General features: G+C 42.6%; 9 protein-coding genes across 14 annotated transcripts; 7 read left to right on the forward strand and 2 right to left on the reverse strand.

Moving 5' to 3' along the window:
• Nucleotides 1-56,303: 56,303 nt before the first annotated feature.
• MARVELD2 (MARVEL domain containing 2) lies at nucleotides 56,304-62,591 on the forward strand (the record flags this gene model as incomplete). The annotated part of the gene is made up of 6 exons (XM_082013326.1): nucleotides 56,304-57,398; nucleotides 58,952-58,984; nucleotides 59,911-60,047; nucleotides 60,911-61,082; nucleotides 61,493-61,543; nucleotides 62,475-62,591. The coding sequence occupies 6 exons, from the start codon at nucleotides 56,304-56,306 to the stop codon at nucleotides 62,589-62,591; spliced, it is 1,605 nt and encodes a 534-aa protein (XP_081869452.1).
• A 7,212-nt stretch (nucleotides 62,592-69,803) lies between these two features.
• Nucleotides 69,804-80,963, forward strand: GTF2H2 (general transcription factor IIH subunit 2; the record flags this gene model as incomplete). Of its 6 annotated transcripts, none has more annotated exons than XM_082013561.1 (15): nucleotides 69,804-69,859; nucleotides 69,949-70,026; nucleotides 70,582-70,618; nucleotides 71,228-71,314; nucleotides 72,140-72,190; nucleotides 73,447-73,501; nucleotides 74,304-74,409; nucleotides 75,426-75,516; nucleotides 75,682-75,769; nucleotides 76,317-76,424; nucleotides 77,573-77,636; nucleotides 78,523-78,626; nucleotides 79,987-80,089; nucleotides 80,382-80,421; nucleotides 80,844-80,963. In XM_082013561.1, the coding sequence occupies 15 exons, from the start codon at nucleotides 69,804-69,806 to the stop codon at nucleotides 80,961-80,963; spliced, it is 1,188 nt and encodes a 395-aa protein (XP_081869687.1). The 6 variants fall into 6 exon arrangements, with proteins under 6 accessions (XP_081869687.1, XP_081869688.1, XP_081869690.1 ...); XM_082013562.1 differs by having other exon boundaries at nucleotides 75,682-75,766; XM_082013564.1 differs by lacking the exon at nucleotides 76,317-76,424.
• A 2,877-nt stretch (nucleotides 80,964-83,840) lies between these two features.
• Nucleotides 83,841-86,054, forward strand: LOC309415724 (baculoviral IAP repeat-containing protein 1-like; the record flags this gene model as incomplete). Its single annotated transcript, XM_082013327.1, is given in 6 exon segments — nucleotides 83,841-83,915; nucleotides 84,739-84,927; nucleotides 84,931-85,098; nucleotides 85,100-85,267; nucleotides 85,271-85,304; nucleotides 86,041-86,054. Coding segments are annotated over 6 exon segments (648 nt in total).
• Nucleotides 86,055-87,335: 1,281 nt separating this feature from the next.
• LOC309415725 (baculoviral IAP repeat-containing protein 1b-like) lies at nucleotides 87,336-88,599 on the forward strand (the record flags this gene model as incomplete). Its single annotated transcript, XM_082013328.1, is given in 5 exon segments — nucleotides 87,336-87,400; nucleotides 87,827-87,884; nucleotides 87,886-87,911; nucleotides 87,913-88,012; nucleotides 88,063-88,599. Coding segments are annotated over 5 exon segments (324 nt in total). The 3' UTR covers nucleotides 88,138-88,599.
• Nucleotides 88,600-90,458: 1,859 nt separating this feature from the next.
• Nucleotides 90,459-94,532, reverse strand: SMN1 (survival of motor neuron 1, telomeric; the record flags this gene model as incomplete). Its single annotated transcript, XM_082013329.1, has 8 exons — nucleotides 90,459-90,515; nucleotides 91,405-91,515; nucleotides 92,052-92,123; nucleotides 93,113-93,253; nucleotides 93,634-93,834; nucleotides 94,127-94,249; nucleotides 94,338-94,409; nucleotides 94,485-94,532. The coding sequence occupies 8 exons, from the start codon at nucleotides 94,530-94,532 to the stop codon at nucleotides 90,459-90,461; spliced, it is 825 nt and encodes a 274-aa protein (XP_081869455.1).
• Nucleotides 94,533-99,318: 4,786 nt separating this feature from the next.
• LOC309415727 (small EDRK-rich factor 1-like) lies at nucleotides 99,319-104,558 on the reverse strand (the record flags this gene model as incomplete). Its single annotated transcript, XM_082013330.1, has 3 exons — nucleotides 99,319-99,391; nucleotides 99,937-100,045; nucleotides 104,486-104,558. The coding sequence occupies 3 exons, from the start codon at nucleotides 104,556-104,558 to the stop codon at nucleotides 99,319-99,321; spliced, it is 255 nt and encodes an 84-aa protein (XP_081869456.1).
• A 2,302-nt stretch (nucleotides 104,559-106,860) lies between these two features.
• Nucleotides 106,861-163,585, forward strand: BDP1 (BDP1 general transcription factor IIIB subunit; the record flags this gene model as incomplete). Its single annotated transcript, XM_082013146.1, is given in 43 exon segments — nucleotides 106,861-107,033; nucleotides 110,854-111,406; nucleotides 112,059-112,162; nucleotides 113,129-113,188; nucleotides 113,551-113,694; nucleotides 116,495-116,628; nucleotides 117,643-117,737; nucleotides 118,336-118,390; nucleotides 119,068-119,211; nucleotides 120,839-121,123; nucleotides 121,447-121,624; nucleotides 122,614-122,773; nucleotides 125,745-125,812; nucleotides 129,729-129,873; nucleotides 130,021-130,097; nucleotides 130,686-130,845; nucleotides 131,262-131,344; nucleotides 132,556-132,787; nucleotides 133,259-133,446; nucleotides 134,169-134,385; nucleotides 134,944-135,131; nucleotides 135,679-135,880; nucleotides 137,390-137,505; nucleotides 138,217-138,436; nucleotides 138,899-138,922; nucleotides 138,925-139,136; nucleotides 142,458-142,674; nucleotides 143,718-143,935; nucleotides 144,898-145,288; nucleotides 148,268-148,366; nucleotides 148,669-148,705; nucleotides 150,527-150,610; nucleotides 151,266-151,497; nucleotides 152,456-152,613; nucleotides 153,264-153,405; nucleotides 153,957-154,140; nucleotides 155,318-155,378; nucleotides 157,375-157,564; nucleotides 158,975-159,176; nucleotides 160,075-160,117; nucleotides 161,373-161,664; nucleotides 162,944-163,178; nucleotides 163,457-163,585. Coding segments are annotated over 43 exon segments (7,131 nt in total).
• Nucleotides 163,586-169,494: 5,909 nt separating this feature from the next.
• On the forward strand, nucleotides 169,495-210,929 carry MCCC2 (methylcrotonyl-CoA carboxylase subunit 2; the record flags this gene model as incomplete). Its single annotated transcript, XM_082012901.1, has 17 exons — nucleotides 169,495-169,635; nucleotides 174,235-174,301; nucleotides 178,096-178,180; nucleotides 178,434-178,535; nucleotides 179,115-179,242; nucleotides 181,823-181,935; nucleotides 186,554-186,667; nucleotides 193,626-193,690; nucleotides 194,631-194,730; nucleotides 196,230-196,325; nucleotides 197,572-197,644; nucleotides 197,853-197,929; nucleotides 200,010-200,076; nucleotides 200,350-200,506; nucleotides 201,291-201,405; nucleotides 202,705-202,790; nucleotides 210,812-210,929. 17 exons carry the CDS (start codon nucleotides 169,495-169,497, stop codon nucleotides 210,927-210,929), a joined length of 1,704 nt encoding a protein of 567 aa, XP_081869027.1.
• A 5,897-nt stretch (nucleotides 210,930-216,826) lies between these two features.
• Nucleotides 216,827-217,438, forward strand: CARTPT (CART prepropeptide; the record flags this gene model as incomplete). Its single annotated transcript, XM_082013057.1, has 3 exons — nucleotides 216,827-217,087; nucleotides 217,173-217,256; nucleotides 217,331-217,438. The coding sequence occupies exons 1-3, from the start codon at nucleotides 216,944-216,946 to the stop codon at nucleotides 217,436-217,438; spliced, it is 336 nt and encodes a 111-aa protein (XP_081869183.1). The 5' UTR covers nucleotides 216,827-216,943.
• Between the last annotated feature and the right edge of the window lie 70,920 nt (nucleotides 217,439-288,358).

Here is a 288,358-nt window from a genome sequence, read left to right on the forward strand (position 1 = left end):
CAAAACTGAACACAGGATTCGAGGTGTGGCCTCACCAGTGCCTAGTACAGGGGTAAAATCACTTCCCTTCTCCTGCTAGCCACGCTATTTCTGATACAGGTCAGGATGCATTTGGCCTTCTTGGCCACCTGGGCACACTGCTGGCCCATATTCAGCTGGCTGCCAACCAGCAGCCCCATGTCCTTTTCTGCCCGGCAGCTCTCCAGCCACTCCTCCCCAAGCCTGTAGCGTTGCATGGGGTTGTTGTGGCCGAAGTGCAGGACCCTGCACTGGGCCTTATTAAACCTCATACAGCTGACCTCTGCCCATCGATCCAGCCTGTCCAGATCCCTATGCCCTCCTAGGAGCCCTCCTACCCTCCAGAAGATCAACACTCCCACCCAACTTGGTGTCATCTGCAAACCTACTGAAAGAGCACTCGACCCCCTCATCTGGGTCATCAATAAAGATATTGAAGAAGACCAGCCCATTCACCATGACTCTCTGGGCTTGGCCATCCAGCCAGTTTGTTACCCAGGGAAGAATACACCTGCCTAAGCCACGAGCCGCCAGTTTCTCCAGGAGAATGCTGTGGGAGACGCTGTCAAAGGCTTTACTAAAGTCCAGGAAGACAACATCCACAGCCTTTCTCTCATCCACTAGGTGCGTCACCAGGTCATAGAAGGAGATCACGTTGGTCAAGCAGGACCCATGCTGGCTGGGCCTGATCCCTTGGTTGTCCTGCACATACCCTGTGAGCGCCCTCAAGATGAACCTCTCCACAACCTTCCCTCGTACCAAGATCAGGCTGACAGGCTGGTATTTCCCAGGACCTTCCTTCCGGCCCTTCTTGTAGATGGGTGTCACATTGGCAAGCCTGGGACTTCCCCTGTTAACCAGGACTACTGGATACTTGGTCTGGCTATTAAAGACTGAGGCAAAGAAGGCATTAAGTACCTCAGCCTTAACCTCGTCCTTGGTGACAATGATGTTCCCCGCCATATCCAGGGAGGGATGGAGATTGTCCTTGTCTCTCTTTTTGTTGTTAAAATATTTGTAAAAGCATTTTTTGTTATCCTTTGCAACCGTGGCCAGATAGAGTTCTAGCCGGGCTTTTGCCTTCCTAATTTTGTCTCTGCTTGACCTAGCAAGATCCTTGTACTCTTCTTGAGTTGCCTTCCCCTTCTTCCAAAGGTGATAAACTCTCCTCTTTTCCCTGAGTCCCAGCAAAAGCTCCCTGTTCAGCCAGGCCGGTCGCCTTCCCCGCCAGCTCTTCTTACGGCACATGGGGACCGCCTGCTCCTGCGCCTTTAAGATTTCCTTCTTGAAGGCTGTCCAGCCTTCCTGGACCCCTTTGTCCTTCAGGACTGTCTCCCAAGGGACTCTCTCAACCAGTGACCTGAACAGGCCAAAGTCTGCCCTCCGGAAGTCCATGATAGCAGTTTTGCTAACCCCTCTCCTTACTTCCCTCACAACCGAGAATTCTATCATGTCGTGGTCGCTAAGCCCAAGACGGCCTCCGACCACCACATCTCTCACCAGTCCTTCTCTGTTTGTAAGCAGCAGGTCCAGTAAGGCACCTCCCCTGGTGGGCTCACTCACCAGCTACATCAGGAAGTTATCCTCCACACACTCCAGGAACCTCCTAGACTGTTTCCTCTCTGCCGTGTTATACTTCCAGCAGATGTCCGGTAGGTTGAAGTCCCCCACAAGAACAAGGGCCAGCGAATGCGAGACCTCTGCCAGTCGCTTATAGAATGTCTCATCCGTCTCTTCATCCTGGTTGGGTGGCCTGTAACAGACTCCCAGCAGGATGTCTGCCTCATTGGCCTTCCCCTTCATCCTTACCCATAAGCACTCGACTTGATCTTCACAATCGTTCATTTCGATGCACTCAAAACACTCCCGAACGTACAGAGCCACCCCACTGCCTCTCCTTCCATGCCCATCCCTTCGGAAGAGCTTATAGCCATCCATTGCAGCACTCCAGTCATGAGAGTCATCCCACCATGTGTCTGTGATGGCGACTAAGTCATAGCTCCTCCAGCTCCTCCTGTTTGGTGCCCATGCTGCATGCATTGGTGTAGATGCACTTGAGCTGGGCTATCGATTTCACCCCCAACACTGGCATGCCACCCCTCGGCTCATCTCTAGTGAGCCTGGTTTTATCCCCTTCCTGCTTCAAACCTAGTTTAAAGCCCTCTCGATGAGGCCTGCCAACTCGTAAGCAAGATTCCTTTGCCCCCTTGGAGACAGTTGCACTCCATCTGCTGCCAGGAGGCCCGGTGCCGTGTAAACCGGGCACTGTCACAAATCCACAGGCCATCTGTGGCAGAGAACATGGCTGTAGTACTCACTCCTCCAATACACGAGCACGCCAGATGTAAGCGCTGAAGAACTGGTGCTATCAGCCGCTGTTGATCATGACAAGCATGAGAAACAGGGGAACTCACAGAACTATTCAGCCCGATCCTTGGCAGGTCACTCCCTTCCACACCTGGCTTCTCAATGCTTCCAAAGACGCTTGAAACTCAGCTCTGCACACACATACACTAACTGCTCCGGGACAGGCACGGACACCTCCGGCAGGACAAACACCTACCCACCTTGGAGAGGTTCCTGCTTTGTCAGACTCTGTCGGGTGCAGAGACCAGTGCTGGACGTGGCAAGGCTGTAACTCATCCCAACTCCTTTTACTGACTGCCAGCACAGACCGGGCGTGGTGCTCAGTTGTGTCCGCACCGGACCTACACCAAAACCAGCTTCCCCTCTTGCGCGCTCTGCCCTCGGCATCTGCTGCGCTGCAGGATTTGCTGAGGGAGGAGGTGCCACCACCATGGCCCTGCGGTTTGCAGGCCCACGGCTGTGCCCCCCAGCAGGCTGGTGCCGCCCATGGTGGGGCACAGGGGGCAGGGAAAGGCACCAGGAGAAGGGGGAGACAGCAGCACCCAGAGACTGTGTCAGGAAAACACAAATTTACTTTATTTTCTTCAGTTCAGGGCAGGTGGAGCCCTGCTAGTGCTGCTGGTGGGGCCGCCTCTTGCAGGGCTGGGGAGAGTCCTGGGGGCTGGGAGCCCTCCTCTTTGCGGGGCTCCAGGGCCTCCTGGGCCAGCGGCCCCTGCCCCAGCCAGGAGGGGAGGGTCTGCGGTCACAGGCCTGGGCAGAGGCACCTGTCACTGCCGCCTGCCCCGGCCTCTGCTGGGGCTGCTCCTGCTCTGCAGGGACGAGCGCAGACGAGCGGTGGCCAGGACCCCTGTGGAGGGCGGCCTCCGACGTGCTGGGCTGTTCCTCCACGTCGGAGCTTGCAGAGCTGCTGGAGGTGGCCGGCTGGTGGGTAGGAGTCCCCAGCCGGGAGGCAGTGGGGCTGGGGATGGCTGTTCTCTGAGAGGCGGTGGGGCTGGGGCTGGCTGCCCCCCAAGAGGTGCTGGGGCTGGGGCTGGATGCAGGGCCATCCTCCTCCCCAGAAGCAGCGCGGGGGTCCTGCTGTCCCACGTGCTGGCGGATCTCCCTGCCGCACAGGCGCACGGCGGCGGTGATGAGCCGGAGCACGAATGTCCGTGTGTGTTCTTGCAGGTACTCGTGCAGGTGCCGCACCAACAGCTCCTCGTCCAGGCCGTAGAGGCACAGGTAGTCCACCGTGGTGCCCTCCCCCGCAGCCACCTCCCACCACTCGTCCTCAAAGAGCACCCCGAGCTCCCGTTGCAGCCACAGCAGCAGGGGCCCGATGTTGTTTGGGTGGCTCCTGAAAAAGTCTGCCCAGACCTCTGGAGGGAAGCCACCCACCTGAGCCCCGGGCACCAGCCCCGCAGCCCCCTGCTCGTCCTGGCGGTCTTGAGCCGGTGGCACTGCAGGGCCTGGGACGTCAAACACCAAATAGTCCTCCAGATTGTCCGACCGCACCAAGAACAAGATGGCCGTTGTCCTCGACCTGCACAGGGGGCAGGTTGGCTTCTGCCGTGCCCAGCGCAGTGCACAGCCTAAGCAAAACTCGTGGAAGCAAGGTGACATGTAGGCGACGTCCTCTTCATCGTCATGGCAGATGGGGCAGATCCACTCGCTCTCAGCGGCCATGCTCTCTGCACGCTGTGGTGAGCTGGGCCATGCTGAAGATGAGGAGCTGCTCCCTCTTGCTGCTGATGCAGTGGCGGGTGTCGTGTGCTGCAAAAGAGAGAGAGGCCACGGTCATTCGCTGTCCCGGGGAGTGGAGGAGAGCAAGAATTGCCCAGGCCCCTCGAGAAGGTCACCCTCCTTGATCCCCAAGCCCCATCGCCTGCCCCACGGCCACCCCAGGGGGACGTTTCCTTGCACAGCTCACCTCCGCTGCTGCAAGCGCACGTGCGGCGCCCGGCTGCCTGATCCAGGCAGGGCCGGGGAAACACAGGGGGTGGCTCTGGGACGGGCACTGAGTGCTGCCCAGGGCAGCCCCCAAAGCACTTCCCATCACCAGCAGAAGCCTCGCTCGACCCTCCAGACCTCGCAGGCACGCTCGGCAGGAGTCCAGGCCTGAGCCAGGCTGGGCCAGGCTCTGCCGGCACCCAAAGATAAGCAGCGAGGGACACGAGGTCACAATCCATCACCCGGTGAGGACACAGTCCACCACTCGCTGATGTCACAGCAGGCCTTCCGCCCTCGCAGGTACACAGCATCAGCTGAAACGAGGGAGTTCGGGCTGGAGATCAAGAGCAACCTTTCCCCCATGAGGCCAGTCTGGCAGTGGGGCCGGTTGCCCAGAGGTGGTGTGCCATCTCCGTGTTTGGAGGGTTTCAAGCCCCAACTGGAGAAAGGCCTGAGCACCCTGGTCTGACCCCAGGACCGACCCTCTTTTGGGCAGGAGGGTGGAGCAGAGACCTCCCAAGATCCCTGTCATCCTATGGGATGCCTGTCACTTCTGCTGTCCCGTCAGAACATGTTCATAACTTGCTGGGTGTATATGCGGCAAAGAATAGAGAACGAAGGCGGCACTCCCGAGAGACCACAGCCGTTCAAAGAGGACCTGTGGGTAGCGGAATAGATGTACTGCAGGGGAGTTTCCTTAACATCCTTGGTTCAAGTCAAAGGCATCCAGGTGGATCCTAGTACTGCAAAGAAACACTGCTGCTCTGGAGCAGGCGTACAGTTGCTCCAGTTAACTTGTGTGCTGAGGGAAAACTTTGGCCTGTGTTCACGGATTCCCACTCTTATTCCACATCAAATGGAAGCATTTCAAAGGTTGCCCTAACGTTGTGTCTCCAACATCCATTTATACTTTGTCAGCAGTTAATTATATTACAGTTGTACATGCGGCTGTATATCAGTATGAATACCAAATCGTCCTACAGAAACTTGCTGTAAGGGCTGGGAGGTGTGAGGAAACGGCCGCACGATTGCTGCATAGAATCTCAAAGGGGAAGGTTTAATGAAACTGCGCCAGCAAGCTGCCAGAACAGTTATAGGAAGAGAAGTCCATGGGACTACAGTGAGAGACAAGGGAGAACCTGGTATTCTAAAGCACTGCCCATGTCACGCCATTACACCCTTCAATGGGCACTAGTTTCTCTTGGTGTCACCACTGCGGTAGGCGTTGCCGTAGCAGGAAAGATTCTTTCTACAGTAAACACCGAGTCAGCTGAATGGAGTGCTGTGGACACAGATGCTCTGCTTTTCACTCACAGAATGCTGAAATGCAGCTGTCCAGAACAAGTGGATGTAAGGCAAGCACACAAGTAATACCAGTGATCTGCCTCTGAGCTGAGCCCTCGGGGCTGTCTCCTGAACAGGTCAGTGGCAGCACCTCAGGTACGCCAGCTCCACGAGCTGCACAGAAGCGTGTGGCAGAGTCAGCAGAGGAAACGGAGAAGGAAAGCAGACCACAGTGCTGCTTTTAAGTCAGTTTGACCCACCGATCCCCACCTGAAAATCTGGCTCACTCTGTCTCCTTCTGCCAGGCACGTTTCTGAAAAAGGCACGGCTGTGTCTCCATCCATCCTCCCACAGCTCCCACTGCTGACCTCTCTCTCCCTTACCACTGGCAAACTCTAAGCCTTGCGTAGAAGATGCGGTCTTTACTCTCGCACCAAGTGAAGCATCTTTTTTGATCTAAGACTTACAGTGGAAGAAGTAAATTAAATTCCTGCCTTCACCGACCTAGCTCCTAAAGCTTACAAACTTCAAATGTTCCCTCTTGATTGACTTCCACGGCGTTCCTCGGAAAACAGATTATCTTATTTCCACAAGCGTAACGTCTGCCAACGTCACCCTTGGCATCTCTCAAGGCATTGTTTAGACTGACTTACACTGAAGGGGCAGGTCAAACTCCTGAGTGACGCTGGCATTATGGCAATCAAAGACCGTAGTCAAGTGATGGACTATGAAGCAGACCCTTACACTTGCCCACTAAGTGAAAACACATACAATTTCTTGCTACTCTGCAGGATTTCTGTATCTAACAAGTGCTGCTTTGCCGAGTTTTAACATTGTGTTTTAACTGCATAAGGATCACTGCTATCCCCCAGCCTCGTAAGAATTTTAAGGCTCTGGCAGAGTAACTGAGAGGAGTGCAAATGCCTGCATTTGCCCAAAGGCATTGAAGTCCACACTCAAGGACTGGCACCAGCCACACCAAGGCTGGAGCAAAGGGCTTCCTGCTTGCGTGGGCTTGATACATGCCTACACTCATGCAGCAGCTACTAATGCCACGTGGCTCTGGCCATGAGGGAACCCTGTGGAGGTAGATGGTGGCTACGCTGACACTATTCATGCCGTCAGGTCTTCTGCCTCCGACAGCACGCTGCCAAGTGAGTTCTGTGAAGCCAGAGGCTGGGAATAGCTGCTTCTTGAGAGTCTGTAAGGCAACACTCGGGTGCTGTGAACTCAAGTAGCTAGAAGTGTACCGGCATGGAAACTAACTTTTAGTCAGACTGAACTTAGAGTTAGCACACTACAGACGGCTGTCTCATCCCTCAAATTAAGCCTTGTGCAAGTAAAAGAGCATACAGGCTGCAACTTCTCTTCTGAAGCAGTGGTGCTAAATGCAGACAGGTATGGCTAACTGTCCTGGTTTCAACCAGGACAGAGGCTAGTTTTCTTCACAGAAGCTAGTGTGAGGGCTATGGTTTGGATTTGCGATGAGAAACTGTTGATAACGTGCTGATGTTTTGCGTTGTTGCTAAGCAGCCAAGGACAGTCCAGCTTCGGTGTTGGTTTCTGCAGGCTGCTGTGCTCTGCAATGATGAGTAATGTGTCGCCTGCGAGATTTGGTTTTAGAACGCTGACCTTGAGCTTAAGGTGGTATCTGAGCTCTGTACTAAAGCCGTTACTGTATTTTGGCTACTATCTTGTGGAGACAATTAGCAATTACACTTCTGCCTCTGAAAGGCTTTTTATGGAGGAAATGCAGAATGGTACCTTTGCTACCCTGTGTCATAATGTTTCCTCCTTCATCACAATAACTTTTCAGTATTTTGAACACCCTTGGGTAGTGAAAATATTTCTCTATTTTATTATTCTCCCCTTTCTTCAGGGGAACACTGTTTCGGTTTTGTCTAAGGTTAGCAAGCTATTTAAGAATACCATCCAGAGATCTGGCCAAGGCTGGAGAGTTATGAATGGCAGGGTGTGTGGAACAGCATAGCAAATGCCCATATCAAATGCCTGGGGCGCCGGGCACCTCTGGTGTTTTGGAACTTTACTCCCGAACAAGTGCAGAATCCTGATAAACCAGCTAAAAAGAAACACAAGCTTTTTTGGGCCTTGTGGGTTTCTGGAGAATGCATATTCCAAATTACAGTCTGATTGTAAGCCCTCTTTATCAAGTGACCCAGGTGAAAGCCAACCAGCTGGCTTTAGATATTGCTGAACGAGGAAAATGGCCAGTACTCTATCTCTGTACTGACTCATGGATGGTGGCAAATGCTCTGTGGGGGTGGCTACAGCAATGGAAGCAGAGCAACTGGCAGCGCACAGGCAAGCCCATCTGGGCTGCTGAACTGTGGCAAGATACTGCTGCCCGATTAGAGAATCTGGACATAAAAGTACGTCATGTAGCTGCTCACATACCCACGAGCCGGGCCACTGAAGAACATCAAAACAACCATCAGGTGGATCAGGCTGCTAAGATTGGAGTGGCTCAGGTGGATCTGGACTGGCAACATAAGGGTGATGTATTTGTAGCTCGGTGGGCCCATGACACCTCAGGCCATCAGGGAAGAGATGCAACATAGAGATGGGCTTGGGATCGAGGGGTGGACTTGACCATGGACGCTATTGCACACGTTATCCATGAAGGTGAAACGTGCGCTGCGATGAAAGCCAAGCGGTTAAAGCCCCTCTGGTATGAAGGACGATGGTTGAAATATAAACACGGGGAGGCCTGGCAGATTGGCTATATCACAATTCCACAAACTGGCCAAGGCAAGTGCTATGTGCTTACCGTGGTGGAAGCAACCACTGGATGGCTGGAAACATATCCTGTGCCCCAAGCCACTGCCCGGAACACTATCCTGGGCCTTGAAAAGCAAGTCTTATGGCGACACGGCACCCCTGAAAGCATTGAGATGGGCAATGGGACTCATTTGCAAAACAACCTCATAGACACCTGGGCCAAAGAGCATGGCATTAAGTGGGTATATCACATCCCCTATCACGCACCAGCTCCCGGAAAAATTGAACGATACAACAGACTGTTAAAGACTACCCTGAGAGCAATGGGTGACAGGACATTCAAACATTGGGATACACATTTAGCAAAAGCCACCTGGCTAGTCAACACTAGGGGATCGACTAATAGAGCCGGCCCTGCCCAATCTGTAGAAGGGGATAAAGTCCCCGTGGTGCACGTGAGAAATATGCTGGGGAAGACAGTCTGGGTTACTCCGGCCTCAGGCAAAGGCAAACCCATTCGTGGGATTGCCTTTGCCCAGGGACCTGGGTGCACTTGGTGCGTAATGCGGAAGGATGGGGAAGTCCGATGTGTACCTCAAGGGGATTTGATTTTGGGTGAAAACAGTCAATGATTTGAATTGTATTATATTAATTGTTACACAATACTCTCTGTCTACCATATCAATGGTATTACAGTAAGAATCACCCAGACTGATGAAGAATGATCTTCACTGAAACTAAGCAACGTGCAGCGGTGATGGAACCAGAACCGGCTTCAGCATCTTGCGCCCAACAATTTCCTCGAGATTGACATCTTCAACCTGCAGATCATGGACGTGGACCGTGCCAGATAACAATCCAACACCACATGCTGTCTCCCCTGCCCTGAGAGACTTCTATGATGGATGAAGCCCAGAGTCATGGACCGAATGAACTCCAGAGACTTTTTAAAGTGATGGCCCATGGACTAAGAAAATGGTATCTGTGTGTACATATTAAAAGACAGGAAGAGTAAGTGTGAATAATTGGAATGCATTGAAAAGTGTAGGACGCGGGCGTGACGTAAATGGTATGGAATAAGGGGTGGATACTGTCCTGCTTTCAGCCAGGATAGAGCTGGTTTTCTTCACAGAAGCTAGGGTAAGGCTACGTTTTGGGTCTGGGATGAGAAACTGTTGATAAGGTGCTGATGTTCTTGGGTTGTTGCTAAGTAGTCACGGACAGTCGAGCTTCTCGTGCTGGCCTGCCAGCAGAAGGCTGGGGATGCACAGGAAGCTGTGAGGGGACACAGCCAGGACAGCTGAGCCAGGCTGGCCAAAGAGATATTCCCTACCATATGATGTCATGCCCAGCACACAAACTGGAGTTGGCCCGGGGTGTGGAAATCGCTGCTCAGGGACGGGCTGTCGATCACCGGGTGGTGAGCAATCGCTGTATTGGGCATCTCTTGTTCTTGTACATTCCTTTGTCGCTATTATTGTTGTTGTTATCATTGTTGTTTCTTTCTCTCTTGCTGTCCTATTAAACTGTTTTTATCTCAAGCCACGGGGGTTTTTTTCCCAATTCTCCTCCCCGTCCCACTGGGGAGGGGGAGTGAGCCAGTGGCTGCGTGGTGCTTAGTTGCCAGCTGGGGCTAAACGACAACACTAACGCAGATTGATGCACAATGGAAAAATGTGTCTAGGCAGGTGGATAAATCATGATAGCTTTTGAACAGCAATCAAGATTGCAGTGTTGTTTTCTAAAAAAAATCATTCCTTGGCACCATAAGCCACAGCCAGTTTCACCTGAGTGCAAGCATTTGCGTGGAGATGAGAGTGCCAAGGCCAGCGAAGAAGACTGAGCGAGCAAACCAGGGACTGGAAGGCCCAGGGGGAAACCGTCTCCCCGCAGCCACACGGGAAGCCTCACTCCCAGCCTCGCAACAGCTTCTTGGAGCCCTCATTCAGCACTCCCTCCTGACCTGGCAAAGCAATTCAGCACCAGCTAAGAAGCAACTTAATCCCACATGATTCAAAATGGAGTCAGGCAGTGCAAAACTGCATTCTTCTAGCAGAGCCCACAGCTGCTTAGGGCGCTCTGCACCCTGCACACAGAGGACATCAGCTTGCTCAAGGCAGAGCCTTTTTTAACAAGACAACGCTAATTTCTGACCCTCCCCAACTGTTTTCTCCAAGCAGACAGCTCCCTTGGGATACGCAGTGAGCAAATACCTTTCTAAAACCTTTCTAAAAAGTAATAAATTACATAATAACAGTAAATATCATAAAAATAATAAGGACAGTTGGAGGCGAAGGAACAGAGATGCTACGTCCTACTTGCTAGATGACGCAGAGAGGTTGAGGTGGTTATCTGGATGAAGAATGAAAAAAAAATCTCTTTCAATGACACCTCTTCTATGCTTTTGAAATCGGAGGTCGATCTCTGTTACCAACAACCTTTGCTTGCAGAAGAAGTAGATGAAGTGGATATCTAGCCAAAGAAAATTGTTCAGGTACACGTACAAAACTTGGGTTGAACGGTGAACAATCAAGTCCCGGAGCAACTCCCACGTGTGGGTGCTGGAACAGCTTGGGGTTTCAGCGGAATTCTGTCACTGCTAGTCACATTGCAGTGCTGCCTAACATGCAAGACAGAAAGAGGCAACCCCTTACTGAAATCCTGGACTTGGATGGGGAATAGACACCTGGCTGTGGGCCACATCGGCAATGCTGGGCTACCGCCTTTTCAAATCTCAACACAGCCACCATCTCCCTTCCTCCCTAGCGGCCTGTGTGGATTTGCAGAAACTTGGTACTTCTTGGCTGTGGTCACGCACTGATGTCTTTGCTCTCACTGCTGATTTGGGCAGTCTCTCTCTCACAGGCATTTTTTGCTTTTCCGCTGCTGGACTTCAGGTGGATTAGTGCTCCAGTACAGCTAGCTCTCTAGTACAGCCGGAAGGAGAAGAGGAACAGTCGTTCCTCAGCAACTCTATACTCTGTCATGCTTAGCCAGAGGAAGTGAAATATAGAGCCACAGGGCTCTACATTTCGTCTAAGGGCCCCATGGCACGTGCTGTTCCAAGGACCTTGTGTAGGTCCTGAAAAGCAACCAGCCAAGCCTTTAAAGACAGGAGCCCATTTCTTTCTGTCTCAAACGTGATTCAGTTTAAGGTGATGAAGCTACACGACCAAGACAAACCTAACAAAAGAACTAAATTCGCATCTCTCTTTAGGAGTACTGATAGAAGTATGAAAGAGCAAACAGCTTCCCACTAACCAGTGCCGTTTCCATCCGAATGCAACCACCAGTGCTGATGTTGTGGAGAGAGCTTGCAAGGCACCCACAGCCAGCAAAATCGGGAACTGCAGGCTTGTCTTCCCCAGCTACTGGAGCAACCATTTCTTACCACTATTCTTTAAAAAGGCATCCCTGTTTGCCAGTGGAAGCTGAAGAGAAGCAGTTTCAGGAATCCCCCCTTGACTATGCAGCAGCTCCTTGCTGCAGAGAAAAGCACCGGCTGCTCTGTGTCACAGCTGAGAGGAACAGGCACTCCAATTTTGAAAGTAGTTCAGTTACCAGTTGCCATGGACGATACCAAAGAGTGGCTAGTGAGACTATGGTATCTCCAGGGAGCACGCCAGGAGTATAAACAATTTTTAACGGGAATAAGAGCCCCTCACTCACTTAAACCATCAAATGCTCCATTCTTTCCCCCTAGGTATTTGATATTCCATTTTTCCTTCCAGCTGTACAAAAGTCAGTGTCCGACACAGCAGCTGGCAAAGGTTACTCCACGGTCTTTTCTCACACATAGTGTGACATTTTGGCCATGTTTTAGCTAACAGAATTTGGCAGACCCTAGAAAAAAAATGCACCTAGAGACTAAAACTTTGAATATTTTACCATTAGTTTCAGAGGATCAGAACCTTCAGACGCAACGCTCAGAAAACGGTCACTTTTTCCCCTCTAGACATGCGCAAAGATGCAAATTCAAAGCTAGTGAAGCAAAGGTATTCCAGTTCAGAGTACAAACCTGTATGAATCAAAACTGCAGGAGACCTATCGATTGGGATAGCAATTTTGAGTCACTTGGAACTTTTGCCTGCTACCTCCAGGGGAGCTATGGAGAAGGCAGAGCCACACTCATCCCAGCCAAAGAAAAGCACCTTTTTGGACTGATAGCTAGAACCAGTACAAATCCTGAGTCACCAGAGTCTGCTGCACGCAGTCTTCGATGGTACTCGTAGTCTGACTCTCCCTTCTCAGACGCACGTTCCTCCCTCAGCCGGGCCTTCAGCTCACAACCCTGACACCCATTGGCTGGGTGACCTAGACAAAGACTTTGCTTCCACTGCTGTCTCCATCCTCACTCTCCCAAGACCAAGAGACACGTTCCCTGACCTGACGGTTAAGGGCCAGCTGCTAGCAAACAGCAACCTACCCCTGTTCCTCAGCTTTGGGGGTCTTCTGTAAACACAGTCTATTTTGTCCTGCAGGCTGTAATTTGGATGGTTTAACGATGTATTTTGTGAGTGGTTTTGGCAGGGCATAGGCAGTCCCACTCCTCTGGTATGGCCTCCCAAAGGAGCCTCTCTGCTTCCACCCTTGACGTGGATTCATCTCCTTGGACTCATGAAGAGCCCTGGGCAAAAGTAATGTGAACCCTTCGCTAGACAGTTAACAGCATCGGAGGAAAGGAAGTCAGGTTCACTATAACTGAAAGTCAAGGCCCTCTTTGGAAAAAGGAATCAATCCACAACTTTTCTCAGCCTGCCTGCCCTTTGCTACCTGTTTTCAAGATCATTCAAGGCCTCTGCAGTCAAATACTTCATTTTCTGTTCGTGTTTTGAAGAATGATGCAACACGTATGCAGAAAATACCACTGGCATACAAACCAAAAGTCACTGAATATAGTGAGATGGCTCCTGGTTTTAGACAAGTCTCCGGCTCTCTGCTGATACCAACAGATGCTGCAGTATCAGACAGCCAGCCAAAGAAAAAGAGACAGAGAGCCAAACAAAACACCGGGATGTCACCGAAATCGGGAATAAACCTCGTAACACCAATGAAGTGTTAAAAGGCAAGCATTCTTTATTCACGGCGCCGGGAACACGGGGGATGGCTCCTCCTAAATCGTGTTCCCCAATCAGTTCAAAAGTTAAACATTTATAGGCATATGATTACAAAATTAATACATATTCAATTAATATTAATATTTAATATTAATTGAATATTAATTGAATCGAATATTAATATTGAATAATTGAATATGGAATAATTGAATATTAATATTCAAAAATACATATATAATTAATACATTGCTGCTTAGCAACGAGGACAGACTTGGAGTATGAAGCTTTGAAACTGAGCAAAAGTTTGGCGCCTTCGGGTCTTACACTGTCATCCAAACCTTTGCTGTGCCTGCAGCTGATCCTGATGCTGTATGGTAGCCTTGCTGCCCATAGCAAATGTTCCTAAAGAGCTACTAAACACTGTTTTCTTGGCCCAGACGTTTGTGGAGTTACTAGTGGTTGGTTTGCCGCAACTAAAGAGTAATTCTGTCAATGGGTTTGAGTGTTCTTGATTCTTAATGGCATAATCTAAAGCAATTACAGTGTCATGAGAAACCCTGTTTGACAGCTGCTTTCCCTTTGTGGGCCCCCACCCCATTTTCAACAGGAAAGGAGGCAGTAGGTAAGTGGAGGTTCCTCTCCTGGTGTTTTGTTTGGCTCTCTGTCTCTTTTTCTTTGGCTGGCTGTCTGATACTGCAGCATCTGTTGGTATCAGCAGAGAGCCGGAGACTTGTCTAAAACCAGGAGCCATCTCACTATATTCAGTGACTTTTGGTTTGTATGCCAGTGGTATTTTCTGCATACGTGTTGCATCATTCTTCAAAACATGGCCAGAGCCACGTGGCATTAGTAGCTGCTGCATGAGTGTAGGCATGTGTCAAGCCCTCGCAAGCAGGAAGCCCTTTGCTCCAGCCTTGGTGTGGCTGGTGCCAGTCCTTGAGTGTGGACTTCAATGCCTTTGGGCAAATGCAGGCATTTGCACTCCTCTCAGTTACTCTGCCAGAGCCTTAAAATTCTTACGAGGCTGGGGGATAGCAGTGATCCTTATGCAGTTAAAACACAATGTTAAAACTCGGCAAAGCAGCACTTGTTAGATACAGAAATCCTGCAGAGTAGCAAGAAATTGTATGTGTTTTCACTTAGTGGGCAAGTGTAAGGGTCTGCTTCATAGTCCATCACTCGACTACGGTCTTTGATTGCCATAATGCCAGCGTCACTCAGGAGTTTGACCTGCCCCTTCAGTGTAAGTCAGTCTAAACAATGCCTTGAGAGATGCCAAGGGTGACGTTGGCAGACGTTACGCTTGTGGAAATAAGATAATCTGTTTTCCGAGGAACGCCGTGGAAGTCAATCAAGAGGGAACATTTGAAGTTTGTAAGCTTTAGGAGCTAGGTCGGTGAAGGCAGGAATTTAATTTACTTCTTCCACTGTAAGTCTTAGATCAAAAAAGATGCTTCACTTGGGGCGAGAGTAAAGACCGCATCTTCTACGCAAGGCTTAGAGTTTGCCAGTGGTAAGGGAGAGAGAGGTCAGCAGTGGGAGCTGTGGGAGGATGGATGGAGACACAGCCGTGCCTTTTTCAGAAACGTGCCTGGCAGAAGGAGACAGAGTGAGCCAGATTTTCAGGTGGGGATCGGTGGGTCAAACTGACTTAAAAGCAGCACTGTGGTCTGCTTTCCTTCTCCGTTTCCTCTGCTGACTCTGCCACACGCTTCTGTGCAGCTCGTGGAGCTGGTGTACCTGAGGTGCTGCCACTGACCTCTTCAGGAGACAGCCCCGAGGGCTCACCTCAGAGGCAGATCACTGGTATTACTTGTGTGCTTGCCTTACATCCACTTGTTCTGGACAGCTGCATTTCAGCATTCTGTGAGTGAAAAGCAGAGCATCTGTGTCCACAGCACTCCGTTCAGCTGACTCGGTGTTTACTGTAGAACGAATCTTTCCTGCTACGGCAACGCCTACCGCAGTGGTGACACCAAGAGAAACTAGTGCCCATTGAAGGGTGTAATGGCGTGACATGGGCAGTGCTTTAGAATACCAGGTTCTCCCTTGTCTCTCACTGTAGTCCCATGGACTTCTCTTCCTATAACTGTTCTGGCAGCTTGCTGGCGCAGTTTCATTAAACCTTCCCCTTTGAGATTCTATGCAGCAATCGTGCGGCCGTTTCCTCACACCTCCCAGCCCTTACAGCAAGTTTCTGTAGGACGATTTGGTATTCATACTGATATACAGCCGCATGTACAACTGTAATATAATTAACTGCTGACAAAGTATAAATGGATGTTGGAGACACAACGTTAGGGCAACCTTTGAAATGCTTCCATTTGATGTGGAATGAGAGTGGGAATCCATGAACACAGGCCAAAGTTTTCCCTCAGCACACAAGTTAACTGGAGCAACTGTACGCCTGCTCCAGAGCAGCAGTGTTTCTTTGCAGTACTAGGATCCACCTGGATGCCTTTGACTTGAACCAAGGATGTTAAGGAAACTCCCCTGCAGTACATCTATTCCGCTACCCACAGGTCCTCTTTGAACGGCTGTGGTCTCTCGGGAGTGCCGCCTTCGTTCTCTATTCTTTGCCGCATATACACCCAGCAAGTTATGAACATGTTCTGACGGGACAGCAGAAGTGACAGGCATCCCATAGGATGACAGGGATCTTGGGAGGTCTCTGCTCCACCCTCCTGCCCAAAAGAGGGTCGGTCCTGGGGTCAGACCAGGGTGCTCAGGCCTTTCTCCAGTTGGGGCTTGAAACCCTCCAAGCACGGAGATGGCACACCACCTCTGGGCAACCGGCCCCACTGCCAGACTGGCCTCATGGGGGAAAGGTTGCTCTTGATCTCCAGCCCGAACTCCCTCGTTTCAGCTGATGCTGTGTACCTGCGAGGGCGGAAGGCCTGCTGTGACATCAGCGAGTGGTGGACTGTGTCCTCACCGGGTGATGGATTGTGACCTCGTGTCCCTCGCTGCTTATCTTTGGGTGCCGGCAGAGCCTGGCCCAGCCTGGCTCAGGCCTGGACTCCTGCCGAGCGTGCCTGCGAGGTCTGGAGGGTCGAGCGAGGCTTCTGCTGGTGATGGGAAGTGCTTTGGGGGCTGCCCTGGGCAGCACTCAGTGCCCGTCCCAGAGCCACCCCCTGTGTTTCCCCGGCCCTGCCTGGATCAGGCAGCCGGGCGCCGCACGTGCGCTTGCAGCAGCGGAGGTGAGCTGTGCAAGGAAACGTCCCCCTGGGGTGGCCGTGGGGCAGGCGATGGGGCTTGGGGATCAAGGAGGGTGACCTTCTCGAGGGGCCTGGGCAATTCTTGCTCTCCTCCACTCCCCGGGACAGCGAATGACCGTGGCCTCTCTCTCTTTTGCAGCACACGACACCCGCCACTGCATCAGCAGCAAGAGGGAGCAGCTCCTCATCTTCAGCATGGCCCAGCTCACCACAGCGTGCAGAGAGCATGGCCGCTGAGAGCGAGTGGATCTGCCCCATCTGCCATGACGATGAAGAGGACGTCGCCTACATGTCACCTTGCTTCCACGAGTTTTGCTTAGGCTGTGCACTGCGCTGGGCACGGCAGAAGCCAACCTGCCCCCTGTGCAGGTCGAGGACAACGGCCATCTTGTTCTTGGTGCGGTCGGACAATCTGGAGGACTATTTGGTGTTTGACGTCCCAGGCCCTGCAGTGCCACCGGCTCAAGACCGCCAGGACGAGCAGGGGGCTGCGGGGCTGGTGCCCGGGGCTCAGGTGGGTGGCTTCCCTCCAGAGGTTTGGGCAGACTTTTTCAGGAGCCACCCAAACAACATCGGGCCCCTGCTGCTGTGGCTGCGACGGGAGCTCGGGGTGCTCTTTGAGGACGAGTGGTGGGAGGTGGCTGCGGGGGAGGGCACCACGGTGGACTACCTGTGCCTCTACGGCCTGGACGAGGAGCTGTTGGTGCGGCACCTGCACGAGTACCTGCAAGAACACACACGGACATTCGTGCTCCGGCTCATCACCGCCGCCGTGCGCCTGTGCGGCGGGGAGATCCGCCAGCACGTGGGACAGCAGGACCCCCGCGCTGCTTCTGGGGAGGAGGATGGCCCTGCATCCAGCCCCAGCCCCAGCACCTCTTGGGGGGCAGCCAGCCCCAGCCCCACCGCCTCTCAGAGAACAGCCATCCCCAGCCCCACTGCCTCCCGGCTGGGGACTCCTACCCACCAGCCGGCCACCTCCAGCAGCTCTGCAAGCTCCGACGTGGAGGAACAGCCCAGCACGTCGGAGGCCGCCCTCCACAGGGGTCCTGGCCACCGCTCGTCTGCGCTCGTCCCTGCAGAGCAGGAGCAGCCCCAGCGGAGGCCGGGGCAGGCGGCAGTGACAGGTGCCTCTGCCCAGGCCTGTGACCGCAGACCCTCCCCTCCTGGCTGGGGCAGGGGCCGCTGGCCCAGGAGGCCCTGGAGCCCCGCAAAGAGGAGGGCTCCCAGCCCCCAGGACTCTCCCCAGCCCTGCAAGAGGCGGCCCCACCAGCAGCACTAGCAGGGCTCCACCTGCCCTGAACTGAAGAAAATAAAGTAAATTTGTGTTTTCCTGACACAGTCTCTGGGTGCTGCTGTCTCCCCCTTCTCCTGGTGCCTTTCCCTGCCCCCTGTGCCCCACCATGGGCGGCACCAGCCTGCTGGGGGGCACAGCCGTGGGCCTGCAAACCGCAGGGTCATGGTGGTGGCACCTCCTCCCTCAGCAAATCCTGCAGCGCAGCAGATGCCGAGGGCAGAGCGCGCAAGAGGGGAAGCTGGTTTTGGTGTAGGTCCGGTGCGGACACAACTGAGCACCACGCCCGGTCTGTGCTGGCAGTCAGTAAAAGGAGTTGGGATGAGTTACAGCCTTGCCATGTCCAGCACTGGTCTCTGCACCCGACAGAGTCTGACAAAGCAGGAACCTCTCCAAGGTGGGTAGGTGTTTGTCCTGCCGGAGGTGTCCGTGCCTGTCCCGGAGCAGTTAGTGTATGTGTGTGCAGAGCTGAGTTTCAAGCGTCTTTGGAAGCATTGAGAAGCCAGGTGTGGAAGGGAGTGACCTGCCAAGGATCGGGCTGAATAGTTCCGTGAGTTCCCCTGTTTCTCATGCCTGTCATGATCAACAGCGGCTGATAGCACCAGTTCTTCAGCGCTTACATCTGGCGTGCTCGTGTATTGGAGGAGTGAGTACTACAGCCATGTTCTCTGCCACAGATGGCCTGTGGATTTGTGACAGTGCCCGGTTTACATGGCACCGGGCCTCCTGGCAGCAGATGGAGTGCAACTGTCTCCAAGGGGGCAAAGGAATCTTGCTTACGAGTTGGCAGGCCTCATCGAGAGGGCTTTAAACTAGGTTTGAAGCAGGAAGGGGATAAAACCAGGCTCACTAGAGATGAGCCGAGGGGTGGCATGCCAGTGTTGGGGGTGAAATCGATAGCCCAGCTCAAGTGCATCTACACCAATGCATGCAGCATGGGCACTAAATAGGAGGAGCTGGAGGAGCTATGACTTAGTCGCCATCACAGACACATGGTGGGATGACTCTCATGACTGGAGTGCTGCAATGGATGGCTATAAGCTCTTCCGAAGGGATGGGCATGGAAGGAGAGGCAGTGGGGTGGCTCTGTACGTTCGGGAGTGTTTTGAGTGCACAGAAATGAACGATTGTGAAGATCAAGTCGAGTGCTTATGGGTAAGGATGAAGGGGAAGGCCAATGAGGCAGATATCCTGCTGGGACTCTGTTGTAGACCACCCAACCATGATGAAGAGGCAGACGAAGCATTCTGTAAACGACTGGCAGAAGTCTCGCACTTGCTAGCCCTTGTTCTTGTAGGGGACTTCAATTTACCGAACGTCTGCTGGAAGTATAACACAGCAGAGAGGAAACAGTCTAGGAGGTTCCTGGAGTGTGTGGAAGGTAACTTCCTGACACAGCCGGTAAGGGAGCCTAGCAGGGGAGGTGCCTTGCTTGACCTGCTGCTTACAAGCAGAGAAGGACTGGTGGGAGATGTGGTGTCGGAGGCCGTCTCTTGGGCTTAGCAACCGTGACGCTGATAGAATGTTTGAGTAGAGTGCTTGTGGGTAAGGATGAGGGGGTAGGCCAATGAGGCAGACATCCTGCTGGGAGTCTGTTACAGGCCACCCAACCAGGATGAAGAGACGGATGAGACATTCTATAAGCGACTGGCAGAGGTCTCGCATTCGCTGGCCCTTGTTCTTGTGGGGGACTTCAACCTACCGGACATCTGCTGGAAGTATAACACGGCAGAGAGGAAACAGTCTAGGAGGTTCCTGGAGTGTGTGGAGGATAACTTCCTGATGCAGCTGGTGAGTGAGCCCACCAGGGGAGGTGCCTTACTGGACCTGCTGCTTACAAGCAGAGAAGGACTGGTGAGAGATGTGGTGGTCGGAGGCCGTCTTGGGCTTAGCGACCACGACATGATAGAATTCTCGGTTGTGAGGGAAGTAAGGAGAGGGGTCAGCAAAACTGCTATCATGGACTTCCGGAGGGCAGACTTTGGCCTGTTCAGGTCACTGGTTGAGAGAGTCCCTTGGGAGACAGTCCTGAAGGACAAAGGGGTCCAGGAAGGCTGGACAGCCTTCAAGAAGGAAATCTTAAAGGCGCAGGAGCAGGCGGTCCCCATGTGCCGTAAGAAGAGCTGGCGGGGAAGGCGACCGGCCTGGCTGAACAGGGAGCTTTTGCTGGGACTCAGGGAAAAGAGGAGAGTTTATCACCTCTGGAAGAAGGTCCAGGCAACTCACGCAGAGTACAAGGATCTCGTTAGGTCAAGCAGGGACAAAATTAGAAAGGCAAAAGCCCAGCTAGAGCTCAGTCTGGCCACAGTCGTAAAGGATAATAAAAAATGTTTTTACAAATATATTCACAACAAAAAGAGAGGCAAGGAGAATCTCCATCCCCTACTGGATATGGCGGGGAACATTGTCTCCAAGGACGAGGACAAGGCTGAGGTACTTAATGCCTTCTTCGCCTCAGTCTTTAATAGCCAGTCCAGGTATCCACAGGGTATTCAGCCCCCTGAGCTGGAAGACGGGGATGGAGAGCACAATGTACTCCTCATAATCCAGGAGGAAGCAGTCAAGGACATGCTAAGCCACCTGGACACCCACAAGTCTATGGGGCCTGATGAGATCCACCCGAGAGTACTGAGAGAGTTGGCGGAGGAGCTTGCCAAGCCACTCTCCATCGTTTATCAGCAGTCCTGGTTAACAGGGGAGGTCCCAGAAGACTGGAGGCTTGCCAATGTGACGCCCGTCTACAAGAAAGGCCGGAAGGAGGATCCTGGGAACTACAGGACTGTCAGCCTGACCTCTGTACCAGGGAAGATTATGGAGCGGTTGGTCTTGAGAGTGCTCACAAGGCATCTGCAGGACAACCAAAGGATCAGGCCCAGCCAGCATGGGTTCATGAAAGGCAGGTCCTGCTTGACCAACCTGATCTCCTTCTATGACCAGGTGACCCGCCTAGTGGATGAGGGAAAGGCTGTGGACGTTGTCTCCCTGGACTTTAGTAAAGCCTTTGACAGCGTCTCCCACAGCATTCTCCTGGAGAAACTGGCGGCTCGTGGCTTAGACGGGTTTACTCTTCGCTGGGTGAGGAACTGGCTGGATGGCCAAGCCCAGAGAGTTGTGGTGAACGGCCTTAAATCCGGCTGGCGGCCAGTCACAAGCGGTGTTCCCCAGGGCTCGGTTCTGGGGCTGGTCTTATTCAATATCTTTATTGATGATCTGGATGAGGGAATTGAGTGCTCCCTCAGTAAGTTTGCAGATGACACCAAGTTGAGTGGGAGTGTTGATCTGCTGGAGGGTAGGAGGGCTCTGCAGAGGGATCTGGACAGGCTGGATCGATGGGCAGAGGCCAACTGGATGAGGTTTAATAAGGCCAAGTGCAGGGCCCTGCACTTCGGCCACAACAACCCCATGCAACACTACAGGCTTGGGGAGGAGTGGCTGGAGGAAGGGACCTGCGGGTGCTAGTTAACAGCCGGCTGAATATGAGCCGGCAGTGTGCCCAGGTGGCCAAGAAGGCCAACAGCGTCCTGGCCTGTATCAGGAATAGTGTGGCCAGCAGGAGTAGGGAAGTGATTGTGCCCCTGTACTCGGCACTGGTGAGGCCGCAACTAGAATCCTGTGTTCAGTTTTGGGCCCCTCACTACAAGAAGGATGTTGAGGTGCTGGAGCGTGTCCAGAGAAGGGTAACGAAGCTGGTGAGGGGTCTGGAGCACAAGTCTTATGAGGAACGGCTGAGGGAACTGGGGTTGTTTAGTCTGGAGAAGAGGAGGCTGAGAGGAGACCTTATCGCTCTCTGCAACTACCTGAAAGGGGGTTGTGGCGACGAGGGTGTTGGTCTCTTCTCCCAAGTAACTAGTGATAGGACAAGAGCAAATGGCCTCAAGTTGCGCCAGGGGAGGTTTAGATTGGATATTAGGAAAAATTTCTTCACTGAGAGGGTGGTCAGGCATTGGAACAGGCTGCCCAGGGAGGTGGTGGAGTCGCCATCTCTGGAAGTGTTCAAAAACCGTGTGGATGTGGCGCTTCAGGACATGGTTTAGGGGACATGGTGGTGCTGGATTAATGGTTGGACTTGGTGATCTTAAAGGTCCTTTCCAACCTAGTGATTCTGTGATTCTGTGATTCTGTGAATTCTAGATTCTGAGTGAAGTAAGGAGGGGGGTCAGCGAAACCACTGCCATGGACTTCTGGAGAGCAGACTTCAGCCTGTCTAGGTCATTGGTTGAGAGAGTCCCTTGGGAGTCAGTCCTGAAGGGCAAAAAAATCTTAAAGGCGCAGGAGCAGGTGGTCCCCATGTGCCGGAAGACGAGTTGGCAGGGAAGACAACCGGCCTGGCTGAACAGGGAGCTTTTGCTGGGACTCAGGGAAAAGAGGAGAGTTTATCACCTTTGGAAGAAGGGGAAGGCAACTCAAGAAGAGTACAAGGATCTTGCTAGGTCAAGCAGAGACAAAATTAGGAAGGCAAATCCCGGCTAGAACTCAATCTGGGAACAGTTGCAAAGGATAACAAAAAATGCTTTTACAAATATTTTAACAACAAAAAGAGAGACAAGGACAATCTCCATCCCTCCCTGGATATGGCGGGGAATATCATTGTCACCAAGGACGAGGTTAAGGCTGAGGTACTTAATGCCTTCTTTGCCTCAGTCTTTAATAGCCAGACCAAGTATCCAGTAGTCCTGGTTAACAGGGGAAGTCCCAGGCTTGCCAATGTGACACCCATCTACAAGAAGGGCCGGAAGGAAGGTCCTGGGAAATACAAGCCTGTCAGCCTGATCTCGGTACGAGGGAAGGTTGTGGAGCGGTTCATCTTGAGGGCGCTCACAGGGTATGTGCAGGACAACCAAGGGATCAGGCCCAGCCAGCATGGGTCCTGCTTGACCAACGTGATCTCCTTCTATGACCTGGTGACCCACCTAGTGGATGAGAGAAAGGCTGTGGATGTTGTCTTCCTGGACTTTAGTAAAGCCTTTGACAGCGTCTCCCACAGCATTCTCCTGGAGAAACTGGCATCTCGTGGCTTAGGCAGGTGTACTCTTCCCTGGGTAACGAACTGGCTGGATGGCCGAGCCCAGAGAGTCATGGTGAATGGCGTTAAATCTGGCTGGCGGCCGGTCACAAGCGGTTGTTATAAATGATTTAGTCCCAAACAGGATTCCAATTCAAATTTACAATTTATTAAGCGAATAGAGGCAAGCAAACAGCGCTGGGTGCGCCGGGAGTCTCTGCTCCACCAAGACGCACACGGTACAGTTCCTGTTCCTCGTTTATATCCTGTCCATTAATACATATTCATGAATAGGCGTGTCTTCTTCGGCGCATGCCCTCTTCTCCTTCTAGAATCTTCTTGAATCTTCCTCGGCGTGCACCCAGGATGACCCCAAACCTTATGCATGCACTTTCTTTACACAATACTATGCGGTCAGTGGTCAAACTGGTTTGAGCTGATATACCAGCAAAGTAGTTTAACTTTCTCCTGTAAAATACCCCTTTTTATGGTGCAGGAGAAATCCATGAAAGTACAGAAGATTACACTTCATCACACGAATCAGATAAACATATTTCACAATCCCCCATCTTTTTCTTTAGAGTATTGATTCGTGTTTTCATTTCCAATGGAGTATAACCGAGTAGATTAATCTAGTAACAATCCCCCACATATCCTCAATACAACTATCCCCATTTTAGTAAGCCGATCACCACCCAAAAAATCTCCCCAAAATCCTCCTAGATTGATTCCATTCCAAGTTTGTCTCTCAGGAGGCCATTCGTTCTCCCTAATTTATGGGTAACAGGAAAAAACTAGGTTTTATTGTTGATTACAGGTATGCGCTGTACAATTAGAAAAGGTCCTCACTTTTTCCATTTTTCTGGGGTAAACCCCAGCTGGACTTGTTCCAGTATTGACTACAGTTATTTGCTGTAGTCAGAGTCAAGGAACTCAACCCGAGTAGAACTAGAAGAGTTCTGACTCTATGGACCGCTCAGGGCCATTGTGATCGGCGGTCACAGCCCGAAGGGGTTGCAGCCCTTGGCAGACCCTTTTTAAGCCGCAACACCAGTTCCCCTCCGGTCTTGCCCTCTTCTTTCCTTGAAGGGGGTGCTTTCTTAGTACTCAAATTAATTGAGCACTGCTTGTGAAGGCCAGAGCTTTGATAGATCAGTGGTTTGTTCAGACCTAAGCACTTGCCCGAGCCTGGCGATCCTCTTTATTTGCAAGGCTTTATGGCTACAGATAACTGCCAGTTAGCCTGCAACACTAATCTTACAAATACACACCACCTTCTACACAAAGGACAAATTCTAGTTCCAGCTCCTTTTTCCTGTTCTTCTTTTGCCAACAACTCCTTCCGATTATACTCGTTTGGAGTACCCATTGTTGTTTCCTATTACCCTTTCCCATTGTTTTCCAAACTTGGGGGATTACTTATATTTCTCTCCATAGCTTCCCATGGTCATCGTTCACCTTCATTTGTTCCACCACAAACATAACAGTTATATTCAATGACTTAGCAATGTTTTCAGCAAGATTTACAAATAGATTTTTAGCAACTGTGGGAATTTCATGTTTCACTCCTGTTTCTATTACAGGAGTAGCCGCAATAAAATTCCCACAGTAATTCAGTCAGATGTGACTTTCCACTCCTTCACTGGACCTTTCACTCGTGACACATGTGTCCATCCTTTTTCAGCAGTTCTCACAGCTGTTTCTGTAGGTAATAAAACAAGGAAAGGTCCTTCCCAGAGGGGAGATAGGTTTCCTTCTTTTCATGTTTTTATCAGAATTTTATCTCCTGGTTCTAACTGATGAATTGCAAATCCTAAAGGTGGTGTTTGGGCCACCATCCCAATCTCTCTTAATTCTTTTAATCTTTCTCCAATGGTAATTATATATTGTTGGATACTATGATCCTCAATTACATTGTTCCCCAGAGGCATTCCTTGAAAATAAGGCATGCCATGTAACATTTCATATGGCGATAAGCCAGTCTCACCGTATGGTTTCGTTCTTATGTTTAGAAGTGCCAATGGTAAACATTTCATCCAGGGCATTTGTGTCTCAATCATTAATTTAGCCAATTGTTGTTTTATTGTTTGATTCATTCTTTCTACCTTCCTCGAGCTTTGTGGGTGCCACGGAGTGTGGTATTCCCACTGTATACCTAATGATTGACATAATAGTTTTATTATTATAGAAGTAAAATGTGTGCCCTGGTCAGAATCAATGTACTGGATTATCCCATATCTAGGTATCAAATGTTCCAATAAAATTTTTACCACCATCTGTGCCGTAGCTCCTGCTACAGGCTAAGCTTCTACCCACTGTGTTAAATGATCTACTATTACCAATAAATATTTTATCCTCCCTACCTTAGGCAATTCAGTGAAATCGACTTGTACTTTCTCAAAAGGTCTGTAAGCTGTTTTTCTCCCTCCCGTGGCTGCTTGTCGAAACACTGTCTTATTTACCTTTTGACAGGTTAAGCAACCTTGTGTAATTTGCTTTGCTATTTCAAAAATTCCAATACCACCAAATTGTTTAAGCAAATGATCACTTAAGGCTTTTGTACCCCAATGCGTTTGCGCATGCAAACGTTCTAATATTCGCCGCTCACTCACTCACGCAGCCGCTCGCTCACTCCCCCTTCCACAGTGGGACGGGGGAGAGAATTAGGAAAAACCTCATGGGTTGAGTTAAACACGGTTTAATAGTGTGAAATATGTTTATCTGATTCGTGTGATGAAGTGTAATCTTCTGTACTTTCATGGATTTCTCCTGCACCATAAAAAGGGGTATTTTACAGGAGAAAGTTAAACTACTTTGCTGGTATATCAGCTCAAACCAGTTTGACCACTGACCGCATAGTATTGTGTATAGAAAGTGCATGCATAAGGTTTGGGGTCATCCTGGGGGCACGCCGAGGAAGACTCGAGAAGATTCTAGAAGGAGAAGAGGGTATGCGCTGAAGAAGACACGCCTATTCATGAATATGTATTAACGGACAGGATCTAAACCAGGAACAGGAACTGTACCGCGTGCGTCTTGGTGGAGCAGAGACTCCCGGCGCACCCAGCGCTGTTTGCTTGCCTCTATTCCCTTAATAAATGTAAATTTGAATTGGAATCCTGTTTGGGACTAAATCATTTATAACAACTGGGGGCTCGTCTGGGACGGTCTTGGTTCCTGAATTCTGACTTGATCTAGGAGGGGCGCCCCACCTTTTGGTGGCTCCTGATCGGGTCGGGTCGGGACTAACGCCATCCTGAACCTGAATAGGGGCAAGCAAGGAATTTGATTTTTTACAAGCTTCCTTGCCGGCTGCAGCAGTTTATTTTGCCCGTAATTCTGCGCGTGAAGATCCGAACGAAAACGACGGCGTCGTAAGTATTTAAGGTGTATACCGTTCGGTTGGGTAGGATTCGGTTGCCTGTGTGTGTAAGAGTGTGACTGAGAAGGAACCTAGTTCCGAAGCGATTGTGGAGGTCTTCTAACCGCGGTTCCAATCTCCCGCGAGGGACTTGGCCGGTGAAGGACCGAAGCGATTCTTAGAGGATTCGTGGGTGGGTGATAGGTCCTAAACCCCCTGCAAGACACTCTTACTGGTAGCCAAGGGCTGTAGGAATTGCCACAGTAAAAATTCCTAGATGGGTCAGACGAAATCGAGAACCCAGGACCAGAAGAAAGGGAGCGAATTACTAGAAATACCTCCGGAGAGTCCATTAGGAATAATGATTGAAAATTGGAACGATAGGGGCCCCAGAAAAGGAAAAAGTAAATTAAAATTAGTTCAATATTGTATGGTAGAATGGCCAAAAGAACCTTTGAGACCACATGTCTTTTGGCCCGTTTTTGGATCTTTTGAAGACTGGGTCCTTAAATATATATGTTAATTCAAAGGAACCTTTTAGTCAGGAGGAAAGTGATTATGCAGGATTATGGGACAGAACTTTACGTTCTTTTCCAGAAAAACAGATGAAAAGTTTGAGGAAGAAGAAGAGGGGAAAAGTGAAAAGGAAAAAGATGATAAATGGGAGCCACTGGATAACCTACCGCCTCCATATTCTGATAATCCATCTCCGGCGGCGGCTCCCCCTCCGGTGGCCGTAGTACCTCTACCTGTACCACCGTTGCCCCTATCTCCACCACCAACAGCACCGGAATTAGATCGACCTCCGGCTGCATGTACGAGAAGTAGGACTGCTGTATCTGAGGGAGCTTCTCTATATCCCTTACGAGAAGTACCCCTCGGAGGCAATCAGGGAGGCATCGGGTTTGTGGCAGTCCCATTAAATACCACAGATGTAAGAAATTTCAAGAAAGAAATGGGGACCCTATTAGATGATCCCCTCGGAGTAGCTGAAAAATTGGACCAATTCCTAGGCTCCAATACTTAAACCTGGGAAGAAATACAGTCCATTTTAGGGATCCTATTCACTGCTGAGGAAAGGGGAATGATTAGACAAGCTGGAATGAGAATTTGGGAAAGACAGAATCAGGCAGGACCCCCGGGAGATCAGAAATGGCCAAATGTGGATCCCCACTGGGATCATCAACAACCCCAAGGAAGACAAAATATGAGGGATTTGAGAACATTACAAATGTATTCTGGAATTGATCCGAATACAGTGGCTGGGACTGCACTCCTTAAAACACAATTTGTAGCTAAATCCTGGGGGGATATAAGAAGGAAATGAGAAAAATTGGAAGATTGGCAAGAAAGAGGAGTAGAGGAGTTACTTAGAGAAGCCCAGAAAGTCTATGTTAGGAGGGACGAAGAAAAACAAAAAGCAAAAGCAAAAATTTTTGTAGCAGCAGTAAGGGAAAGTCAGAAAAGTAAGACGACTCCTGGAGAGAAAAGGGAAAAAAGAATAGAGCAGACACCCCGGGGACAGCCTTATCGAGAAAGATTTACAATTCCCGTCTGTTACTACTGTAACAAGAGGGGACATGTTCAGAAGAACTGCCGTAAGCGGGAACAAGATGAGAAGATGTTCAAAGAAGACTAGGGGTGTCAGGGGCTCTGTCTTCTGGGGACTTCAACATCAAGAGAGCCCTTGATAAAATTATTAATTGGTCCCCATAAAGAGGAAGTTTTATTTTTAGTGGATACAGGGGCCAAAAAGTCAACCATTCAAAAACTTGCAAAAGGAATAGAAAAAGGGAAGAGTTACGTGTCAGGAGTAGGAGCAAAAGGAGAGCCTTTTAAAGTAAATATATTGAAAGATGTAGAAGTAGAAATGGAAAAGAAAATTTGTCTTAATGATTTACTTTTGCTCCCTGAAGCGGAATACAATTTATTAGGAAGGGATTTGATTTTGAAGTTAAACTTGAGCATTCAGAGTCAAGGGGACAAATTGCAGATTAAATTATACACTTCAACACAAGAGGATGAAGAAGCTATTAACCCCTCAGTGTGGTATAAGGAAGGGGAAACTGGAAAGATAAAAATGGACCCCATAAGGGTTCAAATAATAGATCCGCACCGCCCAATTAGAATCAAGCAATACCCTATACCTATGGAGGGTCGAAAAGGATTAAAACCTGTAGCTGACAGGCTTTTGGAAAAAGGAACCCTAGAACCATGTATGTCACCTCATAACACGCCCATTCTTCCCGTAAAGAAACCGGATGGGTCATACAGGATGGTGCAGGACTTAAGAGCTGTAAATCAGCGAACAATCACTAAATTCCCTGTGGTGGCAAATCCTTATACTTTATTGAGTCATATATCTCCCAAACATACTTGGTATAGTGTAATAGATTTGAAAGATGTTTTTTGGGCCTGTCCTCTGGATGAGGGATCCAGAGATTATTTTGCCTTTGAATGGGAGGACCCCGAAACAGGACAAAACCAACAATTAAGATGGACTGTGTTACCACAAGGGTTTACAGAGTCACCAAATCTATTTGGACAAACTTCAGAAAAAATTCTACAAGAATTCACTATACCTAAGGAGGTAAAATTACTGCAATATATGGACGATTTATTCGTAGCAGGAGAAACTGAAGAGGGGATCCGAAAAGCCACCATTAAATTGTTAAATTTTCTAGGGGAAAAGGGATTAAAGGTGTCCCGATCAAAGCTACAGTTTGTAGAACAAGAAGTAAAATACTTAGGACATTGGCTGAGTAAGGGAAGGAAGAAGTTAGATCCTGATAGGGTATCTGGGATTCTATCCTTAAGACCCCCACCAACTAAAACGGAAATTAGGCAAATACTGGGATTATTAGGATATTGTAGACCATGGCTTGAAAATTATAGTGATAAAGTAAAATTCTTACATGAAGAATTAACTAATAACCAACTTAAATGGTTTATTGAAGATGATCAGAGATTTGAGGAAGTAAAAAAGGCATTAATACAAGCACCTGTATTGAGCCTCCCAGATCTAGAAAAACCTTTCTATCTCTTTGTGAATACATCAAGCCAGACAGCATATGGAGTTCTTACTCAAGACTGGGCAGGAATCAAAAAACCCGTGGGGTATTGTTCTAAGTTACTTGATAAGATTACCTTTAGTTCTCCTTTAAAAGTGTATACCCCACACAATGTCAGAAATGTTTTACAACAAAAAGCGGAAAAATGGTTAACGGACAGCCGAATCCTAAAGCATGAAGCAATACTAATAGACTCCCCTGACTTAGAACTGAGGGTGACTTCTGCTCAGAGTCCAGCACAATTTTTGTTTGGAGAACCATCAGAGGTATTACAACATAACTGTTCAGAGGTAATTGAGACCCAGACAAAGGTGAGACCAGATTTAAGAGATGCTGAGTTGGAAAATGGAGAAGCGCTGTTTATAGATGGCTCCTCCAGAGTGGTAGAAGGGAAGAGAAAATCAGGTTATGCAGTAATTAATAAGGACTTGGAACGTGTGGAATCAGGACCTCTGAGTCCATCATGCTCAGCTCAGGCTTGTGAGCTGTATGCCCTATGTAGGGCCCTGGAATTATTAAAAGGACAGATTCTACATATGCATATGGGGTGGTCCACACCTTTGGAAAAATTTGGGAAGAAAGAGGTTTGGTTACTACTCAAGGGAGGAATTTAATACATCAAGAATTAATAGTAAGGATTTTGAAGGCGTTAAGAGAACCAAAGGAGATAGCAGTGGTACATGCGAGGGGACACCAAAAGGGATTAGATTACCGAACTAGAGGAAATAACTTAGCAGATGAAGAGGCCCAGGAAGCAGCCTTGAGGACTAAAGTTGCCAAAATTAATGTAATACAAACAAAGGAGGACACCAGCAGAGAAGAAGGAGAGGAAAGAGAGAAGTTGTTTACGCCAGAAGAACAAACAAAATTGGAGAAAATAGGAGCTAAATTAGAACAAGGAAAATGGACACTGCCTGATGGGCGAGAAATGTTGCCAAAAGCCTACACCAGGCGAATATTAGAACGTTTGCATGCGCAAACACATTGGGGTACAAAAGCCTTAAGTGATCATTTTCTTAAACAATTTGGTGGTATTGGAATTTTTGAAATAGCAAAGCAAATTACACAAGGTTGCTTAACCTGTCAAAAGGTAAATAAGACAGTGTTTCGACAAGCAGCCACGGGAGGGAGAAAAACAGCTTACAGACCTTTTGAGAAAGTACAAGTCGATTTCACTGAATTGCCTAAGGTAGGGAGGATAAAATATTTATTGGTAATAGTAGATCATTTAACACAGTGGGTAGAAGCTTAGCCTGTAGCAGGAGCTACGGCACAGATGGTGGTAAAAATTTTATTGGAACATTTGATACCTAGATATGGGATAATCCAGTACATTGATTCTGACCAGGGCACACATTTTACTTCTATAATAATAAAACTATTATGTCAATCATTAGGTATACAGTGGGAATACCACACTCCGTGGCACCCACAAAGCTCGAGGAAGGTAGAAAGAATGAATCAAACAATAAAACAACAATTGGCTAAATTAATGATTGAGACACAAATGCCCTGGATGAAATGTTTACCATTGGCACTTCTAAACATAAGAACGAAACCATACGGTGAGACTGGCTTATCGCCATATGAAATGTTACATGGCATGCCTTATTTTCAAGGAATGCCTCTGGGGAACAATGTAATTGAGGATCATAGTATCCAACAATATATAATTACCATTGGAGAAAGATTAAAAGAATTAAGAGAGATTGGGATGGTGGCCCAAACACCACCTTTAGGATTTGCAATTCATCAGTTAGAACCAGGAGATAAAATTCTGATAAAAACATGAAAAGAAGGAAACCTATCTCCCCTCTGGGAAGGACCTTTCCTTGTTTTATTACCTACAGAAACAGCTGTGAGAACTGCTGAAAAAGGATGGACACATGTGTCACGAGTGAAAGGTCCAGTGAAGGAGTGGAAAGTCACATCTGACTGAATTACTGTGGGAATTTTATTGCGGCTACTCCTGTAATAGAAACAGGAGTGAAACATGAAATTCCCACAGTTGCTAAAAATCTATTTGTAAATCTTGCTGAAAACATTGCTAAGTCATTGAATATAACTGTTATGTTTGTGGTGGAACAAATGAAGGTGAACGATGGCCATGGGAAGCTATGGAGAGAAATATAAGTAATCCCCCAAGTTTGGAAAACAATGGGAAAGGGTAATAGGAAACAACAATGGGTACTCCAAACGAGTATAATCAGAAGGAGCTGTTGGCAAAAGAAGAACAGGAAAAAGGAGCTGGAACTAGAATTTGTCCTTTGTGTAGAAGGTGGTGTGTATTTGTAAGATTAGTGTTGCAGGCTAACTGGCAGTTATCTGTAGCCATAAAGCCTTGCAAATAAAGAGGATCGCCAGGCTCGGGCAAGTGCTTAGGTCTGAACAAACCACTGATCTATCAAAGCTCTGGCCTTCACAAGCAGTGCTCAATTAATTTGAGTACTAAGAAAGCACCCCCTTCAAGGAAAGAAGAGGGCAAGACCGGAGGGGAACTGGTGTTGCGGCTTAAAAAGGGTCTGCCAAGGGCTGCAACCCCTTCGGGCTGTGACCGCCGATCACAATGGCCCTGAGCGGTCCATAGAGTCAGAACTCTTCTAGTTCTACTCGGGTTGAGTTCCTTGACTCTGACTACAGCAAATAACTGTAGTCAATACTGGAACAAGTCCAGCTGGGGTTTACCCCAGAAAAATGGAAAAAGTGAGGACCTTTTCTAATTGTACAGCGCATACCTGTAATCAACAATAAAACCTAGTTTTTTCCTGTTACCCATAAATTAGGGAGAACGAATGGCCTCCTGAGAGACAAACTTGGAATGGAATCAATCTAGGAGGATTTTGGGGAGATTTTTTGGGTGGTGATCGGCTTACTAAAATGGGGATAGTTGTATTGAGGATATGTGGGGGATTGTTACTAGATTAATCTACTCGGTTATACTCCATTGGAAATGAAAACACGAATCAATACTCTAAAGAAAAAGATGGGGGATTGTGAAATATGTTTATCTGATTCGTGTGATGAAGTGTAATCTTCTGTACTTTCATGGATTTCTCCTGCACCATAAAAAGGGGTATTTTACAGGAGAAAGTTAAACTACTTTGCTGGTATATCAGCTCAAACCAGTTTGACCACTGACCGCATAGTATTGTGTAAAGAAAGTGCATGCATAAGGTTTGGGGTCATCCTGGGTGCACGCCGAGGAAGATTCAAGAAGATTCTAGAAGGAGAAGAGGGCATGCGCCGAAGAAGACACGCCTATTCATGAATATGTATTAATGGACAGGATATAAACGAGGAACAGGAACTGTACCGTGTGCGTCTTGGTGGAGCAGAGACTCCCGGCGCACCCAGCGCTGTTTGCTTGCCTCTATTTGCTTAATAAATTGTAAATTTGAATTGGAATCCTGTTTGGGACTAAATCATTTATAACAACCGCTTGTGACCGGCCGCCAGCCAGATTTAACGTCATTCACCATGACTCTCTGGGCTCGGCCATCCAGCCAGTTCGTTACCCAGGGAAGAGTACACCTGCCTAAGCCACGAGGTGCCAGTTTCTCCAGGAGAATGCTGTGGGAGACGCTGTCAAAGGCTTTACTAAAGTCCAGGAAGACAACATCCACAGCCTTTCTCTCATCCACTAGGTGCGTCACCAGGTCATAGAAGGAGATCACGTTGGTCAAGCAGGACCCATGCTGGCTGGGCCTGATCCCTTGGTTGTCCTGCACATACCCTGTGAGCGCCCTCAAGATGAACCGCTCCACAACCTTCCCTCGTACCGAGATCAGGCTGACAGGCTTGTATTTCCCAGGACCTTCCTTCCGGCCCTTCTTGTAGATGGGTGTCACATTGGCAAGCCTGGGACTTCCCCTGTTAACCAGGACTACTGGATACTTGGTCTGGCTATTAAAGACTGAGGCAAAGAAGGCATTAAGTACCTCAGCCTTAACCTCGTCCTTGGTGACAATGATATTCCCCGCCATATCCAGGGAGGGATGGAGATTGTCCTTGTCTCTCTTTTTGTTGTTAAAATATTTGTAAAAGCATTTTTTGTTATCCTTTGCAACTGTTCCCAGATTGAGTTCTAGCCGGGCTTTTGCCTTCCTAATTTTGTCTCTGATTGACCTAGCAAGATCCTTGTACTCTTCTTGAGTTGCCTTCCCCTTCTTCCAAAGGTGATAAACTCTCCTCTTTTCCCTGAGACCCAGCAAAAGCTCCCTGTTCAGCCAGGCCGGTTGTCTTCCCTGCCAACTCGTCTTACGGTACATGGGGACCACCTGCTCCTGCGCCTTTAAGATTTTTTTGCCCTTCAGGACTGACTCCCAAGGGACTCTCTCAACCAATGACCTAGACAGGCTGAAGTCTGCTCTCCAGAAGTCCATGGCAGTGGTTTCGCTGACCCCCCTCCTTACTTCACTCAGAATCTAGAATTCACAGAATCACAGAATCACAGAATCACTAGGTTGGAAAGGACCTTTAAGATCACCAAGTCCAACCATTAATCCAGCACCACCATGTCCCCTAAACCATGTCCTGAAGCGCCACATCCACACGGTTTTTGAACACTTCCAGAGATGGCGACTCCACCACCTCCCTGGGCAGCCTGTTCCAATGCCTGACCACCCTCTCAGTGAAGAAATTTTTCCTAATATCCAATCTAAACCTCCCCTGGCGCAACTTGAGGCCATTTGCTCTTGTCCTATCACTAGTTACTTGGGAGAAGAGACCAACACCCTCGTCGCCACAACCCCCTTTCAGGTAGTTGCAGAGAGCGATAAGGTCTCCTCTCAGCCTCCTCTTCTCCAGACTAAACAACCCCAGTTCCCTCAGCCGTTCCTCATAAGACTTGTGCTCCAGACCCCTCACCAGCTTCGTTACCCTTCTCTGGACACGCTCCAGCACCTCAACATCCTTCTTGTAGTGAGGGGCCCAAAACTGAACACAGGATTCTAGTTGCGGCCTCACCAGTGCCAGGTACAGGGGCACAATCACTTCCCTACTCCTGCTGGCCACACTATTCCTGATACAGGCCAGGACGCTGTTGGCCTTCTTGGCCACCTGGGCACACTGCCGGCTCATATTCAGCCGGCTGTTAACTAGCACCCGCAGGTTCCTTCCGCCAGGCTGCTCTCCAGCCACTCCTCCCCAAGCCTGTAGTGTTGCATGGGGTTGTTGTGGCCGAAGTGCAGGGCCCTGCACTTGGCCTTATTAAACCTCATCCAGTTGGCCTCTGCCCATCGATCCAGCCTGTCCAGATCCCTCTGCAGAGCCCTCCTACCCTCCAGCAGATCAACACTCCCACTCAACTTGGTGTCATCTGCAAACTTACTGAGGGAGCACTCAATTCCCTCATCCAGATCATCAATAAAGATATTGAATAAGACCAGCCCCAGAACCGAGCCCTGGGGAACACCGCTTGTGACTGGCTGCCAGCCGGATTTAAGGCCGTTCACCACAACTCTCTGGGCTTGGCCATCCAGCCAGTTCCTCACCCAGCGAAGAGTAAACCCGTCTAAGCCACGAGCCGCCAGTTTCTCCAGGAGAATGCTGTGGGAGACGCTGTCAAAAGCTTTACTGAAGTCCAGGGAGACAACATCCACAGCCTTTCCCTCATCCACTAGGCGGGTCACCTGGTCATAGAAGGAGATCAGGTTGGTCAAGCAGGACCTGCCTTTCATGAACCCATGCTGGCTGGGCCTGATCCTTTGGTTGTCCTGCAGATGCCTTGTGAGCACTCTCAAGACCAACCGCTCCATAATCTTCCCTGGTACAGAGGTCAGGCTGACAGTCCTGTAGTTCCCAGGATCCTCCTTCCGGCCTTTCTTGTAGACGGGCGTCACATTGGCAAGCCTCCAGTCTTCTGGGACCTCCCCTGTTAACCAGGACTGCTGATAAACGATGGAGAGTGGCTTGGCAAGCTCCTCCGCCAACTCTCTCAGTACTCTCGGGTGGATCTCATCAGGCCCCATAGACTTGTGGGTGTCCAGGTGGCTTAGCATGTCCTTGACTGCTTCCTCCTGGATTATGAGGAGTACATTGTGCTCTCCATCCCCGTCTTCCAGCTCAGGGGGCTGAATACCCTGTGGATACCTGGACTGGCTATTAAAGACTGAGGCGAAGAAGGCATTAAGTACCTCAGCCTTGTCCTCGTCCTTGGAGACAATGTTCCCCGCCATATCCAGTAGGGGATGGAGATTCTCCTTGCCTCTCTTTTTGTTGTGAATATATTTGTAAAAACATTTTTTATTATCCTTTACGACTGTGGCCAGACTGAGCTCTAGCTGGGCTTTTGCCTTTCTAATTTTGTCCCTGCTTGACCTAACGAGATCCTTGTACTCTGCGTGAGTTGCCTGGACCTTCTTCCAGAGGTGATAAACTCTCCTCTTTTCCCTGAGTCCCAGCAAAAGCTCCCTGTTCAGCCAGGCCGGTCGCCTTCCCCGCCAGCTCTTCTTACGGCACATGGGGACCGCCTGCTCCTGCGCCTTTAAGATTTCCTTCTTGAAGGCTGTCCAGCCTTCCTGGACCCCTTTGTCCTTCAGGACTGTCTCCCAAGGGACTCTCTCAACCAGTGACCTGAACAGGCCAAAGTCTGCCCTCCGGAAGTCCATGATAGCAGTTTTGCTGACCCCTCTCCTTACTTCCCTCACAACCGAGAATTCTATCATGTCGTGGTCGCTAAGCCCAAGACGGCCTCCGACCACCACATCTCTCACCAGTCCTTCTCTGCTTGTAAGCAGCAGGTCCAGTAAGGCACCTCCCCTGGTGGGCTCACTCACCAGCTGCATCAGGAAGTTATCCTCCACACACTCCAGGAACCTCCTAGACTGTTTCCTCTCTGCCGTGTTATACTTCCAGCAGATGTCCGGTAGGTTGAAGTCCCCCACAAGAACAAGGGCCAGCGAATGCGAGACCTCTGCCAGTCGCTTATAGAATGTCTCATCCGTCTCTTCATCCTGGTTGGGTGGCCTGTAACAGACTCCCAGCAGGATGTCTGCCTCATTGGCCTACCCCCTCATCCTTACCCACAAGCACTCTACTCAAACATTCTATCAGCGTCACGGTCGCTAAGCCCAAGAGACGGCCTCCGACACCACATCTCCCACCAGTCTTTCTCTGCTTGTAAGCAGCAGGTCAAGCAAGGCACCTCCCCTGCTAGGCTCCCTTACCGGCTGTGTCAGGAAGTTACCTTCCACACACTCCAGGAACCTCCTAGACTGTTTCCTCTCTGCTGTGTTATACTTCCAGCAGACGTTCGGTAAATTGAAGTCCCCTACAAGAACAAGGGCTAGCAAGTGCGAGACTTCTGCCAGTCGTTTACAGAATGCTTCGTCTGCCTCTTCATCATGGTTGGGTGGTCTACAACAGAGTCCCAGCAGGATATCTGCCTCATTGGCCTTCCCCTTCATCCTTACCCATAAGCACTCGACTTGATCTTCACAATCGTTCATTTCTGTGCACTCAAAACACTCCCGAACGTACAGAGCCACCCCACTGCCTCTCCTTCCATGCCCATCCCTTCGGAAGAGCTTATAGCCATCCATTGCAGCACTCCAGTCATGAGAGTCATCCCACCATGTGTCTGTGATGGCGACTAAGTCATAGCTCCTCCAGCTCCTCCTATTTAGTGCCCATGCTGCATGCATTGGTGTAGATGCACTTGAGCTGGGCTATCGATTTCACCCCCAACACTGGCATGCCACCCCTCGGCTCATCTCTAGTGAGCCTGGTTTTATCCCCTTCCTGCTTCAAACCTAGTTTAAAGCCCTCTCGATGAGGCCTGCCAACTCGTAAGCAAGATTCCTTTGCCCCCTTGGAGACAGTTGCACTCCATCTGCTGCCAGGAGGCCCGGTGCCATGTAAACCGGGCACTGTCACAAATCCACAGGCCATCTGTGGCAGAGAACATGGCTGTAGTACTCACTCCTCCAATACACGAGCACGCCAGATGTAAGCGCTGAAGAACTGGTGCTATCAGCCGCTGTTGATCATGACAGGCATGAGAAACAGGGGAACTCACGGAACTATTCAGCCCGATCCTTGGCAGGTCACTCCCTTCCACACCTGGCTTCTCAATGCTTCCAAAGACGCTTGAAACTCAGCTCTGCACACACATACACTAACTGCTCCGGGACAGGCACGGACACCTCCGGCAGGACAAACACCTACCCACCTTGGAGAGGTTCCTGCTTTGTCAGACTCTGTCGGGTGCAGAGACCAGTGCTGGACGTGGCAAGGCTGTAACTCATCCCAACTCCTTTTACTGACTGCCAGCACAGACCAGGCGTGGTGCTCAGTTGTGTCCGCACCGGACCTACACCAAAACCAGCTTCCCCTCTTGCGCGCTCTGCCCTCGGCATCTGCTGCACTGCAGGATTTGCTGAGGGAGGAGGTGCCACCACCATGGCCCTGCGGTTTGCAGGCCCACGGCTGTGCCCCCCAGCAGGCTGGTGCCGCCCATGGTGGGGCACAGGGGGCAGGGAAAGGCACCAGGAGAAGGGGGAGACAGCAGCACCCAGAGACTGTGTCAGGAAAACACAAATTTACTTTATTTTCTTCAGTTCAGGGCAGGTGGAGCCCTGCTAGTGCTGCTGGTGGGGCCGCCTCTTGCAGGGCTGGGGAGAGTCCTGGGGGCTGGGAGCCCTCCTCTTTGCGGGGCTCCAGGGCCTCCTGGGCCAGCGGCCCCTGCCCCAGCCAGGAGGGGAGGGTCTGCGGTCACAGGCCTGGGCAGAGGCACCTGTCACTGCCGCCTGCCCCGGCCTCTGCTGGGGCTGCTCCTGCTCTGCAGGGACGAGCGCAGACGAGCGGTGGCCAGGACCCCTGTGGAGGGCGGCCTCCGACGTGCTGGGCTGTTCCTCCACGTCGGAGCTTGCAGAGCTGCTGGAGGTGGCCGGCTGGTGGGTAGGAGTCCCCAGCCGGGAGGCAGTGGGGCTGGGGATGGCTGTTCTCTGAGAGGCGGTGGGGCTGGGGCTGGCTGCCCCCCAAGAGGTGCTGGGGCTGGGGCTGGATGCAGGGCCATCCTCCTCCCCAGAAGCAGCACGGGGGTCCTGCTGTCCCACGTGCTGGCGGATCTCCCCGCCGCACAGGCGCACGGCGGCGGTGATGAGCCGGAGCACGAATGTCCGTGTGTGTTCTTGCAGGTACTCGTGCAGGTGCCGCACCAACAGCTCCTCGTCCAGGCCGTAGAGGCACAGGTAGTCCACCGTGGTGCCCTCCCCCGCAGCCACCTCCCACCACTCGTCCTCAAAGAGCACCCCGAGCTCCCGTTGCAGCCACAGCAGCAGGGGCCCGATGTTGTTTGGGTGGCTCCTGAAAAAGTCTGCCCAAACCTCTGGAGGGAAGCCACCCACCTGAGCCCCGGGCACCAGCCCCGCAGCCCCCTGCTCGTCCTGGCGGTCTTGAGCCGGTGGCACTGCAGGGCCTGGGACGTCAAACACCAAATAGTCCTCCAGATTGTCCGACCGCACCAAGAACAAGATGGCCGTTGTCCTCGACCTGCACAGGGGGCAGGTTGGCTTCTGCCGTGCCCAGCGCAGTGCACAGCCTAAGCAAAACTCGTGGAAGCAAGGTGACATGTAGGCGACGTCCTCTTCATCGTCATGGCAGATGGGGCAGATCCACTCGCTCTCAGCGGCCATGCTCTCTGCACGCTGTGGTGAGCTGGGCCATGCTGAAGATGAGGAGCTGCTCCCTCTTGCTGCTGATGCAGTGGCGGGTGTCGTGTGCTGCAAAAGAGAGAGAGGCCACGGTCATTCGCTGTCCCGGGGAGTGGAGGAGAGCAAGAATTGCCCAGGCCCCTCGAGAAGGTCACCCTCCTTGATCCCCAAGCCCCATCGCCTGCCCCACGGCCACCCCAGGGGGACGTTTCCTTGCACAGCTCACCTCCGCTGCTGCAAGCGCACGTGCGGCGCCCGGCTGCCTGATCCAGGCAGGGCCGGGGAAACACAGGGGGTGGCTCTGGGACGGGCACTGAGTGCTGCCCAGGGCAGCCCCCAAAGCACTTCCCATCACCAGCAGAAGCCTCGCTTGACCCTCCAGACCTCGCAGGCACGCTCGGCAGGAGTCCAGGCCTGAGCCAGGCTGGGCCAGGCTCTGCCGGCACCCAAAGATAAGCAGCGAGGGACACGAGGTCACAATCCATCACCCGGTGAGGACACAGTCCACCACTCGCTGATGTCACAGCAGGCCTTCCGCCCTCGCAGGTACACAGCATCAGCTGAAACGAGGGAGTTCGGGCTGGAGATCAAGAGCAACTTTTCTCCCATGAGGCACACCACCATGTTGCCCAGAGGTGGTGTGCCATCTCCGTGCTTGGAGGGTTTCAAGCCCCAACTGGAGAAAGGCCTGAGCACCCTGGTCTGACCCCAGGACCGACCCTCTTTTGGGCAGGAGGGTGGAGCAGAGACCTCCCAAGATCCCTGTCATCCTATGGGATGCCTGTCACTTCTGCTGTCCCGTCAGAACATGTTCATAACTTGCTGGGTGTATATGCGGCAAAGAATAGAGAACGAAGGCGGCACTCCCGAGAGACCACAGCCGTTCAAAGAGGACCTGTGGGTAGCGGAATAGATGTACTGCAGGGGAGTTTCCTTAACATCCTTGGTTCAAGTCAAAGGCATCCAGGTGGATCCTAGTACTGCAAAGAAACACTGCTGCTCTGGAGCAGGCGTACAGTTGCTCCAGTTAACTTGTGTGCTGAGGGAAAACTTTGGCCTGTGTTCACGGATTCCCACTCTCATTCCACATCAAATGGAAGCATTTCAAAGGTTGCCCTAACGTTGTGTCTCCAACATCCATTTATACCTTGTCAGCAGTTAATTATATTACAGTTGTACATGCGGCTGTATATCAGTATGAATACCAAATCGTCCTACAGAAACTTGCTGTAAGGGCTGGGAGGTGTGAGGAAACGGCCGCACGATTGCTGCATAGAATCTCAAAGGGGAAGGTTTAATGAAACTGCGCCAGCAAGCTGCCAGAACAGTTATAGGAAGAGAAGTCCATGGGACTACAGTGAGAGACAAGGGAGAACCTGGTATTCTAAAGCACTGCCCATGTCACGCCATTACACCCTTCAATGGGCACTAGTTTCTCTTGGTGTCACCACTGCGGTAGGCGTTGCCGTAGCAGGAAAGATTCGTTCTACAGTAAACACCGAGTCAGCTGAACGGAGTGCTGTGGACACAGATGCTCTGCTTTTCACTCACAGAATGCTGAAATGCAGCTGTCCAGAACAAGTGGATGTAAGGCAAGCACACAAGTAATACCAGTGATCTGCCTCTGAGGTGAGCCCTCGGGGCTGTCTCCTGAAGAGGTCAGTGGCAGCACCTCAGGTACACCAGCTCCACGAGCTGCACAGAAGCGTGTGGCAGAGTCAGCAGAGGAAACAGAGAAGGAAAGCAGACCACAGTGCTGCTTTTAAGTCAGTTTGACCCACCGATCCCCACCTGAAAATCTGGCTCACTCTGTCTCCTTCTGCCAGGCACGTTTCTGAAAAAGGCACGGCTGTGTCTCCATCCATCCTCCCACAGCTCCCACTGCTGACCTCTCTCTCCCTTACCACTGGCAAACTCTAAGCCTTGCGTAGAAGATGCGGTCTTTACTCTCGCCCCAAGTGAAGCATCTTTTTTGATCTAAGACTTACAGTGGAAGAAGTAAATTAAATTCCTGCCTTCACCGACCTAGCTCCTAAAGCTTACAAACTTCAAATGTTCCCTCTTGATTGACTTCCACGGCGTTCCTCGGAAAACAGATTATCTTATTTCCACAAGCGTAACGTCTGCCAACGTCACCCTTGGCATCTCTCAAGGCATTGTTTAGACTGACTTACACTGAAGGGGCAGGTCAAACTCCTGAGTGACGCTGGCATTATGGCAATCAAAGACCGTAGTCGAGTGATGGACTATGAAGCAGACCCTTACACTTGCCCACTAAGTGAAAACACATACAATTTCTTGCTACTCTGCAGGATTTCTGTATCTAACAAGTGCTGCTTTGCCGAGTTTTAACATTGTGTTTTAACTGCATAAGGATCACTGCTATCCCCCAGCCTCGTAAGAATTTTAAGGCTCTGGCAGAGTAACTGAGAGGAGTGCAAATGCCTGCATTTGCCCAAAGGCATTGAAGTCCACACTCAAGGACTGGCACCAGCCACACCAAGGCTGGAGCAAAGGGCTTCCTGCTTGCGAGGGCTTGACACATGCCTACACTCATGCAGCAGCTACTAATGCCACGTGGCTCTGGCCATGTTTTGAAGAATGATGCAACACGTATGCAGAAAATACCACTGGCATACAAACCAAAAGTCACTGAATATAGTGAGATGGCTCCTGGTTTTAGACAAGTCTCCGGCTCTCTGCTGATACCAACAGATGCTGCAGTATCAGACAGCCAGCCAAAGAAAAAGAGACAGAGAGCCAAACAAAACACCAGGAGAGGAACCTCCACTTACCTACTGCCTCCTTTCCTGTTGAAAATGGGGTGGGGGCCCACAAAGGGAAAGCAGCTGTCAAACAGGGTTTCTCATGACACTGTAATTGCTTTAGATTATGCCATTAAGAATCAAGAACACTCAAACCCATTGACAGAATTACTCTTTAGTTGCGGCAAACCAACCACTAGTAACTCCACAAACGTCTGGGCCAAGAAAACAGTGTTTAGTAGCTCTTTAGGAACATTTGCTATGGGCAGCAAGGCTACCATACAGCATCAGGATCAGCTGCAGGCACAGCAAAGGTTTGGATGACAGTGTAAGACCCGAAGGCGCCAAACTTTTGCTCAGTTTCAAAGCTTCATACTCCAAGTCTGTCCTTGTTGCTAAGCAGCAATGTATTAATTATATATGTATTTTTGAATATTAATATTCAATTATTCCATATTCAATTATTCAATATTAATATTCGATTCAATTAATATTCAATTAATATTAAATATTAATATTAATTGAATATGTATTAATTTTGTAATCATATGCCTATAAATGTTTAACTTTTGAACTGATTGGGGAACACGATTTAGGAGGAGCCATCCCCCGTGTTCCCGGCGCCGTGAATAAAGAATGCTTGCCTTTTAACACTTCATTGGTGTTACGAGGTTTATTCCCGATTTCGGTGACATCCCGGTGTTTTGTTTGGCTCTCTGTCTCTTTTTCTTTGGCTGGCTGTCTGATACTGCAGCATCTGTTGGTATCAGCAGAGAGCCGGAGACTTGTCTAAAACCAGGAGCCATCTCACTATATTCAGTGACTTTTGGTTTGTATGCCAGTGGTATTTTCTGCATACGTGTTGCATCATTCTTCAAAACACGAACAGAAAATGAAGTATTTGACTGCAGAGGCCTTGAATGATCTTGAAAACAGGTAGCAAAGGGCAGGCAGGCTGAGAAAAGTTGTGGATTGATTCCTTTTTCCAAAGAGGGCCTTGACTTTCAGTTATAGTGAACCTGACTTCCTTTCCTCCGATGCTGTTAACTGTCTAGCGAAGGGTTCACATTACTTTTGCCCAGGGCTCTTCATGAGTCCAAGGAGACGAATCCACGTCAAGGGTGGAAGCAGAGAGGCTCCTTTGGGAGGCCATACCAGAGGAGTGGGACTGCCTATGCCCTGCCAAAACCACTCACAAAATACATCGTTAAACCATCCAAATTACAGCCTGCAGGACAAAATAGACTGTGTTTACAGAAGACCCCCAAAGCTGAGGAACAGGGGTGGGTTGCTGTTTGCTAGCAGCTGGCCCTTAACCGTCAGGTCAGGGAACGTGTCTCTTGGTCTTGGGAGAGTGAGGATGGAGACAGCAGTGGAAGCAAAGTCTTTGTCTAGGTCACCCAGCCAATGGGTGTCAGGGTTGTGAGCTGAAGGCCCGGCTGAGGGAGGAACGTGCGTCTGAGAAGGGAGAGTCGGACTACGAGTACCATCGAAGACTGCGTGCAGCAGACTCTGGTGACTCAGGATTTGTACTGGTTCTAGCTATCAGTCCAAAAAGGTGCTTTTCTCTGGCTGGGATGAGTGTGGCTCTGCCTTCTCCATAGCTCCCCTGGAGGTAGCAGGCAAAAGTTCCAAGTGACTCAAAATTGCTATCCCAATCGATAGGTCTCCTGCAGTTTTGATTCATACAGGTTTGTACTCTGAACTGGAATACCTTTGCTTCACTAGCTTTGAATTTGCATCTTTGCGCATGTCTAGAGGGGAAAAAGTGACCGTTTCCTGAGCGTTGCGTCTGAAGGTTCTGATCCTCTGAAACTAATGGTAAAATATTCAAAGTTTTAGTCTCTAGGTGCATTTTTTTTCTAGGGTCTGCCAAATTCTGTTAGCTAAAACATGGCCAAAATGTCACACTATGTGTGAGAAAAGACCGTGGAGTAACCTTTGCCAGCTGCTGTGTCGGACACTGACTTTTGTACAGCTGGAAGGAAAAATGGAATATCAAATACCTAGGGGGAAAGAATGGAGCATTTGATGGTTTAAGTGAGTGAGGGGCTCTTATTCCCGTTAAAAATTGTTTATACTCCTGGCGTGCTCCCTGGAGATACCATAGTCTCACTAGCCACTCTTTGGTATCGTCCATGGCAACTGGTAACTGAACTACTTTCAAAATTGGAGTGCCTGTTCCTCTCAGCTGTGACACAGAGCAGCCGGTGCTTTTCTCTGCAGCAAGGAGCTGCTGCATAGTCAAGGGGGGATTCCTGAAACTGCTTCTCTTCAGCTTCCACTGGCAAACAGGGATGCCTTTTTAAAGAATAGTGGTAAGAAATGGTTGCTCCAGTAGCTGGGGAAGACAAGCCTGCAGTTCCCGATTTTGCTGGCTGTGGGTGCCTTGCAAGCTCTCTCCACAACATCAGCACTGGTGGTTGCATTCGGATGGAAACGGCACTGGTTAGTGGGAAGCTGTTTGCTCTTTCATACTTCTATCAGTACTCCTAAAGAGAGATGCGAATTTAGTTCTTTTGTTAGGTTTGTCTTGGTCGTGTAACTTCATCACCTTAAACTGAATCATGTTTGAGACAGAAAGAAATGGGCTCCTGTCTTTAAAGGCTTGGCTGGTTGCTTTTCAGGACCTACACAAGGTCCTTGGAACAGCACGTGCCATGGGGCCCTTAGACGAAATGTAGAGCCCTGTGGCTCTATATTTCACTTCCTCTGGCTAAGCATGACAGAGTATAGAGTTGCTGAGGAACGACAGTTCCTCTTCTCCTTCCGGCTGTACTAGAGAGCTAGCTGTACTGGAGCACTAATCCACCTGAAGTCCAGCAGTGGAAAAGCAAAAAATGCCTGTGAGAGAGAGACTGCCCAAATCAGCAGTGAGAGCAAAGACATCAGTGCGTGACCACAGCCAAGAAGTACCAAGTTTCTGCAAATCCACACAGGCCGCTAGGGAGGAAGGGAGATGGTGGCTGTGTTGAGATTTGAAAAGGTGGTAGCCCAGCATTGCCGATGTGGCCCACAGCCAGGTGTCTATTCCCCATCCAAGTCCAGGATTTCAGTAAGGGGTTGCCTCTTTCTGTCTTGCATGTTAGGCAGCACTGCAATGTGACTAGCAGTGACAGAATTCCACTGAAACCCCAAGCTGTTCCAGCACCCACATGTGGGAGTTGCTCCGGGACTTGATTGTTCACCGTTCAACCCAAGTTTTGTACGTGTACCTGAACAATTTTCTTTGGCTAGATATCCACTTCATCTACTTCTTCTGCAAGCAAAGGTTGTTGGTAACAGAGATCGACCTCCGATTTCAAAAGCATAGAAGAGGTGTCATTGAAAGAGATTTTTTTTTCATTCTTCATCCAGATAACCACCTCAACCTCTCTGCGTCATCTAGCAAGTAGGACGTAGCATCTCTGTTCCTTCGCCTCCAACTGTCCTTATTATTTTTATGATATTTACTGTTATTATGTAATTTATTACTTTTTAGAAAGGTTTTAGAAAGGTATTTGCTCACTGCGTATCCCAAGGGAGCTGTCTGCTTGGAGAAAACAGTTGGGGAGGGTCAGAAATTAGCGTTGTCTTGTTAAAAAAGGCTCTGCCTTGAGCAAGCTGATGTCCTCTGTGTGCAGGGTGCAGAGCGCCCTAAGCAGCTGTGGGCTCTGCTAGAAGAATGCAGTTTTGCACTGCCTGACTCCATTTTGAATCATGTGGGATTAAGTTGCTTCTTAGCTGGTGCTGAATTGCTTTGCCAGGTCAGGAGGGAGTGCTGAATGAGGGCTCCAAGAAGCTGTTGCGAGGCTGGGAGTGAGGCTTCCCGTGTGGCTGCGGGGAGACGGTTTCCCCCTGGGCCTTCCAGTCCCTGGTTTGCTCGCTCAGTCTTCTTCGCTGGCCTTGGCACTCTCATCTCCACGCAAATGCTTGCACTCAGGTGAAACTGGCTGTGGCTTATGGTGCCAAGGAATGATTTTTTTTAGAAAACAACACTGCAATCTTGATTGCTGTTCAAAAGCTATCATGATTTATCCACCTGCCTAGACACATTTTTCCATTGTGCATCAATCTGCGTTAGTGTTGTCGTTTAGCCCCAGCTGGCAACTAAGCACCACGCAGCCACTGGCTCACTCCCCCTCCCCAGTGGGACGGGGAGGAGAATTGGGAAAAAAACCCCCGTGGCTTGAGATAAAAACAGTTTAATAGGACAGCAAGAGAGAAAGAAACAACAATGATAACAACAACAATAATAGCGACAAAGGAATGTACAAGAACAAGAGATGCCCAATACAGTGATTCCTCACCGCCCGGTGATCAATAGCTTGTCCCCAGGCAGCGATTTCCATCCCCCGGGCCAACTCCAGTTTGTGTGCTGGGCATGACATCATATGGTAGGGAATATCTCTTTGGCCAGCCTGGCTCAGCTGTCCTGGCTGTGTCCCCTCACAGCTTCCTGTGCACCCCCAGCCTTCTGCTGGCAGGCCAGCACGAGAAGCTCGACTGTCCGTGACTACTTAGCAACAACCCAGAACATCAGCACCTTATCAACAGTTTCTCATCCCAGACCCAAGACGTAGCCTTACCCTAGCTTCTGTGAAGAAAACCAGCTCTATCCTGGCTGAAACCAGGACAGTATCCACCCCTTATTCCATACCATTTATGTCACGCCTGCGTCCTACACTTTTCAGTGCATTCCAATTATTCACTCTTACTCTTCCTGTCTTTTAATATGTACACACAGATACCATTTTCTTAGTCCATGGGCCATCACTTTAAAATGTCTCTGGAGTTCATTCGGTTCATGACTCTGGGCTTCATCCATCATAGAAGTCTCTCAGGGCAGGGGAGACAGCATGTGGTGTTGGATTGTTATCTGGCACGGTCCACGTCCATGATCTGCAGGTTGAAGATGTCAATCTCGAGGAAATTGTTGGGCGCAAGATGCTGAAGCCGGTTCTGGTTCCATCACCGCTGCACGTTGCTTAGTTTCAGTGAAGATCATTCTTCATCAGTCTGGGTGATTCTTACTGTAATACCATTGATATGGTAGATAGAGAGTAACCATAGTAGTAATGTCATACTGTATTGTGTAACAATTAACATAATACAATTCAAATCATTGACTATTTTCACCCAAAATCAAATCTCCTTGAGGTACACATCGGACTTCCCCATCCTTCCGCATTACGCACCAAGTGCACCCAGGTCCCTGGGCAAAAGCAATCCCACGAATGGGTTTGCCTTTGCCTGAGGCCGGAGTAACCCACACTGTCTTCCCCAGCATACCAGAGGGGCTTTAACCGCTTGGCTTGTTTGATCACAGCGCACGTTTCACCTTGTCGTGGTTTAGCCCCAGCCAGCAACTACGCACCACGCAGCCGCTCGCTCACTCCCCCACGGTGGGACGGGGGAGAGAATTGGAAGAGTAAAAGTGAGGAAACTCATGGTTTGAGATAAAGACAGTTTAATAAGTAAAGCAAAAGCCGTGCACGCAAGCAAAGCAAAACAAGGAATTTGTTCACCACTCCCCATGGGCAGGCAGGTGTTCAGCCATCTCCAGGGAAGCAGGGCTCCGTCACGCGTAATGGTTTCTTGGGAAGACAGACGCCATCACTCCGAACGTCCCTCCACCCCTTCCTTCTTCTTTGTCCCAGCTTTATATACTGAGCATGACGTTATATGGTATGGAATATCTCTTTGGCCAGCCTGGGTCAGCTGTCCCAGCTATGTCCCCTCCCAGCTTCCCATGCACCCCCAGCCTGCTCACTGCAGGCCAGCATGAGAAGCTGGACTGTCCTTGAGTACTTAGCAACAACTCAAAACATCAGCACCTTATCAACATTTTCTCATCCCAAATCCAAAACATAGCCTCACGCTAGCTTCTATGAAGAAAATTAACTCTACCCTGGCTGAAACCAGGACATTATCCACCCCTTATTCCATACCATTTACGTTATGCTCAGGTACCACACTATCCAATATAACCTCATCAACCACCACCCCCCTTCCCATCCTTTAATATAATACACAGATTATCATCCCCTTAGTCCATAGACTTCCCTCCAAAATGTCCGTGAAAAGTCTGCTGAGTTCATTTAGTCCATGACTTTGGGCTCCATCCCTTACGGTGGTCACTCAGGACAGGCGAGGTGGGGTGTTGCATGGAGTTACTGGGTACCAAAACCAGCTCAGGTCAGGTCACTGCTGCACTGGCACTGCTTCTTGTAAGGCTTGTCCTCCATTCGTTCAGGTGGTTCCTGCTATAGTAGTTCCTATAACATGCAACTCAAATCGTGGGTTACAACAGTTTAAAGGTACTTCCATTACAATCTCCACCCCTGGGCCCTTTGTACTGGACCATAGGGTTTAACATTGCAATGAACTCCTCCCCTTGCCCCTGCTCCAGCTTGGACTTATCCACAGACTGCAGTCCCTTCCGTGAGCCACAGTCTCTCCAGGGGTATATCTGCTGCAGCACAGACTTATCCACAGTTGCAGTCACTTCGAGGTGCACCTGCTCCAAAACGGCCGTCTCCACGGGCCACACTACCTCCAGAGATAAATCTGCTCCAACGTGGCCTTACCCATAGTTCCAGTTCCTCCAGCAATATACCTGCACTGTTGAGGGCTTCTCCATGGCCACACACTTTGAGGTGCTCCAAGCATGACCTCAGGCACAACCAATAATGCTTCAAGGTGCACCTGCTGCAACATAGACTTATCCACAGCCACAGACGCTTCGAGATGTACCTTCAGCGTGGACTTATCCGTGTGCCACAATCCCATCAGAGGTATACCTGCTGCGGCACAGACATAACCATGGCCACAGATGCTTCGAGATATACCTTCAGCGTAGACTTATCCGTGTGCCACAATCCCATCAGAGGTATACCTGCTGCAGCACAGACATAACCATGGCCACAGATGCTTCGAGATATACCTGCTCCTGGCATGGGCTTACGCACGGTCACAGACGCTTCAGGGTGTCCTGCTCCCACATGGACTCACCCACAGGTCACAGTCCCTTCGACTCAAGCTCACAGTGGAGTTCCAGCCTATTCAGTACAGCAGCACAGGAAAAAAAAACCAGCAATACCCCGGCCATCTGCCAGCCCAGGCCCAAGGCCATTGCTGTTATCAGAATCTTCCCAGGCACAGCAGAGTCAGACGATCAGCGGTACAGCAGCAGCGAAAGCACAAAGCAGCCACTAACGAGCACTGGACGCTAATACATGCAGGGAAGGCAAACCCATGGCAAGCACAGGGGCCTGGCAATTAATGGCTAAGCAGCAATAACAGCTATAAATTCTATCATCTAGCACATTCCAATCAAACTTGTCATTATCTCAAACCCTTCGAGCCCCACGTTGGGCGCCAAAAAGGACTGTCGTGGTTTAGCCCCAGCCAGCAACTACGCACCACGCAGCCGCTCGCTCACTCCCCCACGGTGGGACGGGGGAGAGAATTGGAAGAGTAAAAGTGAGGAAACTCATGGTTTGAGATAAAGACAGTTTAATAAGTAAAGCAAAAGCCGTGCACGCAAGCAAAGCAAAACAAGGAATTTGTTCACCACTCCCCATGGGCAGGCAGGTGTTCAGCCATCTCCAGGGAAGCAGGGCTCCGTCACGCGTAATGGTTTCTTGGGAAGACAGACGCCATCACTCCGAACGTCCCTCCACCCCTTCCTTCTTCTTTGTCCCAGCTTTATATACTGAGCATGACGTTATATGGTATGGAATATCTCTTTGGCCAGCCTGGGTCAGCTGTCCCAGCTATGTCCCCTCCCAGCTTCCCATGCACCCCCAGCCTGCTCACTGCAGGCCAGCATGAGAAGCTGGACTGTCCTTGAGTACTTAGCAACAACTCAAAACATCAGCACCTTATCAACATTTTCTCATCCCAAATCCAAAACATAGCCTCACGCTAGCTTCTATGAAGAAAATTAACTCTACTCTGGCTGAAACCAGGACACACCTTCATGGATAACGTGTGCAGTAGCGTCCATGGTCAAGTCCACCCCTCGATCCCAAGCCCATCTCTATGTTGCATCTCTTCCCTGATGGCCTGAGGTGTCATAGGCCCACCGAGCTACAAATACATCACCCTTATGTTGCCAGTCCAGATCCACCTGAGCCATTCCAATCTTAGCAGCCTGATCCACCTGATGGTTGTTCTGATGTTCTTCAGTGGGCTGGCTCGTGGGTATGTGAGCAGCTACATGACGTACTTTTATGACCAGATTCTCTAATCGGGCAGCAGTATCTTGCCACAGTTCAGCAGCCCAGATGGGCTTGCCTGTGCGCTGCCAGTTGCTCTGCTTCCATTGCTGTAGCCACCCCCATAGAGCATTTGCCACCATCCATGAGTCATATAGAGATAGAGTACTGGCCATTTTCCTTGTTCAGCAATATCTAAAGCCAGCTGGATTGCTTTCACCTCTGCAAACTGACTTGATTGACCTTGTCCTTCCGCAGCTTCTGCGACTCGCCATATAGGGCTCCATACAGCTGCTTTCCACCTTCGATGTTTGCCTACAATACGACAGGACCCATCAGGAAACAGGGCATATTGCCTTTCGTTCTCTGGCAGTTTATTAGACGGTGAAGCCTCTTCAGCTCGTGTCACCTCCTCTTCTGGCGATATCCCAAAATCTTTGCCTTCTGGCCAGTCCATGATCACGTCCACAATTCCTGGGCGATTAGGGTTTCCTATTGGAGCCCGCTGTGTGATAAGCACAACCCACTTACTCCACGTAGCATCAGTCGCATGATGTGTAGAGGGGACCCTCCCTTTGAACATCCAGCCCAGCACAGCCAGGAGGAGCTGTGCTTCAGTACCAACCACTTCTGAGGCAGCTCGAACTCCTTCATATGCCGCCAATATCTCCTGTTCAGTTGGAGTATAGCGGGACTCAGATCCCCTATATCCTCGACTCCAAAACCCTAAAGGTCGACCTCGAGTCTCTCCTGGTGCCTTCTGCCAGAGACTCCAGGTAGGGCCATTCTCCCCGGCTGCCGTGTAGAGCACATTCTTAACACCTTGTCCTGCCCGGACTGGCCCGAGGGCTACGGCATGAACTATCTCCTGTTTAGTTTGTTCAAAGGCTTGTCGTTGCTCAGGGCCTCATTTAAAATCGTTTGAGGAACAGGGTTCTGGCCTTTAAATGAGCCGCAGGGGCTTCTTATCAATAAAAAGATGCTTGAAGTTATGAGGAAGATACTATGTTTAGATTTCTTAGGGAAGTGAGTAGTACAGGTAAGGTTTGTGTTATAAATGATTTAGTCCCAAACAGGATTCCAATTCAAATTTACAATTTATTAAGCGAATAGAGGCAAGCAAACAGCGCTGGGTGCGCCGGGAGTCTCTGCTCCACCAAGACGCACGCGGTACAGTTCCTGTTCCTGGTTTAGATCCTGTCCGTTAATACATATTAATGAATAGGCGTGTCTTCTTCAGCGCATGCCCTCTTCTCCTTCTAGAATCTTCTCGACTCTTCCTCAGCGTGATCCTGTTCGCTAATACATATTCATGAATAGGCGTGTCTTCTAATACATATTAATGAATAGGCGTGTCTTCTTCAGCGCACGCCCTCTTCTCCTGCTAGAGTCTTCTCGAATCTTCCTCGGCATGCCCCCAGGATGACCCCAAACCTTATGCATGCACTTTCTATACACAATACTATGCGGTCAGTGGTCAAACTGGTTTGAGCTGATATACCAGCAAAGTAGTTTAACTTTCTCCTGTAAAATACCCCTTTTTATGGTGCAGGAGAAATCCATGAAAGTACAGAAGATTACACTTCATCACACGAATCAGATAAACATATTTCACATTTGCATGCAGTGCTAAACTTGTTAAACATCTTATTTTAGTATAAGTTACTTCTTTAAAAATACTTGGTTGAAGAGGTATATTTGTATTGTTCCTTTAAAGGAAAAATAAACTGCGGGCCTCTGACAAAGTCTGCTCTATGTGTCCAAGTTAGTGTCTCTCCATGCTTCTGGGAGAGTCTTAATCCTACGTTCATGGAGACAAAATAAGTGTTGAAATACTGCAGAGTATTCCATATATTTGTTAAAAGTTTAACAAATTACTGCTTTTGTGTTTTATGCGTTTATCACAAATATCTTGCTCATGAGATACCAAATCTCTTGAAAATCTTTTACATTTGAATCAATACTCTTTTAGAGTCTAGCAAAAGAAAGTATGTTGGCCTGCATTGGTGGTGAAATCTGTAATCAAAGGATAAAAATTGTCAGGAACCTTTAATATCCAGTGAAGGCAAAAATGAAGGAACTCACCATTTTTATGATTTGTATATGTTAACTCCAACTGTTTATCTCTTTTCTGGATTCATTCTTCAGCAGCTTGTTTGTAGCCATCATTAAAGTTATCATGCTGCTTTTTATGGTACAGAATTTGCACATTAATTATGGTTTAGCAGGTTTTTTACCCATGTCTTGGTCCCACCCGCCCCCCCCAACTCTTACAGTGTGAAGAAAACTGTCTTGCTGCAAGATCTCTTTTCAAGCGTCTGTTCACCACCAGAGTGTCTTCAAAGGGAGCTATTGCCTTGTCTTGCTATGTTAACAAACCCAATGAGAAACCAAGGTAAAATGAGTGTAACTCTTGCACTTAGATTTCTTTTTTTTATCAATAAGCATAATGATTTTTGTAACCCAAAATGTCAATACTCTCTATCCTTTTGCCTAACTAAAAACAACACATGCATACAGCCAGTACATAAATATGTTTCTAGTCACATAGGCAAGACTCAAGTTCTCCGTTAGGTTTGAAACAACACAAAAAACATCTTTAAACTTATTTAACTGAAAGAATTAAACGGGTGTCTGTCTTGCTGGAAGTGAGCAATATGTGATTCTTTATAAATATGTAAATCAGCGTCCTCAATTGGTCCTCAATCCTCAGTCCTCCTTGAAGTACTTCAAATCCTTCTTCCCTTTTTTCTACTGCACGGATTTCAGGTGTCTATGTACATTGAATTTCATCATGTTACTGCCCTGTCATTCAGTCTCATAAAGTCCTGGCACAGTTATTCTGACAGCCTACATCCTTACTAGCCTGTCTAACTTAGCATCATCAGCAAAGTGGCTAATCTCACTCTTCACCCCCTTTTTTCACAGGGTTACATTTAGGAATGGACTGGATAGCCCAGGCCTTAGCGCTGATCTCTGCAGAACTGCATCGGCAACTTTCCACCATTGCATGAGTTAACTATTAACTCATATTCCCCTCCCCCATTTCCTATCTGTTAATTATTTATCAGACTACTATTAAGTCATTCTTCTAGGCTTTAGGCTTCTTTTAAGGCTTAAGGTTTCTTTTAAAAGACTTTGGGGGCCTTCGTGAGAAGCCTTTTGGAAATCCCATAGACTATATTAACTAGATCTTCATTGCTCCATTTAAAGTAACAACATGCTTAAAAGGCCTTAAAAAGCTTTTCCCAGGTAAAATAAACTAAACCAAAGTTTGTAGTGCATTTAAAAAATTTGTGTAACATGAGGCAATCCAGTAGTAGATGGTTACTCTGTATGGTATGTAATCCAAAAATCATTGTTTGGACAGCTGGGTCACCTATGCTATGTTACTTACTTCTAATAAAAGGTTCTATGTCTTAACTAAGGCTTTACCATCTGGATTAATTAATTTTGCAGGCTATGTAGTAATAACTCTACATAATAAATACACAGTTGACAGACAATAGGGATTAATTGTTCTGTGGAGGCAATCTGTAAATTTGTTACGGTAATGTGATAAACACTTCAAATACATATAAACCGTTTCTGTGTCCAAAATAATGCAAATATGTACAGGACCACTTAACAAATTTATGAATTATTTATTTTCCAATGTCTTTAATTCTATGTGCATTTTGATCTACCCAGTATGATACTGGTGATTATTTTTCTCAGCTCAGATTGCTTTTATCCAAGATGTTGGGAAGATACCACTGAAAAGATGTTTTGAGAGGTAAACTTGACAGGTACTTTAAGAACACCTTCTTTCCTAATAAATTAAGGAAAACAATCTTTTCATGTGGAAACATCTTTAGTATACATTTGTGATGTGACATTTTCCCTCACTTGCAGCCTTTATAATTTTATATTTTGGCTCTTAAAACTTTTTTCAGTTCAAGTCTACTTAGAATTAGAATGTTAGCAGCAACATTTTAACTATGATCTTGTTTTTAACCCTTGTTTAGCTTTCTCTTCCATTGTATCAAATATTAGCTCTCTGACCTAGGCATAAGTCTGTTTGTCTAGTGCACAATCTGGGTAAAATCTTTGGTTTTGCAAACAAAAAGATTTAAGTAAGAATAAAATTGTTGGCGAAGGTCAACCCACCACACCAGTCTAAGCCAAAATGTTTATTGTAACTTTAGAAATTAATTGTAGGCTTCCTTATGCCATTAATTTGTCCGTAGCGTACATTTAAATACTGGTAAACCTTTTGTATCTGCATTAATAAGTTGTGTGTATACCATTTCAAGCTTTATCTGAGAGAAAATTCCACATTTTCTGTGGGTCCTTATGTAGGTTATATAGTTCAGGGCACAAATACCTGTAACTGGAAGATGTGCACAGAGCCATAAAACATAATACTGACAGGTAGCAATGTAAGAAAAGAATGCGTCCGGCTTGACTTAATGGTTGTAAATAGAAGTTATTACTGACAGAAGATTTGACAGCTGTTGAGCACCACTGAAAGGGGGAGACTTGTCTGGTGTGTGGGCAGTCTTTTCCGATGCAGTTCCTGTGCTGGAAACACGGGGCGGGGACGTTTCCTCAGTAACTTACCGCGGTTGTGATAATTTTACAGGTTAAAGCTTGACCATGATTTTCTGATAAAGATCATGGCACCCCAGAATTGTTAGTTACCAGAGGGACCCTGCTGATGTGAACACTACAGGGGTGGCTGTGCAGATGGAGAAAAGCAAAACGCGTGCCAGTGAACAGGATGGGTTCCCTCTTACTTCCAGCCAATGCAGTGGAAACCAGCTGCCTTGCAGTCAGCCTCCACCTGCTGCAGCAGTCGTGGAGGAAGATGAATTAAACATAGAGGAATAGGGTGGTGACTGAAAGTAACAAAATATCAACCACTAACTCACCAGAATAGATCAATATGCTACAATACGCCTTTGCTAAAGAGGGCACAGTCCGACGAAAGCCCTCCTTTAGCTAGGCAGGCGGGCTAGAAGGCCCAGTCAGCACGAAGCCAAGTTTCCTCAGCTTCCCCTTAGCTTTGCAGGACCAGACCTGGGCTGAATACTGCATCACAAGCCATTCCCTGCCTGTTCTGACCCGCAAGGGTTAGACATATTTATAAAAAGAGGTAACAATAAATTAAGATTAATAGTGTTAGAAAGCGACTAGTACGTAGGCTTTATTTTTAACACATTTTTATTTACTTTACATGTTTCTGGGGCCCATACTTGATAAGTTGTCAGCATTTGCAGGTTTTATTAAATTTATACCTTAAAAAAAACCTGCTGTTTAGAAGTTTGAACCTTCTGAAAGAAAGGACTGAAGCTATGCATAAAAAAAAAAAAATTATTTCCTGTATGGACGAGGTAAATAAAACCCCGTCTGTATTCATGCTGTTTTGTACGCTGCATGGGTATTTTATATGAACATAAAATATAAATAAAACATTAAAAATAGAAAATATTTATAAATATTACAAGATCTTTATTATTTATAATATACTTAAATATTTAGCGTTATAAATATATTTTATATAAATATAATATATAATCATATGTAAATAGAAAATATTTGTAAGTATGTAACATTTTAAAATCTTTTATAAATATTTTAAAATATTTAGAAGTATTTAAAAATAGAATGAACACATGCTGTACGACAGATTATTTCGTACTCCTTCCTTGAAAATAATTCCATAATTTATCAGGGGGAAAATTTTAACAATCAAGCAGAAGTCCTCGTGTCCCTTGCATTCTGTAGAAGGGGATCGCGCAGCACTCCGGTTTTCTCCTTAACCTGCGGTTATGCTGGGGCAAAAAAAAGTGATCCCAACCCCAAGTGTTCGGTAACTGACACGAGAAAACGCCAGCCTTCAGCAGCCGAGACGGCTCCGGCCAGCCCCTCTCCGGCGGCACCACGCCGGCCGGTGCTGCGCGCCCCCGCGGGCCGCGCCCCGCTCCGCAGCCGACCCGCCGCGGCGGCGCAGCAGGCGGGAGAGCGGCCGCTCCCCCGCGCCCGGCCGGAAAAGGGCCGCCGCTCTCCGCCAGCCGGAAGCTGCCGCCCCCGCGGGCAAAGGCCGCTCGGCCGCCGCAGGTGAGGCCGCCTGGGCGGGGCGGCGCAGGTGCCGAGGGCGGCGGGGCGGGGCGCGGGGCCGGGCGCGGCGTGGCGGGTGCTCCCGGGCCGAGCCCCTCACGCGCTCTCCGGTGGGATTGTCCCTTTTCTCCAGCCCGGCGCTCGGCCGCCCCTGGGAGTCCGCGGCCGCTTACTCCCGTCGGGTGAATGAGAAGCGGCCGAGCGGGGCCGGGGGGCGCCTGACGCCGGGCCGAGCGCCGGCCATGTCGAGGAGCGCCGGGTCGGAGGGCGGGCGGCGCGGCAGGCCCCTGCTGCCCCGGGACGCGGAGCCGGGGGCCGCCGCCACCCCCTTGCCGCCACCCCCGCTCCCCCGACAGCCCCCCTTCGGCCCCGGCGCCTACCCCGGGGAGGGCGGCGCCGGCCCCGGCGGGCTGGCGGAGCTTAAGCCGGTCCGGCGGTTCATCCCGGACTCGTGGAAGAACTTCTTCAGAGGGAGACGCAACAACGGCTCCAGCTGGGACGGCACGGCCTCCGACATCAGGTACGTCTCGGAGGGGATCGAATGCTCGCCGCCGCCCTCCCCGCCCCCTCTGCAGCCGGAGCCCAGGTCGCTGGCCGGTTCCTACAAGGATCCTTACGGAGGATCGGGCGGGAGCTACGGCTCGCGGAAGGAGGCCGAAGCCATGCTGCCCGGGGACCCCTTCGGGTCGCTGGAGCACCGCGCTACCACCGGCCAGACGTACAGCGAGCGGGTGGAGGCCTACAACCAGCGGTACGCCTACATGAAGTCCTGGGCCGGCTTGCTCAGGATCCTTTGCGTGGCGGAGCTGCTGCTGGGCGCCGCTGTCTTCGCCTGCGTCACGGCCTACGTGCACAAGGATAACGAGTGGTACAACATGTTCGGGTACTCGCAGCCCTACGGCTATGGGGCCGCCAGTGCCTACGGAGGCTACTCCTACAGTGGACCCAAAACGCCTTTCATCCTGGTGGTGGCGGGAATGGCATGGATAGTCACGATAGTGCTGCTGGTCCTGGGCTTGTCGATGTACTACCGGACTATCCTCCTCGATTCCAACTGGTGGCCTCTGACTGAGTTTGGAATTAACGTGGCCTTGTTCTTTCTGTACATGTCGGCTGCCATAGTGTACGTAAATGATACTAACCGAGGTGGGCTCTGCTATTACCAGCTGTTTAAGACGCCAATAAATGCAGCTTTTTGCCGTGTGGAGGGAGGTCAGACAGCAGCAATCATCTTCTTGTTCATCACGGTGATCATCTATCTAATTAGTGCGGTGGTTTCTCTAAAGTTATGGAGGCACGAAGGAGCCAGGAGGCACAGAGAATTAATGGAACGGGAGGTAAGTCGTGAGTTACCATTTTATATCTACCAGGTATGGTGTGATGAAGAGCAGCTGAAAGTCTGTCTGTGCCTTAGACCAGTCATGTCGCTTGTCTTCTCCACAGCAGGTCCTTTGAGGGTGAACTTTGACCAGTCTTAACAATACTTAGGATCGCCAAATGAAAGCCTTTTTTGAAGATGTCTGATCCAAATTCTTGGTCTTTTTTAAAATTCACTTTGGTAAAGAGCCGGCTCTGTTCTCTTTGCAGTACTCGGCTCTCTTCCTGCGTCAGCTGATGAACTACTTCCCAGTGTGTATTCTCCAAACAAAGGAAGAAATTAACAATGTGCTTGCTCAGCTGCTCAGTAGGGTTAGGCTTAAAGCCACCTACCATTTGTTTGAAGACTGTGCTTTCAGCACATTAAGTGGTATTATGAATGACCATAAGAACGTGAAATACTTACTTTTACTTTGCAAGCCAAACTCCAAGCTACTTCTTTATGTCTCTTCATCTTTCTGTACAACAGTTACCAGACAATAATAGTAATAACAGAGTTGGCTAGATTTTGGTGTCTCAGATTTCAATCAACTTTGTCTTTTTCACATCAAATATTTTGCATTGCTGCTGGCCTTGCCCTTACTAGAAGCATTCAGTACTCACCTGGTTAATGATCAACTGTAACAGAGGGGACTTGTCACTCTCAACTAGAGAATTCAAAGTCATTTGTCTAAAATCTCCTTTATGTGAAAACACAACCAGAAAAACCTTATTAATAAAACTTACTACAGCATAAAAATTAACGTCTGTGAAGCCTACATAAACCTAACTTAAGGAGAGGGTCAGCATTTAAGTGATTTTAGTAGGAGAGTGCAAGTTTTAAAGTTGCATTTCCTCTGCTCACTGGCAGCAGTCTGATTTGCAGCATTTTCATTTAACACTGGTTTCCATTCTACCGTCTTGCATAACACTGAGACTCCCCTTTTGAAAATTACATTGCAGCTCTTTGATAGAAGTTTTTTAACCAACTTTCAGTATGTCTTGCAAGAATGAAGTAGAAGGTATTCAGTCACTCTTCCCTGTTGCTATCCGTGTTCTTGTATTACAGTTCCTTAATTTTTCTAAAGGGGATACTTTCATAACCTAGGTTAGGCTGTGGAGAGTGCTGTGCAAAATAGCAGCTGGTTGAGCTACCTGTCAGTGCACTGTTGTGTTTTCTAGGCAATGAACGGGGCTGCAGCGTGTCAGTGAGTTAATACAGGCTGGAATGTGAAATAATAAAGGAGGCTGGGAAGTGGATGTAGTATTTCCTGCAGGCTGTTCCTTGCAGCTATGCTCTGGGAGATTCTGTTGTTGTTCTGAGTTTTGGGTGGTTGTTTTCATTCCACCATTCTTAAACAGTCTTTAAATCAATTGATCTGAATATATTCCTTACGCTAAATTTCTTCATACCTAAATACAAAAGTAATTCTCTGTACAGCATAATTTTGAAGATTAGATTATAAGAACCTGTGCTTTTGCATACTACTTTTGCTGAAAAATAAAACTTACAGTTCTTTCCATTTTTTGATAGATGAAAACACAGTCCTCTTTTCCAGAAAAGAAGGTAGGAAACAGGAATTTTTCTGTTTACTGATACAGACTGCCTCTGTATGTGGTCTTACCCGCTTTCATGAAGTGACAAGTTCTGTAGCCTTTATCACAGAGTTTGGCAGACATGGCTAGAAGAGCAGGTCGTCTGATACATCATAGGTTTTACACACTCCTGGCTGCCTGCTTATTTTGGAGGAGAGCCAGTGGAAGCGCAGTGGTAGGTGCTCTGTTGAGTTGAGCTTGTTCCTCTGTCTCTGAGGCTGCTTCAAAGATGACCTTGCCAGTTTTGAAGTATGATCAATTTTTGCGCTTCTGATGCACAAAGATGCGGTTGCATACACTACAGAGATTGTATAGGATCTTAACAGCACATGTTGATGATTCTCAGAGGAATTTATGGTGTGCTTATTTCAGTCTTAAATGTCTCCTGTTAGATACTGTGAATTTCCTACCACTGTTTTCTCTGTTGCTTCAGTACTGGATCAGGATCCTTCTTTATGCATTCCAACAAGACTTCACATGCTTTCATTTCTGGATCAGAGGATAAATTGTGCAATAGGAAACAAGGGGAAAAGGGAACCCCAGAGAACTGTGTGATTTCTGTTCATTCATGAATTAGATGGATATCCAAGGAAACTTCCTTAAATTATTTTTTTTTAAGACATGCAAGACAAATCTTGCCAAGCACTGAGAAGTATTTCTTGGTCACTGGTGCTGCTGTTAGGGCAAACTGAAGATGGGTACTGTGTGAGAGACATTACTGTAACTCTTTACTAATTTTCTGATTACAATAAGGCTTGTAAGAAATCTCTGATTTGCTTCTACTGATGCTCAATACTTGTCTCTCTGTCTTCAGATGAGTTGAGTATTTTGTGGTTTATGTATATAGCATTTGAAGTAAAACTGACTTCATTAGGAACTTTTTTTCTTTTAAAACAGTATGAAAGTGATGACAGACCAAGAGAAGAGGTCACTTACAGACAGCTTAAATCAGTGGAAGGAAAACCGGAGCTACTTAATGGTCACATACCTGCAGGCCACATTCCTAAACCTATAGTGATGCCAGACTACTTAGCGTAAGTGACTTGACTGTGATGAACAAGCTTAATGGAGAATACTTGAATGATGTTTTTCACTCAGCATTTCTAATATATGCACTCATGGTTTCTCTGCCATGCATGTGCTGTGGGAACTCATAGTTTTTCATTAAGTTAATGTTAAAAATAGAGAGGACGGGGACCGGTATCAATAGTGTAGAACCAGCAATATAAATAAAGAATCGTAAATATAAAATATAAAAAAAACAACCTACACCCAAACATTAAATGTTAATGCAGAATGTTACAGTCTAGCAAGAACAGTAACTCCTAAAGGAGCAGAAGGCTACCACACAATTTAGAAAAAAATAAAATACGTGGGAAATTACTTGTCTTTTTAGCCCCTGAAATTTGGCTACTGTTGTACTTCCTAAGTGTTAAATCTGTAACATGCTCCCTTTTAAAGGGTAGACCTTTCCATGGTGACGGATGAGATCATAAATTAATTTTTACACTATTTGCCATAGACTAGGGCACAAAGTGAAACACAGGACGTTCCACCTCAATATTAGGAAAATCTTTTTCACTGTGAGGGTTGTCCAGAGAGATTATGGAGTCTCCATCCTTGGAGATACTCAAGAGCCATCTGGACACAGTCCTGGGCAACCGAGTGTAGGTGGTCCTGCTTGAGCAGGGGATTGGACCAGATGACCTCCAGAGGTCCCTTCCGACCTCAGCCATTCTGTCATTCTGTGATTCTGTAATTTCAATGCTTTACATGCATGCAAATTTCAGCACGTTAGAAGATTAGCAAACAGTACAGAAATACACTATCAAGGTGAAGGATCCATGTGTCTGCTGAAGTCCTACCTCTAACTAGTCCTTGAAAACTTTTTTTTAAGGAAATACCCAGCAATTCAAACAAATGAAATGCGAGACCGGTACAAAGCAGTATTCAACGATCAGTTTGCTGAGTATAAAGAACTGTCTGTGGAAGTTCATGCTGTATTAAAAAAGTTTGATGAGCTGGATGCATTGATGAGACAGCTTCCTCACCATCCTGAAAGCATATATGTGAGTACCTGTGAAATGGGCTCATGGAAAACAGGTGTAGTTTTAGGGAGTTTCTGACTGTCTTTAGCTAGGGCACAATGTCTTGTAATGCTGGCAATGACTTTGTGGGAGAGAAGGTTTCCCCAAATATGTTATTTCTTGTTTGGTCGTCAGTCAAGGGTACCAAGTTGCAGTTAAATTGTATATATGTTTTTGTGTTTGTTTTTTTTATGCTACTAGCTTTCAAGTTTGAGTGAGTTGCAGTTAATGTACTTTCACTATTTCTCAAGTACAAAACTCACAACTAAAATGTTACAACTGGAATGGATTGATAAAATGAGAATTTTACTTCTAAGTAGTATTTTGTAGAATTTACATGAAGATATGGAGTACATTCAAAGTGTTTAAAAATGTGTGGCCTCTCTCATTAGGAACAAGAAAGGATATCAAAAGTTCTGCAAGAATACAAGAAGAAGAAAAATGTGAGTGTGTTCAGCTTGACATTACTAGTGGATCTAATGAATAGCAAGGAGAGTGTAAATAGCCAACATTTCTGACACTAGGCACAATTCACTAGCTTGGGGTATCCGTATCTACTATGGGGCTTTGTATATTTTGTCTTTTTAAACAACCTACTCCACTGATGCCAACAACCTGTTCTCAGAATAATTATTCCATTAGTCAGACGGGGGGTGGAGGGGCAGGAACACTCAACAGCTAAGCATTTTCATCTGAGAGTATGTCTCATCTCCTAGCATTCTGCATTCAGAAGACTGGTTATTTTTTGGGATCCAGTTCCCTTATGTTCAGTCTCTGTTGGCTGCATCAGTCAAGTTAACAACTTGAAAACATAGCCTTACCCTTGAAAGGAAATTTTGTATTTTCTTTGTGGCATGGAACTTAGACTCTAAAAATATAATTTTCAGGGTAATCCAAGAGGTTTCACTTTGTCATTTTTAAATGTGGGCACTAAATGTATACCTGCGTTCCATTAAAAACCTGATACACTACAAATACCTTTTTTTTTTTTCCTTCATGGAATTCAAATTTTGTGTCCATGTTAGTAACTTCATTGCTTTTTTGGGGGGAGGGATTTATTAGACATAGCACAACACACCTATAAAATCTAAATTATGTAGTAGGATGTAATTTATATTTGCAGATTCCTATTTAAAACCTGCTCTGTTTGCTAAGTAAGTACAGCATATAAAAGCAGAACCTCTCTTTCCAACCTTTCATGAAGGAAGGGAAAGCAGGATATAAAATTGTGGCCAGGGAAAAAGAATGTGATTTTTGGAGAATATTTATATATTGTCCTTAATTGAGAACATGATCGATAGTAGACTATTCTTGGAAGAGTCTGAAAGTGTAATATTTAATGTATTAATGTAAATGTTTTTGTATTTTTGGCAGGATCCTGCATTTCTGGAGAAAAAGGAGCGTTGTGAATACCTAAAGAATAAGCTTTCTCACATAAAACAACGAATTCAGGACTACGATAAAGTTATGAATTGGAAAGTAGACTCTTAGCTATGCCTTCACTTTGTGGATACTATTTTCTATTTTTTAAATAGATATGCATATTTTAAACTATTTATTTACTCTCAGAACAGTTCAACTATGGGGATTGCTTAATCACTTTGTCACTTACTTAGGTGTTGTACATTACTGGTAGGTTTTGTATGCAGATCCAATTTTAAATCAATGTGATTAAGTTATCAGAAAAGTTTAGAAAATGTGCTAACATTCTGCTTTTATTAGACAGTACACAGCCTGTCCTTTTAAATATGCATGATTTATTTGAAAATACTGTATTTGCAAACTTGGAAAGCCCACTAGAGGAAGCAGTTCTAAATGCCATGTCAAAAGTTTGCACAGAAATGCCATTAACAGTTTCAGATTTTATTTATAGGTGACATCTTAATGATATCAGAAACAGTTGAGCTGTTCTTCTGGCTGGAGTTTGGTGGAGTGCTTAATCATATTGAATAATTTTGGCAAGTTGAAAATTAGTTTAATAAGACTTTTTGTATTGTATTTCCAAATGCTCTGCTGTATGTTAGAAATTACCTGGAATGTCACGCAACAAGAGATGCAAAATAACTTCCTACTTAAGCAGCCATAATATACTGGGGGGCAGGTTGTGTTGGGGTTTTATTGTTTGGTTTTTTGGCAGTTTTTTATTCCCCTCTTTAGAGGTGATGCAACAAATTTAGACATGGCCTTAAAGGAATAGAGGTACAGGATGAGACTCATGTTAGTGTCCCATTAGTGTGGCTGTAGGCCAGTATGCTCTGCATACCTTTTCTGTGTCATCTTAGTAGGAATCCGTGGGTTTAAAGGCAAAATACTTTATTGTTCATCAGCAAGTAACAGGACTTTTTGTCTAGGTACCAGCAGTTTGTGAACTTGACATTCAGAGAGTAAGTACAGCAAAATCAATTTTCATTCAAAGTATAAATTATTAGTATCCTTTATAAGGCCAGGTAAAATGTATTAGACATGCTTTCAAGAGCATATCTGCGTAAATTCAATACATTTTTATATTTTATCTTGGGGATAGGTTTGCATATGCAAATGTTTTTGTAAGCCAGTAAATTTTCTCATTGTATCCTTTTTCACATCTTTGTTTACTTTTTTTACTTACTAAAATTGTTAGAAGCATTGACAGTTTCTTTGTACACTTTCTACAACTGCAATTTGTTTGATCTGAAATACATTTTAATTTGAAAAAAAACACCCACCCAGAGTCTGAAGGATATTTTAATCGGGAAAAAAAAAAAACCCACAAAACACCAGTATATCCATGTTATTCTATTACTTATGAAGGCATTTTGTTAGAAAAAGGTTATTTCAAATTCTTAGTGGCGATCATTTTTTCTTTAAAAGAAAGTTTGCAACTTTTGCCTTAATTTAAAGGCAAGACATCAGGAAAGCTGTTTCCAGTCAGAACAGCAATGGTAGTACCACCTCTGTTCTTCAGCGCTGGAAATGCATTAATATACCTCACTCTGGCAGTCACATCCCTTCTGATTTTTGAGTCCTTATCATTCACGCTGCAATCCTGATGGCTGTAAACCCACTTTTATAAAGTTGTCATTCCAATTTTATCAGCCACTTAATTCCAAGAGTTTTAGTGGATGAAGTAGATAACACAAGACACTATGGGAACACTGAAAGAATTTGAAAACTTGGCCCCTCTTCATTTGAAAACCTTCAGTCTCATCTACCTGGAGGCTGTCTGAATATTTTTATCTGCCTGAAATCAGATGATAGTGCAGTGCTATCCCTCATTCTCCCTCTTTTCGGGTGCCTCTCTGGTACATCTTTCTGTTCTTTCCAAACAAGAAGAAACTTCTGTACCTTACAAAGGAGCTGGGCCAAATGTTTTACACCTATTGTGCTGTATACTTGTTAAACTTTTCTTTGTAAGAGAGGTCCTTGTTGAAATCCCTGCAATCTAAATTACCTCTCACTGTACACCCAGGTGTCTCATTTTTTCTCAGTGGGAGTTCTGGGCATTGCATCAGTACCAGGAGAAAAAGGTTAATCCACGCTTAAGGATCAGCTAATGGTTATAAAGTGCTGAACAGAAGCTGAGACTGATGTTTTCTTTGGACGATTCACAACCTGCACCGTTAATAGGTCTTCCTCCCATAGGACCCAGTTCCAGGCTCCCTTTGACAGTGGTCTGAATTTCAGTCTCTGAGAGGAACTGGCTCCTGGCCCTTCAGACAGTGCCTGCATAGCTTCTGCAGAACCATCAAACTTCTTTCCTGCTAAGTTTCTAACAAACGGGTTGGGAAAAGGGGACACGATGCCTGTGGCTGGAATGAGGAGATAAACCAAGTGGAGACAGCTATGCATGGATTGCTCCATGTTGCCCAGCAAGGGGCCACAGGTGTGGCTGAGTGGATTTTCCAAAAGCTGGGAGAGAAGGTAGGTAGGAAGAGTCCCTTCTGCCAGCCTTTTGGGTTTCAAATACGGTTAGCACAGTGCCTGGCAGTGGGCCATGCTGAGCGTGGAGCCTCAGAAGAAGGCATTTACCTTCACAGCTTAGGAAGTTTGGTATTGCAACACGTTGCAACTACTGCAGTAAATTACTTGCTCAGTCCCGGATCTGTTAACGGACTTGAGCACTTCTAAGCAGGCACGTTCGGTGCATGCAGTTGGTGAGCTGGTTTTGTGCTCTAACCTGTCAATGAAGGACTGAAAAGGGACTTGTCAACAGTGGTGTGAACATGCCAAAGAAAAAATGCTAATCTAAGAAACATTTTTATGTCTCAGAGAAATTCAGATTAATGAAATAAGAATTAATGGCTGGAAGTTGAAGCCAGTCAAATGCAAGACAGAAATTAGGAAGAAATTGACTGAGTTACAATCAGAACTGTCAGGAAAAGTGGTCTCTTGATACCTTTAAGGAACAGAAGGTATACTTCAGACAAAACTGAAGTTATTAGATGATTATCACCTAGGTATCTCTATGCAGTCTCTCTGTTGTTGCATGTACATGTAAACAGTCTGCTATGTGGTCTTACCTGTACGACTGGGTTTTTGCAGAAGGTACTTAACATCCGTTGGAAACTTCCCAAGTAATACTGCCCTACGTCAGTGGGCATACAGCTTCCACTTTCAGTTACAGCTTGTCCTCAGACACTGGGTGTATGTAACAAGAGCTTTTATCCTTCGGTCTTCCTCTAAGAAAATACATGCCCAGCTCCACAGATCAACAAAGGGAAATGTCCAAGAGACTTACAGTTTCCAGGAATACAATAGTTTTCAAACTGGACTCAATAAAAGGACTTTTTTTTTTTTGACTTGATAAATGCCTGGATATCCTTGATTAAGATAACTGTGGCAACATCTGCATACTCTTTACTAATCTGTACATTTTTGCAGGGCAGATAAAGCAGTGCCTAACAAATGTAACCAAAAGTTTGTATTGCATAGTAGGGTGGACTAGCTTTCATGACAGCATATGAGCTAAAAGATACTCGTGGCAATGAAAATCTAATTGATTTGAAATTTTAGAAGAAGCTATCCAGTATTTAGTTTATTAATCTCAAAATTGTGATGGGATTTGAAGCATTTGGACAATCATAATCTACAAAATGATTGTATATTCTGTGCTCCTGTCCAGCATTGAAATTCTTGCCCTAACAATAAAAGATACCCCTGTTCTGAAAGAGGTCTCATTTCTCTCTTTTATTAAAACTGTCAGCTTGCAGCCATTTTTCCATTTTGTCGTTTTATAAATTGGACTTTTTCCTTCTTCAGAAAGGATGGCATGTGATCTAATGGAAGTAGATCTAACTACGACTTTATTTCTGTTCCTAGAAGCAAATCTTGACTTCTTAAACTAAAGAATTCCCCTTTTTCCATCTTCAGTAGTTGTCATTGCTTTCCTTCAAAATATCTTGGATTTTTCCTAGACATGGTTTAATTGAAGGCTAATTCATTTCTCCACTTTCCCCCCTATATTCATAAATTTATCCTGATAAATGCAACAGGCTGAATGATACAGAATTGGTAAGTTTTTCCCCATTCCTATTTAAGGAAATGTTACTATTCTAAATGTTTTCTTCATCATTTATTGTTTTACTTGGATGCAGAGTGACACCCCTTAGAAACGGATGCTCAGCAACTTTCCTGTAATTCAAGAGGGCAAACACAGTCTTGGCCCACTTCCAGTATCGAGTAAATTTCTGATTGCTCTGCAGAGAAATGGGCTAAAACTGTCTCTAGGCTTTATTGAACTAATCTTCACCGTGATGCATATGAAATGGAAACTCTTGATGACATGAGATGGATCGGTGCTGCACAGAATTATTTTAGGTGGAAGCAAAATATACTCATGTAATATCAAAATACCCGAAACTAATTTATTAGCTCTTCTTGTATTTTGATGTTAATCTGAAAAGGTCTCAAACTCTTTCTGCACATGGAAGAGTACACCTTTGCGTAACTGCATTTTCTTTTTGCTTGCATTGTGGGAAAGCAAACATTTGCAAATTTTTAAAACTACATGTAATTTTCACTCTAACAAAATAAAATAATTTGAGACATTTGTACAGTTCTAGAACCTGTTTAAATATAAAGACCCTGTGGAATTACCAGAACATGTAAAATGCTATGATGTATTCTTTCAACCTGAAAGAGTGCTTATTCCCTACTATTCCTAAAGTATGTGCACTCTGTAAATGTCATTGTGTTTCTTCCTCTCTACCTATCATTGAGTAGTTACAGTAATTTTCCATTTCTACCAATGTGTGTAGTATTCTCCTCTGGAGATACATTAAAATTACATATAAGCTTGTGTAAATTATATGTAACTAATTTTTTTCTTTTTCACAGCAGATTTCAGATCTTCGTAGTTTTGAATGTTTCATAGTTCTTATCCTGTTCTTGTATTAGCAAGTTTGTTCTACTAACAAATCTGTCCCTCTGTTCCCTTAAACTCTTGTATATTTTTTCTTCCCTGCTGCCTCATTCTCACAAATGCCAATCCATCCTATGGCAACATGTTGTTACCATGTTGTGTTCTCAAGCACTGACATTAATCCATACAACTGAAAATGCTTTTCTTGTCTTTAAACAAATCATCCTCTATGTTTAACAACATGAACTAGCTGCTATTATAAACCCCTGAATGTAGGGACCATATTGTGCTTCATTTGGCATCAACTGGTATGATATTACTGCAGAATTGTTTGTCAATTTCTGGGCATAGCAAAGTGGGGGTAATAGAAGAAAGTTACTGTTACAGTTAAATGTAGTTTTATGATCTTTAGTACAGTAGTTGTGAGAGGTGATTAGTTAACATCTATAAATATAAGTACATTTTCAGTGTTAGAAGCACAACATGTTTTCTGCCCGCATATGAAGATAATCACTATTACAAGTGCTTCAGGTTTCTTACGTGTACAGAAAATAAAAGCCCCTCCTGGACCTGTATACCAGAAAAACCCTGGTATTTCTACTGGGTGCTAAAACCGTAATTTATTTTCTTCTTCATGCTTTCTTTTAGCGTCTAGTCAGTTTTGTGTATGCAAACAAAATAGCCTATTGTCCTATTTTGAAAAACAAGTGAAAAGGAAAAGCTGTAGCTTCAGGAGGTGTTCATCTATAAGCAATCCCTGTATTACATCATCTTCTAGTCTAGATTTGTGCTAATTTATAAACCAAAAATAAACCTTTTAAAGTTGCATTGGCATGTATGGTTTGAACTCCTCCAACCCTGTATCCTGACCAGGCACTGCTCTACTACATTAACCTATATATCAAAATCTCTCTGCTGTAATGTAAGGACAAGAGCTGCTGGATATAAGAGTCCTTCTCGTATCTTTCTGGCTGCCTTTAAAAATAAATTGTATGCTTGCAAAGGAGACAAACTAAAGATATCTGAAAAATGGAATGTACGCAACAGTGAAAAAACGACATTTTCTTTGGTCGGAGCAATTGGCACACTTGCTCAATGGAACATGAAGGATCCTGACACACTTCTTAAATGCAATTGCGAGTTAATTGTTCACAGCTTTGTAGCGATAGTTCATTAAATGAAATCCCCAAAGAAAGCTATCGCAGCAAAACAAGAACTCAGCCTCAGAGGAGTGATTCCGAGTATGGTAAGATTATTCTGCACATTTGCAAAAACATGTATTACTCCACCACTCGGTGTGCCGCCATGAGCATATTAAAATCACAGAGAATACACCCTGAACTTCACAGCAATGAATGAATTCCAAGTTCGGTATTTTCGAACAGGGTTAAAGCAGTGCTTTTGTTACAGGGATAATGGGCAGTTATTTTAATTAAGTAACTGATGTTTGTAACTATGCATTACAATTCAATGTTACAGTATATTTAAATAATGGTCTTTTTTTTCCAGACTCCTGGACTTTCTCTTAATTACTGAAAGTACCTCAGTTAATTACGGAAATACCACGAAAGGCCAGATAGTCCTGGCGACCGGTCCCCGAGATGAGCGCGGGACGGTTTGACCTGACAGAACTTACCGCGGTCTCTATGCCCACGCCAGTGACGTAGCCACGAAGCGTTTTCGCTACGCTACCATCCTTTTAATAAATTAAGTGGAGTATTTTGATGTTGTTGTGAAAAATATCCTGTATTTAATGATAGCTGCAGCAGTATTTTCCTCAGCTTGAGACGCCGCGGAAGAGCCGCTAAGCAGCCGGATAGCTTCACTCCCGTCTCCCCCCAAGGATCCGTGTCCCGTCTGGCGGTGAGACTGGGGTGGGCGGGTGCGGCCTCAGCGCATTTTGAAGTTCAGGGCAAGTCACACCCGGCATTTATCGGTGACAGCCACCCGGCCTGGCCTCGCTCCCTTCTGCCGGGGGACGCCAGGCCTCGGGCTGCGGGCGAGTGCCGCTCATCCTCCCCGGAACGATCGCTCCGCGGTCTGGGCGGTAGCCGGGACGGCTACCTCCGCGCACCGAGACGGAAGAGGGCGGGCGCTGGCGCTTCCGGGTCGGCGCGGGGAGACGGCTGGGCCTGACGGCAGGCGCGGGCGGAGCGCGGGCTAGGTTTCTCTCAGTCCTCCCGGTCGCCCGCGGCCCTCCCGGGGCCGCTCCCTCCACACAGATCTTTCGCCCGCCGTGCGGCTCCGTGGAGGGGTTTCCCTTCAGGCGGGACTTGCGCCTCCCCGGCCGAGGCCGGCAGCTTTCGGTGTAGTCGGGGCGCGGCCGCCGTTGCGCTCCGCAGCGGCAGGGCAAAGCCGCCGGGATGGATGAGGAATCCGAACGGACCAAGCGCTGGGAAGGAGGCTACGAGAGAACATGGTAGGCTGTCCCTTTCCCCCCCTCGCCACCTTCTTGGTGAACGACGAGAAAAATCACCCTTCTGCTCAGTTACGATCTGTTTTGCTTAGGGAAATTCTTAAAGAAGATGAATCCGGATCGCTGAAAGCCACCATCGAGGACATCCTTTTCAAGGCAAAGAGGAAAAGGTATTATGTGTTGCCACGAGCCTGCTGATAATACTGGTTTAGTCAGTTATAAGGACTTAATCATTATGAAAGAGTAAGCATATCAGTGTGCCTGCAATATATTTTTGTGTCCTTACCCCTTCTGAGCTCCAGATGCATGCTTTTTGCCTGCTGCTTATTAATTGTGCCAAAAAACCCCTAAAATTTATTTTTAGCTTTAATCTTAAGACTGAATGTTAGTTTTAGTATCCTGGCACCAGATTTGTGTTTCAAATGGTAAAAAAAAATTGCTAGATTAAATCTAGATTTGTTTTATTTCAGTTTATGTTAAAATACTCAAATTTGAATAAAAATTTAAAGTTCTGTTAAACCTGGTAGTAAGAAATACTTTTTGTTTGTTTTCTGAGAGGCAGGAAATCTATTTGTAATTGAATTGTCATCTTTTCGGTGTAAATAAGTGTGGTTTGTTGTTGCTTCATATTTGCCAGAAGCCTAATATTGTATTGGTTCCAGATTTTTGCTTTAGGAACAATTCATTCATTTGCATCTTACTTAAATCCTTTTGTGTTTTATTAGACTCTATGATCATCAGGGACAAGTTCGACTTGGAATGGTATGTTAATGTCTTAAGCTTTGTGTGTCCTGCATCCAAAACTGCTTGAATAGAGGCAGTGTGCCAGATCTGAAATACACTTTTGCTGACTTAATGTGCGTGAGACCAAAGTTTGCATTTTCCACCAAACTTTTTGTTTTTTTTAAAACATTCTTTGTTCTTTGGCATGAGTATTCAGAGGTGGAGGTTTGGCATGTTCACTGTACCAGAGTGTGTCTTTCAACAGCAGTCAGATGACACACACCCACGCTGTCTATTTTTAATTTATGTGAAAAATGGGCATAATTTAAATGAGTTGGAAGTAACAACACTACTTTATACAACACTGAGCTCTTCAAATGAAGCGGTGAAGGTGCACACTATACATATTTTGTAGCTTATCGTGAGAGAAAAAGAACTGTGCATTTTTCAAGATACTCCTTTTTTTCATTTTGAAGGAAAAGTGAAAAAATGCATTACTTTTTCAGTTGCTGTTGATTGCATAGCTCAGTATACTGAATTTTCCCTGTTTGAGGGAGGAAGTAGTTGCTTTTTTAAGTAAACGGAATATTGAGCAGTTCATTTAAATATTTGTTCTGTGAGTGATTATCACTTATGGTGAAAATGCAGATGCGTCACCTTTATGTGGTTGTTGATGGATCAAGAACTATGGAGGACCAAGATTTAAAACCAAACAGACTTACTTGCACTTTGAAGGTACTCAGAAGTTTTCTGTTATTAATCACTGTTTCTCTGTAAACCAGTTCCGTGTTGCATTTAAAAGAATGGCAGTCTTCTGTGAGTAGATTACCTGCATAGCCTCATCTCTCCTCTCAGACCTACTTTTTTTGTCTTGTTTCTGTTGTTACTCTGTAATTTTCCTGTTTTTTGAATAGTAAATCTGTGTGACAGTAGTTTGCCTTGCATGAGTACTTCTGTACAGTAAAAACACTTTGTAAGGACATATTATGGATAGACATGTTATGAAAATTATGTGGAAATTAAGCTGAAGTGTTGCCTGTAATAAGGGATGAAAGAAGAACAAACATACTTTCATTAGACATCTAGGTTGGTTTTTTTCTTACAGTTGTGTTTTGATGAATTCTAGTTGAATGGAGGCTAGACAGGAGTTGAATTGAATTGCTGCTTCAGACTGTAAAGGACTTGAACTGTACATCTTGTACTATATGGTCTTTTTTAACAACACTAAGCATTGAAATCCTGAGTTTTCATAATTTTGTACTGATTAGTGCTTTTTGGTGTATTGTAAACCTCTATTTAGAACCAACAGTAATCTAGAACTTCAATTTACAAGTGAATAAAATAAGGGGTGGCTAGTTTCTAAAATTTACATTGCATTGGTAACGTGGGAGGAAGGAGAAAGATGGAGGGCTGGGGTGAAAAGAGAATGGAAAGGAAGGGCTCAATTCCCCCCCCCCCTTTTTTTTTCAATCATACTTGATGTTTTCAGAATACCACCAAATTAATGCATATGGAATAAAACTGTATTTAGTTTTTAACGGTCTTAACTTTTCTTCATAGTTATTGGAATATTTTGTTGAAGAGTACTTTGACCAAAATCCTATTAGTCAGGTATGTACAACCATGCAAGAAATAAGTAACTGAAAGATATTTTAAAAGTTAATTTTAAGTTTTAACACTATCTAGTGTGAACCTCATGAGGTTCAACAAGGCCAAGTGCAGGGTCCTGCACCTGGGTCAGGGCAACCCCTGGTATCTATACAGGCTGGGGGATGAAGGGATCGAGAGCAGCCCTGCCGAGAAGGACTTGGGGGCACTGGTGGATGAAGAGCTGGACATGAGCCAGCAATGTGTGCTCACAGCCCAGAAGGCCAGCTGTATCCTGGGCTGCATCCAAAGAAGCATGGCCAGCAGGTCAAGGGAGGTGGTTCTGCCCCTCTCGTCCACTCTGGTCAGATGCCACCTGGAGTCCTGCATCCAGCTCTGGAGCCCTCAGCACAGGAAAGGCATGGCCCTGTTGGAGCAGGTCCAGAGGCGGGCCACAAAGATGATCCGAGGGATGGAACACCTCTCCTCTGAAGATAGGCTGAGAGAGTTGGGGTTGTTCAGCCTGGAGAAGACAAGGCTCCAGGGAGATTGCTGCAGCCTTCCAGTACTTAAAGGGGGCTTCTAAGAAAGATGGGGCCACACCTTTTAGCAGAACCTGTAGTGATAGGACAAGGGGTAATGTTTTTAAACTAAAAGAGGGTAGATTTAGACTAGTTCTAAGGCAGGCATTTTTCCCAGTGAGGGTGGTGAAACACTGGCCCAGGTTGCCCAGAGAGGTGATAAAGCCCCATCCCTGGAATCATTCAAGGTCAGGTTGGACGGGGCTCTGAGCAAGCTGGTCTAGTTGAAGATGTCCCTGCTTATTGCAGGGGGGTTGGACTAGATGACCTTTAAAGGTTCCTTCCAACCCAAACTATTCTATGATTCTCATAACTGTTTTCAGTTGATGTGTTCCTTTCCCATTCCTTCCTCATCAGTCTGGTGAAATTCTTGTTTCTGCCTGAACTAATGAAAACAAGAAGCCATCTATTCCCTTTTTCCTGAATATAAATTCTAACATGGAAGACTTTATTATTCAGGCATTTAGAATTTTAGAAGATTTTTTTTTTGTACCTTCTAGCAAAAGTACTGGAAATACAGGAATGTGTGTTTAACTCATGCATAGTGTTATGCTGCTATTGTTACACTTCAAAGATACCTTGTATAGTTAAGTAATTCTGATCCATAAAGAAGTATTAAGCAAAATATAGCAAAGATGTAATTCAACTTTTTAAACTTCCGAAGAAAAGTTTTGCCTTTTTTTTGTTTTCCTTCTCCAGATTGGCTTAATTGTAACCAAGAATAAAAGAGCTGAAAAAATGACAGAACTTTCAGGTAGGGAGGTAGTATATTTTTTTTTAAATCAGAGATGTTTTCATGTCTTGCATTGATGTTCTAAGTTCTACCTGGATGACACTGCTGAATGTGAGGTAGCATTAACACTATTTTTAATTTTAAAAAAGTTATCTGAAACCAGAGTCTTTATTTTTATCTGTTTTGGTCTAGAATTGTTATTGTGTGCTTATTTGTGATCAAGTCTTATGCAGACTGCAACTAAAATATGTTTTGTATCCCCTAGAGTTAATTTCTTACCGTTTGTGAATTTTGTATTTTACCACATCTGTGTGTTCTTGTGAGACCTGATCAAGTGTTAAGAAGCAAGGTTTCTTTGGATCCTGCCTTCTATCTCTAGCAATCTGTGTGGCTTCAGAGACGAAGTCTTAATTTTTTCTCTTTATTCACCTGTAAACTGTACTGAGGAATTTGAGATCAATCAATCCTTGAATAGTACTTTGAGGATAACAGAGGAAACTAAATGGTTTGTGCTGAAACACTTTGTGAGACACTTTGCACTCAGGTTAAGCACTTAATGATACACAACAGTGATTTTATTTTTTAAGTTCGTAAAGTTTCTAATAATTGAGTGCCTATAAAGTAAATGTCTTTCTGTTCATATATTGTTTTGTTGTTTTCTACATTCTGATCAAGAGATCAGTTTCTAAGGAGAAACATTGAGTTACAAGTCACAGTCTGAAAACTGTTGTTGTACAAGTACACTTCATTAGATATGTAGTTTAAATATTCCAGTTCTTTTAACTTGTTATTTCAGGTGAATTGTTTTTTTTTTCACTTAAAGGTAACGCAAAAAAGCACATAAATGCTCTGAAGAAAGCAGTGGATATGAACTGCAGTGGAGAGCCATCTCTGTATAATTCCCTAAACTTGGCCATGCAGACTTTAAAGTTAGTATATACATGGAGTTTTCTGGGGGGTTTTTTGTTTATTCCCCATAATCAGTATAATGCTGGCTGTGAATTTCTGGAGGTGCAGAGACAGTATTTTTTACAAGTAGCATCTTGCATTGTACTGCCCTGAGTCTTTAAAGGGCAGCTTTATGTCCTCTTACAATACAACCTGTTAAGTTAAATATGCTAGTAGTGCAGAAGTTTATTTTCTAGCATAAGATGCTTCTATTTAGAGGTGTGCTGCTTATAAAAAGCAAAAATATTTTAAAATTAAGTAGATGATGTTATGTTGTGTATGCATATGGTGATGAAAGACTGCAGGTGTTTTTTACTAGAGGCATAAGTTATGAGAGAGGGGAGAGTTAGGGGTTAATAATGATACGAACAGGAAAAGAAACAGCATTGAATCACAATAATCTGGTGGGAGTTTTGGCGTATTTTAGAAAGGTAAATTTTCGGGTAGGATAGATTTTAAAAACTTTTTTGCCATGTGAGGTATTGAGGTAGGATAAACATTTGTGGAAGACTTTTAACAAATAATTATAGCCAGAAACACTGACAAAACAAAGCTAGTAGGCAATGTCATAAAAAATTATCTGAACGACTAGCTGGGAGAGAGTTTTTCATTAAGAACTAAAAGACAGTGGTTCAAAGTAATGGATTTACACCTATAAACTGATGAGAGTTTTTTATTTTAAGAAGTCAGGAAGACTTACTGCAGTGTTGCTAGTTTGAAGGTGAATTTTACCTGTGAGGTTACAGATAAGGTACAAGGATAACTTAAGCATTAGGGCAAACAGTCAGATAACAACTACTTTGTATTTTAGATACTGAAAAGATTTTGAAAGGTGAAATTCTGGTACTCAGAGAAGGATTTTACCACAGCCTTTTATAATTTGTAGGGGACTTCATACCGTGTCGTCTTCTGACTCTAGTTTGTTAAAGTCCTTAGAAACTTTTGGCATACAAGTATCTTAGTGTACAGAAGTAAATTAACTATATACTTTCTTTAGGCACATGCCAGGACATACAAGCAGAGAGGTTTTGGTAGTCTTCAGCAGTCTGACAACATGTGATCCAGCCAACATCTATGATCAAATTAAGGTACAGAAGTGAAGTTTGACTACTGCATTGAACACCCAAGCTATTAGACTAAAACGAGACAGTTGCAGTGTCGTTGCCAACTAATTTTAATTTAAAAATTTGAAACTTTTTATTGTTTTCTGTTCTGCATGTGAATTTGAGTATGCTTTCTTTTTCCACATGAAGCGTTTAAAAGCAGTTAAGATCAGAGTATCTGTCATCGGCCTGAGTGCTGAAGTTCGAGTTTGTACAGTACTTGCCCGAGAAACTGGTGGTATGTATCTGAAGTTCAGTAGTTATACTACTAATACAAGTTAAAATCAAAATTAAGTAACTAATTTCTCATATATTCATTAATGCGTTTTGATATTTAAGGATGAATGCTCTATTGAGCTGGCAGAAAATTTAAGGGTTTCCTAAATCTACAAAATACGTAGTATTTAGTGAAATTATTTTCAGCTGGTAGCTGCGTCTCTAGAGAGAAGTAATACATATATTTTAAAATGTAGTGTTCCACATATAAAGATATGTGATGTGGAACTTAATGTTAACATGTTAATATCAGTTACTACGGTGATAATTCTTAGAGTATTGTTACTACAGTTGGAGAAAAAGCTATGGGCCTGCATATCTAATTAAACATTCTGGTATTATTAATTTTAAAACTTGTCTTTTTCAGTAGCATTAACAGGACAGTTTTTTTGGAACAGGGTTGGCTAAATTGTTTTTTCTACTTCAGTTGCTTTCTGTCATTTGGAGAAAATGTTTGTATTCTTATCTGGTCATAATCTGAGAGTAAGGCATTTCTTTCTTCGTGACAGGAACATACCACGTTATTTTAGATGAAAGCCATTATAAGGAACTGCTGATGCATCATGTTAGTCCTCCACCTGCCAGTTCAAATTCTGAGTGCTCCCTTATTCGAATGGGTAGGATACAGTTTTATTGAAGTCCTAGCACAGGATGTGCCAATCTTGTCTTTTTTTTTTTTTGCATTTTCTGTTAAAGCCATACAAATAGTTAGAAGCGTAATAAAGAGATTGCACAATTGTTTTTTTATTTTAACTTTTATTTTGCAAAATAGATAATTTTCTTGATGTTGTTTCTGCGAAGTAGTCAGCTTTTAAATAAAATTAATAATTAAAACAATAAGACAAATTACTCAACTGTAGTTGGAAACAATAAAGTGGAATGATATTGCTTGTACAGTAATTGGTATAAAAGTAATACTTAGAAATGAAGGATGAAAAGCTACTTTTTTTCTCCCTCTGTTTTTGCCCTGCAGAAGGCAACTATTATAAGCTAAATTGACTATAAGAGCCATCTGCTTGGCCATGTAGTACATGTTTGTTAGGACCACTGTTGTGTTCTTTCAACGAATGGATTAGGTACCTTTTATTCTCCTCATGTGTTTCTTAATAAATTTAAGCCTGGAGTTAAACCAGAATAGATTTCTCACTTTAATCTACCTGTTTTCACAGATAAGAATGTATGTATTTTTATGTGTGGATTCAAATACTGAAGAGATTACTTGTTATAGGTAAAGCCTGAGCAGCAGTTGGAAAAATTAACTGCCCATTTTGACATGAGCTGTAAAAAATATGTGGTAGAAAGAATTACATCTGTTACAGCCTCTTTAAAGTGCTATAGTCTCATCTGTTATATACTGCACTTGTAAGATGTATATATGCTTGGTATCTGCATATAAAAACACTTTCCCCTTCATTAGAAACCATTGTTCAAGTGAACAGCTTTTTAGCTGTTCTTCAGAAATGGTGTTCTGATGAGCTTCAGTTAATATGAAGTCTATGAAAAGACTTCTTTTTTTTCTTTGTTTTTGTTTTTTTGTTAGTTGGGAGAAACACAATGAGAGATTTGTTGGTGGATGTAGGTAGAGACCTTTAGGAAGAATTTGATACCTGGTAAGAGTGTGTTACTTCTGTAATAGCAAACAAACAAAAAAAAGAGAGAGAGACATTAATGTTTAGAATAATCTTTGAACTTCTCCACTGAAGTAAGAAACTGAAAGACTACTTGAATATTTAAAATTGGTAATAGGGGATGTTTTTCTCTTCAGGTTTTCCTCAGCATACTATTGCTTCTCTATCTGATCAAGATGCAAAGCCATCCTTCAGCATGGCGTAAGTAGAGTTAATGAGAATTCAATGAGCTGATTGGAGTTGAATAATAATTAGCCATATTTAGAAAATCTGCTTGTAAGTGAAAATATTGCAAAATAGCATGAAAAATTAGTAATGTCTTGCGACTTCTCAGTAGAAATTTTATTTCCGTTTGCACATCCGGTATGTGGCCATAGTTACCTCTGTTAAGTATGTTTTTTTAAAATGCGCATTTAAATTTTTTTAAGGTGTTGTGTAGTGATTAGAACACAAGTGTGCTACAAGGTATTAAGGTAATTAATACCAATTTTATTTGCATTCCTTGATTCAAGTATTTTTAGCACTATGAAGGTAATGATGAGGATGAAGGGTAGGGTATTACCTGAAATAAAGTATTTTTTTACCTATTTATTAATGTGACTTCAAAGAGAAGTTTGAAATAGAGGCCTCATTTGATTAGTGTACCAGTGCTCTTCTCAATGAAAGGAATGATGGTTTTCAGGGGTGATAGAGGAGTCTGAATTTTCAGAAGGGAACAGTGTTTGCTGTTTGAAAGAACAAGTACTAACGTGAATCATAAAGGCAATACAGAATATTTGTGTGTGTGTAAGTAAAAATACTGATGCTGTTATCTTTCAATGCTGTTATCTTTGTAACTTTATTTTTTAAAGACATATTGGCTCCTTTATGTGGGAAAATTTGGTCTTTGTTCTGTTTCTGTGGGAAAATAGGGTGAGATATCAGTAACCACATCAGTTGCTTTCTGACACTTCCATACATGTGGACCTGTTGCATGGAAGCTACTGAAACTTTTTAAACAATTTGTTGCGAGAACTGTGTGGTAGTTGTAGTTACATAGTATTATGGTGTTACTTCTTGGATATTAAATTGTCTCTCTCTACTCTAGGCATTTGGAAAACAACAGTGAGCCGGGTCTTACACTGGGTGGTTATTTCTGTCCCCAGTGCAGAGCCAAATACTGTGAACTTCCAGTGGAATGCAAAATCTGTGGTGAGTAGCAAGAAAAGGTGAGCAGATAAATTATGAGTTAGTTGTAAGAGGATTAAGGGGTAGAAAAATTCAACTATATTTAAGGATTAAAAGCCCAGTCGGCTTTAAGAAGCCTGCATTCCTGTGTCATGAGGTGTCAGCTTCATACAAGGGACTTTCAGGACTGTACCTGTAACAGTTAAGCTATATCATATTCCTTAGTATAATATAATAAACTAAAAGCCCTAAAGCAAAGGGGGGAAGAAGGGTGAATCACATATGAATATGAATAGGTAATAATTTCCTCAAGAAACCTGATTTAACAGTGTCATGGTTTAACCCCAGGCACTAAGCACCACGCAGCCGCTTGCTCACTCCCTGCCAGTGGGATGAGGGAGAGAATCAGAAGAGTAAAAGTGAGAAAACTTGTGGGTTGAGATAAAGACAGTTTAAAACAGGTAAAGCAAAAGCTGCACATGCAAGCAAAGCTAAACACGGAATTCATTCACCACCTCCCATGGGCAGGCAGGTGTGCAGCCATCTCCAGGAAAGCAGGGCTCCATCACGCGTAACAGTTATTTGGGGAAACAAACACCATCACTCTGAACATCCCCCCCTTCCTTCTTCCCCCAGCTTTATATGCTGAGCATGATGTCATATGGCATAGAATATCCCTTTGGTTGGGGTCAGCTGTCTCGGCTGTGTCCCCTCCCAATTTCTTGTGCCTACTCGCTGGAAGAGTGGTGCGAGAGGCAGAAAAGGCCTTGTCTCTGTGTCAGCACTGCTTAGCCATAACAAAAACATCCCTGTATTATCAATACTGTTTCCAGCACAAATCCAAAACATAGCCCTGTACTAGCGACTATGAAGGAAATTAACCCAGCCAAAAACCAGCTACGTTAGCTGAAACAGGGCTGTGGCCTGGCATCAGCAGTATTATAGCAGGCTGGATTAGAGCTTTGTAGTTGGGCACCATTTTAACTGGTGATGAGAAACAGCAGAACTGTCATTGCCAAAGAGGAGTTGTGCATTTAGATTTAATCGGAAAACCCTCCTATGGTTGTGTTTTGTGTATGGCATGAATATGAAAAACTGACTAACTTTACAACTGTGAATTGTAAATTTACGTGTAAAGACTGAGTTACACCTTTTAATTAGAAATCTGGGCAACTTACGTGTTTTTTAATTTACATTTGGATTTAATTCTGGAAAAGGTCACAGGTTTGGATTATGGAAGCTAGTGAACAAATAATGTTGTTCCTTAATTCTTAAAAGCCCTGAACCACTGGTTAATTAAAAAAAAAATCCTTTTTTGTTTAATACAGAAAAACTTTTCAGTAAGTCCTGTGTTGTAATAATTTTGATGTCTCTTTATTTGCAGGTCTTACGTTAGTGTCCGCACCTCACCTGGCTCGGTCTTACCACCACTTGTTTCCCTTGGATGCCTTTCAGGAAGTTCCCCTGGAGGAATATCAGGGGGAACGGTATGCAAGTCATATTTGTGATAACGAGTGTACTTGTGGACCCTGTAATTTTTTTGTCATGAAAGTAAGAAAAGCTGGCAGCAGCCAGCTGTTGAATGTTTGGGCATTTTTGGGCACCTCTGGCAATAAAAAATATTTGTAGTTCCCACTCACAGTTACCCTGTGTGTTCAGTTGAATAGCTGAAACAATTGCTGTGAATTGTTAGTATGTATGAGATATTTTTTTAAACACCATTTTACACAATCTTGACCTTTTTTTTGTTGTTGTTAAATTATGCAATTTTGCTTTTAGGTATTGTCAAGCCTGCCAGGGAGAAATGAAAGATCAAAATGTAAGTATGTTGAACTTCACTGGAATTTGCATTGAGGAGTGTCAGAAGTAGAGATGATCCTTTAGTCTTCTAAAGTCCATAAAAATATTTGTGGAAGTTTCTCTCATGGTTAACTAGAGTTCTCTGTTCTAGAGTCACACCTTGTAGACTGCAAAGTCTATAATAGTGTGGGAAGGGATTTCCTAGAGAGTTGCATAAGTAAGCTTCCACTCTTAGCGAGTTTGAAGCATCTACAGTGATTCGAGCTCAGCCCTTTGGACATACTTTCTGTTAGAAACTTTAATTCATTTGGGTTTCTGTGATGTTAGTAATGAAACAATGAATAACACTGTCTTGATGACACAACTGTTGCCCTACTGTAATGCTACAGTGGTGATAATTTTTTTTCTAATTTGACTTGGTTTTCTATCTTTTCCACACAGGTTTACATATGTAAAGTGTGTCAGAATGCATTTTGTGTGGACTGCGATTTGTTTGTTCATGATTCACTGCACTGCTGTCCTGGCTGTATGCACGAGCAACCTGCTCCCATGTCTGTATGATGTCATCTCTTTTTAGAAATTTTCGTATCTATGTCATTCTTGCATAAATCTATTTTGTTTATTCAGTCATAGCTTTCACTGAGGCACCTCAAAACAAGAAGGACCTAGATGATTACAGAGGGATGAACACTGGCTTGGGAGCAAACTTTAATTTTTATCTAATGTATTAATGATTTTGTTACTGTTAATATATTCTTGAATTATCTATATCTGATTTATTTTCTTTGTTCTTGTCTGAAAAGCTGTGGCTTTTTCTGAATGTTATGGCGACTAACATGTATATTTGTAAATGTGAAAGTGATAAAACTGGTTTGTATGACAATGGGGTGATTCATCTTTCTTTCATTATTTGTTCAGAAAAGAAGCCCTGAAAATACAGTTTATATCTCAATTGTTAAAAGCCCTTGCTTTTCTTGGATGGTGGAGTTCTATAGATCAAAATATTTTTTGTAAGAATTTAACAAAGATGTTTTTGAGCAATTAGTTGGGGGGATTTTTCAAATATTAATTTCAAGTATTGTGGCTATTCACCTTGGCCTTCAGTAAGGCAACTCAAATACAGCTGAAAATACACTTTAGGTTTTAATGGTACAACTCAAAGTTGAGTTCTATTACAGCTATGTCTGTACCTGTGTGGTTTAAGTTTCACTTTCTTGTAGGAGTGTAAGGTTACCGAAAGGCAATGAATTTGCAAAAGTCTAAGACCTCAGTTTATACAAACTATTGTTTGATGGTCACACTGTTGAAGACAGCAATGCTATTTTGATTCTGAGGCTAAAATTAATTGCCAGAACTGCAGCTCCTTGGCGAAGCCCCCGGAGCAACACACAATAAGGTGGTGGGAGAAAGGGAAGCATGTGTGCTTATCTGAACATTGAAGAATGGAAGTTGAGACAAATGCAAGACATTCTTTGTCATTTTACAGTGTCTGTTCAAAGTGTGATTGCAATTTGAACTTGTGAGACTGTATCATGCTACACGTCAGTAAGAGGAGGTTGTGATGGCGCAGTATAAAGCGTCATATCTCTTTTTCTGATGTCATCTTGCAACGTTTGTAATACATCACTGACTCAGTTACTCTGGATGTATCTGACTTAAATTTTTTAAATTGTGAGCTTTGTTGTCAGGTTAGGAATAGCAATAATCTACCCTAGCCACTGAACTTAAAAGTACAAACAAACGAACAAAAAAGCAGCCCCCTATCTTTAGTTCCCTGTTTTTCACACTCATTATATATGAACGATACATGCTACTTCTCAGTTTTCACAGGCAGTTTTCATTTCAAGTCCTTTAAATATGCAAATTCTCCATTGTTAACATAGCTCCTTCTCTGCTTTTTCTACTATTTATGCCTGCAGGCCAGTTAGAATGCAGTAATTCTACTGTGTTGGCAGAAAAATTACTCTTTTCAGCATCTGTGTTTCATTTTGTGCCAAGTCAAACAATCCCCATAAACCCTTTGTGCTATCAGGTGACTGAAGTGCCTGTTACTGTAAAGGGTGTCCTAAAAACTAGCAGAAAAAGGACATATTCATGGGTTTTGGTGTGGTCTAGTAGGCTATTCCAAGCCAAAGGAATGCCCTGGGCATCTGGCTCTTTGATATTCTGATACTGGTGACAGTGTCTTGGTACAATGTTTTCTGATAATATTTTCAGCTTCACAATCAGCATTTCCTAATGGGAAAAAAAGGTGTTTTGTCAAAACACTTTAAATCTGGTTTAGCTTTTTCTCTTGCTAGATACCAAAATAACATACTTGAAAGTAGAAGCTGTGTAGAAATTGTGGCCATATAACTCCATTATCTGCTTGTGGTCTGAGTAATAATTTGGCTTGTACTTTTCCACCCTTCTCATTGGATAGGAAGAGCAGTTCAAACTAGGTCCTGAAAAATTGCTATCAGGGCAACATTTTTCTCATGTGTAAAGAATTTCAGCTGTGGCTTTTGTATTTAAAGCAGCATGGAGGAAATGATTCCTTCATCTGTACTCTTTGACTGGAAGACCTCAAATGCCCTTTGCTTGTCGGAAGCTACAACCAGCTTAATTCTTGTTTTATGTTTTTTACTTACTGGATCTGCCACAAGATGAGTCAATCAGTGAGGTTATTCACAGCCCTGTGAGAAACTCTTGTACTTCCTGAAGATGTTGCATAATACCGTTTGGACATAAAGTGTTGAGGTAAGAGACAGACAAAAACTTCCTGTGGTGGGGTTGAGGACACAACTGTGGCAAGAAGTTTGAGGCTGAAAGGCACAGTGAGACTAGAGGGCACACTGCCGTGTGGAGTGAAGGGGATTTCGGAAAGGTGAGTGCCTGTGCCTCACTTTATGCTTTCCTTGCAGGAATAAAAGTTACCACCTGTGTTAATGGTCATAACTATGGATGTGCTGAAAATGTATTCATTAAAATATGATCAAAATAATTGTCTGCTTCTAGTTTTGCATAACAATGACAACTCCTGAAGAACTTAAATGATGGCATCCTGGTCTGTCTGATGCAATATGAGGAACAGTTTTAATTCTAGATTGTGATGTAGCTTATGGATGGGAAAATGCCATAAAGTACTAACTCTGAAGCATTACTGGATTGTGCAAATTCCTGGCTGAAGGAATGAGAGTAGATGAATTTTTTATTTTAAAAGTCACCAAATCTGAGAATCACATTTCCATATTTAGAAAAAATAAGTGTGCCCATAGTGCAAATTTTTCAAAATATAGTAGAACTGGAAGACACAACTTTTGTAGCATTTTTTTGCCTTGGGATTTGAAAGCACTTAAATTGTTTCACACACATTTTCTTATTAGAGGGGAATATGATTTTCATAACCAGTGAAAACAACAGGTTGGAGATTCTGGATTTAGAATCACTTCCTTGAGGATGAATTTGTTTGGTAAATGTTGTAAATCTCTTCTGATTCCCCAGTTAAACAAAGCAAAGCTCTTTGGAGGTAAGGTGAGCAGAATTTGACTATATGGAGCTGAACTGTAGACACATCTCCTGCATTCCAAACCATCACATACAAGATAAGCTGTATTTGAGAAGACTGTTGTAAATCCCAAACATTTAACAAAGCCACTTTATTGGAGACAACTATTAACAGTATGAAGTTGGCAATAAATTTCATTGCCAAATTAATTTTATTTTGTGATGATGAAATCCCAGTTCCTTTTCAAGAAGGATTATGCAATTCCTGCTAGTCACTACTTATACTGAAAACAGTTGAAATTTAAAAATACTGGAATAAAACAATTTCTTGTTTTCATTATATTTCTCACTCTGCTTCCCATCTTCCGTTTGGGATGGTATGTTTTTGCCACCCTAATTTAAGGAGAATTTCAAAATGTGCTAGAAACATTCAGTCATGCCTTTGAGATGGAAGAATAGAGATGATAGAGATGTGTTTTTACTGAGGCCATTCTAGGTTTTTCAGCTACAGGATGAAGCTTTTAAGGTCTGCCACTCACTCACATCTCCTTGCTCAAATCTCACCTGTTTATGTCTCTTCTTTCCCTCTGTTTTGGTTGTAAAGGTTTCACGTATTTGCTATTGTCATTATAAGAGCAATGGTCAATCAGAGTTAGCAGAAGTCTCAATTTGACTAGTCAGATATAGCAGTTTATAGCAACTCTGCAGTTGCCTTATGTCTTCTTAGTAAGGTGAAATGAAATGTTTATAACCTGTAGAAAACATGTTATTAAGGTAACAGGGGTGATGGCTGAATGTTATCTAAATGATGTGGGTAATATAATTGGGTAGTCTTCCCTTGTTTTTTCAGAAAACGTCTGCCAAAGAGGACCCTACAGTGGAGGTGAATGACAATGAAATTCATGAGCTGAATCCTGCATTGCAAGCTCATTTCCCGCATGCAGCCTTTGATATTCACAAGTTTGCCAAAGACATGGAGACAGAATTCCAAGAAGTCCATGAACAGTTGCAGAAGAGTTACAACCCTACCATGAGAAATTAACACAGGAGATTAAAGTCCTTCTTGTCCTATAGACCTCATTCATCATGGTCTTTGACAGAAATGGCAACTGCTGGGTTTTATGACACACTTGTTAAATCCAGTGTGTGGTGTTTTTGCTGTGGATTAGTTTTATTTGCCATGAAGCTTAGATGTAACCCATACAAACAAGCACAAGAAATTTTGTCCCATTTGTGAATTTGTCCTGGGAAAAGAGGTGTGTAATATTTCAAAGTACAGCATACGTGTTCAGAAGTTGGAGAACACAGCAGAGCATGCCTACAGATACAGCGCGGCAGACACGAGGCTGCAGTCCTTTGACAGATGGCCATTCTATGCCTGAGGAACAAAGCCCAGAGCTGGGTTTTATTTTACAGGTGATTGGAAGCAATGCTTGGAGGGATTTCTGGTTTTATTTATAAAACAGTGTGAGTCTACTTACAATACTTACTGGGTTTTTTTCCGTGCCACTCATCATTTTGCAAGATATTGTATCCCCCATAAATGTTGTAAAGAAAGAAAACAGAAATTAATCTATAGCAAAACTTGCCTGCATTTTAAGTCCAGAATGATCTTTCATGATTCTAGTTACAAAATAAAACACAGGCCATCTGATTTTAACATGTAAACAGAGGAATCAAGCTGCTGCTCCCATTTTTGTATCTGCCTCACTTGCTTTTGTTGTGATAGAAGATGCTTCCCTCTACAGTAAAATTCATAGCTGGAGCTAGGAGAACCTTCTTGATTTTTGACCTTTGTTCACTATACAATGAGTCTCCAGTGTTGCAACACTTTGTTTTATAGTTGAATTTATTAAAAGATTCCAAGACCTCTCTGTCTTCCACCTGTACTGCACCAGCTACTTCAATTCTGAATCCTTTCTGGCAGCAATCTCTTCATGCAAGAAATTAACAGAAATCAAGTTAACTGGGTAATTTTTGAGAGCTCGTGATTTGCTTTCATTAGGTAGGAATTTTCTTAATACAGAAAATTCACTTTTTAAAACTTAATAGTTGAGAGAAACTGATAATTTTAAGTTCCAAGAATGACAATGTATACTTTTTTTTAATTTTCCTCCTAGCTGCTGCTCTGCCAGTTTTGTGTCTCTCAAAGCGTTGGATCTTTAAAAGCCAGTATTTTGGTGACAAGGAAGCCTGTGAAATACTTGGTTTGTACATATCTTTCCTTTTGGCTGTTGCAAGAGGACCATCTTGGCTTTCAGAGGTGCTGAGCCAAGATGGTCCTCTTGCAACAGCCATGTCTATAGTGAACAGGGAAAGGTTGAAAAGGCTTGCATTTTGGGAATGGAAGATTACCTTCATTTCTTTTTCTCTCCCGTGGATCCCTTAAGTTTTGCAACATTGAAGATTCCTGTTGTCTCTAGAGGACTTGACTTACTTACAAGACCTCTTAGACCCTTTATGGAGAAGTCGTTCTGCCTTTTCTGTTGATGACCTTTTCAAGTTATTGAGTTACAGAGCGGGGCGAAGCAACCTTCGCAACAATGGCAGGGGTGAACCTGAGGAAAGCAAGCTCATAGTAACCTGTTGTCCAGAATCTAAATTTAAAAGTTTTTTTACTTGTCTCTGCTGCTGTCACTCATTGGCATTACAAGATTCAGGAAAGATACACTTGCTTAATCTTAACAGGAATAGTCATCTTCTCTCTGCAGCATACAATTTAGGTGGTGGTCTTAACCTGGAGGAGCTCATCCTTCCTGCAGGAAAAGTCTGCAGCCAAACTGATCGTTCAGCAGTGTCTACACGGGCTGCACCTCAGATACTTCTCATTTATCCTATGTCTGGGTGATAACAGCCCGTTAGAAATAGGAGAGTTTAAAGGAGAGAACTTCAAACATGAAGTAACATTTCTGAGTAGAGAAGATACTCTTTCAGGTTAAGTTAATCTTGTTTGTATAGAACAATTGCAAATTATTTGTAATTTTTAATGGGTATCATTTCTTCCTGTTTGTTCTATACACAGACCAAATATATCTTGCTCATTGACGTGTATTCAGACTGCTTCTATACTAGCCTTTGCTGAAACCTCTTCGGAAATACTTCCTTGGTTCCCCTTGTTTTCTACAAAGCAATGTAAATTACAAGAAAAATAATCAGGGGGGAAAAAAAAAAGACTGACTTACTTAAAATAGAGCTTCATAACTTTGTTGCTAGTTATGTTAGCTTATATGCTCTAGCTGTTAAAACACTGTATTACCAAAATATTTCTTGAATACTTGCTTAATACAGTCTTAAAACTACCATCTCATATATATGCTAGGGAAAATGTCTTTTGTAAGCAGATACTACATCTGTCAAATCATCTGTCTTTATTTTTGACAAGCGGCCCATCTTTAAGCAGGCTAACCAAAAGAGAAGACTGAAGAGCTTATGTGAGGGTACACAGGCATGGAAGAGATTGTTAAAGTCAGTATCTTGCATCTGTGCAGAGCTGATCTGGTGTCTGACCTCAGGTAGTTCCATAAGATGACGTTGTATTTGCTTTGCTCGGCAACAGTGGTATTCAAACACTCATAAGCACACTGGTATCTTATTCTACTAGGCATTAATGTGCCAGCTAAAGTGTCCTCTATTTTAATCAGTCTCCTTAGTCTGAGGTATTAAAATGCTGAAATGAGTTGGGTTGAAAAAAGTGGAACTTTGAACTCAGTAGCAACAACTCGTGATTTATTTTTAATGTACAATACCTCAGCTTCACTGTATTTTCATCCATGTTTCATCTGGATTTGGAGCATCTTTAAGTTCTTACAGATGTCTCTTTATTTTTGCATCAAAATTCACAAACTGTGGAGGTTTCCAGAAGCTTCAAAAGCTGTCAGTAAATCACAATGCTGTAGAAATTGCTTGAAGAAACTTCTTTAGAACACTCAATGCCACAGAGCTTTAAAAGAGCTAGACATTAGCTGTATGTTCACACACCAGATCAAAGAGAGTGCAATCAACAGTGATGGCTCTTGTCCAGTGTTTCTCAGTTGCCTGGTCTTGTGACAATTGCAATGGTGGCTTGGCTCCTTGACCCAGAGGACTTTAAAACGTTTAATAACATGAATCATGGAATAGTTTGGGTTGGAAGGGACCTTTAAAAGGTCATCTAGGCCAACCCCCCTGCAAAGAGCAGCATCCCCAGTCTAGGAGTTTAAAATTATCTTGGCAAGGGGTCTTGCCACTTTCACCAGTCCTTCAAGACTAGTACAGTTTGAAAGTGCTGGCAAAGTTTGAAACGTTGGGGTTTTTTTCCTCTTCCTTCTTGTGTTATAAATTACACACCTACATTGCAAATAAACCTATATTGTAAAATTTTTACCAGGATGAAACGAGCCACTCTCTTCTACAGCAGGCTTAATGTAAAAGGATCAGGGTATAGAAGACAGGATTAACATAACTCTAAAAACCTGACCTGCTTTGCAAATATGGTTATAGATTGTACCTAAGTGATTTCTGAAAAAAAAAAAAAAAAAGAAATTTTGCTTAAAGTCTATTTAAAATAAATTATTTCTATTCAATTGTTTTGCTTGCAATAAAATCAATACATGAATCACATATTAAAAAATAATCATAAAACCCTTTAGGGTCAGGACTGCACTAAAAATAGTATTGGATGCTAGATTTTACTACTGTTAAAAACTGCTAAAGGCCACTTTTTGTAACATAATGCCAGATACTAAAACAGGACTAGCTGGTTGAGGCAGATGGCAGTTGTGCCTCTTTAGCAACGAACAGTTGCTGAATAGCAACTAGTTAGAAACTGCATCACTGTAAGCAATCTTAATTTACTTCAGCTAGGAAATTAAGAAAAAGCCTTTGACATGGCTTAGGGAAGTTAGGATTATGTCTTTCTCTTCCTGTCCAGTTATTTGTGGGAAAACTGATTTTCTGACACTTGACCATAGTAGGAAAAGGAACTGAATGCAACCAACTTCAGGCCTGTATTTGGCTAGCTTCCCTAACCAAACCACTGCCATAAACTAAATTACTGTCTAGTTTTGTGGCTGCAGCCTCTATTCTACAAGACTTAAGACTGTAAGGGCTGAATTCTAACTCTGTACTTACCCTTACCTTTACACAGTCTTGCTTTTTCTGATTTTCTTTTAGTAATGGTACTCACAAAAAGGCCACACAGCATTAGTGTATTTCAGCCATTCATCCAACAGACAGATGTCTACAGAACCTAAAAATAAAAACCACTCCAAAACAAACCACATCCCTAAATTCAAAGTTTGAAAAGTAGAACTTTATTAACAAGCATTTGAGTCAAAAAATGAGCCTTTCTGAATTCAGCTGTCATATCCAGGATTCTAATCAGACCCATAGGATAACCTCTTTTAACATGACGGCACACCGTTTTACAGGCCATTGCTACCAGTGGCCACTGTAACACACATTCCTGCCATAGCTGTCTCCTAAAGTAGCATACTGTAATCGCTAGTCCTCATGTTGTCATTCAAAAGAACACAAGAGGTGTTAGAATGAGAAATAAATGAAACCTATTGTGTGGGGTTAAAAGACTTACATCTATCATGTGGTAAAAAGACTTAAAGTTGTTTCAGGGAAGTAAAAAATATTTTATTGTTACAGTGCTTCCTAAATGGAGGTCTTTAAGAAATGGCTCATTTCAATGCACATACAATAACTAGTCTAAAATTATTTGTTTACTTGTTATCAGGGGCAGCTCAATGTTAAGAAAATGCTAAGATTAACTGTCTTGACAAAATTCTGATCTTCACCATCACCCATCAGTGCGTAAGTGTTATACACCTCTCAGTGGGAAAGATTTGTACCTGGCTTGTAAAAAAGAAGCAAAAATTAGTATACAAGAGCTTTTTGTTTTTAAACAAACAAACAAGAATTACTCAACTGCACAGAAAAATCAGAAAAAGAAGTCCCCAAGAGAATATAGTTTTGTTCTCTAAGGAAATGAACAATATACTGGAGAATTCTGAACAAAGGATTTCAAATAAAAGCACAGGCACTACAGTAATAAGAACAGAATTGCTCAAAAGTATCAAACTGAAATGTTGATCTTGTCCTGAAAACAAAGTTTAGCTACACATCCTGCTATCCTGTCTGTATAAAGCAGCAGTTGCTTCTGAAGATACGTACATAGATGCAAAAACTGCACATTACTTAACAACCTTTTATTTTCAAAACAGCCCATAAACAAGTAAGGTAAGTCTTAATAATTCAAGTAAGATGTGATGTTAATCCTGATGTAGAGAGATGCTGTAGTTAAACCTCTCATCAGAGGAAAAAAATATTTTCCTTCATTCCAGCCAAGAAAATACTATTCCACAGCTGCTAAGCCAAGAAGGGGTTAATACTGGCAGAAGCAGTCTTTGAAGAGAGCCAAAAGAACAGATGGAAGTCCTGAAGTTCACAGATTTTGCACAGAATTCAAAACTTGTTGAGAGCTTGTATGAACTGTAGCTTCAAACAAATTTGTCAAGCAACACTGTATCTTCATTTAGCACAAAATTACAATACTTACAATCCTTCAAAATGATGGATATTCAGTTATTTTGCATGCAATTCTCTCTCCACTGCTGCCTCCATTCGACTTTGTTTTAGACCCTACAGGACAAAATTTAGTAAAACCTCATTTTTACTAACATGAAAATAAAAGCTTTAGTTGCAGAACAAAAACATTTTTGAACCATTTTTTTTTAGTCCTTTACAAATCAAGAATAGCTTTTAATGTTTTGGGGAAATTAGAATGGGCAGTTTTAACACGACAAAAGCCAAACTACATGTCTTCTTTACAATCAGTGGCTCTACAGAGTAATTTCAAATATGTATTTCTTATTCAGTTAAAAGTAAATTAAAGCAATCCACAGTTATATATAATCTGAAGCAAGAAATTCCAAAACTAGTCCTTGAGGATACCCTAAGGCACCAAATCCAACTTCCCCAGTGCAGAGAGTTTAATTCCTCCTGTAATTTTCTTTCTTTGCAAGTGTAAAAAGGAAAATAGAAATCAATACTCCATAGCACAGATTTTTCACAACTACGCTGACAGTTCCTGCTGGACCTTCACAATCACCTGAAAACATTACTGATGAATAATCTCTGCAAAAATGCCAAATCTGATCCTAAACATGGTATTACCACTCATACACAGAAGACTACTGAAAAATAAACACATTCAGACTTACTCTGCATGTCTACAAAGACAGAACTGGTTATTTCAGAGTGCTATAAAACACTGGCTATAAAATTACCTAATGGGACCCCTCCAGTGGAACAAAGAACTAAAACAACATTGACTATACATATAAGCTGGCTCATGTGACTCCTACTCAAGGACAAAAATACTTATACAAAATTCCCTTAAATCTAGCTATCATGAATTAGAATAAGAGATCTAAAAAGCATCCCTCCTGTCTTAACTTCTTCCTGAAAACAGCAGCACCAACATAAAAGCAAAATTACAAAGACACTTCAAGAAAAAAGTGGCACGTACCAGGTAATACCCAGTGTGATAACCACTCATGTACCAGGCTATCAACATGCTCCCCAATGCTTCATCATCCTCAGCAGAGTCTGGCCTCGTAAATGGCGGAGGAGGAATCAACTAAGAAATCACAAAGGAAATGTCTGTGTTTCAATAGGGTATATATCCCAGTTTAGATAGCAACTGATTCTAAAAGATCAAAATATAAACCTGAAAAATAGGAACCTATCCTCAATGCATTCTCTGAAAAGGAGATAAAATAAGATGGTATTTTCTGAAAACATGTAATTTCCAAAGCCTGGGAGAAATAGGATTCCTGTAGCTTGAATGTACATAAAAAGTTTTATTAGGGGAAAATATTTATCTACATCAGTGAAATGCAGTTAATCAAACGCAAGGTGTAGTCTCTTCAAATAATTTTTCTATTGATATTCTTACCAACAGTTTCACTGTCACAAAAATGAGTGCAGACCAGAGCTTGTGCACTAGATTCTTGTAATATTTGTAACCAAATGCATTATCAAATACCTGGAAAATACAGACTCTAACACAGAAGTGTGTTCTGAAAACAAAGACGATGAGCACATTGAGTTAGAAAACTTGAGATCACCAGTACTCATCTCTGACACTTTCTTCCTCATTCTCCTATCACTTACCGGTGGTCCTGCTGGGAAGGGCGGGGGCCAGCAAGACAAAAACGATGGAGGTGCCCTGAATTTTGAGCCAGGCTACATTGAAAAAATTAAAACAATGCAAATTAAAAAGAAATCTCAGGGATTAAGATTTAAGAGAATTATTTGAAGCAATTCACAAACCTTAAACTAAAGACAACACAATCCCAGCAGTTTAATGAAACCGCAGTAACAACACAGAGTAGCTATTTCTGTGGAGCATTCCATGACCGCAAAAGTAAAACCTATATTACATGTATCACTGAGGTAAACAGTGATGAAAAAGGTTTCTAGTTAATACAAGCATTTAATTTTTTTTTTCCCAAATAGAAGTCCGTGGTTGCATTCTCACATGAAAAACATATCTAATATTGCCCTCAGTCAAACCCGTAATTTCTCTGCTCCTGTGTGTCTGGGGACACATGCTGACTAAATTCTATTATGTTTGTGAATGTCGTTAAAATGAGCTTAGATACAAATCTATTGATAGGAAAGAAAAAAAGACAAAAGAAAACCTTACAACTAAATCTTCCACAAGCAGTACCATTTAGAAAACATAATGCTGCGTTCAACTGCACTATTATTTAGACTCCTACAGAACAGGAAAGCTGAAGAGTATTATCAGTACCCCAGCCCTCATAATTCAATACAGAAGCTACAGCTGAGAGCTTCTATGACATCTGGACATTACTTTTGCTGCCTTCAATGTCCATTGTAGCAAAACATAACAACTGGCTAGAAACAGCACTATCACAGCCCAGGGAACACCACCCCTCTTTTAAGTTACAAGGCAACTGCAATGCAAGCATTAACTAGGGAGAAGGCTTCCCTCACTAGACAGCAGCACTCAAAAGGGCTACACTGTGGGCAGATTATTATAAAATGACATACCAACAAGTTCTAAAACGCATATCTGTATGTCCATTCCCAAAATGCTGTTGTCTGGTTTCTAGATAATGATAAATATTATCCTACTGTCTCAGAATTTACAATAATATGATGTTTAAAAGTGGTATATGAACTATTTCAGATAAGGATGAGCTTACCCTGCCCAGGCCTGGGGCTGGTGGTGCAGGAAAATGTAGGTTTTGAGGGGAGAATCTTGCTTTCGTGCAGTTGGTTTTGTTTTGAGGTGACTGGGAAGATTTTTCACTTTCGTCTGTTGAATATGGAGTCTCATTTTCATTCTAAAAGATCAAGACATTTCTATGAGATACACTAACCAGGAATTTACAGCACGCAATTTTAGTGTGAAAAAGCTCAGAAAGCCCCATTCACATCCTTCCCTCTCTCTAGCCCTCCTAGTCCTACTCAGGAAAGATCTTACAACCTCATAATCTTATCTGCTCACCATTTTAGCTATGTTACCTTTTACTTGTGAATTTCTTATTGTCCCCTCCCTTTCTTCCATTCTGAATTCAAGAAGTAAGGGGATGCTTTCATTCCCTCCATCAGCTTGTATCCATTCACAATGGAATCAGGTACCACAGTGGCACCAGAAATACTCAAAAAGTTCATTCGCCCACTTTCTCTTTCCTTTCCAGAAGAATGAAAAAGCATCCCTTACCTCCCCAGAATTCCCCATCCCATTTACTGTTTCATCGCTGGCTGGAGGAAGTAGATCAGAGAGGTTCTGCTCCTCCTGATTTCCATATCCCGTGTAAGTAACAACACATGTGCCTCTCTTCTGATTGATGGAGGCAATAGTTGCTAGGTACACGTTACCGTCCTCAGACCAGATAGCATTACAGCTGTCGCCAACTTTCCACTGCAACACAAACAAGAGAAGCAAGTAAATATCTATACTAATGATCAGGGAAAAAGATGCCTTTTTCTAAGCTACTTTTTGTCCCAGCCACAAGAAAGATGACTTCCACACGGTAAGTTTTTCCTTTGTATCTAGTGAAATTGCTCAATATATCCTACAGATAAGGTTTATAACATTAGCATCCCCCCACACCAGAATGTTACCCTCAAGGTGATGAAAAAGCTACCGTTGAGTACGGCAGAGAAGTACCACATGCACTATGAGCACCGCTAGCACTTGCAGGCGAGATGACCTGTTTCAAAGACAGCGGGTTGCTCTTCTTTCTATTTCTGTTCTTCTTGTTTTTCCTCTTCATCCCCAGGCGCTGCTCCTGTTTGTCCGAAGGGTCCGAACACTCTCCGTTCTTTAAAGCATTCTTCGGGAAAACAAAGGAGGAAAACAATAAAAGGCAATCCAGAGGCCTCAGCCCAGGGGCCGGCAACGGCCGGGCCGCCCCCCTTTACCTTGAAGGAGGCCACCGCCTTGTCGTACGCCTTGATGAGGGCCGTGTCGTCCCACACGTCCGAATCGTCGCTCTGCAGAGGTCACAGACCACATTACCGCCGCTCCGAGGCCCCGCTCCCGCCGCCCCGCCCCCGGTCGGCGCCCACCTGCCCGGTCCCGCGCCGGAACAGCACCCCGCCCGCCACAGCCGCCATGGCCACCTCGACCCCTCGCGGCCACCGGCTGCGCAGACGCGCCTCGTCACTTCTGGCGCGCCGCGGTCACGCCCCCTGGTCGCTGACAGCAGGCGTCCGCTGCACACGCGGGAGCCGGGAACAGCGCCCCCAGGGGCGGAGGGCGCCTTAACCCTACCTTCGGTCACCGGGCCGGGACCAGCTCATCCCCTGCGCTGTGCGGCTCACCGTACTACACAGCGCCGGGTGCGAGAAGCTGCGCAAGAGCGCTGCCAAGTGCTTCATGTCAGGTGTAACAGTCCACCTCAATCGAGACGCACGGCCCATTCCTGACAGGGCTTGGCTGAACTTGGTGCAGGTGCCCCACCTCACACCCATGAAAGCCACCTCAGAAGGCCTAGCAAACTTGAGAGCAGGAACCAAGGCCATGCAAAAAAACCTGCTTTGTTTCTCGCCAGCTGCAAGTATTACATCGCCAAAACCAGCTCATCCTCCTCAAGCTGTGCCAGGGGCCTGCTAAGGATAAAGGCACTTGGATCCACTAAAGTTTATACAAGCAAAAGCTTCAAAGTTCCTTCTTTCCAGAGATTTACACCAGTTCCACCTCAGTCAGTACTCAACATGCTCAAGCATGTCTGTAAAGCAAGTGGTGCATTTTCTCACACTAAGTTTTATTCTTGAGGCTAGTATAAGCACCAATTTTTAATCATTTTAGTGACGCAGCAAATTCAAGATCATAGAATCACAGAATCATAAAATCTTGAAGGGTTGAAAGGGACCTTTTAAGGTCATCTAGTCCAACTCCCCCTGCAATAAGCAGGGACATCTTCAATTAGATCAGGTTGCTCAGAGCCCCATCCAACCTGACCTGGAATGATTCCAGGGATGGGGCATCTACCACCTCTCTGGGCAACCTGGGCCAGTGTTTCGCCACCCTCAACGTGAAAAAGTTCTTCCTTACATCTAGTTGAAATCTACCCTCTTCTAGATTAAAACTTTACCCCTTGTCCTATCGCTACAGGCCCTGCTAAAAGGCTGTCCCCATCTTTCTCAGAGGCCCCCTTTAAGTACTGGAAGGCTGCAATAAGGTCTACCCAGAGCTTTCTCCTCTCCAGGCTGAACAACCCCAACTCTCTCAGCCCGTCCTCACAGGAGAGCTGTTCCATCCCTCAGATCATTTTTGTGGCCCTCCTCTGGACCTGCTCCAACAGGGCCATGTCTTTCCTGTGCTGAGGGCTCCAGAGCTGGATGCAGGACTCCAGGTGGGATCTGACCAGAGCAGAGTAAAGGGACAGAATCACCTCCCTTGACCTGCTGACCATGCTTCTTTTGATGCAGCCCAGGATACAGTTGGCCTTCTGGGCTATGAGCGCACATTGCTGGCTCACGTCCAGCTCTTCATCCACCAGGGCCCCAAGTCCTCCTCGGCAGGGCTGGTCTCGATCCCTTCATCCCCCAGCCTGTATAGATACCAGAGGTTACCGTGACCCAGGTGCAGGACCCTGCACTTGGCCTTCTTGAACCTCATGAGGCCCCTCATGAGGGCCCATTCCTTGAGCTTGTCCAGGTCCCTTTGGATGGCATCCTGAACCCTCACGCATCAACTGCACAACTCAGCTTGGTGTTGTCTGCAAACTTGCCGAGAGTGCACTCGATCCCACTATCTACGCCATTGATGAAGATCTTAAAGAGTACTGGTCCCAACATGTACCCCTGAGGGACACCACTCATCACCGACCTCCATCTGGACATTGAGCTGTTGACCACTACCCTCTGGATGCGACCATCCAACCAATTCCTCATCTACCCAACAGTCCACCCATCAAATCCATCTCTCCAATGTAGAGGGAAGGATGTTGTGGGGGACTGTGTCAAGGGCCTCACAGAAGTCCAGGTAGACAGCATTGGTAGCCCTTCCCTTGTCCACTGATGTGGTCACTCCATCACAGAAGGCCACTAGGTCGGTCAGGCAGGACTTGCCCTTGGTGAAGCCATGCTGGCTGTCTCAAATCCCTTCCCTGTCCTCCATGTGCCTTAGCATAGCTTCTAGGAGGATCTGTTCCATGATCTTCCCAGGCACAGAGGTGAGGCTGATGGGTCAGTAGTTCCCAGGGTCCTCCTTGCCACCCTTTTTAAAAATGGGTGCAATGTTTCCCTTTTTCCAGTCTCCAGGGACTTCACCTGACTGCCAGGACTTTTTAAAGATCATGGAGTGTATCTTGGCAACTACATCAGCCAATTCTCTCAGGACTCTGGGATGCATCTCGTCCAGTCCCATAGAGTGTGCATGTTCAGGTTCCTCAGGTGGTCTTGAACCTGATCTTCTCTTACAGAGGGAGGGACTTTGCTCCTCCAGTCCCTGTCTTGCAGTCCATCCCCTTGAGGGGTGTGGAAAGAATGTTTGTCAGTGAAGACTGAGGCAAAGAATTCGTTGAGTACCTCAGCCTTCTCCTCATCTGTTGTTAGCAGTCTGCCTGACTTGCTCATCAAGCAGACGTACGCTTTCTTTGACTTCCCTTTTCTGGCTCACATAGCTGTAGAAGCCCTTCTTACTATTCTTTGCATCCCTTGCCAAGTTCAGCTCCAGCCATGCCTTGGCCCTCCTGACCTCATCCCTACACAGCCAGGCAGCACCCCTGTACTCATCCCAATCCCTGCTTCCACTGCCTCTGCATTCTTGCCCTTTAGTTTGCCCAGCAGGTCTCCACTCAGCCATACTGGTCTCTTGCCTTTCTTTCCTGATTGCTTACACTTGGGGATCGAGAGCTCTTGTGGTCTGTGGAAAGCATCCTCAAAGATTTGCCAGCTCTGTTCTGCTCCCTTGTCCCTGAGGGCAGTTTCCCAGGGGGTCCTATTGACTAACTCCCTGAAGAGCTGGAAGTTTGCTTTCATTCAGGGTCCTGATTTCACTCTTTGCCTGCCCCATATCCCTCAGGACTGTAAACTCCACCAGTGCCTGATCACTGTGTCGTGGTTTAGCCCCAGCCAGCAACTAAGCACCACGCAGCCGCTCGCTCACTCCCCCACGGTGGCACGGGGGAGAGAATTGGAAGAGTAAAAGTGAGGAAACTCATGGTTTGAGATAAAGACAGTTTAATAAGTAAAGCAAAAGCTGCGCACGCAAGCAAAGCAAAACAAGGAATCCGTTCACCACTCCCCATGGGCAGGCAGGTGTTCAGCCATCTCCAGGGAAGCAGGGCTCCGTCACGCGTAATGGTTTCTTGGGAAGACAGACGCCATAATTCCGAACGTCCCTCCACCCCTTCCTTCTTTTTTGTCCCAGCTTTATATACTGAGCATGACGCTATATGGTATGGAATATCTCTTTGGCCAGCCTGGGTCAGCTGTCCCAGCTGTGTCCCCTCCCAGCTTCCTGTGCACCCCCAGCCTGCTCGCTGCAGGCCAGCATGAGAAGCTGGACTGTCCTTGACTACTTAGCAACAACTCAAAACATCAGCACCTTATCAACATTTTCTCATCCCAAATCCAAAACATAGCCTCACACTAGCTTCTATGAAGAAAATTAACTCTACCCTAGCTGAAACCAGGACACACTGCAGCCCAGGAGTCTCCAATTCGCTCACTTGCATTGGTGAACAATAGGTCCAGTACGACGTCTCCTCTGGTAGGGCTGTCTATTACTTGACACGTGAAATTATCCTCCATGCACTCCAGGAGCCTCCTGTATTGCCTACAGCTCACTATGCTACTTTTCCAGCAGATATCACAGTGGTTGAAGTCCTCCAGCAGGACAAGAGCCTGCAAGCGCAATGCCTCCTGTCACTGAAGGCTTTGTCAGTAGACTCCCCTTGTTCGGGCAGCCTGTAGTAGACACCAACTACCAAAAGGTTCCCTTTGTTGCCTCGGTCCCTGATTCTGACCCATAAGCTTTCAACCTGCTCATTCTTCAGATCTATTCTTCAGAGACAGCTCTTCACACTCTATCCATTTCTTGATGTAGAGGGTAATGCCTGCACCCTTCCGTCTTCTCCTGTCCCTTCTGAACAGCGTGTATCCATTGATAGCCGATGTAAGATCTCCTTACATCTGCAGCTCATTAACATCATTAACATCAACCCTGCAGCTTCTCTCAAGTTAGTATCAGTAGCAGTTATTATTAGTAGCAGTGGGTTATGTATACCAACTTGAAGTCTGCAACTAGACAGGCACCTTTTTCTATAGTACAGACTTACCACTGCATATTACATTGCCCATAATATGCATTTCTTAGAAGAATATATGCTATATATTATATATACATTATTACATGTATATACTCACATTGCATTTTTCCACAATTCTATTTATTGTGTTCTTTGTAACTTCTTAGAAATCGACTGATTATCAAGAATAAGCATTCCAGATTAGATAGTATTTCATGTAACATTTTATTGTAAAAATAATTTAAGATTAGATTTATAGTTCAGACCTCTGTAAGCACATTTTACAAGTGTGTTCCATTCTGAATGAAGTTGTACTTTAAGAGTTAAAACAAGAAAATCTGGTCTAACTGTAGATTCAGAAATCCATTATTACTGGAACCATTAAGTGAAACCAAAAAATGCAGCAAAAGCTGGAGTAAAGCTATTGCTTGGTACTTTTATTTATATGCATGCAGAAGAGTACACTCAGTTTTGAAATAGCATTCCAGACAATGAAGCCTACGCTAACCAGAAAATACTCTAAACTAATGCTAGTTGAACAGCTCTGCAAGATAAACGTTCAATCATTTGACAGCATTTTTATGAAAGATGTTCTAGGCCCTTCTGCTTCATTGGTGCACTCTTACTTTCTCCATAAAGACAGTTCACTTTGCTCCTGTCTGCAGAGACTTCCTTTCATTAGCCGCTTTTTGTTTTTGCTGCATAATTTCGGAGTCTCTGTGGAAAAAAAAAAAAAAGCTGGATTTCAGATACTGGCTCACTGTTTTTCTAAGTAGAGTCCCCTCCAGCTTTTCTATAGCCTTTATGCAACTCCCTTTTCAAGAAGGGCAAAAAGATTAGTGTAAAACTTGTCAGCTAGCTATGAGCACAGTCTCTATTATCCTGTTTTTTTCAGTACAGTACCCCATGAGGTAGACAAGTGGCTTGATTAGTAGACCTTATATAATTATTTTAGTTTTACAAGTAAAGGAACACAATGGACCAAACAGCTTCAGGCAAGTATTACACAATCTTTTCCTGTTTATATCAGGCAAAAAGCTGCTCAAAAGAAATAAAAGCTTTCCAGGTCTTACCAAAAATAAATCTGTTTAACAATCTGTTTAACAGCACATACAGTAAACCCTACACCCACCATTTATGGTCTGGCATGTGAATGGACTGTGAATCAAAGCAAAGTACTTAACTGCTGTTTCAGCTAAAACACTGGATTTTTTATGACCCATTTTCCCTCCTATTTTGCCCAACCACTTCACTCATCTTACCTCTGTTTTCTCTGAGAAGTAGACAAGCTATCCTCCTTCCTCTTGCCTTTGTGGATCTCCTGAGTCTTCTTCAGGTTCTTTTGCCGGGCAAGTTCACGCTGGTTCCCACCTGTAAGATAATATACAGTTTATACAGGCACTACCACTTTTTTTTTTTTTAATACGCACACGTTTGCCTGTGTGTCTATTCGAAACGTGGTAAAGTTTGGCGTCATCTGTAGAGGTGGTATGACAGTATCTTCCGTAGTTGGCAGTATCTGCCATCAGTATCTCCCCCTCCAGTGCATAATGGGAGGCATGAAACCCTGTCGGTTCTCACATTTACATTACTACAGGTCATGTCCAAGAGATCATCAAATCCATTCCAACATTCCTTCCCAAAACACAATGCGGTTTCCCATAAGACTGAGAGCAGACCGTCCCCCAGCCTGGGCAAAATGGTGACAATGACTCATCCAAAGAGGTGCCATCCTCTCTATGTCAGATTCCAGCATCCAATATAGCTTACAAATTAATTTTAGACTGAAAGAACAGCATTAAAATTAAGGCAACCTGAGAGAGTTTATAAAACTTCCTCAAACTCTTCACAAGGCCCCCTTAAGAAATCAAAAAGCAAATGGCTGTAAGTAACATCCACCTGCTTTCAAGTCTGTAGTGCTGTCATACAAAATCACTGACAGATTCAATCGCATCCCATGGGCAAGCTGCATGAACTTTCTAAGTCTGGCTCATACTTAGTAATAGCAGTTAGAGGCCTCACATGTGTTTTTAGAAAGAATATACTTCTGCAGATGCCACTTAGAAGATGACCAGTATAATTGATAAATATGCAAATTTTGGCTTTACTTTTTACTGGATAAAGTCCCCAAAACTACTTAACACAGGATTCATAATGTATTATTGGGCACACATACCCCAGAAGCTCAGCTAGCTCTGTCAAATGCTAAGGTTGCCTTACTCTGGGAACCATGAAAGCAGGGAGGACCACATAGTACACAAGCAACCGTATGTAGGTTTAATGCGTTTTTGCTTCAAGGGAGCTGACATGTATGCAATATGAGGCTAAGGCAGCTTTGAAGCTTCAGGCCAAGATTTTATTTACCACATACCATAAAGCACCTTGCAAAGTTCAAGTTAACACACAACCAAAATTCCAGTTCCTCATTAAGACACCTTATTCAGAATAAAACGACTTACCACTTTCCCAAAACAGGTGCATGCGTCCCTGTACAAGGTGGATGACCATAATGCTCGCATGCAAGAGTACCTTCATGCTATTGAAGGAATTAGCAAAAAAGCATTCACAAAGGTTCCTTCCATGCACTGTTATGGGCCTCTGTTCATAACTTTCTTTCCTGTGCATGCTTTCTAGATTTCATTATAAACCAACACAGTATTTTTCAATCTTCCTCATTTTATGAGTTTCTCTATGTAGGTGTTCTCCTAACTTGGGAGCAAGGACGCAGTTATAGTTGTTTTACCTACTTTGCTTGTAATGGACTTTAGTCCATTCAATTAATTACACTCAAATACTATTAAAGAGGTGACCTGAAAAGATTTTTTATTTGACATCAAGCATAAGCACTTTATGGCCTTAGCAAGTGCTTAGCCTCACTTTCAATAAAAGTGAGAAGAGTAACATCATTTATATATACAAAGACACAAAAACACATCACTTTCTGTCAGTGTAGAGGACACCTCTTCAGGGGATAGCCAGCTTTCCCCAGGACTACCAACCCCCTAAACTGCTTGCAAGTTAGGCATGCAATCTTTTTGATCAGACAGCATTCCTGAGGGCATGACATCAAAAGCAGCACAACATTGCTGCTTAGAGCAGATGCAACTCTCCATCTAAATACTCGGGGTCTTCCAGGCAATGGCCACAGTCATCACAATCACAAACCCTTCTGCAATAGCTGACAAGCTCTCCTTAGTATCCACCTCCCTACAGCAGCTCTAGTCTGCTCTAACCTGCTGGTTCACTTGCTTGGTATTTCTTCTTGCCCTGTTTCTTTTGGACTCAAAGCGTTACAAGATAGGCTAGGTGTAATCACGTGCTGTTGAACAAACATGATCACATTTTTCTACGCTCAGAAATTAAAGCTCCATTTCCCCATACTTTCTGTTGTGCCTCTTTTCAGTCTCTCCCCAGTCTTAAGACTACCTATGCTGTCTTTCAACCCAGAAGACAGACATCTCTCCAACCTTCAGGTACCTGTAATTTCACATATATAGCAGCAGTTTAGGACTAGGTCAATTTTAAACAGCAATCTGTTGATATGATCCACAGCTTTGTACTCACCCCATTTCTGAGACGATAAAGGTACCCGTTGTCAACAAGTCAACGAGAGCAACCCTGCAGGAGCAGGGTTCTGTACATTCTTGGCAAGAGGTGCCAGAAGCCCAAATGAAAAAGTGTATTATGACTGCTGCTTCCTGAGGGCTGAGCTGGCCTTCAAAGATGTACTTCTGTGACATAAAGTACCACTTTCTGAAAAAGCTAAGTGAACTCCTGCTCCATCCTCCTTACTAGCATTCAGTGAGATCCGGTCCCCAAAGTCCATGTAGAAGAAGGGCCACTATTTGTTCAGGAACTGAAGTAAAACAGCTATCTATCTCTGGCAGTAATGGTGTTGATTAGAACTTGATGGTTCATAAGCAGATGATACATTCCAGTCTATAAATGGTTCTTGAGTTTTGTGGCACTCAGGAGGCATGAATATCATATGAACAAGTTAGCAGCAATGAAACAGCTCTTCTGTGGTGCTTAAAGGAATGAAGTATCTTCTTTTATCACGAAGAAAAAGAAGCAGGAAGTCTAAACACACTGGTATAGTCAGGATTCATATAGCAGTTATCCTCCACCCTTAATCTTATGCACTTCCTTCCTTTCCAAGCAAACACTGTGCAGGGTGTCTGCGGACTTATTCTATATATATGGTAAGATTGTAAACTTAAGAACCAAGTTGAATGGCATTGCTGAAAAGTTTGGCTGCCACTACTGCACAGCAAAAGCAGAGCAGGCCGAAAAGTACAGCAATACAGTATGCACACAAGGCATATGGAGCCAAACAACTATTTGAAAAGAAACTTATTTGTACCATCCCTGCTTCCAAGTAAACACTGCTAAGGACTGTTTGGCCCCAGTACTTCCCCTAGGATGCTGAGTGAGTATCCCTAGCTCCAAGGGAGGTGGTGCTGTTTTCTACATTCTGTATCAACCTAAATCTTCCATAAATTGTGGTCCAGTCCTGCCAGAAGAAAAGTCAGCTTCCTGGAATGTGAAATTCAAACATGAACTGCCACATAAAGGCCAGTACACCCTTCCTGCTTACACTTATGCTTGAGCACCCCCATCCTTGCCTGCCTCTGCAAGACATGTGCCTTAGTTCAACCCATCCCTGTTCTTCAACTGCAAGATCCAGCTAGTGTTGAAAAGAAAAATCAGCAGAAGACCTCTGAATAGCACTGGAACAAAGAGTAATCATCTCTACTGTAAAGGGGTCAAAGTGAGTGGCAGTAAGGATTGGCTACTGAGGCCATCCTCCCTGGCGTACTTTCTGAGAACAAAAGGATCTAATCACATGTCAGAACTTAAAGCAGAACAAAAATGCCTGCCACCAAGTCCCAAAAATATAAAGTAAAAGTAAACAGACCTGTTTGATCCAAGAACAAAGTGATAATGGAAGACAAGTGACAAAACACGCTTCCAATTCATCTAGTCATCACCAGCTTCACAAGTTTATTCAGTTTTCAGGTACTCTGAGAATTGGCAGTGCAAGAAGCACTATGAATTTATGAATTTGGAGGCACAGTAAGTAGTTGTTAAAAAGCAATCCATTCTTATTGCATTTTACTGTACGTCCATTTGAAATCACAGTGTCTAGTCCAGGTCTGATTGACAACAAAGCACTGAACTCTTGAAACATGTACTGAAACTATGACTAGACTGTATGGTAGCACACCACAACTTCTACACCTCTAATATTTCAGATACTGTATTAAACTAGGTAATCCTAAAATGCAAAGTTATCATTCTGCTATGCTCAGTTGTGGGATGCTGTGCCTCTTTTTAACTCTAAACTACGTCAAAAGCCACAAACCTGCCCCTTTCTCACATTCAAGGTCTGATCTGTGCACAAACTGTTAATGATCCAGGTCTTCCTCTGCACTTCCATCAATACTGTGGCTTTGAAGCTGCATATTTTGAAGTATAGATGTAAAAGCACCTCCTCACTTAAACACAGGCAGCTTCTGTATTGCCGAGTATGATACGCAGAAGGCAAAACAACCATCCCACCAGTCAGGCAAGCCTGAGTATTGTAGGTTTGGTTCACAATTCTCCACCATTTTTGAGTCGATATACCAACCTTACTTTTGAATAAGGCGATGATTAGCAAGTCCTGTTGCCCTTTCAACGACAGTCTTAGCAATTAGCATTTAAGCAACGTAGTATTAAGAATTCGTCAGACATGTAAAAGTCCTTTATTTACAGACTGGACGGTAACCAGCACTGAAAGTGACCGTTGCTGTTGTTCCATCAACTCACCGTCTTTCTTCCTCCTCCCCGCCCCCCCAATACAGACACGCCAGCGGACTCGGTGAGGATGTTTGTGCCCCATGCCTGGGAGGGCGGCAGGACGGGGGAAGCCTCAGCCGCCCACGCACTCGCCGCCGGGACTCCAAGGCCACAAGGACCAAGACCCGACAGCAACACCACATGGCAGCTGACCTCGCCTCCCGGCCCGACCGCCGGGCTGCCCCCGGCGTCGCGCCCAAGCCGCACTTCTCCGCTGGCCTGAAGGGGCCGAAGGCCCTCCGCCCGCCCCGCTCCCCGGCGGGGCCCCGAGCAGCCCCCTTCAGGCCTGCCGGCACTCACGGGTCATGGCGAGACGCTCAGGCCGCGCCGCCGCCAACCGGCCGAGACAGTCCCCACAACTGCCAGAACTCTGTCCCCCACCGCCGGCCGCTGGCACCTCCTATAAAACCTCGCTGCCCCCTCCCCCCGGCGTCACTGCGGCGCGCGGGAGGCGGTGCCCCGCCTAGAGGCCTCGCCCAATCAGCGAGCTGCGCGCTGCTGTTGCGCAGCTGGGAGGGCGTGGCCAGCGGCCGGCGCGGCGGCCGTTGACGGGCGGAGCGTGAGGGAGTCGCTTCCTCTCTCTCCGCCCGCCTGCCCCGCTAGAGCGGGAGCGATCGGGGTCTGTCCTGCGGGCGGCGGCCCCACCCGCTCCTCGTCGCGTTTATCGCTCCGCCGCCGAGTGCGACAGCGTGAATGTGAGGGGGATGCCGCACACAGTGAGCGTGGTGTTCCTCGCGGTGGGTTTTACCGGACTCAAGATGCCGTAAAGTGACGTGAAACGGAAACGCGGTGGTATGTAGCGGCGGTACGTAGCCCAGGCACGTCCGGTGTCGGAGGAAGAAACGACGGCGACACGACGAGCTGACTGAGCACTGGTCAGGCGCGGAAGCTTTCAAAGGCGGCTCTATTTGTACCATTGAAGGAAAATAATAGTTTTCGAACACCCTTGTGTGAGAATACGTGGCATTTGATCAATCAAGTGGAAAAAGAAATCGTCTCGGATGACTGTCAGTTAAAATCGCCTTCATCGGGTTAAAAAAGCCCGAATCACGTGACTGCTTTCGCTGGGTGCTACTTGCCTGTCCTGGCTTTGCACACCGCGAACAACGGCGCACTCTGCCCCTCCAGGGACGCTCCATTTCTCATGCTGCCCAGCCCAAGTCCTCCGATTTAAAAAAGTTGAAGAAATTTAAACTCGGCAACACCGAAGTGTTATTAAGCAGACATCTTTATTGCAGCGCTGGATCCTAACGTGTGCGTTGAAACGGAAGTTCATCCTTTATAAAAGACATAAATATTCACACATTTCCCAAGAAATCACCGCCTCCTTGCTTATCTACTACGTTTATGTAATTCTGGCGTTGCAAAACTACACTACGCATGCGCGGGTGTGTCGTGTGGTCGTCGGTGGCCGTTTGGGGAGTTAGCCGCCTACTCCTTTCTCCCTTTTATGGTCACGGGTCTCTTGGGGATAATTTCTCCTTGAATGTTCACTCCTCCTGCTGTTGAGCCAAACAGTTCCTTCTTATCATCCTTGTTAGAACATTCCTGCCAGCCTGCCTCTACGCTCAAGGTTACGCTCTCTCTCTGTTTTCTTTAATCTCCCAGCCCTTGCTCTTAACTCTTTGTTTTAATTTTCATAAGGCCTGTTTTCCTTGTGATTAACTGTTCACACATACTTAAAATGTTAGCAGAAAGGCAAATATAGTCTTAAGGAGTAGGCCGTTAAACATAATCACAGTTATTAGGCTAAAGACTTCTATACTAAAGTCTATCTAATATATATACACTAAATACTATCATGTAATCAATAACCTTCCATATATTAAGAAATTTGCAAAACTTACACTTGATTAGTTACAGTTATGTATATAGTACAGTTATGCTAAAAACTTACTGTTGTTTTAGATCCTTGTTTCACCTCCTACAGGAAAACGCTGTCCCAGCCGGAGGACCCCCCCCCGCCTTCGTCTAAAATGGGTCATCGTGGGCAACACTAACGCCTGGAAAGCTTAGGAAATGCCTGAATTAAGGGCAAAAAAGACCCTTCGAGCGCCTAGGGTGTTAAAGGCCGTTTTGGCACCGTACTCGTGCTCGTGGCTGATGGGATGAGATCCACTGCTCCCCTCCTCATCCTCCCACGCCCGCGCAGGATGGGTGGTGTCCCCGCTCGCCCCTCCTCTTCCTTTTGCCGCGTGTTGATGACGTTGCCGGGTGCAGAGGCGGGTGATATTTTGTGGGGTACCTGAGTTTGGGGGGTTACCAGGCTGCGCGCTGCTGACGTCGAGCTCGCGGGCGGGCACGTGCCTGTGTCCGCTGAGTGCCTGGAGCGAGTTACTGGTGCCATGTTCCGCCGGGCCCGCCTCAACGTCCGGCCCAATGTGCGATCTGCGGGCAGGGGTGCCGGCGGCGCGGCGGACCCGGAGCCTCAGGGCTCGGGCTCCCCGACGGCTGCCAGAGCAGAGGCTGTGGCGGGAGCGACGGCCCAGCCCCCGCCGGCCGCGCGGTGGGCCGAGAGGTGGGTCCCACCGAGGCCCCGCGGTAGCCCAGGGCGCGGAGAGGGGGGTGGGCATGGCTGCAGGGCTCCCCCGGCGGGGTCCTGCCTGGGCGCTGCGACCGTCCGGCTGTGGATCCCCGGGAGTAGGGCGGGCCTGGGGAGGTCGGGGGACCCGTCCTCGACGCCCTTCAGAAGCCCCTTGGGATGTAGTGGTGGCGGCCTCTCCAGAAACGCTTATTGTCATGGCCTGTCACCTCCTGGTTGTCCCTGCTTCTGTTTGGAATTGTCTCATCTTCGAAACCTCCTGCAATAGAGGTGCTGCGCTGCCCTCCGGTCAGTGCTGGGTGACAGTTGTGTATCAACAATGACTTTTGGGTGTTTGACGCATTTGCAGCCTAAGCAAAGCTCGCATTTCTGCACTGCAGTTGCAGTGCAAGTGCTTGAAATAATATATAAGTTAAGACTGCAGAGGAGGGGCCTAGTGTGGACTGATACTCAGTTTTTCTGGCATTGCAGCAGCAGGGAGCTCCACTTTGCTGAACACAGCAAAAATTCTTTGTGCTCCATAACTGAATGACTTTGATCTTGCACCTTTACAGCACTTCCTGTTTTGTATTCACTATTTCATGCATCAGCAAGGAAGAATGTTCTTGCTTTTTCCTTTTTGATTGTTTAATTTTTTAAGTGATTTTTATTGCAATGGAAATGTGTGGTAAGGTTGGTCCTACCAGTCCTTCAGGATCTCCGTGTGAGTTAACCCCAGCTGGCTGTTAAGCCCCACTCAGCTGCTCACTTGCTCTCCCCAGAGGGATGGGAGAGAGAATCAGAAGAGTAAAAGTGAGAAAACTTATGGTTTGGATAGAGACAGTTTAACAGGTAAAGCAAAAGCCGTGCATGCAAGCAAAGCAAAACAAGGAATTAATTTACCACTTCCCGTCGGCAGGCAGGTATTCAGCCATCTCCAGGAAAGCAGGGCTCTGCCACATGTAACTGTGACTTGGGAAGACAGATGCCATAACTCTGAACGTCCCCCCACTTCCTTCTTTGCCCCAGTTTATATTCTGAGCATGACATTGTATGATACGGAATATCCCTTTGGCCAGCCTGGGTCGTCATCCCCTCCCAGCTTCCCGTGCACTCCCAGCCTCCTCACTGGCAGGCCAGCATGGAAAGCCAGACAGTCCTTGACTGCTTAGCAACAACTGAAAACATCAGCATGTTAGCAACATTTTTTCATCCCGATTCAGAAACATAACCTCACAACTAGCTTCTGTGAAGAAAATTACCTCTATCCCAACTGCAACCAGGACAATGACATATCACAAGGTTTTCTTACAGTCTTCTGTTTCCTGTGACTAGAAATTCAGGTATCAGGCTAGTTGGTATGGCGTGTCTTTAGTAAGCCCATCCTGCCTTTTATTCAACTTGTATCTTAACATCTTCTATACTTGTTTTGCATTGTGCTGTATGGATGTCTTTCCTTCAAATTTTATTTATAAAATGTATGTGTTACAGAGATCAGGTTACTGGATCTTGTTATCCAATACTTTTCTCTTAAATGAAGATATAGTTGGTATTTTTCAATTATGTGGTACTGTTGCTGACTCAGCAGATTTGTTAAAGATTTTTGTGTTTGTAATTTAATGGGTGCTTCAGTGTAATCTAATTGTAAATTTCAAAATTAGACACCAATGCTGTTCTGAACAGGAGAATATTCTAAGGGATCTATTCATGTGGCTTGAAAAATAGACCTTTGCCATGTAAGTAACAGGCTTATAAAATATTTTCCTCAATAAGTTTGGAAAATATCCAAGCGTACAAATCCTGTTTGGGATGGAAGTTGTTCACGTTGAATGTAGTGTGCAAACTTCTTCAGTTTGCCAATGCAGTGAAATAGTGGGATGTGGCTAGGAAACAGCTACATTGGAGAAGTGCCGGTTTGGAAAATGATGCACTTATAAAGAGACACATGTGGACTGCTGGAGTGGGTTCCACAGCTCAGCTGGAGGTAGAAGGTAGTATCCAACATAAAACTGCTGGGAGACTCTCAGGGGAACTTTTAGTCCTGGGAGGAAGTAGAAGAGACACATGAGAGCTGCTTCCATCTTGCCTCTGGTCACCTTAAATTCCACTGAATACTGCTTAAAGTTTTTGGTTGCTTTTGAAGGCATGTAGCAATGAAATGGGAGAGAGCAGGCCTAGGGATTTACTGCAGAGTAGGCAGTATTAGCTTCTTCAGGAGCTGTCTCTCTAGATGATGCATTTTAAAGATTGCATGGGTGTCTCTGAAGATTCAGGAAGAGTGGATTTGGGGGAAGTCACACAATTTGATTTCCCAAGTGTAGTAGTTGGTGACATACAGTAATACAGTGGGTTCGTTGTGTGGTCTGCAATAAAAGCAAAGGCAAATGTGAAAATACCTTGCATGTTTATGCTTCAAACCTAAGGCATTCCTTCATAGCTGCTCAAACATATACCAGTCATGTCAGTTACTTTCCTTTGTTTTGTTTTCTAAATGCTGAATGGGTTTTGTTGATTATCAGGGAAGTGAAAATTCTCTGAGCATAAGATTTTTTTTTTTAAATACAGTTTCTGCTAAGTTATATTCACCTGATCAGAAATCTCGTGTGGCACTCTGAATATGAAGAAGATGAATGAAGAATACTTTCCACTGGCTCTTGCTGTACAAAAATCAGAGGGCACTGAATGGAACTTAAAAGGCTCTTATTCAAAACACACAGACAGGGACTGTGTAGTCAGGCTGCTGAACTCCTTGCTGAGGGATATTCTGTGTCCAAAAAATGTATATGAACTCACAGTGTGGGACAAATTGATTCAGAAAAGTCTGCTGGGGTTGTTAAATACAAAAACATCATCTGCAGCATTTGCCTGAGTCACAGATGGTAGCTGGAGAGGATTTGGAAAAGTTTCACTGTGTATTTATGCTTTTCTTACATTCCTTCAAAGGCATTTGCTTCTGACTGTTTTTGAAGGTGGCTAAGTGAACCATGGGTGTGGTCCTTATGTACAGAAACAAGGCATAGTTCCAATGTAAAATTAAAAAAAGCTCTTTATGACTCAGTTGTAATTTTGCTGCAGTCTTACTGTGAGCAACAGCCAAGGAGCCAAACACTGGAGGAGTCTGCAGATTTAGGAAGATCATAATGGTTGGCAATTTTGCTTGCACTTTGAAAGTTATTTCTGCATAAGGGATGGAAAAAAATACTTAAATAGAAAGCTTTCCAGGTAAGCTAAAAGTTGTTGCGTCTAAAAGGCTACTTTTGATGTGTTAAGTGTAAGCAGTAGAATAAGAGCGGCCAGTTTTGCTGCTGAGGTTTTTTTGGAATTCACAGTTTACATGTCATCTACTTGTAGATGTGTAAGAGAAATGTTCAGATTGATTGTAATAAAAATCGTCAAACTACTTGTTGCATAGAGCTTTATTAAAATGTTTTTAATATGTCACTTATGTTATGCGGGTTATTATTTATAATGCTTTATTCTATTATGATGTCTGGTATTCTCAGCTGAAAGTAGAGAGCATTCCAAAAAAGGGTGGGAGGGCTGGGAAAGGAACATGGGGTTTTAGCGTTATTGGTCAACTAACTTGTAACAGTAATATTAGTTAATAGTAATTAATATTAGAAAATAATACACCAGTTCTTATAGTGGATTAGTTTATGAGGAAGTACCAGCTACAGGTTGATTCTAGTGTGGCTTATTTGTAGATAACTGAATTTTTCTGTAGCACTATGGTTATACTGCATAAACATATCTTGAAAGTAAGAGTTACAAATCCGTCACTGTAAAGTATTTCAGAACACTCTTTTAAATTTTCCAGTGATGACAAGGCTGACAGCTCAAATGATGCTGGAGAAGCTAGTAAACCTGCAGAGATGCCTACACAGAGAAGAAAACGGATCTCCACCATGCCCAATCTTGTCAAACCCAGAGCTGGACCTTCATCTGCTCAGTGTTCTGCATCAAAACTGCAGAGGCGAGCATCACAGGCTGCTGATGGCAGTGCTTCACTTCAGAAGGATTCCTCTCCATCAGAAAAGAATAATGTTGAAAGCTCCTTAAAGTCTCCCATGCTGCCTGAAAAGAAAACACCTGTGCCACAAGTGCCACAGTTTTCCCCACTAAAAAAATCAGTGACCAAAGAGCAAAGTGTAGGTGTAGCTGCTCAAAAAAATGATGATACCTTGCAGAAGAATGTACCTTCCCCACTCAAGGAGAGACCAACACAGGAAAGATCAGGAACACAAGAGGAAAAGCTACTTACAAAACCTGTTCCTGTAAAAGAGAAACGAACATGTTCTGACCGTGAAAGGATCCTCAAAGCTCAAAAGTTAAGAGAAATGCTTAAGGAGGAGCTGAAGAAAGAGCGAATGGTAGGCCTCTGTGCTGAGCAGTGCGGATCTGTGAAGGACAAAGACACGTGATTCACCTAACATACATTATCTCTTTGCAGCAGTGTTTTCTGGTGATCATCAGCTGCTTACTGCTAATAGTCTGTGATATCTCGTAACTCTGTATGGTTTTAGCCTGTTTATAAGCAGTAGTAGCACTGTGTTCCCTCATAATACAGATATCACCAGAAATTGTGTGTCTTTTCATTTGATTAGACCCGCAAGCCTTTTTGACATGAGACCTGGTATTATATTTTAGTCAGCATTACAATTTTAAAAGTTTCACAGTTGGTAATATAATGGGGAAGTGTGTTGTAAGATGCTTGGGATTTTGTGTTTCTCATATCTTTTCAACCTGATCGTTGACCATGTTCTGTAATTTTCAATAACTTTTCACTTTTACTTATGCCAAGTATTGAATTTCTCTGAGGGGGTAAGTCACTGAAGGGTCTGGGACATCCTCTCTGACAAAGGGACACTTTTAAGATAAACTTATTTCAGTTGTTGGGTGGTGGGGAGGAGAACAACAAAACTCTCCAAATGGGATACTTCATAAACAAAGAAAAATATTAATTTGTGAAATATAAAGTAGTCTCAAGGTGAATTTAATTTTTTTATTTTTATATGGAAACAGTTGAAACACAGGCCTCCAGTAATTGAAGGACGTTCTCCACCAGATCGTTCTAAAATGACCATGAGAGACTTGATATACTATCTGCCAGAAAACAACCCTATGAAGTAAGTATGATTCTTTTTCTCTCTCCTTAGGTTAAATGTTTTTTTCTTTTTCTAACAGTTCAATAATTGTGAAAGGGAGAATTAAATCTGCAGTATTGGCACAGATGCAGTATTATTGCAATGATAACAAAAGCTTCTAAGCATTTTCACATCTACTCAGTCTTTATACAGAGATGAGAATGGGGATTAGTGTACTTGTTGAAATATAAAAGCATGAACCTGTCCCTAGTGTTGATTTATCTCTGTACAAATGCAGAATAATAGAAATTTTGTTTACTTGCTGCTGTTAAATTTTTAGTTATGACTGCTAGGTATGTCATGACTGTCTGCAAAATAATGATAAAAGAATATACAAAACAAGTGATGCACAGTAGAGTTACTCAGTACTCACTGACTGATGACCTGAGCTGCAGTCCTTGCCCCCTGGCCAACTCCCCCAGTTTTACATATGGAGCATGACGTTACATGGTGGGAAATATCCCTTTGGCCAGCCTGGGTCAGCCGTCCTGACTGTGCCCCCTCCCAGTTTCTTGTGCACTTCCTCATTGGTGGAGCGTGGGAAGCTGAAAACTCCTTGACTGAGTATAAGCACTGCGTGGCAACAACTAAAAACATCCGTGTGTTACCAACGTTATTCTCACACTAAATCCGAAACACAGCACTATACCATTAACTCTAAAGCAGCTGAAACCAGGACAGCAGGCAATGAACCAGATGCTCTCACATTCCCTCTACCCTTGCAATGCCTTGCTGCTTGAAATACTTCTTTTTTGTCCTTGCTGATTAAAAGGCAAAATTCATTAAGCAGTGGTGGTTGTTCAGTTAGGCATAAGCCTAGATGTGATACAAAGAATTGAAAAAAAGCTTTGTGTTTCTTTGTTTGTTACCCACTAAAAACAAGTTTTATGGAATGAAGTAGAATGTACCTGCACAGATGTTCATCTCTAGCTTTTTATAAAATTCTAGGTCTTCACTGGCAGAAGAAAAGAGAACAGAAAAAAATTCTGCACTGTGTCAAATGAAAGAGTAAGTCTTGGTGGTGGAAGTACTTACAGTCAAAAAGTTTTCTGACTTTGGGAAAAAACATGTTTCTGTGGTAATACTAACACTTGGTCTTTTCTGTTGTTTCAGTATCACAGCCCTTATTTATAAGAAATTGTAATTTGGGAGGCGAGTGTCGTTAAAGAGCATTTTGATTTCAATATTGTTTTCGGATTTGTCCATTTTACAATAGAATGAAAAGCAGATTCTAGAGTCTGTGTTGACTAGCTTGCTGGTGGGTTGCATTGCTGGGTAGTTCATTAAATTGTTGAACATCTGGCATACAGAGCAGCGATTCAAAATGCTAACAAAAGTAATGTTTTTGCTTGGTCTCTTAAAAATTGTAGACAGGAGGAGAAAAGTACTCCTGATCATGAAGAGGAAGATGAGGAGGAAGAAGCAGAGAATGGGGAGGAGAGTCAGGATGGTCCACTTCTAGTTCCTCGTGTGAAAGTAGCAGAAGATGGTTCAATTATTCTGGACGAAGAAAGGTAATAAATTCTGTGCCTGACTGATGGACAATATATACTACCCTGCTGCTTAGGTTGTGAATGGGACTCAGGGGAAAAAGGAGAGTTTATCACCTCTGGAAGAAGGCAAAGGCAGCTCACGAAGAGTACAAGGATCTCATTAGGTCAAGCAGGGACAAAATTAGAAAGGCAAAAGCCCAGCTAGAGCTCGGTCTGGCCACCGTCATAAAGGATAATAAAAAATGCTTCTACAAATGTATTAACAACAAAAAGAGAGGCAAGGAGAATGTCCATCCCTTATTGGATATGGCGGGGAACATTGTCTCCAAGGATGAGGACAAGGTTGAGGTACTTAATATCTTCTTTGCCTCAGTCTTTAATAGCCGCTGCAGGTATCTGCAGGGTATTCAGCCCCCTGAGCTGGAAGATGAGGATGGAGAGCACAATAACCTGCCCATAATCCAGGAGGAAGCAGTTAAGGACCTGTTAAGCCACCTGGACAGCCACAAGTCTATGGGGCCTGATGGGATCCACCCGAGAGTACTGAGAGAGCTGGTGGAGGAGCTTGCCAAGCCACTCTCCATCATTTATCAGCAGTCCTGGTTAACAGGGAAGGTCCCAGACAACTGGAGGCTTGCCAGTGTGACACCCATCTACAAGAAAGGCCGGAAGGAGGATCCTGGGAACTACAGGCCTGTCAGCCTGACCTCCGTACTGGGGAAGATCATGGAGCGGTTCATCTTGAGGGTGCTCACAGGGCATATGAAGGACAACCAAGGGATCAGGCCCAGCCAGCATGAGTTCATGAAAGGCAGGTCCTGCTTGACCAACCTGATCTCCTTCTGTGACCAGGTGACCCGCCTGGGTTATTCCTAGTGGATGAGGGAAAGGCTGTGGATGTTGTGTACCTGGACTTCAGTAAAGCCTTTGACAACGTCTCCCACAGCATTCTCCTGGAGAAACTGGTGGCTCGTGGCTTAGACAGGTTTACTCTTCCCTGGGTAAAGAACTGGCTGGATGGCCGAGCCCAGAGAGTTGTGGTGAATGGCGTTAAATCTGGTTGGTGGCCAGTCACAAGCGGTGTTCCCCAGGGCTTGGTTCTGGGGCCGGTCTTGTTCAATATCTTTATAGATGATCTGGATGAGGGGATCGAGTGCTCCCTCAGTAAGTTTACAGATGACACCAAGCTGGGTGGGAGTGTTGATCTGCTGGAGGGTAGGAGGGTTCTGCAGAGGGATCTGGACAGGATGGATCGATGGGCAGAGGTCAACTGTATGAGGTTTAATAAGGCCAAGTGCCGGGTCCTGCACTTGGGTCACAACAACCCCATGCAACACTACAGGCTTGGGGAAGAGTGGCTGGAGAGCTGCTCTGCGGAAAGGGACCTGGGGGTGCTGGTTGACAGCCGGCAATGTGCCCAGGTGGCCAAGAAGATCAACAGCGTCCTGGCTATATCAGAAAGAGTGTGGCCAGCAGGAGTAAGGAAGTGATTTTTCCCCTGTACTTGGCACTGTTGAGGCCACACCTCGAATCCTGTGTTCAGTTTTGGGCCCCTCACTACAAGAAGGACGTTGAGGCGCTGGAGTTTGTCCAGAGAAGGGCAATGAAGCTGGTGAGGGGTCTGAAGCACAAGTCTTACGAGGAGCGGCTGAGGGAACTGGGGTTGTTCAGTCTGGAGAAGAGGAGGCTGAGGGGAGACCTTACCGCTCTCTACCTGAAAGCGGGTTGTGGCGACATGGGTGTTAGTCTCTTCTCCCAAGTAACTAGCGATAGGACGACAGGAAATGGCCTCAAGTTGTGCCAGGGGAGGTTTAGATTGGATATTAGGAAAATTTCTTCACCGAGAGGGTGGTCAAGCATTGGAATAGGCTGCCCAGGGAGGTGGTGGAGTCACCATCTCTGAAAGTGTTCAAAAAACGCATGGATGTGGCGCTTCAGGACATGGTTTAGGGGACATGGTGGTGCTGGATTAATGGTTGGACTTGATGATCTTGAAGGTCCTTTCCAACCTTAGTGATTCTGTGAATAGAGAAATGTTACTTTGGATAGAGACAAATGTGAATGTTTCTGTCTGTTGAGAGTTGAGCTATACTAACTTAGGAAATAGCAAAATATGAGCAGCACCTATCTGCATTTCAGTAGTGGCAACCTTTCTCTGAGAAGTGTTTTTGGAGAAGGAGATAGAGAGGAAGATGTCGTATATCGTTACAGTGAATGAGAACTGCATATTTCTCAAACTTCCAGATGTCTTCTGTTTATGTTGTCTTTGTTTTTCATAGCTGCATGTGTCTGCTTACTGTTACTCAGTTGTCAGTATGATTTGTTCCAGCTTTGCATCTTACATGTTGCTGCTTTATTCATCTGTCAGTGTTTTCAGTAGCTTTGCTTAGAATATGACTTTTAAAAAGTATTAGATTATCAAATTATTGAATTCCCCAAATGTATTGTTAGCATGAGATTTAGCTCAAGACTGCTAGAGCAGTCCTGGTAAAAGAATTTGAAAGTATTCTAAAAGGATATGGAGAGGCTCTTGTGGTTTTGCAAAGTAATTTTCGTGAATGTTACAAAGACAATTTTTTTAATATATTTAATTATGTCTGTCTGTACTATCTCTTATAAAAAGGGGAAAACAAATTTGCTTGCACAGGCCGAGTAGAATAATGATTTCTTGCAGCATTCTCTCATAAATATTAAACCTGATCACACAGTACAAACTCTGACTTGTGTTAGGAAAAATCTCAATAGCTGGCTTATAAACATCTACTATGTGTCTTGTTAGCAATATTTTCAGTTAAGTCTCTTTGTGTGTTTGGTTTTCCAGTTTAACTGTAGAAGTTCTAAGAACAAAAGGTCCATGTGTTGTAGAAGAAAATGATCCCATCTTTGAGCGTGGCTCTACAACTACATATTCAAGCTTCAGGAAGAGTTTTTACACAAAACCATGGTCAAATAAAGGTGGGTGGGTATATTTTTGGTTTCAAGTTTTGGGCCTGCAGAAAAATCTTAGTTTTCCATCTATGCCTTGAAAGCAACAATTTTTATTTTGAGTGTAGTAAATATGTGTGACATAGTTTCAACCCTCCAAACACTTACAACAAGCAGAGCTCTGATATTTAGTGTGAAAATTGGCATGATTAAAAAAATCCAATGCTTTATGATATGCAGGCTACTGTGAATTTTTTGTCATGGAATTTTACATGCTGTGGAAACGCTAGTCTGCCTTTATCAAGAGTGTAATTTTAGATTCTAGCATCCAAATATTTGAGCTGTATATAGAACAATTAGCACTTCTTAACAGCTTCTTTACTTGGTTCTTCAAGTGTGGGCAGGAATGAATTATATAAGCCATCTGTGTGGGCTCATTTCAGTGCACATGGACAGCTGTGTGTTTATGGGTGTGTGGGTTGGGTTTTTTTATTATGCCTTTTGTGAATTGATTATTATCTCTAGGCTGACTACACTGTGCAAGACTTTACAATTGGAAACATTTTTTACAACGATAGCTGGAAAAATTAGCTTCAGAATTCATTGTGCTGCTTTTGGAATGCACTTTTCCTTTTAGCAAACAATAATGGAGATGGCATTTTTACACACTTTTTTTACGATTTCTGTTTGTTATTGTGTTCATAATAATGAACATTGACAATTCGGTGTTGGTTAGCTTTGATTTACTACCTTTACAAAACGTACTTCACATTCTGCAGTTTTATATTAGATTAGACAGTTTTTTCTGTTGATAGTTCATTCCACAAATGTTATTAGATATACTATTACCTTGTGTTATTAGAGGTAAAATAACACATACTCCAGCTCAGCTAAACTTGCAGCCACAGTATATAACCTTAAGGTTATCTATCTCTTTGCATAAAGTTTGAAAGATGTTTTTATTTTAGACAGCAAGAAGGATGGTTAACTAAATACTTAAGTGTGTGTATCTTTTCTTGCCTTTTTTCTTTTTCTCACCTCCAGAAACAGACATGTTCTTTTTAGCTATCAGTATGGTAGGAACAGACTTCTCCTTGATTGGACGGCTGTTTCCTCATAGAGCCAGAGCAGAAATTAAGGTAAAAATTAAAGCACTCAGTAAAGCAATTAAACATCTGTTTTCAATTTTCTCTTTCTCATTTGCTATTCCTGTGTTTCCTGTTTTAGTATGGATAATTTTGATGCTAATTGACTCTGCAGCAATGCTTTTTTTATATGTTTCCAAGAGGTAGTAAGTATCTGAAACATTAATATGCTGTGTTGAATTCCAATCAACATGTCTAGTAAGTCCAACATACTTAGACACAGTTTGTCTCGATTTTATTTTAATTGAAGAATGCTGATATGCATAAGCGGATGTTTGATTTGGTCTTCTATGTTGCCTCTTGTGTGTTATCCAGCTGGGAAAATCTTTGATATTTCAAACACTCCCAATCTAAGCAGGAAGGGCAATTTTTACTGAAAGCAATAAAAAATTATGACTTGTGATATCTATTGGTGACAGATTCTATATTTAAAAATTAATTACAAACTTGTGTTCCTTGAGTATGCTTGTAGATTTTAACAACTTTAATTGGTAGAAAATCTTGTTGCATTGAAGAAGGCTTATCTTGATCTGCCATTTTGTACAATGTTCCATTTGTTTGCTGAAAAAGGCAAATATACCTTTGCTTTTAGAACAAGTTCAAACGTGAGGAAAAAGCTAATGGATGGAGGATAGACAAAGCTTTCAGTAAGTAAAGTAAATGTATGCCACCCTACAATGAGTCATTAAATGGTAGTCATCTTTTTAGGGTAGTTTTTGTACTTTGCTTGAGTTAATTATAAGAAAAAACATTTTTGCTCATAGATGAGTTCAGAAGCTGGGGAATCTTAGCTTTTTATAACAATAAAGATCTTTAGGTATAATACCTGGCTTTTCTAGATGTCTGATAAATGAGATTAATATAAAATTTCCTATATATAGTCAGCTGAATTCTGATTCATAGGAACTCCCAGCACAGTTACTGATCATAAACTGCTTTGAGAACCCTTAAAGGATTTGTATGCTATTTGAATGCTATTTGAATGAGCTATGTAAGTCCTACAGCAGCATTCTAATACATGAATTGTACCATAGTATCAAATAATGTATTTGCCACTTCTTAAATGTTCTAAACTACTAAGTACTGTAACCTTGTTACTATTTGTTTTTTAAAACTGACTACCATAATCCATATATATATATCAACTATAGTACTTGCTCAAGTGATACAGAAAGTATTTTCAAAAAGAATTCTCTGTTTAAATTTATATAATCTTTGCTTTTTTAATATCATAACATGAACCACTAATTATTTTACAAAGCAGAAACTTTGAAAAATTATCAACTTTGAAATCTTTTCTATTTCTTTGCTTTAATCTGATTAGAAGAAAAGCGGCCTTTTGATTTTGAATTCTTTGCCCAGCTGCTTGAGAAGGTCTTAGCAGATGAGGAAAAGAGGAAGCAAAAGACTGTTAAAAGCCAGAAGCCAAGGGAAAAGAAAGCATCAAGGCCTCGGAAGAAGCCGAAAGGTACTTCAAAAGAACGCTTGAGATCATTACAGAGCAGTGGTCAGTAACGTGTTGCTAGCAGAGGCAAAATCACGTAGGTAATGGTTTTCCTTCCTTGTTCCAGACAGGGCAAGCAGATCTTGGCTTCATAGCATAACTTTTTCAGATGTGCGTTACTGATGTGCGGGATGCTAATAACTGGCAGCAGCCAATTTCCTGAAGTGAAACTATTCTGGACAGGAATGTGAGACCACACTGAGATTAGTGCTCTTCCACAGTCTGAAGTTCTAAATGGGATATTCTAATTTAACAGTTGATAAGTATCTCCATGAGTTGCTAATGAATTCACCTTTAGAATCCTTGGGCCAAAACTATAGTTTTGGCAACCTCTTCTGTGACTTTCAGTATTTCCTTACATTTTAAACTCTTTTAAGGGTTCTGTTTCTCCTTTAATTAGAGTTTGACTCCCTAAGTCTGAAGGGTGTGATTCTTCTCAGGGAGTCTTGTAGAAGTTGTTTTAGTTTTCTGGTCTGTTCAAAATAAAGGATAAAGATTATATTTAATTATTATTGATCACCGTATAGTGTCTTATTACCTCAGTACCTATGAAAGGACCTTTCATAGGCATGCTTAAGGTAAAAACAGTTATACTGACACCATTTCATAAATTGCCTGCTAATTCTGTGGCATTGTTCACTTGTTTGTTCCACAAGAACCCATTTTCTTATAAGTGGTATTGTAGAACAAAGAATTGAACAACCTTTTTAAAGGGGAGGCTAGCTAGGAAGCAACATTGCTGTTTAATTCTTAAAATTGACATAGTTGCTGCTTTTCTATAGCCTTGATTTCAGATTGATTAAGTAAAATGTCCCACTTATTAGGACTTGCATCTACATACAGAAATTCTGTTCGTAGACTTTAATGGTAGACTAAAGGTACTTCATGTGTAAAGCAACATGAGTATGCTGTTCTAATTCTCTTGCATTTTGGATTTCTTAATTACAGGGGAACAAGTTCATGTAAGAATAATAAAAAGTACAGGAAAAAGTTCTTGGTTGCTGATGTTCTGCATAAATACAAGATCAACACAAAATGTCTTAAAAAGGGGAGGGAGGAGAATTTTAGAAACTCGTTAAACCCAGAAGAGAATTTATGAATTATTACCTAAATAATAATTCAGCTTTCATGTGCAAATAAGAATAATTAACTACAGTACATTTATTGATAAAAATTATTTTTTCATGGCATACTTTCGGCAACCATCATCATCTCTCCACAGAGATACGATAATTCTTTTCAGGAATAGCAATACCTATTTTTCCTGGATCCAGAAGTGATTGTGTAACCTGCTAAAAAGTATAGGAACAAGAACATTTAACAAATTGTCTTTACATCCTATATTGACTTTACCCTGGTGAAGTGTTGTCTCATGTACAGAATGTGTTTTGTGTTTAGTGTTGAAGTTATTTTATGCTGAAGTTTTTCCGTTAAGTCAGTGACTGATTTCTCATGGTCCTGCTTATATGCCTGGCAATATATTGTCAATGATCTATGAATTCACAAGAAGTTGTTAGTGTGTATATCTTTGCGATTTATGGCTCCTAATACTCCACCAGTCTATTAATCAGTAACCATATTGTCTCAATAGCAAAGGCTGCCAGCACAGAAGCTGCTCATGATCAAGATGATCTTCAGGAAGCCATAATTTCTGATGCAGAAACCGAAGCAGATGCTGTGACGGCTGAGAAAGAAAATGAGGGATCTTTGGGCATTTCTGAACAGGTAGAAGAACAGGTTGCATTAGAGCCACCCTTAGCAAAAAAGAAGAGAAAGAAGAGGAGGAAAGATGATCTTGAACAGGAAGTGGAGAATCTTCCAGAAGAAATGGCTGTCCCTTCAAAAATTGCTGAAGAAGGGAAATCATCTAAGAAAAGTAAGACACAAAAACGCTCACTTTCAAATGTTCAAATATAAATTTTATATAAAGACATTGCAAACTTAAAAATGAGAACTTGGGGTTTATGTCACTGCTCTACCTTGGGAGGTTGTGGAGCAATGCCTTTCCAAATCAGCTTTCATACTAAATCTAAACATATTTTATTTTAGCTGGGAACAGTTCTCTTAAATCTTAGTACTTAGACATTTCCTACTGGGATTTTTTGATTAACTCTTGCTTCACTTGTAGCTAGGATGTGAGAACTGGAATTCTACAATATTGCCCAGAACGTTCAAATTGATTTAATTCTTATTCATTAGCAGAAAAAAAAGTGGTATGTGATGCAAACAGTGATAGTCTTACTACCTGTAGAGAAGACCTGAATAAGGTTATTGGAGGAAAACAAGAAGAGACTGCTGTTACAGAGGAAGAGATATCAGAGTCCTGTTTACCAGTGGATGACATGATGGAGAGAAAAAGTGATGTCAATTTATGCAGGTAATGTTTACAATGAAAAGCTTAGGCAAAATAAAAAATAGTTTAGTGTTTTAATATTGGGTTGTTTTATTTGTGCTTACTGTCACATTAACTGGCACAGAATGGGCAGGTTTTTGGTTTCTGAGGACTGTCCTGGGTTTTAGTTAGCTGTTTTTAAGGCCCTGTGAAATTAATTTACATTAATACTAAAATCCCATCCAAAACTGCTTTCATGTATTTTTTTTTAGAGTGTTCATGAAGACTGTTGGCTTATCCTAACTCCTAATATTTCTCTCAAAGCACTGCTTGGTAATGTTGCGAAGTGGTGTTGCTATATACTTGGAATTTATATCTGTTTTTAATAAGATAGCTCTTGTGGGAAAGGAAAGTTGCTTGCACTTAATTTGTGCAGAACGTGGCTGGGAGGTGAACTTTTGATTTCAATTTTGGGCATTATTTTACTGGAAAGAAAGTAAGTGTTTGTTTTATTGAAGTTATTAGAAAGTGGTAAATACGTAAAGTCATTATGAAGCTGTTAGTGCTACATCAGAATTTTGCATGTTAACTGTTGTGTTTAACTGTATTGTAATTATTTGTTATTTCGTACAGATTCCCAGAAACTTTTATGTGCTTTTAATACTTCATTGGAAGCATATGAAGGAACAGTGTTTGTCTGTGAACTCAACACAGATTGTTACAGAAGATGAGGGGGGAAAAAAGCTTCTGCATACAGTGTTTATATTAAAGTCTGTTTTTAAAAAAACAATCTAGTCTAGAATATTCAGGTGGGATTTTAACATCTTGTAATAGCACTGCAAAAGTACAAAAGATGTTTTAAAGCTCATATCCTTCAATTATCACTAAAACTTGTCAAATTCTTTGAAACACGTAGTTATTTAATGTCAAAATTGCATTATTTTTCTGTTCAACTTGATCCATCTGTAAACAATAATAGCTTTTTTATTGAAATACACTAATAGAATGTGTCTGTGTGTTTTTATTTATTTCAGCTTTGAAGACAGCAATGATGTTATACTAGAAACAGAATCTGCTATACCGAGAACCCTAATTTTTAGAGATGATACATCACAGAAAAGCCAGATTTCAGAGTGCCTGGTTTCAAAGATTAGAAGCCAAGAAAGACAATCTGAAGAAACCAGAGAAGCAGAGGTAATCTTTTTTTAATGTAAATCTTACTTAAGATCGTCTTTACCATTAAAAATGTTTTTATAAATCAAAGCCATTTTTTGGTTGTTTTTATGATGTTTTTACCACAAGGTGGAAATAAGGTAATAAGTCTGAGAACATCACCAAAATTTAAATACTATCAATTTAGCTAGCATTAATGGGTTCTCTGTTATACTGAATATATTCAGAGAGTATTCTGTGCATGCCTGGCTTATCTCATAGACAATTTAAACAGCTGAACAGTTTAATTATTCAGAAGTGAAGCAGTACAATATCAACAGTAAAACCTTGGAGCAAGATTTTTCTCATAGACAATTTAAACAGCTGAACAGTTTAATTATTCAGAAGTGAAGCAGTACAATATCAACAGTAAAACCTTGGAGCAAGATTTTTCTGGCGTATGCTTACTAGCGTGATGTTGGAAACTGATTTGAGCAGGATGAGCATTGCGTTGTGCTGCCTCAGAATGGAAACCTGTGTAAACCCTTGTCTACTGGTAGTAGCTTCCATGAGGTCTTTCAGGAAAGATACAAGAAACTGGGCCAAGATTGAATGATCTTTCTTTGGGTATGTTCTAATCAGGTCCAGCAGTTTAGAAACTTCCTGAGGTTGTGTCTGGCTTCTCTTGAAGCCCTTGATGCACCTCTTACTCTTGAGTTTGTCAAGCTGCTTTTTTGCATCTATCTGTGCCTTTGTCATGAGTGGCATACTACAACTGAGAGTTCATTCCTTTAATGATTCAGTTAATTTAAAAAGTGTATTCTTTGGATTTTTTTAATCCTGATGCCTGGTAGTTTAATATGCACTGTACTTCCATTGTTACGTTCCTGTTCATCTTCTCTTCTTGTTAATGATACCCCTTTTTCCTCTCTCCAACAGTATTGTTTTCAAGGTGAAGAGTCCTAATTTTACATTTCTTCTCATACACAGGAAGTTCCATTCCTCTGATCATCCTTCTATCCTTGCATCACTGTCATTTTTGGAACTTAATATCGTACTGTTTAAAGATTTGTGCTGACAAGGAATGAATTACTTTCTCCTGTGCATTCTAAGATGAAAAATGATCTTATGACTAAAGTTTCCCACTAAACTAAAGTGGGAAATTAGGAAATTCTAAATGGTAGTGTTTCCATAATGTGACAGGCAAATTATTTGTCCTTTGGCCTTTATTTTAGATTCTGTTGTCTAAAATAATGTCTTCATCTTAATGGAAAATCATCTATTTAAGATACTTGCAAATACTAAATTCCTGTAGTTGGAAATGTTATAGCAATACAATCTCCTGACATTAGTTGGAATAATTTTTTTAAAATCAATGAACTGAACAGGGCAATGTGCTATATATACCAGCCTATATATATACCTATATCAGCTACTGGTGTCAGTAGCCAGAGAAGCTAAGCTCTCTGATTAATTATGGCTGTTTGGCATGAGAAAAAGGCATAATAATCTCTAAAACTAGTAATTTCAAAAGACCTTTTATGTCAGTTTTAATTCTCTTGTTCTGCTGTGGTTAATTTACTTTAAAAGTATATGAACATAATCACTGACCTAAAATGAGAAATACTAAGCCAAACAGTGATGTGAAACATGACTCTATTAATATTATTAAAGAGGTAAATGAGTAGAGAAATAATGTTTTTAGGCAGTAGACTTTAATTCACGAAACAGATTCCATAAAATCTTTGTAATTCTGATTAGTCTGCTATGTTGTCAAACTTTTTTCACTTGTAGTGTGGTGGTTAGTGCTCTCTAGGAAAATGATTTAAATACTAAACCTGGAAAGTAATGACAGTTTATACTGCCTAAGGAGTCTGTTATCAGCTTCATTCAATTAACAGACAAGGAAATGGGCTGGCAGGCACCTCATGAACTTCAACTTTTAGGCACTAGACTTTTACTTTAATTCACTAAACAGATTCCATAAAATCTTTGTAATTCTGATTTTCTGCTATGTTGTCAAACTTTTTTTACGTGTAGTGTGGTGGTTAGTGCTCTCTAGGAAAATGATTTAAATACTAAACCTGGAAAGTAATGACAGTTTATACCGCCTAAGGAGTCTGTTATCGGCTTCATTCAATTAACAGACAAGGAAATGGGCTGACAGCACCTCATGAACTTCAACAAGGGGAAGTGCAAAATCCTGCACCTGGGGAGGAACAACCCCAGGCACCAGTACATGCTGGGGGCCACCCAGATGGAAAGCAGCTTTGCAGAAAAAGACCTGGGTGTCCTCATGGACACCAAGTTGAACATGAGACAGCAATGTGCCCTGGCTGCAAAGAAAGCTAATGGTATCCTGGGCTGCCTTAGAAGAAGTGTTGCCAGTGGGCTGAGGGAGGTGATCCCTCCCTCCCTGTTCAGCACTGGTGAGGCCACACCTGGAGTACTGTGACCAGTTCTGGGCTCCCCAGTATGAGAGACATGGACATACTGGAGATGGCCTGTCAAAGGGACATGAAGATGGTGAAGGGACTGAAGCATCTCTCCTATGATGAAAGGCTGAAAGAGCAGGGACAGTTCAGCCTGGAGAAGAGAAGGCTTGGTGGCAGGGGCTGGGGAAATGTCATCACTGTATATAAATACCTGCAGGGAAGGTGTAAAGATAGATGGAGCCAGGCTCTTTCCAGTGGTGCCCAGTAACAGGATGAGAGGCAGTAGGCACAAAATGAAACACAGGAGGTTCCTTCTGAACCTCCGGAAATATTATTTCTCTGTGAGGGTGATGGAGCACTGGCAGAGGTTACCCAGAGAGACTGTGGAGTCTCCATCCTTGGCAATATTCAAAAGCTGTCTGGGCATGGTATTGGGCAACCAGCTCTAGGTGGCCCTGCTTGAGCAGGGCAGTTGGATCAGATGACCTCCATTCTTGTTTCTGCTTTTCTTTACATTACAGCAATAGTTCTTCTACACTTGTTTCTTTTCTACAATTTTTTTTTTTTCCCTTACTCAGGACAAAGACATACATGACTTACATGAAGAGCAGAGTGCATCAGAAAGTGTTTCTCAGTCTGAAATCCTGTAAGTAGAATTATTTTACCCTGCAGTGGTACTTGAGCTAAACCTGCATTTACTTAATTTGGATATAATTCTGATCGACCATAGTAAGTTGAACTATACATTAGATCATGATAACTTTTTTCCATATTCAGTTAAGTTTTTTGGTAGAAATTTTGATTAATGAGGAACAATGCTTTGGCTAAGATTTAAAATGTTACATGGAAGCAAGGAGGAATACTTAACTAAACTTTGGAGAAAGCTAGCTGCCCTACAGTCAGCGAAAACAAGAGATTTCTCTGAAGTTCTGCCATTTTTGGGGAGAACCTTGGTTGTGAAAGTTGATTTTTTTTTTTTTAATTTTATTTTTAATAAAAGGGCCTCACTGTGTTCTTTGAAACTTGTAGTTGTCCATCAGAGCTTATTAGCTGTATACATTGTGTGTGGTGTATTCATACCTTCCTAATTGGAAACTGTAGCTCTTTGGAACTCGGTGCAAGAGAATACCTCAAGCTGTACATACGTTTCTTTATGAAGTTAATCTTTGTGACTATTTCTTAACACTTACTACTCTGCCTGAGACGAGTGGTGTTTAAACAAGTCTTTGCCTGAAGATTCCATTTTTGTGTGTCGTGGTTTAGCCCCAGCCGGCAACTAAGCCCCATGCAGCCACTCGCTCACTCCCCCACGGTGGGACAGGGGAGAGAATCGGAAGAGTAAGAATGAGGAAACTCATGGTTTGAGATAAAGACAGTTTAATAAGTAAAGCAAAAGCCATGCACGCAAGCAAAGGAAAAAAAGGAATTCATTCACCACTTCCCATGGGTAGGCGGGTGTTCAGCCATCTCCAGGGAAGCAGGGCTGCATCACGCGTAATGGTTTCTTGGGAAGACAGACGCCATCACTCTGAACGTCCTTCCACCCCTTCCTTCTTCTTCGTCCCAGCTTTATATACTGAGCATGACATTGTATGGTAGGGAATATCTCTTTGGCCAGCCTGGGTCAGCTGTCCTGGCTGTGTCCCCTCCCAGCTTCCTGTGCACCCCCAGACTGCGCGCTGGCAGGCCAGCACGAGAAGCTGGACTGTCCTTGACTGCTTAGCAACAACTCAAAACATCAGCATATTATCAACATTTTCTCATCCCAAATCCATAACATAGCCTCACACTAGCTTCTGTGAAGAAAATTAACTCTACCCTGGCTGAATTCCATACCATTTACATTACGCTCAGGTACCACACTATTCGATACAGCCTCATTTACCATCACCCCCCTTCCCATCCTTTAATATAATACACAGATTATCATCCCCTGAGTCCATAGACTTCCTTCCAAGATGTCCATGAGATGTCCATTGAGTTCGTTTAGTCCATGACTTTGGGCTCCATCCCTTACGGTGGTCACTCAGGACAGGCAGTGTGGGGTGTTGCGTGGAGTTACTGGGCACCAAAGCTCAGGTCAGGTCACCGCTGCATTTGCACTGCTTCTTGTAAGGCTTGTCCTCCATTCATTCAGGTGGTTCCTACTATAGTAGTTCCTATAACGTGCAACTCAAATCATGGCTTACAACAGTTTAAAGGTATTTCCATTACAATCTCCACCCCTGGGCCCTTTGGACTGGGCCATAGGGTTTAACATTGCAATGAACTCCTTCCATTGCCCCTGCTCTGGCTTGGACTTATCCACAGACTGCAGTCCCTTCCATATGCTACAGTCTCTCCAGGGATATATCTGCTGTGGCCTAGACTTATCCACAGTTGCAGTCACTTCGAGGTGCACCTGCTCCAAAATGGCCATCTCCACGGGCCACACTACCTCCAGAGATAAATCTGCTCCAGCGTGGCTTTACCCATAGTTGCAGTCCCTCCAGGAATATACCTGCACTGTCGAGGGCTTCTCCATGGCCACACACTTTGAGGTGCTCCAGCATGACCTCATGCACAACCACTAATGCTTCAAAGTGCACCTGCTGCAACATAGATTTTTCCACAGCCATAGACGCTTCGATATGTACCTTCTCCAGGGTGGACTTATCCATGTGCCACAATCCCATCAGAGGTATACCTGCTGCGGCACAGAGACAACCATGGGCACAGATGCTTTGAGATATACCTGCTCTGGCATGGGCTTACGCATGGCCACAGATGCTTCGTGGTGTCCTGCTCGCACATGGACTCACCCACAGGTCACAGTCCCATCGACTCGAGTTCACAGTGGAGGTCCAGCCTGTCCAGTACAGCAGCACAGAAACGGCAGCGATGCCCTGGCCACCTGCCAGCCCAGGTGCAAGGCCATTGCCGTAATCAAAATCTTCCCTGGCACAGTAGAGTCAGAAGATAAGCGGTGCAGCAGCACGGCAGCAGCGAAAGCAAAAAGCAGCCACTAACGAGCTCTGGACTCTAATAGACGTAAGGAAAGCAAACCCATGGCAAGCAGGGGCCTGTCAGCTAAGAGCTAAACAGCAATAACAGCTATAAATTCTATCTATCACATTCCAGTCAAACGTGTCATTATCTCAAACCCTTCATGCCCCATGTTGGGTGCCAAAAAGGACTGGCATGGTTTAGCCCCAGCTGGCGACTAAGCCCCACGCAGCTGCTCACTCACTCCCCCACGGTGGGACAGGGGAGAGAATCGGAAGAGTAAGAGTGAGGAAACTCATGGTTTGAGATAAAGACAGTTTAATAAGTAAAGCAAAAGCCATGCACGCAAGCAAAGGAAAAGAAGGAATTCATTCACCACTTCCCATGGGTAGGCGGGTGTTCAGCCATCTCCAGGGAAGCAGGGCTGCATCACGCGTAATGGTTTCTTGGGAAGACAGATGCCATCACCCCGAACATCCCTCCACCCCTTCCTTCTTCTTCGTCCCAGCTTTATATACTGAGCATGACGTTGTATGGTAGGGAATATCTCTTTGGCCAGCCTGGGTCAGCTGTCCTGGCTGTGTCCCCTCCCAGCTTCCTGTGCACCCCCAGCCTTCTTGTTAGCAGACCAGCACGAGAAGCTGGACTGTCCTTGACTGCTTAGCAACAACTCAAAACATCAGCATATTATCAACATTTTCTCATCCCAAATCCATAACATAGACTCACACCAGCTCCTGTGAAGAAAATTAACTCTACCCTGGCTGAAACCAGGGCATTTTGTGATCAGCAACTTCCTATTCCATGATACAATTTTTTTTTAACTTTAAAGGTGACATAGGTATGGTTAATGCTAAATGGTTTTTCATGCTTCTGTCTTTTCCTTACTGAAGGGCAGCTCACTCTTGTGATAAAGACTGTCAAAGCTTTATTTATCCTGTCCTAGGAAGAATATAAGAAATAGTAGTAGTTCCCAATCTGAAGATTATGGATAGACTGTAGGGCTCTGTCAAACAGTGTGTGAATCCCAGGACATGCTATTGCAATAGTTAAGGACACAGAGGGATGTATGTACCCCATTTTTCAATAATGTTTGACTGTTGGCAGCAGGATAAGGTGCTTGAAAACAGCAGTTCATAGTTCTGCGAGATAGCTTTTGAAAGGGAATGGAGGGACAGGAGAGGGAGATGCAAAATTTTGTATATAGAGGAAGTCTGCTCTACTTTGGAGCACATCTCTATTGTTTCTATGGAAATCAGTAAACCTGTTCACACTGACCACAGTTGTGAATCCCTAGCAGGAGAGGTTTTCTTACTTATTTAACAGCAAGAAACACTTCCTTCAAATATTAAGTAGATTCTACTGAAAGCCAGCAAACTTGTTAAGGTTTATTTGTCATTTGCATCTAGTAGCGTATCTTCTAGTATCAGAAAGATGTAATATAACTTTTTTTCAGTTTATTGTCTTGCTGTATTACCCATGCAGTCTGCAGTGCTCTTGAAGTATATCTTGGACCACGTAAGACTTTTAAGTTTCTGTTTGGTAATAATATATACCACCTCTTTTTATATCTTAAGAAAAACTGAAAAGCCAGCAGCCAGAGGGCGCTTGCAAAGACCTAAACCCAATTTAGTGAGATCATCTGGAAGGAGAGAAGCTGCAACCCAAGAGAAAATGGAGGCCGAGACTGCCTCTCCAGGTGTTGTGAATGCAGATGAAAAGGTCAGAAGGAGGAATGTTGCGTAATATGCTATGCCTTTTGATGCTGTATCTGTTATGATCAACAGTCTAATAAGTAGTATTCTGAGAACTGCTTCTGAGGTATCTGCACACTTGTCCAAAAGTAATATTCCTTGCCTTTAATTCCAGTGCTCTGAGGAAGACAGTAGAAGAAACAGAAATGAAGCCACAAAAGTAGAGAACATGGATTTGGACACTAAATCTGAGTAAGTATTGAGATCAGTTTTTCAGTCTCCTGGAATTAGCTGACTATAATTGTTAATTTATTATGTACAGTGCTGTTATAAAAAAACAACAGTAATTGTGAAGTTTTAATATAAATCTTAAATTTGACTTTGGCATTTTGTTGTATGATGACAGGTGGTACTCTGGTAGAAGGTATGTGCTTCTTTTCTGGGAAACTGAGGAAAGCATTACTTTATGAAGTACCAGCTGTGCTTGAAATTTGGCAAGGGGATAGGGGGAAGTGATAACTATGGTTTTGCCTTTCTTCCATTCTCAATTGCCAGCTAATGGCTCTGTTTCTGACATTTGCAGAAGCAGCTATGGTATGCAGCCTAGTTAGATTCCTCCTCTGTGTGATACCTGTTAAAAAGATATGAAGTTAGATAAATTGAGTTTCCACACTTGGTAAGACTAAAAGTTTTGTTTTCATGTGAAGAACCTTGCATAAGTTTGTGCAAATCCTTCTGAAGATAACCCAGTTCCAGTAAAGAAAGCTGTGCAAGTCATTGAATATTATATAGGCTTGAATATTATGGAGTAAATGTCGCTGTTATGGATCCTTTGTGCAGAGAACCTGAAAAAACTGTAATTGCAAAGGCAATAATTAGAGGATGTCGACAGAGATTTAAGCCTAATGTTACAAGAACATCTGGAAGGAGAGAAGAGCCTGAAAAAGATGAAGGAAATGATAAAATGTCCCATCCACAGCCTAAGGGGGAAACCGAAAAGGTATTTAATAGAGTAAGGTAACTGCAGATAACGTGTTAGCCAAAAAACTGCTGGATGCAACAGCAATTATCTTTTTCTGGTTTTCTTTTCTTTTTTTCCCCCCCCGAGTATGACCAGGAATCAGCCACTTAACCTGCAGTGACAGTGTGATATTGTTTAGAGGCCTCAGCTAAGCTGGGAGCTTGTCACACAAACTGTAGATACCAATAATCTTTCACGTCCTGCAGCGAATACAGCTTTAGTTGTTTGATCTAGATTTTACTACACCTTTCTTACTGTGTGAAATTTACCCTGTTATTGTCTGTGTCTGTCATAAGCAATCCATTTTGTATCCTGTTATGGACAGTTACCTGGCCTGTTAGGTAAAGCTGTACTTCATAAATGTAAGAGAGTCTTAATGTTCTATTTCTGTTCAGAGTACTGACCAAAGTAATAGGCCTGATGCTACCAGTAAAGAAGCTGCAGAAAAAGATGATAAAGTGCTGGAGACAGTGTTTCAGTAAGTATGTGGAAAATGAGAAAACATGTGCTGCTATCCAGCAATGAGAAATCCATCTCACTACATAATACTACCGGAAGTGTGGTAATTATAGAAGTTTCTGAAGAAGCATCTGCAATGAGACAGAGGTTGAGGGAAGAATGGAAATCTTTTTTTAATGTATGCAACATAGGTTAAACATTTTTGGTTTTAAACCAGTTGTTTTAAATGAGATGTCAGTCATGATAAATGCAAAAAAACCTGAACAGAGTGCCTTGAAAACTAAAACAAGCCCTCTCCAGTGGCTTTAATACTGGAATGCGTCAGTTTCAGTGGTTAAGTATTTAAACAATAGGAATAAGTGTTTGTTCTTAAAGTGCAGGTAAGCGTTAGGTGTCTGGTATTAGAAAAAATTCCAACATGTGGTCAATTTAATGCACATGTTAATTAAGAAGTGTTTCTTGTATTCAGTGGAGAAGTGGCAGCTGTAGTGTAAAAGGAAGAATATCACAGAATCACAGAATCAGTATGTTTTACAGGAGAGCTTGTGAAAAAAGAACAAAAGAAAAAAGGGAAAATAAAACAAAAACAGCAACCAAAAAAGCCACCCCTCCAAGATGCCACCCCCCAAAACCCCAAAGTAACAACACCAACAAAAAACTCCCAAACTTTTGCTTTCTAAGGGGGATAGCTGAAGAGGATGGAGTGAGGTAAACTGGGTTTGATAATCTGGCAGAAAAATATTTTAGCAGTTACTTCTTTCATTAACATGCTATGTAACTTGGTGCTTATGGTAAAAATGCATAGAAGCATCTACAGTTGTAATAATGTGCATCTGATATTTTTAAATTAGTAAGATTATTAAGTTTTTATGTATTTTCTGAATATTTTTGATTTTTAACCCTTCATTAAATTAGGTCCATCTGCCTCTAGACCAGATAGGAATATAAGAAGAGCCATTATGGGGCAGAAAAAGTTCTATCTAGTGTGGTATCCTGTCACCAGTGGCAAAAGAAAAAGAACAGGGCAAACATAAGTTTGTCAGGTACTCTTTCAGTCTCTAGCAGATAGACTTATAACTTTATTGTTTCATGAAGTAACGCATAGCTCTGTTTTAGGTAAGTGTATGTTAATAACTGTTAAAAAAAAAAAAAATTAAAAATACCACTTCTCCAAGACTCCGCACACTTTCAGATGTGGTACATACTTATGGAACTTAAGTATTTTTCCAGGTCTAATGAAACAGATGTTTTACAAGAAGACGGTGAACAGAGTATGCTGAAACCAACACCTCTAAAGAGAGGCAGAGGGCAGAGACCAAAACCAAATCTAGGAAGAACTGTTGCAAGGCAAAAAGACCTGACAGATAAAAGAGATCCTGCGGAGCAGAAAACCGAAGGTGGAGAGGTAGAAAAAGGTGTAATACACCGTAAGGATGAAAAGAATGATCCGTGCCTCAGAAATGTAAGTTTCTTGAGCAGTTGCTTAGGCATACTGTTTTGCTGGGTCCTAAGTAGAAGTCTTTAGTAACAAAGTTTTAGGTGTATACCACATCATTTGTAAGCATAGCCTTTGCATGCATTGTTTATTCTGAAAGAATAAACTGAATTGTCATAGAATTCCCTCATGCTCGCACTTGGGTTCTGTTTTCTGTGGATAGGTGGATTGTATTTCACTTTGTTATTTGTGATACCAAATCTGAAAAGTGCAGAGAGAAACGGTCTTTTGGAAAAGAGACTTCAGATAGAAAGTATATAGAAAAATCACAAATTTTTACTTCTAAAATACCTAGTGATATTATTGGCTAATTATGAGAGTTTTGAGTGTTTTTTGTGAGAGATACTAAAATAAACTTTTCCGTTTTCCCCTGCTCTTCTAAAAGCGAGGTCAAGCAAATCTTTCATCTTAACAGAGTGAAACTTCTATTCCTTTTAGGATGTGGTGGTTCATGAAGACACTCAGCCATGCAATTTGATGTTAGAAGGGGATGTTTCTACAGATTCTGAGATGAACTCAATACATAGAAGGCAGTGTTCCCAAGAAGAGTCCTCAGAAGCAGAAAACTGTGAAAGTGGAAAGGGATTGTCAGATGTCTTGAAACATGTTTCAGATTTCAATACAGGGTAAGGTTATTTTTTAAATGGAGAGAAGGGTGATTCAAAACCATCAGTATCTCTAGGTATTCTACACTTTGACTTTCAACTCCAGCGTTAAAAACAAGGTTTATGTCTATAATGAGATGTATAATCAAGACAATACTAGGCTTAAACAAAATGCCAAGAGCTCGAAAGCGCTAAATTTATATGCTGTTGGATGTTAATTTGATCTTTAGACTGTGAGCCCAGTTTTCAAATAAATGTTTTTCTGATGCTTAGTTCTTCTGGTGGTTATCTTTTTCATGTTGGTCCTAACAGTGCATCCCTATGTGCTTACGTAAATCCTTGGGTATAGGGTTTGGCTTCCTATTAAATTGTCCTTTAAAAAAATAAAATAACTGTGCTGTAAATCTACTGGGTAGTTTTAAACAGGATTAGACAAAGAAAGGCATTTGTAAAGTATTTGTATTCCTCTCAAAGTTTGATTGGAAATTGCAGTTCTGAAGGGGCATTTTTTTAGCTTATCTTTGCTTACCTATTCATTAGATCCACAAGTTTCTGGTGATGTTGGATGTGTTATTGGATCTTTTTTCACAATTTCAGTAAGTTTGTTATTGCTATAGGAAAGCTAAGGATTTTTATACTTTGCTACTGTACTGAAGAGAGCTGCATACAAGTATGTCATGCATTGACTTGGGAGAACCACTGTTGTTCAATGCCTTCCGTTGTTCTTTTGTTTGTGTTTATAGGGAATCTGGTCCTTGGAAGGAAGAGGACAAAACTGTTGTATCATCAGCTCGGCTCCTGAGGAGTCGATTACAGAGACCAAAGCCAAATTTAAGAATGACGACTAGTAAAAAGGAAGTGCTGAATGTAAATAATAAAGGTGTATCACAGAATGATACCAACAAGGGAGAAAGTTTGACACAATGTGACAGTGAATGTAGCATCCTTCCCGATGTGGATGTAAGGCCTTTTTTTCTTGTAGTTGAGCTTTGGTTTTGTGAAATGAAATATTGATTATTTAAAAAATACCAAGTTAATCTTTTTTGAAACAATTTTTTCAAAAGCTAAAATTTTCTATGTTAAAGTTCCTGTACTTTCCTCTTTGTATGTGAGGAGTCATTCTGTATCCATTCTGTATCTCTTGGACTAGTAACAATTACAAATCAAATATATCCATTCTGTATCTCTTGTTGTGTGTCCAGATGTCTTTCTGATGTGAGGTGGCCTTGTAGAGCTGACAGTGAAGAAAGAAATGTATTAAGATGATAAAGAAGAAATCTAGATTTATTCTTTAGAAAGAAATCTAGATTTAGAAGAAATTTAGATTTCTTCTTGATTCTTTTTAAAAGAAACGTATGTGTGTTTGTCCTGGAAAGACTAGGAAATTAGCTGTGAACAGTTGGGTTTTTGCAGGAAACACTTCACAGAGTGATTAGTATTGAACTTCATGGACATCATAATGTCTCCTTTTGGTTTAATATCATGACTTTTTCTGGTTCTTATGTTTACATTTTTCAGAAAGTAGGAAAATACGAAGTCCTGCAACCGTTGGAATCCTCAGGAAAGGAGGAGTCATTTGGCTCTCAGGAGGCTTCTGAGAGGCCAAGTTGTAAGTCTCCAAAGACATTTTCAAGATCAGAGGATGGCGAACTCAAGTTTGGTCTACCTGAAATTAACCAAGATGACACCTCAACTACTAATGCAGGGTAAGGGCTTAGCTTTTGTGTCTTGACTGTAACAAAGTATTTTAAAAGAAAATTATTATACCAATGGATTGCTAACTGGCAAAGAAAATCTTAAAAAAAAACTGAATAAAATCTCAGTTCTCATAGTTTTGACACTAGTGATACTAAAGCAAAGCATTAAATTAATGAGCATTTATTTTACAGTTGTTTTGCCGCCTGAAGTATTAGATTCATTCCATGTAAGCAGAGGAATACTAGTTTCGTTATTGGAGAAACCATGTGAAAATTGCTTTGGCTTTATAAGTAATAAGCAGACAGTAAGTTAATGCCTCCAGTGAGTTAGTTAATTCTGTTGTGGAAGTAGCTAGGAGGCCAGTGTTTTGAAATTTTTGCTGAAACAAAGTTTTGTGTTTCTAACTTAAACTCAGCAGAACTTTACGTTTATATGTTTTCTTTTAAGAACTCAGCTGGTTTTTATACCTAAATAGAATAATCTTGTGTTTGTTAATGACATACTTTTGTATTAAGTTTCAGTTTTATTTTTTTCTGTCTGATTTAGCATTGATAGCAAAAATACCACTGAAGAAGAAAGTAAACAAACAGCTCTTCAACCTGTCCGGTTAGTGCAGAGCAGATTCCGGAGGTACAAGCCAAACTTGGGAAGAGCTGTTGGAAAGAAGGAATTACAAATATCAGAAAATGAGAGGGAGAAAAAGCCTGAAGCAGAGCAGTTGGTATTGCAAAAAGATGAATCTGCTAATACTGTCATCGTAAGTGTAATAGGAATAAGCACTTTGCCTTCAAAAGTATGGTTCCAAGTTGCAAGTCTCTTTTATGAAGTTAAATTAGAACATTTAAGTTGCATTCCCTGAAGCTGAGACACTATATTAGATGAAAAAATCCCCAGACCCTGGTATGTTGAGGTATTGCAGGTATGAAATCAGTGAACTCTATAAATTGTACTATTAATGTATTCTGGAAAATGAGGATCTGATTTTGACTAGATTGCATGATAGAGAAAAGGATTATGTACCTTTAATGTAAACTCTAGAATAAAAATGTGTTTTATATTGCAATACATAAAAATTAGCTTTTTTGCTCATTTTATCTTTCCTGTTTGGAAATCAAGTCTGTGTTGAGTAATCTAGTATTGAGTATCAAGAAAAGGCAGAGGATAGCTATTTTTCTGCTAAAAAAAAATACCATACTAATTTGGTAAGCTTTGACTGGCTTCACCACTACAATGCCTGACACTCCTCTACTCCTCTACTTTACACGGGTAAATTGAGTCATTCACTTACGCTGTGTATCCCCACAGATACCTTACTAGGCACTGTAAAAGGTATTGAAATCTTTGAAAGCCATTATAGTATGATGAACTCGCTGTATCCATTTTGTGGGTTACTCATGAATCATGTCATGGATGTAGGCATGTCTGCATAGACTTGCCTTAGCTCTCCACCACAGCTAAGCTTTGTAAGAGTGACTCATTTTTTGCAGTGATATAGCTGGTTTTGTTCTTGAACCTGTGTAGAGCTAGCTTGGAGTACTTGTGTGCTGTGTTCCCAGAGAGGAGCACAAGTGCACTGCTTCTGTAGCCTCCCTCTCAATACCATGCTGTTAGCTCACCCCTAGCTGAGGTAGTTGTTTGCGGTTCAGCTTTGGCTATTCTAGTCCTGTTGCCTGTGGACCATGCACATACATCTGCTCTGTGCTGTGCAAATGGGTAGAACCACAGCAGGTCTGATGCTCCTCTGTGCTAATAGAGCTGTCACAGACCTGGAGTGCTGAGGGGTGTGTTTGAGTGGCTTCTTTGTGGAACGAGTGTGGCAAATACAGAAGTAAAACCAATAAGCCCACCTGAATGTGAGGTTATATTATAGTGGCTTGGGTGTGGCCTGGGCTGTGCTCTGCAGTGTCTAATTTTCAAAGGTTTCTCCATTTGCCAAAGTATTTTGTTTCCATAGTGCTCCATGTAATAGAGAGTTAATTGAATGCTAAATAGAAAAGTGTTACCCATAAGGTTTGGGTGCATATAGTATTTAAGAGCCTAACTCTAGGTAGCCCAGGACTAAGAAGGCTGCTTCCTGCTTTGCCTATAGATTGAATTATGTGCTCAGGCAGATTACGCTCAATAGAATGTGATTCTTTTCTTCATTCAGATTGGGAAAATAGCAGAGAAATCTGTAGGGTGTGGTTTTTTTAATAAAATACACTTCTGTTTTAAAAACTTGCTTGATTCTCTTTTTCTTCATGCTTTTTTTAATTGCAAATTAAAGGGTGAAAATGAAGCTGTATTGTGTCATGCAGATGTATTGAGCAAAGAGGAACAGGAACAGCAAGAGGTGCCTCACATGCCCTGTATTTCTGAAAACATATTGTGTGAACAAAACAGGTGAGGTTCTAGTTTAGCAAAATTGCATTTGAAAAGCTTTCGTCTGGTGCATGATGAGACAGCTTTACAAGTATCAATTCTTTTGTTCCTTGTTATCTGTCTTTCCCCAATATTTAATTTTCAATGACTACAGGCAGCTTCTTCCCACATTTTCAGAGCACATTTTTAGTTGAGCTGAAATACTTGTCATTGTTTATCTGGTACATACTTGGTCTTTTTGACCAAACTTTTTTTTATCATGTTTGTATTTGCATATACAGCGATCATACATGTAACAGATAGAAATTTTTCAAAATGTCAGAGATCTGTCTTTCATTGATCCCAGTGTGCTCTACTAATTTCACTGCTCTTCTTAAAATAAGATCTTAAGCGTGTGTTAGACTGCAGATACTTTGTTGGTATGGTTAGCGACCTTTGTTAAAAATGTTAAAAACACAAAGAAATTGTGTTATTCCTTCTCACAATCATAAATGCCCAAAATGAGAAATACATATTTGAAAAGATAATTTTCTTTATTTTAAACAAAACAGTATATCAATCCCTAAACCACTTGTGTAAGTATTGATTCAAAACTTAAAGAATGCAGAATTGCTTTTTCCCCTCCCAACCAAAATCAAGTGACATCATTTTTTTTCTTGTTTCACTATGTGGTTTTTTATTTTGTTTTTTTGTTTGTTTGGTTTGTTTTTTTGTCTGTTTTAAATTCACTAGTACTGAAAAATCCACTTCCCAAGAAGGCAAGCTGGGTGCTCTGAAACCAGTACAATTCATAAGGAATGGATCTCCGAGAACACCACCAAACCTAGAAAGAGCATATAGTGAAAAAGAATCTCCCATGGCACAAAAACTTGCTGCTTCGGTTGAGGAAGAAGCAAATAAAGGAGAGAATCTGCCTGTGGCAGAAGAATCTGAGGAACCTCTTTCCTCAAAAGTGAGATTTCTGTTCAGATATTTCTGACTATATTTTCTGCTTGATTCCACACCAGCTGTTTTTAAGACATCTAAATAAGCTGTTTTAAATGCATAAATTAATTTTGGACTAGTAACAATTACATTCTTGTTTAATATTTGCACCCTAATGTGAGGTCTTCTAAAATTCTGTTGATGACACATTGATAGTATCTAGACTTCTGTTAAAAAATTTAAAGACTTCACTTAAACTTTGAAATTTCAGTGCTGCATGCCATCTTTCTGTTGCTGGGTTTCTTGTGAACTCCTTGGTGGTGGCTCATGAAAGACTATATTGGTTATAGTATCTGCTTTTCTTAGATAAATACCTTCTCTAAAGCAACAAGGAGCAGTGATGGGTGCCATAAAAAGCTTGAAAGTTTTTAAGCAAAGTTTTGTCTCAGGTTAATGTCTTGATCATAACTTGCAATGCTTTATTTTACAGGTGATGTATTTTGTGCTAATATTGTTGGGTTTTTTTTCCTCAAATCTAAGGATGATACAGAAGTATTGTTGTTTGTGGGAAATTTGGCCAAGAATGACAATCTAGACATAAATCCAAAAAGTATGAAGTCAGAAACACTCTGTTCCTCTAAAAAATCACCTACCTGGCACAGCAAGGGAGACCAAGAACAATGTCTATCTACAGATGCTATAGGAAGCATTCAGGATACCATAGACAGGTAAAGTTCTCTGTTGACAGATTAAAAAAGCTCTTTAAAAACTTTGACTATTTGTCCAGTTGTTAATCACACAATACTTGCTTTTCGAAGTGCAGGCTTTGAGCTGTACTCGTTGTTGTATGCTACATGCTGTGAAGGTCAGTAGGTGGCACACTTAAGTAATATAAAAATTTTTAACAGCATTTTTCTCAAGGCTGTTTTCTTTTTAGAAGGCATTTTGCAGGAGAGAGAAGCAAGTAATCAGAGTTTAGCTGTCTGAATTTCTCAGTCATACTTAGGATACAGTGCACTATGAATGTGGACTGTTGAAAGGAAGAGAGCAGTGCCATTTGCACTGACTTATAATTGAGAAATAGTAGATAGAGTTACATAAAATGAGCTTGCTGTCTTAGATGTATTCTGAGTCTCTTCACTTTTTCTCTCCATCAGGAGGAGTTCATGCAACAATGTGCAGTGTCACGGTTCTGTGGTGGAGGGAATGCTTTTTATGTATGTGCAATATAAGGCAGGTAGTGCCATTTACATGTAACAGTTCTGGATTATGTTATAAGATATCTTTTCATCAATCTTAACTGATACAGAGCAGCCTCAAATCAATTTGCTTCTGCTGTTTTCTGAAATTAGCTTCTGGTTCCCATCCACCTCAGCTTCTGCTTAAAAACTCTTCCAATAACTTACATTGAAATTGTATCCCAGAGTCTTGTGCTAACAAGACAAGGGCCTTACTTTACTGCCATCTTGGCTTCTGTGATGGTAGAATTTCTCAATCACAGGACGGTTGAGGTTAGAAAGGTCCTCTGGACGTCATCTGATCCAACGGCCCTGCTCAAGCAGGGCCACCTAGAGCTGGTTGCCCAATACCACGCCCAGACAGCTTTTGAATATTGCCAAGGATGGAGACTCCACAGTCTCTCTGGGTAACCTCTGCCAGTGCTCCATCACCCTCACAGAGAAATAATATTTCCGGAGGTTCAGAAGGAACCTCCTGTGTTTCATTTTGTGCCTACTGCCTCTTATCCTGTTACTGGGCACCACTGGAAAGAGCCTGGCTCCATCTATCTTTACACCTTCCCTGCAGGTATTTATATACAGTGATGACATTTCCCCAGCCCCTGCCACCAAGCCTTCTCTTCTCCAGGCTGAACTGTCCCTGCTCTTTCAGCCTTTCATCATAGGAGAGATGCTTCAGTCCCTCACCATCTTCATGTCCCTTTGACAGGCCATCTCCAGTATGTCCATGTCTCTCATACTGGGGAGCCCAGAACTGGTCACAGTACTCCAGGTGTGGCCTCACCAGTGCTGAACAGGGAGGGAGGGATCACCTCCCTCAGCCCACTGGCAACACTTCTTCTAAGGCAGCCCAGGATACCATTAGCTTTCTTTGCAGCCAGGGCACATTGCTGTCTCATGTTCAACTTGGTGTCCATGAGGACACCCAGGTCTTTTTCTGCAAAGCTGCTTTCCATCTGGGTGGCCCCCAGCATGTACTGGTGCCTGGGGTTGTTCCTCCCCAGGTGCAGGATTTTGCACTTCCCCTTGTTGAAGTTCATGAGGTGCTGTCAGCCCATTTCCTTGTCTGTTAATTGAATGAAGCCGATAACAGACTCCTTAGGCGGTATAAACTGTCATTACTTTCCAGGTTTAGTATTTAAATCATTTTCCTAGAGAGCACTAACCACCACACTACACGTAAAAAAAGTTTGACAACATAGCAGAAAATCAGAATTACAAAGATTTTATGGAATCTGTTTAGTGAATTAAAGTAAAAGTCTAGTGCCTAAAAGTTGAAGTTCATAAGGTGCCTGTCAGCCCATTTCTCCAGCCTGCCCAGGTCCCTGTAGTTGGCAGCATGACCCTCTGGTGTATCAGCCACTTCACAGAATCACTAAGGTTGGAAAGGACCTTCAAGATCATCAAGTCCAACCATTAATCCAGCACCACCATGTCCCCTAAACCATGTCCTGAAGCGCCACATCCATGCATTTTCTGAACACTTTCAGAGATGGTGACTCCACCACCTCCCTGGGCAGCCTATTCCAATGCTTGACCATCCTCTCAGTGAAGAAATTTTTCCTAATATCCAATCTAAACCTCCCTGGCGCAACTTGAGGCCATTTCCTGTCGTCCTATCACTAGTTACTTGGGAGAAGAGACCAACACCCTCATCGCCACAACTCCCTTTCAGGCAGTTGTAGAGAGCGATAAGGTCTCCCCTCAGCCTCCTTTTCTCCAGACTGAACAACCCCAGTTCCCTCAGCCGCTCCCCATACGACTTGTGCTCCGGACCCCTCACCAGCTTCGTTGCCCTCCTTTGGACACACTCAAGCACCTCAGCATCCTTCTTGTAGTGAGGAGCCCAAAAACTTGTCCCAGTTCTGTAAACTTGCTGAGGGTACCTCCTGCCCCATTGTCCAAATCATTAATGAAGGTGTTCAAGAGGATTGGACACAGTATTGACACATAGGCTACACTCCTAGTTACTGGCCTCCAACTAGACTTTGTGCCACTGATCACCAACCTCTGATTCTGGCCATTGAATCAGTTTTCAGTGCACCTTCTTGTCTGCTCACCCAGCCCATACTTCATCAGCTTCTGCGTGAGGATGTTAGGGGAGTTAGTGCTTAAGTAAGGCTTCTAACACTATCTACTGCTCTTCCTTCATCTATTGAGCCAGTCATTTCATTGTAAAAGTTTATCACGTTGACTAAGGCTGACTTCCCATTGTGAACCCATGCTGACTACTCTAAGTCACCTTCTTGTTTTTCATGTGCCTGGAAGTAGTTTCCAGGATTAGTTCTATCACTCTCCCAGGGACTGAGGTGAGGCTGCCTGGCCTGTAGTTCCCTGGATCTTCCTTCTTGTCCTTTCCTGAGACATGCGTTTAAAAGCCCAAGATTTCTGTCTTACTTATATGAATGTGCTTGAACAGATGTAAGAATTTCATCCTGTTTAAAAGCAGTAGTACTTTGAGCACTGGAATTAATTAATATAATATTCCTATGGTTGCTTAATCCTGGGTACCTGTGGGTGGAATAGCTGAAACTTTGTGCTGTACCTGACTTTTTAATGTTGTTTTCCTTCCAAAAGATTTTTCCTAAAGTAATCAGAAAGGTCCACAACTGCAGAAAAGCAAAATATCTCCTTTTTGCATTGTTTTTTTTCTTCCTTTATGTTTTTTAAACTTCACCAATGAAACAAATAAAAGTACAGAGCACTTAAGTTCATTTCTAGCTGGAAGTACTAAATATTTGACAGTAAGTGAAGCTTGTAGAGTGTATTTTGTAGTTCCTGAGAAGTAAAAGATGAAAAATATTTTTGTAGGTCCAATGATAAGTTATGTTCTGGAGAAGAAGGTAAACAGAGTGATACAAAACCTTTGTGTCAAGTGAGGGAACCCCACTGGAACCCAAGGCCTAACCTAATGAGAGTTACTAGAAAAAGAAATTATCCTGAAGAAGGTGAAAATAGAGAAGAGGACAGCACTGAGAATAGAAATGCAGAAGAGTATTCGGTGTTAGAAAAAACACGTGTATCAATGGTAAGTGCTGATCATGTGTTTTGAGACAATTTCTACCTCAATTCTTGTGTTTTAGTTCTTAGAACCATAGATGGCACAGAAATCCAGTATATGGCTAGGAAACGTTGATGGGATTCTTTTTTTTTAATTCACTGTTGCAAATGGTGCTGAATAAATGGACTTAGAATCAAAAAACTGTGGAAATACTAAACGTACACTGTTGTCTTAAGTTTTACAGTTTATATGGTCAGAAGTCTGCATTATCATAAATACATGCTAATACTGTTACCAATTAATTTAATGTCTGTTATTCATTGAACATTGAATGGAAATTAAGACCTGTCTAACAGCAGGTACTACCTAAAAATCCATATAAGTATACTTGTAAGTTAAAATATATGCAAAGTTCAAACCTTCTTCTGCTTAAATTAATTTAACAGGCCTAACCTAGCTCAGACTAGTTCCATCTTTGTCTAATGTTGCAATGCCTGAACCAAGTTTCTCTGGTGTTCCTTATTTTCTAGATGGGTCACTAAAATATTTCAGTTAACATATTTTTTTAGCCAAGTATCCATGGTTGACAGAACTGTGATTACTGCTGTTTTTTATGTTCTGGGATGTGTTTCTGTGTGTTTTGAGTAATATTTAAATGCTGTTCTGTAAACTATGGTAACTTTTTCTTCCTACTTTGTTCCCAGGGCATAAAAAAAATAATTTTTTCTTCCCTCAAATTGTTCTTTAATAGGTAGTTTTAGAAAATAATTCATCTTTCCAGCTTCTCAACAGTTGCTGCTCTTGGTAAGTCGAGCATTGCCTTGGTCATGCAGCAGCAGCAACTAGCAGCAGCACTGGGAACTCAGGCATCATAGATAATACCATCTAATGACAATCCTGCTATAGAGCCCAAAATTAAATACATTGGGGAAAAATGTCCTAAGGTATCAGAGATGATAGCTGGGCTTGTTTTCAAGAACCTCAAACTTACTTCTTCAAATCTTTTTGTCACCAAAACCAGTAAAAAGTGTTTGGCATTTAATGCAGTAGTAATTGTCTCCTCTGTTCAGCAAAACTCTAGTAACATAGTGGAAGCTGCATCCTTCTTAGAAGCTACAAGAAAACACAATTTTACGGACGCTGCTGAAGAAACATCTTGTAAAAGAATCAGGCAGGATAGAGGACTCCAGTCTTCAGAGATACCGTCGGAGAGTGAGAGTCAAGTAGAACAGGAAGATGATTCTCAGCTTTCTACCTCTCAGGAAAAAAATTCAGTCAGTCTCACAAGGTAAAACAACTGATTTCAGCTTGTAAGCTCAACTGATTGGTTTTGGCTTTTGTTTTAAACATTTAGTTATTAGCCATAGTTCTGCAGTGTATTATGTGAGTGCATGCAGGATGTCAGTCCTTCTGTCTTCCATCTGAACTCTACCAGATATTCTTATGTCTCTTAGTCTGCCTGCACTCTCCTAAAATTAATACAGCCAGCATTTCTGCCAACCCATCCCAGGGTCCACGTTTGGTTTCAGCAGGAATTCCTGATTTTAAAGGGGAGGACTCTGAAGTGCCTGTATTGGGGGCACAGGGATTGTGGGATTAATTTAAACACAAACTCCGTGGTGGAAGTGTCCTTTGCTGCTATTTGTTTCCTCTACCCACAAGTTTACCAAGGAAGATGTTTTCTGGGAGAAGTTTGGAATTACTTTTGGTACCTAAAGTGGTTGTGCCCATCATTTTGAGGAGGGAAACAGTAAGCAGCTGATAACTGAAGAGATTGCTGTCTGAGAAACTGGAGCAGATAATTAGTTATCATATAACAGTTTCAGTTTCTAAACAGTCTAATCAACTAAAGTATCATAGTTTGGGGCTCCTAGTATAACTGTAGCAAAAGAGAGCTGGAAATGTTCCCATGACATAAAAAGCATGTGACTTCCATGTCCCTCAGAATGAAAATTTCTTTTCTAGTCAAATAATTCTGTATCTTACAAATTTAATTGTGCAGCTTTCCAACACTCTGCTTAATACACATTTACAATCAGTACTGTGCGTATACATGAAGAAATTAAGATTTCTCGTTAAATGGTATGTGGATGCATTTTTGTCACTATACATTAGGAAGTAAATAGATTGTATTGTTGATCACAATGATCCTTTTTCATTTGTTGAGTTTGTTTTGATTTATGGTACTCCTTGTATTGGAATGTCTTGGACTTCATTGTTTCTTAAACATGCTTTTGTTCTGTACTTTAGAAGGCAGTCCAGACGGCCATCAAAACAGATGGCACTGCCAAAACCTGTCTCGGAGCTAAGACCTGCTGCTGCTTCTGCTGCTGAATGTGAGGCTGATAGCAGTGAGAAGGGAAACCAAAAGCAAGAAGTTAAACTGTGTGTTACTAGAGGCAAAATTTTGAAAACTACACATAGGAAAAAATCTGTAAAGGAGCACAGAAGTTCAAAGATAACCTTGGTGACCCTCTGGGCTTCTCAAGAGGAGGAGGAGGAAGAGGCAGATGACTTTGAGGCTGATGATGAAGATGAATGCTTTGCACCAGAGGAAGTAAACAAAGCTCCAGTGTTTGTTCCTATAGGTCTTCGATCTCCAAAACCTGTTGCTGTTCAGATAGAGGAAACGATGGAGGAGGTATCATGTACCTGGGTTCTGCATATGTACTTTTGTTTTGATTGTTTAAACAGCTTCTATTCTAATTGCATCTCTGAGTACTTAGGCTTTATCCCGGTTTAGTTTAATTCGTTAAGAATGGCCATCAGAGTAGCAGGGATGTTACTTGGCCCATGCCCTTGGTTTTGAACAAATTTGCACATCAGTCTAAGGTCCAGTTACATTTGCATATGGTATATAGGTCTGAAGTCTGCTCACCAGTTTGTTTATCGGGGTTGAATGTAGGCATATATTACCATGCTTACTATGTATTTTGAGGCCCAAATGGAGCATATCAATTTTATATTTGAATGTTAGCAAATGAGGGAATGAAGAAGATGTTTCTCTGTGTGATGTCCCCCTCACCAAGAAACTTTTAATTGTGTGGTGGGCTGATCCTGAACAGCAGCCAGGCATACACACAGGTGGTTGCTCACTCCCCTGTCCTGTGGGACAAGGAGAGAACAGAAGGAAAGTAAGAGGACTTATGTATTGATAGACAGTTCAATGGTGAAGCAAAAGATGCATGTGAAAAGTAAAGCAAAATAAGGGATTTATTGACTACTTTCCATTGGCAGACCACTTCATGGAAAGCAGGGCCTCAGCCTGTGTAAGAATTACTCTGGAAGACAAATGCCGTAACCATAAATACCCGCCTCCTCCTTCTCCTTTCCGTGAGCTTCTATTGCTGAGCATGACATCATATGGTATGGAATATCCCTTTGTTCAGTTTGGGTCAGCTGTCTCAGATGCATGCTCTCCTGACCTCTTGCCCACTCCCCCCTACTTGCTGGGCCAAAGAGTAGGAAAACAAGACCTTTGACATTGTGCAAGCACTGTTCAGCAATAGCAAAAATGCTGGTGTGTTATTAACACTGTAGTCATAAATCCAAAACGCAGCACCGTGTGGGCTGCTATGAAGAAAACTAACTTTATCCCAGCCATGCCCAGTACAATTTTCACCCTTTATTTCATACCATTTGTGTCATGCTCAGGTCCTACGCTATCCACTCCATCTTTATTAACCACAACTTCCCTTCCTGTCCTTTGATATATACATGGATATCATTCACTTGGTCTGTGGGCCACCCCCTTAAAATGTCCCTCAAATGTCCTTTGAGTTATGTAGTCCATGCCTTGGGCTCCATGTATTATGTGGTTGCTCAGGAGAGGCTGCATGTTGTGTTGAGTTTTTGGGTACCAAAGCCAGCTCAGGTTGGTCACCACTGCACTTGCCTGATTTCTTGTGAGGCTTGTCTTCCCTGGTTTCATGTTGTTCTTGCTATAGTACTTACATAGCATACAACTCAAATAATGGGTTAAAAAAAAAAGTGTATTCATTAAACTTTCCATCCCTTGCCCCTTTGGTTCAGGCTGTAGAGTTTGACATTGCAGTGGACTCTACTCCTTGCCTGTGCTCTAGCATGTGTCCTCTGTGGACTGCAGTCCAATCAGGGATGTTCCTGCTCTGTCTGGCATGGGCAAATCCATGGGCCTCAGTCCCTGCTCCTGTCAATGAGAGACCATCTACATCTTTGTCAATTTTTTCAAAAGCTATATGTTTTGACTCTTCCATGGACCATTTGTGGAGCTGGAAACTAAGTCTAGAGTGCACGCCTATGTTTTAATTGTAGTCTTAGACTAGAATAAAACTCAAGACTGTAGGACTGTAGAAAGATTTGGTATCATGTCTACTAAGACTAGTCTCTAGAGAGGAAGTGGCATACTTCTTTGCCATCAGGGAAGTGTTGACATTTGGGAACAATGGACTCTGTTCCAGGCCTTGAAAGGGATTGTGCTCAAAGGTTTAGATGTTTTTCTATTTTTTTTCTCTATCATTCAACATGACTTCTCTGTGCTTTTTTGTCCCTTCTAGCCTGTCTTATTTCAGTGATGTGTCTTCACAGCTCTTTTTCTTTTTGCTTCATTACAAATCTGTTTATCTGACCTGCTCCATTCATGCCTCAGATCTTCATTACTACTTCTTTCCATTCTCTCATACTCTTTTTGCTTACTACTAGTCATCTTCCTCTCTTCTCTCATTGAAATCCTGCTTTTTTGTCTCATGAATTAATCACACTGTTTCTTTCTCTGGGTGAAAGAGCATTTAAAGCTCAGTCAAAACACAAGGGACACTCTCAATAACAGACAGCAAAGTTGTTGTATGGAGACTTTTGCTAAATCCCTTTATTTCAAAGATGTGGAATATATTACGTGGTGGGGTTGATGATCAAGTTTCCTGGTTTAACACACAGGAGACATAGGTACTATCATGGGATATGGTTAGATACCTGAGGACTGAGCTGTTGTCAAACTTAAGTAGATCAGTGGAAAGTATCTGTAAAAGTGCAAGCCTTGGAAAGCCACCCAAATTGAGCCGTGTTTTTCGTAAGAACCTCACTGGAAAGTTTATAAATTTTCTGCCAAATTTCAAGTCCTAATTTCTGAAAATGTCAGATGCCTGAAGCTCTTGGTAAATAGGTAGTGTTAAAGAAGAAGAAAAAACAAATATAGGTAAAGTGGTAGGCAGGTGTGTGCGTGTGTGAATGTGTGTATTCCCTAGTCTTACTTGGGACAAAAGGCTGAACTGTTTTTTCTTTCCTGAAGACTTAAAAAGCAGAAAAAGTGTGAAAACTAACAAAACCCTTTTAAGGTAAACAGCCACCATGAAAGATCTCAACCACGTAAGTTTGGAGTAATAAGCAACTAGAAACAAGGTCTTAGGTTGTCTGATGCTTCTAGTTAGCCAGAAGCAGCACTACCAGTTCTGCCTCCGGTTTATACAACTTCTGCCTTCTGAAATCAGAAGGTAGTAGTATAAGACTTGGGTTTTAGGAAATGTTGGGATCCCACTAAATGTTCAAGATCTCTTAAGTATATATATGGCTCTTAAAAATTTGTATTTGACAGATTTTCTTTTGAGGCTGATGAACTGAAATACTTTAAAAATTATTTTTACAGCTGGAAATACCTGTGAATATACCAGATGTGCAGGTGGCTACTGATGTTGAAAGTCCCTCTCATGCATCTGTCCAACCAGTGTTACAGAGGGAGGAAAAAGTGAGCACCTCAACAGCTGTAAGAATGTCATCTGTTTGTTTGTTTCATAGCACGTAGCTTTGTATGCTGGCAGTGTCTGGTTGCCATGTCTGCTTGTAACAGCTTAATAGACTATTACCTGTCCGACACAGATATAAGAGACACAGCTATGGGGAAACTATGTAAGTAAATATTGTTAGCCTTTAAAATACCCTTTCAAAGCCAAGGTAACCTTTGGGCAGAAAATTTACCCATAAGCATTGAATTAAAATTGTGGACTCATTTTATATAGGACTTTGATATTGTTTTTCTTTTTGTTTAAGGAAACAACCCTACATGAAAACTCAGAGGTGGACAAAGGTAGATATGAAACAATCTTATTCGTATCTTTCCCATTAACCTGCTACCAATATGTAGTTATTCTTGCTGGAAATTTGGGGGTTTATATATCTTCTAAAAAAACTTGCTCATGAGATACTGGATGCTTTCATGTTTTAGAGGAGATTGAAACCATTTTATTTCTTGCTGTTCTCTATCGAGTAGGGGGACCAAGCATTGCAAGGTTCTGTTTCCCAGGGTCAGAATGTACCTTTTGTGTGCACCATCTACCACTTTCCCATGCTGTCATTAGTTCTACTGGGAGAAGAGGAAACTTTGCAAGTGCTTATGTGGAGCTTGCTTGATGTGTGACTGAGTGATACAAAAAGTGGACAGATTCATAGCTTTGTTATCTCTGCGGTCTCTCACTTCAGTATCCTTAACTGGTAAAATACTATGTGTGACAGACTGATCACAGTCTTCCAGAAGCAAATATTCTTTCCATGTCAGATATGTTACAAACTCTTATGGCTCTATTAATTTTTAGAATAGCTTCCACTTTTAAATTTAATACATTCTCAATACATCATCCTAGGAAATACTGGAAATTGAGTGGGCTGCTGTCTTAGTTGAAGCCTACTTTGTTCTTCTGATTTACTTCAGTACAATAGCTTTGGAGGATGGAAGTGTTTTGTTGGAAGTGACCAGTTAGTGATAGGCAAAGGGATGTATTCTGGATAGAGATTAGGAACCAGGAGTCTAAACTGGTATATGGTTCAACACTACAGGTTATCGATTTCTGTGATTAAACTGTTACTTCTTTCTCTTCCATTTGTGGCGGGTTGATCTTGGCTGGCTGCGAGATTCCCACACAGCTCTTCTCCCACTCCTCCTTCACAACAGGATGAGGGGATAAAAGAAAATGGAAAAGCTCCTGGGTTGAGATAGACAAGGAGATCACTTACCAAAAAACTTAACTGGAGGAAAACTAATTTAATCTATTGCCAAATAAAATAGAGTAGGATGGTGAGAAACAAAGAAAAAAACTAAAATACTTTCCCTTCCCTGCCTTCTTGGGCTCAACTTCACACCTTCATTTCCCACTCCTCTGCCTCCTCCCACCAAGCATTGCAGGGGGACAGGGAATAGGGCTTGCAGTCAGTTCCTAACACTTCATCTCTGCTGCTTCTTCCTCCTCACTCTCTTCCCCTGCTCCAGCATGGGTTCCTTCCCATGAGATAGTCCTTCACAAAGTGGTCCAGTGTGGGGTCCTTCCTATGGAGTACCGTCCTTTAGGATTAGTCTGCTCCACCATGAGTTCTCTACAGGATGCAGAGAATATCTACCTGCTCCACCAAGGTCCCCTTCACAGGCTGGAGGGGAATCTCTGTTCCCACGCATGGAGCACCTCCTCCCCCTCCTTCCTTACCAACTGTGGTGTTCACGGGGTTGTTTCTTACATTTTTCCCTCACTCTTCACTGCTGTGCAACATTTGTCCCTTTCTTAAATATGTTTCCCAGAGGTGCCACCGTCTTGGCTGACAGGCTCAGATGTGTCCTGTGGTGGGTCAGCTGGAACTGGCTGTGTCCAGGGCAGCCCCCCTGCTGCCAACACCTTGCCACCGGTACCCAGTACACCATTAAAGGGGAAATAACGTTACTGCTCAGTGTTTTTACAACAGTTTGAATTTAGTGGGTAAGAAGAGCTGTCTGTCTATAAGCATCTTGATCCATGAATGGCAACAATTTGAAAAATAGGTACTTCATTATACTGATGACAGTGTCAAATGGTTTTTGAATATGGATAAGTGGATTTCTGGTTAATGTGCTTGTGACTTTTAATGTGTGTGAACAACTTTTCAGAAATTAATGATGGAAGCACTGAAGCTGCCATGACTTTACTTGCCATGGGTGATCCAATGTTCCAGTTAAAAACAAGCACTGAAGGTATGATCTGATTTATGGAACAAAAGCCTTGCTTGTACTTTCTGGGCCCACCTAAGGAGGGATGGAGCAGTGGCTGCAAAGCCCTTCCATATGCTGCTGCATGACAGGAGGTCAGGGGTCTTTTATGCTTTTAGTCTGCTGAACTGTAGCGCATCGTGAGACTTAAACAATGCAGGTTGTCTGGAAAAAGTAAGGCGCCTTACTGGATACTGCCAACTGCATCACTGTGCTAGAAAGATGTTCGAGACCTATTTTAGGAAGGACATATTTGAATTAATCTGGTCACATAAATTGGACAAAAGAAAGGCTTAAATGATCATAACTATCAGTGGTCTTTTCAGACCTTTAATGTGAAGCATAGCCTTTTCTGTCTAACTAGCTACAACCTGAAACTACCCGAGTTTAGTCTAGTTTTTTATAGCCTTTTACTTCAAATCTATTATCTGCTGTCATTGGTTGACTGTTAGTTTCTGCATTACTATCAGAAGTGTGATCTTGGGACTGCATTTATCTGGGGTTTGAGTTTGCCTCTTTGGAGAATGCAGACTTTGTTAACTGAGACTTGAAGTTGAACATCTGTAAAATAGCTTTATATACATGCCAAACTTGAGTCTTTTAAGTTATGCTTTTCTGTTCTGTTTATTGTTCTAACCAGAATGGACACACGTGTTACCCACTCAAGATGAGTTGGACATGTCCAGTAGCCTTGTAACCCACGCCTACTCCAAACAAAATAGAACTTCTAGTCCATATTTACTTTCTTCAGACACTTCTACCAAGGAATTGGCCTCTTCTGAGGATGGAAGCAACATTAATCTAAAGAATCAAAGCACTGGCACAAGAATAGGTGTTGAAGAATATTTTGAGAAAAATGCTACATATACCAGGTTAAATTACTACCTCATTTTCTTTAGGGAGAGAGATCCTCTGATACTGCTTACTTTTGTTAAGTTCTTTCTGGCATTTTTATTGAATTGTAAGCAGCCTTGCTTTAGCAAAGGTTTCTCAGTTTATGTAATTTGGTATGTAATCTGGAAAACCCCTCTTGTCTCTTTCTTACAACTTTTGTGAGATGTTGGTATAAAATTTGGGGATGTAGCACTTGTTCTTCTCTCCTGAAGTTAAGTTTACCCTGGTGGGAGAGAAAAGAATATTCAAACTTAGTTGGTATGGATCACTGTTAATTACCAAGCTCATCTTCCCAAAGTACTTTACAGCTAACCAGGCCAAGGCAAATTGCTTAAGTGTCATTGCTGCTGTGGGATGTAGATCAAAGGTTTAGAGCAAAGGGATGTCAAGGAACAGGTTGATCTTCTATGATTATATTTTCTTAATGCTTTACATTTTTTAATTTTGTTCAAGCATTTGTGAATGTTGAAACAGCTTGATGGAACACCTTTTCAGAAAAATTTTTTGGTGATCATGTATTATTTGAAAGACTATTTAACTTGTCAATTACTTGAACAAACTATCAGATTATACTTCTGAAAAATTATAAACAAATATATTTTATTTTAAGCCCAGTGATCCTTATATTATTAACCAGAACTTACTACCATAGGATCAGTTTTAGATTTTTTTATCTTCTCATGTTTTTTGACTATTTCAATTATTCTTTTTTTCCGTAGTTAGGGAACATGCTAGTTTGCCATATACTTGCCTGTTCAGATTCCCCAAATTCTTTATTTTTTTGTTCTGGCAAATAGTAATCTATCTCCTCTGCCAGCTGCAGCCTGTATTTCAGCTCTTTGTCATCTCATCTATTTGATCTCTCTTATCCCTTCTTTCCACTAACTGTCAAAAATAAGGAACTATATTGATGGCATTTTTCCTTTTTACTTGCAGTGATAGCTCTTTGCCTATGGTGAGTAGTATGAGACTGACGAGAGGCAAACTCCTGAAGCCTGAGCCAGACTTTGGAGTACTGAGGTCCAATGAAAACATAATTCAGAAGTCAGTTAGTACAAATGTACTTGTGGGACAGCTAGAGCAAGTTCAAAGTGGTAAGTCTGTTTCTTATCCTAGGATTCTGAATATGGTTTCTTCTGATGAATTCACATCTCTTTACAAAATGAAATGAAGATGAAAGTATTCACTTTCTGTTCATGTTCAGAGATGGTGTATCACCACAGTAATGTAGGGCATCCATTTATAGTACAGTTTTATACATAAGTATACCTTTCAGTATAAAACTAAATCTGAATAGCAGTTTTTCTGTGCAGGTCTTAAATAACCTGGAAAGCCCTTAAATTACTGGACTGCTGATTATGGAAATACAGTACAATACAGTGTACTTTTTTCTATTATTACTGTCTTTCCCTTCTATTAAAACCAGAAGGGGAGACACACAGAATTGTTTTAGTATTCTTAAAGCAGTCACAAAATCAAGGTGGTCTTCAGACTCTTAATCATGTCACTGGTAAAATGCACAACGTACTAAAGGCAAGATGAGATGTGTGTGTATTTCTCATTTATATAGGACATAAATATACATGTGTACATATACAGCAAAATTGTTAATTTGTAGTCTGTTTATGTATATGTCTACATACATACATTTTAGTATTAAGCAGCTTATATATATGCCTATTATTTTTACACATATATATACACATGCACACAGAATTTAAATTTTTATTCTTATGTATCCTAGAGTCTACAACCCTGAGAGGTACTGCAGAAATGCAGAAGGTAGAAGTACAACAGGTCAGACCAGCTACAAGTGATTCTTCAATTCTCCATGATATTGCAACTGGAAGTATGGAACTTATCAAGCAAGTAGACAAAGCTGAGAGGTAGGAAGAATCATTAATTAATATTGATGTTAGGAATAAAGTCTGTTAAAATATGCAGCTGAAATGCATGTGTAGTATGAGTCTGTGACTGAAACAGCGTGCTTACAGATCATGTGTGTTTATGCACTTAAATGTGCAGTTTAGACTTTTATTTTTAAGGTTTTTCGCTCTTGCACGTTGTCCTACAGCTTCTGGAGGTAGAACATTAACTTATGTTTGCTGTTTCAGAATTTACTAATCCCCTTGCTGCTTAATTGTCTCTCATGAAAATGTATCTGAAAGGAAATGTTAAGGAGATGATCAATTTGGAAATGTTAATGTAAGGCTTCCTGCTTGGTCATGCTTTTAGTAGTAAAGTCTTAATAGTGCTGTTAGGGAGGCTTTTTCCTGAAATACTTGTTCAAAGATTTATGCATTCTGTTTAGTAGAATGATGTAGTTTTTAAACAGATGCCCTTTTGTCTGTAACTACATAAGCTTCATAATAAATAAATAATTATACAGAATTTAGCCTATGCAGAGGGTATCTTCAACTGGTTTCAAATTAACTAGATGTATACCTTACAGAACAGCTTGTGGAAATTCAGGAGATTTAAGACCTGTAACTGTGTCACCAAAATCTGAAAAATCTCACCTTGAACTAGAGGATTGTCCAAACCAAAGTTCTGTGGATGGACCTCCTGAGCAAAATCCTTGTCCTCCTGAGCGTAGGATACACACAATCAACTTGACTCAGGTAAAGAGTTTTAATTACAATCTAGAAGTGCCCAGTTTCTGAAATCCTGTAAAGGAAGAGGTTTTTGGTGCAAATGTACTCAACCATTTTAAAGACCTGCTGGTGAATGAAACTTTCTTTTTTGCAAAGGCATAACTAAACTTCGTCTTTCAGACAAACTTAATCTTTGCAAGCCTCAGTTTATAGCATTTCAGCAAGGCAAATTTTGAACAATTTTAAAAAGAATTCTGATGGAAGAAGTTACTTAGGACTCACATATTCATTCAGTCTGACCTCTTACTGTTATATTTGTTTAAATTAAAATTAAATTAAAATGTCACTGCTGGATGCAGCATTTTCATTGTCACCTTCATTTGCTTTGTTAAAAACAAACTTCATCCTTTGTTATGCTCTTTCCCATTTATTTCAAAACCCAATTAAAAGTTTTACATATAGATTACATTGGAAAAACAGTATGTCTTTCACAGCCATTTCTTTGCAGTGGTTTGTGTATCCATGTTGTAGTATAAACAAGAAGTATCTTATTTCTTTATGAGAGAAAGGTTCGTTCTCAGTTCCGTCAGGTTTTTTAGTGTTTCCTGAGATCAGTGTACATGCACTTACGGTGGAACAGCTGATGGGTAGTAGCTTGTTTCTGCAGTGCAACCTGTTGATGTGTCAAGGCTGGTCTCATGGTAGAATAAGGCAGAAAAATGATTTGGCCCTTACAGAGAGTGTGATAAGAGGCAACTTGCAGTAGAATATTCCTGGTTTTAGCAAAGGTACATGCCATAAAAGGGAAGGTATAGACGAATTGCAGAGCTTGGTGTTTTTCTTTGGCACTCAGTGGTTTTGTAATGGCTGAGGGAATTTGTTTTCTTAGTGCCACTGAGAAATTTATTGTGTGAGTCATCTCTGACAGAGTTGTGCTGTACAAAGTACAAATTTAATTTGACAAACCATCAATACAGACAATGAGCTGTGTATAAATTTTATATTGCCCAAGTGTTTCTTGTCCTTGTCAGGCTAATAACCCTCAACATAGAATAGCCAGAAGTAAAAGCTGACAAATGGAATTACAATTATGTCATTAGATTTTTTGGCTTTTCAGCATTTGACGTGCTTTGTTTCTTTCCTCTTTTCTAGAGTTATTTCTCAGATGTATTAAATTGTTTTATTTAAAATGTTTTATTTCTAGAATGAAGATTGTGATCAGGATGCTCAACAACAATGCATAAGCAGCACAGAAGGGACTTCAGGTATAATGTACTAATATTCTAAGTTAGCAAGCCCACACTTATGTGTCTTGCAGTTGTGCAAAGACAAATTAAAAAAAACTTAAAATATTTTCATTTACTTGATTAATCAATCTATTTAATTAACAAAAATAATGACCCACAGCACAGTGTCATTCCCCTCTCTAGCCTCTTATCATTACATACAATCCAGAGGAGGGCCAGAAAAATGATCCGAGGGACAGAACGTCTCCTGTGAGGACAACCTCGAGAGGAGAAGGCTCCCAGGAGACCTTATTGTAGCCTTTCAGTACTTAAAGGGGGCTTCTAAGGAAGATGGGGACAGACTTTTTAGCAGAACGTGTTGCAGTAGGACAAGGGGTAATGGTTTTAACTGTAAGACAGTAGATTTCTACTAGATCTAAGAAAGAAATGTTTCTCAGTGAGGGTGGTGAAACACTGGTGCAGGTTGCCCAGGAGAGGTGGTAGATGCCCTATCCCTGGAAACATTCAAGGTCAGGTTGGATGGGGCTCTGAGTAAGCTGGTCTAGCTGAAGATGTCCCTGCTTATTGCAGGGGGTTGGACTAGATGACCTTAAAAGGTCCATTCCAACCCAAACTATTCTATGATTTCATTAACACAAATTAGACTTGGGAACTTTTTGAGTGGCACTTCATTAAGTTTAAAGATAAGTGGAAGGAAAACTTCTTGCTCTCTCTTCTCTGCTCTGTGAACTCCTGCTGTTTGTCTCATTCTAGGTTTAGCAGTTGTTAGAGCCCCCGTATGAGCCTGTGACTCACTTACCTGTCAAAAGTTGAGCATAGCAAAGGGAGAGAACCTGTGTAGTTTTCCACTGGTTTAGTGAGCTGTAGTGGCTCATGAAGTTGCTGGTTGTCAAGTGAATACCAGTGTCAGTGTTGTGCAAGTAGGAAGGCTGGACTGTGCAAGTGTGGAGCAGGGAAGAAAGAAGAGGGGAAGAAGAGGGAAGAAGACAATCAGACTTCCCTCTTTAGCTGTAGTGAAGTAATCAGATTAACTCCTAACTGATTAGATGTGATGAGAAGTATGAAGGTGATACCTGCTTTTCCTTAAAACAAATTGAAATGGAGCTGGTTTGGAACCAATACTTGTCTAAGGTATAGGAGAATCACTGTGTCAGAAGCCCAGAATACTTATTTTACACGGAAACTGCAGTCCAAAGTTGTAACTCCTGAGCACATGCAAAAGATAGGGCTAATACTTCTTCTTAGACATCTGTTACACTCTGTTATTTCAAGGATCTTGGGACGAAGCATCTTAAATCATCTTTAATTAGATAAAGAGACAAAGTGAGTTGAGGCTGGAATAACAGCAGCTTTACATCATCAAGAATGAGAGTTATCTTAAGTAATGGAGCAGCACTGTTGTTTTCCGTCTTTTGAAAACATTACAAATGCTCTCTTCTTAAATTCATTCTAACGGATGGCCGTTGGCAGTTATCTGTTAATGTCCATCTGTTGACAAATACAAATTATTTGTATTTTTCATTTATTACATTCAAGACTATATTTCTTAGGTCCTCTCCTGCAAGTCTGCAGTGAGGGGAAAAATCCTTGTGTTTACCATCAGAACAGCAGACTCCTGCCATTTAAAGAAGTAACTTTTAATACCTGACAGTTGCAATTAAAGACAGAGGGCCATTTGACCACCATTACACAAGTTTAATTAACCTGCAAATTGTTCTTTAATGCTAGAACACCCATTTAAAAAGCTCCATCCCTACTAGGCATTTTTAATATTCTTCATTCTGAATGGTAATCAGGACTCCACTGCAATGAATAGGCTCCAGGGCGTGATGATGCATATCTCATTTAAGAAGAAAGGAAGCATATTGTCTCAAGAGTACCCCCAGTGCCTTTTTCCATGGAGAAATGAGTGCCTAAAATTTATTTACTCAAGGTAGAGATGGCATGAAGACAACAGTGTAATTTCAAACTTGAATAATAGATTTTTGTTATTTATTTCCCTGAAAAATTGTAGTAGTGAATGATGATCGTAGATGTCCAGAGGAGGAACAGACGTTCATTTTAACGTTGGTGGAGATCCCAGCTGACTCAAAAGAGTTTGATACATCTGCTTTGCTGGAACATACTTCAGAACCGTTACTACCAGCTCCAATACTTATCAGCCCAATAAATGCAAATGAAAACAGCATGACTGAAGTGGAGAGGTAAATGCTTTATTTTTGAGCAAAGTTAAACACTTTTTATGAACCTTGATTGTTCCCTGAATGTGCATTAGAGATTGGAACTTCTAAAAAGAAGAAATGCAAGAGGAAATAATTTTGGCAGACTAGTCAGAGAATTAAGAAAGTGAAAAGGGCTCTAATCAGATTTGAGAAAGATATCATCATTGGTTTAAAGTTAGTGTTTAGTTAACTGGGATTTTGGTGTCAACCGTAATTCGGATTTATCCTTTAAAGCAAGTCTTCCTTTAGTAGAAGTCATTTGTGCAGCCTGAGTCTATTCTGCCATGGATACTTAGAATGAAAAGTAACTGAAATGAAAAATCTAAGCATGTTTGCGTTTTTACAGTACTTTAACAGTTTTGTAAAGTAGCTATTTAGTAATTGCTTTTCCAGATTTTTAGTGTAGATGGTCTTCTGGAGAACATGACAAATAGTGGACATAAATTCAGATATCATTCTCTTGAGTTTGTACCATGTTCAAAAAGCGGAAGAGCTGAAAAAGCAAACAAATTAATGGCTCAGCAGAATAATAGCTGGTTTGCAGTACTGCGGTACAAAGGGTTTGAATTTCTTTTACATGGAATACTCTTCTATGCAATGTAACAAAATTGTTATTTCAACATTGCATTTGAACTAAATCTCCTAGTCAGTTTGGGAGGAAAAAAAACCAACATCAAAGGAAAAAGACATTCTGAAGAATAGGAAGTGTTGCAAAGTTGTAAAAAACCCTATTACTATATTAATGTAAGTCCTCAGATCATAGAGGTGTGATACAATTTCACATCATTGTGGAGGACCTTGCTCTGTGACCTCAGATGTTAATGTCATTCCCTTAGTTATTGAAAGGATAGGTCTTTGACTGAATTTTGGCTACACAGTGTAAGAATTCTAACTCTTGTGGAACTACTGATGATAGACAGAATTGGTAACAGGCAGAGTTAGGGTACGTCTTCTGTCTCATTCTTCCCTTATTGCTTTACCCTGTTTCCCTAGTCTCTACTGCTTCCCTAGCTGTCTTGCTGTCTTTTGAGATCATACTGGGGATGGTGGTGGTGGTGTGAAGATTCACCTGTGCATATAAGTAATACTGTAGTTTAGGATTTTCTAGGGCAGTTAATCAGTTGACATATTTTTACATTTTATGAAAATATCAAGTGGAGTTTAAATAGAACAGCTTCTAAAGTAACTAGAAAGTGACTAGGAAAACTCCATTCTCTACCTCAAGATAGCACAGCAAAATGTTTCTTGGTAGTCAATAGTACATTTGAAGTTAATACTGACAATAAGCAAAAAAGAGTCATAGATCCCTGTGTAATTTCCATACTGAAATGTTACAACAAAGTAAATTTTGGCTTCTTGTACAGTCAGAATAATGACTTTATATATAAACAGCATTGGATCCTTGACAACTGCAGCTGATGAATTTGCTGCACCTTTAAACAGCACTATGGAGAGTGCATCAGTAGAGCCTGTTCCAAATTTGCAGACAACTCAAAAAAGGTCAGCCTCTGAGCCTGAAGAGAATGATTTTCTTCCTGCCAAGAAAACTCTGTCTGCTGTTGTAGTGGAAGGTAACTTGGAAACCACTTTTGAGGTAAGATTGTAATTTAAGTCTTTATGGTTAGTGTAGATGAATAACATGTAATAGAGCGTTTTAATTATGTTTAATGTTTAACAGTGTCACTTGCTTAAAAATGTATCGTCTGTACAACTTAAAAGGAAAATGAATACTTTTTATTTTGATCACTTTTTATTTTGAACTCTATGACAGTTTTTGTACTGTTGATTTAGTTGTTTTTTTTTTTGAGAATCTGTAGGCTCTCAGGTTTTTTTATTAGGCTTCCTAGTAGGCAGACTGTGTTTTATTTGCTTCATTCACCACTGCCTTTCCAACAACGACACTGCAGGAGGGGAAACTCTGGATGTATATTGGATGACTGGCAGTCTGTCTACGTTCACTGAGCAATGTTATGATTTGTCATGGTGTCTGTTACATGAAGAAGTGGTTAGATATGTCCCTACCATTTTTTAACATAGTGGGTATTAGTTTGAAAGAACAAGCTCCAAATAAAAACTGGCTAGCATGTTTCCAGCTTCCCTCTGTGCCTTTAGACTATGAACAACCTTTTGGCAGTGACTACTGTTGATTTTTATGAGTAGGCTAAGATTGTGTAGTCTATCTAGTGAGGGAATGGGTGATAATTCCCCACATGAATCAGAGAGCTTTTCTAGGAAGGACTAGATAACAGTCCTTTTCCTTCTTTGACCTGTCATCTTGACATCCTTGTCTTGAGTCATTTGTCATAAGAACACCTTGAAAAGCCTGCTCATGGAATGAGTTAAGTGATGAATGATACTGTACTGAAGATGCAGTCTTGTGTATCACTCCTGTTCTAAGAAATGTACATGTGTGACATATGACTTTATCAACTTTCATTGTCTTCTCTATATTGAGAGAAATAAATAACTTTTTTTTTTTTTTTTAAATACAGGATTATTCAATTAAATCTACAAGTGCTCCAGTGATAGCTTCTGGTAGGTAAACTTAAAACTCGTAAATCAAAGTATAGTGAATGTAAATGCTTAATACATCACAGTTTAATACAGGTGGTGGTTGTGCTAAATAGTCCTGTCTGAGGCTATCTAACATAAAAGTAGAAACAAATTTTCCCAGTAATACCAGGATATACCTAATACCACCATTTCATGTTTTCTGCTATGAACTAGATTTGTTGGATTACATAACTGGCTGTTAATTTAATAATGGTTCTAAAAACATTGCTGTAGCTAGTCTATTTGTGAAATTTGGGAGTGTTTTTGGACTAAACATGGTATCTTCTCTTAAGCAAATATTTCCACCTGTTGGAGAGTGCTAATAACCAAAGGTATTAACTGGTATTTTAACCATACTATGCCAAAATTATTTATTTTTATTTTGTAAAAAAAAAAAGCACAGTGTAATTGTTTGAAAGGTTAACCTGCCTCTGAGGGATCAGAGAGAACATACAGTTGCTGACAATACAATTTTCAGTGATCTAAGCCTGTGAAGGATTTGGAGAACTACTTTTTTGGCCCTGAAGAAGGCTTTAAAGGGAAATTGTAGAAGCTGAAACAGATAGATGACTTGACTAAGTTCTATGATGTGTTGTAAAGGATGGGAGCAGGGATGTGTGCTGTAAAACCACACTTTTCCCAATAACATCTGTAAGATCTAACAGACTTTAAAAGCAGACTAAACTTTTAATTCTCAGTGGTGACTTCAAAAAATAAAATGACAAAAAAATGAATAAAAATGGGGTTGTTTAGTCTGGAGAAGAGGAAGCTGAGGGGAGACCTTATCGCTTTCTACAACTACCTGAAAGGGGGTTGTGGCGACGAGAGTGTTGGCCTCTTCTCCCAAGTAACTAGCGATAGGACAAGAGGAAATGGCCTCAAGTTGCGCCAGAGGAGGTTTAGATTGGATATTAGGAAAAATTTCTTCACTGAGAGAGTGGTCAGGCATTGGAACAGGCTGCCTAGGGAGGTGGTGGAGTCGCCATCTCTGGAAGTGTTCAAAAAACGTGTGGATGTGGCGCTTCAGGACATGGTTTAGGGGACATGGTGGCACTGGATTAATAGTTGGACTTGATGATCTTGAAGGTCCTTTCCAACCTAGTGATTCTGTGAAAATTCAGTCCTTCTCTTGTAATGGTGCAAGCTATCTTAACATCACACACATCTTTTGGGCTGTTCTGTTATCACTGAAGTTAAGTAACTGAAGTCCTTGAGTGACTCTCAACTCCTTTTACAGGGAATCCTTTTCAAAAAACAGAGGCTTCAGCAAAGGAAAAGGTACTTACCTCTGTATTGGTGTCTGAGTCTATGTCACCACTGGCTGAGAGAAGGCAGCTTGAGACTTTGGAGAACCTGGAGAAAGCACCACTTCAGAATTCAACATCCAGACAGGAAGAGGAGGTGATGTCTATATTAACCTCTAACAGAAAAGCAGAAATAAGTGGACAAGGAAAACAGGGAGATATGCATGAATCTGGACAGTTGGAACATACTGGAAGCCTAGCATCATCAAAAACACCATTAGTCAGGTATTTATGCAATAACATTTTGTCAGCCTTTTCTGTAAAAAAGACCTTTTTTCTATATTGAGGTTTTTCTACCCTTTTTCCACTTATTCCAAGACGGGCAGCACCATTGTTTGACCTACATGGCTAAGAGTTACAGCATCTGTCCTCTTCAGCAAATTAGACAGTATCAAACTGTCTGCTTTGAAATTTGAATTACTTTATTCATTAAATGAGCAGATTGACCAAGGGACACTACTGACATATGGTATGTCTATTTAGACACTGACAGACACCTCTTGTGAGGCAGACATCGGTTGGCTATGATACAGATTTAGGATAATTGTTGTCTTCCTTAGCTCCATTTAATGTGAGACATACACCCATGAATCTCTTGATTTTTGTCCACCTGCCAGTAAGTTTTGTTACTGGTATAGTACTTAGCACACTGGATTTTTACAACTAACTTAAGATGTGTCATTTCCCCAAAGGCGTTTCAATCTTGACAGCTCAGAGGATATTCCTTTTATCTATCCATCTGATTGTGGATTTTTAAAATATACCTTTCTATAATGTTTGTTCAAGTGTTTGAGTTTCTGCTCTCTGTTGCTTTTGTGCTCACTGATTTTGATTGTGGTGGTCCACTGGTCTCTTCTGATCCTGTTGACTTTTTCATTATGCATGTGTGAGTACCAAAAGTGGTTATTTGTACCCGGGACATCCACAGCAATTGGGTAATGATGCATTAACATCAGAATCCTTGCCTTAAAATTTACTTTCTAAGTTGTAAACTCTTAACAACATGAAGTTGATTCTTTGTCTACCTCCCTCATCACTGTGACAACTGTAAGTTCACTGATACTAGGTATGATGCTGTTAATAGGCTGAAGCTCTGCAGCAGATAGTCTGCTGTGGCCTCATCCTTGGGAATTAGGTTTCTTTTCCCACTGATTACATGAAGGATGCTTTTTTCAGTTTGTTCTTTAGAAATATGTCTCCATTCCTCTTGGACTGTCTTTCTGAAGATGTGGTAGCTTGTTACAGGCTCTGGTTTAGTAGAAAACCCTGCTTTCAGGATTGGAGATTGTCAAGAGTTTTTCTAACTTTTCGAAAAACTCTTGTGCCAGGATATTCAGTAATACAAAAGCCCTTCTCAGAATGATGTTTTTTTTCCTCAGAATTTTCATAGATCTTGGAGGTGTGTGTTTGTTTCCTGTGTAATGACCTGAACTTACATACTACTACTTGCATTTTCCTTTAAGGAGCAATCCTATGACATCCTGACTGTATTTGTTTTGAACAGGGGTGGACGAAAACCGTTGGGATTTTTATCTTTAATTTGCAAAAAAAGTAGTTCTGAGTCTGCAGAAGATACCAAAGGGAATAGAGGGACGATCCAAAAACCTCGAATTGTGACCCCAAAGCGAAGTCTAAAAAAACCCACTCCATCCATTAAGGATGAGAGAGAATCTTGTTTCCTTCCATCTACAAGCACATCTGTGCAGTACAAGAATGTAGCTGCTGATGCTTCAGTTATGGTATGTATTTTACTGTTGAATTCCCTTGCATTTTTGAGATGCAAAGAACAGTGGATTAGTTGTTTCAAGAGTGAGTAAGTGGGCATGTAGTGCTCATGTTTTGAGAGAGGTCTGCTTCCATGAATAATTCCTGACTTGTGCATGTCTAGGAAATTTATAAAGAGAACTAAGTTGTTTTTTTCTCTGCACATATATCTACTTGCTTCCCCTTTTCAGTAAACTCTGACACACACAAATATATTAAGACTGTTAAGAGCAGCCTTTTCTTTTCCTATTAGGTTCCAAGTAACAAGCCATCTGAGAAGCCACCCCTTTGTGCTAAAGATCAAGAGAAGGAAGAAGAGCCAACCAGAATCTCTGAGTATTTTTTCAGTGACATCTTTATGGAAGTGGATGATTCAGAATAGCAAATTTGCTTTATAAAAACTTGCAATCTGAGAGTATAATGGAACAAGAAAAGAGTATATTTTAAAACTTCTGATTTGTCTGATGTTCATTATGGCACACTTACTGTCAGCGAAGCTGTTGTTAGTAGAATAGAATAATAGAGTAGTTAGGGTTGGAAGGGACCTGTAAAGGTTACCTAGCTCAAAGTCACACCCCCACACCCCCAATGAGCAGGGACATCTTTAGCTAGGTCAGCTTACTCAGAGCCCCGTGACCGTGAATATTTCCAGGGATGGGGCATCTACCACCTCTGTGGGTAACCTGGGCCAGTGTTTCACCACGCTCACTGGGAAAAATTTCTTCCTTAGATCTAGTTGAAATCTACCCTCTTTTAGTTTAAAACCATTATCCCTTGTCCTACTGCAACAGGTTCTGCTAAAAGGTTTGTCCCCATCTTTCTCAGAAGCCCCCTTTAAGTACTGGAAGGCTTCAATAAGGTCTACCCAGAGCTTTCTCCTCTCCAGGCTGAACAACCCCAACTCCCTCAGCCTGTCCTCATAGAAGAGGTATCCCATCTCTCGGATCATTTTTGTGGCTTTCCTCTGGACCTGCTCCAAGAGGTCCATGTCTTTTCTGTGCTGAGGGCTCCAGAGCTGGAGGCAGTACTCCAGGTAGGGTCTGACCAGAGCAGAGTAGAGGGGCAGAATCACCTCCCTCACCCTGCTGGCCATGCTTCTTTTGATGCAGCCCAGGATACAGTTGGCCTTCTGGGCTATGAGCGCACATTGCTGGCTCATGTCCAGCTCTTCATCCACCAGGGCCCCAAGTCCTCCTCAGCGAGGCTGCTCTCAATCCCTTCATCCCCCAGCCTGTATAGATACCAGGGGTTGCCGCGACCCAGGTGCAGGACCCTGCACTTGGCCTTCTTGGACCTCATGAGGCCCCTCATTGAGCTTGTCCAGATCCCTTTGGATGGCATCCCGACCCTCATGTGTCAACTGCATGACTCAGCTTGGTGTTGTCTGCAAACTTGCTGAGAGTGCACTCGATCCCACTATCTACATCATTGATGAAGATCTTAAAGAGTACTGGTCCCAGCATGTACCCCTGAGGGACACCACTCATCACCGATCTCCATCTGGACATTGAGCTGTTGACCACTACCCTCTGGATGCAACCATCCAACCAATTCATCATCCACCCAACAGTCCACCCATCAAATCCATCTCTCCAATGTAGAAAGAAGGATGTTGTGGGGGACTGTGTCAAAGGCCTCACAGAAGTCCAGGTAGACAACATTGGTAGCTCTTCCCTGTCCACTGATGTGGTCATTCCATCATAGAAGGCCACTAGGTCGGTCAGGCAGGACTTGCCCTTGGTGAAGCCATGCTGGCTGCCTCAAATCCCCTCCCTGTCCTCCATGTGCCTTAGCATAGCTTCTAGGAGGATCTGTTCCATGATCTTCCCAGGCACAGAGGTGAGGCTGATGGGTCAGTAGTTCCCAGGGTCCTCCCTGCCACCCCTTTTAAAAATGGGTGCAATGTTTCCCTTTTTCCAGTCTCCAGGGACTTCACCTGACTGCCAGGACTTTTTAAAGATCATGGAGAGTATCTTGGCAACTATATCAGCCAATTCTCTCAGGACTCTGGGATGCATCTCGTCCAGTCCCATAGAGTGTGCATGTTCAGGTTCCTCAGGTGGTCTCGAACCTGATCTTCTCTTACAGAGGGAGGGACTTTGCTCCTCCAGTCCCTGTCTTGCAGTCCATCCCCTTGAGGGGTGTGGAAAGAATGTTTGTCAGTGAAGACTGAGGCAAAGAATTCGTTGAGTACCTCAGCCTTCTCCTCATCTGTTGTTAGCAGTCTGCCTGACTTGCTCATCAAGCAGACGTACGCTTTCTTTGACTTCCCTTTTCTGGCTCACATAGCTGTAGAAGCCCTTCTTACTATTCTTTGCATCCCTTGCCAAGTTCAGCTCCAGCCACGCCTTGGCCCTCCTGACCTCATCCCTACACAGCCAGGCAGCACCCCTGTACTCATCCCAATCCCTGCTTCCGCTGCCTCTGCATTCTTGCCCTTTAGTTTGCCCAGCAGGTCTCCACTCAGCCATACTGGTCTCTTGCCTTTCTTTCCTGATTGCTTACACTTGGGGATCGAGAGCTCTTGTGGTCTGTGGAAAGCATCCTCAATGATTTGCCAGCTCTGTTCTGCTCCCTTGTCCCTGAGGGCAGTTTCCCAGGGGGTCCTATTGACTAACTCCCTGAAGAGCTGGAAGTTTGCTTTCATTCAGGGTCCTGACTTCACTCTTTACCTGCCCCATATCCCTCAGGACTGTAAACTCCACCAGTGCATGATCACTGCAGCCCAGGCTGCATCCAATCTTGACATCACCAGTTAGCTCACTTGCATTGGTGAACAATAGGTCCAGTACGACGTCTTCTTTGGTAGGGCTGTCTGTTACTTGACACATGAAGTTACTCTCCATGTGCTCCAGGAGCCTCCTGTATTGCCTACAGCTCACTATGCTACTTTTCCAGCAGATATCACAGTGGTTGAAGTCCTCCAGCAGGACAAGAGCCTGCAAGTACGATGCCTTCTGTTGCTGGAGTGAGAAGGCTTTGTCAGTAGACTCCCCTTGATCGGGCAGCCTGTAGTAGACCCCAACTACCAAAAGGTTCCCTTTGTTGCCTCAGTCCCTGATTCTCACCCATAAGCTCTCGGCCTGCTCATGGCTGTTCCTCAGAGACAGCTCTTCACACTCTATCCATTTCTTAATGTAGAGGGTAACACCTCTGCCCGCCCTTCCTTGCTTGTCCCTTCTGAACAGGCTGTAACCAGCCGCAGATAGCTGCACTCCTGTTACGTAATTCGTCCGACCAGGTTTCAGTAATGGCTATCAGGTCACACCTTTCTAGTAGCACAGTGGCTTCCAACCCCTTCTGTTTGTTGCCCATGCTGTGTGCATTGGTGTAGAGTCCCTTCAGCTGGGCTGTCGGCCATGTTACCCTCTTAGAGGAACCTCCTTCAGTTCCTTTGAGGTTTTTCACTGGTGCAAAAGCAAAATTCCATAATGGTGAAATTGATTCCTTCTGAAGTGACCCATATACTTTTTAAATGTTGACATAATCTAAACCACTATATTGATAAGATTGGACCAGACCAGCGGCTGCTGGCTTATAGTTTCACTTGTTTAGACACTGATAATGAGTGCATGACTATCTTCCAGAAAAGTGCAATGAAAAAATGCTTAATCTTGTGACAAGTATCCCTTTGAATGCTAAAGCTTGTGGTACTGGCTGTACAAGTTCTTTACTTCTTTTTGTGAAGTATTTTATGTTAGTATGTTAGAAGGAGGAATGAACCTCTGATGTATAACATAATCTCTCTAAGTCAGGATGCAAATACTGGAAGTAGTGTAGTAAATACACAGGTATGTTCAACGCTGCAGGTATTTTTATTAGTATCTCCACATTACATATTTGTATAAGAGTTTTTAATTACATAATTAAAAGAGCCTAACCTGAAAAGCCAAATTAGTTTAGTTCCTTTAAAATGTATTGAGAACAACGGGAAAAACACAATTTACTAAAAGACGCTATACAATTTTAATCTTTACAACTGTCCTATTGGAGTAGGAGGAAGAGGTTAATGTTTCCTAATGTAAATGCTAATTTCCTTCTAAATCTGAAAAAAAGGGGATAGATACCATTTCTTTTCCTTGGATTTACATGTAGGTGTTGTGTCTCTGCTTACTTGCTTGGTTTCCCTTGTGTAAAGTAGCACAAAAAGGTTGGATTTAAACCATGACTATACAATGTGTTTGCTTTGAGGATTTGCTACTTTGAAGCAGTTGAATTTGAATGGTTTCCTTCATGTTGCATGTCTACTTGTACTGTAACTTGCTATAAAATGCTTGTTAGCTTTAGATTTTAGTCTAACTTTTTAAATGCCTCCTCAAGAAGAGTCTTGAGGTGACAAAGTTCATGCAGTCTCAAAGTCAAGTGGTCACTGACAGATTCAGTATTTATTCTGAAACTCCTTCTTATACAAAAGTGAGTGTGTAGATTTAAGTGGTCTATATTTTTCTCCCATTACTTAATACCAGCGGGTCCCTTTGCAAAACAAATTATTATGAAAGTGAAACTGATGTTTAAATGGTATTGTTATGCTCTCAAAAAAACTGTCTTCAGCTTTGGGATGGATAATCATCTACTGGCAAACATTTTCATGTGAGTATCAAGTTTAATTTGAAATACTTCATGAAGTTTGAGTACGTTTGCCTTTTCGGAAGTTCTTGGCAAGGCTTCTGAAGGAGCCTTTAAATTTTGTCAATAAGGAAAAATATACAGAAAAGCTGCTGTTTCTGGAAATTGCTGTGTTAGCAGGCCTCTGTCAATCAAATATTGCTAGCCGCAGTATCTTCTTGAGGTCATAGGAAAGGGACTGATGGTCCTAGTGTAAAGTAACTTACTTGAAACCATACTGCCCTCCCAACCCACCCGAACCCACCAAAAACAGTTTCTGTTCAGACAGTATCTTATGCTTTGCCTAATCCATTTAACTTGAAATGTTTACCTAAATATTGTCTTACTGTAAACATTATGAAATAGATTAATCTATACATAAAGCTCCACGTATTGTATATCTTGTAGATATTATTTTATGTATGCAAGTGTTTAGTTCCTGATACATGTGGCATGTTTAAATCACTTGCACTGATAGAGCCTAAAAATAGATTTGTGGGGATTGTCTATAAAATAATTGCCCTGAGTACTTTTTGAGGGGATAACCATTCTACATTTTGTTCTGTACATTTTAGCTTGCATTCATATTACAAGGAAAAAACCCCGAACTATTTCATTACTAAGATTTAAGGTGCCTTATCTACCTTGTTAATTGGGGCTACACATTTTTTCCCCTGCAGTAAATCACATGCACTTTGTTAGAGGATTTTTTTTAAAGAACAAATTTAATTTGAATAGAGGTGAGACAGCTTTGTGTTCTGTTTTGTGTATGAAAGTTTTATAATGGTGAATGATGTGAAAAAAGATTGGTGAAATCTCAATGCCTGTTAAGTGTTTTTTACAAAGATGTGTCATAAGAGTGCTTTGCTTAGACTTGTCTGACACCCTGTATCATTGCATATAAGCTTTGTTTCAAAGAAAGTAGTCATATTATGTATGTAAATTATGTTAATAAATTATTTTATATTACCTGTGTTTCCATTTCTTAAAATACAAGTTTTTAAATGCTTGTAGGTATAGTTAATGAAAGTGTGGGTTAAATGAACGGCTGAAGTTCTGGCTGCAAGGCCTGCAATGCATCAGGCCTGTTTGCATGGGAGTAACAGACTGGCTTTAACTCGCTGTTGTGTAGTTTTGGTTTTGTTTTACAATACAGCTTAGTTTACTTGCTCTCTGCGTTCCTGTGCGCTCTCTCATAAAAACAAAATGGCTGGAAAACAGCAAAGCTTGCAAACAAAGCAGGAACTCAGGCAAAGAGGTTAGGATTTAAAAAAAAAACAACCAACACATCTGCCACCATTACTACAGCACCTCAACAGTCCTGCAGTTAATGACGAAGCCCTGCATTTCCAAGAATGGCAAGAGCTTTTTTGTGTGTACAAACAAAATTCGTCCAAAGGGAGTTCTTTAGCACTGTCTTCCGTGGTGTACTGACGGCGATCTGTGCAGCGAAACGCTTTGGCGTTTTACGAGTTTAATGGCCGAAGGAACAGCCACCTCACGGGCGGCAAGCCGGCGGAGGCCGCGGGGCTGTCGGGGCCGCGGGCACCCCTGAGCGCGGGCAAGGACGAGGCGGCCCAGCCCCGCCGCCCGGGGCCCCGCTCTGCCCATTGGCTGCGGCGGGGGGAGTGGCGGCGGCGGCGGCGGGCCTGGACAGCCGGCTCGGCTCGGCTCGGCTCGGCCGCCATGCTGCTGGGCCCGCGACAGCTGCTGGGCCGATGGCGGCTGCTGCGCCGCCCGGTCGCCGCCCCGCCCGCCCGCGCCTACCGCGGGGAGGCGGTCGCCGCGGTGGGTTCGCGCCCCGACGCGGGCTCCTCGCTCTACCAGGTAGGCCGGGCCGGGCGGGCCCGGCTCCCTCCACCCGATGGGCCGCAGCCCGCGGCGGGGAGGCTCCGGCGGGCGGGGGCCGCCTCCCCAGGCGGCGGGGGCCGGGGGCGGGCAGCGGCGCCCCGCCCCGGGAACCCTCGGGAGTCAAGGGCTGGCCTTCCCGCCGCCAGGCCGCGGCGGGGCCTTGCCCACCCCTGTCCGCCGGCGGCCGGGCTCGGAGCGTGCCGGGGCGTGGCCAGTGCCGACCCTCCCGGCCTGTCGCGGCCCGCGGCTCGGCCGGTCTCCGCTTCCACGCCTGAAGTGACAACGGGGCCGGTTACTGAGGGGAGGCCCCAGCCGTGTGGCGCGGCCTGCAAGCGGTGCCCCGGGGCTGCGGGAGCTCGGGGGGGCTTGTGCGCCGTGGGCCGGGCGTGCTCTGCCTGGGGCCGTCCGTGGGAGAAGGAAAACAAACGGGAACGTGGGCTCTGAGCGAGAGTACAGCCGCCGCCGTGTAACGGCTGGTATGGTAGTGGCCGTTTAATAACCTGGTCCGTGGTAAACATGCGCTCCTGTGAATCAGCCTGAGGTCACCCTGCGCACAGGCCAAGTTCTACAGTACTGCTCCCCCTTTCATGTTTATTAAATGCCAAGTTCTGTTAATTTCATTCAGGCTGAGTGTAGAGGTGCCATACAGAAAGAACATTGTTTTGTACCATCGTTTGGCTCATTATGGATTTTTTTTACACTTTTTTTAAATCAGAATGCCAGCTCTTGCTGCATTTTAGGTGATTGAAGAGCTGGTCAATACTGTACTAATGAAGTGGAGATGAGTTTCTAGGCAGATGAAGGTGGTGGCTGATGATTTCAAAGTCAGAAATTTTCTTGTGTTTGCAGATTGATTCCTGAGTTGAAGGCAGGTGGGGAGTCATGGGCATGCCTCCAGAGAACAGTATACCAGCAGGAATAATCGTCATTTGAGGAGGAGGAGGAGGGTTAAGTGGAATTCCAGTAGTCTTTACGAAGGGAACAGTTCTTGTACCTGGTGTAAATAATTTTGTTTTAAATGGGACATCATTAACATATTCAGGATAAAAATAGTGTTTACAGTTAGGCTGAGAAAAACATAGTTTTGGGTATGGATCAAAACTGGTAGGAGGGCATGCATTTTTTTTCAAATTTGGTCCAAGTAAAATAGCAAACAGCAAGTGAAGCAACAACGTGTATTCTTACTGAAATATATCCTTTGGTTCTCTGATTGGTTTTGCAGAAACTGAACAAAATTGGGAAAATTTGGAACAAAATTATTTTGGGACAGAAGTTAGGTGACTGAAACTTCCGTGAAATTTCAGTATGTGTATAGATACACACACACGCAAAGCTTGTGTGTATATATGTATATATATTCATATTTTGCATACAAAAAAGTAAAATAGATGTGTTTACTCAGCTAACCTATTGCTGGATTTGCATTTGTGTGTGTGTACCTTTTGATCTCAAAAGAAAAGCAAGGCTTGATAACTTTTGTATAACACTTTTTTTTTTAACGTTCATGTATTTTGGCAGCAGTTTCCAATGGGATATCAAGACAGGAAAAGTTTGCCTAGCTGTGCTAGACAAGCCCACTTAGTTGGATACACCTGGTACACCATTCAAGCAGTAAAATAGCTAATAGTGTTAGTTTGGTAGAAAGTATTTATAGAGCACTGTAAATGCATGTGGTGCTTTGCAGACACGAAGAGCTGAGGCCCTGGTGTGAAGTACTTAACCATCTGAATTTAATACAGGGAACAAGAATGCAAACACAAGAAGGCATAACAATGCATGATGAAGGTCTTGCCTTCTTTAGCTAATGTTTGCCTTTCCTGCTGGGAATTCAGCTAGACAGGCTGGCCTTCATAATGTAAACTGTCTTTCAAACCAGACAGGTAAAAATGAGTAAGTAAATTCTGGAAAATAAAGGAAAATCTTTGTAAAGATCTCAAGGACTAGCTCTTACAGCTGCTTTGCTTGTGTAGCAGTAATTCAGTTACCTCATGCAATAACTGTAGGATTAGTCTGCAGGTTTTGCCTCTTGATTTTGCTTTGAAGTTTGTAGAAGCCCTCATATTAACAGCAGAATTTTATAGAACTTACTGGTGCAAGGGCCAGTTTCCAGAAAGAACCTGCATCATTTCATGGGCCTTTTTATCATTAATTAATGAAGATCCCACAAATATATGGTAAATCTATCACATTCTGTTGTGAGAAGAGCCTTGTCTGTGTGTATTCAAAATCTACAAGTGAGATTTCAAGGCATCTTTACTTTCCTTTGTATAGTATAATGATGATGTGTTCTGGTTAAAGGCATGAAAGGTAAAGATAGAAATTATTTCTGAATTTAAGCAATTCAGGTATTTGAGTACAATATTTTTTATAGATTATCTAAAAAGTACTTTCACAATTTTTCATATAGAGTAGCTAAAGTAACTACAGTGAATTGTTAATTCAGAATCTAATAAACAAGCCTATGATTGTGATTGCTGTGCCCCTTTTCCTGCCATTCCTCTGCCATTTTTAGCTGCTTTTTGTCCCTACATTAAAGATGAGTTTTTAAGGTCAGTACTGTGTGCAAAAGGTGAGTGTCTTTAGAGAAAACAGGCTGACTGAACAAGCAGAAATGGCATAAATACTTTATGTGTAATGCTGCAAAATGAGCCAGCTGGACAAGCTGAACACTCACACATACAGTAAAATTGGGTGTTGTAACAACTGCAGATTTTTTAAAGCACAGAATTACAGTGGCTGTTTTATAGATTTTTCACAGAGAAAAAAAGTTTACTTGTAAACAGTCCTTTGGAAAGGATTAAAAGCTGGTTTTGTTCAGTGCTGCATGTGGTTGTGTGGCTACAGTTACTGTCCATAGTCTCTCCTAGGAGCAGCTGAGTCAAATTAACAAGACATGGCTTGTTTTGTTCTTGGTTTTTAGGATGCTATGACAGTGGTAAAACTGCCAGTGGGTCATTGCAGTGTGATTTCACAGGTTAGGGTAGGTGTTGGAACTGTGCTGTGCATGGGGGAGGGAGGGCTAAAGTATAGAAAATAGAAATAGATTGAAAGGGGAATGGTGTGGTGGACACACTGATACAGCCTTCACAAGGGAGGGAGGAGATGCAGAAGTCTGTTGATATCCCGTGTCCTTAGTAGTCAGGGGGCTGCAGGGTGGCACCGCACATCAGGGAGAGTTCATTAACTGAGGCTGGTATCTTGAGATATGTTAGGTGTTGGCTAGCCGTTTGGTGGTACAAAATTGGTACAAGTGCAGGCTGTGAGCCATATCGCAGATGGCACTTTATTAGAACATGGGGAATCCTTCCCAAGAGCCATCGGAGGCACAAGAGTCAGACTTAGTGTTTCAATATATGACCTTGATCTTGCTGGACCACCTCTAAATGCTGACCATATGTATTAACTGTGTAGACATGCTGATTAAATTGCTAAGACCTGACACGTTTTCACTTGTTAGGTTTTTACCTTTCAGTAGAGTATTTGTAATCTATTTGTAGCAACTACAAAGGGGGAGAAATGTGTTCTTTTGAAAGTCTTACTATGCAGCTAGAACAGTTTGAATGCGAGGTGCCTGCGTACGTGTTTTTATTTTCTTCTTGCTTTGCATCTTGTGCCTTTCAGTGACTAAAACAGAGCTGAACAAACTCCACTGCAACATTTGTTGCTCCTAGGGGAATCCTTAATTCTAAGTATTCAAGTTTGAATGTAAACAGTCACCAGATTTGGTTTTTCTGTCAAAGTAGACTCTAATGTCTTCTAAATGAGAATTAGACAAGACAGTATGATTTTTTTATGCAGCAGTTATTATGTTTCTTTGCTGCAGTTACACTTTTCAGAGAGGTAATATAGCTCTTAATATGTCTGAAAAAAACCCAAATTAAGTTTGATGAATACCTTTTAATTCTTAAGAAATTAAATTTACAGCAAGTAAAAAACTGCTGTAATGAGCACACAGTGTTTTGGATAATTTTGGTAAAAATGGTGAGCTCAGTACTGGATCACTCACATTGAAAACTAAGAGTCTCTGTTTTTCTAAGAGGGATATTGGCAAGAATACCAGACTTTATGTTTTTGAAAAGCTTTGTTTTATCTTTACATTCTACCTAAACAATAGGAATGTAAAAGTCTTTACAAAATTCTGTTTGGTCTAGGTCATTCATCTTTTGGTACAAGAGACATAGCATTTAATTTGAATCCTTGTGATATTTTTTACAAAATTAGATTTAAAAAGCAAACAAACCTGTATTACAAAAAATTAACAAAACCTGGAAAATAGCACTTCAACTCTGTAATGACTAATTCTATTTTTGTTTATTGAATTTGGAACTAGTCTTTTACAGTCCTAATGCACTCAGAGTTTTTGTGAAGCATGTTTGTTAAATGCTTTGGGATGCTTGAGGAAAGCCAATACATAGGTAGAAATGTTATTACTTTAAAGACAATACAAAGCCAGTATTTAATAAGGTAAAATGAGATTGGAAGATAAATAAATCTTGTATTCTCTGTGTTCCTTTATTAAAAAATAATACTGTCACTCTTGGTTAAATTTAAAATGCTGTTTTGTTCCCCACTTAGGAAAACTATGAACGAATGAAAGCACTGGTAACCGAACTCCAAGAGCAAGCAGAAAAAATCAGACTAGGTAAGTATGATAGTCTAGATTTTAAAACATGTGTTTAATTTGGTCCATAAATAACTTTTGTTCTTTGGATTTTTTTCCCCTATAGCTGTACATTCATTAATCAGTTCATTCAGATGCAACGTATTTGCTGGATTTTAGTAGTCATACTGAAATTTTAGCTGATCTGTTTAGATTTACTGTCTTCTGTCAGTTAAAAGGTTTATGTCCAAGCTAACTTCATTCAAAATTTGGGGTTTTTCTAGTTAACAGACATAATTTGTGCTCTCTCAGTAAGTTTGCAGATGACACCAAGCTGGGTGGGAGTGTTGATCTGCTGGAGGGTAGGAGGGCTCTGCAGAGGGATCTGGACAGGCTGGATGGATGGGCTGAGGTCAACTGTATGAGGTTTAATAAGGCCAAGTGCAGGGTCCTGCACTTCCATCACAACAACCCCATGCAATGCTACAGGCTTGAGGAAGAGTGGCTGGAGAGCTGCCTGGCAGAAGAGGACCTGGGGGTGCTGGTTGACAGCCAGCTAAATATGAGCCGGCAGTGTGCCCAGGTGGCCAAGAAGGCCAACAGCGTCCTGGCCGGTATCAGAAATAGTGTGGCCAGCAGGAGTAGGGAAGTGATTGTGCCCCTGTACTCGGCACTGGTGAGGCCGCACCTCGAATACTGTGTTCGATTCTGGGCCCGTCACTACAAGAAGGACATTGAGGTGCTCAAGCGTGTCCAAAGAAGGGCAATGAAGCTGGTGAGGGGTCTGAAGCAGAAGTCTTATGAGGAGCGGCTGAGGGAACTGGGGTTATTCAGTCTGGAGAAGAGGAGGCTTAGGGGAGACCTTCTCACTCTCTACAACTACCTGAAAGGGGGTTGTGGTGAGGTGGGTGTTGGTCTCTTCTCCCAAGTAACTAGTGATAGGATGAGAGGAAATGGCCTCAAGTTGCGCCAGGGAGGTTTAGATTAGATATTGGGAAAAATTTCTTCACCAAGAGAGTGGTGAAGCATTGGAACAGGCTGCCCAGGGAGGTAGTGGAGTCGCCATCTCTGGAAGTGTTCAAAAAACGCGTGGACGTGGCGCTTCGGGACATGGTTTAGTGGGCTTGGTGGTGGTGGGTTGATGGTTGGACTTGATGATCTTAAAGGTTTTTTCCAACCTTTATCATTCTGTGATTCTGTAAATTTCTAATTTCATTAGACATGAAAGCAAGGCTGATTTAGTCAAATAGAAGATTAATTTCATTGCCAGAGAGGCAAAAAGTAAGCAAGCACGTAGTGAAAACTGATATTTAGTCGGGTAGTTTTTAATCGGTTAAGATCTAATGGAATGCATGTTTCTAATGGCAAGATTTTTAAAAATAGATGGAATTATTAATAAAAGGCTTTTACTGATACACTTTCCACTTCATCTGCTTCCTTCACTGCTGCCTGCTTTTATAACAAATTGATTTGGCAAATGTGCTTCTGTTCAAGTTAGATGTTAGTCTCTTCACATGCAAAGAGGATTTTCAAAGACTCTAGCTGTAATTGTGCTGGCAAACAAAAGCAAGTCTGTAATAGTTTAACAGATTGAAATCTGTGTTTCATCTTCTTGACTTGTAAGACTACCTGAATTAATTACAGTTGACTGTAATTAATGGGGATGATAAAATAAAAATGGTTTATAAATGCTGAGCTGTGCTGCCAGAGGTTGAGCATGCAGCTTTAATTCTCCCCTTCTTGTGTCCATCATGATACTGTTTGTCTCTTCAGACACTGTTTCTTATATAATGCAATTGCTTTTACACCTTTGGAAGCAAGCATAGTTATGATTTTGTGCTTAGTGTTTTTTCTTGCTTGCTGTGAAACAAAGCTTCAGGATTTCCTGAGGAGACGCTGAAACCCATGGACTATCCTCTGTCTTTTATGGGTGTATGGAACTGTTATGGAACTGTTATGGAACTGTTCAGCAGTTCCCTGTGTGGCTCAGGATCATGGCCTTCTTCACGGCTGCACATTTTCCTGTTCTTCCCCATTACGTTATAACAGGACAAGAACATGGCCCTCGTCTTTTCTCCCATCTCAGAGAGCTGTACCAGGATTTTAATACACCGTTTTGAGTGACATTGATTAACACTGCTTTGCCTGTCATTTAAATATATGATAAGAATTAGGTACTTACGTTGAATGCTTGTGAAGGGTAAGTGCAACATCTGTTTCTTTGTAAGAGCTGTCTTTCAAAGCATGAGCTCTTGCTTGAGGTCTTTGTGATGAATGCTTCATTATCTGTTGCTTCAGTGGTTAGGGCTTTGGTGAACCTGTATCCCATTCTACTGAGTAATCCCCAGCTGTGTAACAGAAATGTGGTCCCTGCCCCAAAGAATTTACAGGCTACGATAAGTTAACAACAGATGGATTTCTGAAGACAAGCACTAGAGGCAACTGAGATACTTTCAGTTTCTGTGACTGGCAGCAGTCATAGCACATCAGCAGTAACAGTGAAATTTTTATAGACGTTACTGTGATGGCCAAATTAGAGAAGGGATTTAAAATTAAATGCCTCCGAATTTGGAAATTTGCCCCCTTCATTGTCAGGGACACTGCTTCTCACAGTCTACAGAATGGAGGCTAGCATAGGGTAGAACAAATGTCTTGATCTTTGACAAGTTCAATAGAATGGCTACAGGGTCCAGAGGGCAAGCTTTTATGATTAGTGTATGAAGAGGGGGGTGCACAGAGATGACAAAAATCACAGGATGGAAAATTATTTTTGCAGCATTTGGGATGTAAATGAGAAAGGCAAGATGGAAGTCAGAAAATGTAGTTATGATGTGGGGTGTTGAGAACTTGTACAGAGGAGAGTATTAGCCCTGTGGGTGGATATAAGAGGTTGTATCTTAAGAAACTTGTACAGAAAGAGTTTACAAGATTTAGATTTAGGCTGCACATACAGACCTAATGAACAGACTGAATCAGAAATAAATTGTGGGCTTTCTGCCTAACAGGTAGGAAATGATGTGCATAGTGATCAAGGAAGGCAAGGTAGGCTTGAAAGGTAGGCTTAAAAGCTCTTGTTTCTGTAATGCTTAGCTTACGAAGAAATCTTGAAGTCTCAGGAGAAATGTTAGCAAAATAGCACCTTCTTTAGTTAGTTTGGACAGGGAGACAGTTTTAGAGTGATGAGGTAGATCAGTGATCTGTCTACATAGGCAATGTTTGTATAAGCTGTTGTTATAAAGACGTTGAGGTGTGTCAACAGATCTTAAGTATTGAATGACAAAAAGCTCTAGAGAACAAAAGATATGAATTAGGATGACCTCAAGTAAAGGGCTGAAATGAAGCAAAGATAAAATTGATACTAAATGCTGTGTGTCTGAACTCTGCTTACAGTTTTGGAATGATCTAAGGAAAAGAATCCAGCTTGTGTTGGGTCTTTCAAGATTGGATTCAGCATAGCTATTTTGACCCAGGTTTGGGGAATAGTATTTTTTGTAGTTCTTACTGCTGTGCTTTCGTCTGGTGTTTGCTTTTTCAGCCCTTCAGCTCATTGCCAAGCAGTCGGGGAAAGTTTCAGATAATTGTGTTTATTAAAGTCTTTACCTCAAGACTAACTATAAAAAATGAGGGGGGAAATGGAATAGATCTGAAAAGCTAGGATCTTTATCAATACCTTAAATCTGTTTGAAGTGAAAACTATTGTTTATTAAATACATTATTAAGGTCCATACTTCAAAAACTGGGGAACTCATCAGTGCTTCCATTCTAAGTTTTAATATAAGTGGTGATTTATCTATCTGTGTCCACAGTAAATCTAACAATTTGCTATTGTATCACAGGAGGTGGAGAAAAAGCTCGTAAGCTTCACACATCAAGAGGAAAGCTGTTACCCAGAGAGAGAATTGACAGGCTTATTGATCCTGGGTAGGTACTTTCTGCTTTTAGAAACACTTCAGGTTTTCTTTTGCAGGTAAGTACTGTAACAGGCTTGTTTTCTCTTTAGATTCCATGAACACTGGCAAATAACACAGCTGAAATTTTACAGAAGTGTTCTTTGAAATAATAATCTCTTTTTAAAAAAAAACCTCATTTTTAAAAATGTAACCTTTTAAGTGAGATTCAAGGGCAAATATGTCCAATTCCTTTTTAAAGTCGTGTTATATTTGTCATTATTCAGGTCTCCATTCTTGGAGTTCTCACAGTTTGCAGGTTACCAGTTGTATGGTAATGAAGAGGTACCGGCAGGAGGCATTATCACAGGCATTGGGCGAATATCTGGGTGAGAGATAGCTGTAATCTACATTATTGATGATATGAAAAGGAAGAAGGTATAATTTTGTTTAGTTTCCAGTATTAAGCTATCAGCATTTTCAGTGTTTTGTTTCTGACACCCAAAAAATCAACGAAGTTTGTGTCTTAACTTGTTCAGTTTTAGCTAAAAGGAAGTTATTTTATGGGGTTTTTTTAGTTAGTGTATCCCATATTAAAGCAGAAGCAGATATAGTTTTTGGTGTACAATGAAGGAAAGAGATTAGTGCATCAATAAGGCAATTTTCAAAAAATAGGGCGGAGTTCTAGGCTAAGAAGTAGCTTTGCTCACTAAAAGTACCTCCAAGACTATTGTTGAAATTAAATATGATGCTATACAGCATTATTTTAGGGAGTTAAGGGGCTGTGACACAGGACATCATAATGCTGAGACTGCTGTTACAGTGTGCATTTGAGGGAACGCAGGTAAGGAGGGCTCTTTTTGAGCATCAGGGCTTCAAGGGTCCTTGGCATGTTGCAGTTCTTAACCAACAAACGTACTTATTCATTAGAAATATTTTTCTCTCTCCTAAACTTCTTTTATTTTTAGGGTGGAATGCTTGATTGTTGCTAATGATGCAACTGTCAAAGGTGGTACCTATTATCCCATCACTGTTAAGAAACATTTACGTGCTCAAGAAATTGCAATGCAAAATCATCTCCCTTGCTTATATTTGGGTAAGTCCCATTGCAGAAGTAGCAAATGTCCTTTGTTAAGGGCATTGCTAGATAAGCCACTGCTTCTTCAATGTTGTTGAGACTGATGTGTCCCCAGATTTGACTAACCAGGTTTGTATTTCAGATGCACATATTCAAATCTATTTTCATCAATACTGTTACCTCTACAGATTAGTGGCAAATCTTAACCGGAGGGTACTCATAGCTTCTCAGCGCTGTCCTCTGCACTGCTGTAGGGCTGGGTTCATAAGATACAGATATAACTGTGCCACTGTATCAGTTCTTTCTTATTCCTTTCCTTTCAGTCATTCTTCAGCAATCCATCCTGTAGTATCGTCCAGTCTTAATTCAAATTACAGTTTTTAAAAAAAAGTTACTTTGCTTTTTGGTGGAGCACATAGTTGTATGAGAGAACATACCAAAGAAATCAAAAAAGTCTCAGTGCCAAAAGCGTCAGTAATAGTTTGGATCATGAGATTTTTACAATTTGGGGTTAATTTTCCTGAAGCAGAAATTTCATTATATATTATTTTGCATTTTAAGTTTAGTCTATGAAATCAGTATTTAGCCAAACCTTCATGTAAGTTTTACTTACGTGTACTTTTATTAAAGGTTACGATCAGAATGCCAAATGTCTTTAATATATTACAAGCAGTATTTTCTGAGCCTGGTTTTGTACAAATACAAGAGCTTTCTGCCAATGTCTGTCTTTCAGGTTCAACTCCCAGTCTAATAACTTTAGAACCCATTAGCCAATTTCAGCCAAATTTGACAGAGAGATCTGAGAGAGTGTGTATTCCTGTGCTTTTTGTGTAAGTCAGCATGAGAGAAGACATGTTGTCTCCATTTGAAAAATAGAGTGGGTTAGTCTTTTTCTGTTCTGCTTGGCTTGGCAGGTTATATAGCAGCTGAGAGGCATTAATTGGTTTGCCAGCTGGGATGCCTGCACTAGTTAAATAGCCAACATAAGTGTAGGTCCTGGCCAGCATAAACATTTGTAATTTCCTGCCCTATTGGTAGGCCAAACATGCAAAGAGTACTGAGGGAGGGATTAGAAGAAATGTGAACTTGGAAGTGTTGGTGGGGTGGATATGGGGACAGTGTGGGTGGGGACTTTGTGGGATTGTCGTACTGCAATGGAAGGAGTCTTGGGGGCAAGGAGAGGGCTAAATTTTATCTTAGTCATAAAAAACAGAAGAAACTTAGCTTTGCTGTTTGCAAAACGACTGTATGATTTTTTTAGTCTGAATTACCAGCAAATTCTATCTGTTCAGACAACTCTTTATTTTTAGTGAGTTATCAGCGAGCAATTACGTGTGATTCTACTGTTTTAAGATCTTGTGGAATGAGGAACTGTGGGACATAGATATGCCTTTGAAACAAAAGTTTTAACTTTTTTATTCCACCTTTGAAATGTATAGTCCCTGTGTATATACTGCTCGTTACTTAAAGCTGGTGAATTATTTTACCTTTGCAATTTCTGTAACTGGGCTCATTTCAGTTAGTTTCAGTTGTGCAGGGAGTGCTTCGTTGTCGCTATGCACTTTGCTGACCATGTAATTTTCATGCCATTAGAACTGCCTTTTCCCTCAGTGGTAGCCACCTACTTGTTAAATCTCTGATGTGGACACATTGTGCCATTTGTTATTGAGTCAGCCACTGGTGTAGGCATTTTCTTTTGTATTCAGGGATGGCCCATTTAACAACACTGGTGTGTTGACCAGGTTGGAGTTGGTCTAGTTGCTGGAGTTGATGCTGGTTTGGGGGAGCAGTTCTGCAAGGATGGGGGAAAGAATCAAAGCCTTGCTTCACGGTAAAGCTCAATGTAGGGCATTACTGGCTACAGTAATGCAACATGAGAATGTACGTGTGGACTTGTTGCTAGTAGGTGAAAACTGATCAGGAGCCAGAGTTGTCAGAGATGCTTGGCCTCCCTGTGCATTTCCTTCTAGTCTTCTATCCTTCTTTGGAGTCTTATGCCAAGATGTATTTTCATTATTTGGGAGTGGAGAGGTAGCTGCAGTTGGAGACCTTTAAGCTGGAGGTCATGAGGCATGGACACATAGTAAGTGAAGGTTCATAAAGATGGTATGAGGTCTTCGGTATGTCCATATAATCGGGGTATGAAGGTACACATGCTGTACCTCTTGAATTCAGTGGTGGTTCATCTCACCCTTTTCTGCAGCTTATGACAGAATTGCAATAGAATAATTGAGTTAAAATGGTACATTGACAGTGTAAATAAACGTTTTGCAGTAAGATGAGTTTAGAATTTTCTTTAGGGAGGTACAATTGCATTGCTAAGCACATCTGAATTTATTTTCAATTAGAATGATTGGGATGGATGTTATTTGGGGGGTGTTACTATTTTTCTTTGTTTTTTCCAAGAAGAATATCCTAATATATCTAGATTCATGGAATACATACAGTGTTAGCAATAGTAATTGCTGTTTAAGTCATATCAGATACATACAGTGTTAGCAATAGTAATTGCTGTTTAAGTCATATCAGATACTTTACCAAAAACTTAAGTATGTAGCACTGTTCAAAGACATGTTAATATTTTTTCATTCATTCTAGTTGACTCAGGGGGAGCAAATTTACCTCGGCAAGCAGAAGTATTTCCAGATCGAGATCACTTTGGCCGTATTTTCTATAATCAAGCAGTCATGTCCTCACAAGGAATTCCTCAGGTAATTTGCTTTTACTCAAGAATGATATGTACTAATTAGTTTTTATGCTTGCTGCCTTTATCTGGTTTCAAGGCTTGTACCCATGCTTTGTTTTTGACAGTACTTTGCTGTGCTGCCCTGGTGACCCAGTCTGGGAATTGGAGGCACTGTAAACACAATTAACTGTCCACAAAAAGTCATTATAGTTTTGAAGAATCTGTCGTCTTTCTTGGCCTTAGTGTTAATGACATGACCTAGCTGCTTCTCTCTTAGAGTGGGAGAAAAAGGGACTTGACAACATAGTATGTAGGGCCATGTGAGGACGGACTAGGAAATCTCTTGGAATACTTGATTATTCTGCATCAACGCTGTAAAGGTGAGGACCCCTTTGATGATGGCTAGTAAATAAGACATACTTTCTACTAACAGAGGTATGCATATATTTATATATCCATTTTATATACTGATGTGCTGTATGATAAAACTGCGCTAGCAATGAGGTTATTTTCTAATGTATTAATGATGCATAGAATTACTGTTAGTCACAGTTCCTGGATTTAGAAGTGTTTTTGTGTCATGGGTATTTCAGGAGTGTGTTGGGGTCAGTTTTTTGATGCAGGTGGCGTGCTGGAGGAGGTGCATTTCTGGATCTATTACTCATGAAGAATGTCGAACTGTTTGAGGATACAATTTCTGATGGCAGCCTTGGCTGCAGTGAAGGTGGAGGACAGAGTATAAGGTCCCAGTGGAGGTGAGGAAGGCAGATAGCAGGATAAAGACCCTGGACTGCAGGAGAGTAGTCTTGGACTTGTTAAGGGAATTGTCAGTGAGGACCTGTGAGAGGCTGCCAGGGAGGGCAGAGTCATCCATGGTCTTTGAAGATAACCTCGTTCAAATAAAAGAATACTCCAGGAAAGCAGATGACCAGATTGCTCCTACAAAGTCTAGTCAGTCCCAGCCTCTTCATATGGTTGTGTAGCCCTCTCATGTACCTGCCTCTTACACCCCTTAGGAGGCCAAAGGATTCAAACTTACGTAGCTGTTCTTCCTACAGAAAGGGCCCCATACGTTTGGTGGTCTTAGTTTATCTTCTGTAAATGTTTTCCCAGGTCTCATTATATATTTTTTGAGGTGAAGGAGCCAGACTGCACTATTCACTATGTCAACTAATGATGGATTTATATAATAGCGTGATGATATTAACTATTCTTTTTCCTATTCCTTTGCCAGTAGTTCCTAACATCTTTGATTTTTTTTTTTTCTTTTTTGACTGCTAAGCAGTGAGCTGGCATTGTCACTGAATTATCTTAATTTCAAGAGCCTGCTCCTGGGTGTAGTTGTCAGTTCAGTGCTTATTACTTTATATTGGCTGGATGACAGAAGGTGAAGGAGATTTTGAGAATATCCTACCTGGGAAGAAAAATTGTTTTAGAACATTAGGCTTAGAAATAGGTGTTGGAACCTCAAGCAGAGTAAATGTTTAGCTAACTTGCTGTTTCGTCTAAGTACTGTCATGTAATTCACCACCATATTGTTTTGACATACTTGGCTGTTGTACTCATCATTAATGTAAGGTGGAAAGAGGACTTTATTGTCTCCATTCTTACCAACCACTGTCATTGAGAGGCATGCTTCGGCAGGAACCATTTTTATTTATTCTCTGTGAGAAGTTGTGCTTGTTTGAATCTCCTAGTCCAAAAGGATGACGTAGAAGCTAATACTTCCTATCAGCATGAAGCAGATGCAATAGTCAAGGGTACAGTATTCCATCTGACTCCTTACATGGCACTCATTGGCTTTGCATGATTTCTGAGGAAACTACATTTGTTACCTTGGTACCTTTTTGGCACATGTTGGAAGCACGTCCCACTTCAAATCTTCAACCATCTTTTCCTCTACCAAAGAATCCTGAAATCCATTGCCTCCAGAGAAATCCGAGGCTGAAGATTCCAACAATAAAAGTGGAGCAATTGTATTTATTAGCTAGGTCTCCAGAGGAAAAGCATTGTTTTGTTAGAATACTATATTATTTATAGTGTTATATGTAGTGCTATAACTATATAGAACACTAAAAAATGTTTACAAGCTGGCCATCCTGTGGAGTCACTGATAGGTCTAGGTTGTACGTCAGTTTTATACATGTGAATAAAATTGGTCCCAGCATTTTTGTGGAACAGCAAGTATCAAAGGAGACAGTCAGACAGGCTTGTTTTGCTGAATTACCTCCTTAGGAGAAGTTTTAATAAACCTTATTTTTGCTAGAGATTCCAGTCATTATCTGGTATGGGAGTAGTGATTTTTAGGTATGTCAAAGGTAAATACGTAAACCCAGTTTGCAAGGCTGAAATCACTGACGTTAGGCAGGACCTTTCTAAAAATGACTGGCCCTGAAATCATGCTGGTGTTTTCGTGAATATCTTGAAAAAACTTAAACATATTTGTAAAGTTCCTTCCAAAGCTGAATTTATTTTGATTACCATATAGTGTTGTATTAAGAGTAGCATTGTACTCTTATAAAATAAAAACTAAGTATAGGAAAGATCTGCTTTTTAATAAAACACATTTCTGTTTGATATGACATTGATGAAAGTTTAATTTTCTTAAAATATTTATGGAAGATTGGGAAAAATGCTTTACTGAAGTGCTTACTTCATTTAAAGGATCTAATATGGGTGTATTTTGTTTGGGAGATGTTGCTATCCTTTGTTTCATTTAAAAAAGGTGCTGTTAACATTTTAAAATCTGCTGTTGATTCTGTGCTTACAGACTGTGATAGCTAGAATCATCTTCCCTGTCTAAGGGGACGTTTCATTAGGAAATGGTGTTAGGAAATTATGCTCCCTCAGATTTCCATTCTGGTTAACTCTTGTGACATGGGAGTCTGGATGTTGTTAGTTTTCTACCTGTTGTTCTTTGTTGTGGCCTGCCTGAAGGTCTGTTTCATCAGTTCATCAGCCCTCCTCGACTTTGCCCTTAAAGTACTTGCTTTTTTTTCTTTTGTTTTTTCCAGTTGCCTATGGTGCTTTGAATTTCCTCCTCCATGTTTATCTGTGACTAATTTATTATACTCCTACTGCAGCTTTAAATTGCATTGATGTCTGTATGGCTGTGAATCAGAAGGCTGTGATTAGCTTCTCATTAGCTGCTTCCTAAGCTCTCTCTCACTCATATGCTGCATGGGTACAATAGGAAGCTGGTCAGTGGGTACAAAATATTGTATGTGCGTTCAAAACTGTTGATTTTTATTGCACTCTTAAGTAATTTCCTATGAAGTAATTCAAAGAATGAAGTCAGAAAGTAGCACATTAGTTGAGAATTTGAGGTTGTGCTATTTGACAGGTGGATTTTGTTTTTTCACATATATACATATTCCAATTTATGTACTGGGAAAAGTAACACCTGAGTTAAAGTTTAAATGCAGGCACATTTTTCAGCATGAGCATGGTAAAATTAAGAGTAGGAAAAAACCCCAGAAGTCCTTGGGAGAAAATCGAATTAACTTTTTCCCCAAGTTTCTCCAATTTGTAGAAGTTTATGTTATCTTTGTATTTACTGGGAGGTATTTATTAAATGCACAACAGAAATACTGCAGATTAATCATGTGACTCTGAATATAGGTTAAGGTACTGAAAACCATTTGCTGAAGAAGCTGTGATTTGATGATAGCAGGTTGACATAGTTAATCTACTCCTGCTTTTAGATACAGGTAATGTGATTTGGAAGTTTTATTTCTGTGTGCTATTTTCTTTTAAGAGCAAACATTAAACTACCATTTAACACAGAACACTTCTTGATCATGCTTTAGAAATATTTTTGAACAAAGTGAACACAAAATAACATTATTTTGTGGGTTTTTTGTGTGTGTGATTATGAAAGAAAGCGTTTCTTATTGTCTGCCTTTTCCATATGAGTATTCCATTTCTTCTGCTTTACAAGGTGTTTTGAAAGGGCCTTTGGAGGAGCTCCCCTGAGGGAGAAGTTAAGTGAGAAACTTCACTTTCATGGTCAGATACTGCTACAGTATTCATCATATCTGGGATCAAGTTAGTTTTGTCACAGTGTCACAGAAATATTACTGGTAGAAAATGTTCATTAGATAGATGTTCATCTCAAAATTGGGCATAAGGGTGAAGCAGAGATTATTCAGGCTAAAGCCTGTAACGAGATACTAAACATGCTTTGAAGGGGAATTGAAGTTACATACTAGTAGATGTGAGGAATTTCCTTCAAAGGATGTTAACATTGGTGAAGAAGCTCTGACTTAAGCATAAATACCAGGAGCAACCTCTAGATTTCAACCTTCTACTATTCATTGGTAAAAACAAATACCATGGTAGAACATGTCCCTCTTCAAATGTTTCCCATACATAGCTCATGGTACTTCATCTATGAATTTTCCTGCAGGTTGGCCTGAAAATCATAGTTTAAGGAACTGTTGAAAACTAGAGAGATTCACTGGGTTTTTTTGAAGGAAAGCTAAAACATAAATAAAAAGCTTGCTCTCTCAGGCAAGAATAATCTTGCAGCACTGTCCCTGAACCTGTATTAAAATCGGTACAATATATAATAGTAGTGTGTGCATTTGCTATTTTTAAGGGTTGGACAACTCATTAATTTGTGGTTTTTGTCTTCCCAACAGATAGCAGTTGTAATGGGATCCTGTACAGCAGGAGGAGCATACGTACCTGCGATGGCTGATGAAAGTATTATTGTTGGCAAACAGGGAACAATATTCTTGGGAGGCCCACCACTGGTAAGGATACAGAAGTTTCTAGTCACATAGCCCCCAAAACACTTGTGCTGCTGATAATAGCACAGCTTAAACTATTGAGAACTTTCTTGGTGAGATATTTCCACATATTCTGTAGATTAGTTTGTATTTTTTAAGTATATCAGAATATTTATATCCTAGATTAAATCTTTTCTGTCTGCTAGAGGTGTATATATAAATCAGACTTTGTTAAGGTGTTTCTATAGTACTGCTTTTAGATTGTCATGCACATTTTAAATGATAAAAATGCGTTCTACCTAGTCTCTAGGTTTGACATGAAATTAAAAAAAAAGGTACAAGCATGTATATTAGACCTCAGAGTCAAGATCAGAGAACTGCAGAAGCTGGACTGATCTGCTGTATTTTATGTCAGTTTACAAAGGAGGTGCACTTACGACGGAGTTTGTCATCATTTCCGTACTTTCTTAGTAAGGAAACTGACCTGAAGAACTCCTGTGAATTAAAACTTTTTTTATTGTGGAACTCATAGTAGAATTTGTGATTGTGCAAAATATTGCAGCATAAGACAGCTTTAAAATTATAGTAGTTTGGCTCCAACAGGAAAGTGAGTGCTTGAGTGGGGTTTACTTTTTTAAAAACAGCTGTACCAGTGTATGTTTTAGTGTAGGCTCAATACAAATAATATTCCTTGCTGACAAAGATGATTTTACTTACCACAAGCTTTATGAGAAGAAAGAAATTTCCAGTAGTAAATATTATGTTAGTGCTACAGCTAACAGGTAGGGCAGCAGCCAGCACAACTGTTCTAGTCTCAATGAAGTCTGACTGGATAAACTTGCTTTTTGGAAATAGTCAGATGTTTGTCTCGTTGAACAAACTGGTCTGAGGCAGCATGTTGGCTCTTGTTTTGGTTATAGTCTTCTGGCAACTTTTAGGTGTGCTTCTTGTGACAAAGTTGTGCAAATCTAACGTCTCTAAAAAGTCCTTCCAACCTGAGCATGCCTAAATGGAGAAATCACTTTGTAACAGCATTGTTAATGAAGATAGTGCTCTACTCAATTCCTGTAGTAACAGAGGATGGGGAGTCTGCTGAAGTCACTTCTTCCCACCACTTAAGACAACCACTAACAGGTTTTTTTTGTTGACCAGTTCCTAAGGCATGATGATGTTAATTTACTTAAAAGCATGAAGAACTTACCTGTAATGTCCTTTAGTGTTTACTTCTATAGCACTGCTCTCATTTCCACAGTATGTTTTTGCATTTCATTTTTTTCTTTTACTTTAGTGTGTTTTTTTCCCCACTGTGTCACCTTGATGATAAAAGTGGATTTAGCATTTTATACCCTTTTTCCTTCCAAAGTATATAGATGGATTTTAAATTCTTGTGCAACTTGGAAAAAAGTCTTTTATCATTTATGCAGACATACTTTTTTATGGCTGGTAAATGCTAATTACTGTTGCTGAACATCTTAAATAAATTCAGAATGTAACTGGCATATTGAAAGCAGTGGGGACACCCCCGCCCCCCCCCCCCGTAAGTACAAGGATACTTTGTTGTCTACCATAATAAAATAAAGCATTTAGCTTGAAGTGTTCTATTATTTCAGTGGAGGCTTTCCAAGTTGACAAGAAGAACAAAGTCATCAGCAAAAGCTGATTAATAGCAACTATGTCATTTAATGTTAATTTATTTACTGCTCATTAGAGTTTAGAATTCTGGAATTTCTTTGTCTGTTAGAATTTCTTTGGCAGTAATTGTTTCAAATGTCTTACCTAGGTCTCTGTTTCTTTTTTCTTGTATTAGTCTCTTTCAGTTTGTTCTTTGTAGGTAAACAAAGGCAAATCCTCCCTGAAAATTAAGCAATTTTCTGTAAATTTATCACTGTAATTTAGATATTAGGAGTTGTTGTTTTTTTAAAGTGGCATAAATATGAGTGAAGGTACTAGTTGAGAATAATATTAGTTGAGTGAGTAACATTGGGTGATTCATACATCTTTTTATTGAGATAAGGAAATTAGTATGATGAAAGAAATGGGCTTTTACATGAGACTGTTATTAGCTTGGTTATTGTGCTACAAATAATGGTCCCGGTTGCAGGAACACCTGAGCTGTCTAAGTGCAAACCCTTTGTAGGTCCAGCAGAGTTCATTAGCTTAGAGCCAGTGGCATATAAAGTGGCAGTACTGCTGGCTCTGCAGCATGCTCGGGTTCAGAGTAATTTGTTGCAGAAGCTCAGTTAGTAAATCTGAAAGACCTGAGCAAACTTAGCTCTTCTGACATGGAAATTCCATTGGCAAGAGTGCTGGGGAGTGCTGTGCACCTCGAGTGATTCTGTTCAGAGCTATGTTAGAGCTGGAAAGGTTCATTAGACCCTGGGACACCCCTTGGGTGCACTGAGTATTGTGTCCTGGAGAGCTTACTCAAAGCCAGTTTCTTTCAAGCGCAGCATTAAGCAGGTACAAAGACAGCCAATACCCAGTATTACCCAGGAAGCTGGCTAGGAAGCTGAAAAATAGGGAACCAGGCTCTCTTGTTCTAAGAGGATGGTAATTGTTTAACATTGCAAGGGAATTTAGGTCATACATGTGTATCGCTGAGATGTAGCACAGGAGACTTTTGCCAGGACAGGCAGGTGAAAAAGAGTCACCTGAGTCAGATCTCAAAGGAAGGACTTGGCTAGGCAAGTCAGTGACTGCAAGGATGTTGCAAAGTTAGAAAGGACAAAAACTTTTCACTGCTTCCAGAGGAAGATTTCACAACTATCCTCCAATTTCATTTGTTCCTTAGCAATCTGCAGATGTAATGATCCTTATCTTTGTGCGTATAGATCAAACTTTAATATCGCTACCTGTCAGCTTTTCTGTTTGGTAGAGCTGTTCATATTCTCACTGAAAATATTTTGCTTGCCTTTCTCTAAGCATCTAAATTACTTCAGACTCCCATAGAAACTTCCATTCCATGTTGTAGCAGATATTGTAGCTATTACTGTGTATGCTTTGTTCCTCAGAATGTCTTTCCTGTATGAAGAAAATTGGATTGGATTTTATTGCTCATCTGCCTAAAACAAAACATCCTAAGGAAGTGAAAGAAAATCCATGATATTAGTTATAATTAGTCTTGGGATGTGTATGCTATAAAAAAGTGAATTGCAGGTACAGTCCGAAGTGTATTTCCTTGGCCCTCTTTTTAGAAAGGTGAGGAGTAATGACTTCGTAAACAGATAGTTCTCAATAGTAAGAGGATAAGTGTCACAGTAGTAGTAATATTCTAGGGCCATTCTTCTGCACTCACCCAAGCTGAGGAATCTATATCCTTACCCTTGGCAATGCTGCTTGGTAGCTCAGGATGCCGTGTTGGCCTGTAGGCTTCTCCATCCCATTCCAGAAGCTTCTGATTCTTCCTTCCCCAGGGAAAATTTTGTACTTTCTGTGCTCAGCAGTGAGGGGAAGTCTGGTAAAAAGGGATAAGTTTGTCCAATTTGTGTATATTTATGTGCTGGGGACTATTCTACACATCAGCCTGATCCATTGTGGGAAATGCACATTTTTTCTAAAGTTTGTGTTCATTTCTTCTGATGATTGCTGGCTAAAATAGCTTGAACGGGGATTTCTTTGAAAATCCCCACATATCTTGTCAAGGCCTTATTTGTACTTTGTTAGAATTCAGTGAACTTTAAGAAAGTTTGTACTATTTAAACTACGATTTGTAGAACAGTTTATTGCACTGGAGTATGTGGTAAGATGATGGAGCAAATAATCCTGGAAGCTATTTCCAAAACCACTATGGACAAGAAGGTGACTGCAAGTAGTCAGTGTGGATTTACAATGTGGAAATTAGGCCTGACCAAACCAATATCCCTCTGTGCTGAGGTGTCTGCCTCTGGTTGTTTACGTTGACTTTGACAAGGCTTTTTGAGCTGTCTTACATAACATCCTCAACAAACTGATGAAGTACGGATTGGGTAAATGGGCAGTGAGGTGGTCTGAGAACTGGCTGAACTGCTGGGCTCAAGCTGGAGGTCAGTCACTAGTGGTGTACGCCAGAGGTCAGTACTGGGACCAGTACTGTTTAACATCTTCATTGATGACCTGGGAAATGGTCCAAAGTTCACCATCAGCAAATTTGCAGATGGTAAAAACTTGTGAGGAGTGGTTAACAGAGCAGATGATTGTGCTGCCTTTCAGAAGGACCTCAACAGGCTGGAGAAAGGAGCTGAATGGAACCTTTTGAAGTCAACAGGCAAATGCTTCTTGGAAGGAGTAATCCTGGGCACCAGAACAGGCTGGGGACCAACCAATTGGGAAGTTGCTTGGAGAAAAGGCACTGTAGGTCCCAGTGGACACCAAGTTCAACATGAGCTAGCAACATGCCCTTGCAGCAAAGGCAGCCAGCAGCATCCCGGGTATGCATTAGGGAGAGTATTTCCAACAAGTTAAGCGTGGTGATCCCTCCCATCTACTTAGCCCTTGTAAGAGACATTTGGGGTACTACGTCCAGCTCTGGGCTCTGGGATGTATTGAGTTTGCATGGCAAGATTTTGCTAGCAGAAGGGCTGCAGGGGTAGCTTCTGCGAGAAGCTGCTGGAAGCTTCCCCTGTGTCCAAACAGAGACAATGCAAGCTGACAAGACAGACCTGCCACTGGCCAAGGCCAAGCCCATCAGCAATGGTGGTAGTGCCTGTGAGATAACAGATTTAAGAAGGGCGGGGGGGAATGGCACAGGGCAGTTTGCACCAGAGAGAGGAGTAAAAATATATGAGAGGAACAGCTCTGCAGACAGCAAGGTCAATGAAGAAGGAGGGGGAGGAGGTGCTCCAGGCACTGGAGCAAAGACTCCCCTGCAGCCCATGGTTAAGACCATGATGAGGCAGGCTGTCCTCCTGCAGCCCATGGAGGTCCATGGAGCGGATCTCCACCTGCAGTCCATGGAGGACCCCACGCCAGAGCAGGGGGATGCCCAAAGGAGGCTGTGACCCTGTGGGCAGCCCACACTGGAGAAAGCTCCTGGAAGGACCTGTAGACCTGTGGAGAGAGGAGCCCATGCTGGAGCAGGTTTGCTGACAGGACTTATGACCCCTAAGCAGTCCCTTCCTGAAGGACAGCACCCCATAGAAGGGACCCAGGCTGGAGCAGTTCTTGAAGAACTGCAGCCCATCGGAAGGACTGATGTTGGAGAAGTTTGTGGAGGACTGTCTCCCATGGGAAGGGACCCCATGCTGGAGCAGGGGAAGAGTGTGAGGCGTCCTCCCTCTGAGGAGGAAGGAGCAGCAGAAATAATGTGTGATGAACTGACCACAAGCCCCATTCCCTGTCCCCCCTAGCGAGGAGGAGGTAGAAAAAGAGGGGTGAATTTGAGCCCAGGAAGAAGTGAAGGGTGGGGGGAAGGTGTTTTAAGATTTGGGTTTAATTTTCATTACCCTACTCTGATTTGATTGGTAATAAATTAAATTCATTTATAAAATGGAAATTAATTTATAATTTCCCCAGTTGAGTCTGTTTTGCCCATGACAGTGATTGCAGAATGATCTCTCCCTGTCCTTATCTCGACCCGCAATCCTTTCATTGTATTTCCTCTCCCCAGTCCAGCTGAGACGGGGAGTGATAGAACAGCTTTGGTGGGCACCTGGCATCCAGCCAGGGTCAACCCACCACACCAGATGAAGACAGACATGGAAATACTCAAGTGAGTCAGCAACGGTCCAAGAAGATGATGAAGGGACTGGAGCATCTGATGTATGAGAAGGGGCTGAGAGCTGGGACTTTTCAGCCTGGTGAAGAGACCAATGTGAGGGAATCTATCCATGTGTATGAATACCTTGCAGGGGCAAGTAAAGATAGTAGAGCCAGACTTCCCTCATTGGTGCCCAGTGACAGGTCAGGAGGCTACAGGGCACAAACTGAAATATAGGAAATTCTGTTTAGATGTAAGAAAACACTCTTTTAGTGCAAGGGTGGTCATGCTGAACCAAGTTGTCCAGAGAGGTTGTGGAGTCTCCATCCTTGGAGATACTCAAAACTCGACTGTACATGGTCATGAGCAACCTCCTCTGGTTGACCGTGCTTTAAACAGGGGAGTTAAACTAGACAGTCTCCAAGGGTGGCTGACGGGACTCCACAACTCCAATTCTGTGATTTGGAGAAGGAAAATTTCACTTCTGTGGAAGAGGAAAAAAAGCCTTTTTTGTAAAATTTATTAAAATGAGTGTCAAGATTTCTGTCCTAATAGAAATCAGTGCTCTATTCAGATTTGCTCAAAGTTCTGCAGTAGTCACAGAATCACAATATAACCACATAACTGTGTCAGATACGTAAAGAGAGATGTATAGAATTATTTCATAGAATCGAGTCATAGAATCATTTAGGTTGGAATAGACCCTTAAGATCATCGAATCCAACTGTTAACCTAGCACTGCCAAGTCCACTACTAAACCATGCCCTTAAGCACCACATCTACACGTCTTTTAAATACCTCCAGGGATGGTGACTCAACCACTTCCCTGGGCAGCCTGTTCCAATACTTGACAACCCTTTCAGTGAAGAAGTTTCTCCTAATTTCTCTTGAGAGTATGTTACTCTGATGTTTAACAAAGACTCGAGTTTATTATGTCTCTGACAAACTTTTCATTAATTAGTATCAAAATGCCACACCTTCCTATTAAATGGGTAGCCATTCAAATTTAAAAGCAAAAATCCTACTAGTGAAGAAGTGTCTATACTTAGTTTTACAAACAGTAAGTGTGTGTGTATATCTGTTGAGTGTGCTTCTGTTTTAGGCACAAAACTTGGAAACTGAAATGTGTTGGAAGTGATGATAGTGTTCTCTTCCATTGTCTCTTATGATAACAGCCTAAGTAACTGAGGAAATATGAATGAAGAAGCATTTTACAAAGATCTATTTTATTGTTATAACTAAGCCCATATAAATGTTAATGCAAGAGAAGTGTCAACTCTAAAGCTCATTTTCCTTTTCTTGTTGTAGGTTAAAGCAGCAACAGGTGAAGAGGTATCAGCAGAGGATCTCGGAGGGGCAGATCTTCACTGCAGGTTTAAAGAAATATTTTCCCAGAGTTAATTTCTTCCATCCTTTAGACTTTAGTAGGGTTTATTTTATTTTATTTTTTATTTTATTTTTTATTTTTATTTTTATTTTATTAATGTATATTTAGATCTTTTTAAAATTATGTTTAGGTTTTGAAAATTAAGATTTTCTGTGTCCTTATCTGTGCTGATGAATCATTTTATTGTTATAGTTTCCTTATGTTACTCTAGTTAGGATCTTGTTTCTTTCATTTACTCTTTTAAAATACTTACAATGTCTAATGTACTGCAGCATCACACATAATATGGAGGACTTTTCTATATTTTTTAATACTGAGTGTTAGTAGAATAATAGACATTGAGAAAGGTAATATCTTTTGCAAAATGTGTCTTTCCTACTGTCCGAACTTACTACAAACAAGATGAAAATAGCTTGTGTTTTTTGTAAGAGAATACTTGTTATCAAAACTAAGAATTCTATGCACTTTCTAGTTCTAAAATGAAAAGTAAACACGTATTATTGTACAATAAGTGTTACTGTACAATTAATGCTTAATCTTTACTTCAATTTAATGAAGTGAATAAAGAATTTTTAAGGACAGTTTATAACACTTTTATAAACGTGTGTTTTCTTTATAATTTCAAATTAATGTTAATTTCCATTTGACCAATGTTTGCCATCTTTTATATTGTCATTTAGATTTTTTACTTCCTAGAGTTGCTATTTTATGTCATGTCTGATAACTTGAATGCACTGTTTCAAAGAAAAGTTCAGGCATGGGTTTTATTTTGAAAGTAATGTCATAACAAAATATGGAGAGCTGTATTGTAGCATCTATATTTTAAAGATAAATGTAAAACTTTTAAAGTATTACAAGTTTTCCAAACCTCAAATTTTCAGTCTTTTTTTTTAAGTCATCATATTGCTATTGTTATTTATATGCAGAAAATCTGGTGTAACAGATCATTATGCTTTGGATGACAATCATGCACTTCATCTAGCAAGGAAAGCTGTAAGAAGTTTAAATCTCCAAAAGAAAGTAGACGTAAGTGTATAGAACCTGAAAACACTGCATTGTTTAGATTAGGAATGCCTTTCTTTTCCTCATTTATCCAATACATTTTTTGTCTCCAACTTTAGATACTTTGTAAGTTATGGTTCCTGTCCTTAAAGATTTCTGTAATGTTTCAGTTCTGCAATTACATTCCTGCTGCGTTATTCCCAATAAAATCACTGGGATTACATGCAAGAGTGAAGCAACTAGAACAGCGCTTCAGAATCACAGAATTGCTCTTTAAGATTAACCCAGTCTTGCAAGGTGCTTAATTTAATTTTAAGCCCACATGATCATTCCCATGGAGTTAAAATTAGACACCTGCTAAAGCATCTTTTTGAATACACATTTTCTATGATTATTAATGAAAGGTATAAAAGGGGGTAGACCTGTTACATTGTATTGATTTAAAAATTCCTTGTGAAAAACAGGATGGATAGCATATGGGAGAGGAATTGCTTTAACTTATTTTAGCAAGACACAAGAGGGTGACTTGAAGATTAAAGCTAAACAGCTGAAGGAAGGTGAGGTGGTGTATTCAGTTGCGTGGCAAAAATCTTCATAGGTTTTTCAGAATACAACCTTCCTGTTGTGGTTTAACCTCAGCCAGCCACTAAGCACCAGGCAGCTGCTTGCTTACTCCCTCCTGGTGGGGCAGAGGAGAGAACTGGAAAAGTAAAAGGGCGAAAACCCATGGGTTGAGATAAAGACCATTTAATAGGTGAAGCAAAAGCCACACATGCAAGCAAAGCAAAACAAGGAGTTCATTCACCACCTCGCATGGGCAGGCAGGTGTTCAACCATCTCCAGGAAAGCAGGGCTCCATCATGCGTAACCGTTACTTGGGAAGACAAACGCCGTAACTCTGAATATGTCCCCTCTTCCTTCTCCCCAGCTTTATATGCTGAGCATGACGTCATATGGCATGGAACACCCCTTTGGTCATTTGGGGTCAGCTGTCCCAGGTGTGTTGCGTCCCAGCTTCTTGTGCACCCCTAGCCGACTTGCTGGTGGGGTGGTGCAAGAGGCAGAAAAGGCCTTGACTCTGTGTCAGCACTGCTCAGCAATAACAAAAACATCCCTGTATTATCAACACCTTTTCCAGCACAAATCCAAAACAAAGCCCTATACTAGCTACTAGGAAGAAAATTAACTCTATCCTAGCCAAAACCAGCACACTGCCTAATAGGGCACAGTGGGAGGACATGCTTAATTTTTGATAACACAGAAGAAGTGGAGCACGTGTGGAAGTATACACAGGAGTAGAAACAAAGCTAACAAGAGTAAGTGAGAAAGTTTTATCAACCCTCAGTTTAAGAACCTTGATAGTTATGCAAAATGAGGATGAGCCAATACAAGCATTTTGATGTGGTTGGTGAAGAGAAGACTGCTCAAGGCAGTTGCCAAATTAATTGTTGTTTGTTTTTTTAAGTCATAATGTGGACTAATAACTCCCTTATTGTGTAAATTGTTTCGTTAAATTGCTACAGGTGACTATAGAACCATCAGAAGAGCCTTTATTTCCTGCTGATGAAATATATGGAATAGTTGGTGACCAGCTAAAAAGAAATTTTGATGTCAAAGAGGTATGAATATAAATGCAAGATTCACATGGCCATACACACATGCACTCAGTTTTCTTGCAGGAAATCACTCTTTGTATCATCGTAGTTTGTCTACAGAAATCTGATTTGGGGTATATAGTGACTATTTAGAAAAATTCATTAAATCTTTTAATTTTTTTTTATATTTTTGTTGAGCAGATCCATTGCAGTGGCAATGACGTTGAAAATACGATGTTTTTTGGTTGTACTTTTAAGAAGGATGAGCAAGGATGCGAGATTGATAACATTCTGAAAAAGCTGCCAGAAAATAGGGAACTTGGCATTGGCAAAGCATTCTATAGACATGCCGAATGATGTGATAGCTTTCTTCTTCTGCTAATCCTGTGAAAGCAAATATCAAATATCTAAAAAATTATGGAGGATAAGCACCCCAAAAAATTCAGTGCACTCCCAACCACTTATGGAGACTATTGTATTCTGCTGCTGGTCTAGTGTAATTATTTGCCTCCATACCTTCATCTGAAACCACGTCCTTTCTCGTATTTTGCATCAATCCCATATTCAGAGCCTTTTTCACTACCAACCAAATATTTATTTTAGGAAGAGTCTTAGTACTTTATCAGAAATTACTACGATTTGCTTTGCATTAAGGGAAAAAAAGATGAACACTTTTATTGAGTCTCACTTACACTGCACTCCCAAAAGTTGTAATAGCTTGGATTTATGTTCTTTTAAAGTTGAAATAAATATCTTCTGGCAAATGTCATCCTGGCAATGGATCTAAATTTATATAAAATGGCTCCTTTGCATCTCAGAGAAACCTCAGAACAGATCTTAATTATTTTTATATGTCACAAACTTAAGCAAAGCTGAAAATAAACTTAATTATAAGTAAGTGACTCATGGCTGTATATGTTTTTCTCTTTTATAAAGGTAAGTCTATTGATTAATGTTTAATATAACCGGAGGTTGCAGTTCTTTGAAATTTAACTAATCAGGAAAACTTTGTTCCTGTGTAATTTAAATGGTTTGGTTAGAATATTCTTAATCTTGAAATTCCCGTTTTTATAAACATGTAGATAAATCACACTTCAAAAAGTAAGTGGGATTTGCCTGCCATCGGACTATTTATATGATGGGCTGGTTGATGTTCTCTAAATGGAGAAGATTTATTTTAAGTAAGTTATATGTTAGCATAGCCTTTCTTTCTAAACAAAAACTATGAAGGATTAGGAATTTCATTTTATTTTTCTATTTTTTTCTTTAGGTCATTGCTAGAATTGTAGACGGGAGTAAATTTGATGAATTCAAAGCCTTGTATGGGGATACTTTAATTACAGGTATTCAGAAGTATAAAATTATTATTATGCATGTGTTCCCACTGTTTTTATGGTTGGATTCATTCTGTTTGGCTCACCCACTGATATTTTTAGTAACATTTTTCTTCAAAAGAATAGCAGTTTTTGTTATCAAGAGGAAGTGTTGCCTTTGTATGTTAGGGTAAAATAAATATATGTGAAAATTTACGTATTTATCTTTCTCCTTCAGGATTTGCAAGAATATTTGGTTATCCAGTAGGAATTATTGGAAACAATGGAGTCCTTTTCTCAGAGTCAGCAAAAAAGGTAAATAAATAGATTATCAGCTTCTCTGCCACTGAGAAACAAAACTTCTGGTGGACAACTTACTCTTGAAATGAGGAACTTTTTTAAATAGTGAAAGTGGATTGGGTTCACGTTTTTTCTGTAAACATGAAATATCTTAATAAGCTGTAAAAATAATTGACCATATTTTGGAAGCAGTGTTCTGTAGATTCTTCTGATAGGAAGTAGATAGATCAATAGGAAAACACGGTTAAAAAATCAGCATTTGAATTTGTCTGACTGCAACACAGTTGAAATATTATATCCTGAAACTTACAGCTATTACAAGAAAAGTCCACACTGATTGCATAAAATACATAAAATTAGTTGTAACTCGTATCCTCTAAACTGTGAAATACTACAGTAAATCACATCATTGTTTTTGTAGTAACTGGAAAATTTCAAACCTGGATTCCAGTACTTAGTTCATTGGTTTACCAGAGATTTAATTTTTATACTTTGCAGTGGCAGCACCTGGCTTAGACTAATGAGTGAAAACATGTGCAGTCTCATAAAATCTGTGAGCTAAAATACCTGTTTTGTGAATTAAAGGGCATCCTTGATGGAATATTGTGATTGCATTGCAGTTAACAGTGCTTTACAGATTGCGTTTGGGGGATTGGTGGTGATAAGAGTTTCTGGGTATGACAGAGTCATTACTTAACCTTGCTCTGTGTTGTTTGGTTTAGTTCTTTACTTTTTCAAAAAACTGTAAGCTGAATTTTTTGTAATAGCAATTATGTATGGTAGTTTTGTTCTAGCAGGCTCCTCAAACTAATGGTGAGGAAGTCAGTACTGAAAATCTATAGGGAAAAGAAAACCTTGATGAGAGATTTGGAGAAAGAAAGTAATTTTACTTGATTTATTGCTGTGATAAGATAATACATAGAATTTGGTTTCATGTACTGAAAGGAATACTTTCAACTTGGAGCAGTGCAGTATGTGACATTGTTTTCAGCTAGTATTTGTTTTAACAAAGTTATTTCCAAGTTGAAAATAACTCTTTCAGTATTTCTAATACTTCCAGTATTTTTCTGATAATTTAGTGCTGCAACATTTTTCCTACCAAAGAAAAAAATACAAGAAATCTTCCTCTGCTGACTTTTGCTGGTATATCGGTACTGTAATAGGGGATGGTCAAGTTTCACTTGTTTCAATCCTAGAGAGACCTTTGTCGATGTTGCTTCTGTAAGCATCATAATCTAACAATGTTCCTTTTTTTCCTTTCCTTTTTGTAATGAGTTGTGACACATCTTTTTACCATGTTCATCACTATGCTTTTTTTGAGTGCCGCCCTGAAAAAACTAGCTAAAGATTATGCTTTATGATTTTTCTCTCCTCTTTGTTTTCATAAGTTTTGCTGGTTTTGTATTGGGAAGAGGTTAGAGGTTTTTTACATTGCTGTGCTACATACCTTTTTTTTTTACCAGCAGTGTGTAAATAACCTGAGGAACTTTATCGATTTAGATTATTTCTAGTTGAAAAAGGAGCTTGGAATCTACTATTATATCTTTCCTAGGAAGTGGTCTTTTCCTAGAAGATGGGGAGAGGGCATCTGCCCTGAGAAAAAGGAAAGAGTGTTACAGGAATTGGCAGGGCCATGAGAGAATAGCGTATGTGCACCTTTCCCAGTTTCCGAGAATAATCTTGTTTCGTACAGGAAATGGGGAGTTATTTTATTCTGACTGGCTGTCTTAATTTCCATGACAGTCTTACAAAACTTAGTGCCACATGCCACACTATGAAGCTGTCTGTGGTTTAACTACATATTGACGGAGTCAAAACAGTTGAGGTTTGCAGTATCAGCAGTAATGCTTTTTAAGGACATTATCTCTGCTTTATCCTTCGACTCACACTTTTGGCATTTTCTTACTTCTGTTAGAGTGAATGCATGTTTTGCTGTTGACTTTCAGTGAGGCAGAAGTAGTACAGCACTTCATGATGCAGATACTCCCATGGACTTCAGCCGAAGGACACTTGTCACAGACTTCACAGTGCTGGTAGCGATAGCTTCACTGATACAACTTTTAATGGCTTTTTTTTTTTTCTTTCCTCTCTGCAGGGTACACATTTTATCCAGTTGTGTTGCCAGAGAAATATTCCCATTGTGTTTTTGCAGAATATTACAGGTGAATAAGCTCAATATTTTGAAGTTTCACTATGTTGTAGGCTTTGCTGTTAACTGTTGAGGCTATTACTTCTAGACACTATCTTGTGTGCTTTGTTGTACCTAAATCTCCAGCCTGTTCTGAAATCAGCCTGTCAGCAGCTGGTGAAGACCTTGCCTTATAATTTGTTCTTCAGTTTTTTTCTGCATGTGCTATAAAGCATGTAGTATGAGGTACAGCACAGTATAATAATATAAAGTTCGTGATCCTTTTTTTCATGTTGTAATTCTTTAGGTTTCATGGTTGGTAGAGAATATGAAGCTGGAGGGATAGCAAAAGATGGTGCCAAGATGGTAACTGCTGTAGCTTGTGCCAATGTACCTAAAATAACAGTGATTATCGGTGGTTCTTATGGAGCTGGAAACTATGGGATGTGTGGAAGAGCATATAGGTAAGTGTTTCTTCAGATTATGACAGGAGATAAGACTAAGTTAAGAGAACATAACCTTGAAGTACCACTCTGAAAAACTATCTAAACTCTTGCAGAAGCTGGGCTACTTGGAAAAACTAAACAGTTCTCACTGAATACTGTCTTAATAACAACATGACAAACCTGTAGAGATTGATAGGCTCATATTTAACCTTAAGTGGTGGAGGAGATCTTCTAACATGTAAACATGCTGATATGCTTTTCTCCCATTTTATCTCTTGGAGGAAAAACTGTACAGTCCTAAAAAATCATTAGGCACTATGGTCTGGTCCTTCATTCTCCATTCATATGAAAAGTACCAGCTTGTGTAAAAGTATCTGTATTCACTTTAATGAGCCTGTTTTTATGAGTAATATTTGCAGAACCCCTAAGGATTTTTTTTTTTTTGACCTTTGGACATGACTCACATAAATGGTTTTTTTTCATTTTTCAAGGTCCCTGATACTATTGAAGTTGTTGGTGGTATTTTTAAAGAGAAAAATTCCGGGGTGGGGAGGTGAGATGGAGAGACTCAAGAAAGGGAGAAATAAATTTTTAATGTGCTTGAATGTAGGAAATGAGCAGAATTTTAGCATTTTCAAACATAATGCTGCAAGCATTGACATACATTAATTTGCATTCTTTAAAAACCTGTACATTGTAAGAGTCTCATGCATAAAAATGAAGTCTTAGCTGAGTGAGAATTGGTTCTCTCACAGGAAATAAGGCAGTGTGTTATTTTAATATTTAATATGTATTTTTTCAGTCCAAGATTTCTTTATATGTGGCCAAATGCTCGCATATCAGTGATGGGAGGGGAACAAGCTGCAACTGTTCTAGCTACAATAGCTAAGGACCAAAAAGCAAGGGAGGGAAAACAGGTACATCTTTCTTTTTTCATTTGCAGTGATGTTATCATTTACTCTTTCCCTGGAGTTGCTCCCTTAATGAGGTAGGAAGGGGTGTTACACCACCTGGTGTAACATTGGTGAGACACCAATGCCATTGGTGAGACATCATTGCTCTCCCAATGCTACCTAGTCCATTGACAAACATGAAGCATTTGTGAAATATTACTGTTTACATCTTCTAAATACGAAGATCATTCATGACATTTCTTGTCTTTGCTTAAAAAAAGGAGTATTTCTCATATCATCATCTTTTTGTATTTTGTGCACCAGATTATTAGTTCTATCCAAGATGAGCAGCTAGGGATTCTCCCTGGTTTGGGAGTATGAGAAGGAATATGTGAGAACAAAGTGTCTTTCCAGTTATTTTTGAAGAGGCAGTTTTATAGACAGCTGATCTTCAAATTATTCAGTGACTGAGAATTATGAAACTTATAATAGCAGAAGTCTGTAGAGGTTTGGAAAAGGTTTAGACTCATTTCAATATTTTAATGGAAAATTAGTGGTGTTTTGTTTAATAATCTTTTATAGTTTCTCTGTACACTCTTTTCTGCTCTGTTTTTTAAATTACATGGTTTATGTTTATACTGGTGCCTTGGTCCCATAAGAAGTGATTTTATTGAGATGTCTTAAAATTGCTTGTATTTTTCGTGAGTGGTTATCAGAATAGTGAAGCAGTATGTACAGGTTATTTCAACAGGTTTTTCTTCTACACTTTACTTGGGCTTTCTGTGGATAGAATATATTCATCCTAATCTGTCTCTGTCTTAAATTCCCAAATCCCTAAGATGGACAGCATGATACCCACAAAGAAGTTTGAGAAAAATAATTGTAGTTAATGTCAGTAAAATGTGTTAGAAAATTGAAATTTTCTGAATTACAGTGGTGGCCACCCTGGATCATAGAGAAGACCAGTTTTAGAATAGCACAGCCCTGTTTTCTTGAAAAATCTTGCCAAAGACAACTCAGAACAGGGTTTATTCGGTACAGTAGCTTCAGTCATTTTTCAGATGCTAATCCCCAATTATTCTTATACTCAGTTAAGTATATTTTTACTGTCCTTTTCCCACCCATCCATTTTTAAAACTGGCATTTTAATTTCATTGTCAAATATGCTAAACTGATAATTTTGTGTGAAAGGGAGAGAAACTTTGGGGAGATCATTTAGGCAATTTTTTCGAGTTTGGTGCTGTACATAAAGCTCTACTGTCATTGAGGAAGAAAATACTAAAGAATATCTTATCTGTGTTGCTTATTTGCGTGGTTTTTTAGTTATCTGAGGCAGATGAAGCAGCTTTGAAGGAGCCAATCATTAGAAGGTTCGAGGAGGAAGGAAACCCTTATTATTCCAGTGCAAGGTAACATAAATTACTTTTCAAACCTTAATTGTAGTCACAGAACATAACAACTTAATGTCTAAATCTTGGTGTTGGAAGAATAGCAGAACAGAGCAGTCTGGCACAAAGACTGTGTTTGATGTGCAGGAGTACAACACAACAAGCTCCAAATCAATTTTTTGTCTGTCTTATCTCTGAGACTTTGTAGTATGTACCGTTTCAGAAGAAGGCATGCACCTGCAGGAATTATTCTGCTTGTTCTGTAAGTAATAATATGGTAGCATGGAGTTTATATCCTATGTATTTTATTCTGGATAAGTTTTACATCATTCTCCCCGGACTAGTATCCAGTCACCTTTCTAAAGCCCACTGAACAGTGTAATGAGTAGCTGCATGTGTGTTAGGAAGAATTCATCTTAGTGGGATTCTGCAAGTAGAAGAGGCCAGTGGTGAAGGAGAATTCAGGAAGACCTGAAGCCATTTGCAAACCTCAGGTCATGATCTTGGTAGGTGATTATATTGGATGATAGCAATTTGGACAGGGCATTAGCTGATGGGTGCAGCATATTTGTGTTTGTTGAAAACTCCTTTGCAGCATTTTGTGCTCAGGTTAATGGAATATTAGTAAATCATAGAATATTTGGGCTGGAAGGGACGTTTAGAGGTCATCTAGTTCAACCCCCCTGCAATGACCAGGGACATCTTCAACTAGAAGAGCCCAGTCCAACCTGACCCTGAATGTCTCCTGGGATGGGGCATCTACCACCTCTCTGAGTGTGTGCCAGCGTTTCACCACCCTCATTGGGAAGAATTTCGTCCTTATAGCTAGTCTAAATCTACCCTCTTTTAGTTTAAAACCATTACCCCTTGTTCTGTTGCAACAGGCCCTAGTAAAAAGTCCATCGCCATCTTTCTTAGAAGCCCCCGTTAAGTACTGGAAGGCTGCAATAAGGTGTCACTGGAGCTTTCTCTTCTCCAGGCTCAACAACCCCAACTCTCTCAGCCTGTCCTCATAGAAGAGGTGTTCTACCCCTCAGATCAGTTTTGTGGCTCTCTGGACCCGCTCCAGCAAGGACCATGTCTTTCCTGTGCTGAGGGATCCAGAGCTGGACGCAGGACTCCCAGTGGGTTCTCACCAGAGCAGAGTAGAGGGGCAGAATCACCTCCCTTGCCCGGCTGGCCCCACTTCTTTTGATGCAGCCCAGGATACAGTTGGCCACCTGGGCTGCAAGCGCCCACTGCCGACTCATGTCCAGCTTTTCATCCACCAGTGCCCCCAAGTCCTCCTTCGCAGGGCTGCTCTCGATCCCTTCATCACCCATCCTGATACCAGGGGTGGCTGCGACCCAGGTGCAGGACCCTGGACTTGGTCTTGTTGAACCTCATGAGGTTCACATGGGCCCATTCCTCGAGCTTGTCCAGGTCCCGTCCCTCAGGCATGTCAACTGCACCGCTCAGCTTGGTGTCATCTGCAAACTTACTGAGTGTGCACTCGATCCCACTGTCTATGGAGCTAGTTAGGCTAATGAAGAAAATTGGCATCCTGGAGTGTTACCTCTGGAAACAAGCTTGGAGGCTTTCTTGGCCTTTGTTACTCTGCATTAGTTTAATCCTGTCTGTACTGAACTTCCTGCCCATTTTTCTGCTTGTGGTATCCAAAAACTAGCTCTCTACAGGCTCTCAGCTGCTTATGATGCTAGAGGGTAGCATATAATAACGGGGCTTTACTGTACCTCTGTGGCTTCTCATTTTGCAGAAAGAATATTAGTCTTGTACAACCGTGGAGTCTGCTGTATGTATGTTTTTGTGTAGCTGAATTAGAATTACTGATGTTTTTCTTACCTGCAAGCTGGGAAGTGTAGAAACAAACTGCATACAGAACAGTTGGGATATGGTAAATTTTTATGTGGGCATCATAGGCAGAAATGATGTGAACAGGTGGGTGGAAGATACTCTGTCAATATCATAGAGATGTCAGTAAGAGAAGTTTGGGAGCGTTTTTGTCGAACCTGATACCTGCTTAATCTCCTGTATGACAAATTTGACACAGCAGCAACAGCAGCAGCGTAGCATCAGTGAGCTCCTTTATGAATTGTTTATCGTGATCTGAAGGATGATATAAAATTAATGGTAGCTTTTACTCTGTTTTCTGTTGGGATAGTGGAATCAACTTCACTGAACTAATCGTACCTGGGGGATCCATATTCATTTTAATGTTTAATCAAGTAAGTGCCTTCAACAAATGGAAGCTCTTGCCATTTTGCCCTGGCTGGTGCTGTCAGGGGTATTCTGAGTAGTCTCAGTAGGATATGTAGCACAGGGTTTGTGGTGTCATCTAGGCAGGTTTCAGTGGTGCAGTCATATAGCATGTGGATCATGGGTTTAGGGAGGGTTTTAGTCTGGTCACTGTTTGGTCTCTGCTTCTGGCAGAGACCTATTTGGCAGTGTTGCAGAGGGTCAGATATTCTCACCTTCTTGAGGTTTTATGCATGTGTATACAATCCCCACTGTTACTAAGTTACAGTTTATTGGGGTTTTTACACATAATCAACGACGATACTTTTGTGAAATCCTGAATTGTTACTGACATGGAGTTTCTGGTGGCACACTGGTTTTGATTTTTTTTTTTTAATTTTTTAACTGATTTACATTTCATAGGGTTTTCCATTTTCCCCAAATTGGGAGATGATGTCAGCTGTTTAAAAACTTTCATGCTATCTCTCTTAGTACCCCTAAAAGATCAAGCCTATGTCACAAAACCTTGTGCCTTGAGGCAAGCAGGAAAAATGAAAACACATATTGCCATCTTTTATAACTGGGTTTTAAGGAGAAGTATTTTCCACTGTTATAATAACATTACAAAAATAAGTCAAACTGTCTGTATTTAAAATAATCCCCACAATGGAGAAGATGATGAATGGTTTCTTTTTTTTTTTACATTTGCTTTTTATTATATGTTCACTGGAAACATGGTCATACTCTGTACTCATGATTGAAAATAATTTGATTTATTTAACATTCAATATATTCAGTATATTAGCGATATAAAACTTGTCGTCTCCCAAGAACCATCAGACCATTGTCAGTATTTACAACAGTAAGTTACTAATCTGCAAGAAAGTAGTTCTACTTGTAAGATTAGAATTAGGTTAGAATCAGGTTAGAATTTTAAAAAATCAGATTCTAAATTTTTTATGATGTCCACTGATTTTTAGACATGAAACTTGAGTATTTACATCAGCTTTGTGCTCTCTACTGAGCAACTTTTACTAGTTTATGTTTCCAGAATCTGGCCATTTTGTGAAGTTAGGTTGTAAATAGGCATCTCAGTAAACAGGCTAAGTTTCTGTAGCCAGGGGTTAGGAAGTGCTCTTAATGCTAGGTGTCCTTCATTTAAAAACGTAGGGTAGTTACGTACTTCTTATTGTGCCTGTAGCTTGGAAGGGAAACTTAGCATGCACAGATGTAAGCTGGCTAGCTGAGAACTAGTGTGGGTCTGGGTTGCATGCGGTTGGGTTCATGTGATGATGCACTCAAGCTCATAAGCCCAGCTGAGACACGAACTCAAATGTCAGAGCTGAAATCCCACTGAGGTTCATCTCGCTAAAAGCAATTAAAGTGAAGTGCCCCTTTTCACTGAGGAGTGCTTGTGAGAACAGTGTGTGACTGGCCCAGGTCAAGGCAGTCGAAGCTGGTTTCTCTCTCTTCAATCCATTTAGGTACAGTCAGCGTTGTCTAGGAGCTCTTAATTGCTCTTTGCTGTCTCGTCGAGATAATTGGGTATATCAGTAGATATTCTTGTGTTTTCTGCCCCGATTTCATGCCTTCCTGCCAATAGTACCAAGTGTGTGCCTTGTTCCTTCATTTATTGCTAATCCCTGAGCAAGATCTCAGACCAGTAGCTCAGAAGTTTTCATTATGGTGAAGCAGGCTGCCCAAACAGAAACAATGAGATGAAGTAGTTTTACAGTTTTTGCAGAAAGTAATATACTTGAGAGAGGGATTTAGCCACCTTGTGCCTTGGAGCCAACCCACTTGTCAGCCAACATTGGCAAGCATTCGCCCTAGGTCAAGGAGGAGTAACCTGTTCCCTTTGCTCTGAAGGATGCTTCCTCTCTGGTTCCAGTCGTGGTAAAAAACCCAAACAGTTAACCATCAACCAGATGTCAGGGTGCAGTATTGAAACTGGATCTGGACAGCCTTGGTTTTGTCAGATGCTAACTAGATCCCTCCACCAAAAGACCAACAAGAAAACTCCAACAAACAGCTTTGCATTTCTAAGAGGGAAGAATGATAGATGGGCAGAAAGACTGCTGTCTGTATTGCTGCTGGGGTGCAGCCAGTTTGGATGCTCCCTCACGCTGTCCTCTTGATAAGATACCGGGACTAGTCTGCCTCACCCCTAATGTCCATTGAGATTGATGTGACCCTTCCAGTTGAGTTTGTTAGGCTTTGAATCAAGCTTTTAGCAGTAATAATTGAGAGGGAAGGAAAACTCCCTAATGATCTTAAAAAACAAGCACGTTTCCCTATTTACTCTGCTTATATAATTTTGCTTATAAATTATAACTTGTTGCATATACAGCATGTCAATACTGTTCCCTGCAGTTGTATTTTCTAATCAAACTTTAATCAATTATTTTATTAGAACCTTTCACAGTGAGCAGTTTTAATTAACAGGAGTCATTAGGCAGCACCCTTTTTAATGAGTTATATTAATCTGCTTACAGGTTTCTAAAAAGATTTCAGCAGTTTGCATCTTAACAAATTACATGAGCATTTTACTTTTGGGGGCTTCATTTCTTTTACTCTTGGTGTTTTGGTTACAAATATTTTGTGAGTGTAGTTGTGACTCATGTTCTAGCAATGGGGTTTTAATAATAGGTAGTTTAATTATTAATGTTACATCCCAGTAGAAAATGTGGTTTTCTTTAAACAAAGAGAAGCAGAAGCCAAGGGTGACCATATGAAAGCAACTTGACTTCCATGCAACATAAAATCTTTGTGGTTGTCAATATAAGTTAATTGTGTTGTTACAAAAAGCCACATCTGCCATTATAATGTGCTTCATGTTTGGAAGTGATTATTACAGCGGTAGTCACTATTGAAGTGGCAGCTTGGAAGGTACAGCATTAAGTTGGTGGTTCTTTTTTATTCAGTTCATCTCTGTGCTCCCCAGGCCCTTAGCAGATTCATTAAACATTTTTAAGAAGTATGAATTCCTTCATTCAGTTTCAATATGTTTCATAAATAAAAAGTTAATTGCAAGTGTTCATTTTAAAAACTTGATACGCAGAGCAAACAAACTTGTAACAGTCAAAAAAACCAAATTTGCTTAAAAATAGAAATGACTATATTTGAGATTGTTCTTAACAATTTTTTTCCACAGTCCTAAGAAGACAAAGGAATTGTGGTTGATTTGACCTCAGAAAACGACTTTGCTTTTCACTATTAACAGGGATCTTCTCCATCCTCTCAGTGGATTAATCTGACTATATTCATGAAAACTAAATCAAGATCTAAAATACAAGAAAAAAGAAAGAAAAGCATATGCATTAAACCTTGGTAATGCATACTTCATGATGTTGAAAGTATAGGAAATACTCTACCTTGGCCATTCTGTAATGCTAGGTTATATGAACAGATATAACCACTGTCTTGGGGAAAAACAAGAGAATTTAAACAACTCGTAACTAAGTCTCAGTAAACCCAAGGTACTTTGGTTATTTTGAGCAAAAAAGCTTCCAATTGCTTTTGCTGTGTGGTAAGCAGCATTTACGCCATTGAAAAGAGACTCAAGAGTATTGTTAAAATATGCCCAAATATATTAATGAGTTATTACTTACAATTTAAAGCTACAGTTAGGAAAGGAGTTATTCACGGGAACCAGACTGCAAGAGCTTATACCATGCACTTTATCCAGAATGTGATATAGACAATTCTTGTGTCTCCTCTCAGAATTTGCTGTTGGTAGCAATTCCATGTAGACGCAAGCATGGCTGTTAGAATATTCCAGTGCATGGGTTACTAGCCCACTAGAAAGGAGATACACACTGAGAATCCTAAAATGAGAACAGATTAGACAGAGCTGCAGTTTCCTTATATTTCTAATTTGGGTTTATAGTTGGGGTTTTTTTTTTCCCTTGAAAGAAGTTCTATTTTTTTTTCCCCCTGACTTCTTTCTGTGCTGGTTGAGACCTGCAAGCCAGGTCAGGTCAGTGAGTGCCACAGCTGCTGTGGTGCAAAATTTCTTCAATCAAGCTTTTGGTTTTAGTCCCCAAAAAGAAACAGCATAATTTTGCCCAATTAACAGCAAAGTCTTCCCTTCTTCAAGCTCCTTTCTCCTTTTGTACTACAGCTTTGCTCTTGTGCCCCTTTTAGGGTAACAGTCTTCTCTACTTGGGGAGCTGCACCATGATAAGATATATTTATAATAGAATGTTCTTTTTGAGTTGGGTATCTTTTTTTCTTTTCTCTCTGTTAGTTGGAGAGCAGGTTCCTAAGCTGAGTCTGAACCCTCGTGCCTCATCTTCTTACAGGTGTCCTTTATTACAATTCCACTTTGTGCATCCTAGGGTAGATACATGTATTTGTTGTAAAATAAACAGCACACGTTATCAGTCTCTTAATATTTTTATCTGATTTGATGAATAATACTTTCATAGCAAACAGTGAAGTAAAGCAAAGATGGAAAATAGTCAGAAGTGCCCTGCTGCTGCCTTGAGCTTATCAGCATGTATTTATGTACAGTTTGCAGTCGTCTTTCTTTTGGGGATGTGGTTGGCCCATTTAGTATTGAGGAAAATGTATCGTTTCCTGTATAATAGATTTTTTTTCAATTCATCTTCAAACAATAGGAAATTTGCAGCTGGAAACTTCAGTTAGAAAGGAATGACAGTGCTTTCTCCTGTAGAATCAGTCTTAGCTCCCAATTCATTACCCCTTCTTCTATTTTTAAATTTTCCACAGACAAATAGTTAAAAGCCACACTGAATTAAGTTCAAAAAAGAATGCAAAATAAGTCTCTCTAGGAAAAGATGAGATGGAGGAGGAGCATTGCTATGCTAACCAAAGATACTGTACATACGTTTTGCAGACCCTGATTAAAATGCATGCTTATTTAAGCGAGACTTGGGTTGCAGCGTAGTATCTTGTTTAAGTATCTTGCTGAGGAGGTAGTAGTTATATAATATTTACTCTTTTGTAACAGTAACAACAGGCCTGCTGGGGGTTTTGACATGGATTTTATTTTAGGTAGGATGGAGCTGTCATTGGGAACTGATGCCACACGTACTTTAATTTTTGGATAATATCGAAGAGACTATTTACAAGTGTTTGTGAGTTTGGGGACTTGGGAATTTGGTATAATATATGGTATATACATATATAATTTGGTATGAATTTGCTCATTCATAATTTAATTGCCTCTAGGGCTGAGTTAAGGAGGGCATTATCTTACAGTTGTTTAGAAATGGACTTCAGAAAAAATAAATACAAGAAATACTGAAATTTGAAATTTACTCTGGCTCTTTTAATGATGAAAGAATAAACACTTGTATCATCCTCATCTGGCAGCTGAACTAACCTGAATAACGTAAATAATCATGTGGCATAGTCCTTAAAATACTGTCATTCTTAATAGAAGAAGATAGGTCATTGACAAAAGGTCATTTTTCATGTGAATATTAAAAAACAAAAAGGATCTCTTTTTTCCAAGGTGATGACTTCATACTAAAAATAAGTATGAAGAATCTCATTTAAAATATGTAGACTTGACGTTGTTCATTTATCCAATATTTATACTGTGTTCTAGAAGAAAAATTCCACAGAGTAATACACAGCAGTTTATTGCATTGATGGTTAAGGTGAATTAACTCCTTTATATATATATACTTATATATACTTCAAGTATAATTAGCTCTTTAGTCCAACTCTCTTTAGTAATACTAAACTATTTCCAGTTTCATGTGCTTGAAAACCTACCCACTGTATATGTTAATTTCCTTTAATTATTATTGTTTGATTCTATTTTTTTCCCCTAGATTATGGGATGATGGAATTATTGATCCAGCTGACACAAGACTGGTTTTGGGCCTCAGTCTCAGTGCAGCATTAAATGCACCTACGAAGAAGACAGAATTTGGCGTTTTTAGGATGTAAACTTAAATGTACACGCATTACAATTACCTCTGTATATTTTAATTGGGGCTGGAGAGCAAACTAACTACATTGTTAAGATGATTAAAAAATAAAGATTTGTACAATGCTATTTTTAATGGAAATGTCCTGATTATTTATTTTCACTGAGTAATCATCACACAGTGCTTCGGTGTTTTGATAGTCATTTGAGATCAGTCACTTACAGTGCTTGTATAACACTGCATTGCATGAATAAACTGCAACTTCTAGCATTATGTTTAATGTTTGATGAGAAACCACTGATGATCTCTCTTCTATAAATAAATTTGCAAAATAAGCTATATATTTGGTGCTTATCAGCTCCTTTATTTCTTTTAATTCTTCTTTGTATGTCTCCTATAAATGCAAAGTATTACTGCAATCCAACAAAAAGAAACCCAACCCATTTGCTAGTAAATATTTTTTGCAAAAGTGCTGTAAGTACAGCCAGGGAGTTCAACACAGCACGAAATTACAGCTTTCACACAGTTGTTGGCATTTTGGCCTTTCTCTGGCTTTCATCCAAAAAACATTGCTCTTCTGTGTGGTTCCCTGAAGTCAAAACAAGAAGAGAACCTGATGGATGCATAGTGTTTTCTGGAAGAGCTGGCGAGCATATGCTGGTACCTCTGGGAGCTGCAAGTTGTTGGGACCAGTTCTGAAGATGGGAGTTGGCTGCAAAGGTGTTTCAGCATCTTGCTGTGTGATCCTGCTGGCAATGTTAGTTTCATGAAGGTGCAGCATTCTCCCGACATGGATCAGTGCTTCACCCAGAGCACATGACTGAATCCCACTGACTTTAGGGCTGTTGAGATGCTGGGAGTGCTTTGGTTAATCTTCTGCTAGGTGGGACTAGGAAGGTGATTTTATCTAGCTTTACCCTACAGGTGCCCAGATAACTATTGGAAGACTACTAAATGGCAGAAACATTCTTGACTGAGAATCAAATCCAAGAAGAGTTAATGCACTTGGATGGAAGCCCTACCCTCTGCTGGCCCATGAGGAGAAGAAAGATTGCTGATAGGAGTAATCATCCTGGATAACATGCTAGCTGTAGTCTTCCTAGGCTTGTGTGGCAGAGGAGTCCCCCTTGGATCCAGGAGGGGGAAGGAAGGTCTGCTAGCTACTAGCCCTCGCAGTTGTGTCTCACTTAGGCAGATGCAAAAGTGAAAATGAGGAAGTTCTTTGGAATGGGGATTTTCATTTTAGAATACAGAGAGCCCAGCATATGTAGAGCTGTGGGGTCTCTGCTGTGCCTCTACATTGTGCTAAAAGGCCAGTTTTCTCTCATTTTATTGAGAAGAAATTTATCCAAAACCTGGTGTGTTCTGCACCACTAGAAAGATGGAAAGATGGTTATTTAACATGGACTCCATTACACACTCATTTTCACTTCCCATTGCCATTGCTCTACCAGTAGGATCTCTTTTGGATGTTTAATGGCAGGAAATGTTAAGTAAACCTAAATTAAAGGTAGCTGCTACTGCAAGGGCATAAGATTCCTGACAGCAGAGGCGACATAAGTGCTGTGGGTGACTATTTCAAGACTTGTCCTACACATCTCTGGTATGTGTCCCCTGTTCACTGTAGTGCTGGAGCAGCTCACAACCATTAATCTCTTTACTTACTGGAAAGGATGATACGTAGGATGACACTGATTTTTCAGATGGAAGTTGAGGAACGAGGGAAAATGGCTTTGCCATATCATGCACACAAGCTGTGGTGGACCAGGACCTTGAACTGGTACTCTAGACTTCCAGGAGCCTTTCTGCTCCCACCTGGTCTCGCCTTGGAGATTGCTTTTCTCAGGTGCATGCCTCCCTCCTGCCTTGGAGCAGTGGCAAGGCCAAGAGGTTACCTGTTTGGCCTGTTTAAGAGAGATCAACATTTGAGTCCAAGGAGTTTAAAAGGGCTGGTGATGTGACCTTGAGGGTGTTTTCAAACACCTTTGTAGAAGTGGAAAAGCTGTGAATGAGGTGGGCTAAGCTGCCTGTCATTTAATTCCTGAGAAGCTACTGGGTGCCTGTTCCCACCCCTCTTCCACCCATTTTGGGGTTAGTTTAATGGGGAGTTTGTAGCCTCAGTGTTTGTGTTGGCATTTGTGTATGTGCTGTTCTTGTGAGAACCCATCTTTTATTTAGATGGCATTTTTCCAGTCTGTTACTCACCAAGATGAATTGGTATCTCCTGCTGAAACAGATGTTATCTTTCAAGTATGCCTCTGGACTCTGTTATTGCTTCAAATGTAGCAGAACCCTAATTTATCTTAAGATTTTCCTCACTGTTCCAGATTTCAGCCAAAGAAGTGCCTTGATTCAGAAAACTAACAATGGTATATTATATTAACTTTTTTTTTTAAACTGAGGTTTATAAATTAAGGCAATTCAACACAGCATTTATAAAAGCCCGCTGCTTTTCAGCAAAGCCTTAAAGCATCCACTTAAAGCCAGATGTCCACTTTCATGGCTCTGATTCAGCAGAGCTCTTGAACAAATGCTTCACACTAATCTCTATGGTCTAGTAGTCATAAAATCAATCCAGCCCTGCGTCTGCGTCAAGCCAAAACCAGAACACATACATACATCAGAACTGCTCAATGCACACTCCATTATTTTGACATGAGCATCAACAGAAACCTCCATTATTTTCCCTGCTTTTAGGATTACATTCAATTAGTTGAACATGATGGAAGACTGTCATTTTGAAAAGCATATACCATCTACAACTTCAAAAATTACCCACTTGATACACAGATGTTAATGCACACTGGCTGTGTCCTGTTTGTACCTCATCTGCAATAACATTCGTATGGAGAAGGCAAGTTCACTTTGAGAAGCTTGAATTAATGCATAGCTATACAATAGAGCTGTCAGTCTCTGAGGTCTGATGGGATTTCGTGTAGATTTTCTGGAGCTGAGCTCTGTAGTGCCACAGACTTCCCTAATTTCATAGCCGGTTGTCTTATGACTAGCTACTGATGTGGTTGTCAGAAAAGTACCTGCCTTTTTGTAGCTGTAGGCAGTGATTTTGCGTTTTTATATCGTGACCCTGTTCTGCTCCTTGACATGGTAGCTTCTGATGCTCTTATTCAGCTATCCTGCATCCTACGACTTTTTTTACCCCCTAGTGCTGGAGACAAAGTCTAGAAGAATGACTGAATAGGGAGCAGGGTACAGTGACGTTCACAGAGACAGTGTGATACAGACAATAACAGGCACAGAAACATACGGCTCTGTGGGTGTCTGTAGCCAGCCAGATTACAATGATTTTTGAAATAGAAATTTGTAATCACCTTCACATTCAAGAATAATTTTACTGGGGGACCTAACAAATTCAGCTTTTTACATGGAAGTGCAAACTGGAATAAAAACAGTGACAGTTCCTGACCATGTCTGTGGTGTTTTCAACACTGCATGAGTAATCCTCATACTATAAAATATGGCTTGAATTTCTGGTCAGGCTTCAGACGGCGGGCACAAAAGGACTGTCGTGGTTTAGCCCCAGCCGGCAACTAAGCACCACGCAGCCGCTCGCTCACTCTCCCTCCCACAGTGGGACGGGGGAGAGAATTAGGAAAAACCTCGTGGGTTGAGATAAACACGGTTTAATAGGACAGAAAGAAAGAAGGGAACAACAATGATAATACCAACAAAGGAATGTACAAGAACAAGTGAGGCCCAATACAGAAATTGCTCACCACCCCGTGATCGACAGCCCGTCCCCGAGCAGCGATTTCCGCCCCCCGGCCAACTCCAGTTTATGTACTGGGCATGACGTCGGATGGTAGGGAATATCTCTTTGGCCAGCCTGGGTCAGCTGTCCCGCCTGTGTCCCCTCCCAGCTCCCCATGCACCCCCAGCCTGCTCGCTGGCAGGCCAGCACAAGAAGCTGGACTGTCCTTGACGGCTCAGCAACAACCCAAAACATCAGCACATTATCAACAGTTCCTCATCCCAAATCCAAAACACAGTCTCACACTGGCTTCTGTGAAGAAAACCAGCTCTATCCTCGCTGAAACCAGGACACAGATGATGCTTTCAAAGTTGAATAGGCCATATATCTGCCTCTCCATATGAAGTGTTGTGTTTTTCTTAGCCTGTATTATTTCTATGCTCTAAGAAACTTTGCTTTGGCAAGTCCATCATTTCCAGTACTTCATGAAGCTGCATTTTTGCTCCAGCCTGGGGTGTGGGGTTCACTACAAGTGGTTCACCGCCAGCCTGATGTCTGAGATCTTAGCCATCTCTGTGGCAAAGTAGGACTGGAGGATTTGTGCAAACACACAGAGGATCTCTACTCTGAACAGCAATTACAAATAAGACCTTTGCTGGATGTGATGATCAATAGGAGTGTGTGGGAGGAGGTAACAGCAAGAGGTGAACATGCAACTCTGGAGGCAAGCAACATGACAGTTGGAGAGATTGGAGCCTTTTTATTGCCTCAAACAAAATGGTGCTGTTGAAAATTACTTGTTAGGCCACACTCCTCTTGGTCTCTTTAAACACTGCCTTCCTGTTTGGAAAAATATGTCCCTGGGCCTGTTTAATGTTTTTTAAATCGCTTTTTTTTTTCCCCCTCACATTGCTTTGTCTTTTCAGGCTGTTCCTAGCGCCTCTACAAACCACCAGCTAGGATAGTTTTGTTAATGAGGCTTTCCAAATTCCTCCTTCTCCAGATGATCATCCCTCCACCTAGGGAGACCCAGCCCAGCTCCTGCTGCTGCTGGCTGGAGAGCAGGAGCATCTCCATGCCACTGCCAGGCTGGGAGTGGAGCATTCTCGCAGGCAGACCCTGCTCGGGGCCTCCTTGTCCCCACAACCATCAGGCCAGAGGGCCAAATGTCTTAATGCCAGCAAAGCTGCTGCTCAGTTTCCCCTGTTTTTCTCCAGCCTTGGCCCAGAGGCGTGAACCTGGAGAGGGCTGAGCGCTGCCCCTCATCTCACATGCTCTCCTTGGCATGCCACTGTGTTTCTCAACAGGGGAAGCTGCTCCTGTCTTCCTCCTGCCCCCACCATGACCATGAGGCTCGGGGAGGTTTGGGCCTGCCAGGGAGCTTTTCAGTCACAGTGTTGATGAACATGAGGCCACCAAGCTTGCAGGGCCAGGCATCAGTGGGAAGGTCTGAATGGAGATGATGCACTGATGCTAGGTCTCCTTTTGGCAACTGTGCTTTCTTCTCTTTTCTCTGCCCAAAAGGTGGCCTCATTTCACACACAGGATGGACAATGGTCACTGAGCACGTGCTCAGTAACATGATATTTGGCCTCAAGCACAATTTTCACAGTCCTGCTCCAAGTACCAGCAACTGCTTTTATCCTGCGCCTTCTGATGTTGCTTTTTATCATGCTCACTGTGGCCCACAGCCTTCCCACCCTGTTGCAGTCCCACCTGTCCTCATTGAAGCATCCCATCCTCATCAGCTGGTTGCTCACCATCTTCATCTCCCCCCCACCCCCATCTCCTTTAGGTTAATCCTCCCATCCTGGCTCTTTCTCCTACCACGCCATGCTTTTCCTTAGCCCACGGGCTACTACCTCCTCTCAGACTGCTGCCTTGATTTCCAAGCCTGGTCTCCCCGATAGCCCAACCTCCACTTGCTCCTCCGGGTGTCCACCGGCCTCCCTCTCCCTCCTCCTTCCCGACCCCCACGGGCGAGGGAATAGCCCTCCACACTTCTCGCACAACGTGGGGTGCGACCCGGCACAAGAGGCAGGGAGTCGGGCCGGCCGGGCGGGCCGCTTTCCCCTCGTTAGCTCGCAGAGACCGCTCTGCCGTTTGTGCCGAGCCTGGACGGACGGCGGGCGAGCCGTGCCGGGGGTCACTTCTGCCGGAGCTGCCGGGCGGTCGGGAGGTGGGGGCAGCTGGGCCGAGCGGAGCAGAGCAGAGCGGAGCCGAGCGGAGCCGAGGCGCGGCAAGGCGGCGGGGGGCGCTGACGCACGGCGGGGCGGGCGCGGCGCTATAAAGGCGGCGGCGGCGGCGGCGGCGGCGGCAGCACCATGGAGAGCTGCCGGGCGCTGGCGCTCTGCGCCGTGGCGGCCGCGCTGCTGCTGGGCGCCCGCGGGCAGGGGCCCACCCCGCTGCGCCACGCCCGCGACCTGGCGCCCGGCGGCGGCGGCGGCGCCTCCCGAGAGAAGGAGCTGGTGGGGCGGGGGGCCGGGGCCGGGGCGGGGGGCGCCGCCGCCCGGCCGGGAGCGGCCTGACGGGGGCTGTGGGGTCTCTCGGCAGATCGAGGCGCTGCAGGAGGTGCTGGAGAAGCTGAAGAGCAAGCGGGTCCCGCACTACGAGAAGAAGTTCGGGCAGGTGCCCATGGTGAGTGCCCCGGCGGGGCGGGGCGGGCCGCGGCGGGACGGGGCGCCCCCGTCACCGCCTGCCGCTGCCCGCAGTGCGACGCGGGGGAGCAGTGCGCCGTGAGGAAGGGGGCCCGCATCGGGAAGCTCTGCGACTGCCCCCGGGGGACTTCGTGCAATTCCTTCCTCCTCAAGTGCCTGTAAGCCAGGGCGCCCCGGGACAAGCCGCCGGGAGCGCAGGCACCGACGTCTACCTGTCCCGACGTGCCGGCCCGGGGCGGCGGCGACGACTTCCCGCGGCTCGTCCGCCCGAGACGCGCAGCGAGAAGCCCCCGCGTCGCCCGTGTAACGCCGTCCGTGACATCCGACATCCGTGGAGCTGTTTTCTTTCTTCCCCTTTCCCCTTCCTCCCTCTCCTTCCCCGTTTGTTTTTGTCCGTCCAGGAAAAACCCAGCCCGTGCCTTGCCGAGTAGAGGTGCCGGTACCGGGAGCTGCAGTGTCGTACCGGGGCAGAGCTGTGCCGTGCCCGGAGCGGTGCTGGCGCCATGCCGTGCCCGGGGTGTCCGGCCCCTTTCCCAGGCGGGGAACGTCCACCCGCTGCCGGCCGGAGGGAACGGGTGACGCCCTGGGTGGTTGGGGGGGGGAACAGGTGCGTTCAAAGCACCCTGACCCCCTGATTCTTGCCCCGCAGCTGAGAGGGCCCAGCCCGGCACAGCCCCAGGGGAGCGGAGCGCAGCCAGGGGCGGGGCCCAACCGCGCTCACCCTGTACTGGAGAACGTCCCGTTGAGATACCGGTGGCGTTCGGGGGTCTGGCACAAGCCTGTCTGGAGTGGGGCTGGGGGGAAATCGGTTGCTTTACCGGAGCCACCACGGAGAGAAAGGTGTCTGGACCCGTTGCAAACTACCAGGGGATATCCTAGTCATCCAGACCAAATTGCTCATGTTTTTACAATGAACTGATGTATATAAATACGTCTGTCCTCCACAGGTACACTGTGTGTTTCAGCAAAGTCATAAGGTGTTTTAATCCTTGGTTTGTCTCTGTTAATAAAGTCACTGTTCTGATGACAGTGTTTTGGAAGAAGTTTTAATTTCATGCACAGGGATCCCTAGCACTCAGTTACTCCAAAATTACTGTAACCATTAATGCCTGCTTTACGCAGGCTGTCAGCCGGGTGAGGACAGGCCTGGGAACTGAGGTTCATGTCTTCTGGTGCTGGCTTGGCTGATGGCTGCTCCCTGGCCCCTGGCCGCCCAGAGGGACCGTGGCAAGCACAGACACTTCAGGCCTCAGGTTTTCCCTTGGAAGACGGCAGGGTTCATCCCAGCAGCAGGCACCAGCCTGGGGAGGCAACGCGGGGGGACCACCACCATGGGCTGGATCATCTTTGCTGCTTTGCATTTTACCCCCATAAAAGAGGGACCACTGAAGGAACTTCTTGCTTCTCCCTGGGTCACAATTCATCCTTGGGTGTCTGTGCCAGAATCAGCTCTTACTTCTACCAGTAGGCAGATGAGAGGCTGCGCAGACCAAGGCAGACACGGGGGAAAATCACTCCTCCAAACAGGTTTCATATTTGACACTGAAAAGAGCATAAATTTATGTGAGAAACCCAGAGACTTGTGAGGGAAAAAAACAGGTATTTCTGTAAGGCACTTGCTTTACTCTTGAAGAGTAAAAAGCACATAAGCAAGCCTGGCTGAAACAGGAACAGAAAAACTGACTGCAAAGAGAGACATGCCACTGTTTATTTTTTTATTATTATTATTATTATTACTACTACTACTACTACTTCTTCTTCTTCTTCTTCTTTTTTCTTGTTGATGTTACTATTATTATTTTCCAGGAAAGGGATGAGCTCTTCTTATCCCAGAGAAAGAGAAAATACACAGCAGCTGGAAACATCCAGCAAGAATGTGAAGGCTGGTAGAGTGGATGGGGCCACAGGGCTGGGGGAGGCTGTGCACGGGAGAGGTAGTACCTATCTGGGGGGCTCTGTATGTTTGGGAGGGCAGGAGGGGAGTGTTAAAGTGGGGCAGGAGCCATGGTGCAAATGGTGGGAACACTGTTCAGGGAGGACTTTACAATGAGGAAGGGATATGAAGTGAGGAGGGATGAGCAGTGGGATTTTCCAGGCAGAGGTGGTGACCAGCTGGTGACAGCAATTTTTGTGCCTGTGGGTGGGTGCTGGCCTGTGGGGGAGAGGTGTGATAGTGCATTTGCACGGCTGGAGGCATGTGCTAGGTTTTGTAAATTAGTAACTGTGCTTGTGGATGTCTTCAGGGTATTTCCCAGAGACACTGTAGAGGCATTTACTCTTGATTTCTTGTGGAAGAATGAAATTATTTTTGTAACATCTGGGTTTGGTTCACACACACAAGAAAAAGGACTTATATTTAGGAGCTGGATGGAGGCATGGAGCATGTAGGCTGGCTGTTTGGTGGTCCCCTCAGCACTCAGTCCAGCCCCGGGTACCACAGCCATCTCAAGGAACCGAGTCCCATGTAGATTCTCACAACATGTAACATTTTTACTGAAGGTTTATTTACAGAAAATTGGACTGAAACATGAGATAGCGGACTCAAATATATCAAGAATGATTCAGCTTGTGTGTTAATTTTATACTTCTTGTTTTTCCTGATCATAGTGCTCAAAATTATAAACGTGGTTTAAATAAAGATCAAAATTATAAATCTAAAACCTAATTTAAGGAAACTGGGATTTATGACTCACTTGCATGATGCTGTCATTATGAGAATACTCTCTGCAATATTGCGTGCACCAGCCTGAGGGCTCCTATCACATTGATTATGCTCATGACCACTTACATTACATTACAGTTATTTCTATTGTACAGACTGAAAAAAGCAGGTGAGGAGGGAAACCTGTTCTGTAACAGTCAGGACAGAGCTGGCATTTGCATATTTTTCACTCCTAAAATCAATAATATGCGATAACAGCATTTTTAATTCAAAAGATATCTTGATTTCACCTTTCCTTTTGGGGGATTTGGACACACTGTCATGGTGTTTTAGAGGCAGGGGGGTGCCTATACCTCTGCGGGTCTCCAGTGACTGTCAAACAGGAGGTTGTAATGTCCTCAAGGGCAACCATTGGTCTCAAGGGCCAGTCCTGCCCCCCCAGGTCTTCTCCCCATCCCACCCATCACTCAGCACCCCATTTCAGTCCTGCCTGGAGTCCTCAGTCCATGCCCCACTGATGCCATAGGGTGGCATGTCTCCAGCTCCCCACAGCACTGTCCTGTGCAGTCATGGGCCCTGTGGGCTGATGTGCTGTCCCGGCCTTGGCCCATCCCCATCCCTGGGGAGGTGCCTGATCCCTCTCCGGTGAGTGGGATGGGTCTGGTTGTGATGCTCTGCCCTGCCACCCTGGTCCCTAATAGTCCCAGCGCCCTGCAGGATGCACCCACAGGTGCTGTAGGAGATGGACAGCTGGGAGGCCAGTTGTCATTGCTGTACCCCGGGGGCAACACTGGTGTCAATAACATTTATCATCTTCATTAAGGACCTGGACGATGGTCCAAAGTGAACCATGCAGTTCAATGCAAGGAAAAGCCTCTGGGGAGGAATAGCCCCCCACACCAGGCCAGGATCTCTTGGCCCAAGTGGGAGAGTTGTCTCCTACTACGCAGCTGAGGACCAGGCAGCTCAACAGGAACTTAATGTGGCCTCCTAGTAGTCTCAGCTTCGCATCTTCTTTGCAAAGGGTCTGGGTTCTGCAGGTATCACTTTTTTATCCACCAAAAAGAACGAAGAAAGAGGCAGAGCAGCTCCTGCCCAGTTCTCTGTGGGCATTGATCCAGAGTACAAGGTCAGTGATAAGATCAACATCAAGGACACATTCCTCAACGGATTGCTGGATAAAAGAGGAGAACAGCCTTGCAGACAGCAGAAAGGGGGACAGTCTCCCAGAGAAGCTTGTGGAGAGACCAAATGCCTATTGCCATGGTTCTGACCTGTTGTAGAAAGACTATTCAGGAATAAACCCTTCTTGGACAATGCTATGCCTCTGCTGACTCTAGAGTCTGCAGAAAAACTAATGGGGCCCTTTGGCTGGATTGGGGCACCTATGAGAACAGAAAGCAAGGTTGTCTTAGTTAAAGGTCCAGGAACTAACACTTCCAAGGTGGGCCCTACACACAACTTGGCTCAGCACCCAAAACAACCACTGCAGCTTTTGAGTTTTCATCTTGGGTTTAGACAGCAGAGAGGCCTGCAAGAAAGTTTGGACTCAATCCTATCGTTCAGAAATAATGTGTTTATTGAGTATGATGTAAAAAAAACCAAACCCTAGCTGCCTCAAGTGTCAGCCCATTAGGACTCAACCATGGTAAATCTGCTTACCTGCTGGCAACTCCATTTCAAGATCATAATTTTCTTTTTGATTGGATCTTCCATCTGAAAAGAGATGTGAAGAGAAAACTACTCCTGACAGATTGGCTGGAAGGTCTCTTCTTTCTGCATGGTGGGTTGACCAGCAGCTTCTGCTGGTCCCATTTCCCAGGAGATAACTGCTATGGGCCTTGGCTCCTCATTACCTTCTGCAGCTTCTGGCAGCTGCCAGGCACCTGGGTCTGGCTAAACACATTACACTCCTTCTTAACTACTGTAGACACCAAGACTGAAACACAAAGAGACGTCATGAAAAAGCATAGCAAAGAAGTGTTAATTCAAAGTGGTGTTATTTATAACTGATCTCTAAATCTGCCTGAAAGAAATAAAAATTAAATATAGTGTTAGAAATCAAGGAATGCATCCAGAAAACCCATCTCTGTCACTAGTGTAACCCTAACCAAATGAGCTAGTTGAATGGCAAGCAGCAGGACAAAGCGGCCCAGCTGGATTGTGCTGCTTGTCTCTTCTCCTTGCTTTCCATGGGCTTTCCCCATGTTGTACCTGGGTGTGATCTACCTTCTTCTGGTCCACCTTCTTCTAGAGCCTGCTGAACCTCCTCCCAGAAACCACCTAGTCAGAAACTCAAAGACAAAGATGATCAACTTACATTGCTCATCTGCAGCCAAGTCTTCTCCAGGTTTCCACACAATTCATGGACTTGGTGTCCCTGGTGGAGGCAGAACAAGTGCTACTCTTCATTATACAGCATCAGGAAAATGTATGCCTTTGGGCAGCAGCCTCTGGGGTAGAAGATGGGGCAATTGTTGAGAGGACAATTGAGATTCACATCAAGAGAAGTCACAGAGTTTGTAGATGACATTGCAGTGACACAGTACCTTTCACACTCCCTGGAAAAATCCCATAACATTTTCTGCTGGGATGGGTTTTGCTGCTGCTTGGGTTCTGGGTTTTTTTGTTGGTTTGTTTGGGTCTTTTTTCCCTCCTTTCTTTTGGTACCTCATTCTTTGAGTTACCAGAGAAAAGAGTTACATACCAGTCAACACTGATATACTGTGTCTATGGACGTTCTCAGGCTTTCTACTTGTTTGTAATTTGTATGGAAGTACCTGATGTTGCATCCACTCAGCTGCTATTCCTTGTAAAGTTTCAGTTTAACAGAAACAGTGGGGGCTTTTTGCGTTTGTTCTGGTGGTGGATCCACCACAGGCTGGAGCTGGGCAAAATAAAATCTGCAGACGAACAAGAGGTGGCAGTGTTGTGATGGAATAAAATTCTCAGCAAGCAGCTGTCTCTCGTCTAAAATGAGTGGGTTAGCTTAACTGTGATGAATGGGAGCCTGGATTACTGAGTTTTGGGGATTGGATTTTTTTTTTTTTGGTTTTTTTTTTGGTAAGGCAAGCTGGAGCACATAGCTAGACTTCGCTTGGCTAGAGGATCTGTGACCCATTATAAGCTACCTTTAAACCTAGATCACTGCAAGGTGTGACGACACCCCTGCCAGGGAAGGAAGGCTGCACAAAAAGGGACTCAGGAACCTGAGCAGCCTTCCCTCGGGCCTTCACTCCCTGCCCCGACCCCTCACCCCACCTGTGTGAGCCCCATTTCAGCTCAGGCGTGGACCTTCAGTCCCCAGCCCTGTCTCCCAGCTTGGACCTAGGACATAGGCATCTTGTCTCCTGCACAGACCCTTCTTTTCAGTCTGTATGTTGTAGCCTGTCTCCAGTCCCATCCCCAGCCCCACCTCCTCTGACTGCACTCCCCAGGTGGATTCTGGACCTGGTTCTTGACTTGCCTTCTCTGGGACTGGTATGGACCCTGTTACCAGCACGCAGCTGTGCCCTGGTGATGAGGGCACTGCCTGTGCTGGTGTCCACCCTGGCTCCCAGTTCACCTTCCCCTGGGGAGCAGAGAGCCCTTGTTGTGATCATGTCTTGGGCACAGCACTTACTTACACACAAATGAAAAAGTGGTCCTGCAGCCATGGGAGACTTATGGCTGGTCAGCCTTAAGTCTCACTCCTGTTTGCTCTTGAGTAAGCAACAAGCTGCCCCCTGTGCTATGGCAAGCAGGGGCTTGTGGACCCTGCTTTGCCACAGCTGGTGGGGGTGGCTCCCACCAAAGAGCCACCCCAAAGGACTAGCTGGTGGGTCTGTGAATCACAAATTACATTTCAAGGTGTGGCACAGAGAGGGTGAATGGTGGCGGGGAGCTCTGCTAGTGGTTTTGGTGGATCTTACACCAACCTGTAAGACCATGACAGGGTGCAGGCTGATGCTATATGTGCTTCCTATAAGGTCTATAATGGCAATGACCCTAACTGAACATTTAAAAAAACTCTGCTGACAGTCTGAGCATGAACTCAGAAGTGTGCTGTGACCTGCTGGTGTCCTGTCCAAGCCAGGAACAGCCAAAGAAAAAGAACAGGTATGGAAGCGACAGTAGTGTTCAGTGGCAAAAAAGAAAAAAGCCTGCAGAACCCTGACTGGTAACCAACTCCCCTCACACCCTGTCAATAACCTTTCTCCATATTTGTGTTAAAGTTATAGTCAAGTGTTGTATTTTGTACACGTGCTTAGCAGTGGTGTGTCAGCAGACGTGCCTACTGTTAAAAGATGTTTATGATGCTCCTGAGGGTGTGGGAAGCTATGCAGGTATAAATGCCCTTTTTGAAGCTGCTAAAAGGTGAATTGCCAATTTGAAGAGAAGCCTGGTCTGCAAAGCAGGACTCTTACAGCTTACACAAGGTACCAAGAAAAGACCTTAAAAGAATTAAGGTGATTAAAAGAATTAAGATTGTGGCAGAGCTGGAGGCACAGGGGCAGGCAGACTTGGTGGACACGCAACAGTCTTCCAAGCACAACAGCGGTCCAACCTAATGGTGACAGACATATTATCCAAGCATGCCTGGGCCGTTGGTCTACAAGGCAAAACAGGTTCTGAAACAGCCAGGGATTTTACAACAATTTTAATCAGCACTGGCCTCAGAAATTACAGATGAGAATTTTTAAACCAACCTTTAAATAAACTGTTAAAGTAGTGTAATGTTCACCATTATTTTGGCAAACAATGAAGTAAAAACCTCTTTAACAAGGCGCTTAAAAGCAAGAGGTGGAGATATTTTACAGCACGCAACACTTTTTTGCTGCATTGATGTGTTGTCAGTATTTACAAAGAACAACAGTCATAACCGCTGCAGAGTGATCAGAGCCCAACATGTGATATGAACCTTTCAAATCCTATGAGGGTTCGGGAAACCCTATATGGGGCTGTGTTTAAAATTAAAGAATCTGTGCCTCTCCTCAAAAAGGAAGACCACATCAGGGTGCCTAGAACAAAAGAAAGATCTAAGGAATGTTTTGACCCATCCATGTACATGGATTATTATAGAGCCTAGGCTGGCAGTGATCTCCCACATTTTCAAGGCGCCCCTGTGGTGTATGGTGCAGGTGTTGGAGGTACATTCTGTAGCTTGTGTCAAAATTCTCAAAAATAACTTTGGGGTGCCAAAGCAGGTATTGTTTTGTTTTGTTGATGAAGTGATAGAGGCTAGTAAAATGACAGCATTATAGTTTTTCACTGGGGGCTGTTTTATAATACAGACAAATTTATTTATGCTGCTGCCAAAAAGTGGATCTTGGGGGATCAACAGTGTAGGCAGTTTGGTCCTGGCTAAGAACTCTGAAATCTCCTCATCTCATTTTGTCATAGTGACTCATGCATGTGCCCATAAATGTGTTAAAACATGTTCTCTTTAGGCGGTTCTTTTCAGCAGTTTTGAACAAACGGGCTAAATAACCTTTGCAGCTCTTGATAGTCAAAGTGTGGAGGAGACTGCTTGGTTTTTGTGGGTAAAAAATTTAAAGACTCTGTGAAACATATACGCAGGCTGAGTACATGTATACTCATGAGTTTACCACTGTGGGTGATTAATTGCACATCCATTTTTGCCTTCAGAAACTGGCTAACAATAAAGTAGCCATCAAAGCCTTTGGCATTGTGCACTAGGAAATTGTAGCCCCGAACTGTGTGTCAATAAAAAACTGAATAAAGTGCATGTGATGTGCCCCCTTTAAACTTCCATTTTCTGTCAGTCTTCTGTGCTGCCCCTTCTTCAGCTGAAGGGCCATCCAGGGCTATCTCCATGTAAACATATAGTTTGGGAAATGTGTCTCAGCATATGTTCCATGTCATAGACAATATAACTCTGCCCTGCTCCTGGATTTTTGATCATGGGCACTATTTATGGTTGGACTCAGTGATGTTAAAGGTCTTTTTGAATCTAAATGATTCCATGATTCTATGATTTTTGATCACTGGTGCTTGTCTATGTTATAGATTTGTTCCTAGCATGTTGCACGTTTCCAGACTTTACATCATGATGTTTTTTTTACAGATCTTACCTGTCTCACAGAAAACCATAGCCAAAAAATCAGTTTGGTTTTTAATAGCCAGAGCCTTATGCCTCTCTCAAAACTCCCCAGACCTGCACAGCAGCTTGCAGCCAGAGCACCTTATCCTTGTCCCCAAGTTAACTGCACAGTCTTGCGATAACAGAGCCAGCAATATTTACAGCTGTGGCCAAAGTTATACAGCGTATGACAAAGCCACAAAGCTCTTTTAGCCTAAAGGCTGCCCTGACAACCTTAACACCATAATAATGTTAATTGTGTAAAAGACGGAAACTGCTCTTGGCATATATAAAACTGTTGTTTGGCTTAAAGATCCCCCAACCCTTTTTGCCCTTGGATAGGAGGGCGATGCATTTATTAACTCCTGGGGTCACCGTCTGCCCCAGTGTGAGACATTCACTGGCCCATCATGTGGGCCAGTCTACAGTTAAGGGCTGTTTTGTGCTCATAAAGCCTTGCCAACAAGATGCTTGAAGCAATGTAAACTTCATTTACCTTTCCTAATTAATTAACTCATTACTATAACAGTTTTTCCTCTTCTGCTGGCTTGTAAGCCAAGGGTCCAGAAGTAAAAGCCCCACCAGCCCCAATATCACCACCATCCTGTGTGCTGCTCCTCTGTGCCCCAAAATAATCAGAGCTGAAAATCTTTGCAACACCCCTGCACTCCTACTGCTCCACGGGGCCCCCCGGTCAGCTCCTTGGAGGGGCCCATGCTTCCTCTCCTGGTGTCCCCCGACATGTTGGTGCTTCTTCTTGCAGCCACACAATGCGGGGGGGGGGGGGAACCAGTACATAAGTATACAAATGTAGATGTACGTACATAAAAAACCCAGTGTACCTATGTATAAATAAATAAAATATATACTTATACATATTTGTACACTCCTTTATCTACCTCTATAATGCAAGCACTGGAAATTAATGTATGTATTTCCATATCTGAACATTTCTGGTCAAAGGAAGCAGGGAGCCAATCACAGGACCAAAGGACACATGGGTAGAACTGCGACCACTGGTTGCTCCCTGCCATGAAACGGTGCCTGAACAATCACAGTGCTAGCTCCCTGCCATAAAATGGTGGCTGAAACAAAATGGTGGCTCCCTCTGCATAGAGGGGAGGGACTTCCTGTTCTGATGTACCACTGGGTAAACTGGAAGGGGGCTGGTCCTGGCAGCCAATTACAACAGAACACGTGACTGAAGGGGGCGGGACTTCTGGCTGGCCACAGGAAGCGTCTGCGCGCGCTCCCTCCCTCCCTCTATCAGGTTCCTGCCTGGCCGAGGCAGCTAGCTGGTGGCCCTTTCTGCTTGAGGGGTTGCTCTGTATCTGTCGTGTGCTTCTTGCAGGCTGACGCCACACAGTGTCTTCTGCTGGTCCCCTGTGGCAGTGAAGGTAGCTTCTGCCAGAGGAGGTTAAGAAAGAACCTGAGGAACGGCCATCTTTGCTCCCCTTCAGCTGGACTCATGCTGCCTGCTGCCTTTCACACAGAGCAAGTCATAGCCCTCAGCATGCAGCAGAGTGAGAGAGCTGAGCCCTTGAAGGGTCCTCCCCATCCAAACAATCTGTCTCCCTTGTGCTCAGTGGCAGGGGGGACAGTGCTCAGAATTACAAGTGGTGTCTCCCTCAGCTCCGGTCCTCAGAGCCAGGTGGGACCATGTTCCTCAGCAGAAGGAGCTGTACTTACATCTCCAAGGAGTGTTGCAACAGAGGTCTGGCACCTCAAGTAAGGACGGTTCCAGCAAGGGCAAGGAAACCTTGGCTGCAGTGGCTGAACTTGTTTCTCTGAGCACACTCAGCCTCTGCCGCTGTCAATACCCCAGAGAAGAACAGCAGCAGGGCAGGGTGAGATCTGGGACAGTCTGTCCTGGTATGCTACCTTTGAGGAGCCGCAGACACCACTGAGTCTGAGCTGCAGTTTCAACTGTTTGTCCCCTGCTTTTCCTGCTGCACTGCTTAGGACTGTATGGCACACAGGAGAGGGTACAAGAGCACTCACCTGTTTTTTTTTTTTAAGTTGTTTTTGTTTTCATTTGCAGCAGGTGAAACCACAAAGAGAAGGAAGGTGCTACTCTGTCCCTTTCCTCTGCTGCTGCAGATGTGCCAGGGCAGTTGGGATCTGGCTGCAGAAGGGCATCTTTTGTCCAGCCGCTGGTGGCTGTGGGGAAGACAGCACACTGTCCCAGCTGATCCAGGCAAACAAGCCTGGTGAGGGAGTACAATCCCTCAGGCTTCCCCTGAGAGGCAGCATTCATAGGAAAGATGCCGACCTCAGGAGATGGGCGATTTGGGTGTTTTCCTCCCATCACACACTTATGGCAGCCACAGCCTGCAGGTTAGGTCGCAGATTAAACATGGCAGGAGCCACATCTGGGGGTTGGTCTGGGCCAGACCACTTGTGTTGGAAGAAAGCTGCAGGGGAGAAAACCCAGATCTGGTCTTTTGCAAGAATCTTTGTGGTCTCACTGAAATCCTTCAGAGAACTCTTCTCAGCATCAGAAACCTCCACGGATTTCTGTGTTTCCAGAAAAAAGGTCCTCAGGAACCAGGTCCATAGGCTAGCACTGACTGTATCTAAACACTGTCTTTTGGCTAACAAGTTTCTTGGGCAGTTTCTCCACAGGGAGTTTTTCCAAAAGACAGGCTTTTTTCCCCTTTTAAGCAGTCTCTACAGGGGACACATCCTGGCTTGGTTGAGTGGGAAAGGACAGGGAGAGATTTGGACATTAAGACTTGACCTGTGCCCTGTTTCCCTCTAGGAAGGAGGCAGGACTGTCTTCATGAGCATTCACCAGCACAAAATTACTTCCATGCTGGCAGAAGATGAGGCTTCTCCCAATGTGATCTCCCTGGAGTAACATCTAGATCCCATCCCAGTGAAAGCAGAGTGCGTCTCCCCATCCAAACTTGCTTCTGTCTCTAAGAGAGGTTTACATGCCACAGGGCCTATCTTCAGGAAAGTCCCCATTCTCCCATGTTTCCCACAGAAACTCCCGCACATATTGTACATGAAAGGGCCATCAGCTGACAGGATATTTGGACCCGCTGCCAGCAAGAAAGCACACCGGCAGCTGAAGGAGGCGCTAGACACAGAAGGAGATATTGACTGGGAAGGCCAAACTGTGCACCTGCTGCCAGTGATTACGAAGGTGAATTCTTTTGATTTGAGGCTGCAAGAGCTCCCCACTACGCTGCAGGTCCCACTTCAGTGACTGGCTTTGACCTAGCCAGTAGCCCATGCAAAAGCCACAATGTAGCCAAACTCAATTTGTCAGGCTTAGAATCCCAAGCTTGGTATTCTTCTCTGTCTGCTTTTCTGTTCCTCTTGTTCTGCCTCAAAGACATGGGCTTCAGTAATGCTAGCATGTCAGTCCCGATATTACAGTTAACCCACTACTGAGCTGCTGTTGGTGATTTTTGAATGATAGTGCTGCTAAGTCACGGAAAAAGCACATCATTTCCTCTCTTTAGAATTCATGTCATTTGTATGAGTTTAATGAAATACACACTTTTAAAGAAGTAGCAGCCACTGAAGCCATGTTACATTATGTTCATGTTCCTTTAGGGTAGCTGACAAATTGCCTAGAGCCAATCTCCTCATTCTCAAGTGGTTGCTGTTTCTGCCACACCACATCAGGCAAAACTCATCAACAAGCAGGACGGACTCCAGCAATCTTGCCATCTGCATTCAACCAAATATGCTGAGCAAGGAACCTGCTCCCACTGGAGGTGCTGATGGAGGTAAAAGACAAGATATGCTGAATTTACCAAGCAGCTGCATCAATCTGAGCCAATCAGAGCATTCCTGTTGAGAGGTACCTTGCTGCCTCCTCTTTTGAATGCTTGTGGAGGACCTTTCCTAAGAGTAGTGACACGGTGGCAGCTTTCTACACATAAGAAAGTGTCAGGAGCTAGAAAGGCTGTTTGATGCATTTTCTGCCCCTTGGATTGAAATCGGTACTTCTTTGTGTGCAGGTGAAAGTGCTGGTGGAGTTCCTTATTAACAACTGCATGGAAGTATTTGGGAAGGAGATCACTTGCCTTCTATATCCCCCAGGTGAGGAGTCACCACTGCTGACAGACAGGTGGACAGAGGATCATCACAGGCTGGGGCTGCTGATCCTTTTTCCTTAATGTGTTACTGCATCTGTGAAAAGCCAAAGAGTTTCTAAGTGCTCAGGATAGTATGGCAGTGTTTTCCTACTGTAAGACTTCCCAAAAATTCAGTGACAAGATTCACAAAATAAAATTTACAGCAGATGTTAACCATCTGCCCTTCACATGCACATTAAGCAGAGGCTCTGAGTGTGATGCTCTTAGCTCAAGGGCATTTCTGGTGGGGCTAGAAACAGAACATTGCTTGCTCAAACCAGCTCATCTCACAGTCTGTGTTTTGCCATGGCCTTTCAGGACAAACATGCAATGAAGAAAAATGCTTTTTAGTAACAAAAAGTAATGCTTTTCAGACAGTGGTAATGCTGTCAATGTCCTGTTTGTACTTGTGTTGTCACAGTTAGCTCTATCCAGAACTGTTTACTCTTCAAGGTGAGATGAAACCTGATGGCTTAGACTCTGACTTCTGAAATATGCTGACTGAGATATCATTTTCCAAAGCATTTCCCAAAAGTGCAGCAGGTATTACAGAGAACAGGGCATCAGAACCGGGCCTAGAAGAAAACTGGTATAGGGTAAACTGGTATAGGGTTTAAGGTGGGTTTTACTTATGGTTTTATTACTTCTGAGAAATCACTTCACTGCACATGCTTTTGCTTTCTAGAGCTGTGTTCAGAAGATTGTAGTGACCACAAAATAGAGGCAGATACAGAGTGACTGACAGATGCATTTCTGGAAAGACCACTGTCTCTGCTCTTACTCCTCCCAGATTCAGAGGCAGATATGGTCATGGAAATGGAAAAGATATGTCAGGTCCACAAACACTGCAGTGAAGTGTGTCATGTATGAAGGAGTGTGTGGATGCAAAACTGAGGTAAAAATGTGCAAGGTCATCTTCTCATAAAGAGAGAGTGAATGTCCAATCTCTACTGTGAGGTTAACTGTGAAATGAAGGCATGTGCTTGCTTCTCTAAAAGCTGTGGTTCTCCTTCTTTCAGCTACTAATTTCAGTGTTGAGAAATAACTCCCTGCTGCAGACACAGGATCCAGCCTGAGTGAGGTGGGGAACATGGATGTGAGCAGTTACCCAGGGTCTGGGTAACTGTTCTGCCTCTCCCTGGCAGGCCCCAGCACGGCTGTGACGGGACTATACCATGGATGGGGACATGGGTGGTGGTGGGCAGTGAGCTGAGCAGGGAACAGCCTTCTGCCCAGGCAGCAACAAGGGCCAGCAACACCTGGGCCAGTGTGAATAGGGCCCAGTCCAGGGAGCAAGAGGGTTTCTCCCCCTCTGCTCAGTGTATGTCAGACCTCACCTGGGTATTGTGGCCACCTTGGGCCCTCCACACAGGAAAGACATTGACAAACTGGAGGGTTTTCAGAGGACACCATCAAGAAATGATGCATCCTTAGTGACTAGGTAGCAATATGTGGGCTGAAGCCATCCCAAGCCCGTTGCGCTCTTAAAAGTTCATTTTATTTGTTATCCATTTTTTATACTTTATGTTGGGCTGATCGGCATGTGCACACATATTGCTATTACAGTTTTGCTATGTTATTACATGGTTTCCCTCCTAACCCCTGCCTACCATGATAGGAGAAATCACTGCAAAAGCAATAAGCAGGACTTACAGATGGGAAAGTCAAAATGTGCTTCAGAGGTCAAAGGAAAAAGAATTAATAGGACCAGAGACATCCTGCCCTTCCCTCCCCCATCTGCTTTGCATTCCCACCTGCAGGAGCATCCAGTGTTTCAGAAGATAAGGCTCCTCTGCAGCAGAAGAGTGAAACCCAGTGCCTTTTTTTCCAGGTGCCTACATGCACCTGCTGCTGCTGGGGTGGGTGGAAGATCTGCACCTCTTGCTGCAAAACATGCATCCAGGGCATGGTGCTCACCATATCAGTAGCCACTTTTGCACAGTCTCCCCAGCATTTGCTGCTAACTGCCCTCTTGGACAGGGACTTCATGCTCCGTGCACCTACCAAATGTCTGAGAGCATGCAGAGGTACATATAGGCCAGGTGCATGTCAAACCTTGTTGTCTGTGAGCGTATGAACCAAGGCACAGCACATCACTACTCTGCCAGTCAGGGCTTGTAAATATCCTGCTGCAAGGGTGTGTTTCAGGGACTGCCTGAGATAAGTACTAATGGCTGGAAGGCCAACACCATCTCCCACCCATCTGAGCTGGGCAGGTGAAATAGAAGTGGTGCTTCCTCTTCAGCAGCATCTCAGCTTCAGCCAGGAAAAACTGTGCCCACGCAGCCATACCACCACTACAGTCCAGCCTGCTCTCAGATGCCAACTGCACGTTTGGCCTGAATGCTCTAAAAGCATCAGAGCTCTAGATTTCTGTCGCTGTACTTCAGTGCACAATAGGGCCTCCCCTCCGGGATGTATACAGAGGGACTATTTCCCTCTGGGTGAGGGTTTTGCCAGAGAAGAGAAGCAGTTTCTTCTCATGTCGATTTCTGTGAAATCTGGCCTCCTGAATCTGGGCAAAGCCAGCTGTTGACAGGCATCCCTCTGCAAGCTTCCTGGCAAAGAGCAGTTCTCCTTGTCAGATCACACCTCTTTCCCTCAGAAGCTGTTTTCCTTTCTTTGGTTCTTTAGACTACCCTTTTAAAGATACAGCATTGTTAATATATCCTTTGATTACTCAGTTTAGATTAACGTATACCATTTGTGAGTATTATTTTCTGTAGTGCTTTGTACATGAAAGCAAAATTTATTATGCTAAACAACAGAGGACAGGGGCACAATGTACATACTTTGGAAGTCATCTCCTAATTACAGATTAACTGTCAGGAGTGAAAAAGGAGTTTTTTTCAGGTGTAGCTAATATAGCCAAGCACATTTTTTCCATGTCACTAAAAAAAAAAAATCTCACTGCCTTTAAACAAGAGACTATGACACTTAGATATGTCACACAAAACTTGCTTTTAGCAATCAGAGCTAAGAACTTATGTGGAAAAAATCCTATACATTGCAAATTTCTTAGAGATCCACTTAGTTCCTCTAAGTTTATGTTAGCTTAGATTCTGTAAAGGTTCTCTGGTTTGTTTTTTTGGCCGTGGCTCGGTTTAATGGAGAAAAATGGTATTTAGCAGCTTTGAGGAATATTTTTTTCTTGAACTGTCATCAGCTCTCTTGATCTCCAAATTAAGAAAGTAAACCACACTTCAAGAATGTCTGAAGTAGACAAACAAGCCTGTGGTTAGCAAAATGGGACCGGACGAGATGCATCCCAGAGTCCTGAGGGAATTAGCTCAGGATGTAGTTGCCAAGCCACTCTCCATGATCTTTGAAAAGTCCTGGTAGTCAGGTGAAGTCCCTGGAGACTGGAAAAAGGGAAACATTGCACCCTTTAAAAAGGGTAGCAAGGAGGACCCTGGGAACTACCGACCCATCAGACTCACCTCTGTGCCTGGGAAGATCATGGAACAGATCCTCCTAGAAGCTATGCTAAGGCACACGGAGGACAGGGAGGTGATTTGAGACAGCTAGCATGGCTTCACCAAGGGCAAGTCCGGCCTGACCAACCTAGTAGCCTTCTATGATGGAATGACCACATCAGTGGACAAGGGAAGAGCTACCAATGTTGTCTACCTGGACTTCTGTAAGGCTTTTGACATGGTCCCCCACAACATCCTTCTCTCTACATTGGAGAGATGGATTTGATGGGTGGATGGTTGGGTAGATGAGGAATTGGTTGGATGGTTGCATCCAGAGGGTAGTGGTCAATGGCTTAATGACTAGTTGGAGACCGGTGACGAGTGGTGTCCCTCAGGGGACCAGTACTCTTTAAGATCTTCATCAGTGATGTAGACAGTGGGATTGAGTGCACCCTCAACAAGTTTGCAGGTAACACCAAGCTGAGCGGTGCAGTTGACATGCCTGAGGGACAGGATGCTATCCAGAGGGACCTGGACAAGCTCGAGGAATGGGCCAGTGTGAACTTCATGAGGTTCAACAAGAACAGGGTCCTGCACCTGGGTTGGGGCAACCTCTGATATCAATGCAGGCTGGGGGATGAAGGGATTGAGAGCAGCTGTGCTGAGAAGGACCTGGGGGCACTGACGGATGAAAAGCTGGACATGAGCTGCCAATGTGCACTCACAGCCCAGAAGGCCAACTGTATCCTGGGCTGCATCCAAAGCAGCATGGACAGCAGGTCAAGGGAGGTGATTCTGCCCTTCTACTCTGCTCTGGTGAGACCCCACCGGGAGTCCTGCGTCCAGCTCTGGATCTCTCAGCACAGGAAAGACATGGACCTGTTGGAGCGGGTCCAGAAGGCGGCCAGAAAAATGATCTGAGAGGGAGCACCTCTTCTATGAGGACAGGCTGAGACAGTTGGGCTTGTTCAGCCTGGAGAAGAGAAGGCTCCAGTGAGACCTTATTGCAGCCTTCCAGTACTTAAAGGGGGCTTATAAGAAAGATGGGGATGGATTTTCAGCAGGGCCTGTTGCAATAGGACAAGAGGTAATGGTTTTAAATTGAAAGAGGGTTAATTTAGATTAGATATGAGGAAGACATTTTTCCCAATGAGGGTGGTGAAACTCCGGCACCACCAGAGAGGTGGTAGATGCCCCATCCCCGGAGACATTCCAGGTCAGGCTGGACAGGGCTCTGAGCAACCTGATCTAGTTGAAGATGTCCTTGCTCACTGCAGGGGGGGCTGGACTAGATGACCTCTAAAGGTCCCTTCCAAACCAAATGTTTGATTCTATGGTTCTATGAAAATACACTATACTCCACCATTCTTCACCACAGTCTTATTCACACTAGAGGTCACACTAGATGCACTGATTTTCCCCCTTCTAGAGCTGTAATTCTGGTATGACTGTCTGCACTGATCTGGGGAAAGTACATTTCCCCTGACTGAACTTCCAGAGTATTTAGAGTTAATTAATGGCACATGATTTTCAGGTACGCTCTTCTGTGTCATATCAGCTAGAAAATTATCTGCTTTTTCCAGAAAGATCTGCAAAGCAATTATGCATCTGTTCAACTTTTCTTTCTTACCTTCAGAATAGTCAGTGAGTTTAGGAATATTTGCAACAAGATTTTAGAACTCTCCTTTACAGAGTTGCTGCTTTTTTTCTTGTTATCACCTTTTCATAAGAAACCACCCCACAGAGTCAGTTGAGGAATGCAATAACTAAGCATTAAAGGTCTGCTTCAGTATCTTCCAGGCCTAGATAAAGACTTCTTTAATGTACAGTTGTTTAAAAGTATAATTGAATTCTGATTGTGAATTTGGGAGATGACATTGGCAGTTGCCATCTGCTTGCATCTTATCTGTAAAACAGGTAACATTTCAGACCAATGTGCACATCCTTGCCAAACAGCGATCACTGAAATGAGACTAATAATAACAATGGCTGATGTATTAAACTAAAAGCAACTAAATTATTAAGAGTATAAGGAAAAGCATAAAGGCAAATAAGAGATTATAACTTCCTGTGTGCCAGGTCCATGGAGGATGTTGTACAAGCTGCAGTTTTACTATAACCTCACCTCTCATTTGTATTCATGAAATTAACAGTCATCTTTATGAAGTCCAGCAGGGGGGGATATTTTTCTGCATTTGAGCACAGATTTTTTTTTTTTTTTAAACTGTATTACTAAACTCACCTGAAGAACAGACCAATACAGTCTGGGTGTTACATTATCCAAGCTACTTCTTGTAGGCAAAAGATGGCAATTCTAAGTCTTCTTAAAGTGCAGAATCAAAGACAGATTATCTCGTTTATTTGTAGCAATAGGTATGACACCAAAAAAAAGTGGGATTTCTTTTTCTCCTGACAGTGTATTATAAACACTAGTGGTACAGGTACTCCTCCATAATGCACTTATAGAGGCTGGTGGATGTGATGGCACTTCAGTTGAGTGCGCTGTGGCTTGCCTGCGCTGCAAGAGCAGGCTGCCAGCTGCTGATCCCTTCATACTCATACATTGCTGTATTCCTGATATACATTAGACGACAGAAATTTGGACTATGTCATGCACTCCTTTGAGCTGATCCAGCAGTTTTAGTATGTAATATTTCACCCTTATTATAGACATACGGAATACTGTGGTTCAGGAGACAAAGCTGGTTTTTTGAGATGCTTTAATTACTTTTGATGGTAATCGTGAGACAGTGCCAGGCTCAGAAATCTCACTGAAGTATTTTCCCTGGTGCTGAATTTATTATTGCAGCCAAAAGTATTTTTTCTTTAAATATATCTTCATGAGTACATTCAGCACTATTGTTGCTTTTCGTATTATTCAGAATATATTTTATATGTATTCAGTTCACCTACTGCAAACTCTTAGACATCTTTTTATAGCTGGCACCTTGTGAATCTAAATGGGATTTAAATTTACCTAATATGCTTATGTGGAAACATTATTCAAGATTCAGCTAGCAGAGATGTCAAAAACCTACACAGATAAGCATTAATACAAGCCTGATAAAATATGCTTATATTAATGTGCAAAATACTTGGACTGACTTCTTTGTTCAAACAGAAAATGGTGACCATACTGGAGGATTCTTGGAGACTCACTGCTGTGCAGTAAGAACAGTTTATACTACATAATTTTGTAGGAGGATTTTGAAAAGCTGCAAAAATATGCAGTTCTCTATTAAACTCTATAGCTGTCGAGTAGTTTCTACAGAGAACTGTTTACAAACTACATGCAATTCTAGTATGAACTAATTCAAACAGAAAAAACTCTTTAATTTATGGAGAGTTTAGGTGCTGGCAGCCCTCTTAATTTTTTAATTAAGAGAACTGATCTACTGGTAGTTGAATCAGTTGTGCTTTTATTTAGATAATAGTGCTGTACTTTAGCCAAACTTTGTATTTGGTCTGGTTTGGATCTACATATATAATTTCATTGCTATTGCACTATTTCTCGTGCAATTTACATCTCATAAATCCTTAAAAAAGCAAAGCATGGGGGCTTTGAAGAGCCCATTGAGGACTTTCTGCCTTCTGTTGAAGACATGGTGTAAACTCTCTTTTGAGAAACTTCCATGCTTCCTGGAAAGGTGGTGGTAGCTCCAAAGAAATACTGGGGCAAAAGTTGTTCAGATTGAAGGTTTCTGATGGTGTTTGCACAAATTAACATATGAGGAACATATAGCTGTGCTAATTACCGCTTTCCTGTCTGGGCAATAGCCAAGCTATTGGAGGAGTATGTGCGAGCCTTCAGGCTCCTGCTGTCACATAGGATTTGAGGCAGGGGAAGATGCACCGAGCAGTGAATGAGGCTCCGGAGTTACCCAGCGCAGGGTTTGGCCTCTGGGCACCATGAACACAAGAGGGTGCTGGTTACTCTGTGGAGACTTTTGCTTTCGGAAATAACTTTGTCCCAGTTTTGAAATGAAAAAGCTAAAGGGAAATATGCTGCCCTGACGAAAACTGAAGAGACATGATCAAGGTAAGCAATATGGATGAAATCACAGTTACTCAAATGATCTTCCTTAACAACACTGAAGTTAGGGATATTATGTCTTTATTGTTTGCATCCTTCTTCATCCTTTTTTTACACTGTCTAAAGTCAAAGATAGCAGTACTAAAAAAGGATGCAATCTTGTAGCACCATTACAGCAGGTCTGGACATTTGGATAAAGCAGCTGCAAGAGCTCTCCCAGATGAGGCTTTTGCAAAGTCACCCCTGGTCAGAAGTAACAGTGCACTGGAGACCTTTCATGCCACCCAAATTCTGGATGGACTTTTGTACTCCCTTTTGACCTGCTTTATGACCTCATTATGAGAATATGCTCACCCAGGCACTGTTAAATGTATATACAGATGAATTCTTGCATCCTATTCTACAAACTCAGCAGAAGATGAAAGCAGTGTGCATAGTGTTTGCTGGGGTATTGTTGGAGAATAGTTTAGCAACTGGTAGAGAACTGATCACATAAATTTGCTGCATTATGTATATTATGCCTGAAGATTGGCTATCTGCAGAAGTGAGTAGCCAGGAGCCCAGATTAGCAACCATTCAGTTGATGGTTACTTTAGTAAACCCAGTATGTTGCCTGAAGCGCTACCACCTTAACTAAAGTTAGTCCAGGTACACACTTCGAGAATAACAATAGGCACTTAAAGATAGACACGAACAATTTCTTGTGCTCTTAATGATAATTTCTTATGAATGATATGAATTTATTTACCAGCTTTTTTACTGTAAAACTGGGGTGTAAGAAATGTTGGCATTATTCACAGATATTGTAGGTACTCCTTTTTGTGCTATGCAAGGGAATGAAAGAGATGTTTATTTGTGTTTGTGCTTTTTTGTGTTTGTTGTCATTCAAGAAAGACTGATTTTGAGGTGAGAAAGTGAACTAGGAAATGACTTGGTGCTATGTTAATTTTAAAATACATCAAGTAGATCCTTTACAAAGGTATTTCAGATTTGCTACTGCGCGCACACACACATACCTATGAATCGATCAATAAACCTTTCTGTATACACGCATACACACAGGTCAGCAGCAGATAGAAGCAAGCTTCATCAGGTGATGGAAAAGAAGGGAAGAGCTTTGAAATAGTTTTCCTTCTGTACATGCTGACTTCCCTCCAGTTCCCTCTTGTTCTTGAGCAAACAGAACTACTTTCTTTAGTACCATTATTAACCTGGTCTTGTCTTTCCCAAGTAAGCCTACTTTTTCTCCTTGAATGGCAGTAAGTAGACAGTTTCACTCCACTTCCTACTCAATTATGTCAATTTTCCTTTTCCTTATGCTCCAGTTAGGCATGTTCAGCACTGGAAAACTTTTCAGCTCTAAAAGAACACAAATGCAGCAGTGAATATAAATAGTGAGCTCCTAGAATTTAAATAGATAACTAATCTTAATAATCAGTTAATAGTGTAGAAACCATCTATCAGAAATAATGCAATTTATCCCTGAATGACTAAAGATCAGACATGCTTTACAGAACTGGCAGAAGCCATGCATGAAACTGCTTCTAAGTACGTCCAAAATATTTAATGCTAGGGAACATCTGTCAATGGAGCTACCAAAAACTGAGTATTCTTCAAGTACTAGCATGAGTATGTTCTTGGAAACAATCTAAGAAATTACTTGGTTATTAAAGAGAGTATTTTAAGAAACTGTTACCAACAGGCAACCTAGATTGAAACTAACTTATCTAATTGAGGTGTAACTTCACTTTGTCATTTTCTATACTTCCAGTTGCACTCATTATGGCAGGCCAGCAAAATCTTTGTCATTTACTGAAAAAATTTACAAGGTAAGAAGCAAACAATGTTTGCCAGATGGCTTTCAATATAGTGCTTCATTTGAGGACCATTTCTTGTTTTGACTTATGTGGCAGGTCTGTGTGTGCTATGACAGAACAGTTATAATCTCCCACTGGAAAAAAAAGTTTTGCAGTTGATCTGGATGAGGATAGGCCTTTGTCTTCCAGAACAATTTTGACAGCTACTTCAGACAAGTGAACAGACTGAAACAAGCAGTTTGTTTTCATTTGTGCCATGATCACAGAAGTATGAAACAACAGAAACCTTTATTCTGTGCCTTTTCTTGCCCCTCTGCATGTCCCAATTGAGGTAGCAGTTATCAGTAGCAGAAGAGAGGAAAATCAATGCTATGTAGTACATGTAGTCACATGAAATTTAGATAGAGATTATATGTGCCAAATCTAGTCCAGAGGATAATGGGGTCACTGGAGATATGAAGTTTTTTGGCTTCCTCTTCCACTTATTTCTGAAGATGCTTTCTGCTACTAGTTTTCAATTACCTGTTCCTTTCTCTCCCTGCACCCCCACCCCATTTTCCTATTTTGGGCAACCTTTGTGTTATATTTACAGTCTTTGTGCTACATTTCCATGATCACCAGAGCCAAGCTTGCCCACTGATGTTGAACCTTGATGTTTAATGAAGGTCAGCCTGGTGGACTGTTGCATTCCCCAGCTCCCTCCTGGACGAATTCTCTCCTCCTCTGGCAACACAAAGAGTCCTCCAAGTTCCTTCTACTGCTGTGTCAAAGGGGCAGCAGAGTATATAAGTGCTAGTAACAAGGAGTATCTGTTAGGATAAGTGAAGCACAGTACCTGAGCATTTCTAAGGATCGTAGTTCATAGAAGAGAAGTTCTAAAACAGACCTTGTTAACAGCAAACTTAATTCCAACAGCTGCATCTTCATTCTAAACAAGGATGGAACAGTAGTTATGCCGACATCAGCAAGGTCAGAATCTCACCCCAAGCCCTTGCCTTCCCCTTCCTTATAATTCTGCCCAGTCTTGTATTTGGCAAGAAAGATATGGATCATTTTCTTTGTTCTTGTTCAGCTCTTTTCTGCAACACTTACCATTCTTCTGAACATATGAGACCACCTTTAACGTAATTTTTAAATCTAGTCACACACAAAACAAGTAAACCAGTTATCCTTTACCTGAAGTGCACTTACTGAGAATATGTTTCTTATGATAGATATATGATTTACAGTATCTATAGTATGGTAGACATATTGTTTCTACAGTACAGTTGTTTCCTACAGAAATAATAAGATTTTGCCATAATTAATCTCTCTCCACAGAATATGCTTATTTCTGTGTAGTTTCTTGAGGTTAAGGCTCAGTATTGTTGAGGGTCTTTAGGCTCTACAAGTATACTACTAAAACACTGCATTGTGTAAACTTGGAGCTGAAACAAAACAGTGTAGCTGAAATGCAATTTTTAAAAAATGCTGAGTCAAACCTTTTCAGAATGTTTAAAAAAAAATTTAACTTCTTGGCCCAGTCCAAAAAACCTCAAAAAATTCTGAATGCTTCACAAGATGTGAGTTTTGGTTTCCAGCCCATTCTTACTTAAATAAAATCCAGTTTAAAGCAGCAGACAAAAGGAAATACCTAACACACTAAAACAAATACCTAAACAGTTGCCTGTTCTGATGAACTCCAGGAATCTATAATATTATATAATGTGAGATTATCCCCAAAAGTGTCCTATAACATGCTGTCTTTTGTAATGAATGCTGCTACATTCCATAGTTAACTGGTTTTATTAAATTAAGATGATCCTGAGGCAATGAAAAAGAAATGTGGAACCAATTCCATTGCTAACATTCAGATATCACACTAGTGGTGTAATTTGTTTAGGACTGGAGTATTGTGTACACATGCTTTAAACTTGTTCCCTTGAAAGTAATGAACAATGGTACTCTAGCAGATTTCACTATGCTCCAGCCAAAACACAGTATTTAAAAGTCAGTAATACAGAGATCTGAGTTCTCTTTTAAGATTTGAGAAAGAATACTTCTTACTTTGCAGAAAAAAGCGTTTTGTCATCTCTTGTGAGGTGCTGGAGAGAACGCTGGTTCTACAGCAGTTACTTGAAGACTTGATTGCCACTAAAATGAAGACCAGATCCTTGTTTTCCTTGTTGATCCTTGTTTTCCTATATAAAACACCTTTTTCCATTTGTCTTTAATTCATTCTAACAGGTTACAATAGCCTCCTACCATTTTTTCCTTTCAGAAAACCAAGCAGGATTTATTTTATTATTAGAACAGTGATAAAAGGTCCAGTAACAACAGGCTGGGCACTCAAATAACGAGATGCTACTTCTTGTTAGACAGCAAGAAGTTCTCTTGCCACAAGAATTTGACAGCTGCTCTGTCAACCCATGTTAGGCTTGGGATAGGAGGAGAGCTGAATTTTTAGTCGTGTCTGCATCCTGCTTGAAAACCAAAAGTAATGTAATGTGTTCTGGCCTTCAGACATTGTTATTTACATACCAGATTAAGAGAGTACTAGGACATCAGAAGAGGAGAATTCTGTATGTTTCCAAGAATGATGGAATTGTCTACAACTATATTTAGCATGCTGCTCTAGGTTTGTGGTCATGCGTGCATTAGAATAATAAAATGGAAAGTTCATAGATTACCTGCATGATCTCCTTCTGCATATACAAAGCTTTAGTGCAGAGATTAAATAAAACGGCATACTAGATAGCTGAAAGTGACAGCAACATCTAACTTGTAATCTTTTTGTTATGGGGATGCAGATACTAACCCAAAATTAGATTTGGCAATGACACAACATCATGATAACACTTTTTTTTTTTTCATATTCTATTAGGTTTGCATGGCAAGATTTTGGTAGCAGGGGGCTGCAGGCTTCTGTGTGAAGCTGCTGGATGCTTCTGCTATATCTGATAGAGCCAGTGCCAGCCGGCTCCAAGACGGACCTGCTGCTGGCCAAGGCCGAGCCTATCACCAACAGTGGTAGCGCCTCTGGGAGAACAGAGTTAAGAAAGGGAAAAAAACCCAGCATAGCAATCGCAGCCAGGGAGAAGAGTGAGAATATGCGAGAGAAACAACCCTGCAGACACCAAGGTCAGTGAAGAAGGAGGGGGAGGAGGTGCTCCAGGTGCCACAGCAGAGATTCTCCTGCAGCCCATGGAGACTATGGTGAGGCAGGCTGTCCTCCTGCAGCCCATGGAGCTCCACGCTGGAGCAGATCTCCACCTGCAGCCTGTGGGAAGGACTCACGCTGGAGAAGTTTGTGGAAGACAGTCTCCCGTGGGAAGGGACCCACGCTGGAGCAGGGGCAGAGTGTAAGGAGTCCTCCCCCTGAGGAGGAAGCAGCTGCAGAGACGTGTGCACACGAACTGTCCACAACCCCCATTCCCCGTCCCCCTGTGCTGCTGGGGGAGGAGGCAGAGAAAATCGAGAGTGAAGTTGCAGGAAGGTGCTTTAAGATTTGGTTTTAGTTATCATTACACTACTCTGATTTGATTCATAATAAATTAATTAATTTCACCCACATTAAGTCTGTTTTGCCCGTGATGGTAATTGCTGAATGATCTCTCCCCACTCTTATCACGACCCATGAGCCTTTTGTTATATCTTCTCTCCCCTGCTCAGCTGAGCAAGGGCAGGATAGAGCAGCTTTGGTGGGCACCTGGCTCCAGCCAGACTCAACCCACCCCGCCTATAGAGGTCAAACTCAATACTTGAGTGACAGGAAGAGTTGTGAGTGTAAAAGAACTACTGCATATGTACACAACCTGGAATCAAGTTCTGCTTCATTATGTTTTTTTTAAAGTAGTACTACTACTCTGATCAAAACTCTAATTTTAGATTCTCTAAGCAAAACTCTAATTTTGTGAAGTACTGTCTTATGCAGAATAAGTACATTAGCAATTTCATCATTCATGTAATTTACATTTTTCTTGAGGTTCCCCGTACAACAATCATGAGATCTTCTTCACAATAAAGTTTTACTGTTTTTTTATTCTTATATAAGTACTGGAAACAATACTTCGATCAGTTAAATGCAGCTACATTACCTATTTAGTGCATGCTCATTCATTTTTTGACTACCACTGTATTCTCATTGCTCAAAATCTTTTACTAGATTGCTCTTAACAGAAAGTACAAACATTAAAAGTACATAGGGAAGGAGTATTAGGGAAAAAATGTAATTACTGCTATGCAGGCTGCTAACTGACAACTCATACTCTCTCTGCAAACAGGCACAGGTCAGGCAGTGAAACATTCAGTTCTTGTCCTGTCCCCTGATGGCCTACCCAAGCCTCCCCAGCCCCTTTCTTACTGCTTCTCTACGCTAACTTTTTCAGAGCAAGTTAAGCTCCTTGTCATTTGAGTAACAAAAAAACCTTTCAAATTCTGTCCCTCCTTCAGTAATTATACAACTAATAAACACTTGCCACATTGACTCAAAAGCGGGGCCAGAAAAATGGCATTTCAAGTTACCTATGAAGACTAAAGCTGTTCCAAATGCCCATTACAATGTAGAATTTCCCTCTGCTGCAAACAGACAGGAAAGATGACAATATGTTGGCATAGCAGGTTTTTAGGTCAACAGCTATGCCAACATCTTGCCTTCCCTCCAGCTCTGCATAAAAGAACTTCTTGGAAAGGCACCTGTGGGAATTGTATAATCTTTTACGGTGATTTGTTTGATCTGAAATAGAAAACCAAAATTTAGGTAGAAGCTTCACACCTGTTATGTAAAACATCTGAATATCAATCTCACAGTGCAGTGTACAGTAACTCTAACATGAGTTGGTTTTTTACTCCTTAGGCTATGAGAGCTAAAAAAAGCCCTGACAAAGGGCCCAGTTTTTAATTTCGTGCTTATAACAGTTGCAGAGCAGAGATAGTGTTGACTTAACTATTTTTCATAATGCATAAATTCATAAATACATTTCATAATGCATTCAGTACTTTCCTTACCCATGCATCAACAAAATCCAAGAGGGAAGTTGGTCAATCTAGAGATGTATATTGTATAGTATAGTAGAAGCATATTCTCAACTGACTTTATTTTAAAGACTCATTTTCTGGATTTGGTTAGTTTCTTTGTCCTAGATTCACCTAAACAAAAAAAGTGATGCCAAAGGAAGAGATTTAAAAACAAACAGTTGCTATTATAGAAATATATCAGCAGCTTCATTCATACTCAGAAATCACACTGCTACCTTTTTGAAATCTATTTCCATTTGCACAAATAGTTGCAGAAGGTTTTTTTTGAGCAGCAGATTTGTCAAGGAGACATATTTTCAGGAGGAAAGTAGAAAACCGGAGACAGTCTTATGCAATTTGCTTTGCCCACAGTGCCACTCTTCTGCTGTTTGGTGGTTGGTTCATGGTTTTTTAATTTATTTTAAACAAAGGGGGCAGGGGGAGATATTTGAATATATTTCTGCTAACGATGTACTTGGTGTGGTACAGTAGCCAAAACAGCAAGACTGAAACATAAGAGTCTAATAAGTTTGAGGACATTTGATAACTGTATCTAGAATACATTGACTAGGTCAGTCATTGACAACACCAAACGTATGCATTACTGAACAGATTATGTTGTCAGCTGTGGGAATTGTTAACTGTAATTTTAATTTCCAAACTGTGTATTCAAACCTGACGCCTTAATGTTAAATCAGCATTGGGTCTGCTTTTTGATTTTTTTTCAGCTTACTACTGGATTTTGGGGGATGAGGAGAAAAGCAAAGGAAAAGTCATTTATTTACATTGGCTACAACATCTTTAAAAATTGAAGACAAGTGCATTCATGGTCACCAGACACCCTGATAGCACAACATTTTGTAAGTAATCTTTGAAGAAGCTGTGTTCTGGTAAACCCTTTCGAAGCTGTGGTTGTTGCACAGGGCAAGGAAGGCACCTCCTTCAGGTGTTACTGTACTGTGCTATCAATAATTGAGTCACTTAACAATATACAGCCCAGAACTGTCCAAAAAGAGGAGCGAAGGCAAGAAGGCACACTTTTCCATATTACATAAGCAGAATAGAAACCATTATGGAACTAAGCACTTTATCACATTTCAAAATACCACAAGAGAGCGCCTTTTGTTGTCCTTGTTAACACTTGTGTTTTAATTAACATCACAATTAGCATGCAAGCTGTTGTTGTCTTACACAATTGAAAGTCTGTTTTTTCACCAATTATTCCTTTCTAAGAAAACAGTGCAGAGTTGAAGACATGCGAATGACACTACATTTTAAAGAGTCCCTTTGGAATTATTTTTAAATCCAGTTTAAGGAAAAGCTCTTAAATCTACCACTTGAAAATACTATCAGTGAATTCCATTAGAATTTTGCATTCAGGTTATTGTATCTCAGGAAGGGAAAAAGTTTTAATTCTGCAAAATGAGAGGCAATGTGTAAGTTCAAAATGCTTATTTCATTAAAATAGTGGATATACAGAAAAAACATGTTTACTTGCCTATTTTGTGTTTGCTAAGCTGTATTTGAAGCAGGTATGTTCATATACAATTTTTCTTTACCTTTACCTTATCAATCTCGTATAAATGGATATGGTTATGTTAAAACTTTTGCAGTATCTCTGCATTTGCTTACGTTAACAACTTTTCCAAGACTTTTTTGAATTGAAAACTGCCTATATTTGGGATCTGATTCTGTAGAATGTTTGCGTCTAAGTGTACTCACATCAGTAGAGGGCTTTTATACTCCAACATGATGTATAATAAATATGAATTAAACTAAACAGCAGTGTCAGCAGACAAGATCAGGGTGTGTTAACATTGATGTTCTCTGACCTGCCAATATGATGTCTCATAGAATCATTTCTGTCCTAATAAAGCCTGTTGTTAAGGAGGGCAGTGTATGAACCACAGCTTGGTCTGGACTTAGGCCAAGGGAGGTATTATTTCAAAGCTGCATATCCTGGCTGTGTCACTAACCCAGAGAGTCTGGATTTGGCGTGCTGTGATAACCCAAAATCTAATCAGTTAAAACTACCAGCAAGGCTATGTTTTGTAGCAGTAACGGGCTGCCTCTGAAAGTTAACATCCCATTTGAAAAATCCGTCACTGAAACTGAAAGCAGAGCTGTGTAAAGCTTGCAGAACTTCCATGAGTAGCTTGCAGGACAGAGTAATTCTGGCTATCTGCTGATAAAGTATCATTGCTGCCACTGCTCATTTGAGACAAAGTTTATTGTGGAAGAATAAAGGAAGCTGTAAATAATCTAATATAATTAACATTTTTTGTAGATTTTTCACAGACCCTACTAGCTAACAAGACAAACATATTAACTACCTGGCAATACATCAAATGCTACCAAATGCACAAAGCAAACCAGCTGTTGAAAGAACCATTTTCTGATTAAGTAGAAAATGTAACTGTAACTGATAAAAACAGAGATGGAATGGGGGAATGCAGACAGTGCATTTTTCTTAATGACCTGCCAACTTCATCTGTTCTCTCTGTTAGAAAGTTCAGTAGCAGTACACAACTTCTCATCAGGATGGCCAGATAAGAATATGAGAAGGGAAAGCCAACAGGCTAGGCTGCCTTCATTTGATGCATTAAAGCCTCTCCCACTCTCAGACTGCTCTCCAGTTTTCAAACATGCTGCAACAGGGGAGCAGGGAAGAGACACAGCAAAAGTGGCTGAATCAGATGAAGAATCAGCACCTCACAGAAGCAAAGCCGTAGGTACAAAAGGATCTTGAAACAAAGGAAAAACTCCACATGAACATTGCAGGCTAAGCTTTTGGGAGGGGAGAAAGGAAAGGAGAAATAACCATGGCTGATTCACTGGGAACCTTGCAGTAGAGAATGCAAAGATGCCTTCCAACCCCCAGCATCACCTGCTTATTGTGTATAGACCTGCTCTGAGCAGGTTTAGACAACCAATATGTAAAGCGCTGGCAGCTGCCTGGAGCTGCTTCTATGATAGGGCTCCCACTATCAGTACCAGTAGCTGCACTGGCATTAGCAGTGTGTGTGTGAGGGAAAACATCAGGAGAAAGCAGGCAGCCTTACGGGCACAGTTTAATCCCTGTAATTATGCAGGCCTGGTAATGTAAAGGTCTGCAAACAAATTTTGAAGCTACATAAAACTGAGAGTTTGGGATATTCCCCGAAGGATCTTTGTTTTAAAAACAAGTATTTTGGCAGCCTCTGACGTGCATTATCCATTTCAGTATATTTTCTCACTAATTATAGAGAGACTATGCCTAATTTCCTCAGAATAATAGCCTGAAATTTCTAAAGATAAGAGTCTGTCATAAATTGACTTAATTGTATTTTAATTAATTTTTATTTATTGCACTGGCTAAAGTATTTTTCCCATTAACTGCAGAATAAGCACATTTTTGAAGGAAAGAAATACTTTGCTTCAAGGAGACCAACCCAGCATATGCATACATAACACTGCTGAGGAGTCACACTTTTAATCCCACAGGACTGGTGAACAATCAAGAGGTGCTCCAAACTGTAGGGAGACTGAAGCCAAAGATGTGGCAGCTCCGCTGTGGACTGGGTTCGTAAGAATATTTGGTAGATTTCTGAAAATCTGAAAACATTCTGCACCAGTAAGAAGATGAAAGGAATGAGTGGGCAACATTATCTAGCAGATCCTGCAGTCACAGTTCACATGAGAAGCTGTCAGCTAGGAATGCATCAACAATAAAAAGCAGCAGCTGGAAACAGAAGAACATACAGCTAATCAAAACACTCACTGAGAAAAAACTTGTGTTGTCGTATTTCTTTTAAAAAGTTTCATACATATTCCTTCCTCACACCAAATTACTTGGACACGGAAAATTTTAGAAATTTTTCATCCAGAAATATTTATTCACTCATTGCAGTATAAAACATCATTAGTCCTAATTGTATTTGACTGAATAGAACTGTCCTCTTCCTGCAATTGCAGGAGTCAGCCATCTAAGTTTTCCATGGGTATTCTTCAGGCTAAATGAAAAAATTCCTGTTTTCTCTCCCCTGCTCCCAACACCTATGAGATTACTCCAGAGCCTAATCCACATCATTTTCCTGCACAGTCTCAAAAGATGCACCAGATTACAAAACCTGCTGAAGAGCTTACAGTTAGTTTTAAGTTGAGCATATTAGGTCCACAGGTGTTTTTTGGTTTTTTTTTTTTCTTTTTAAGGTATGTCTTGATTTTGCTTCTATGAAATAAGAAAAACATAATTTGACTGTACAAATTTTTGTGGATCTTTACATCTCCATGTTGAAGTTGGCTAAGGTATGAATGATTCTCATCTTCCCTCACAAATTAATATATTCATCCTTCTAATAATTGTTTAGCTCAAGCCAAAAAAAAATTTAAATTACTTTTAAAAACCTTTATCCTGATCTCCTTTGATCCTTACAATGGACATTATTTCAAGAGCTGAACTAATCTTTCTTAAATTGTAATTTTTGTCCTTAATATCTAAATTTTTGCAGGTGGCTGTGGCAGTAACAGAGACACAGAATAGACTATGTCTTAGACTATGAGAAATGCTGTGTCTGGATACTAAAAAATGTGTAGTTTCAAAATGAGAAATTTTTTGGAGGATCCCCGATTGAAGCATCCCATGGAGGCCTGGCTTCTCAGATTTTCCTCAATTCTAAGCCTCTGGGAGAATCAGCAGTCTTAAAGGTGGCCTTTAAGATGTTATCTACAAAGTCTATTCATTATGTCAACTTTTCAAAGTTAAAATTGACACTACACTTTCAGATATTAATTTTGTTTAGCTAGAAAGTCATCATATCTGTTATCCAAAATTCAACTACAAACTTACAGGAAATACCCATATAATAAGTCACGTAACTAACCAGGAAATCAGAAACTGATTCCTGAACATAGGAAAGCACTGATGTCAGGAAAGTTACTGCCATGTAGTATACATGGTATACAAAATGCATCAAGTTACCTTTGGTTCATATTAACCATAACACTCGTGAAATGTTTGTATTACCCTCTATGTAAATGATTGTTGTCACCTTTTCTAGTGCACAGACTGGGATTTCCAGAACTGCACCCTGTTACAAATTAATGTAACGATGGTGCAGACCATCTCTCTGTCTCACAAGGAGTCAAAGATTTGAAAATACATAATTATTCATTAGTGATTTTGAAACTAACCTTTTTTTTTTTTTAACTAATCTAGTTATCAAAAGAATTATTCTGTGGTCTTCACTGTTGTTTTACTGTTCCTGATCCTATCTATCTGAGATTCAATGTTGCACTTTAAAGAAAGGTGTTAGTGACTATTCCTGGGTAACTTCTTACAGGGACAGGTGTCTTGCAAATGTGTTCTTGCAATTTAAAATATTCTTAAAATAGCCTGCTGTGGCCAGCATGTTCCTACACAGGTCTAAGAAACACTGATTAAGTAAAAGTCCCTACTGTGTCAAGAACAGCTTTACTGAAAATAAATTTGCAGATTAACTGAGGTTGATCTGGATTTCTGATTTTTAAGTATGGTTTAATCCTGCTCCAGGAAAATGCATGAAAGTTTTGTTTTTCAATTCTGGGCTCAGACCTTTTCAGTTCACTGCACAGAAAGCTGTCCAATGTCTGCTGCAGCACTGTCTTTCTCCCCGCTCATCCCACGACATACATTTCAGACACTGCCAGCAAAGACAGGACTTGTTATTGGAAGTTTAGGTGAATCAATGATGACATACTGGAACACAGAAATTGTTGTGGGGATTGTGCATTTTCTTGTATTTTTTGTTTCTTTAATGTGGATTTTTAAAAGGAAATAGACATAGTTTAATAACTTGGCAATTCTGAAGCAGGATCATAGAGAAAAGGAAAGGTTTACCACAATTAGCCAATAAAAATTTTTTGGATAGCACATAGGAATTACTCTACTTCATGCAGAATACGTTAAAGAACCAATCCCTCTGTACAACTGGTTAAACACAGCAGCCTCATAAGAATATGTTTCTGGGGAACACAAGTAGTGTGACTGGTGGATATATACGCTGAATCCTATTTATGATGTAACAGGCATCACTACAGAACAATTTCCAGAGGGAACAATTGTTTCTGCTGGAGGATTCCCTGGGCAGTCATTGCTGGAGAAGACCCAACAAACTGGTCTCTGAGAGCCAAGTGATGTCCAGGCCAGCACAGTAACAGAAGAACTGAGGTGTTTTTTTCTTCCTGTCCTGTTCAGAAACATGACAAGATTTTTATGCTTAGTGTTTTCCAGATAGCTCGGCATGATTAATTTTGCCAGAATAATATTTTAACATAAAGTCTGTGCAGTTAATGAATTGCTTTATTTGTTGCACCCAGTAACAGAAAGATTCACCTACAACAGTATCCCATTGGAGAAATTCTACATAGCTACTGCCAGGGAATGTTAACCGCTAAGTGGATTTGAAAATAATCCTGTGGCATTCTATTGCTTATATGGAGCTACCTTCTCTTTTTATGTCTACTTGAGTGAATCTACAGAAAACATATTGACTTAGTCTTTGTTCAGTTCTTCAGAAATTAAGGGAGTTACGATTATCTGATTTTTAAAATTCTAAGATAAAAGAAAGAAACCTACAAAAGAGTCATTTTAGGCATGTAGTTTGTATTTTAAAAAAACCTACAATGGATTGAAATTTTTCTCATTAATTTTATCATGTATTGAAGTGAGTTATATACAGTACACAGTCACATAATGTACACAGTCACAGGAAGAAACAGCTTTCCTTTTCTAAATCATACTAGTTAATTAAACCAGGATTTGGTGGTCCTAAGATGCCCATCAGCAGATTTCTATACAACCCTTTTGTGTTGTAGTCATGCATTCATGAAAAAAAGGCATCTTACTAGTAACCATCAATGCTGCATCTATTTAAAACAACATAAATATCGACATTAGACTCTGGTCTTACGGATTTGATTTTTTTTTCTTTCTTACTCTTTTTTTTACTAATTTTAAGTGCCAATGTTTCCTGGCCTGTGCAAAGAAGCTCCAAAATGCATTAAGAGAGTAGTACTTCACTGCTGATTTGTTCCATTTGAAAAATCTGACCTTACATATTTTAATCGGGAGATTAAAATTACAGTAGGTATCTTGAAAATTTGTTAATACTATTTGTAAGAACAACTGCTTCTTGTATTGTACTACATGAAGTATTGGCTCAATTCCTCTGAATGTCAGGGCTGATTTTGATAAACAAGTCTGTGGAAATGACTGGTGCATAGTACTTTACCAGATCAGATCTCAACAGAGAACTACTTCCTGCCAAATATGAACTTTGTATTTTAATTCACTGACTTTCAGAAAGAAATTTGCATTTGTATTAACAATAGTTCCTAGCTATATGCTCATATAGTATATTTTCAAAAGTTTTCTACCTTGTGCAGTCTGCTCAAAAGACTATGTTCTGGGAAAGCAGTACGTGTGGTAGATGAAATGACAGACTTCGCTCTGCCTCTTGCAGAAGTTGCAAGGTGTATGTGAATGAAGTATAAGGGCGGAAGAAAGGAAAAGAGTGATCTTGCTGTACAGAAGTTGAAAGCCCTCTTGGCAAACTGAATTCCTTCTCAAGTCTACATTTCCTATGCAAAGCTGTGACTTCTATCAAAGTTTTCACAAGTGCCTAGTAATTGTTAGCACTTTGTTTTTTCAATAGCCAGGACCAAATACACAGAGACAGACAAACAGATGTGAGGAGAAACTCCCTGCTTTGCTGCAGAAACAGTCACTGAAAGGATTTCAAACCCAGCCAGGATACCCAGAACTATCAGGCATCTGACCATATTTGCCCTAGTATCTACCCAAGATTTGCAGGTCTCATGAAATTGAATTAGTTTGTTACAAGACACTCAGAAGTCACACACTTGTAATAAATGCACATTTAGGAAGAAATTTTTAAAATTGTCTTTGGTGCATGTTGGATAAAATTAAATAAATCCAGGACCTGATTAAATAAATCAGGTGAGGGATAGAAAAGAAAAAAAAAAAAGTAGAGAGTAATTTTTTCACCAAATGAAGGTGGGACTCTAATAGGAAGAAAAAAGTCCATTTGTAGCAATGTCAAGCTTGCCAACACATACACAGGCTTATAATGCATGTACACAGATCCAGGGCAGGAAGAAAATGGGTTTGCCTGTGCCACCAGTGCTGGTATTTCTTAAGAGGAGTTCTTGCCTTTGCAAGTCAAAAATTCCCCCCCCCCCCCTTATTTTTTTTGTCACAACAGAGAGATGTAATTTCTTCTAAAAGAGAATGGCATCTGACTGACATTATTTTAAAACTTGTATCAACACATATACTAACACTGAAAACAGGCAGCAAAAGACAAAATCCAGACAACAAAGATTGAAGATTTACTGACTGTACAGTAGGACAGCACTATCCTATCTTTTAGCATCCTGTCTCTCTTAAAAACAAACAGCAATCTTTAAGAACTCATTCATCTGCCCTATGCTCAAACTTTTCAAGTTTCTTCCCATAAAGACATTCCTCCTACCACTAACCTCTTCTCCGATGGAAAGTTCTCACAGCACCTGTTCATCTGCCAAATGTGCAGCATCACTAACAAACGAGGGAAGACCAAGACACAGCAGAGACAGCCAGAGCTATTCTGAGCTAAGCCCAACATTAAATTCACCTATATTGTAAAGGCAAATTCCTTTATCTTCCTCCCTCAACCCCCTCGAAGAACAACAAAACCCACAGTATTATTCCTCTTCACTGTACTTTTATTGTGGGTTTTGAGTTGCCAAGAATAAAACTTTGCTTAGATTCCTTAATTCTGCCCATCTTGTAACTCTTCCACCCTCCAGACATGTTACTTCTTACATCATGGGAGGGGATGCAGTCCCTTCTTCTTCTGGCCAGAACTTGACTGTCCTCCCTGTTGATTTTTAAAGAGAGGTAGTACTGCTTAACTAGTAGTTTCCTGAGGAGACACGATAGCCAAACAAATTGCTGAGATAAATGGAAATAACACAAGAAAAAGAAGCCCTAACTAAGACAACAATCAGCATTTACACAAGTATTTCTTCTTTACTCATAAATATAATCTCTTTCATTTCTTCCAGCCCTGGACTTTCTCCTTCCGTTCATAGATCCTTCACGCAATATTCTTGCACTAAGAAATAAAAAACCAAAATTGCACATACTAGAACAAATGTCATTCCCATACATGAGATTTTAGAATTATAAGAAGCCTCCAAAGAGAGGACAGCTTGTTCTATTTCTGGGAATAATTTTGGCCAAACACAAAGAAAGAGAAACTTCAAGACAAGGGACTGCTCAAAATTAAGCAGGGACAGGGCTGCTTCCTGTAGCTCAGGATAACACTGCCTCGCTCTTTGCCGTGTGGCCAAGCATCCCAATGCACTGTCACACGCCACCTTAAAGCAAAAATCCTTGTTCTATTCCCAGGCTAGAAACTCTTTTGTAACTGCAGAGTGTGCTGCAAATATTTAAAGCAGCCTGCTTGCTTTTCAAAGTTAAAAAAAAAAAAGGCAGAAAACGGCTGCTGCAACTACTTGCACGAAGTCCAAAATCTGAGGTCAATTGTTGTGCTAATATACTTCCTTTTAACTTTACAGCTACAAAGATACTTAAAAGGTTTCTCTGTTTCTACATACTGTTACTCTATTGCCTACAAGGAGTGGACTACCACCTTGAAAACAACACTTAATAGCAAAAATCCACTCTTTACTTTAAAGGTGTAAAAGTAATTCCCTATGAAGCAAAGTTTTATTTAAATTGAGGAATCAGTCATGAACTGGCTTAATTATAATTGCCTATCTAACTTTTCTTTACTCCTCCCCAGACCAGGTGCAGGAAGCATTAAAAAAAAATCCACGGCTACACACAATCATGATACATGGTTTAGAGTCAAGATATCAAATACCAAAGAAGTAAAGATTATCCCTGTTTAGAATAGACTTTGGCTAGTCAGCTGGTGTAGCAGTGTGATTTTTTTCTCCTGTTTGTACCTAATCCTACTGCACATGGTCTTAGATGCTCCTCAGCGTTAAAAGTTACAGAAATCTTTTCTTTTTAGAAATTTATTGAGCAGGTATTTTGTTCATTGCTAGTACAAGTTCTATCTTGAAATAATCTGTAAAGAAATCCTCTCTTAAAACTATGTGTCCCTGATTACACATGCAGGACAAAGACTTAATTCCATCTCAGTGCTACTGTTTTATTTTAACAAGTTTTCTGAAAAACTAAGATAAGTGCATTTAAACTGAGGTACTGCCAAAGGGAAGCTGGATGATGAGGTTACGCTGCAATAGCCTTCAGGGGTTCCTTAATACAAAAAATGAAAATCAGAGATTTCAGCAAACCACGGGCCGCAGGTTCATAGCCTCCGCCACCGTTTTGCTGAATTAGAGATCTCATCTGATGAAGATGACAGTGGCAGTCTGTATCAGAAACGTCTCAAGCACACTAGCACAGAATAATTAGTGGCTTGCAAAAAAAAAAAAAAGCACATTAAAAAAGTATTGCTAAAGTACGTCATAGACAAAAAAGTGTATATACAGGGAAAGAACAGCAGGGAAGAGCAAAATTTTGTAGCGTTTGTAATTTTTTGCTTAATAAGAGTATAGCCTTCACAAGTTTACTGTAATGTGGCCTCAACCCAGGTCATAAGAATGAAAGGATCCGGTTAAATATGATGGAGGAGCCTTTGTGCGAGTAAAAAGCAGTATATTTGAAAGTATCTATGGGAAGAGATACTTCAGAGATCTGCACAGGGATAAACATATGAAAGTAAATATGAGATGAAACAGTATGTCTTATGTGTAGCTACCCGTAAAACGCAGTAGTCGGCCTATGGAAGCATTTACCTTAAACTACACCTGAGAACCACGGGAGGGTCTGGCTACGGCTTCTATCCCTTCCTCATCATTTGGGTATGAGAAATTTATTCTTGAACCCTTACTGTCCACTCCTTAAGCGCGTTCCACACGCGTTTCACGTTAGCGCAATTACTGTTGACCGGAAAAGCGACTTGCAGCACGTTGCCGCTCCGGCCGGCGGCAGGAACCACGCCGCGGCTGGGGCGCCGTCGGGGGGAGCCGAGGGCCGCTGCCGCCGGCGGGCCCGGCCGGACCCGCGCCTCCCCCACCCCGCGGGAGAAGCCGCTGATCGAGCCAGCGACCTCCCTGCAGGCTCCCCCCGCCCACTTAAAAGGCTGCGGCACCGGGAAACCTCAATTCGTGTGGCCTCCGGCCACGAGTGTGGACAAGGGGCGCTCGGGTCTCGGTCGCCACCGACGCACCGGGACCGGTCCTCCTCCGCAGGACACTGGGCTCCTCGCCCTCCAAACCAAAACGGTCCTCGGCAGGGCCGCCCGACGGGAGGGCTCCCCGCCACGGCTCCCCTCCGGCCGCGCAAAGCGAGGCCGGGTCCCGCCCGCGACGGCTGCGGGCTCCGCGCAGTCCCCGGCCCCTTCAAGGGAACCCGACGGCCCGCCCCACCCCCGCGGCCCCGGCCGTACCTGCGGCGACGGACGGGAAAGCTGGGACGGACGGGAGAGCTGGGCGAGCCACGGCGGGCGGCCGTGTCCGGCGCCGCACACCTGCCGCCGCCGCGCGGGAGCGGCCGCCACCGGCCCCGCTCGCTGCCCGCGCCCGCGGGGGAACACGCCTCACCCTGCCGCAGCGGGCGGGGGGCAGGCGCGCGCCGCCGCCCTGGCGGGAAGCGGTGGGGGCGCGGCGGGCGGCCGGGCCGGGGGCCCCGGTCCCGCGGCCCTTCGTGGCCTGCGGGCCTCGTGGCCTGCGGCCCTTCGTGGTCAGCGGGCCTTCGTCTGCCCCCGTCCCCGCCGTGTCCTGCCTGCCCCGCGCAGTCCCGCCGGTCGGCTCGTTTGCTTTCTCCTCGTAAGCCGCACTGCCTCCCGGGCGTTACTTCTCCTGCGCGGTGCCGAGTCTCCCGTAGAGCTAAAGCGGGGTCTGCCGAGGAGACAACCCCTCCTAAAAGCATCTTCTCCGGGAGCCGGCGCCCGCCCGGCACCCCGCTCCACACCAGCAGCGTGTTTTCTCCCGCCGGCCCCGGCCGCAGACCTGTCCCGCGCTCCCAAACCTGCCGGCAGGTCCCCTGGGGGGCTGCGGGGTGCAGCAAGGAGCGGCCCTGCCGGCGGGTCACTCGGGGCCGCGGGTGTGCGCGAAGGCCACGGCAAGAGGCGCTGGGGGCTGCAGAGGCTGCGCCGGGGCCAGCTGCTGCACCCTGTCGCGACAGCAGCTGACAACTGGGAGAGCAGGTTTCCTGGTGTGGGCTTACAGCCTGTTCATATAGGCGGGATACGCATGCACACGCACAAGAGTATGTATACTCCCAACTACATACGCAATTCCACATACATACACCTCAACCGCAGCCCTTTCAATGTGGCGCATTCATCAGCTTTTGCCACTTTCAGTTTATTTTAGGGCAACCGGCAAGATACTGCAGCCTACGTAGAGCGTTGACACCGCTGCTCCTTTCTACAGTTCTCATGGGAGTAAAGGCAACCACATCTTAATTATTCTAATTTTATTTTTTTGTTAATTCAAATGTCTTCATTTTTGTATGTGTAGAAAAAATATTGCTCATGAGACCAGCCCAATACAGTTGTGAAAGAAAAACAAGCAAGTTTTTGGACCCAGTTCCTTGTCATGGATGAAAAGAAGCAGCAAAATGCAAGATTAAAAGGGAGGAAAAAAAAATAAAACAGACACAATTGTTTTAAGTAATCTGTTGGGCTGCTTGAGAATAAACATAGCGAACACCTGCAGAGTGGAGCAGGGAGGTAGGTGGGGCTTGTATCCTGTTACTCATGGAAAGGGAACCCTCATGATTTCTCTGTGTTGGTGTTTTACTGTCTGAGTTGGAAAGTTTGGGCTAGAAGCTGCAATACAGAAAAGCTAAAAACAAATTTGAAGTGTGACCTTCAAAATAACACCTCCATATGAGACAGTCAGCTCTGAGCGTTTGTTCCAAGTAGCACACAGGCGTACACCACAGAGAAGCATGCTGCTAATTAAAAATCATGCTAATTTCTAAATTTAGCTACATTTATTTCCAATACATGCTGTTATAAAACAGTGATTAAGCAAATATATTTTTCTTTATTCCAGTTCTGTTTAGTACTTGTACCAAATCTTTGTCTATAGTAATTTTCAGTATTTCCTTCTATGCTCAGTTAGTTGCATAGTGCCATGCTCTTTTGTACAGTGCTCTCGAAGCAATTTGAAACGTTCTTTTGAAATTAAAAGAAACCAATTGTAAACCCACAAACCTGACAGACTGTCCTGGTTTTGGCTGGGAGAGAGTTAATTTTCTTCTTGGTAGCTGGTGTAGTGCTGTGTTTTGGATTTGGGCTGAAAAAATGTAGATAACACTAATGTTTTCAGTTGCGGCTGAGCCCTCAAGGACTGTCCAGCGTCCCGTGCTCTGCCCTGCCAGCGAGCAGGCAGGGGCTGTACGGGGAGCTGGGACGGGGCACAGCCAGGGCAGCTGACCCAAACTGGCCAAAGGGCGACTCCATACCATGTAACGTCATGCCCAATATGTAAACTGGGGGAGTTGGCCGGGGAGGCACTGCGGCTCGGGAACTGGCTGGGCATCGGTCAGCGGGTGGTGAGTTGTGCATCGCTTGTTTTGTATATTCCTCTATTATTACTGCCGTTACTCTTTTTTTCTCTGTCCTGCTAAACCGAATCTATCTCAACCCAGCAGTTGAGAGTTCTACCTTTTTTCCGACTCTCTCGCCTCATTCCACTGGGGCTGGGGCTGGGTACGGGGCGGGGGTGGGGGGGCAGGGTCTGAGCAAGCAGCTGCTTGGTCCTTTTAGCTACCTGCAGGGTTAAACCATGACAATCCTTTCTGGTGCCCAGCGCGGGGCTCGGCATGCTGAGATAACGACAAACCTGACCAGAAGGGGTTAGAACTAATTTGTCACCAGCATTCATTGCATTAGTTTGGCAGTCGCTGGTCACAATGTTGGTTTATTTGCTCTCGAAGTTGTTCTCAGGGGGATATGTGACACCTTACTTGCTGTGTCTGTTCCCCATTGGGCTGTTTATCATCTCGGGGAGCTGGGCCAAGGTTATCATTGCGCGGTACCTTTTAACAGCGCCTTATGGTATGATAAAACAGCTGCTCACGATGGCAGTCTGGTATCTGTACTCAGCATTGCCGTCATCTCTGTACTTCAGGAGCATCTTGGAAACTATTAATAATTACACTTTTTACCTTTTCACCTTGGAGACCCAATTTATGGGGGAGACACCTTCCTTCAACTTCCCCGTCTCCTCCAGGCCGGTTACAAAAGCTCCTGAGAACTTTGAATGTCCTTGGGATGTTCAAACCGGCATGTTCCTGTTGCTCCTACTCCTGAATCTGTTTCAGGTCTTGTTTAAAGTTAAACAATTATTTAAATGTACCGCCCCTGCAACAGGCACTGCGGCTACTCAAACCGCTGTGAGAAGCTCTGCAGCTACTCAAAGCCCTACAACAGGCACTGTGGCTATTGAAACCAGCACGAGAGGCTCTGCAGCTACTCAAGCCCCTGCAACACGCACTGCGGCTACTCAAACCACCGTGAGAGGCACCACAGCTACTCAAAGCCCTGCAACAGGCACTGCAGCTACTCAAACCAGCACGAGAAGCTCTGCAGCTATTCAAGCCCCTGCAACAGGCACTGTGGCTACTCAAACCAGCACGAGAGATTCTGCAGCTACTCAAAGCCCTACAACAGGCACTGTGGCTACTCAAACCAGCACGAGAGGCTCTGCAGCTACTCAAAGCCCTACAACAGGCACTGTGGCTACTCAAACCCACACAAGAGGCTCTGCAGCTACTCACAGCCCTACAACAGGCACTGTGGCTACTCCAGCTCTCGCGAGAGGTGCTACAGATACTCAAAGCCCTACAACAGGCACTGTGAGTACTCCAACCCTTGCGAGAGGCACCGCAGCTACTCAAACCCCTAAAAGAGGCACTGCGGCTACTCCAATCCTTGTGAGAACCACTGCAGCTACTAAAACCCCTGTGAGAGGTACTGCATCTACTCAAATCCCTGTGACGACCATTGCAGCTACTCAAATCCCTGTGACGACCATTGCAGCTACTCAAACCCTTGCAAGAGGCTCTGCAGCTACTCAAACCCCTGCAACATGTACTGCGGCTACTCCAACCCCCAGGACAACGACTGCAGCTACTCAAACCTCTGTCACAGGCACTGCAGCTACTCCAGCCCCTGCAATGAGCACTGCAGCTACTCAAAGCCCTTTGACAGGTACTGGGATTGCTCCAACCCCTGTGTCGACCACTGTAGTGACTCAAACCCCTGCAACAGGCACTGCAGCTACTCCAACCACCATGACGACCGCTACAGCTACTCAAACCTTTGCCACAGGCAATGGGTCAGCTCCAACACCTCTGATGACCACTGCAGCTACTCAAACCCCTACAACATGTACTGCAGCTACTCAAACCCCCGTGATGGGTACTTCAGCTACTCAACCCCCCACGACAGGTACTACAGCTACTCCAACCCCCATGATGACCACTTCGGCTACTCAAACTCCTACAACAGTCTCTATATCTACTCCAACCCCAACAACAGCTACTACTATTACTCAAATCCCTACAGTAGACACTATGGCTACTCCAACTCCCGTAACAGGTACTGCAGTTACTCAAACTCCTACAACAGGCACTACAGCTATTCCAGCCCCCAAAACAGCTACTACCGTTACTCAAATCTCTACAGCAGGCACTACAGCCACTCCAACCCCCACAACAGCTACTACAGTTACTCAAATCCCTACAGCAGGTACTACGGCTACTCCAACTCTCGTGATAGGTACTACAGTTACTCAAACCCCTACAACAGGCGCTACGGCTACTCCAACTCCCGTGACAGGCACTACAGCTACTAAACCCCTCAAGACAACCACTGCAGCTACTCAAGACCCCACAACAGGCACTATGGCTACTCCAGTGTCCATGACAGGCACTACACCTAATAAAACCCCTGCGGCTACTCCAATCCCCATGACAACCATTGCAGCTACTCAAGACCCCACAACAGGCACTATGGCTACTCCAGTGTCCGTGACGGGCACTACACCTAATAAAACCCCTGCGGCTACTCCAATCCCCATGACAACCATTGCAGCTACTCAAACCCCTGCAACAGACACTGCAACTACTCACACCCTGGTGATAGACACTCCTGATGAAATAGAGAACCAGCCCATGCCGGTATCAGTTGTCCCCATGCACAAGAAGAAATGCACACAAAAGTCAGGTCCTTTAGTAAAGGGTGATGAAGAAAGGCCATCAGAAGAACAGGAGGAGAAAGAGGCAGACGCACAGGAATATAAGGCTCTAGTGGCCACTGGCGCACAGTGTACCCTGACACCATCACACTGTAGAGGGGCAGAACCCATCTGTATTTCTGGAGTGACAGGGGGATCCCAACAGCTGACTCTGTCGGAGGCCGAAGTGAGCCTAACTGGGAATGAGTGGCAAAAGCATCCCGTTGTGACTGGCCCAGAGGCTCTGTACACCCTTAACAGAGTCTGTCTTAAGAGAGGGTATTTCAAGGACGCAAAAGGGACCTGGTGGGCTTTTGATATAACTGCCTTGGAGATGGAGGAAACTAAACAGCTGTCCACCTTGCCTGGTCTCTCAGAGGACCCTTTGGTTGTGGGGTTGCTGAGAGTCGAAGAACAACGGGTGCCAATTGCTACCACAACTGTGCACCAGCACCAATATCACACCAACCGAGTCTCCCTGATTGCCATCCACAGGCAGATTCGTCGACTGGAGAGTCAAGGAGTGATCAGCAGGAGCCACTCACCCTTTAACAGCCCCATATGGCCAGTGCGAAAGTCTGATGGCGAGTGGAGACTGACAGTAGACTATCGTGGCCTGAATGAAGTCACACCACCACTGAGTGCTGCTGTGCCAGATGTGCTAGAGCTCCAGTGCAAACTAGAGTCAGAGGCAGCCAAGTGGTACGCCACCATTGATATCACTAATGCGTTTTTCTCAATCCCTTTGGCGGCAGAGTGCAGGCCACAGTTTGCTTTCACTTGGAGGGGCATCCAGTACACCTGGAACCGACTGCCCCAGGGGTGGAAGCACAGCCCCACCATTTGCCATGGTCTGATCCAGACCACACTGCAACAGAGTGAAGCTCCAGAGCACCTGCAATACATTGATGACATCATCGTGTGGGGCAACACAGCAGAAGAAGTTTTTGAGAAAGGGAAGAAAATAATCCAAATCCTTCTGAAAGCTGGTTTTGCCATTAAAAAAAGTAAGGTCAAGGGGCCTGCACAGGAGGTCCAGTTTTTAGGAATAAAATGGCAATATGGATGTCGTTAGTGTTATAGTAGTCACTTCCTAGTTCAAACAGAATCCATTGTATAGCATTAGTAAAAGACATTAGGCCACAAGCTGTGAAATTTAACCTAGATACTTATGAACTTATACTGACCTCTTACTTAGAATCATAGAATAGATTTGGTTGGAAGAGGCCTTTTAAAGTCATCTAGTCCAACCCCCCTGCAATGAGCAGGGACATCTTCAACTAGATCAGGTTGCTCAGAGCCCTCTCCAACCCGACCTTTAATGTTTCCAGGTATGGGGCATCTACCACCTCTCTGGGCAACCTGTGCCAGGGTTTCACCTGGAATGATGCGAAAAATTTCTTCCTTATATGTAGTCTAAGTCTACCCTCTCTTAGTTTAAAACCATTATTACCCCTTGTCCTATTGCAACAGGCCCTGCTAAAAAATCTGTCCCCACTTAGTTACATGAGGGAAGGTCCCAAAACCAGTGTATATTAGAAAGATAAGATGGCCACATCCATCAGCAGAAGTTGCCTCCTCGAGAAAAGAAAAAGAACAGTCTGCCTGGAGACAGTGAAAGGATCCAATGAAGAACAGGGAGAACCCAGATGCAGGTATTACTGTTGGACTGAACCATCTCATGAAGGGATGGGAACTTAGACTGTAAGGCTATAATTGCCCAAAGATTCTTTTTTTCAAGGTCCCTGTCTGGAGGCACCCAGCCTGAGCTGTTTTTCACCACTGTACCACTCAATAAATTCGTCTGGAGTATGTCATGTCAGAGATTCTGCTTCAGGAAACCTGGGGTTGAGCCTGAGGAAAGAGGAAGTGCCCAAGAGTGAGAGTGTGTGTGTGAGAGGAGTCGAAAGGGGCACCCATCAGCTCACTCATCATTGCCTACTGTGAAGGGACTCTGGTCCTAGCAGTTAAAGTCTTGGGTGGGGTGTGTGCGGCTCCTCGATTGGTGTGTGATTGGGCTGGATGTTCAAAGGGAGGGTCCCCTCCACGTGTCATGCAGCTGATGCTGATCACACAGTGGGCTCAAATGGGAAAGCCCAATTGCCCAGGAATCTCGGAAGTGATGATGGACTGGCCAGAAGGCAAAGATTTCAGAATATCACCAGAGGAGGAGCTGATGCATGCTGAAGAGGCCCCACCGTGTAATAAATTATCAGAAAACGAGAAGCAATATGCCCTGTTCACTGATGCGTCCTGTCGTGTTGTAGAAAACCAAAGGTGGAGACCACTTGACGGATTATGTGGGAGGATGGGGAATTCCGACGTGTACCTCAGGGGATTTGATTTGGGGGAGAATAGCCAATGCTTTGAATTATATGATGTTAATTGCTATATAATACTGTATGTCATTACTACTATGGTTGCTATACACCATATTAACGGTATTGTAGTAAGAACCACCCAGATTAATGAAACCCAACCAAGACCAGCGGTGATAGAACCAGCACTGGCTTCAGCCTGCACCAATGCAACGCCACACACCATCTCTCCTGCCCTGAAGGACTGTTACGACAGATGGAGCCCAAAGTCATGGACTAAATGAACTCAACAGACACTGTAGAGGGATGGTCTGTAAACTAAGGAATGGTATCTTTGTGTCTATATATCAAAAGACGGGAAAAGTGGTGGCAATTAATTGGAATGTATTGGAAAATGTAGAACCTGGGCATGATGTAGATGATGCAGAATAAGGGGTGGATAGTGTCCTGGTTTCAGCTGGGATAGGGTTAATTTTCTTCCTGATAGCTCGTATAGTGCTGTGTTTTGGATTTAGGATGAGATGTTGATAACATACTGACGTTCTTAGTTGTTGCTGAGCACTCAAGGACTGTTCAGCTTCGCATGCTCTGCCCTGCCACTGAGCAGGTGGGGGGTGCGCAGGGAGCTGGGAGGGGGCACAGCCAGGACAGCTGACCCAAACTGGCCCAAGGGCTATTCCATACCATACCACATCATGCCCGATCAGTATATAAGCTTGGGGAGTTGGCCGGGGAGGTGCCACAGCTCGGGAGCTGGCTGGGCATCGGTCAGCGGGTGGTGGGTAATTGTGCTGTGCTTCGTTTGGTTTGTATATTCTTTTATCATTATTATTATCATTACTATTTTTTTTTTTTGTCCTATTAAACTGTTTTGTCTCAACCCAGGTGTTCTGCCTTTTTTCCGATTCTCTTCCACCCCCAGCTGGGGAGAGGTGGGGTGAGCGAGAGGCTGTGTGAGTGTTTTACCTACCTGCCGGGTTAAACCACGACACAGATCAGCTAATGAGATAAAATCTTCAGGTGCCTTGGTAAGAGAATTTTCAGTTATGCTACATGCGGACTAAGCCCTCTGTAAGGGATGGCTTAATGGTTTTCCAGAAGAAAGTTTGCTGACTCAGGATGGCCATTAGTTCCCTGCTTTTTGCCTTGATAAAACAACTGTCTGTAAATTTTTTACCAACTGTAAAGTTATGCCAGTTTTAATCACCTTCTGCTTGGTGGGGAAAGGAAGAAATATATGCTACACAATCAGTCCCTCAGTGATTTACTCCATAACCAAGCAAGGCTTGGATATGCCGCCCAGCAAAAGCATCCTTTTTTACCTGTGTCAGTACATTACAACTCAGTTCAGTCTGGTTTGAAACTACTGCTGACACTTCTGGCTGTGCCAGCTGTTGCTCAGGTGTTTTCCATGGCGTGGGCAATATTCACATGTGTTGAGCAGGCTTCCTCTGCTTCCAGTCACGATTAATGCAGCATAACATTGTGAGAAACACAGCAATTGCTTGCTTTAAAAGTAACATTAGGGGAGTATTCTGTAAATATCATGGTTGTAGATGTAGGGCTGCAACTGTGGTGTCCTTCTGCATAATCTTTCTTTTTTTAATAATTAAGAGTAGGAACAACTGAAGAGGACAGATGGGGGAAGGGACCACCAGGGCAGACCATCATCTTGCCAGCTCTCTGCTGGCTACCGACCACTGTTCTGCAGTGCTTACTGATGCCAAAGAGTCTTCTAACCTTAAGGGTAATTAGTTTCTGCAAAGATGGTTGAGTATACTCAGCTTATTGTGGATTCAGGCCCCTAGCAGGATTGACATTGTAATTATTTTAATCATTAAATTGTAGTCATACCTTTTAGATATTGATATAATTATTCAGAAGACAAAAGCAACGACAACCATGCAAGGCTGAAAAATGGGGTGTATCAACTTCATATGATTTCCTACAGTTTTTTTTATGCTTAGTGAATTGGGATATATCAGGAACTGATGGCAGACTCCATGGGTTTACAAAGTAATGTGTGCCTTAATTTTACCCTGTACACTGTTCATGCATACTGCCATACTAATGTCTAGTCCAGTCAAACCTAGTCCTTACCTTGTAGTAAAACTGCAGCTATACATGCTTGTTGATTCACAGCACATGATGATGTTAGAGATTATAAAGTGCTTTGCAGACATCAACTAATTTTTTTTTTTTTTAATAGTTATTCTGACATTTCTGTTGAGCTGGGCCTGATTCCCTGCGTGTCCTGCAGATGCCCTGTGAGCACCCTCAAGACGAACCGCTCCATGATCTTCCCCAGTACGGAGGTCAGACTGACAGGCCTGTAGTTCCCAGGATCCTCCTTCCGGCCTTTCTCGTAGATGGGTGTCACATCGGCAAGCCTCCAGTCTTCCAGGACCTCCCCTCTTAACCAGGACTGCTGATAAATGGTGGAGAGTGGCTTGGCAAGCTCCTCCACCAGCTCTCTCAGTACTCTTTGGTGGATCCCATCAGGTTCTACAGACTTGTGGGTGTCCAGGTGGTGTAGCAGGTCCTTAACTGCTTCCTCCTGGATTATGGGTTCATTGTGCTCTCCATCCCCATCTTCCAGCTCAGGGGGCTGAATACCCTGCGGATACCAGGTCTGGCTATTAAAGAGGCATTGAGTACCTCAGCCTTGTCCTCATCCTTGGTGGCAACGGTATGAACAGTGAAGCAAACAGTGCTTTGAAACGTCACCCATTACCTGTGTTTTGCAGGTAGGAAACAGGGCTCAGTGAGCTGTCTGAGGTTGTGTAACAAATCAGGGGTGCAGCTGGGCAAGGAAATCAAAAACAAAGATTCTGTCCTCATTTGTCAGAAATGAAGAACAGCTGAGGAGAGCGGGACAGCTTAGCTTGGATAGCTGCGTTCCCTCTATGCTGACTTCCTTCAAAGCCAGAAAAGTTCCCTGGCAGAATTTGGAAACTTGTGGGCAGTGAGGACAGCAGAGGGGATGGTATCTTAAATTACAGGTCTCTCCCACGGTTGCCTGGATTTTCTGCAGCACACCGTCTCCTGTGCATCAAGGTGTGGGATGGTCCAGAGGAAAGCACTCACATGGTCAGCCATATCTATCTTGTCTTCTCGGGCAAAACTGGGCGCTTTACACAATGCTGGCCCTTCCCATCAACATTACAATGTGAGAGTACAGGTAAGGATCTCACCCAGAATTCATAAATTCTAGTTATTGTCCCATGCGCAAGGCAAACTTAGACGAGGTGGGAAAATTTCTCCAGTCGCTCTTCTGGCAGTTTGTAAATAGTTATTTTACCAAGATATTACAAAAAGCGAACTTTTACTCTGAGTATATTTTTTGCAGACCCTTGAAAGAAAGAAGGCAGCCCCGAATGGTACAGAAAACTTACAAAAAGTGTAGCAGGTCTATGACACTGACATCTTTCCCAGTTTTATCCCCTCTGGTCAGGGCTGACTTCCCCTTAAAATTTGATAGAAAGTTTAGTATGTTACTAAATGATATTTTTCATTAAAATTACCTGTTTATCTGCAATGTTTCATTTGTTATATCAGAGAATCAAAAACTCCTATCAGATTAGAGTTTTAATTCATTTTTTAAGAGCACCTTTCTTCTTCTTTTGACCTGAAAATTCTACCATTTTTCTAGACAACTGTGCTTTTATATTAAAGAATTTTTGATGTGCTGATGTCTGTGAACTAAAAATTACTGAGAACCTTTGTTCAGAATGAAAAGACAATGTTTCTTTAATCTTGTGTGAGCTCTTTTAACCTAACCCTGTGATTTGGAGGGGGAAAGGAAAACTGGCTTAGGATTTTTGAAAGCCTTGGGTTAGCAAAAAGGTGTAGGAGATTATACATTTAGAATTCTTGGCTTATGGAAATCAACTTTTTTCTTAGATCTCACTTTTTTTTTGTTTATTGGGAAGAGTAGTAAGCGATAAGAAGCATAGTATAGACAGAACATTAATAAGATGCAGGGAGTGTCAAATCTATACCAGAAACCCTGAGTTCTGTGGAAATGCTAGTCCAATTTGAGTCAATAGTAGGTCTTTTCAAGCGATAAGAAATGGCATGAAGTGTCCTGTCTGCCAGCTTACCTGCCCTGTTCCTTTGCCCCAACCCACCTCCCTTCTTCACTACCTTCAGACAGGCCACTGAGGCTGCAGACATGCCAAAATGGAGGAGTTTAAGAGAAAGTGAGTAACTTTCAAAGTCCTGACCTTCTCTGGGAAAGCTAGAAGATTCATGCAGAGATGCAGAGAGCATGGAAGAGCTACTTAACCCCCTATGGTCTGTTTTGGCAAAATATTTGTCTGTGGCTTTTTGATACAGTTTTCTGCTTCCTTTCTGGGTTAAAGAGACATTCTTTGTTAAATTAATTCATTCACCTGTAAGATAAAGGCATGAATAGCATATGCTATGATCAATGTTCCAGTTAGTTAATTATCAGAGTAACAATATTAAAACAATGAAAACTTGACATGAACCTGCTGCCAGCATGCAGAGTGCTAGATGATTTCTTAAAGGTTGCTTTTCAATAAAACTGAAGAGCCTCTTACCTGAGGGACAGCTAATTGAACCAATTTTCCACAGTGTCTCTTTAATATGCAAGCAATTTATTATGTTGCACATACCATTTCATATAGGTTTAGGGAGGAGCAGCACTTGCACTGTTCTCTCCCAGCTCAAATTAAATTCTGCTTATTTCTTTTAAATACAAAATGCAGCTGAACAGCTTCACATTGAACTTACTAAACACAGAGCAGCTTGCTGCTGCTTTCCCCTCTCTCTTTAAATGTGCATAAGGCAGTTCTTTTGTCAGCAGCTAAGCACCATTAACAGTCAGACTACTGAGTTTTGCATGGCAGAACTGCAGTGAAGCTTTTCCTTTTTTTAGCAGATACCTGAAATAGAGAACATTTCTAGTGCTTTACAATATCATAAAACCTAGAAATCCATGGGGATAAAAGAACAGAAGTTGATAAAATTAAAGTATTTCCTTCATGTAGGAAATAAATTCCTCAAAAAAGCTCTGCAAACTTAATTAGCAACCTGTGGATTCTGGAATTTAGGGTCTTTGCAGAAGCATCAATGGATGCTGTGTTTGCTTTGAATAAGTCCTTGCTTGAAACAGAGGACGGATCCCAGCCCAGCCTATGGTTCTTATGGGCCTGTCTGGTCCCTCAGGTGGGTCACTAAGCTGCCCTGAACAGGTACCAGTGCTTTCCCCAGGGTGAGCAGACCACTGGATGGAACAGCTGCCAGCTCTGCCTCCGTAGACGTGGCCAAGGAGGGACATGCACTTTCCTAGTGGGTAGCGATTGTCTCTCTAGTGTAGCTGGCAGGCATTTCTGGCTGACCCGAAGCGGGAGAGAAGCTCCTGCTTTGGCACTTTTGACCTCTGTGAGGTCAAAACATAACCATTTTCCAGCTGGGCTTTGTGAGAGAAATGGCAATATTAGTCACCTGGGGGAGCAGGACCCAAGGCCAGCAGGCAGGCTGGCTGCTTATACAGTCTTTTCAGCCCTGCTTCTGTGTTCGGAGGGGAGCTGGAGCCCCTGTGTCATTTCAAGTCAAGATGAAATCCTACAGACGCTACTCTGGTAATACGCGTATTGATTAATGTCCTCTGTTAGGTGTTTTGCCTCTTCTAATGGTTGCGGAGTTTAGCGTTCATTGGTTTTACCCTGCTTTACATTAAAAGGTGAAGGACTTCAGTGAGGTCAAAACAAGCTGTGCTATTATTCATATTAATAGTGGCAGGTGTTTCTCCCTCACAACTACCAGCTAGGTCTTCGTTAAGAGTTTAAAACCCTCATAAGTACCCCTGCAGAAGTGTTACAAGAGTCTGCAGATGTGTCAAATGTAATAACAGTGTCTATGAGGCTAAACACTGAAAAAGGAAATTCTTCTACAAAGTAAGACTAGACTGTCTATTAGCTTCCTCACACACTTCAGTGAGGAACTTGTGGATTACCATTTCCACAGGCTGACTTCATCAGAAGAGCCCCAGCTCTGTGCTTACTCGTTTTTTCAGACCATAATTTGATAAATTCATGATATGTTGCAGATATATAAGTGAAAGCACAGTATATCATGAAAGAGAGATACATGTATATGTACATGTATATGTTTGTAAGTATCTCTTCATCTGGGCTTGACACGAATAGCTGTTGAAGCAAAGCACCAGATATACTCAAACAGCTCCATCTACATAAGTTTTCATCATCCATCTCTTTGTAAAATTCCAGTATCAGCTTTCTGCTATTTTGGAAAATTAAGCTGCTGTAAGTTCCAGTGCCCGGAGAGTGAAGGTAGGAATCAGAAGCAACAGCATTTCTCTTTCACTTGTATTACTGGCTGGCCTTAGTACTTCGCACTCACAAAGTACTTGATTATGTGTCATTAAGTAAGTAAGTATTATGGCCGCATTTTACCTATGAGGAAGCTTAGGATCAGAGAGCACAGTTAATTTGGGTGAAGACATACAGTGCCATAAAAAGGTCTTTTGTATTTTCTGCATTAAAAGAAAGATCCCAGTCTTCCTTTCTTAAGGGACAGATGTTTTGGGGTGGGATGAGTCATGTTTAAACCTGCTGTGAATAGTGTGATTTTCACAGTTGCTGTGAACTTCTGTCTGCACACAATGAGCACTGAAGACAAGCAACAGGATAATAATGATGACTAAATAAGACTGATAGGTCAGTGATTTTTGATATTGTGTGGAAATGAAACTGAGGTTTAGAAAAGACATCCCTTACTTGAGTGACATTGTTGTGTGGGTTACACACACAGGAGCAGTTTTAGGAAGCCCCTACTGGTGTCAGGCAAACCGTAATACAGGAGACATCTACGGAATTTCTCTGATTTGAGAAAAAAAGACAGTGCTAGGTTTTGAGCCAAATCGCTTGGTTTAACCACATGGGCTTCATCAGCCTGTCAGCACCACTGATTTGGGAAGTTTTATTCACATTTAACCAGGAATAGACTTCCTACAGGGATATCATGCAAGATTCTCCTGTTTCTTCAACCAAATCAGTTACAGAGCAAAATTACCATCTCTGCTTATGTTAGGCTTTGTGTGCTTTTAAAGGTCTGAGCCCAGTATCCATGCTTTATTGGTCTCCCTTTTCCCTCCATACCTATGCAATGAGGGTCTAACAGGCTAAAAGCTGTTCTCCTGTCTTTGCATCTCATGGCTGACTGTCCTTGGGGGCTTTATGCAGGTGGTGTTACAGGAAGCAGCAAGGTCAGAAAGGAATGGAGAGAGCCAGGCTTCATACTCCAGCTGCTACTGATCTGCTGGGATGATGGAGCTATGCAATGGCAGCTTGTTGTGGAAAGCTGGGAGCAGAGTGATGGCTTGGCTGTTGGATCTGGCAAATGCTTGCCCATGATGCAGGGGTGCTTCCTTCTGGGGATCCCCGGGGTTTGTGCAGCTGGCAGCGTTTATCCCTTCCTTCCCAATTCTGTCCTCAAAGCAGCAATGACAAGGGACATCCATGAGACGTAACACACAGGGTTGCATTTACTTCTGTGTCTTGTGGGTTGCTCGGAAGCAGGTGAGATACTTCGCAGCATTGGAGGGGAATTTTTGTTGCCTTTCTGTCATGTTTGAATAACTGCTGTGTGCTTCTAGAGCTCTTCTTTTTCAGTCTGAGGTGAGAAGGGTGTGTGATTTAAATTAAGAGTATGAAAACTAATTAAGCATAAGTTAATTTGCCTTCTCTAGCTATCTCTGGTAGATTGGAGTGGTAATTTTTTCATCCCTAAACTCGCAGCGTGAGCGTTTTATATATTTCTACCTGATTGTTTTTATGCTTACATCTGTTTCTTTGGAATCCTTGCTTTAAGACATTGAGTTAAGTCTCATCTTTTGATAAGGATTTTCTCTATCTAGTCTAGCCCAGTCTCCTAGTAAAGCATAAGTGTTTTACAGTAGCACAGAAAGGTTGTGCAAACCACAAGTATTCAATGAAAATGCATTTAGAAATTGCTATTTATTTTCTATAACTGAACTAAATTCATACAGAGAGGGATGTTTGAAGACCAGCTACTATAATAAAAAAAAAAATCCTCATTTTGTATGCAGTTGGAATGTCCTACATTTGTAATCTGTCTTATAAATTTATTACACATTTGCACATTCAACTTATAAGGCTATTTTTGAAAACTCAGTCTAAATTTTATCTAATACAGGTATTGCATCTGATAAAACATGTTGACATGATAAAGTTTCTAATCAGATGCACCTGAGGAATAGTTATAACACACTTTTTGGAGAACAACCCCCTGTAAGAGGCAAATCAGTTAAAAATATTTAGAAAGAGTCTTCAATACACAGTACCTTTAGGTGCTGGGGAGAGGAGTAGGAGAGGGGTATTTTACTGTATTCTGCTGTCATCATGTGAAGCCAGTACAAAAGCACCATTTGAATTTAATTGAGTATGGGTTAGGCTTTCTGGAAGCAATTCATGACCATTTACTAGCCAATGCATCACTTCAAATAATGTTAAGCTCCCCTCTTCCCCCAAGATTTTTTTAATTGCTGTTGATAGGAACGATTCAATTCCAAGTAGCTGAGGCATCTTCTCTTGGCCTTAGATGAAGAAAACACAGCAGTTCTGTGAGGTCCCAGGCCTATAGTCAATGATGAACTGTTCAGTCCCGAGACATCAGTTCTTGGGCAGACGATCAGACAGAAATGAAAAGGAGAAAAGTTTCTATATGTTTGTACTATATTTTCCTGGATAGTTTTTTAACAGAAGTAGTATTTTTTTTATGTTGAAACAACTTACTGTCTTGCATATTCTGAGCATTGAATAAAGAAACATGGAAAGGATAAAGAACTTGTTTGGTTGAGAAAATGATGTTCACTTCAAACTATTGAGAGGCTTGTCTGTAGGAAGGAATAAAAGAAAAATAGTTTGAGAGCCCTGCACTATGACACCTAGAGCAGATCCTTTTTGTCAGTGTCAAAATTTGGTGTCCATGAATGAAAAGGGTTATTCTCAACAGTGCCTCCATATATCTGTAAATTATATAAGGCCATATGGAAAGTATATATAAAATATATATGAAGTGTATATATATATATAATTTCTGTTGTTTGATTTAGCAGCATTGCAAAGGATAATGAAGGCAAAGCTCTTGCTACAAGGAATAAAATGCTCACACTTTAAAATATGGCAGAGTCTTTTTCTTTGGGCAAGTAACATTGTGTCAGATCACTTTACCTCATTTGCACTGCTTTAGAATTATTCTTTTACTTTCTCTCCAGGGTGTTAGTGGTGTTTGAGAGCTCAAATTGTTTCATCTCATTTAGAATACTCTTGACCTGTTGTATTATTATTGTAGCCAACCAGTATTAAATGGAAAGACAGGACAGGGCAGTTTAGGATTGCATGCTTGAGATAGAATTTCCCTTTCTTTACCCCCTTTAAAGTTTCCTTCTTAGAGCTGTGAATTTATAAGTGATTTGTTCCTACCTTATCTCATATATTTTTAATAAGGGTACTGAATTAAGCCAGAGCTGAATAAAAACTTGGGAGTGCTGCTGACTGAAATGAAATGTCAGGTCTCATAGACTGGGTTTTCATTTGGATGATTGGCCTTGGGGGGTTCAAATTTTATTATTGGTGCTGGGGAGTTCCTCAGATTTGTTCACGCTCCCTGGCCATGGACAACCTGATCTCAGGCGGCCCTACTTTGACCGGGGTGTCATAACAGATGTCTTCAAGCATCCCTGCCAATTTAAAGTATTCTGTGCTTGTACAGAAGGAGGAGAAGGCCATGGCTGGAAACAGCTTAAGGTCTGTGCAGGCAAACCTGAGACCTCTTGCAGAGGCTGAGGAAGCTCCCTTAGGAGTTTGTTGTGCAGACACAGCAGTCTGAGCTGCCAGAATCAGCCCTACAGCCACATTTATCCCTGCAGTAACCTCAGAGACTTAAGCCATGGTGATGCTGGATCAGCTTTGTTAGTTGCTTTTGATTACTCCTAGACTTTCTCATAGCATATTTATTAAAATTTGGTGTGTGTAACAGAACGAACATTGGATAAGACTCTGTTGCTGCTTAGAGGGTCAGAGAACTGGAATCCAAACAAGGAGGTACTTTCTGAAAGCCCTGCAAAGGCACTGATTCAGGAGGGTTATTTAATCTTGTTTTCATCCTCTAATCTTTAGTAACTTCAATAGGAGTACAGTATCAAAAGTATGATGCTTAAAAACCCAAGAAATTAGAAAGCAAGTTCAGCTTTTTAACCTGTTTTCTATTTCATGAAAATAAATTTATTTCCCTCTTCCTTGTTTTCCCTCTATATATGCTCGTGGTTCTTCCCCTAAAAATCTTTGTCACGTCAGATCATTACTAGTTCTGATACATTTATTTCTATACATTTACTCTGTCTTTTCAGAGAGTTAGGATTTTGCCAAAGACCATGGAGTTATTGCTCTACAGTGGTTCAGTTACACATTTAAATTCTAAGATGGGACTTTAAAGGAGAGACTTTAATGCAAAAAGGCACAGAGATCAGTCCTGAGTCTTTTCATAACTTTAGACTGCAAGAGACAGAGTTGTCTGGTACAGAAAGGTTTTTGAATTATAGGATGGAGATGAGACAGTATGGCTCTAATAAATTGCTGATGATAGAGCTAGACAGGAAAGGATCTAGTTAATATAAAGTGATTTTTTTCTTTTCTTTTTAATTTGATACCTTAATAATATCCTGTAACTGGATGGTCAAGAACAGAACTAGTCCTGCAGTATCTTTTCATGCTATTCTAGGGTTCTTTTTACGGATCCTACATTTCAAAATTGGATTGTTTAAGAACACATTTAACTGGACTACACGCATACATGTAGCTAGCCATATGCATACGTATTTTCCGGCTTAAAGCCTTACAGAAAACTTTAGAATAAGGGAATAAGAATGACGAGCAAAAGTTTTGGGTTTTTTTTTTATTATAGTGGGCTATAATATATGATAACTCATTATAACTATAATGAGCTTTTGCCATATATCTGAAGTAAGGTTTTTGATTTCAATGATAGAACTTTGTTGTGAAAGGAAGAATCCTTTTATAAGGCAATATGGGTGCTGTATCTGTCTAGATTATTCTGTAAAGTCTTAAAGGAAGCAGATGTTTGGAAAAGTGTCAATAGCAGTTTTGAGGATATTGCCTCGATAAACTGTCTCTGTTTTTGAAAGTCCAGAAGAAGGCGGCAGGGCCTGAACATTGTGTGCATACGCACGCAGGAAGCGGCAGCAACCAGCATCCTTAAGAGATGTCATATCCTTCAGCGTGCAATTTGGTTTGCTTCAGATTAAGCTTGTTGATTAGCCCAGTGAAAGTGGAATTTTGGGGAGGCTGGCGGGTGTGTTTACACCGGGGTTACGGCAGCTCCTGCAGACATGCCTGAGTTAAGCTTCCTAGCTGGCTGCCGCTGGTAAAGTCACTGTTGCAGCCCGGAGAGCGGTGCAGGCCACTGCATGAATATTTACACAGCTGCCGGAGAGCAGGATTTCAGTCGTCTGAGTCTCGTGCTACTACTGCCACGGGTATGCTGGTGTTTTAAGGGATGCGGATGCTCGAACCCTGTTCAGCACAGCTGTTCTTGGGCCCCTTTGGAGACTGTGGAGATGCTGAAGCAGTGCATTAAAATGAGTTGCAGAGATCCTCCACGTGACAGTGAATGAGCAAGTTTCAGAAGCCATCAGGCATAGAGCTACCTCCGTGTGACATAGCGATTTTGACAATTACTCTGAGGTGGAATCGATTAGCTGGATGTAACAATGATAAATGGAATAATATGGCTTCTGAGACCTGAGTTGGTGCCTCTTCTCACAACTAATTATACTATTGAACTGACTGCTTAGCTTGCTTCCTATTGTATATTTTTACGTATAAAACAATATATAATGCTGCTGTATGATTTTATGTAGGATAGCCGCAAACCGCCTTGAGCGCTTCCGAAAATGCTGCCTTTATAACTTTTTGAAAATGGCTACTTTCCTGTAGCAGTAACATCGGTCATGCAGAATTTCAATCATAATGAAACCTACCAGATTTAAATTTTACAGGGAAATTGATCACAATTTCTACCACTTTCTCAGAGTCTTCAACGTGACTCTGAAAGACGGACAAGAGTATTTTGCAATTTCTTTTAACAGGCATCTACTGATCTCATGATGTCCACACCCATTGTGGGAGCAAGTAATTTGACTTTTCATTATCAATGTGGCTTCCACAGGTGAGTGCCAAAATAAACATTCACAGAGCTTGTACCACTGAATGGAGAGACTACATCTGTAGGATTGCAACCACTCCCAAGTTTGGTGGTAGAAGAAATTGTTAGTGTGCTACATACGCACCTCTTTGAATGGCTTTGGTTTTGTTTTTAAAGCACTGTAGAGGTGTAAGGAAAGCAGAGCTTCTTGTCGTAGTGGGATTGCCCCTGCATCACTGGTACTTAGGTAAACTGTATTCACTTTCTTAATCAATAGTGCTTAAGAAATCTGAGATGTTTCAACTCATTGAGGTATCACTTTATTCTGAAGTACTCTTTTTGGACATCCTTTGGTCTGTGTCCTGTGTTGTCATTATACAGCTTTGGATTCTCAACTGCAGTATGGAAGAAATAAAAAAACATGTTTACTGTGGAGCCCGTATACAAAGGCTGAAGGTCTAGTGCATAAACATCAGCCAGCTTGCTTTCAGGACCTGTTTCAAATAGTGGCCTGGATCTGACATAAAAGTGGATGACATTCTAAGAATGCCACAAAGAAACTAATTCAAGAGTAGTCAAGATGTATCTCAAATAGGAGTATGTTGTAGATGCTTAGGCACATATTGTAAGCTAGAAAATATTTTGGTTTACCTTCATTTCATAGTAGCTATGAGAAATTAGGAGCTGGACTTCACAGATCATTTGGAGAGATGATTGGAATATGCAATATATAAATGGAAGATAACTGCAGTGAACATACTCTTTTCCTTTATGACTTGTTTTTATTTGTAAATCTTGGAAGATGGGGGCATCTGGTAGCTTTATCCTTCCACAACATGTCATGCCTGTAGGAACCAAATGACCCTTGGTTAAGATGCTTATGGTTTATTCTAGTTGAAGTAAATCTGTGCAACACTTCTAGAAATCACTGGAATCTGACTGCATCCTATATATTTGTTGCCACTGACCTACTTTAATGTAAATGCAGATGAAAGGAGTCCATGCCAACTCTCAGCTTTCTCTTAGCTAAGCAGAAGCAAAGTATCAAGGTTTTATTTGGAAAAGTATTGTAGCTTTATTTGCCATTCTTGCTTTAGTAGGTGCTCAGGGACAATTAAAGCATAAGCATTGTTTAACTGTAACATAGTTCTGACAAATAAAACTCAGGGTTTCTTTTGTATTAATAAATAGAGAAAAACCCGTGTGAAACAACACATGAATTTGTTTAATAAGAAAGCCTGTGCAATGTAGATGAAATTATTTTGAAGAAAAGGAGCCAGAAGTACTATCTGAAAGCATGAAAGCCGATATTAATATACAAACATGCACTTAAGATTATCCTAGTAATTTCTCATGGTTCGTGTGACATGTTCTGTTTCCAAATAACCTGGTTTTTCTGTCTTACCTCATTTTCTTGCCTTTTTAGCCAACCTTTTTAACCACTAGCTCTGTTATTAATTATAAATAACCTTTTGTTCTTCATCCATGATCCCTATGATCTCGTTTTGGTTGTAATGTCTAAATACCCAGGTATGCCTCCCTCTGCCTAGCTTCACCCAGCTTCTCCTTCTTATTTTAAAATACCCGAGAAATTTCTAACTGCATGTTGATTTGTTCACCGTTTTATCTTCAAAGTGTCCCATGATCTCCCATTATTAGAGATCAAAATGAAAAGTAAACAGAGTTATGTATTATCAATAACATTTAAGGTATAATGAGGTGCAGATTAGAGAAAATAAATTAGAAGAATTAATTAATTCACAATTTATTGTAATGTATTAACAACTTGCTGTGATAAGCAGTTGCTGGATGTGTTTGTGAGCAAGATCGGGGGTTGCAGTAAGTTGCTGATGTCTGCTATTGAATTTTGTTTGTTTATTTCTTAATGTATTTCTAGGCTTCCAGCTTCCTATAAAAAGCAGAATGTAACAAGAAATTTAGATTATTGTAGTTTTGGAGATTTACAAACCCGAGCAATGCTACTCGGGGTCCTCTCCCTGTGTTTTCTAGGCATTCCTGCAAATTGAAGAATGGGGAAGAAGAGGTGAAGCAGGTTGTCTGTAATTGTTCTTACTAAGAGTCATCAGGAAAGACCACAGTGGGCTTTCCCATGGTTCCTCTCCAGCTTTTTTGTACTGTGCCTCCTGTCTGCTTACAAACTTCTGTGAGCAGATGGACAAAAATCAGAAACTATTTCCTTCAAAACCAGGGAGGAAAAAAAACCTTACAGCTGTTCTCCTTATGCAATCGTAAAGGTATATAAAGGAAGATTGAACAAATTTTGGAGTGCAAAGCCAATAAGCAAGAGAGGAGTGAAGCAGGGTAGTCTGAAGCTGAAGAGGACTTTAGCAGCAGTTGTGTGTGAGAAAGACATATGGCTTCTTCAATCCTTTCCTTGGAGTTTACAAATTAGAGTAAATGGGGTTGGGGAGTCTAATTTCAACCTTCTTCTATGGAATAGTTTTTCCCTGCTAGCTGCCCACAGGGGCACCCATCGATTTCCTATTGTAAACCCACCGTAACGGTGGCCTGAGCTAAACCTTACTGAGTCCCGATCCAGAGTAAATTGGTAAGGAGACAATTCAATACATGCAGAGTGCACCCTACTTTATTTTGTAACAGGTTCCCCATGTAGGCAGGCTGTTACTCGCACTTCCAAACAGCACAGACAGCCAAGCCCTCTCGGGTGACTTCAGCTGGTGATGGTGTGCACGGTTCGTGCTCTCAGAGTGTGGCTCCACTCTCACGCTCCTCTGTATGGAGGAATGGAATGGTCTCATTTACAATTTTCTGCTCTTTCTAGTTAGCCCTTTCTGATGGGAACTGATAAAAAAGTTCACTGTCTTTTTCTTCTGGTGATACTGAACCATCAGACACAACTGGACGTAGTAAACAAAGTCGTCGGTGCTTCCAGGGGGATTGGTTTTCCTGTCGAGTATTTTAAATACATATTTACAACTTATTCAAGTATCAGTTGTCCCCACTCTCGGTTTGATTCTCATCTTTTTATAAAACATGGCAATCAGTAGGAAGACTGGATTCTCTCTTCTACCTTATTTAAGTCCTCACTTCTGTATTATATAAAGTGAATGATACATATATTTATCTTCTCAGTTTTGTATTATATATGTGTTACAGCACATAGAATCACAGAATCACTAAGGTTGGAAAGGACCTTCAAGATCATCAAGTCCAACCGTTAACCCAACGCCACCATGCCCCCTAAACCATGTCCCGAAGCGCCACATCCACATGTTTTTTGAACACTTCCAGAGATATTGACTCCATTACCTCCCTGGGCAGCCTGTTCCAAAAAACAGGCTTATTACAGAAAGCATGGTGCAGTTCATGCCTTACGCTGACTTGCTGCTGTTTTTCCTTTATAACCCAGATTTTGTTGCTTTTTAGGGTAACAAATATGGTTCCAAGTTGTTTAAATACTGTTGAAAGATACAACCACTCTTTAATTTGCGGTAGCTGTGAGAAAAGGCTTGTTTAGACATGATTATTTTAACATATCAAGTTTATGCTTAGAATCTTCTGGACAATATTTATCTGCACATCTGTTGGTGTGTTTGCCCTTCATAATAATAAACATTGGTATGTTTGACAACCTGTTATCAGAGCAACTTTCTGTTTGGGATTTGCTGTTTCCTTCCTGCATTCTCTACAGGCAAGTTGATCTGAGATTTTAGGTTATTGTTAATATCATATCCCATAGGAAATATTCTTAAGGATGTTATCAGTAGTGTCTGAAAGACTTCTGCATTTGAGAAGCAGATGAAGTCCTACATATCTTTCCCTTCTAACTACTTATTCATGGAGCCTCCAGAGCTGTCAATGCATGATAAGGAATACTTTCATAAAGACTACGGAATTAGGATCTATATCTTTTAAGTGTTGTAGATACCACTTCTAAGTGATTTAAATTACTTGAAGAAAGTGGATGATTTTGTTCCCACCCATGCCAACAGTAATGCATTTTCTTACTAATACGAATGATACAGGAAAGGACTTATTCTTGATGCTCTTTTAATCCCTAGATTTGTTTCTTCCTCTGAAAGATCTGGTTCAGCTTGGATGGCTTATTATGGAGTGCTTGATGCAGCTGTGTGCACATGTTATCCAACCAAAGGCTTTGTCTTGGGGTGTTTTGATACAGCAGCCTTTATTTGCAGTTAACTTTCTGTCAAGTTTAATGAAATGCAACAGATTTCAAAATTAGGATCAGGCTCACAATTTAATAAAGCTGGTCTGCTATTTACAAATATTTTTGTTATGAGCTGGCATTTGTGGGTCTTTGTGGAAATCCATAAAGTTTAACCACTTGTTGAAATTAAAATATATGCTGCAGAGGTGCGGTCCTCATCACTGTCTCTCAGTTGTTAACAGCAGATTATGTACACCTGGGAAATGCTTTCATCACACAATCCATTAAATACTGTCCAATGCTGAAGGATAATAGCTGCTTTTTGGCTGGATCCTTAAGGACCTTCAATATTTAATTTTTGCAGGGCAAAAGAAGGCTTAGGGTCAACAAGAGATGCTTGATATTTTACAAGGTCAGACTGAATGAATTTAAAATAAAATAAATACCTTACATAAACCTACCTATACATGCTGCATCTCTCGGACACATCATGGTCTCTATTTAACAAATCCAAGGATGACAAAGGAGTCAACTTTATGGCAGTGTGAATTGAGATCAGTGGTTCCTGCATTATTCATGTGTTCTACTTGTGGATAGAATTTACCCTGCATCTCAACAAATGTTTTGAGTTATAGACAGTGAGTGCCATATCACTTGTGTGTCCTGTAGAAATGATGCAAGTCCTACACTGGAAACAGAGGTTAATGGATAGATAGTAAGGCTGCCTTTACTGTTTGGTTTAGCTTTTACTTTCTATTATCATTTTCAGCAGTAAATTCCTTTATGCAGCACCTACAAAATGTTTCAGTACTGATTTTGCAGTTTACACTAGGCAGATTTTCAAAGCTGCCTAGACACACTTTTCCACTGGAAATACTGAAGTCATTCAGTGTGTTTTTTAACTGAGGGTAGTGTGTCTAAATTACCTAGATTTAGAAATCACTCTGAAATCACCCTGAAAATCATGTTAAATTTGATTAATTGTTTGTCATCAAGGTTTTTGTTATTTAGTCCTTAGTTTAAGTTAGATGTGGGTTTTGTTCTGCGTACAACAAAATTCCTTTGCACCTCTCTGAACACAGAAAATTATCTGAAAGTAACAGCAAATAAATATTGTGAAAACTCCCTTTAACTGCTAAGCATAATATGTAAAGCAGAATTTGATTTATAGAGGTCTTCATGATTATACCTGAGAGTTCTTGTGCACAAAGACCTTTTCCCAAGTCTTTTTGGTATGTTTTGTGCTTTGCTATCAAATAAATGGTTGGTCAAATCTGATATTTTAATAGTGATACTAATTTTGTAATTTAAGTGCCTCAACTTCTTAGACTTCTACACAGCTTGGGGGATACGATGAAGAAATGCTCTGCTTAGAAAAGCTAGGGAAAGTGTGAACATACACAAGTGAACTCTGAGATCTCTGAGAAAACTTTGTAGTCAAATGGAGGACTTAAAGTTTCACAGGAAACAACATAGGGAATAAAGAGCTGACAGTGCTTTTACAGTCCTTCTGAAGAGAAGTATTTGCTTCAAGACATTAACTGATGATTAATTTGTACTTGGGGAGTTTTTCACCATTTTGAGCATGGAGATGTATTTGGTCAAAAAAATTGTTGGTTTGGTTTTTTTTTTTTTTTTGAAAGCCTAGACCAGATATTTGGACCATCCACACTTCTGAAGAGAGGCTTCCTCTGAGGAATACTCACTTTTTATTTGAGGAAAAAGTCCAGTGGTTTCATCAAAATCACTCTCCTAAATGGCTCTTGTCCACTTGGAATAAAAGTGTGTAAAGTCACCTATCTTATGGGAATCCTGGCTGAATTTGCAAGTATTTCTGTGCCATCAGAAGTGCTTTTCTTACAGAAGGGGCATTCTAATGGCTTGTTTTTATGAACCTCTAACTGAAAGCACATTTAAGAGATAAAGTCATACAATTTAGGATACTAGATTACTAATTTTGTCATTCCTCTGCCCTCCCAAAACACAGTGTTGGTTTGTTCTAAATGGCTAATAGAACAAAAGTAGTATTTCACCATATACATGTCTTTCGGAAAGCAACTTAAGTGGCCAAATATTTTTAAAACACTACTTCTCCTGTCAGCAGTCTGATAAAAAGCACTTGGACAGCTGTGGAGCTGCTGAGACTGACCCGTGGGTGATACGCTTCTGTTAAAACACATCAGCGAATACACCAGGGAGATCCCGCACCCTGAGGAGTGCTGAGGGGCCCTTCCCTTCTGGTTCCACGTTAACGCTTCCAGTCTGATCGCAGGATACACCTGAGCTTGCTCGGCGGAGCAGAGTTAAAAATCAATGAATAAACTGCAGTTTGTAGTGCCTGTTGCTCAAATAACTTGAATATTTCTGAATTTTTTAGCTGCTTGTGCTGTTGTATGAGGCTCTACTTTGTATTCTTAGCAGCAAACGCTGGATTAAGCTATGTATTGCCTGCAAGTAATCTAACATTTTCTTGCTTTAGCAGCGGAGGAAGCAAGGTTCCTGGTGTAGTCTGCTCTCTGCGTTTACCAGTACGCTTTTTCATGCTACTTCTGATAAAAGTCCCATCTGGCTTTAACTCTATTGTTGCAAGGCAGATGTCAACTTCTCCTGCTTTTCTTTCTTTTGTATTTTATTTATTTCTCTTTGATAAGTCCCTCTGTGCTAGATAGGCAATAATCGTTATGGTACGTATGCTTCCCTTTTCACCCTGCAGCAGGAGAAAAGCACTTTAGAGGCAGTGGTGTCCTCAAGGTAGATTTTTCTTACTATTAATATTTTAAGATTCTGCCTTTGGAGGAAATTTGGAAAGTACCACATTCTTGGTGGGGCTGTAGGAGATGGCAGGGTGGGGGGTGTTAGCCCAGCTTCAGCTGCAGAATGATTGACACACATGCTGGAATAGCAATTACTGCAGTGAGTTACCCTAGGGTTGAGCACCTGGATGGCTGGGAAAAAAAAAAAAAAAAGGTCCTAAAAAATCTTGTGCTGATAGATGCAGGCTAGATTGGCCTGTCTGTTTTTAAAATCTGAATGCTGTAGTTAACACACTGCTCAGTTCCAGTTTTAAGCCTGCTTTGAACAGCTATTCCTTGTGGCTTTCTGTTGCAGATATCTGCTGTGATTTCTACATCTTTTGTAAAATTGATTGTAGCCAATTCAGTGGGCTGTCACTTATTTCCAATATCGGCTCATTCTGTAAGGATAAATTTGTTGCGGTCCGAGCAAGGCATCTGCAGGGTGTTTTTAAAGACATGAAGAGTTTTAAGGTGTCCGTGTTCCAACTGACTTAGGACATACTGCATTGACTTGCTGTTCTTACGTACATGACTGTCGTAAGAAAAGTCCCCATAAGACTGGAGGTGACGATAGGCCGTGTAGAGTCGCTAAATATATCTTTTATCACATCTCTACTGGTTTCCTGATTATTGCTATCTGAGGCATAATGACAATGTCCCAACATATCTGCTGTTTCACTGGTAAAGCCTGACAGAAGAGATCAGGTGGCATATTTGTGCATCCATCAAAAAAAGCAAAGAAAATCTTGCATTAATACTCCTAGATCTATTGTGCAGACACTGTGCAAGCAATTGTACAAACTCAGGCTTAACAGGGGAAGGTGATACTGTCCTGTGATTCAAAGGTAAAGCAGTGGGCTACAGTAGTACCACATACAGTAATTAGGTTACTTACATCTAAACTGTGGTATAAGAATATTTTTCAAGTTGCCTGGATTATTTTGAAAAACACCATTTGCTAAACTGATAAATCAGGGTGCAACTTAGCTCAAGTAAAAGCACTGCATTAGCAGAGAAAGAAATTTTGCTTTTTTACTTACTATAGACTTAAAACAGCTCTGCAACTTTTAAAAATGTTTGCATTCTTTTGTATTATTACTTCAATGTAATTTTTGTAGAAAAATTCAATCTTTCATGTATTTAGAGTATTAGTAGCTTTTCTGAAGACTGGTGTGAAGTTATGCTTTTCAGAACATGTGACATACTGCAACATGTATTTCTTTTATGTATACTAAAGAGTCTGTTCCAGACTTAAAGATAAAAATTTATAAAAATGCAACACATGAACAATTGTGCTGGTGTGGTTTTTTTTAAATTCTTTTTTTCTCCAGAAAAGGAATCAACTACTGGATTGAAAACTTTTGTACTGCATGTGTTACTCAATGCAGAATAAAGAGTGGCTTTTTTCCCAGTAATTTTTCATTCTTCAGGTGTTGCAGGTAGTTTCCCTTGGACTTTTAATGTTGGTTTATTTTGAAGTTTCATTTAAAAACAAAGTGTTTTTTCCCTTTCGTTAAGCAGGCTTTGACCATGGAAAGACTTCTGCAGGTGTTAACCTCATACATGTGAATACTCCAACTGACATGGAGCAATGTTCATGTTTAATGTAAAGCATTTAGTTATTTTTAGAAAAAGGACTTAAAGAATCCATAGTGGGTTTAAATGTACAAATTGGTGTTATTTCAAAGATAAATGCCAAAGTAATTTCCAAAGTCAGCAGTAAAATTGTAGAAGTCTCTGCTGGTGCATATAAAAATTCACCATCAGTGATACAAAGGCAAATGGAGCTGGAGCTGAATAAACATGAAGTACACATCACAACACACCCAGGCATTTATTTGCACGAAACATTTGCCTTGTTAAATTCAGTAAGATTTATCCTAGGTGGCCAACAGCAGTGAACAATGCCTTAAAAGCACCTATCTTAATTTGTAACCAATATCACATTATATACAAACCATGCAATATCCCTGAAGAAAGTGTTCTAAATCTGGGGAACCTTGTGTTAGAAGTGAGATTACAAGCGAACTGTATAACTGGGCCATAACACAAAAGCTAATATCCTACCTAAAAAGGAAATATTTCTAGGGTGCATTTTAAAATAAAGGGAGGATGTGAAAAAATATATTTAGTCATTCTGAATGTATTTACAAATCATGCTGGATGGCATCATGGCCTCTGGATGTAAACCTGGTTTAAGAGATAAAGGAGATAGATCTTACATCCTGTAGTTGGCATGGATGGGGAAGGGGAGGAAGTTGCTATCATTCTTTAAAAAAATGTTGAGGACCAAAAATATTTGCTGTCTGCTCAAGTGATATCAATTATCACATTAACCTGTTGTTATTTTTTAAAATCTCTGCTGTTTAGTTGACCTGTTCAACGTTTATAAAGGACCCATTGGCCAGTAGCCTAGGATGTTATGTGAGGATAAAGTGAGAGTGGACTGGCCTATAGTACTGTGTTTTAGAAAAACCCACCACAAAAGCCTTGGAAAGGTGGATAAATGAATGGATAATTGGAAATTAATTCAAAGTATATGTGTTTTCCCATGTCATAGAGGATTTGAAAGCAATACCATGATATACATAAAATTTTGCTCAATTAAAAAAAGTTTGTCCTAACATGGCTGTAATCTCTGAATGTTTATTAGCACTACCCAGAATCAGTCCATCACCAGACATACTCACATAAAGACAACAGTAATGCCCACACGCAAATACATGTGATATCAATATCAATATTTTTAGAGTTGCATAGAATGCCCATCAGTCCTCAAGTTGAAAAAAAAAATAAATTAAAAAGATCACTGAAATGTTGCTCTTACCTTCTAGTGCCTGGAATCTGAGTCTCTTTCAAGGTGATGGCATTATTAATGCTGGCAGTTCCTAAAATATGTAATACACGTATTCTTCAGCTTTGTTTCTCTTTCGTGCTCGCATTTTGGCTGACCAGACAAACACGAACCACAGATAGATCTGTTCAGGTAGGTTTGAAATTGAGCAGAATGAGTCCTGCCATCCACAGGGAGAACTTTTGAGCCAGGGTCTTTGGAGACACGTAATTCTTAGTCAACAAATTGTCCTCTCACTGGTGATTGATTTACTGTGATTCCTCTCACTAATCCTTTTTGTGATTCTTCTAATTAATTGATGAGGGAGATTAGTCTGAGTGATTATGGACAAAGGGAAAACCCAACCTTAAGGGAATATATTTCCACCCTTTTCTGTTACCTTTTCTTTTCTTCCTCTCTTTCATGTAATTACTACGTAGGAAGAAAATATTGCAAATATCGGCTAAAATGACTCACATCCTGGGTTTGCCAGGCACACCTCACTGTTGTATTTTTTTACACCTACATCTTAAGAATGAGAAATTCTGAACCTACTGTCTAATGAAGCAGAGATGTTTTCATGTCAATATGTCATTAAGTCCAGTTGAAATACAATCAGACAAAACCAAGTCCAATGCCTTTGGAAGTACTCCAAGTTCTAAGGTCTTTGGATGTAGTCCTCTTATCATTCTAGAGTTGATCCAAATATTCTTGGGCACACAACTGCATTTCTGTGGGATTGCTACTCAATACAGTGCGTACGTCAGATTTATGCATGATTGATGATACTTGACCCCATATAAAATTAGAATTGTGCAGACTGACTGTACTTGATCTTGACTGCAGCCTTTCATAATTAAAGCTTCAAAATTTTCTGAACTAATTTGAACCAGCAAAATTACTTTATACTAGACCAGCACTTTGCCACATGTGGCTACAGTGTTTTTCATGTGGTAGGAGAAACCCTAAAGGCAAATTTATTTCTTTGCAAAACCACAGTCTTAACTGAAACTGTTGCATATGTTTTTTTCAAAGAGAGAATCTTCAGCTTACGAGATACATAGCTTAATCACAGTTCTTACAGTGAGTCCACCTCCACAGTCTTTGAACGCTTTACAGACTTACTACCGTGGTTACAAAAGCTCTTTTGCATCCTGTGAAGGTTTATGTAATTTCCTGTATTTATAACTCCTTTACAAGTTTTTTAGTTTTGCAAGCTATAAACGGAATATTTTGGGAAATAAATTAGCAAAAGCTGCAGTTTTTAAAGGTCATATCCTAACTGGGCAAGAAGAAGTCATATTTTAATATTTAGTTTCTATTAAGAAGTAACTTTTTATAGGTTCCAGCATCTCAGAGCAGTAGATCTACTCTCCTTAAAGCCAAAGAGCATTTTCTGCTTAAGAAAAGCCTTTTCTGCTTTTCAGCTCTTTGAAGGAGTCTGAGATCTGCTGGTGTGTCTCATATGACTGCATGCTATTTTGCATAGTCCAAATGCAGAGTAATATGAGCAACGTGTCCCCAAGAGCTCGTCTGTCTTCCCAAAACACAACAAGAACAAATTTTCTTAAAGTAAAATTGGCTACCATTTCGGCCTTTTCCTGGGGAGAAAAGTGCAGGCAGTGGCTTCAACAGTGTGATACTCAACTTGTTTGTGCCACCAAGAATCCCTTCAGTGAGAGGTAGATTGAAGACTCTGTCTATAAATCACTGATTAATGAGTGTGACGTTGTTCCCCAGCCCAGTAGACAATGTAGTGGTGTATGTGTGGCACTGTCACCAGACCAGGAGTGAATGAAGGGAGAGAGTTGAATGCCATGGCTGGGATGAGGTTGCTGAACCTCAGTCTAGGAGGAAGGAGGAGGGAAACAGGGAAATATGATACCAGGACTGAACAAGACATCATTTTGAGCCCTTCCATTTTAAACTTTTTGTTTGTTTGTTTTGGTAGATCCTCAAAACCTTATCTTTTAAGCTGTCCTGACAGCCTCTCTACAGCTTTTCCTGACTAAGCTGAGTTGTTCATCCTTCTGAACTGGTTTTAATTAATATTTATTTAATTGATATAAACGTACTATTAAATGTAGCTGTATATAAAAATGTACAACTGTCATCTCCTGTAAGGGATGCAATGAGACTTCTGACTGTAAACATTTCTGCTGGTTTATTACTTATACTTTTATTATTTACACCTTTACAAAGAAACCTATATGTCTAAACTTGCAAGCAAAGGTAAAAGGATGGATTTGTTTTTGGTGTGGCCAGGTGGAAAACATGTAGTCACCTGAAAAGCAAATATCTTCAAGTGTAGCAATTTATGGTGAAATTATGACATTTTAACTGGTTCAGAGTAGACGAGAAAGTGGTCAAGCAAAACCTGAGATACCAGACTGATTTCTGCAAAAATCAGGATACTAAATGGTATATCCAACAATAGAGAAATAACAGAGAAATTAAACTTCGCTGCTTCAGTCAGTCTTGATGCCTATGGCACATCAGACACTGATGTCCTCAGAGATTACCAAAAGTATCATGAAAAAGTCATCCAATTTACTTGCCCTTTTTACTGTGGGATAGTTTGCATGGCTCTGTTTCTGACAATCTTGACAGTTTTTTTATTTGACGATTATGAGGTTCAAACTGGATCTGGAAAGAGAGGCCTGGCAATGAACTGAGACATGCAACAAATAGAAACGCACTGAATTTCTTAGGAAAGCTGAGTTGGAATTAGTCTGAATCAGAGTTACTCCGTATCAATGTGCATGAAAGGAGCAAGAGTCCTGCCAAAGGAAGTGGTGCAAAGCCAGAAAGGCATGGACTCACCTTGCATACTGAACATTTGTCTTCCCCCCTCGAGGTAATGAATTGAAATTAATTTCCCACCCCTTTACACCTCATTTAGTCAGCGGTTCCTGGGCAAAGTGTTATCTCCTCTGATTTAGGGTTGTGAAATGTTAGTTAACACGCATTAACACAGGTGGTTACTCTGATATTGTCACTGCCCTTACGTGTTTGCCTTAAACCCCTGTTACATTCCAGTGGAAGGCTATCGCTTTTTAGGGGTGTTAATCATTCCTTACTCAGATGTCCTCCTGTGGGTGCAGGTGGGCTGTGTTCAGGAGGTATCGCCCTCAGTGAAGGAGGTGCTGCCTGACAAGTGTGTGCCAGTTGTGCCAGTGCTAGATCTGAAAGGAGCGGTTAAAGACAAGGCTTAAAACTGAGCCCTGCCTGGATTCAAGACTCTTTGGGTTAATGTAGAATTGGAATGAGATATTCAGTGAGGGATGCTGTCTCCCTAGGGTGGAAATAGATTTGCATTATCCATATGCGGGCTGATAGGCA

This window comes from Phaethon aethereus (genome assembly GCF_964289735.1).
Source record: "Phaethon aethereus genome assembly, chromosome: Z".
Taxonomy (NCBI): domain Eukaryota; kingdom Metazoa; phylum Chordata; class Aves; order Phaethontiformes; family Phaethontidae; genus Phaethon; species Phaethon aethereus.